Here is a 288,358-nt window from a genome sequence, read left to right on the forward strand (position 1 = left end):
AGGGACACCTTCAACTACACCAGGTTACTCAAAGCCCCATCCAGCCTGACCTTGAACATTTCCAGGGGTGGGACATTCACAAATTCTCTGAACCACCTGTTCCAGTGTCTCACCACCCACATAGTAAAAATTTCTCCTAATATCTCATCTAAACTAGCTTTCAGTTTAAAGCTGTTGCACCTTTTCCTATCATTATATTCCCTGATAAAGAATCCCTGCCCATCTTCCTTGCAGGCCCCTTTGGGTATTGGAAAGCTGTTATAAAGTCTTCCCAGAGCCTTCTCTGTGTTGAGCAAGCCCAGCTCTCTCAGCCTGTCTTCATAGGAGAGGTGTTCCAGATCCCTGGTCATTTTTATGTCCCTCCTCTGGACCTACTCAAGCAGGTCCATGTCTCTTATGCTGGGCAGGACACAGACCTGAACACATTACTCCCAGTGGAATAACTACTTAATTCTTAGTCTGAAGCTGTTAAGAAAACCATGGGTTTTGCTGGGCTAGAATTTCAGTCTTGCCATTGCACCATCACTGTACTGACAATCCATCTGCTTGGACAAAGCATTGCAATGAGGGGTTAAGACTTTATTTTTATCTTGTTTCATTTGCATGTCTTGTATAGATCACTCCTTGCTCTGTGCATTTTTTCCCCCCATCAGCTATTCTTTGTGCTGCTTGTTCATCTCAAACAGTAATGCTTTGGAGCAGCATGTCTCCCTTGCACATTACTCAACATCCCCAAGGCTTGAAAAGTCACAGAAGTATTTAGATGCTATTGCTATATGAATAATAACAATTAGAATTCTGTTCTTTGAAGAAATCCAAGCTCCCTTGCTGCATAGATTCATCACATCCTTTACAGGAAGAAGGCATATATTTTTGAAGGATGCTTGATTTTTTAGCACTGTCCTCAGCTAATATTGCAAGTCTATGCAAAAATGTATGTATTCTGAATTTCCACAAAAATAAGTTTGTTTTCTTTAAAAATAATGAGTTTGTGCTAGTTATTTTTGGTGGTGTTTCAGACTGAAATAGCACTATAACTAGCTGCAGAAGGTCTTGTGGCTCACACCACAGCAAGTTTTAAATCTTATGAAGTCAATGGTCCAGTTTTCACTTAGAAAAATAGATGAAAATAAAGAGCTCCCTAGATTTGCTTTCCCTAGCCAGACTAGGGATGTGACAAGCCTAAAGTAGTTTCTGCAGTGAAACACTTCTTTTGTTAGTAGAATAGCATTAAAATCTATTGAAACCACAACATGTTTCTTCAAAGAGTTCCTTATATTGTTCTTTCTGTAGTTTGCTAAACAGCAAAACCAGGTCCATTTAAAAACTATTTTAGAAAAATTGAGGGAGAAAACTTCAGTAATTGCTTCAGTAAATACAGTTCAAAATGGCAAAATATTGGAGAAATAAAACATTTCTGATGCCAGTATTTCCACACCAGCCATTGGCTCAGATTTTATTCAATACTTATTATCATTCTGGAAAAAAATAAGAGCTCATGTGACCCTGGTGTTATTGAGGTCAATATACTTTTCTGAGCTGTTGACAAAAGCCACTGATTTTTTTTTTTAATTTAGACTTCTTTAAAAATCAAGATTTTATGAAAGAAAATCTGCTTCCAAGAAAATGAAATTCTGTGTTTCATAGTTTAGAAATCCTTGATTTTTCTGCCCCTTCGTGCTGCACAGCAGGTCTCAGGGAACAGCATGGTCTCACTGTTCATACTTTACTTTCCCTTCCCACAGTGCTCCCCTGTTCTATTGTCATCCCTGTCACAGGGCCATGCTTTCAAACTGCTGCAGGCAGTAATTTGGCTTTTCTCATCTGTATTATGAAACATTTTATTCCTTCCTGGGAACAGTCAAATAAACAGACAACAAAAAAAAATATCTACAATCATTTTGGTGGGAAGAGAACCTGGTAGCTACAGGAGTCCATAGGTGAGGCTGTTTCTCCACTTCAAGGATCATTTACAGAGATGTTTTTCATAGCAGTGTTCAGGTGGGTTTCAGGAGAAAGGAGGGTATTCTAGAAAATTTGAATTGGATTTGAATGTCTTGCAGAGGACAAACTCTAACACTTGATTTCAGCATACCAGTAAATACTAACTTTTTCCTAGTTTTAGTAAAACAATTTAATAAGAAAGTGGCAAGTGCCTGTCTTTTCAGATATGTGGTGCTCAGCCAGCAAGGCAAGAAGAAGGGTGATCCATCTTGTATAAGGCTGATAATCTGAACCAGGAAACCAGAAAAGGAGAACATCAAAATAAAGAGGATTAGGCTTCATATCCACCAAGAGGACTGCCTGAATCACACAGATGTTCAAGCTTATTCTAAGTGCTTAGTATCATGTTGCAATCTAAGCAGCAACAGGAGCAGAGGAAAGGAAAGTATTCAGACTTCTGGCATCTGCTGCTGTTTTTAGCCCACTTCCCTACCTAGTTGCATAAAATATGATGGAAACTCCAAAAGGTTCCTGTGGTCTTCCTGAAGGTAAGCAGCAGGTGGGGGAGAGAGCAAGAACTCTTGACATTCCTGTCAACATGTATTTATTACAGAGCAGAAACCCATACAAGAAAGTGACATCACGACTCTCCCAAACTGCAAAGTAATTCTATGGGATGTTTTGGATTTGGGGGACACCAGGGAATTTGGTCCTGAGACAAGAAAATATGGGCAACTGAGGCTTGTTAGCATCAGTGCTCAGGGAATTACACAGATTTGCTGTATTGACATTTTCCTGTGAAAACAAACATTTAGATTTCAATTTCTGCATCTGTTTTTCATTTTTCCCTCAAAAACCTAATTTTCAAGCCAGGCCCACTCTTCTGCTGGGCAGAGCAACACCAGCAACTATACCAAGCTGCCAGGCTGCTATCTATAGAGACTGGAGGACTTCTGGTGATAAGCAAGTCACTGTAGGACCTGCTAAACCTCCTTTTCCACTGATGCTTGATAACTGTCCCTTGTGTCCCCACTCAAAAAATCTGTCATTTCAAGTTAAGTAGATGTGGTTTTCTGTCCAAGGAGGGTGATGGCATTGAAGGTAGTATCAGGCCAGTGCTTTTATGAAACTCAGTGCTCCCATGAAACGTGTTCCCATATAGGTTTAAAAATGAGAGAAGGGAAAAAAAAAAAGGGAAGTAGGGCCATTTTGGCTGTCTCCAAGACACCCAGAGGTCTTGTCTGGCAAGAGAGACACAGGACAAGTGCTCCTGTAGGACAAAGTCTTTTCCCATTATGTCCATCAAAAAGTAGCCTTCCCATTGATAGAAACCACTTGAGAGGCTCAATATGGGTAAATTAATGACTTTTAAGATATCTAAGGACAGAGACATTACCATCCTTACAATAAGAAGAAAACTTCTTTCTTCTAATAGCCTACTCAATTTTTAATTCACTTTTGTAATGTCAGTTTCTGTTTTTATTTGGCTTGAATGAATTTTTTAACCTTTTTGGTTCAGTCCCAGACTACAAACTCTATTATTTGCTGAGCTCTACAGAATATAGTTTATAAGGAAAGTTTATAAGTGAGTTATAGGTCTGTGGTTCCAGAAAATGCTATGTTTAGAGTCATTGTGTTATTTCACTTGGATAAGGTCAAAACTTCAATATAAAAAAATGGAATATATATAGAAATATAATGCTAAAATTATAATCTAAAAGTTAAAGTGAAATAATAGAAAAAACTGATGAAAGGCAAAATCTTGCCATAATGAAATAAATTTTGTTGACACCTCAGAAGAGTCAGGACTATTAGTTTTTGTTGTCTTGTAAACTGTCATTGTAAACTGTCATTGTAAACTGTCAAAATTAACACAGCTCCCCAGTGATTCCTACTTGATAAAAATACAGGTTTTGATGGAAGAGTAGACCTTTTTTTGTATACCACTGAGAGACTGTACCTAGAAAAGCATGGTGTTGACCTGTGACAATCCTAGCACCATTAAAAAACTATTAAGACAGGATTCCCTTTTGTTCTGGGCTTCTCAGAAAGGAAGGGGAAATGAATGCATATGAATATTTTACAGTAACAGAGACCATAGTGAAGATAAGGGGAAGCTGGTAATAGGAACAGAATGCAAAGCAGATAGCCTGGAGTTAAGGAGGCTGAGTGCATGGCTCAGGAAGAGCTGTGATGGTCTCCAGCCTCTCTCTTCCTTGGGAAACCAACTGCATCTCTACACCCATCTCTCGGGAAACTGGACAAATCCTGTATCCATTACCAGCCTTCCAACTAGCACAAAGAGGGTAGGAGAAATGAAGATGGAAAAGGGCAGAAGTGCCCTCAAAGACCATGCTCTGTAATTAAAGCAGATGTGAGTTATTTGGTACAACATGGTCAAGGACCAGAAATGGAAACACTTGAGAGAGAGCTGCAGTTTTACATCAAATTTAACTGAGATTATCCAATGGCTTCAGAATTACTGGACTGGGAGAGAATTGTCTCATGGGTCCCTGAGCAGACAGATAGACAGACATGCACACAGCACAAGCAAGCTGAATGCTAAACAAATGAAATCCCAGCCATCTTCCTTCTGGCTTTACTGGGAAAGCAGGTGGAAGTGACAAAAGCCCTGCATCCCATAGGAAACCTAATCAGCAGCCCTAGTCCTGAGGTATTCAGTGAACTAGAGAAATGTAAAACACATCTGCCTTTGGGATCTCAAGTTCCCAAGCAGTATTGTGTCTTTTCTTCAGGAGTATAAGGCACATGGATGTTGTCAATGACAAGGGAAATAAATTTGAGCTCTTTCTCACAGGGCATCTGGAGGCCTCAGCTTCTCTTAGGAGAACATTGAAAAGCCCACCTAACATCAGCAAGGAGAAATTGAATCTGTCTTTGTTAAGGTCGTGGGTATGACTTCATCGACCAAGGCTGGGAAAGGATGAACTGGATTGCCAAGAATCACAGTTGATGCAGAAACATCAATAAAGTTGTGTGGTAAGGGCAGTCTCTCCTGCCTTCCTATGTCAACTTCAGATGTGTTGTTACTAAGATGATGGGGATAAGATTCACTAATGGCTTAGGAAATAAATAATGACAAAAGAAGAGAAACATTTTGTAATTTATATTTGTCACTGATGTGTGAAAAACCAGCCCTGTGAGCCTACAGAAACAAATGCACAGACAAAGGGATTTTGTGGTCCTGCTCATGTACAGGAAAGCAGTCACTGTGTACAACTGAAATATTGGCAATGGGGGATGGAAATCTGGAAATTAGAAAATGTTAAAAAATGTGGCCCAGTTTTAATTGCACTGACTTGCTTACAAGATACAAGCATTTCAAAATTAGTCATTTGTATTAGTTGAGATGTAGATATCAGTCTGCTTGCAGGACCAGGCTTCCCCCTTCTTTTGGTTTTGGGAAAGATTACACAGATGGTCTATCTGTGTCCCATTAAAATTATTTATGGTCTAGTCTTTCACATGCTCCTAAATCAGCATAAAGTTCAGTATGCAGCTACATTAAGTCAACCCCACCACTGAAAAGGGTGTATTTCCAAAAGAGAAGGATTTTTCTTCCTCCTGCTTTTATTGATCCCGAGCACTTCCGATGTTTGTAAATGTCTCTGAGACCAATAAAATGGCAAATCCTATGTGGTGACACAACTGTGCCCACAGATCCTACATCATCAGCCCTTACATACAGGCACACTTACTCATGACTATCTTTTCAGATAAGGTCTTCCTGTTTATTTTTAATTTATAACTAATACTTTTGATTGTTTTTACAAAATGCTGCTGGAGTTCACAGAGCAGTAGCTGGCAAAAGGCATTTCTGTCCTCTATCCATGGTGCTCCCTACCAATGTGAGCATCCACTCTGGAGCCTGAAATGCTAGGGCAACACCTCCCCCCAAATTAAAAAGCTATGTTGCTGTTTAGTTGTATGGGACAGCAGATGTCTCTGTGGAAGAGAGTTTTCCAGTGAGTAAGCACACTCCAAGGTTCCCGTGGGACTCAGTGATGTGCAGCCGACTGGAATGAGAACCAACCTTGGAATAGGATGTCTTAGATGGAACATATGACTAAATATGAAGACACAAATACCTTTCCCCAAAAATAATAACCATCATCTGGTCTCAGGCCCAATGTCCTTGCTTTTAGTCAGTGCCAAGAAGTGAGATGTTTTGAGACCACATACTGGCCTTGAAAGAATGCCTTTGACATTTGTTGGATTTGGTTTGATCAGTGATCCTCTTAGTTATGGAGAAAGGAAGAAAGTTATGAACTGGAATGTCAAAATCTCTGGGCAGCAAATGGAACAGAGGGGTTTTCTTAAATGTAGGCTGAAACCCAAAGATAAAGTTAGAGTCAATGTTCAACCCTCAGGGATTAAGTTAAACTATTCCTGTGTCATTTTGCTTCCAACAAGTGTGATTGACACCATCTTTCTGTTTATGTTCTTTAGCTGGGCTTCTGGCATGCTGATCTTAGAGAAACCACTTAAACCACATTTCTCGTCCGCTCGGGTTCTAACCAGCTCCCAGGATTAAATGGCAGGCTTATTTTCTACTAATTGCTCCTTTGCCTGTCATGTAATTTGTCCTATATACAGTACAAGTCCTCCAGTATTTGACTAGAATCCTGTTTTCCTTCTCTCTGTTAACCTATTTGATGTATTTTCTCACCATTCATTGCTTCTGACTTGCTGATTTCTCTGTCTGGCCTCTGGTTTGATAGATTATCTTGCTCATCCAGTATTAATGCATGTTTTCTTAAAACTCTCTTTATTATGTGATGTTTTAAATTATAATACCTTGAATATAGTTTATAATATTTCTTGTATTGGCTCTCCTTCACTTTTACCTTTTTCATTTGTATATAACTTTCTTTTCCTTATTTCAGTATTGCCAGTTCAGTACGTTTTATGTTCCCATGGCTTTTCTGTGTTCCTCTTGTCCATGCTCTTGATTTTGATCTTTTTATGCAGTCATTCTATTTTTCGCCCTTACTGATAATTTTTAACAAAGACTCTTGGTCCTTCTGTCACTAACCTTTTGTGACTCCATTGTATTTAAGAGACCATTATTCTTCTGGTGTATTATAATAAACATGATGACCTAGTTCTTTATTTTGCAGCCTTAAGGGAGATAGTCCTCATCATGAAACAACAAAACAGCAAAAAATTATCTGATAGTATACATTGCAATGCAAAGGTGGAGTATCAGAAAGATCTTCATTTTGGTCATGGATTCATAGCAACATTTAGCCTTTTATGGTCTATGTGCCAACTAATAGGTTTAGCTTGATATTTCTTCATTTTCTCAATGGTAAATGTACAGAAATCTTAGAAGAAAAGGCCTTCCCAGGTTTTGTGGTAGGAAGTGAATAAAGAGTGTTTTCATTAAGCATCATCTGTCATATGCTGTCATCTTTCTCCCTGTGCCTTTGCATGGACAGTGGTGGTATTTGTCTGGCAAAACCAGACAGACAAGAGTATTCCTCTGGCTTAAATGTGAAAGCCTTGTGCTGTTGGCAGTGAAAGCCCTTGGTGAAGGTGAAAGCATACTTTTGCTGGCCTAAATTCTACTTCATTTCAGACAGTGAAAACCTGCAATCTTGCAGGTCAATTGACAGGTAATTGCTATTTTTTCACAAGAGGGCTGCATTATGATCATCTTGCCTTTGCAGGAGTTGTAGGCAAAAGATTAGAGACAAATTGCAGAGCAAATCTCTAGAAACAAAGGAATGGTTCAAGAGTCACATTAAAGCAGGTAAGGAATAGAAATTTCCCATTTTCCCAGATCCCAGAAGAAAGTCTGCCATGCTTGAGGCTGGCATTATCCCACTTCTTAGTCTTAAAACTGAATTATATTAGGTTCCTTCTCTAGTTTTGGTTTGGGCTTTCCATTTTTCACATCCTTGGTTTTAAATATTTTTCGAATATATTCATATTTATTTCCAGGCATCCAGCCTACTTTTATTCTGGCCTTTGCATCTTTTTTTCCTTCTCTGTTTTAGTCCAACATAAACTATTCCCTTTCAGCACACACAGTACCCTGCTATTTATTTGAGATTGAAAGAAGGCAAGAAAGTAGTTTTCTCATTCAACTTCTAAGGCATCTCCAATTTTGTGGCATGTTTTGGCCAGTGCCTAGGTAAAGCCCAGTCATGGTCATCAGTAAAATAAATTAGTGTGTGTGGCTCATAGAACTTGTCTGCAGATTCAAACACTTCAGTTTAATCATAATCATATTTTAAGAGTTACGTGCTAGAAGATTTTTATTAAATGTACTATTTAATTATACTTGCAAACAAGACATGCAAAGTTTCATTCAAGTAATTTTATAATCAACTTTTACATTAACTATGTTTGCCATTCTAGTATTGGGGCCATCCTGAGTCTGTGAAAATCCCCAACATAAAAGAATGCCAAAGCAAGAGAGAAAGAGGCCTGTCTTGGTGTTCTTTGCTTACAAGAAGGAAAGGGACATTGTTTGTTACAAAAACAGTTCTCAGCTTTCATGGTGGATCTAAGTTTTACAGCCAGATATTATATACTTTCCTGTTTGTGTTTGGTTTTGGGCTTGGGGTTTTTATTAGCACTTAAAATGCATAAATGGTTTGTGTATTAGGGCAAATCAGCTACTCTTTGCAGTGGGAGTAACCACACTAAAGCCAGTGGGTTTCTCAGGCTTAAGTCAAGGAAGGTAATAGTTTTTTTTTGATATATCATTCATGACAGTGGGGTCCTGGCCATGACTATGGTTCTAAGGCTCTGTAATAAAACACAAATATAATAGTTAGTAATGCTTTGGCTCCTTGGGTGGAACATCTGTCTGACCTGCCCTGTAACTGAATTCAGCTTTCTTCTTTAAATAATACTGAGATTGGAATTTTGTCCCTATTTGCCATGAAAATACATTTTACCCATATATTTTCTTCAGCTATCGAAAGCCTTTAGTATCAGGAAATGATTATGTCTATTTTCAGGGCTCACTTAATTGTGGTACGTGAAAATAAGAGTGCTATAAAAAGTATCAAAGGTCCAACCAGTCTTCAGGCTGGATTTGCAAGGTAGGTGTTTAGGCATCAATTCATCTGCAGGGATTTATACTGTGTAAGGAGCCAGCTCTGCTTGGTTGGTTTCAGGGGAATTTTGGCATCCAGGCTGTGATCTGAGCCCACATGGAGTTATGGTTGAGTAGTAATACAGTGGGAAACACAGAAGAAAATAAGCAATGTTTGTATTCTGTTCCTGTCTGTGCCACCTTAACCAAGATATTGGAAAATTGGTCTTCGACGTGCAGGGTAATTCATAAATGAGAAAGTTACTTTTGGGACTTGGCTGACAGAAGAGGCTGTCTAGACTTGCAGGTGAAAAACTCGTTTAGCAGGTAGGAGACCCAGAGGATTCAAAATGTGGTGACACAAGACACCACCCCAAACCCAAAGCCACTACCCAGCCCTTCTCTGGCACACCTGAAGCTGTGATGATGCTCTCACATCTCCCCTTCCAGAGCACTCCTCTTTATGGAACTGGCCCTGTGTCCTTGACGCAGAACAGGTAGCTGGCAGGTCCATATCCCACAAATGAGTCTGAAGGGAGCAGGAAATTAAACTAATCTAATGAAAGGTTAAACAGCTTCAACTGAAATAAATGGCAGCACCTTCTACCATCTCCCTGAACTCATCTGCCTTGGCAGCATGTTTTCTGGCCTTGTAATCAAAGTGTTTGTGAAGGACTGAGATGTGGGTTTGGCTGCTAGACCCAGATATCTCACAGTTCCAATTAAAGATTAACAACTTAGGCTCCCTTCTCCCCCATTTTAGTTGGTGAGCTCTGGGCCCTCTGACAGCCCTGGCTCAGCATGAGGCTGGCATGAGGAGTGCTGGTGTGCAGCACTCCTGCATTGCCTCATGACAAAGCAATGCCAGGACTGAGGCACTTGTGGAGAGACTCAAGGACAAAATTTGAAGTGCTCAATATATCCTGGTATCAAAGAAGGACATAAATAGGTATCTAGCAGAACCAGGAAGAGCTGTGCTGGATGGGTGATTTTAGCATGAGTACATAAGTCAGATCAAAGGTCTGCTTCTGAAGTTCTTCTGATTCTAGGTTGATTTTTTTATGTAGGATCTCAAGCCTGGGTAACTGATTTCTTACTACCGTTGGTAATCTGTCCATGGGTACTTCCTATGAGTTCCTAACTGTAAGATTCCCACCACAGGTATGTTTAAATTTTGGAGATGTTTCATGAATCATGTCAAATTCCTCCATGCTTTGCTTCCATCCTGCCTCTTATTTTGGTAGGTAAAGCAACTTTCATGTCTGAGGAACTCAAAATACATTTTGCATCTTTCTTATGTTAAAATTCCTTCTCTAGACTCCACTAGAGCCGTTTAAAGGTACTGAGAGTGCCTGTAGGATAGCTTTTCTCCATTTTAATATGTTTAGCAGACCAAAGGTTTTAGCTGTTATGTCAGTTTGCTGCGCCAATGACTTTAACACTTTTTGCCGCCAGTATGAAGAATGTCAGTGACTGAAGATGCTTAAGAAATCTCCTAGAATCTACTCAGTTTGAGCACTAAAAACAGAATTTACTATTGCAATGGCTTCTCTGAGGAGCAAGATTAATTTATCTGTCTGTGACCCACTCCCTCTGCTGTTCCCCTTCAGATTGACAAAAACTGAAAGAGGTCATGGCTGGAATCCAAGAGGGTGTGCACATGTACATCCGTTTATGCTGGCATAGGACAGCAACAATTGTCATGTGCTCCTGCTTCCATTCCCCCCTTCTTTTTCTCTTACAACAACAGTATGCTGAATGTGAATCTTTTAGAAAGATAGTCTTTTTTTTCTACTGCTGAGCATAGTACAACTGATTATCCCTCTGGGCATGGGTCTTGGAACAAAGCCACAGTCTAGTCCTCACTAGTACAGCCAAATTCTTTGTCTGTCTGATTGTTTGAAAAGCATTTGCTACAGTTATGTCATGGAGGATTGCATAAGCAACTCATCAACTGAAAGTAGCATAAACACGCGTAATGAACTATTAGAAGAGTGGGGGGAAAGATGAAGGTGGGAGACAAGAAGACCTTCTAGTGCTGCAGGTGCATTTAATTGCTTTCTTAAAACAGCCTCAAAGCAAAACTCTACTCTTAAGCAAGCAGAGAAGCACAGTTCATAACTTCATAGGATGGTGCAAGGGGACCTCAGCAGTCTCCACTTCCTGATCTGTAGGGGTAGCTACAAAATTCTAAAGGGTGATGAAAATAGGGTCTAAAACAGAATAATTGAGCTGAGCTTAGATAAATGGACAAAAATCTTAGGTAAAAAAATAAAAGAAAAAAGAACACAAGGGTGTAAATATGGCAAGGTGTGAGAAAGTTATTAATGTACTGACACAAAGGAGAGTCATGGCTTGCAAAGATCTTGATTCAAGGTCTCTTACGGTGTCATGAAAGATTTGCAGCAAGATCAATGAGTTAGGGATCAAGCTCTCAGACTGATAGTTTGTGGAAAGATTAAGGAGTGCCTTGAAATGCAGTATGGCAATGAGAATGCATTGGCAAGTTTTCAGCAGCATTACTATATTGTGGGGAAAGTTTGATCTTGGTTCTCATTACATGCATGTGGAAGGGCACAGACCAGAGGTTTTTCCCCTGCTGAAGAGGGAAGGAGTCAGCCTCTGTGTCTCTTCAGCCCCACTGTGGATTGCAGTCACTTTTCTGGGGAGTCCAGCAATTCACTGGATTTCAAAAGGTCAGCCCATCCCTCCAGCCCATCTAGCTCCCCTGGCTGGTAGCCCTGCCCTGGAGCATTCTGACTGGTCCCCCAGTTTGCTGTTGTGATGGCCCACTCCTGAAGGTGAGAGCAACTGAGGTTCTTGTTAATTCATCCCTTGGGGTGGATTAGAGTGAAGTGACACTGAAGGACCTGTGCTTGTATGTACTGTCAAAGTGATGATCGTAGTTTTGATCTGTTAGGGTTGGGGGAAGCCCTCAAAATGTAAAGTTCAATGGGTTAATATACACACAGGCTTGGCTGGGAACACCCAAATATCTTCCCTGGTAGACCCTTCAGAGATGCAGTGATGTCACTCACTTTTTCCTTGAATACTCTGAAGTCTGCTCTCTTATGCTCTGCCATCTCTTTCCTTGATCCTCTCTGGATCTCAAAGGTTATAGTTTCACAGTCAATGTTGAAACTGATTATCACATTTCAAATAAGCTCTTCCTTTTTAGTGATCAGTAGATCCAACCATGCATCAGCCTTAGTTGCATATCATATGCCTGAGCCAAGAAGTTGTCCTTTTTCACAAATCCTCTTGACTGTCTGTGTCCCATTGCATCTTCCATTCCAGCAGCTGTCAAGAAGGTTAAAGTCTGCCTTGAGGTCCAGGGTTTGCAAATCAGGGCTTTCTGTGCAATTTAGTTACTACTTTGGTGTAAATTCAGCAATGCTGAATGATGAGCTGAGAATCTAGTGCAGATTATTTCAGCTATAAAATTGTAAATAATAAATATTAGGATCATATGATCATAGCATAATTCAGGTGCAAAGGGACTTCAGAAAGGCCACTCCTGTCTCAAATCTTAGGCATCTTTGGGATCAGAGCAGATTGTTAGGGCCTTAATCCATAGAGGTTCTGAAAACCTCCAAGGCAAGAGACCACACAGTCTCTCTGTTCCTGTGTTTGACAGTCCTGACCTTCTTATGTTTCACAGTGAACAGGCAAAGCAAAAAGAGTTAATGGAATGGATAGCTTCATCATCATTTTGTGGGTGACAGCTTATGGGTCCACTAGCAAATGTTCACAAATCTTCTCTTTATAACATAGATATAATGAAAACAACATAAACTATTCCACGAGATAGCTGTTGAAAGAGAAATGCAGCTGTCTTCAATAAATCAGTCTTAATTTTAAGAAGTCATCAGAAGAATCTCAGTGTGTCAGCAGCTTCTCTTCAGAGGCTCCCTCAATCTGATCTGTAGTATTACCATTGCAATCCTGCACAGTATAATAAGTATTAAGAAAGTTATGGGTTCAGCCTTATTTTGCTTTTATGGTTTGAGGTTACATTGCCACAGACAGATGGAAGCATGGCATAGTATGTAATATAGAGCATTACCACATCTGCATGGTATCAAAGGCATATGTCTTACAGTATCACCACAGAAATTTTGTAAACTAACAGGATGATATTGTGTTGCCATCATATTAGTACCAGTTGTACTCTGACATAATTTCATACCCTCCTTTTCCCACCAGTATTTTGAGTCTGGTATTCATGCACCAATTTAGGACATATTTTGGTAATGATGTAAATGTAGGAAGACCATAACAGAGATGATTCATGCAAAGCCATTTTTTTATTTTATTTCCGGACAGCTTCTGGCAAAACTTCCAAACCCAAGCACTAATATAACATAAATATAGATGATACTTTTCTATTTCTAGAGACAAATAAAGCCCCTTGCAAAGGGCCTTTACTTTAGCACTTTAAGGACTACCAGAATGTGGTTGTGTCTTACCATCTTTCCATAGTCACTTGGAAAGCAGAGCAGTGTCCATTTGCAGTTGTGGCTATTTGTGTTCATTCCTTTCCCACACACATAGATGGTTTTGTTCTTAACAATGGCCATTTCAGCTGCGAGAAAGGTATGCCTTCTGAACAACAAATGAGATCCAAAGGGAAACCTCACACTGAAATGGTTGAAAGTGCTCACTGAGAGAAGGGAAATCCCTCTCTGTAATGAGCCTCTCCCTTGAGATGGAGAGATTTTGCCAACTTGAGGGACAAACTGAACAGCTTCTTCCTCTGGTTGAGGAATTCAGCTGTTTTTGTGGGGAATATGTAAGTGTCCTCCCTGGACTGGTGCAAACACAGGGCTTGACACCACGCCACTAAAACCCAATCAGACATTAAGTTCTGACCTGTTCATGAAGATGTGCTGCAACAGAGGAGTATTCAAAGGGACTTTAATTCTCTCTGTTTTCTGTGTGTTTCAGGCTGGCACTACCTCTGATCCTGAGCTCAGCTTTTGGGAAGATGTCACATGTTAAATCCAAGAGGTGCCGTGCCAGATGCTTTTCTTTGGATAATGTGAACCTGACTGAAGCTGTGCCATTTCCTTGGTGCTCCAAGGAGATCAGTGATATAACCTGCAACAACATAACTAAAGGTAAGAGACCTGCAATCAAGAACTTCAAGCTGCCCCAGTGTGGCCCCATAAGTGCTTTTTTCCAAGGGATATTAACCAGATATGCAATGGCCAAGCATCCAGGACATTTAGGTTCCTTCTATCAAAAATTAATCACACACTGACTATCAACTATTAAATGTAATCTTTTCCATAAAGATTTTTGTGAATATTGGCTCATATATGATACATTCTTATTTAAAATAGCACAAATAGGTTGTGACTGTGAACTTGTAACTGAGCACAAATCCAGGCCCTGCTCACCAAGCCACCATCTGCTCTTTATTTAAGTTACTTCAAAAACAAATGGTTCTTCCATGGTGCCCACAGTACATGATATGATTAACATAAGTAAAATAAATCAGGTTATAAATTTGCAAATATCATCAGGACATGCCTATGTAAAAAATTAATGAGTACACAGTCCATTGCCATAAATGGATTTATTCAGTTTCCCTCTGTTCCCCTCCTTGTTTATTGGTGGCACCTGGCACATCCCATACAACAGAGGTGCATCTCGTCACCTGTGCAGAAGCACTGAACTCCTGAACCACTAATGACCCCTGCACTTCCAGAGGCAATTGCATTTTGCCTTCATCAGCTTTCAGTAGGAGCACTGCCTCCTGCAAGGACCCCAAAAGCAGAGACAGCCTCCTCCAGAAGGCTGTTTGGATTTTAGGGAACCTGAGCCATTGTCTGACATCCCTCATTTTTCTTTGACCATTTTTAGAGGGATTTTGTATTGTCTGGTTCCTAATTTAGGATTCTTTGGTTAGATGGAATAAACCTGGGGCCTTGAGTATGTAATTCTTTGAGGATTTGAGCCTAATCTCCTTGCACAAGGATCAAAGTCAAATCTTGCCTATTTGGTTTTTAATGCCTGACAAAACTTAAATGCTATGTAAGAATAGTCATCTCTGAAAATGGTTAATTTATAGAAATTATCACTTGCTTCTAAGTTTTCTTTTAACAGAGCTAGAGATAAGAGCACAACTGGATTATAATACCTTTATATTACAATCTTGTCTTTTTTTTTTTTTTTTTTAAAGCCAACAAAACTGGAAAGTCTGATGTTACATTTTAATTTGAACTGCATGTATTAATAGAATTAAGTACAAATCAAAGTTTAACATCTTGAATATATTACCATTTTTGCATTCCTTTTTACTTACCTAAGAGCCTTTTTGGCTAACCATGTAGGACTGAAATGTTGAATTAGGAATTACACAAAGACCTGGAGTACGGCACATGATTGCCCATTATCAGATAAGAAAACCAAATCCACAAAAAGGGTATAATTTTTGCAGAGATGTTTGTCTTCACAGAAGCTCTTGTTTTGATCTGCTGGTTTGGCAGATAACCATTCATTTAAAATAACAGATAGATGAAATAGGTCTCTTTAATCTTTCCCTAACGTCTAAACCAGCTGTTGCTATGGGAAATGTATTTCCCATGCAGCTCTGCTGAATATTACATGATGATCCTAATCCTCGCCATATGCACACACTGAGAAAAGAGAAAGGTGATGGTTCTGTGGTGTGGCCTTCCCTTCTGGCCTCTGCTGTATGTGATCTGCACAACCTGTAAACACACTTCTCATTTCCACAGCATTTCACTCCACAGAACATGATGCTTCCTTTAATGAGTCCCTGTCTTGCTGTCTCATGAATATTTCAAATTACATTTTAAATTACTGGATGAAAAGAAAAGCAAGTTAAATACCAGCACCCACTTGGTTAAGCTGTCACACTATTGTACTATTTCTACTGAAATGCCAGCCAAATTTCCCAGGTGTGGTTTCCACATCTCTCACATAACATCCAAATAAAATCTCTGCATTAAAATAATGCATATAAATATACTGGTGGTTATTAAAGGGGAAAAAAACCCACACATGGTGTAAGTTCATCCAAAAGAAACTATATTAAAGATCCGGTGTGAGACAGAATTTTGGATGAGCTCTAAGCAACTTTTCATCAGCATGGTTCTCTGAAGAGAAACACTTTCCAGTACTGCTCCTCTATATAAATGAGCTAACCTCAGACGTTACCAAGCACCCAAACAACTGGGCTGTTTCAGACTTGCAGTACATTAATAAATGATGATGTTTATGAAAGATATTGCAGATATTTTTCCAGGTCTATGCAAAGCCCAATAAAGAAGAAAAAAACAGAAAAAAAAAAAAAAAAGAAGGAGAAATCTGAAAGAAGTGTTTAAGGTTTTTAATGCAGAGCCAAGGACATACAAGCCTAATGCAGGAAGAGTACTCTGCGTTGAAAGACTACTGCAGGCAATCTGTGCTCTTGGTGCTAGGGAAAGGGCATATGTTGCCAGAATGAGCCCACTGGCTGCCTGAGCTGACAGCCCTGAGTTTATTTATTCTTTGTGGATGTTTTTTGACCAGTAGCTCAGCAGAAGGCTGCTAAATACAAGTATAGTTAGAAAGGTCTGAAAATCCTCCACTGAGTAAGAAGATCCAGAGGAACAGATGGTGCACTCCTTTGATGGTCTCCTGTCAGAGAGTGATGCAAATCCTCACCATACTTTGCTCAAGGTTTTGAGGAACATTTCAGATGATTCATTAAGTTTACTGAATGGGATTGTTTGTGTATGTAGACATCAAAATGTTGTCACACCTCGGGTAATTACTGCAATAGGGCCTTTGTGGCAGAAATTAAATATGAATACACAGAGAAAACAAACAGCAGAACACAGGTGTGTGCATGCACTCCTACCCCTCCACACTGCCTGTAGTTTTCTGTCATGGTCTAATGTCTTGTGTGTGCCATAGCCTAGTGCCCTCAGTGTCCACACACCCAAGTGTTTGGGCACAGAAAAATCCCAGCATCTGGTATGGTTGCAGATTGAATTCACACATTTCTGATGATTCTGAGTGTCTTGTTGTACTCACATTCTCACATGGGTCTGTGTGCTTTGCTGCATGGTCTGCAGAAAGCTTACTACAGGTTTCTCTGGAGATGCTTTTGTATGGTGCCATGTTCTAAGAGGTTCTGGTATTGCTCTGACAAGCTTGAAGGGAGAGTTTCAGAGCATCTTTAAAGTGGATTCAGGGGCCTTCTCTTGTTTCTCTTTCTCTATCAGCCCAGCTACAAAGCATGCCAACATTTTTGGTAGCTTTAGGTACTTCTTCAATGTCTCTATGCCCAACCTGGTAAGAGTGGGAGCTTCCCAGGGATACCTGTAGCAGTGCCATTGCTGTGAAATAGAACATCAGTGTTTGTGAAACACTTGTGCCAGTGGATACCCGGAACAAGAATTAAGAAGGTGTGATAAAACACATCAAGCTGTTGGATTTGGAACAATGTGGGTTTCAAGAATCTGGCTAACAGAGAGAACAGGTATCTGTGTCCTTGCACATGGCAGCCATTTTGAGTAATGCTCTTCACGCTAATAATTGATTTTGCAGATGACCAAAAAATGTATTTTTTTAAAATAAGAAAAGAGATTTTACCATCAATGATAATTGCATATATGAACAACAGGTATTTTCAAATTTACAATTTACAAGATCTTTGCCCTGCACTTGCTCAGGATATTACCTGTGAAGTCATTAAAAGAAGAAAGGTTCTAGACTGAGAAATACCTAAAAGAACACTTAATATAAATTCTTTGGTGCTGTTCACTGGTCATAAAACAACCCACTCAGTATGCAGGAGACATAGGGAGAAGAGAAGCAGTGCAAGACAGCAGCTATCTGTAATCTTGTAAGACAGCAAACACAGCACAGGTGACAATTTGTCAATAACCCCAAAGGCAAATAGTAGGTAAAGGAAAAAGCACCCTGAGGCTATTGCAATATCAGAACACAGAGGGCTGGAGCATAAAGGAATGCAGTTTGTGTAAAACAGGAAGGTAAAAAACAAATACCTAAACCAAGCATGTGCTCTTTTAGTTCTGTTCATCCCCTTGGTAGAAATATCAGGCTAAATCAAAACCTGATGCAAGTGCAGCAAAATCAGTGGAACGACACTGAGGATAAATTGCTGTCAAAAATCATCAAAATCAGTGACAATATTATGTGTTCTTGCCAGAAATTAATTTGGCCTATTACAACAACTATTTTTTTGACACTCAACGCTAAATTTAATTTCTGTTTTCCACACAAGAAAACAAACTTGATCTTTGGTGTGTAACAAGATGCTCGTGTCCTGGGAAATGTTCTTCCAACCATTACTGCACCAGCTCCATGGATGGGAGGGTACAGCATCCCTGGTCTGCCACCCACTTTCCCTCCACAATCCCCTCCTGTGTGCACTGGAAGCTTTTGCAATGCATGGAGCCAGAGAGGGGTGAGACAAGGGAATAATCCATCCTGTGCTTGGCCTCATACCCTGCTCTTGCTGAGTGCCAATACATGCACACCCAGCACTTGGGGCAGTTCTAGGGTGGGCAAAGAACATTTCCACTCCTCAGCCTAATAGCACTGTAAATTGAGACTCGACTTCCAGTGCAACACCCACTTCTCTCCCTGTGCCACCCCAAATAATCATATTAATAATTGAGTTTTCCAACTTGCAAGCTCCCCTGTAACTGCTGTGACTCCAAGGGGAGTCATCTGCCTCAAAGAAGGGAGTGAATGAGTTTTCCTTTACAATAGTAAAGGTGCAAGGAGCTGTTGAGCACTCAGCCAGCAATGGCTGGACATCTGATTTCCATTTACATATCTGAAAACTGCTTTTACCTGGCTGCCTGTCCCTTGGATTGCACAGTACTGACAGAGTTGCTAGCACTGTCTACTTTAGAAGCAACTTTCAGAAATGAGCACTTAACACTACCATAAAATTTTTTAACCTTTGTGCTTTATCAAAAACTGTAGAAGAGACAAACTGAGATTATTTAGGTATCTGATTTTTTTGTGTGCATATATAAGATTCCAGGTTGAAGTAATTAATTCTGTTTCTATTAAAAGCTCTGTGCTAGCTTGAAAGGCTGCATTTACATTCCAGCTAGAGTGAAGATTTTATTTTCTAGCATGAATCTCACCATTAATCAGAGCTGGATGTAATTTACACCACCTTCAAAGAGCCTGTAAAAAGATAACCAAAAAATGTTAATCAAATTACAAAATCCACAGAGAAAAATTCAGCTCAGAAATAAATTATTCCAGCATGTCTGTCTTCTGTGGCATTGCCAATGTAAATCTATGCAGTAGGCCACCACAGTGGAGTCCATAGGGGCTAAGTTTGAGGTTTTGCTTTATACTTGTTCTTTTTAAAAGCCTGGATATCTACTTGCACAGTATCCTGGGGTAGCTGAAAAATGTGTTTTTGACAGAGTATATGCAAAGTAATCCAGATTACTTTGCTGTGCAAAGTGAAATAATCCACAGAAGTTCACTATTGTACCCTATTTTGCATATCTTGAAGATTTCATTATGATCTTTGTTCATGCCCACTCCTCACTTCCTTGCCAGCCAGTCATCATAGTGACTAAGATAATGAAAGCACAACTTTATAGGTCAGGATCTGTAAGGACAGATAAGTTTTACAGGACAATAATTATTTGAGTATTAGATAGACATATCTTCTAAAAACTCTGCATATGTTTTAAATTATATGGACACAGAATTTAGAATAAAATAAAGTAAAAAACCCCAACTCACGAGTTTTTTTCTTTAGTTATATGAGTTTCAACCCACATTTCTGTAACCTTCAACAGTGAGCAATCTGGCCTGCTTTAGGTTCTCATTTTTATGGCAGATTTCCTGTAGGAATCTGTGATATGCAAACACTGAAATGCAAATCAATTGAGAGACCCAGCATTAAAAAAATAAAATCACTCTGTTTAATAAACCGCCAAAACTTCTTTTGGATTTTCAGTAAACCTATGAGCCTAAGTCAGCCATCCTTGTCCTGGCAGACCTGGAGCTGGCTGTGGTGCAGCATCTGTGGAAGCATGGAGGGCATCCTCAGACCTCCTCAAACCTTCTCCTCCCCCTGTGTAACTTTGCTGACCCATATTTTTGGGAGTCATGTGTGTTCAAGCTTTAGATGAATTGTTTGAGATGCTGAACACATTCAGTGTATCACAAAAGAACACTCTGCTTATTGAATGGTACTGCAACATTTGGAATATACATTGTATGTACTCTGATGTCATTACCCCACTGACTTGGGAATTAAAATTCTGATGAGGAGGTGACTGTATGTGCACATATGTACATTTTACTTTCCTGGGAGTGGGGAGATTTGGATGCACATAGGCTGCAATCTCAGAATTTTGCCTTCTACTTTCTTCCTAGTTAGAAAGCACGCAGTGTTGCCATTACAGCTCATGTATTTAATAACTGGAAGCATCAAACCATCCAAAATAAACTGCAAAATCATCACTGGATTATTTTTTTAAATTCCATTGGAAGAAAACTGTGCATCCTACAAAGATGAAACAAAAAATCGCTGTCAAGTGTATCATACATAGTAATCATATTAGACAAAAATGTACAACTATAATGGTCTTATATTGCAAATTATTTTAATAGTATGTTTAAAATGACTGAAATAAGTTTTAAAAAGGCTATGTGAATCTTTAAATACAATTTTAGGTATTTTTGTGACAATAAAAATAGCATACATCAAATGCTGGAAAATGTCAGGGGCTAACATGGTAAATTACATGGTTTGTACCTGTTTTGATGTCAATTTTGCAAATTCCTTCTTGGGTAAAGATGGCCCTAGAGAGTGCAGACTTTGCATCTCACATTTCCTAGTAGAGAAAGTAAAATGTAAGCAATTAAGTCTGAAAGCAAAGGTTTTGAAGAGTCTCAGGATCATTTACATTCTTTGGAGGTGTTACTTTCTTTCCTGTATGATCTAGCACCATCAACCTTGATTTTCTGCAGCCCCCATGAATGCCCAGGGAATGACTGCCAGGGTCTGTATGTGGAGCCAGAGCAGCAGCTGAGCACAACAGCAGCTGCTGCTGCCACATGAAGCTCTGTAGCACCAACCCTACAAACTGGTTTCAACCTTCCTGCAAGATGGTGATCCCCAGAGAGGCAGATGATCTGCAACAAAACATGGTGTTTGCCATTTGGAGACAAAAATCCCATCTGCAGGAGGGGAGAAAAGGAGCACCAGACTTTCCTATGCTGCCATATGATGCTGTTTTGGTATTTTTTCCCTGCTCTTTCGTGCACATTTTTCTTATCTGAATTCAAGCCTGATGTCACCTACCTTCCCTTTCTCAGTGCATATGTGGGTTTTCACACACACTCATCACTTCAAGGACAAATTCTTAAATTTGCAGGGAATGGGTCCAAATGGCTCATACATTTTGGTAAAGCTGATTTATCATCAGGATCAAAGCCAGTCTCTGCTTCAAGATATTTTCCTTGGTGGCTCCCCAGCTTCCCAGGAAGTTGTTTCTCCTCTCCTTGTTTCTGGGGAGGCAGATCCTTTCCTGTTTCTTGATATCTTGGTTTCCTTGTTGCAGTTGTTCTGAGTATGGTATGAAGCCCAGGATCTCGATGGAGCTGCTCTGCCACTGGAGATTTCTTTGTCCTGTCTGGTATTTTTCTTTACTTCCCCCTGGGTTTCTAAATATTTTTTCTTTTTTGTCTTTTCTTCTGATATTATGTTTAGCATCCTGCCTGTGCCATGCTGGAGTTCTGAGAGAAAGCATTGTGCTCTGCAGCAAGATCCTGCCATCTCCTCATGCTCACACTGGTGTAAGACCTAGGAAATTCTGCCATTTATTTGATGGGTGTAGGTACTTTTAGAGGAGAAAGCACAGCAGTTATCATGGCCAACCTCTTTAAATGTCTCCCAGTATGGCTGGACCTTTTCCATGCACAGCTTCTTCAAAACTTGCCCCTGTTTGATCTGTAGAAGTATTTTTATATGATTTTTGGAAATCTATGTTGTGATGATGAGTAAAATTTCATAGCCAGGATACGTAACTTTGTGACAGGCAATGAGTTCAGACTGATTTGCAATTTATGTGGAGGTCTATCAGGTAGAATTAGAATATCACTGTGCAGGAGAATAGACACCAGTAACTTTAGTGCAACCATCTCCCAGTAAGCTATGGTCCCCACAGAGCTTATTGTGTGTCTTCTGAACAGTTTCTTTCAAGAAAGATTAACACGTTGAAATCCTGGGATATATTTATATCCTTCCTAAGGAACAGGACTATTTCCTCCCCAGCAGTCAGACCACCTGCTGGAATTTCTGTGGAAATTTTCATTTTACTCATCCAAAGAAATGTTAAGGCAGAGATTTTGGGCTTGAATGTGGGGGAATGTGTGTGCTGCAGACAGCAGCCTTGCCTGAAATGGCTTGGCACTGGTAATATTCTCTGCACAGACTGTTGGGATGCTCTTGAAAATGTACTTATTTAGTCCAAAATGCAATTAAATAAGCTCTATGTGTTCAGGTTAAAATGCTTCTGTAATGCTGTTTTCTCTCCATCATGATTAGTATCAAGGTTGGAGGGACAGAACTTCCAGCCAGTACAATAGATATTGAAAATGAAAAGATGGGAGAATTACCACTGGAGTCAGTGAGAAAAAGCCTCTGACTTTATAATCCCTTTAAAACACGTTCAAAAATATTATCAAGCTATTCTATCCTGCACCACCATGTTATACTTGACACTGAAGTAGAAGGACACAGTGTTTTGTTTACTTCTGGGTGGTGATTTATGGCAAGCATACAAATCTGAATCTTGACACAGTACCCCTGATTAGCTGGGGTACTGTGATTAGCTGGGTAGCACTATCTATTGACAAGTTTCCATATAATATCTCTATCTACCTGTACAGGTTACTGCAAGAGGAATTAGTATTGCAAAGGTGCTTAACTCTTCCGGCATCTGTGTCACTGTGGAAAAAGAGTGCTATTTGTCATCCTATTCATATCTCTTAGAGCTTGGTTAACTTTTCTCTGAGCACTTAGAGATCTTGTAATTTAAATTTCCCAGTCAAGTTCAGCAGAGGAATAGGGCATAATAACCTGATATTTGGGGGAATTTCAGGATAACACTTTCTGTGCTGCTACTCAGGGAGCAAAAAAAAAAGTTCCTTCACTAAAGAGAGAGAAGAAATAAATATAGTTCCTCCAGACTTCAGGCAGCATAGCAGTCAAAATTGGACTGCCTCAGAAAGAATAGTGTCTGGTGGGACACAAGTGAACATGTCTCTACTGAATCCAGTGCACAAATATTAAGAAACATTTTCCTTCATTCACAGAGGGAGAGATGGGGAAACATTGTTTTATTCTCTCCTTACAGCACAGTTACAGTGAAAACAGATCACTCATCAGTCAGCTCCTCTTTCTAGTGCATCTCATTCCTCCTGTGGCTTGCTTATAACCAGCTGAAAAACATGTAACTTTCTTTACAGTATTTGATCACCAAACATGCAAAACTCCCTTTTGAATCAAGAAAGAGGAATTTCAGTTACTGAATATAGGTCTCTTGATGTAGGAATAAACACAGAATTCTGTGGTCACAATGTTGTTTCTTTCTATAATTTACTGTCTCCTTTTTGTAGTGCAGTATTTAACTGACAAAGGAATACAAGTGCCAGGTTCTTGTCTTTTGACTTTATCCTGATCATTGCAGAAGCATGAAGCATGTATATCTGGAGAGAAAAAAAAAATTAAACGTCACCAATGTGCCAAAAGCAAATGTCATGTTCTTTAAAATAAGATAGAAATTTACAAAAACTGTTGCTTTGATAATAGTGTTAGAAAAATTTAAGGAAAGGCATCCAAGTTACTGGTATACTGAATACAGAGAATTAAGTGCACAGCTAAAATTGATATTCCCTTTTACTCATATATTTATCTGGAAGGGCTTTGATTAAACACAAAAACATTCACCTTATAATGACACTAGGTAGTATTTTCTTCTGCTTCTAATTTATTTTGTCATGTTCCATGGTATGTACAAATTAAATACCACACATGTCTTAAATGTCTCAAACAATTAAATTTATCTATGTTTATTCTTGCTATCTGTCTGCTTGCCTGTCAGACACTATCAGGTAATGCTCCTGAGAAGTGGCATGAAGTGGGGGATACAATGAACCAGCCAAATCCTACAGAAATACAGAGAAATACAGAATTTGTTGCAGAAATAGAGTTGAAGTGCCCCTTGAAGCTGTTAGGGATTTTCAAGAGGGAAAACTAGCTTCTAAAACTAAGACAGTTTGTGAGATTTTGCTGAGATTGCAAGGACACAAGCAGGTCAGAAAAGGCATTTGATGCCTGGGATAAAATCCCATTCAAGTTTTTCCAGGCCTGGAAGGATACAACTGTGCTAACCCTAGGAATACACTGCCAGAGGCAGACTTCCAAACGTGGTGTCAGTACGTGTCTCTAGCACTGAAATTTCTTTACCATCACACACAGGGATAATCCATCCTGGAACCATCTTCCTGTTAATCCCCTGTTAGCCTGCCTTTTCAGCACAAACTAGAAAATGTGGCCCAGGCACTGCAGCACATTCTCTGAGATAGAGTGACCATCATAAACTACCAAGGCAATAGCTGTGCTCTTACACAGAAGCACAGGGCTTGCTTTGTTTGGTTTCAGCTCAATCTAGCTCTGCGTGTGTCCTGGCCAGTGCCTCAGCAGTGTCCCTGTGCATCTGCAGAGACCATTGGCAAGCACTGTGATTTTCAGGCCTGCCATGCCCAGGTAGAAGTCTTGCTAATACTTGAAAAATGCTTTCTTTGAAAGCAGGAGCACATAAACAGCACACCACAGCTACATGAAAAGAAAAATAACAATGGCTCAAATATATTGACTGCGTTGAGTAGGTCTCTCTACTTTTCATCTGAGCCACTTCAGCAAGACTCCCAGTGCAGCCAAAGCCTTCTTCTCTCTGTGAGTGCAGCAAAAACTTCATGACCTGGGTTTGGAAAACCACATTATCCCTTCCTATGGGATTTTGTCTACTCGGCTTCTAAATTATTCTGCCCAGCAAACACTGTAACAGCTAGTGGCTCAGCAAACGGGTTTTAGCTTGCTTTTACTGCAGCCACCAATGTGTCTTCAAAAGCCCCAGGGAGGATCTCAGAGGCTGTGTGTGCACAGGGACACTTTCTGCATCTACCTGGTCTTGGTCTAGCTCTGTAAGCACCGTGAGCAGCTTCCTCTGGTGTGCCCCACTGTATCCCCTGAGATGGGGGGGAAGCACTGTGGCCCTATGGACTCTCCCAGCAGGAGTTTTTGGGACAGGACTGCAGGGACAGGACTGTGCCTCATAGCACAGCCTCATCCTGGAAGAAGTATCCCTTGAAAGCTGAGCAGACATTGCATTTTGCCATGTAGGACCAGAAAGGGTATTATCTGCACCTAGATGTTTGGGCTGGGATCACTCAAAAAAAGGCAGTATGTCCAGCAGGAAAAGTGCTGGATGGTCCTTCTGGTCCTGTCCAAGCCCTACAGCTGGGCCTGAGGCTGCTGTGCATGGGGCTGAGCACACATCCTACAACGTCAGTGTCTGTGCACAACCTCCACAAGAAACTGTTTTGATTCCTACAGCCAAGGGTGCTCCTCTGAAAGGTCAGTAAACACCAGGCATGGATCAGTGCCAGAAAAGTCAGGGGGGATCCAGATAAAATGAGACAGGTTTTGAACAAGATATTGTAGTTCATTGCTGTGTAATGACCCGTGGTCACATGCATGCAGACAGCATGGGTGTCAGCCAGCTTCACACATGAGTGTGCCAGCTCTGGAAATACAGACTGCTGCCTGGTGAGCTGCTCTGCTCACTCAGGCATCAGCCATGTCCCTGGGCAATGGTAAAAATGAGCACAGGACAACTAGGAGCACAGCTGGAGAGTCACAGAATCATGGAATTATAAAATGATTGGGTTGGAAGGGACCTTAAAGATCATCTGGTTCCAACACCCCTGCCATAGGCAGGGACACCTTTTACTAGACCAGGCTGCTCAAAGCCCCATCCATCCTAACCTTGAACACTCACCAGAGTGGGGCATCAACAGCTTCTCTGGGTAATCTGTTCCAGTTGCCTTAAAACTCATTACTGCATCCCGTGTACAGTTATTCTACTTTCGGCTATGGTTTTCTGCTCCAAGTTAATAGTCACTTGTTTTGAAACTCTAATTTTCTCTCTGTCTCTCCAGGATCTTTAATTCTCTTGCAGCTTGTGAGGTTTCACAGTTTGGAGATTAATGAATTGGATTACATTGCAGCCTTACCTCTTGCACTGGAATTACATTACAAATCAGCAGGATATATCTGCTACTCCTCTGCAAGCACGTTATGAATAGTCACAGTCCTGCTGTGAGTATCCTGTATCTAGGGTGACTGGAAAGAGATGTCTCCTCTTCAATGAGTTTGTGAAAAAACAGGTTCTTTAATGTAAGGTTTGTGGTCCATCCCAGAGTACAGCCACTGAAGAGGAAGAGAGACATTTAAAGTAAGTTACTAAATTATTTTCCCATCAAAGACTGAGAAAGGGGTTTATTTCACTAGGAAACCCTTCTCTTCAGTGAAGTGGGCTGCAACACACTTGCCAAACCACTCATCCTTTGCTAACAGGAATGAGCATGGAATTAAATCAGAGAAATAATGTGACTGGGTAAGGCAGATTTCCTTTTATATGTAAAAAAAATAGGAGCATGTTCATCAGTTTTGTAATTTTCTGATAGTGTTTTTTTTGGCTCAGTGGCAAACAGAAGTCAGACAAACACTCCTCATACAGGATTGGTACTCCAATCCAGTGCAAGGTTCAGTTCCTTAGAAAACATTTGCACATCTGAACATCCAAGGTTCAGTTCCTTAGAAAACATTTGCATATCTGAACATCCAAGCTCCAGATTTTGTCCACTACTGGCATATTTGAGGGTCAACAGAATCCCTTCTGTATTGTTTGGATTTTGCAAAGCAGTTTCCAGCAGTTCCAGAAAATATAAATCTATGTAGCAGTACAGGAGGAGGTGCCGACACACCACGGACAAGATTTAAAAAGGTGAAGGATTCAGACTCACCTGTTTCTGCCATGTCTGTTCCCCTTCTCCTGAAATTATTGTGCAGCTGGGATTTTTGAAATAAAAATAATAAAAATTTGCATTACTGAAATTGGAGGTACATCAGAAGTGACCTGTCACACATATTTTTATACAATGGCTGTCTTACTAAGATGTACAGTCCCCATTTTTGTTGGGTTTAATTCAGAATTGGTCAGACTGGCTTCTCCTTATGGAATCACAGAGCTTGCCCATGGAATTCCTCTAAACCCTCCAAAACAAAGATACAGTAAATCACCTTTTCTTTTTTTTCTTTGGGTATAAATCCAGCTGTTTTCTGCAGTACTTCTAAAAGGCTCAGATTCCACAAAAAAAAAAAAAAAAAAAAAAAAAAAAAAAGGTACAATTTTTTTAATATGAGTGTTGAATCAGGACATTCTAGCATTTTTTCTTACCTATTCTGCACTATTAACAATGTCAACGTAGTTCCCCCAAAAATCCTTAAGGTGTGTTTCCCCCTTAATTTTTGGACTATGAGGTTTATGGAAAAGTTTTGCAGCTTCTTTTGATTTTGCATCAAATGAATCTAACACTGCCTAAAATGTATTGTTCCAGACAGGATGTCAACATTGTATTAGTTTGCCTTTTCATAGATCCTGTCAGAAAGTCTAAATGGGTGAATATTTCCTGGACATCACACACAGTGAATGGTAGTTATGATATGGCTCTGCTACACTGTATTTTTTGTATTATGAATTCTTGAGGAATGATCATCTTAAATAGAGATCTCTTCACCCTCATGGGAGTTGATGGGAATTATGAAATGAATAAGGATTTTTTTGATGAGTCACTAGTTCAGATCAACTTTTTGTGGCTTATATTAAAGAGAATGAAAGATAGAATTAAAGAAAACCCTCTCACTTACCTCCAGCTGTCATTGGTCAGCAGCTAAGAGACAATTTTATTTCACACTACAGGATCTACAAAATATAAGATAGCCTCCAGGTATTCATCTTAATACCTCAGTAAATTAATTGTAGTCTTTTAGTCTGTCCATGGAGCTGCAGCATTTTTGTCTTTACAGATTTTCAATATAATCCAAACCTTTTTACTTTGCAACATAAAATTTCTTTCCAGGACAGAAGTCCTATTAAGAACAAAGAGGTTGTTTTCAAGGTCTTCATGCCTACCTAAAATTGTTAAATATACTTACAATTTTCCAATCCAGCAGGCATGGGAGTGCTCCTCCTTGTCCTGTCTGTTAAATTTAGTTAGATGTTCTGAAAAGAGGAGCAGATTGTTCACCACTGGCAGGTAAAATCAGGAAATACAAATATTGACTCAAGACCTTTGCAGGACAATTAAACAGCTAATGAAAGGGCTGAAGTTCCTGTAACCACAGGGAGCAGGAAAGAAGGAAGATGTGCCTCAGCTTGGCACTTCTCTGGGTCCTACTTCTGGCACTGGAATGCTTTGGCTGTGGAGATTATAAAGGAATTTTGGTGAAGCATCACGAGTAACGGGCAGATGCTTTCCGAAGCATCTCTCAACAAACCCAGACATTTTATTCCCTATTTTTATTCTTCCAGACAGGATGTTAACATTGCTTTACCTTTCCTTTGGACAAACAGTGGCAGCAAAACTGTGGCAAAGGTGAATGCCAAAGGATGCAGGCGAAGCACAGCTGCTTTCCTGTCTGACAACCAAACTTTCCAAGGCAGGCAAGGACAGAAGTCTAGGTAGCAAGGGCAGAGGTGTTTTTAGGTTTGAAAGCAGGAGGCTGAATTTGAAGCCTTGGGGTATCTGGGGTGAAAGCAAAGGGAAATATGCATGAAGAAGGGTGAAAATGCATTGAAAATGTTGCTACATTTCTTCACCAGATAAAAAGACCAATGATTATTTATTCTTTTTGTCATGCTGGTGAGATGTTCAGATACTACAGGCTACACATAAAGCTGACGAGTATTAGTAGGAACAAGGGAACTTCAAGGCAACTGAATTAATATCCAAAGATTCTGGGTTTCTGCTTTTCCTGGGGTACCACACATATGGACATGAGCTTCTGGGCTCTAGGGTTCTGTACCATGCACTGATTTCCCAAACTAATTCATCCCCATAGAATACCTGTATTTTGGGAGAACTAAAAGAAGATCAAATCAGATGAAGGTCATCTAATATCCAGACTAGAATAACTCTATCAATACAGGGATGGCACAACCTACCTGAAGAACAGGAGATACAGAACAGCAAACAGACAATCTTTGAGAAAGCTGTGTGCTGGGTGGGAGGAGAATTGATTTGGTTAATCCCATGAGTGGAGCTGCCAAAGCTTGCCTTGTTCAGCAAAGGCTAACAGGAGATATGTCTGTCCTGTGTAAATACATTAGGAGGATAAACATCAGGAAGGAAAAAGAGCTGGTTAAGCTAAAGGACAATATTGGCTCAGGAAGAAATGGTTATAAGCTAATCATGAATAAATTGAAAGTGGAAGACAGAAGCAACTTTCTCACCATCATGGTGAGGTTCTGGAGCACCTCTGCTGGTGGGAGAAGCAGACATTAAGTATTTCTTACAAAACAGAGCCCAGAGAAAGGAATATATGACATGACAGCCTGTGGTAGTAAACTCTGGGATTGATGTGCTCCTAAGTGACAAGGTGCAATCACTGGAAAAACCTATTATCTCAGAGGAGGACTGCCCTGCCCACTGCCATTTGATGTGAATGTTAATGTCAGGCTTACCAGGGCTGTCTCCCAGGCTGAAGCCCTCACTGCCTCCCCTGTCATCACTGCATGTGCTGGCTCTGCCTCTCAGACAGCCCAGGGCTGCCCTGGCAGAAGCTGACCCAGACAGAGACTGAATCCTCGAGGCTATAGAGACTTATTTCTGCCAGAAACTGAATGCTTCATTATTTTAGGGTCAGGGTACCAAGATGAAGAATATTTCTGATCTGATGTCACCCACTGTGCTCTGGGTAGTTGCATGCTTGCCCCAGTTGTGCTAGCACCCCTTGTTATAGAAAGGCACAGAATTTTTGAGAGCTGGTAGAAGGTTGAGCCTAATGTGACATAACTCATGGGTTTTCCAGCTTTCTGTGCTGCAGGGAAGCCTTAGTGGGCCAGTGGGACTTGTTCAGTCAAGCAGCAATGCCTTTTGTGTTGCACTGGTTCACAGCAGGACTTCCCTCACTTTTCTTGCTTGAGCCTTCTTTTTTTTTTTCAGACTTGGAATGGATTTAGACAGGTGTTTGCTACCAGTAGAGGATCAACAACTTATTCAGAAATACCTATGTGAGAGAGGATTGATTTGATAGGAGAATCCTACTGATAATTTCATGCTGTGCATATTTAGAGCAGGGGTTTTGTTGCAACTGTTAGCCCTAAAAAAGGCAATTTCCAGAGTGTTTCTTCTGGATCATGAATTCAAATAGTAAATGGTTACCATGAGTACTGGGGACCAGCAGAATGGCTGGGTTTTTACATGGAAAAGAACTTGCTAAATATGCCTAAAATCAGGGACAACCTCTATTAACAGCCAGAACATCTCAAGTGGTTGTTCTAATCCCCACTTTCAGTCATTGCAAAGAGTTGGAAAACTACTTGTTCTGGCCTATTTTTTTTGTTCTAATATTAATCTTCACATTGTCTGTGTAAGGAAACATGCTGGTGACTTCCCAGTGTCTGGAAACACCAAGTCTGATCTCATTTTTAAATAGTCCTTGTTACTCTGCAACTGCTAGCTGAAGATATTTTTGCTGGATTTTTAAAATTAATCAGCATGGCAAGACAGGGAGTGGAGAAAGCTAAAAGTAACAGACCAGTGTTTATTTGTACTGACATCTGAGATCATCTTAAAATGTTTTTGGATATTATGTCAAAAAATACAGGAACTGAGATTCTTTGGATCTTATATTAGCTTTTTTCTGGGTGTGAGTTTTATGTTATCTGGCAGGAAAAAAAATTTGTTGAAAATTACTTCACTGATGACCCACATATAAGTGTGATTATGTGTTGCTATCCATTTTCTGCTGGAAAGAGAAGAACTGATTTTCTTTAGGTTTGGATTATACTTTCTCTGAGAACACTGGAGAGAAATAAAAACATTATGCTTTATCCATAATGACATGTAATAACTTTTATGAGGGGGAGAATGAATAGCTTGACTACCAATAATGAAAGAAAATATGAAAGATGCCTTTCAAAAGTTTAAACTTACTCTAGTGCTAAGTAGAGGCTTTAAAGTAGCTTCATATTTTTATTCTAGAAGAGAATCTTCATGCATCATTCATAGCAAGGATGAGTTTCTATTCAGTATGCTGCTTCTTCACATATTACCTTCATACTTCATCAGAGTCAGAAATGACTCAATGCATTCATACAGTTCAGGAAAACCACAGAACTGCTCTTCTGTACAGCAAATAAAAGAGAAAAAATAACTTTCAATGTTAAAGAAATAGTTTGCAATGAAAAGCAGCTCTACCAAGCTGGATGAATGTTAAAATAAAGTCATTTTATCACGTCTATGTCCTGAACAAAGCATTTCTGCAAAATTTTCTTTAAAGTAAAAATTTCCTTTCAGCATAGGAACATGTATGTGATATACTTAACCACATGAGATCACTTACAAAACAGTCTGGGTCTCATGCTGTTTTCAATATCCTACACTTTTTTTTTGATCATTTTTTGGCTCATTCATCTGTCCCTGAGAGTTTGACAATGTAAGAGCCTGAACATTGAAACTTGTTCCTGTTTGAATTGGAACTGAACTCACATAAAGAACCTTGCCATGTGACAAATAAAGGAAAGAACGGGTTTGGTAGAGCTGCCAAAAAGTAGGGCAGATGCAAAGTATCTGGAGGTGTCTGATTTAGCACCCAGAACTAGTTTTGAGCCATGAGTGCCTCAGGGCATCCACCTGCCAGTTGTGCTAGACCCTGTTCCCTTATGGGGCCAAAGGAGAGAAGCAGGCAGAGAGCCCCCTCATCTCTGTCTTGTAGGCTGTCTGATTTCAGTTTTAGTCACCCACATCTTTATCCCCTCTGTTTTTAAACTCACCTTTCAGATCTGGTTGAGCTCCATCAGGTTTTGGATAATGTTCCTTACTTATTAAACCTAAGAGAGAAGGTCCTAGCCAGTGTTTGCTGAAATAAAACCTATATATACTAATAAACACCAAGGCTAAACAATGAGTAAGAAAATAAGGTTTTTAGAATTAGGCTAGTGAAGAAAGCATCTGAATCCATTGCAGTGCCTTTGAACAAGTTGTTTCCAGTCATGTATTGCCTTCAACTTTGCCTGAGTCTTGTAAGATTTCTTCCTTTGGCTTATAGCCTTGTAATGAGAAGGGACTTGCCCCTTCTTTAAGAGCAGCTATCACCATGTCATATTTGTCACATGATACTGCTAAAATATTAGAGATTAGAGATTGTTTCGGTTCTCTGCAATTTTGGATCTGAAAACAAGCTGTTTTACAGATAACAGCAAGGTCGTCCTCCTGCATTTTCTTCTACTCAGCATAGCAGTATTTAACAACAACAAAATAAGTTACCATAATAAAGAATTTCGCATCCTTGACCTCAGAATTCATGTTTTGGAGCTTCTGTTTTTTGTGATCTTACCTTAATGAAGAAAAAATGTCCATTCCTAAATGAAAACATGGCCTGGCCCAAGAAATGTCAAACACAGCAAAAGAAATATTTTCCTTTTCTCTGCCTTTTCCTTCAGTAACAGCCCCCCATTCAAAGGGGTGATTAGCAACTGGTTTTATTTCCGAGTGTTATTCAGCTATGAAAGGGATCTCAGTATTTTTAAATAGATTAAAATTTTCCATTGAAATAACCTTTATTGGCTCTTATCAACTTTTGTTTGTCTTAGCTGTTTTGATTCAGGCAGCTCTGTACAGTTCACCTGATAATAATAGAACAAAAGGAGCAGAGAAAGACTAAGTAGACATAAAAGTTCCTAAAGCCAAGATGTAGTAAATATAACAAATAGTTTTTTGATACAAGGATGTTTAATATTTGCAAAAGACAAAAACAATCTCTTCTGATTTCTGATATATGTTCACTTAACTACTCCAGCATCTCGCCTTACCTTAATTATATAATTAGTTTCCTATAGGAAAATAATTGTTGGATTTCTATATGTCTAGCAAAATTGTTTCACCTACAGATTTTTGTGGGTCCTCAAGGTAAACCTGTTGATCATCAGCTATAAAATATGTGCAACCAACCCCTGAGCTGATGCTGCACACATTTAAAGATGCTGTATTCTAAAGTTTTTGTCACCAGAAGAGTAGAGCAATTTTATATGTGAAAGCTGTAGCAAATTAGACTATGCCTAGTTAACAACCATTTAAATAACTTTGGTGTAGACATGTCAAACAATGTTTTTGCACTATATATAGTGAGGTAATTAATAACTAATGATATAAATAAACCTCTGACTATAGCATTTTGATTTATTAAGTGAAGGTAGCAAAGAAAACATTATTCACTTAATAACTTCTCAGAACCTACAATAAAAGTCCATTGCAGTTTTAAATTGAAAGAGAATTTTCTAGAGGACACATTGCATTTTTTCTGCTGGAAGAACACAAAAAATAACTGAAAAAGCTGCTTTTTTAGAAAGATGAACAATGTAAAAAACTCTGTAAACAAAGGCATATAGGTTGTTTGTATTTTGCTTTAAAGTAAAATCCTGTTATTAGGGTTGATTTCATTCCAGTTGTAGCTGGAAATGGGTCATGGCCTCCTGTAGATGGCAGAACTTTGGCACAGTGTCTAACAGCATGCTGAATGAAAACAACTTTTCCAGGGTGAGTAACTCTCCCTATTTTAGGATTAACTGGATGACTCTGTGGAGATGCATTTCTCCTCTGATGATGAGTAAAGCCTTAGGGCACAGTCTTTCCAGCCATTCCTACAACTCTGTGTGCAGCCCCATTCTGGTGAGCTCAGAAGTGGGGAACTCACTCTGTGTGAAGTGAGGTGTGATCAGGCAGCCTGCCTGCAGTAACCCAGAGCTGAGAGGCTTTGCAGCAGCCCCACAACAGTCTGTGCAAGAGCAGCAGGAAGCCCAGCACCCCGTGGATGTGCCCTGCAAGCCCTGTCTGCTCTGCCTGCACCATCCTGAGCAGGTGGGGAGGGAGCCCTGGTCAGCTTGGGCTGTGCCAGGCAGCCCCTGGGGATTGCTGTGGGGCAAATCTTCACCTGGGCCCTCTGAAACCAGAAACATCCATCTGACTCTCCAAAAGCTGAAATATTGAATTTTAAAATTCATGTCAGCTGGTAGCATTTAACTCCTTTTCCAATGCAGTGTCAGTATATTTTAATTAAGCATTATAATACCTTTCCCTTCTTCCCTGTATCAATAGCCATTCTCTAACCAACATGTGTCTTCTCTTCATGGCTCTTCAGTCACCACACTGCTGTTTGAACATGCGAAAGAGTCATATTTTATACTGAGATGGGGTTCAGTAAGAAAGTTACATCATAGCTAGATCAAAAGCACCAGCAAAACCCTTTTCTCTTATGTCTATTTCTGTGAACTGGGTTCAAATCTCAGATTTATTCAACTTTAAATTAAATGAGGTCAAACATGGGGGCACTGTGTGTTGGAAATGGTTGTTTGCCAGATTCTGTAATAAGAGGATACAGTAAGTAAGAATGAAATTGAAAGCTTGATTAAAAATTTAGAAAGAAACATGAAAACACAAAACTACCTCTAAAAATTAGGAGTGAAGGGCCCAGTGTCCTTTTTCTGATGGTTTCCAGCATGTGTGAAACAGCAAAATATAGAAAAAAATGTATATTGTTATTCTTTCGCATTACTCCCTCTTACTCAATTATAACATTTCTTTAAAGAAATAACTAGAGTTAATTTTTTCCTCACTGTGTTTAGTAGTAACATCCCATAAAATTAGATACTTTACTGAAGAAGGATCAGGCAAACAGGATAGTCTTGTCCCCTTGAATATGCCATTTTTTAATTTTATGGGAGGTTTAAAAAAAATTCATTTTAGGCGAGTGACAACAGGTTTTGGTAAAAAACAAAACAAAACAACAAAACAAAAAAAGCCCTCACTCCATAATATATGCTTTACTGTGCTAACTGGAAGTTATTTAGTGGTTATAATATATCACCCACTTCAAACAAAGCATGAAATCTTTATTCTTAGGATTTAACTGAAAGCATCTCTGCAACAGCTTGAGCAGGACTGGACCATAGATCAGATAGCACAAGTAGAGGGTGAGACTAGAGATTTTAATAAATTTCTTATTTAATTCAGGTGTCTGCATTACAACTAAGAATAAAAATACATAAACAAGGGAAAAGCTTTTTTTAATCTGATTTTTTTTTTCTCCTGGTTCATGAAAATGGGCACCTTCAAGTAGTGCATGGCACTAAAACCTTCTTGTGCAAAAGCAGATGAAAGTAATTCTGTATTAGAGGATGGTTTGGGTTTATTGTAGCCAGGTTATGGAGTGACTGCTGCTTTATTTTAACAGGGAAAAAAATCTGTCACCTCTTGGAGGCAGGATGATGAATTTGCCTGAGAGTTCTGGTAGATGGAGTGACAGAACCAGCCATCAGTGCTGTTTTATATCTTCTGATTTTCAGCCCAGCAGTCTCCCACAGTAGTTGTTGATTACTTGTGACAATTTACACTCACTTCACACTAGCTTAATACAGGTATAAATGGGAAGTCATTTGCTAGGCTGAGAAACTCAGCCCCTTAACCTATCCTAAAAACTATTGTTTTTTTATAGAAGCAGTTACAAGAAATACACCTGCCCTGAATTCTTGTAAAATGTTTTTTGACAGGATCAAAAAGTCAAGTGTTTGACAGCTTTATGTTTGCTGAAAATGTGGAACATGAATGCAGTCTAAGGGCTTTCCAGGCTTGGGCCAAAGATTGAAATATGAAAGTAGTAAACAAGGTGAGAAGGAAAGAGGCTGTTGGAACTTTTCCTGTTTTTACATTTTGTAGAGTTGAAAATTCTCCAATTTTGTTAAATGTGTATATTTATAATATTTTCATACAATATCACACATAAGTTTATGCATTACTGTAGAACATTAGCTACATTGATTCTCAGATGAGAAGAAAACATAGAGAAAAAGCTAAGAATTTCAGCTGTCTCTGGCTTTATTCTGACATGCATCTCAAAAAATGTGAATGCAGATACATAAATGGAAATACATAAATATACAAATATATTCTAATAAGTAAGTATGTTGTCTTTATATAGCTAGAGATCTGCATGCAAGGCGCATATAAAACAACAATAAATTATAATGATGACAAAATTTACATCAATTTTGAGCTGTAAAAACAGTCAAGGGTTGAGTTTATAACTTGTGTTGAATTCCTAATTTAAAATTTAATACTCTTCCTACTACCAAAACTACAAAGTCCACTTGAGGAAATGGAATAAAAACATAAGCTTCTTATTATCTCCACTGCTTATGAGAGATAACCTCTAACGAGAAATTTGACTGGCAATTTTTTCAATAATACATGAAGCAAAATCACATACCAATTGTTTATTCCTGTGTGTATTGGATTTGCATTATTAACAGTGATAAAATTGCTGTTATCTGCAGAGGTAATATGGGCTGAGCAAAAGCAAACAGGAATTAGAAAATATTTTTCTTTTAATGTGAGTGTGTTCAGATAGGGCCGAAATCAGAAGAGTCAATGCACTTACAATAGTGTGATACTGGTATGAATCAAATTGAAATTAGAGCCATGAGATCAACATTTCAAGGTAAAGTCCAGTGGCAGTCCCAAAGATCAGTGGAGCTAATGAAGGTTCTGGAGCATGAGTCCTGTGAAGGGTGGCTGAAGGAGCTGGGGGTGTTTAGCCTGGAGAAAAGGAGGCTCATGGTGTTTCCTTATGTACGACAGGAAAAGGATATCATCCATATTAAACAGATAACTTGATGTTTGCCTTTGATGCCATTACAGAAAAGTAGTTATAGAAGCAAATTAAAAAAGAAATTAAAGGGTCACAGCATGGATAATTAATCTCTGTAATTTTTTTTTGAGATAAAGTTTTTTTATGAGGCTATTATAATTTAGGCAGAAACAATCAGGTATAAAAGAGATTTAAAATAAAAGATCATTTTTTGGACTCAACTTAGGCAATCACGCTGCTTGAAAATAATTTGTGTTCTTTTAACCCATTCCAGGTATGAGCTAAAGTTTGGCTGAAAATTTAAGAGATATTACTTACTGGAGATGGAAAATGTGAAGGAGTTACAGCACAATAACTTAAACTTCCACTCAGCTCAGTCAAGCACATGCTGACTGGAGACTCCCGTAAGAGGTTTCATTTAACCACAATTCTATTCCTACCAGAGGCTTAACAACACATAAAATTAATTGTCAGCTGTTCAAAAAGGAGTGCAAAGGGCACATTTGTTTCCTTACAGGCTTTTGTCCCACGAGTTCCTATGCACAGTATGCATTTCAGCCGTGCCAGAGCCTGCAGAGGCAGATGGCTCGGAGAAGGTCAGAGCAGCACTGGAGGATGGCAGAGGGAGGGAACAGTGGAGCTATTCTGATAGCATCAGCAAAGAGGTCCCTGCTCTGCAGCACACAGTGGAGCTGCCCTTTTCATATCATCCCTGCTCTTTTCTTGGGTAAATGACTGACGGGCAGCTCGTCCAGAGCTGCCTCTAGTGTTTTCTGCCAAACAATCTGCTGCAGCCACGGGGCTGACCAGCAGGTGTTAGTCTTGGCAGGTGCTAAAAAACATCTTACTCCTCAGGGGTATGTCTGGAGACTGATTTAGCAAGTGCTACAGCACACAGTGGTATTTGGAAAACATAATATTCTTCAGTGTTGCTTGACTGTATCCCAATGCTACATGGGTTTCATATAAGACACTTGGACTAACCTCATTCTGTAGCAGGCTGCATTCCCAGAAGGCAGCTCAGAACACACCTGCCAGCAGTAAATGTCCCAAACATTACAGGAGATGGCATCCCAGTGGCATCCTTACTGTTCTGGGAATCCATGTGGGACATTGTGGGAAGAAAGAAACCCTCTCAGTTTGCATAACAGCTGAAGAGAGGAGAGAAAATAGCTTGTGTCTGCCATGAAAGCTGTGTTTCAGTGCAATGCCTTTGCAGCTTGCTGTGACCATGTGTTGAGCCTGGGTGGTGAAGGTGGAACTCCAATGCAGGAGTGAAGGGAAGGTGTGCACAAAGGGTAGAGGGAGGGCAGGAGGTAAAATCAGGCCAAATGAGCCATTGCTTCTGTGGGTGTGCAGTGAGTGTGTGTTCCTTGGGCATCTGGTGCCAGATTGGCTGTCGTCATGTCATATTAACCCATTCAGGAGTTATGTGATAGGCTAAAGATGCAAATGCAGCTGTACAAAGGTGTGTCTCAGCACCTTACTTTCCTGGTGTTATGTTCATGGTGTCCTTTGGGGAGGAGGATGCTGGGTTTGGGATTTTTTTTACAGATTTTAACTGCAATGGTAATTTCGGTTGTACCTCCTGCTGTTACATTCAGCTCTGCAGAGCTTTCCTTTTTTTTTTTTTTTTTTTTTTTTTTTTTTTTTTTTTTTTTTTTCCTCAGAGTTTGAATTTGTTGCAAAACAAGGAAAAGCCCAGATGCCCAACCTTCATAGCTCAGATGAATTTTTCTTTTAAACTCTGTTTCAGAGGCTTTGTCCTCAAACAGCAGCACATTGGGATGGTTTAGTGTGTGAGAGTCTGCTCAGGTAGTTTTGGAGGACTGTCCTGACTGGAAGAAGTGAAATTTAGCTGCTTGTAGGCTACTCAGTCTGGACAAAACCAAGCCCTTTCCATTGTTCCAGCTTCCCTGAGGGCAGTGTTTTGGGGTTCATTGCACAGGAATGAACAAATCTGTGTTGAGTTCCAAGCTCTGGGGGCCAGAGTGAAACAGGAACAGAGCCAAAATGGAGCTTTGGCATAAATGTGCTACATTTATGGTAAGGTTTTGGTAGGGCCCACCCTTCTCAAGAGATACAGAGGCACTAGACAGGATACAGTGGATAGACTTATATATTAAAGATTCTAAGAAGCTGCCTGTTCCTTCTAAAAGGCCTTATGGAATAATATGATCGTAATTTACACAGAGGTACACAGGGAAGTATTTTCTGATAATAACAGGATATTGATTTCCACAGAAGGCAGCTTAGCATGATCCAGAGACTACAATTTGGAAGTCAAGGTGAACAAATTCCAAAAAAAATTCTGCCTTGAAATATGGTGTATTCTCTGCTTTTAAATCAAGTTATCTGTCTCTTTCTAGATGGAGAAGTCTCTCTCTCTTTTTTTATAAGATATTATATAGTGGAAGGGGGAAACAGAAGGGCTTTTTCAGAAATAGGTAAGTTAGTTTTTTGTTAGATGGGAGGTGAGATTAGATGATAATTGCATTGTTTCTTCTTGTCCTTAACAATGAAAGCATTTGTGGACTTGATGGAATAATCATGACCCTTCTGCTTTTACAGGCAACAGTAAATGCTATTTTCTGATGAATGCTTGTCAATAGAAAATGAAAACAGAAAAACAACATTTTATTATTTTTATGGACCAAACACAAATGATGAGGTGAATTAAAAGTGAAAAGATGCTTGTGTATGTGAATGAGGAGGTTATTTAGAAACCTAAAACCTAACACTAGAAAAGGTGTGAAAAATGACATGCAAATTGGATACCTTTAGTATACTTCTAAGAAACTCAAAACAATTCAAATAAAATATACAGTTGGTAAAGAAGCATCATCATTTTCAAAGTTGACAATAGAGAAGCAGAGATTGGCAGGAGAGAGGAAGAAAATCATGGCAAGAATTATCTGACATCTGATTTTGCAGGGAAAAATGATGATTGTTTACATAATTCTGTTTGGGGTTTTTGGGGGTTTTTTGGTTTTTGTTTTTGTTTTTTTCTGGGACAAGGGATTCAAAACTGTTGTGATGACAGCAAAAAAGTTTTCTTATGAATGTTTTAAGCCTGTAAATTTGATGTGGTGTTCTGCTGAGATCTTAGGGAAATGGAAGCAGAAAGAACAGATGTTTTCACAGATATTTTCACAGGTTCACTCAGTTTAGGCAACATTCCTGAGGACTGGTCGCAAGAACTGGATGCCCTTCAAAAAGTGTGGGAGTATATGAAATATGATAGAGGCTAGCTGATATGTATGAAAAGTACAGGAAGTGTTTTAAGGACCTCAAATGAAGAAGTATTTGTAAAAGCAGTGTTTGAAGGTGGACTGTCTACTCCGTTTCCAAAAAGGGAAAACTGCTTCATTGACTTCACTTTGAACCCAAGGTGCTAAGACACAAAAAGGGTAACATGACTTCTATCTAAGGTTGCCATCAGAAAGGTCAGCCTTCAGCCCATTTGAGGTTATCTTATATAAAGCTGGGAAAAGAAAAAACAGTAAACCAGATGGGGAATTTGACAAAACTAAAAGATAGCTTCACGCAGACTGACTTCAATATATATTAAAAGAAGAAGAAGAAGAAGAAAGAAAGGAGATTGTGATAAATCTAAGAAGAAGATGCAATGAAGGAATGTTTCTGGCCTTTGCAGTGTTTCACTGGGAATATGGGACACTTACATGTTAGATAGCAGAGCCCTGCAAATAAGTACCTACTAAGGTGGAATCAAGATGCATTTGGAACCAGCTGAGGCTGTGCAGAGCTGTGAAAAGCCTCAGACTGGGAGTGTGAGATTCTGATTGTGGAAGTTAAAAGTTGTTATGAATATAAACCTTGATTATTACCTGTCTAGAAGTCTAGCTGCTGTTCATTATTGGGAAAGATACTTGGCCAGGAATGGAAAATATGCTTGAAATATACATTCCCTAAGACTGCATACATTTTGGGAACATAAAACAGCCTGAGTGCTGTGCTGGCTCACCCTTCTCTGTAATTTTTCTTCCCAGGCTCGCTCCAGTCAAATTTCTTTCTTGTATATGTCTAATATCTTTTGCAATGGAGCTCAAGACTGATTTTTCTCTTTTCAGCCCTAGTAGTCTCTGAGAGACTCCAGAGAAACTCTGGAAGGAACATTCAATTGCCACACTCTTGAACTGGATGTTTTATTATTTGCTTTTTTGACAAAACTATGAGAAAACCTCCCCCAGATGGATGCCTATGTTTCATCTCTACTACCCATCTGGGAACCAGACATACCTGAAATGGTTTGGAAAGGTGGGAGAAAAAATCAGGCTTAAAAAGATTTGAACTCCTGAAAAATTTGGCTCAATGTGCAGTACAAAGTGTCTGTCTACTGTGCACCAGGTTCTCACACTGCTTTCCTTCAAATTTCAGACATATAAGGATTTGGTTGCATGGTTTACTAGAAAATGTGGTATGGATAAATACATTTGTAATTTGATTTGTCTGGCTGTATATAGTAAGCACTGTAATAATATAGCATTATCCTGTATTATATATCATGCTCTCAACTGCACCCAGGGAGATCCACCCTGGGTGGAGAGCATGGAGCTTGGCTGGGCATGGTAGTTTTAGAAAATGAAGTAATATGCTTGGGACCTTAAGTTTATCACTAACTCAAAGTCACAAAACCAAATGCCTCTTAACCTCTCAGTGAATGAAGTTGTCTTGAGTGCATTTCTGGACCAAAATGTATTTCTACTGAAATATGATTGACTGTGGGAGATTCTTGTGCTAGGTTTAGGAGTTAATTAGATGCCAGCATTGTAAAGCTCTTTCTTGTATGTTATTTTGGCTAAGCTTTCTCTTGCAAAATACTTTTTTATAAGCTCAGTGGCAGTGGAAAGATATTGTTATTTTTATCCAGAAAGAAAAAATAACTTTGCTACTGTAGTAACTCTTCTCCCTCCTCTCTGGGAGCAGTCAAAAAAAAAAATGCATCACAGGATGAACTATGTGTTATGCACTTGTACCTACTTTTACTGAAACTCAAAGCAATGCAGTAAAACAACAGAACTTAGAAGATAAATCCATAAGTGAGCAAGAACAAAGAGGTTTTGGTTTTTACCTTTGGGATCACCCATTTGCAGATTTGCTTTACTGCTTTTGAAACTTTCATGTCAGATTTTCAAGGCAGCTGTGAAGTGAAGCAAGGTAACTAGCAGAGGTGGAACATCCAAATCTCCAGTTCATAAAAAGCCAACACTGGACTAAATTTGCCACAGTGTCAATATGGCATGACAGACATAAATAGCATGTGCTTATTAAACAAAGGAAAGAAGCTTCCTTGGACTTATTTTCAGGTATAAAAAAACAAACCTAAATTTTCTGCCTTTTGTATTTGTTTTTCCTTATGAAAATTATGTCCAGGTCTTGGCATACTAACAAAACCCAGCAAACATAATCTTTGTAAACTTGTTTTTTGTTTGGTTTTGGCTTTGGTGGGGTCTTTTATTGTTGGTTTGTTTGGTTTCTTTTCCCTTGTATGGCAGGAATATGCTAACTGGAGAAGCATTACAGATGAACCATGCAAGGGAACTGTAAGTGGTCACAGACAGCCCTGGTCTCATGGCAGACTCTGGCTGGAAATATGAGAGTGGATTAAAGATATTTGGGTGGTCCCTGTGCTCTCTATGAGTTCATATTGGCAAGAAAGCCACCCTTGCTTTCACTGTAATTTTTTTTTTTTTCTTGCAATTCATAATTGTATTGGGCATTGGAGGGACAAGTTCTGCTCGTTGCTTTTAGGAATTCAGAGTCAAGTAGTAGTTTGTAGTACAGCTTTTTTTCATTATAAAGCAAAGAAAAAAATCTTCCTTTTCCAGTCTAAACTGGTATTTTGTTGTTTGAGATTTTTTTGCTGAGATGATAATACATTTTGCTTATCAGAATTCCTTCCTGAGAAGTGAAGCTGTAGCCTGGCTATGAATATGCACTATACCACTAAAATATGAGAAGTCTTCGATTTCCTCAAGTTTTAGTGTTGATGGTGTACTTTTTAAATGGGATTTTATATTGGATTTCAAAACTTGAAGCAGATGAGAATTCCTGTGGCAAAAAGTGCTGAAGGTTAAGGAATTCCCTAGTCCAATTTTTTTGGCAAAAATAGAAAATCACATCCAACCTCCAAATTTCATATGCATAATTTTTCCTCAGAATAATAAACAAATTACATATTTTTGGTAGTGGAAATAAAATGAAAATAACAGAACTCCTATATTCCTTTGGTAAGGGATAAATTTGAAATTACAATTATAGTAATTTTTTTCAGCTTACTTTCCTCTCTTTTAATTTGACCACTCTGTGATGAAGAACTGCAGCCAAATGGAGTGTAGGCTTGTGTAATGAGGAAATAAGATCTGATCAAGCTACTCAGGAAATTCTTGAGCACTGTAGGACTCCAGTATAAACTGAATGGGGTTTAGTAAATGGAAAGATGATTTAGTAGTAGTAATTAAAAAGTCACACAGGTAAGTAGAGTTCATGGAGTTCTGCCAGAAGTTGCTTTGGAAACATGAATTTTTAAATCATTAATGTAACTAGCCCATTCCAGTGTTTTCCCAAGTTCTCATGTTCTCTAAAGAGTTGTATGTTTTTGTCTACTCAAATTTTATAGCTTTGTATTATACTTGCCATTTAACCTTCTTCCCCTTACACTTTTCATTTCCTCTCCTCTTTTAATCTACTGCAGGTGACAAATGCAAATGACAAGAAGCATAAACTGTCAGCAGAGCCCTGGTATAAATGGCAGATATCCTGCTGACTGCAGTGGGTGTTACCTTTGCTCACACCAGGACTAAATTTAGCTTACAAGTTATGAAACTGGGGCAGCAGGGGAAGAATTCTGGCATTACTATGATCCTCCTTGCCATGCTTTTATTTTGCTCACTTCTGACATTAAATTCCTTTTTTTGTTCCTGTGTGTTGTAAATCAAAAGAGCTATCCCAGACCCCCTGCATTTGGAGAGCTGAACTTCTCCAGATAGGAAACAACTTCTCTTTTTCCAAAGCCAGTCAACAACACTCAAGTAGCTTGATAGAAAACCCATAAAATTCTTCTTCAAGAGTACCAGGTTTTTCCTTGTGAATCCCAACTGGTTTGATAAGAACTCTATCAGAACAGAAACAAATAGGGTAACATATTTAAGGTAGCTGAAATGGACTAAAAAAACCTCTCTCCTCCATATTTATTGATTTCCAGTGTCATAATGTCAAATGAAGCTAATCATGTCCATAACCCTTTCCTTTATTTCCTCAGACTCTCCTTTATTCTTCTTTTGTGAAGGTTAAGGGACAGAGGAAGATGTGTTATACTGGCTGTTGAGGAGGCTGCTTCAAAACCCCAAAGCAGTCTTGTGGGGAAAAATCTTTGAAGAATGCTCCTTCCTACACTGAAAATTACTGTTTTAAAAAATTTAAGAATCACAGAACTGCCTAAACCAAAAATTTTTAATGCCATTGAGATTTGCAGATGAGGAAGCTCACAGGCATGAGCAAGATAAGGAAGATAACCTCTAGCACACCAGCTGGGGTGTTTTTGTTAGAGGATACTCTTTTTCCAGACAATCTTTGTTTCTTGTTGTAAACTGAAAATAAATGGACAAATAGATACTCCACTAAACACTTTTTGAAGAATAAACCTATAGTAAATATATATATATATTTACATATATAAATATAAAATAAATAGTAAATATAAAACATAAATTACATATATAATACATAATGTATTATATATTATATATATGTTATATGTTATATGTTATATGTTATATATAAATATAAAAGCAATATGGAGTATATATATATATATATACTCCATATTGCTTTTATATTTATATATAACATATATATATATATATATATATATATCTAAAATAAAGCTACTAGTGATGTAGTGATGGGGCCAGAATATTTCCCTAATTAAAAAACAACACTGCCTTTCTCAATGAGGCATTAATTTAGGCTTTGCTATTTACTCTAGTGAGAAATGGTGACATTTGGTTTTTAGAAAATGACTTAGGAAAATGAAGGAATTTAGAGAGGGAAATGAGAGGAGCAGCCCAAGCTCAAATCCGAATAAGGCATGAGCTTGTCTGCATGGGCTTCACTTTTCCTGGGCCTGCAAACCTCCCTGGGGCAATGAATACTCCAAAGCAAATTAGCAAAATGTTGATTTTTGTCTTTCAATATGTTAGGCTTTAAAACCAGGACTTTTTTGTTCAGAAATTGTTAGAAAAGATCTTAGTTTCTGCCCATATTTTTGTGGGGCTGTCATTATGTATTTTTCAACACCTTTTTGAGTTCTATCACTAAATTATGATTTGCACAAGGACTGATTTACTTTATTTTCACTACTTGAGATAGTTCACTTTTAATTTAGTACAGACTTGGTTGATAATGAAATATGTATTTCAAATTTCCACACGTATTTCCTCCTTTATCAGCAACAGAGAGTTTTGCAGGAAATCACTGTTAAATTAGAGATACCATCCCAGATACACCCACCCTTCATGAGATACTCCTTTACTGTGATTTTTACAATGGTATCACCATGCCTTCCATTTCTCTTTGCCTGCAATCCTGGTTACCTTAGATTTCTCATTAAACAGAGACATAATAACAGACTCAGATTTATCCTCTTGCTGTTTGTATTACTGAAAAGCATGCTGTAAGCAAAAGTGGTGCTCTTTCGATCCCATATATTGGTCTAACTGCATAGGGGAAAAAGAGCTATATTTTCCTGTTTTGTGGGAAGAAATCTAAATGAGGCATAAGGAAACTTGGCTGCAGAGCATATCAGTTTGTAACAGGAGTCAAGTTTGCCCAATGTGCTTAGTTTCTTGAGAACTGTCTGAAAGCAAACCTAAATCCTCCTCCTTCCAAACTTTGGAGAGCAGTGCCTGAGGATTCAGCTAGTGTGCTTGTGTGATGTCTTGTTCACATGGGCTGCTCTTCCCTTTGTGAAATGCTCTGGCAGAAGTTTCAGTGCTGTTGCAATGGCATGTTAATGCCTGCTGCTGCTGCTGTACTTCTCTGCCCTACACTGACATGGTGTATTTCCCAAAACAAACATGTTAACTGCAGATTCACTCAAGGAAAGGAAAAAATTAAGAGACCTCTTAGGCAAAATTGCTTCAGCTGGTGATGTTGGGGGTATGATATAAAGGACAGAATGTGTATTTTTTAAATGTATGTAGGTACCTGAATTTTGTGAGTACTTTACTTTTGGCAACACATATCCCTTCTATAGGAGCAGAATGTACTGGTATCAGTCAGTGGAGATTCTTGCTTGGTCCTTGAGACAATGGTGCTGAAATCAAAGGTTGAAAAACAGAACTGGTCACAATTTCCTGAAAAATAACTTATGCTTCAGATTTTTAGATGGAAAAATCTTAATTATTTTATTTGTTGTGTTTTCTTCCATGCCAGTTTGTACTGTAATTTTCAATTTTTGAATCTCCACAGCAGCTGAGGAATTATTTACACTGGACACTACAACACTGTTGAGTTTGCTCAGCCAGCTCTATCAAATAACATGAAGGCAGGGAGGAATGTCAGTTCATATGGTTTCCTCCAATTCCCACTGAAAATATTCCTTGTAAATAACAGCTTTGTAGAGGACTACTGTTTGTTAATGATGTAATGTGGGAGACTGTATCCACAGCTGCCAGGATATAATGGATAAGGTTGTGCTGTTTTTACAGGCTTTGCAGGAACGACAGTAAGACAGGATACTTCATAAAACATTTACTCATCCTTCAATCATATTGGTAGCCTGTTTGGCTTTTCTTCCAAAGCTCTCATTCAACCTTTTCTATGTAAGAATGATCCTAAATACTTATTCTATCAGCAAATTAATAAAGGAAAAATATTTGCTACACAGTACTTCAGAATGTGACTAGGTAAAATTAAGTCTCCAATATTTCTCAAAGGTTTTTATAAAACAAAAAAAGAACCCAGCACTCTTAATCTTCAGGACATATAGACAGTGTTCCATTTGAGTACACATCTACCCTCCTTACTGGTTGTGTCTGGTTTATTTTGGTCAGGAGCCAGAATGCACTGAAGAAAGAGGGTCCACTCATCTCTTGTACTGATGTCAGTATCTATTATGGGATGTTGAGTCATGGGCATTGTACAACTGCATGATTTAGATGTACCTTGGGAGACACCCTGAACTGTGCAACTCAGAAGACCTTCAGACACTGGGCTTCTATAGAGCTTTGAACCTGAGAAGCACCACTTCCAGATATTCCACTTTTGCTTTGATGTTAGCTTGGAAAGAACACAATTTATGGATGTTAATAAACTAGCAAGTTCATTTCACTGAGCATTTTAAGGGCAAGAACTGTGGAAGAGAGCCCCTCCTCTTTAAACCTGACGTGTGAAGAAAAAATTTATGTTCAAAGACTAATAAAAATTTGATTTAGCTCATTGTCTGAGAATGCCTTAGAGCTAATATAAGAGATCCAAGGAAACAGAGAAATATTGCATTAGGCAGAGTAATTAATAAATAAGAATATAGATGGAATTAATTTGTAGTCATATCCATAAAAGGAAAAAGAAAACATGAGATAAGAAACTCCTTGGAACACCCCAGGATCTCAGGTAATACATTCTCATGGTTTAAGGCTAAAGAGTTTTGTTTTTTGCTTTGTGAGGATTTGATTAAGTTGCAGATTTAGGATTGCCTTGTTTTACTAACTGGTCAGGAGCCACTGGAGGGCAGGAGGTATTGAAAATCAGGAGTGAAGTTGAATCTGTCAAGAAGGAAGGAGCAGGGGGAAGATGTTTTAAGATTTAATTTTTCTCATTACCAATCAACTCAAAGTAAAAAGTTAAACTAATTGCCCAAGTTGAGTGTGTTTTTGATGTGGCTGTAACCATTGAGTGATCACTCCCTGTCCTTATCTTGACCCACAAGCTGCTCATCACATTTCTCTCTTCCCTGCACAGGTCAGGAGGGAGTGATAGAGCAGCTTTATTGGGCTCCTGGAGACCAGTGATGTTCAAACCACCTGTTTGCTATGTTTGGGAGAAACTCAATAAAAATGTGTGTATTTATTAACTTTTTCTCATTTAAATATTTCCTTATGTGTCTCTTTTATCACGATACCTGAAAACCACTGCTATTAGCAGACAGAGTGATAACCGCTATTGCTTTTAATACCAATAAACATCTTAATTCACCAAATGTGTTTTTCCTCTTCTTTCATCAGGTTGTCTAGCCACAGTCTGCATGTGGTCTATGGCTGTGAGTGTTTTTGAACTATTTGCAAAATAGGAAGGGACTAGTATTTATATAGGCACTATGTGATTCTCCTCAGAAGATATCAAGTATATAACCTACCTATGAAGATCAGTTTATAGATCTGACCATTCTGTGTCTGATTTTGTCCCACTTCTCCCCATGGTTCTTGAACTTCCCAGTACTAAGATGAAACTGGCTTATTTAAACAAGTTAGTAACACAAACATTTTGGGAAAAAAAAAAATCTGGATTTTTTCCTATATATAATTTCTACCTACCCACATTAAACTAAATAATCTCTTCAATGAAAACATTGCCACTGTGTTTTACAAGTTACCAGCCTATACATTTCATGTTCTGTTGCAATAGAGAAATTATTTTCAAAATATCAGTAAGAATAATTATTTTTCATGCTAGAAACTAATGCAATCTTATGCTTTTTGCATGCTAAATGATGTATACTCCTTGTTCAAATGTAATGGATTTTATTTCCAGCAATGCACTTTTGAGCAATTACTACCAAATCTTTTCTTGTGGAGGGAAAATACAGTATTTCTTGACTACTCAGCAGGCAGGCCATTTTTAATGAAATGAAAACATCTTATGCAAAGCTAAAAGCATTTGTTTTATTAATTAATATGAATGCTCTTTTCTCAAACTATCAGCTGCTGTGTTTGAGAAAGTAGTCTACTAAGTCATATTGGATTACATGCTTATATCCATTTTTAATTACATTTGGAGGAAACATGATAACAGCAAGAGGAAAAATAACACCTCTTGATTTTGTGAGTTAGTCAATGCTTGGCCACCTCCCCTAGAAGAGCTTTTATTTGGTTTTATTTGGAAAGAGCCAGGGCCATGTGATATAATAAAGAAAGAACATAATTATTGTCTTTAATCCTGCCTAAATTTGTCGTGTTTGGTATTAAGGAATGCAGAAATTAATGTTCAAAGTGTAAGCGCTAAATAAATCAATAACAGAAACTCGTGAATAATCTGTGATGAAAAGAAAAAGAGGCAGAGACATGAATGATGATTGGTTATATAAAATTTTTCATTCACCTTTTTAGTGACTCCAATTATTTTTCCTGAAAATTAATACAATTTGGTTTTTTTTTCAGTTTCCAAACTCTTCTTCCTGTATGCTGAAGTCTCTTCATCCTTTCAAAGTAAGTGAATCAAATCAATGATATAGTGGTACAGGTAATCCTAAAGCAGAGACAGAATCAGCTGTAAAAGTAGCCTTGGGCTTCAGGTTCAAGTAGTGATGTCTAAATTGACAGATTAAGCATGCCATACCTCATTTGGGGAGTTGTTTCTATAATCTAAGTGTAGATCCCAATTTCTCAGAACAATTATCACGTTGATGGGCCAAAATGTAAACTAGAGAGAGTTTGGATGACCCCACAAAATTTATCTACTTTTACAAAGAGATTGGGAAATGGAATAAATGTATTTTTTACTTTTTACTATTGTCAAAATTAGGAACAAAAGACCTATACCCAGAATCTTGATTGCCCTCCCAAATTATGATTTATCTAATTTTCATCCTTGTTGCAAACCCCACAATTTCTTTTTTTTTAATTTCTGGACAAAGGGAAAGTAAGTGGTAGACCCTAATTTATTAATGACAAATCAGCTAGACTTGAGCCTGGAAGCAATGAAGGTGCAAAATTTGGGTAAGACCACACTGTGGTTTTGGCTTTGACAACAAATTGTCTGACTTCATAACCAGTTTCTTTCACTGACTTGGATAGACAGCAGGTTTTTGGAAGCTCGGGGTAGAAGTGTGTTTAATTGCAAATTTCACTCTTGAACAGACATGCTGCAATGGGAAGAGATTTTGTAGAAGAGCCAGAGTAAATTGTTTGAATATTGTCCTCTGTGATTTGGCCTAGAAACCTACTGGCTGTCACACTAACTGGACCTCCATCAGGTTAAACATTTGTTTTCTGTCTCCTATTTGGAAAGATAAGGTTTCCCAGAAAGTCAAGGTATTCAAAGACCTGATAAGACAATTCTGTAGCAGCACTGAAGTTTTCAGAGCAGGTAAGTGGATGGTTACTTACATCCATGGGGCTGTGTAGTAGTAAGATCTTGCATAATTTCTTTAAGATTGCTAAGGGATTTTGAACAAAGTAATTCCAATTTTGCTCATGCTATGTCTCGTAATTCCAGTCTTATTGCATCACCAACATATATTGCTGTTTTATAACCTGTGTTTCTTTTTCATGCAAGCCCTGTATGCCTTTTAGTGCTGTGCTGGAACAGTCCCTGTGATTTCCCAGTTTCTGTCATTCCTATCCCATCCCCTTTCATATTCTGTACCTGATGTTCAAGTTCTTCTGTTTCATTGTCTAGGGTCATTACCTTGTTACATAAATGTACCTTTTGTTCCTGAGAGCAGGGTTACATTTATGTAACTTCTGCCATTTAAAAGTTAGGTCTCTGAGCTGAGAGGGGTGTTCTGTGTTTCCCCTGTTCACAATTGAAACTGGAAAATCCAGAGGTGGATTTGTCCCATCTGTTTCAGGCGCTTAATTTGAGATGAATAATCTGCTGAATGCATTTTATGTTTCTGCCATGACTATAAATGGAGGCAGATTATTATAGTGCAACAGATGCACAAATGTAACATAATTGATGTTAGGTGAGATTAACCTGGATCCTAGGCAAACCTAATTGTCAAAGTTCCCTCAATAGTACAGGAAAAAATTAGCAAGTGAGAGTTGTTCCCCTGTATTTTTGGATGGCATGAGTTGCTGTTTGGAGTGCCTCTAGAAATTAATGCAGAAGCCTAGCCTTACTTAAATTAATTTCTGATGGCTAAAGCAGGAGATGTGCATGTCATTCAAACTGGGACACCACAGATATAGTATTGTCATCAGTAGTAATGTTTTCTTTCTCCTTAAAAAGCACACTTAAATACACTGCTACTCTTTCATCAACTATGACAACTTTGTGAATCCTATTTCCCACTGCCTATGGGCTAAATCTAACCACAGAAATTATACAAACGTATCCCAGAATCCTTCTCATGTAACTGCAAATAAAGATAATTTTTCTTTATGTCTCCCATCTGAGTTCTATAGAAATTGTGCATATCCTGGAAAGCACATACAAAATCACATTTCCACATTTTCATCATCCACAAAGATGTTGCTAATTTTGTCTTACTTCTCTTGTTTTAATACCTTATATTTAGTAAGTTGCAATATATATATATATATATATATATATATATATATATATATATATATATATGTATACGTATATAAAGAAGAAGAGAGAGAGAATGAATTAAGAATAAGAAGTAAATGCACGATTCTCTGGGGTAGAAATGAGCAACCCAAATACCATGAATGAGCAGTAAAGTAGAGTCTGGAACCTGAAAAGATCTGCTCTCAGTTAACCATGATAAATTGGGCACAGTGGAAAAGACAAGTGTGATGAATTCCTGAATGGAGAACAGCAAGTCTCACTGAGACTTCAGTTTTGTGAGATAACTGTCATAACCAGTTTAGCATGAAAGTTTGATCTACTCAATAATTTAAAAATAAATTGGCCACTGAGAAATTGAATAGACACACCTGTTGTTCTCACAATTTGCCTTATTTAAGTCCTTATTGCCAATAAGAGAGGAAAGTTTATGTCACTGAATGTTAACTCAGTTTAATCTGAGAACTGTTCTGCCCTGAAAGTATTGCTGAAGTCAATTGGCACTGTAGAGGGTCAATGTTTTTGAAAACAAGACACATATCAATTTAAAAAATTCACATTCAATTGAATTATAGGGCCCCATTTGCAGGATGTTAGTTCACTACTGGTCTTATGCTCTGCATAACAGTTTTATCACATAAAAATACTGTGGATATACCATGTGCTTTGTTGTTTAATAATCAAAATGTGTGCAGCTACAGTTTGCAGCTGGAATCCATTATTCACTGAAATCAGTTGAAAGACAGGGAACTGAATGAGAATGGCATCAAAGAAACAGGTAGACTTTGTTATTGGGTTATTCATGTTTCAATGAACTAAACCAATTCACACTTTGTCAGCTGCCAAATGAATTAATGGCAACCATTTTCCTTGGATCAAAGAGAAGGCAAATGAAAATTATATTACAGAAGGATAGGTAGCATCTCCTGGCATCCTAGTGCAGTATCCAAATGATTGTATGGTTCTAGAGAGGTTTTCAAACCTGTATGAAATATTCACATATCTTAGAAGTGTACTTGCTCAATGAGCAGATGCAAGTTTTATAGTTTTAAAATTAACATATTGATCTCTCTAGGCTATTCATCCTATTTTCTGGGTTCTTCAAACATGAAAAGGTCTTAGTGGTAAGTTCTGACCTTAAATGACTTTCTCACAAGTGAAAATAGATGGTTTCTCATAGTCTTTATGGTGGAACCAGGAGATGAATAAGGAGGGAGTCTTGACTTGGCAAACCACCTAAGCCAGGGCATGCTATCAATAAAGTTAATGGGTATTAATGTAGAAGAGCATGGCTGCAGAAAGTCAGGCATCAAGCCTAACACTGGTTTAGTAGAGACAGCACCATCATGGCAGGCAGCAGAGCTGGGTAAACAGAGAGGGAAGGACTTCCCTAGGAGGTGAAAGAGAAAGAGGAGAAATTCAAATTAAGTGCAGCAGTGGAATGGGAGTCAAAGGATCTTCCTTTATTATCTATGTTCTTCTACTTAAAAATATCATTTTTTGAAAGAAATTTGGAATTCTTTGTCCCATTTGCCTGGTATGATGAACTAGGCTACGTGTCACAATGAAAGTATACTTTGTTCATTAAATAAGTAAAACTATGAACTCTCTCTTGAATTATTTATTAGTCTAATGAAAAGGATTAAACATTTAATTGAAGTTTATATATCTATTATATCTGGATTTATATGTTATGATTAAAACTGTGTCTCTATAGGTGATATAACATTTCATTTGTTGAACTGTGGGATTAAATTTTTTTTTAAACAAGGGAACTAAGGGTTTTTTATATGGCTTAGAGTGAGCATATGCATGGGGAAGTGACAATCACTGGAAACAGTGGCAAACCCAGGTGCCAAATAGAATCGACTGGGACATTTTGTGCAAGTCCCAGACATATGTTTCAGATCTGCCTCTTTTGCTCTAATGAGGCACACCTTAGTGCCTGTGGGCTTGTGTTTTCCTTGTGAGATGAGCTCCTGCTGGGTCACACTGAGGACACACGTGCCTGTGGCATGGATGTTTGCTGTGTGATGAGGGTGTGCTGCTGGCTGAGCACGTTGACTCCAGCACCTTCCATACAGCACTTCAAGTCCTCTTATGGGTATAGGAAAGGATTTCTGCTTTACTTCTCTGTTTCTTCATTAAGAGAGTGCTTTGATAACTCAGCTGTTACTATTACCTGCCTCTCATCTGGATGCTGATGATCTCCAGAGTGAGAATGAGCACTGCTGCTGCAAGAGGATCTGCTGAGGTCTCTTGTGTCTCTGTGCAAGAGAATTTTTCTTAAGTTTCATGGGGTTTTTTCAGTGATTTGAGTCTCACACAATGGTAAATAGCTTATTTTTTCTTCACTTCTTTCCCTCTACTCCCTACCGTGCTGTGGGAAATGCCACCTGAAAGTCATCTGTAGAAGTAAACAGATTCCTCCATTGGAGTGCCACTCAAAATTCCTTCTCTTTTTTTGGGGGGTTGTTATTTTTTTTGGTTTTTTTTTTTTTTTTTGTTTTGTTTGTTTGTTTTTTGTTTTTGTTTTGGTTTTTTGGGGGTTTTTTGTGTTTTTTTTGGTTTGGTTTGGTTTTTTTTTTTTTCTTTTTTGGTTTGGAGAACAAACAGTAAACCAAAATCCCCTTTGCTAAGCCTAAGTATAACCTTTCTCCATTTTCCTGGTATTACTGGAAAACTGCAAGGCTGTCATACCTTTTAAATGATGCATCACAATGAAGTGCTAAACCAGAGTTGCAATTTACCCTGGCTTGTAAATTTCTGACAGGTGCCAAGAAGAGGCAGTGAGCCCCATTTGACTAAACTGGAAAATATTCCGCAGAAGACAAGTCTACCTCACTTTTTATTTATCATTTCCGTGAGCTTCTCCACCTCTTCAGTCAATATCATAAATATCAAGGGCAAACAGTAAATGTCTGTAGCTTGACACAGTTACACAGGAGACTGGCAGTGGATTCCTGTGCTTTTGAAGAGCTGTCCCATCCCCAGTCAGGGCTGTGGTTCACTGCAGGTGCTGGAAAAAGGAGGCTGTGCTGCAGAAATAGCAGCAACATTTCAGTCACTGAATTTCAGAGGCTGCCTCTGCTTAGCACAATGAGACATCTCAGCTGACCTTATCAAACTCATAGGCAGCTGATTAATGCAGTGCACAATGTGCATTCTAAATACTAGATTCAAGAAATCTCTTCAGATTTTTGGTATCACATTAAGTTTTACCTGTAGGCAATCTTTCAATGACTTTGCAAGATACAAAGTAGGAGAATCATGGCTCTAATTCTGTGCATCCCAGAAGGCTAGAACTGGTCTTGGAACTTAAAATTCACATTTGGAAAAGTAGAACTCCTGATCACTGTCTGAAAAAATTTCTAGGGTAATGTCTTGGTAGGCAATAGTGCTCAGCAGGCATTTTGAGGTGGGACCTGTCAGTCTGTCTCAGACATCTGTATGGTGAGATCATCTGCTTCCTAGAAATTTCTATTCATCCTTTAGTGAAAAAAAACATGGGAAAGGTTTATCTGTGTGGGTGCTGACTATCAAACTGACTCTGATAATTTTGCCAGTGTGACATTTACAAGATCCTGACAAAAGCCTGTGGCAGAGAAAGAAGCTTAATGGAAGTCCTTGACTGACTCCCTAGAAAATGGACAATTTTTGTAGGATAATCTCTGTTAATCACTTCTTAAAAAAAAACTAATAATCAAATTTTACAATAAATTTTAGTTGTATTGATGATTTCTACTCCAGGGTTTGTCCTGAGCTGCAAAGCAGAGGGATGTTCCAGGTAAGGATCTGTGGTTTTTGGCAGAGTTGTGTGTGGGAAGGGAATGTTTAAACAGCACCTATCCATGTTAAACCTGATTCAAATCAATGCCATGAGAACATGATATTGTGTGATATATTACTAATGAAATGAGAAATGAGTCAGATGTATCAGCCCAGTGGAAAAAAACCCAGAAAAACTCTTTTTTTCCTTTTTATTTTCATCTGCACCTGCATGGACAATTTCATTTGAAAGCAATATGCTTCCAGAAACAAAATATGGCTGCAGATTCAGAAGGAAGTGTTTGGACATTAAGACAGGTGGGTAAAAAACACTTAATTTTTTTATTATTACTGTTGAAAAAAAATGGTGAGTAAGTGTTAAATTCCTTCACGTCTCTTTTAAAACTTATATGTAAAGTAGCCACTTAAAAAGGGATTTAAAGCAAACATCCTGGAGAGAAAACCTAGAATTTTAGAATTTTTACAATTAGTACTGTCATCCTACCATCAAAATTCACTATTTTCTACTGGTTTTCTACATGATTCTTCAGCTGTGTAGAAAGTTGTTAGAATGAGATAATGGGGGTCCAGTAGTTTGGATAGGGTACAATGCAGCAAAAATTTTAGGGCATGAAATTAGTGCAGAATTCTTCATGTCTCCTGCTTATAAGGCTGTTTTTATGGGTTATAAGAATAATCTGCTGGAATAAGACAAAGATGGTAATGGCTTTTAATATGGCACATCCCCTATGTTGAAGATTGGTCAAGTTGCACAATGAAGGGCACCACTTTGCCTTCAATGATTGGCTATGGATCTGTTGCAGCTGTTAAGGCAAGTGTTTATTACACAGACTGGGTAGGAAGCAGAATGAACTTCCAAATAAATAATTGGTTCCCTTTCTAAGCAAATATTTTTCCATTTTTCAGTAGCTAGAGAATGCTGCTGCTTCTGTTGACTCTACACTCTAGTAAGAGAACAGTCCTCCTTTCCAGACTATTGGTATTTGTTTGAAGATGAAACCTGTTTGGAGATGTTTCCTGCTCTGGAAATACAGCCTAGAAGAGATGAGCTTACAAGTTGATGTCACACAGAAGAAAACTGTGGTCTGACAGTTTCACTGGGACACAAGTGCATCTCTGCATTATACCAGGAATTTGTGCTGCCAGGACACGTGTACAGAGCTGAGCATCATAAAGCAAGCTGAGGGGGAAGCAAGATATCCTGTGATACTGAAATGAGGAGGGAGAAAAACACAGCTGATGGTCTGCTAAAGCCATATTTATTCACTGAGTTTCTCTATGTTTGAACTGGTAAAAAGAACAATGTGTGAATGTCCCACTTGGTTTCTAGCAACTGGCTAATCCTATGGGAAATTGTCCCTCAGTGGAGGAAAGTCTGGAGAAGACAAGCAGAGAAAGTGAACAAGGAACAAAGATACCATATCCATGAAGCCAGAGGGTGGGCAAAATCCTATCAGTGATAGAGGTAGAGCTTACCTTGTCAGTCTGAGACAGAACCAGTTCTCTTAGACTGTCTCTCAACAGATGTTTGACTTTATTTTTTAAAACTACTCATAAGTAAGGGATTTTTAACACCTTTGCTCCAAAACTTTGCCATCCAAACGCAATGAAAACATAAACATCCTTTGGAGCCATTATTCTCTGCTTTCTACACAAGCATTCAACTTTGGTCCTTACGTTTCTTTCATTCACTTTCATTGTCCACCTTGAAGAGAGCAGATTTTATCCAAAGGGTCGGGGCACTTTGAATTCCACTCTTAACAAAAATACATTCAGGCCCTCCCAGGCTGCTCTGATGTGATGATTTTACGTGTTAACTGCACAAACAGCTTCTTCTTCAGTATTCAACAGAGAAGATTGTTTAACAGTATATTTATAGTGGACTCCTCTAGTACACTACTTCATCTGCACAGCCAATTCCATAGCATGTTACTAATACATATTATTTGAGCTTGACTGAAGCTTATTCTTGGAGTTTTCAAAGAGTTTCTAGCACATGTCACTTTACCCAAGCTGGACTGACTGCACTTCTTACCCTGCACTTGTCTTTTCGTTGTAAGAGTACATATTGTACTCATACACCTTCAGTCTTTGGGATGCCATTTGCTCTCTATGACCAGCAGTTTCATAATCACTTCATATCATCCTTTAAGTTTTAATTACTTTGGAGTAAATTATATCAGGTCATGATACTAGTTTATCCAAATATTCTTTGAGGTCTCATGTCCCTGTTCTTCCTGTGTTTTCATTTCTGTACCAGGTCAGTTATCCTACACATATGGACAGAAGTTTCCTTTTCTTTATGTGTGTTTGTAAGGAATGAATCAAACAGGATATGGACTGTTTTGATTTTATCTGTGGCACCTGACTGTTCCTTCACATTTGTTTCAGCATCTGCTTTCTGTTTTTAAATGGCCGTGCAACTGTTTTGAAATGAATATTAAATCTGTCAAACAGTGGAGTATTCATGACATGAGTCCTTGTATATATACCTCTTGTGCACTTGGCTCATCCTCTGCCTTTGGACTACAGTGGTTTTTTTCTTCTGCTACCTAGCATAATGCACTTCTTTCTGCTCCCTGTGGTGACATCACTGTTTTTAAAGCTGAGGAAACAACTTGAGGCTAGAAAAACCATATGAGAGCATAATAAAGATCACTGTGCACCTTGAACTACATACTGACTTTGTTATTGCTCCTGGTATGACAAAATCAATAATGCTTACTGCAACATAAACCTCTGCTTTTCTTGAGAATACTTGTAAACTTGCAGGCCTGGTTGTGCACAGCTCCTGGTGTGTACAAGGGGACACCAGAGATTTCCTGAGCTGGCCTGTGACATCTTCCCCTCTGAGCTTCAGGCTTCCTCCTGTGCCCCTCACTACATATTTTGTAACATATTTTATGAGTGTTTTCATGTGCTGCATGCTCTGCAGGAACCTGAGCTATGGACATGTATTTTTATCACTGGAATTGCCCTAATGGAGTGTTCTGAGTAGGGGAAATTATAATACTTGTAGCATCTGTCCAGTTCATGCACACAGATTGCGAATATTGTTCAGGATGCCAGCTGAAGAAAAATGGAAAAAATGTTTGCCTTTAAGAGGCTTTTTAAGAGCTAGAATCTGTTAGAAACCTGAACTCATTCACTGCTGAACACTATGACCAGTTCACCTAAGGGGAATTCTTGACAAAGAATGAGCTACATATTCAGATTATTTTTTTGTGTGTATGGGAGGTAGGGAATGATTTTTTTCTTATTTTTGTCTCAAACAGAAAGAGAGGACCTGGGCAAAAAATGATTAGAGGCTTCTGTATTGAATGGACAATACTAAAAAATAGTGTCTCTTCCAGTGTCTTTTAAAAAATAGAATAAAAAAATTAAGATGAAAAGCTAAGAAAAAAAAAAATGAGCCAAGCACGGTATAGCAAAATTATGGAGCCAAGTGTATTCTTCATTCAAGTTTATAACAACCATGGTATTCAGAGAGCTCAGTTGTAAAGCAATGACAGGAATCATAAAGATTTCATTTTCCCTCAGTCCAGAGATTGTTCCCCTTTCTTTGCTGGTGAGGCACATGAGCTGTGTGCAGGTGGCAGGCACCAGCCATGGTGGGGACAGTGGTGCTCACCCACTGGGTCATGGCCCACTGTCCAGCCAGAAGCTCACTTTGTCACCAGTGAAATCCTTCCTCACCTCCACTTCTGTTGCTGCATTAAGCATTCATGAAAAGAACCCAACTTCCTACTGAGTATCCATTAGCCACCAATGCTGATGTTAATGAGCAAACTGTGAATGCACCAAAGAGCAAATTGAAATGAGTCACAAAATACACTTAGGATGTGCTTCCTGCCAGTATTGGTGCGTCACTGGGAAAATGCTGGTTCCTTAACAACAGGCGTATAAAGAGCAGAAATACAGCTGATTGAAAAAAGGCATTATTTAAAGGAGTTCCATTAAAAGAGATTAACTGATTTACGAGCAAATGAATCACATCTGCACATTAGCTCTTTATTTGTCATGCCAACTTGTTTTCTATTACATTAAAGCAGTTTTAAATTAAAACACAGCATTAAATTAAATTAAGACCTGCTCCAGAAAAAATATGTATTTCAAAACAGGCATAATTTAATTACAGTTAACCTGTGTAAATAAGAGTAAATAATTAATTTATGACAGCAAAAAAGTGTTGTCTTAAATACTTTGTTCAATTAAAGACATATCAAGACCTACAAGTACAGTGCTTTCCTGTCTTTATTCATTCCTTTCAACTTTACACCTCTTTGAATATTTAATGTGAAACAGACTGCTGTTAAAAACATATTGACATACATCACTCGGCGGGATGGGAGGAAATTCCTTCTGCATTGCACAGGGTGACAGCTGGTACTGATCACAATTTCAGGTGACAAGTCAATCCTCAAAAAAAATGGCCTAAAAAGAATATAATCTGTGCTCATCTCAGCTTCCCTGCTGTCACCCAGGCAAGGGAAGGGAGGTGAGTGTTTGCAGTGAGGTGCCCATGTCAGAGCCGGGGCAGGCACTGTATGGCCTGTGGGAACCCCACAAGGCTCCAGACACCTGCTCAGGACAGAACATCTGTCTGGGATGGCAGTGAAGTCCATTGCATAAAGCAGGAAAAGCCAGCCTGGGGTAATTTCACTGGGGTGAATCAGGGGGCAGGAGGGGCTATGGGAGGTCTGGGGGCAGTGTGGAAAGCCAGCACCTGCAGGCTGCAGGTGAGGGACAGGCAGGTGGAGGTGGTGGAATCCTTTCTGGGAGCCCCTTGCTTTTCCTCCTCCACAAATGGGGTGAAAGACCCAACTCTGCTAGGCTGGCTACAGCTGGGCAAATTAAAATTCTAATATCTGGATGTGGAATCATCCAATGCAAAGGAGAAACAGCTGCCTCAGAGGAGAGCTGCAACCCACTAGCAATTCAGGTATGTACAGGATATATAAAAACCTGAGAGATGAGGAGGTAAAGACTTAGACTAAAGCCCTCAAGAAAAAAATGCATGATGTCCTGAGATTTTACAGTGTTTTTGTTGTGACTAGACTCATATAATCCACTTCAGTTCCCCCTGAAGCACATGGAAAGACACCAGCTGAATTCAGAGGGGATTGAAATTTGTGTACAGTAAGAACTTTGCTTATGGTTGGTTCAAAAGCTAATACGGAAATCTCCACTTTGACCATTCTTTGATATAAACATCTTTGCTTTTGAAGAACGTTCATAAAAATATTTGTATGAATGTTTGTGATGTTAAGTTAAGCCTGTGAGCAAGCATGGGTTAATCTGGAAATCAAATTTACTTCATGAGAAAAATAAATTAGTTCTGGGCAGAAATGGAAGTAGTTTATTTATTAAAAGAGGGATTTTAGGCCATCTGTCAGGAAACTCAAATTAAACAATCTGCTCAATTCTCAACAGACATAAATCTGTGAAGCTCTGTGGATTTTGAGTGACCAACAACATAATTCAGGTGAATGTTAAAAAAATTACGGACAGTTTATTCACAACTGATAGGCTGAAATTTGATCACAGAAATATTTTAAGAAAACACTCTAAACCAGAGAAAGGGGGATGAATTCTGCTACATTTTCCAACCATGTATTCAATTTATTATTATTATATCTGTCTTGCTCCAATAACCCAGGATATTTTCCCTGGAAGCCTTTTTTTTTTTTTTTTTTTTTTTGTTTATGCTTCTTGAAGATCTATGAGACACAGCAAAGTAGCCCAATTACATGTAAAGTCTTGCTAAATACAAACTACCCCTTTACAGGAGGGTGCTATGGAGGTCTCTGAAGAGGTCATACTGGCAGAAATCATTCTCTTCATGAAGGGTTCTAGAGAAGACAGCAATGCTGGATTTACAGAGGACTTTCTGCTTTTGATGAGTGCTTTTTAACATTCTTTATTCTTGCTAAGGGGTAGAGCAAGGAGGAGAAAATCCAGATTGAAACATTTGAGGATGTCTTGATATACTTTAGGGAGGATGAACTTGCTGGGAGTTAAGTTGCAGCTTTCAGCACAGAGATGAACACAGAGAACTGACAGAATGCTAAAACTTATGAATCTTGTGGAAGACAGTGAGTAAATCTCTGGGTTGAAATTTCACACCAGTTCTTAAACAATTCCAGTCTTAGCACCACTGTCCATAACACACCATGTCCTGGCATGTTTGAAACACAGCTCTGAGTTTCATTGCAGAGCTCTATTAACATTTTGAAAAAAAGCAGTGTCAGTTTTGTAAGCCAAAAATGGTGCACAATTAATTTTCCACTGCTTCATCTGAATTATGACAGTCCTATACATTACCACTATCAGGTCTGGAGTCATAACAGAATCTAAATGCAGCAAAAATACAGAACTTTTTCTAACATGAGTGTCTGTCGAAGCCCCGAAATTAGCCCAGCATGTTGCAGTACATGAATAAAAAATTCACTCTAAGTGAATTCTCAGTGCATTTTTTGCATTTTTGTTAATTAGTCATATTTTATACCTTTGAAATTTGTACATTCCAGAATCTTAAGGTTTGCTTCAAACTGGACTATACAAGAACTGCAGAAAGAGGCTGGAGGTGGGAGAGAGAAAAAGGACACAACCTAAATTCCTTATAATTACCAAAGTCGGAGTAAAAGCTTATTCCATTATAATTTTTGTCCAGCTGTCTCTCTGTTTTTGGTTGTGTCCTTGCAGTCTGTGGTGGTGCTGGTGTCCTAGGGAGAGGGCTGACAAGCTCCATCTCCAGTAATTCTCCTTCCAGGCACCATTTGTTTCTTCTGCCTGGATCCCCTGAGCAGGGTCAGGTCAGGTCGTGGGGAGGAGGGAGAATCTGGCTGGATGGCTGAGCTGTCCATGTGCTACTGCTTTCTTTGGGCCCGAATTTGTAGCCACTCCCTCTTGAGAATTCCTCTTGATGTCAGTGGCAGTTCCAAACTTGTGCAGCTGCAAAACCAAGCCCTAAATCAATTCTATATCCCTCCTTGACAATATTGTGCTACTGCTTATAACAGCAGAGGTTTATGTATCCATGCACTTATGTTTAGGTCATGAAAAGAAGGAAGGAAATTACTCCAGTGCAGACTGAGTAGGTTCTGGGAGCGGGGGGGGAAGAAATCCCTGCCGAGTTTTTGGCTTTTTCAAGTTTCCAGAAACTCTCAGTACAAGCTTAAATGATGGCCTGGAATATATGAATCTTCACAGCTACAAGTACTTTAAAGGGGATTTCTGATTTTTTTTTCTCCCATCAAGTCTTTAATGTAAAATAAACCAGTGCATAGTGGAAATCAAGAACTGAATCCTTCTAAGGAGGAAGCTGAATGGATCAAAGGGAAGGATCTTGCAGAAGCCTTTGACCAGGCAGCTGGTGCTAGAAACAAGTATCCCTTAGCACTAGAAAAGGTGGAATAAAGTCAGCTTGAGTCATATGTATCAATTCTCAACCTGGATTTGCATTTCTGTCCTTCAAAAATGTTCCTGCTACAGCTCTGTCAACATCAATCTTCTCATTTTAAGAAAGCTTAAGACAGTGGGGTGCAAGAGAAAACATTACTGAAATAATGCCTATTTTTGCTGGTATTGCATTTATTTCATTTAACAAGCAAAAAAAAAAAAAAAAAGTACATAACTCAGTCTCCCAATAGAACTATTAGCACAGCTCTCTGGCTCCCAAGGGGCTTAATTACAATATTAGATTACAAACATGCATATATTAAATTCTTCCCCTACTCCAAGGCTTAAAAATACCACTCAGAGATGTTGGTGACAGGTCTGTTCCTTTTGAATCAAGATGCTAGGCTTGTCTTCTGTGGGTAGATAATGTCATATTTCTTTGAGAAAATTCAAGCAGGTGTTGCTTTATTGTTTGTAGTTTGAAGAAGGGAGGGGAATGCTGAGGTCTGGGTTATCCAGGCAGCAGGATGAGGAGCAGTGAGAAGCACAGGTCTCAGCTGTGCACTCAGTGCTTGCCTGCACTTCTAGGTGTGTCTCCTCCTCCCCAGGGGCAGAGGGGTAAATGGGCAGAGGGGCTGCAATTTCTTACCAGCCTCTGGGCAACCTGGAAGGACTCAGTGGGCATACATTGAGCTACTGTGACTTCTCAACCAACACACCTGCAGTTGAAGTGATATATCTGGTATCTGTTGTTTCCTTGGATCAAAGGATTCATGTCCATGTCTCCCAGAAGAGAGATTTGTGTTCACTGAAAACTTGGATCCTAACTAAATGTAAACTCTCTGTCTGCAATTATATTTAATAGATTTCACTGATAAGCATTTTTTTCTAATGAACTTTAGTTTATCCAAGGGTGTCTTCACTGAAAGCAGACCACATTCTATCATGAGAGGGAGAGAAAAATGGAAAAGAAAAAAATGTCTGATGCAGTATTAATAAACCTAATATTCAGCAGCAGTTTCTGTTCCAACAGTTCTAAGCATTCAGACATGTACATTTTTAATCAGCTGCTGATTCTTATTGAAAAATGTACGAATACAACTTTCAAGAGAGGATTACACAACAAGTTTGAACTTGTTTCATTAATTACTTTTTTTTTTTTCCAAAGGAGCAGCAGAAAATTGCTGGCAGGAACCTCAGCGAGCCATGTCCATTGGCCATTAAGAATGGATTAAATTTACTTTTGTAACCTCATTGATTTAAGACTTTTTATTTCTTTCTTTTCTGAGGGAAGCTGTTATTCAGAAATTGTTCTTTTCCTGCAGTGACAGTGCTAAGAAGAAAGAACACATTATTGGATTTTATTTTTCTTTAATACTGAAAATGACAAAAGGAAACAAAGCTGAGAAAAGCTAAGCCCATGTATTATATACCATCAGGCACAACACCTCTAGTTATGCTTTTGTGTGGTGATGAATAAATTCTACTGTCACTTGCTTTGACCATTATTATGAGCATTTAATTAAGAGATGGTGGTGAAAATGAACTATGTGACCAGATTATAGTGTCCCACAGCAGGAGTTCTGCTGAGGCATTTAGAGAAGAGAAATGTTGACTTTATTATTCTACTTTGACTTTCACTTTATTATTCTACCTAATTTCAAAAATGTGGGAAATATTTTCCACTTGCAGTGTTAGTTGCATTAAGATTTCTGTTATCTTACTCAAGGCAAAGGCCCAGGCCAGTTTGTGTCTCCTTGCAGGGGTTAACAGAGCAGCAGTTCCACTCACATGTTTAAGAAACTAAAGCACATCTACCACCCCATCATGGTTTCCCACACTTTTCCAATCTTTAGTTGGAATGCATGATTTAATTTGGAGGCAAAACACTACAGTTTATATTTTTGTCCAACAATCAATTTAATTGCTGACTTAATCCAACCCTTTGACCTAAAATCATACATAGTTCCACTAGCTGTTATTTTGGTGATGTTCCAAAGCATTGAAGCATGCAAGCATGAATCTCATATTACACATATGCATGTCTTTTGCAAAAAGGGGACTATTTGCATTATAAAACTGATCTCATGCTTAAATATGCTGCAGGATGACAGCTAATTCCAGGGACATTTCTGAGTTGCTCTATTTGTTTGTGGTTGTATCTGAAAGCATATTCCAATGCAAATAGAGAAATTTCCCAAATTTCAATGCTGTTGGTGGGTTTCTGCAGCCTAGCATGAGATGTATGGTTGCATCTACTGAAGCAACTGAATTACTGTTCTTATACATACAAAGTTCAGGAAAAATCCTTTGGAATGTCTTGGTCAGAGATGTAGAAAAATGCTTTCAGTTGGAGGCACAATGATGTCCAAATATGTCTTTTTGGCATGTCATTGAAAATAGTGGCTCTTAACATTAGCTCTCCTTAAGATTATGTAGCCCACTGGTGATCCTTTTAGGGGTAGGAATAGTTTTGGCCCACGTTAGAAAAGTGCTTTTGCAGAGAGTGGTGTGATAAAACCACAAAATGTGACAATAATTTGCAGTTTGAAGAATGCATGACATTAACTGAACTAATAGAATTTATGATTGCAATAGTAGTACTGTGGGAATATAAAACACAGTAAATTTATTTTGTGGAAATGATTATGTGGTGCAATAGATATTTCATTTTCAGGACAGAAGACAAACAACAATCCAATTGTAGTTTTCCATTTTGGTATTTTAATTATCTTGACACAAATTTTAAGACAGATAATGAAATATTATTAATCAAATACACAATAATGGTCATTAGAAAAATTACATTATGAATGCATTGAGGGTGAAAATTACATTCACATGTACAATATAGGAAAAAGGAAATGTAACAAACTGTGCTGTTGAATAAATAATTCTGTGATGGGGAAGGGTTTTGTTTAAAAATGAAAGCTGCTGCAGAATTTAACCTGTTTGTTTCCAGTCTTTTCTGAGAGCAGATTTAGATATTCTTTTTTGTTGCTATATCCAACTGCTTTCTGGAATTGTTGGGGCACATGTAACAAAAGGCCATAAGTACTGCCTGCTCAGATCACAACAAAGATCAATCCAGCCTTCAACACTGGCTCCTTCAGGGAAGGAAAATAAAATCTGGGACAAGACTAAATAATAGCCACCTCAGAATTCTTTCAATTTCTTTCGTTTGCCCTTTCTCTTACTGCACAACAATTTCAGTGAGCAGTCAGTGTGCCAGATGTGACCATGAGAAACAGTGGCTCATGGTTTCCCAGCCACCTGCCTTCCTTCCCTTTGTGACTGCATATAGCATTACCCTCCTCCTCTGCCTCACATTGTTGCTTTTCCAGTCTGAGTACTAGTCTGGGTTTTATTTCTTTGTACAGGAATTGCTTTATTCCTCAGGTCACTTTTGTCACCATTTCTTTCATCTTTCTGTTGTGTTAGACCCCTTTTGAAACCGAACCATTATAACTGCATGCATTGCTTAGAGGTTGGCCAGACGTGGATATGTAGAGTGAAATACTGGCATCCTCTGTTTTATTCTTCTTTCCTCCCTAATAATCCTGCTTTTCTTTTTACCTTCTTGATCTCTGCTGAGCCATGATGTTCAAAGAGCTGTTGATGGTGTCTCAAAGATACTTTTGCTGACTACAGTTGTTAAATAAGAGTCCATCAATGTGTATGTAGTCTGAGGTGGCTTTTCTCCCTTATCCATGACTCCACATACACCAGCAGTAAATTTCATCTGCCATCTATCATTCAGATCTGCAATGTTGTACATTTCTCAGTGCTTTTCAAAATGCTCCAGATTTAACTCCCCCAACAGTGACATATCCACAGTATTTGCACCTCACTGTACCCACAAGCAGTATCACCACAGATACCTCTGCAGAGTGGTCTGCACTATGAAATTACTTGTTCCAAATCTATTTTTTTAAATTTGGACCCATCTTAGTTCTTATCCAATGGCAGATGTATATTTTTAATAGTTTAATAAAGGTTCTTACAGATAACTTTACGTTATCCAAGGGGTTTTATCATCAGTTTGTTTTTTTCTTGTCTCCTTCAAAGATGTCCTATTAGCTATTATTTACTTCAAGAGGTTAAAGTCTGAATAGATCTAATTATCTACTATTGCCACTATTTTTTTTTGTTTGTAATTTTTTTTACCAGTTTACCTTACTTATCTGTTATCTGCTCTTAGTTTCCAGGAGCATACCTGAAGTTTTTTTAAAGAATGGTCATCACTGTTGCTGCTTTGATTCTGCTAGTGATTTAAGATACAGATTACATGCCATGGTTACTAGTTCACCAGTTCCACTTTTCTTGAATTTTTGGATAAATGCCATCTAGTATTGCAGTTTGATACTATTCAATTTGTTACTCTGCTCTAAAGTTTCTTTTGTTAGATCATTAGCTCTTTATCTTTCATCGTGCTAGCTGTAGAGCCTTGGCATAATACAATTTCTTGCTTTATATAGTGTGCCCTATTTCATTTGGCCTTCAGAAAATTGAACCTCCACAATATGAAATTATTTCAATATTTGCATTGTGAGTTTTTAATACAGGTTCATTATGACAGATAAAAGTTACCCCAGGTTAACTGACGATTTTATGGAATATCTACAAGTTTCTTCTGTGGGCAAGGAAGATTTTAGCCAAACTATATTTTTAACAGCTTATGATTATATTTTTTGGGTCAAATACATTAAAAAGTAACAAGCAGAAAATATAATTGGAGGAAGATTGACAAGTTCTGCTTTCCATTTAGTAAATAATTTGCCTACTATTACTCAGTCATATTCCCCTGGATTGATCCATATTTTGGTGTTCAAGTTCACAAATGCATTTTAACCAGCTTACTTAGTTGAAACTCATATTTTTCAACAGAATGTTGCATTAACTTGCATATCAAAAAAGGCTGGAACTCAGGAAAGAGAATATATTAAACCTGAATGGACTAATTATACACAGCTGTAGTTATTTCAAAGTATTAAAAGTTTTTATAGTTTTGGATTTGTATTGACAGAAAGATACACAAGGGGAAAAAAAATCAGAAGTCTTAGCTCCACTTCCCTCAAATTTTGCAGCTGGGTTTTTGTATCAAAATGTGTTTTGTTTCCTCCTGGGACATGGGGGAAGACCGGTGCTCTCTGCATGCCTGATCCTCCAAGGGAACCTTATTGTCATCATTTGCAAAGTTTTAAAAGAAACAGGAAAAAGAACAAACTTACTAAATGTAATGCCAATGCAATAATGAAGTGTTACTTTTGGCTCATGCAGTTCTGTGGTTGCACAGATTTCAGTTTACTCTGATTCATTGTATTGCCTTGCCTTCTTTTTCTTTTAGGAATATGTTACAGATCATGCTCCATTTTAAATCACAGTAATATGGTCTGAAATACCACTGGATTAGAAAATAAGCTTGTGTGAATCAGTAGAGCTTCATTGACTTTCTCTGATTTATGAAGATTGGGGACCTGACTCAGCGTGTCGAATATGGTGATGAATTTGGGTAAACAGAAATAATACTGTGATTTTCCTCTATGTGACTTAATTTCACAGAACCTAAGCTGATATTTTCTTGCAGGATGCATTTTTGGAAGGAAAAAAGCTTCTTTGTTTCCTTACTTACATCTACATGCAGCTCCCCTTATTGCACAAGTCAGGTAGCCCATAATGTGAGAAGACTTTGTTGGCATATTTCCCCTTCCTAACACTGCAATTTGTGGCCTAATGTAATGCAATCCCATCAGCTCCCTATGCAGGCCAGATTCTTACGTCTGTTCCTTTCTCTTTCAGTGATTGAAATTAATTTTTTGTTTTCTTTGTAAAAATGTTCTTTCGGCTTTGATCTACATGTCAGTTCATATAATGTGTTGCTCTTTCAAAGATGTGGCCTTGAAAGTATTCTAATGTAGCACTTACAGCAGGCACCTCAAGAAAAGATAATCATAGGAATTAAACTGATCTATTTCCATAAATGAATGCTTCAATATTTATATTTTTTTGTGTTAAGGATATCAAAGATCATTAAGCATATGAAACTAAAATGCTTAACTAATAGATTATATGCTCCTTAGAAGGTATATAATCATAAATACACTTGATTTGTTTTTCATCTGGCTCTGAAGGCTCTGGTCTAATTCTGGTCTAAGTTATTTCCCAATAAGTCTTCCAAATAATTTGAGGAAAAATCATTAATAAGACAGTAAATACCATATGTGACATTGAGCTCAAATATAGGTTTTGGTTTTTTTCTGATTGTTGTGTGTAATTTTTAATTTTATCAAGGTAATTCCTTTAGAAAGTTTTAATGGTGAAGATCAGAAGAGAAATGCAGGCCTTGAATTTTGTATTTCTTCATAATTCTTTGAACGTATCCTGCAGTAGTTTCTGCTAGACTCTGCTTTCATTAATAAGCTCTGCACAAATGGACAATTATGCTTTGTCACTTCAGCTTGACAGTGGAGATGAGATGATATTGCCAAATGAAAGATGAATTTCTACCTTTAGGCTGTGTTTGAGAGATTGTACCTTTCAGAATGCTATTTCTTTTTGAAATATGTATTTACATCTATGTATTACAGAACAATCAGCTCTAACTGAATGATCTGCTGGTGTAATGGAATTTATCCCTGACCCTAATGGAATAAACCCATGGTTACAGAGATGGTATAGCATGCCTTGTGTTTTTTAAACAGTACTAACAGCAGCCAAATATTTGTAATGTGAGTTAAAGCTGTCTTGTACCTGCTCATAATGTCAAGTGGATAAGCTGCTCATCAGTCACAATGCAACAGGAAAGGCCATTTGTGGACAATGGTTCATGACTGTACCAGTACCTCTAATGAGACTTTTTGTGATGGTTCTGATTGCATGCTTGTGGTTTCTGTCCTCTGAGTTCTTACTCTGTTGGGATAAGGCAGACAAAAATGCACCTTCAATCTTAGTATCAGACTTGAAGTTTTTTCTGGCTCTCTTTCTTTAGTCATTTAGACAATGAGGTAAACCACTGATTGTGGTAACAAGTGTGCTTCAAGCCTTTTAGCAGTAGAAACAAAATATGATATAAATCTAAAAAATCTGTCCCATAGAGCTAGCACTATTTTAGTTCTGTGCACAACTCCAGTGAACATACAGCAAAGGTTTAAAAGCACATTAATGCCCACTTGGGAAGACTCAGCTCCAGACAGAGTACTGGAAACATTGAAGGCATCATTATCTTGAGCAGAGAGCTTTCTGAAATCATCCATAGGGAGCCCAGGTACTGGTGATATGGTCAAACATTGATCAAATATCTCACTGAGGGCTGTGAGAAGCTGCTGGCCCCTCCTGGAGACACAAGACTGCAGGCTGCAGGAGTGGACAGCCACCACCTGCCAGCCCCAAAAGAGGAGGAATCCTTTCTCCATTTAGGAACTTGATTCCTGAGATAGGAGTGGATGGAAACAGAAACAAAGACATGGGGAAAACTTTTGGAGATTCATCAAGAAGAGTGGCACTGACCTTTTTCAGATCTGTGCATCTGTGACATTCTCCCACAGCCACTTTGAACTTAGCACCCCTGGAAAACAGAAGATTTTAGACATTTCAAACATTAGACAACAACATCACTGATGACAGGGTGTAGAAGAATTCACTCTTTTTTATTTCCAGAAATGATGCCTTTTCCTCTAGCTGAACTATTAAGAAGGTAGTTCAAGACTGGGCTAAAAAGACACAACACAGCATGGGGCAAAAGGGCTGGAAAGGTAAGTTAGATACTAGTTTTAGAATTTAAGGCTTTTGGTGTATTTTATATTAGACAGTTTTGAAATATAGGGCTAAAAGAGCAGTGGGAACAAAGATCAGAAATACGCATACCTTCTCAAAAGAAATGGCTGCAACCACTGATTTAAACACTCCTTCTCTCTATTCATCAGACATCTGGTCTTTAGACTGTACCATCTTTTACAGGAAAAAACCTGATAGTGCTCTGCCTACAAGATAATGACTTAAGGCATGGTGACCTGAATCCCATCAGGCAGAGTTTTCCTGTATGGGTACACTAATTGCTAAGCTAAAATATGAAGTTGTTTCACATACACCAATCTCCTCCTCCAGAAGTCCTATCTCAGAACAAAGAAAAGCTCCTCATGGAAATGTAGGGTCTGCCCCTATTAGACAAGGCCCCACTCATGCAAAAGGAGGCATTGTCATTGAATAGTGACTGGCTAAAGAGGTAAGCTCTATGCTGCTCACATTTTGGTAGATCAGAGCATGGGTATGAGCTAGGAACTCACTCACAAAGGGAAGGAGAGCTATCAAGTGTATGCATCTAAAGGGCTGGCATAGTTAATAGAAACACTGCCTGAATAGAAGTTTTTTGACAGTAGTTTGAGATTCAAATCACTAAATACTGCCCAAGTCCTGCTTTTGAGCATTTCCTTTATAATCTATCACTTTGTTGTAAATATCAAATCAAATAAGTTCCAAGTATGTATATATTGAGAAAGGTGTATAGCTCTGCCAGATAATACAGAGGAGATGTGAAAAGCCTGCAGGGATGATAAAAAAATCAGGGACTGTATCACAGTTTCCAATGCATGTAGAAACAATCACTTAAATCTACATGTAGATCTGATAATAAGCATGTCATTTATGACTGGAAAGGTGGGATCATTGTTCTGTAAAGTGAGATCATTATTACATTCATTCGAAGGTATGACCACATGAACAACAGAGAAATGTCTGTTCTTTCCAAGAATTAATGTTACCCAGCCTAGGCCACAGAAACTATAAGACAAACCTGGGGTGTAAGGCACAAAAGTGGATGGTATGGAGGCAGGTGTATATGTAGGAGTAATTTATGCATTTGAAAAGCAAAAAAAGGAGGCATGATTTGATAAGAAGGAATCTGACCACTTGACAAGTTTAGCTCTGATTTACCCAGGGGAAATTTGCTTTTTCTGTGATGGATCTAAATATCCTTTAGTATTTACATCATTGGTCTGAGGCTATTTATAATCATGTCAGCTTGACATTCCTTGACAAGTTAATCAGGTCTATAGTCTCAATGGGACTTTAATAGTCAGAAATCAAAACAAAGCAACTTTATTTTAGTGTGCTCTAGCACCAGCAATGGAAACACCAGGCAGAGAGATGTCAGTAGCTTTCAAAATTAACGAGTCAGTGTGAACAGTAGGAACTTGAGAGAGGTTGAAAAGATCATTCCTCATTTGGACACCCTACAGATCTTCATATGTGATCAAGCCATGTGATCCAATACAGAAGATTGATGAAAAGTTAGATATGAGTATTTGGGCATGTCCTCTCTCGTATTTGACCTTCAGAAAGTGTCAAGTATTTTTATCCATCTGTATTTGATGATACCCATTGAAGGTACTGGTTCAGGCATTATGAATACTGGAGATTATTTGGAGGTCAGATTTTCAGCTTCAAATATCAAGCAGTTTATTTATGATTTTCACTAACTAATAGGCATTAAAATTTCCATAGGATTTCTTGTTTCTCTGGATCAATGGAAATAAATCTCTCCTGGTTACAGGGAAAAGGGGTGGATTTCTTAGTGCTGTGAGGCAGTGACCAAATTATTTGTTCCATACCATGTACATTATTGCTGGGGACAGGGATTTGTCAGGAAACAAGGAGTGCCAGAACTGGAAGTTCTCAATTTTCTGAATATCATGGTGTGGGTACAGGAACAGCATCCATACTGCCTTTGTCTGGAGACCATACAGGCATGACTTTCAGGATGTGATTGTTTTTGCTCCCACTGGTGAGTACGTTGGTAGAACATCTTCTCTTTTACTATTAATATTCCTGTCATCATTGTGTGCAATTCATTCCTTTTCTCTGTGCTTATAAGAAATTGTAATTTAAACTCATAATCTCTCAGTTATTGTCCCTCCCAGTAAGGGGAATGGGAATGGCTTTTTGGAATTTAATTTCCCTTCTGGCCTTAAAATCAGCATAGACCTTTAAGATTCTGACTTCAAAATCTGTTCAAAGTACAGGATTATTCTGTTTAACCTGGTAAAATTTGTAAAACTCTGTGCACTGGTTAGATTTAAAGAAGCAGTTAATATAAACTAATTTATTCATTCATGTATTCATACATTGACTGAAAAAAAATTTTACATTTCTGGACCCCAGTTATGCAGATTATGACATATTTCAAATATAATTTCACATCCATATGAGTACCTTGAAATCTAGATTTTTTTTAAATCTGCAAAAATTAAATTTAAAAATGTTGTGGAGAAAATAAATGAAGCCATTCATTATTAATAAACATACAACTACTCATAGAGAATATAAGAAGGCCCATACTGAGTCAGTAACTGTTCAGGTAGCCCAGTACATATCTCCAGCAGCAGACTCCAGCTGTGCAAGTGGAGTGTAAAGAAAAGTACCGAATAATTCTCTCCTAAGCTTCAGTTATTTTTGGTTCTGTGAATTTCCTGACCTATATGTGGTTTTTGGGGCTTCAGTGGCCATCAGTGAATGCCTTTTCCATCTGTTTCTTCAGACTGTCCTTAGCTGTCCATAAACTTTGCACCCACAGCATCCTTTGGCAAAGAGTCCTTATAGCCAGGTGTCTGGTGTCAGACATTTTTTCCTCCTTGAATCTCACTTCTTCTTTTCTTTCCTACCCTGTATTTTTTCTTCTATTTCAGAACAGAAGGAATAGTCAAGCCCTATCCACCCTGCCTATGTCATCATAATTTTGGAGAGTTCTATCCATCCCCCACCTCCCCAGCTCTCTCTTTTTCAGACTAAATCCAGTTTACTCTGTCATTCACACTCCTAGAAAGTATTTTATTCATTTAGCAGAACTGAAAACTATGGTGATCATAATTAGTTGCTAAAAGAGTGCTAACACACTTTGGATTAAAAACAGTGATTGGGATATGGGAAGATAATTCAGCGAAAAATAGTTTAGGAGATAATGACAAGTGTGTCTCTGTTGGCTGCATTTTCAACTCCAATTGTCTCAGAATTTCCCTCTGACACTGGTTTAATGAGGGATTCTTCCCACTCTTATCCTCTTTGAAAGAGTAATTTTTTTCATCTTGAAAAGAGAGAATAGGGATGCTTCTTTACTTGGCTGTTTATCAACAGTTAGAATACTGTTAAAATATGATGAGTATTTAGGACAATACTATATCTAAGTAGTAAAAACATATATTTAATTTTTTTTCCTTCAAATACTTTAGCCATTGAACAGTGAAAATGAGGAGAACGGAAATAAAAATAATATTCTTTTTGTGACTAAAAGATGGAAGAATATTATACTGTTTTTGCTGTTTATCCAATTTTTTCCTAGGAGGGATCCAGTTGCCTGTGGTTTTGTCTGTGATTTCAAAAATAGTAGAAACAAGAGCTGGTCTGATGCCAAATAGAAATGACTATGGCACTGTACTAACATTCGGATTTGCAGAAATCCCCTGCCTAAATCTGAGATGTCAGTCCAGATTTAAGGTTTTGTCTTACTAAAAACAAACTGTTTTAAACAAGAATTTGTATCAAGCTTCTATTTCAGTTAAATGCAAGAGGGATTCCTTCTAGCTGACATTTAACTCAATGTTTATAGATATTTATATTGCACGGAGAAATATAGCTGAATTCTGACCATATTCCATTCTCAGAAGAAGTGAATGAATAATTTTTAGGATTAACTGTTTCTAAAGAATCTATCTTTGTTTTATGTGAACAGATTTCTCTCTAAATTATCTGTAATTCAAGTCTACTCTATAATGATCTCTGCTATGTTACTCTACTGATGGACCATAACTTTAGAAACTGAAATGCTGCTTAAATTACATGGCAGTGCTGATAAGACATAAGGTATTTATCCTGTTCCCTGATTACACAAATATGCTCAGAATTCCAGTCTCAATGTCTTCTAACCTTACATTCAAATGTGGGTTTTGAAATGACCTTGAAATCCATTTTCCATGAACATGAAATGCAATCACTTGCATATTGTCAAAAATAAATCCAAAAGGAACACGAACATAACTAAAGCTAAATTAAATTGCTCTTTAAAAGGACACTAGAAAATCTCAGGTATTATTTTCTCAGCTTTTAGTTAAAGATGTTAAGGGATTTTATGTAAATATTATTGGAAGATGATATCCTCTCTTTTTGCAGTGCAGACACACTGCTCATTGTGTCCTAATTCAGTTGCTGAGGTGTTCAGTATTTCTGCATCAATTTCTTTATGGGAAAACACATATATTTCACTTTCATATCACTAAAGATTAACAGCAGCTCAAAATTATGTTGCATGCAAAACTGTGTTATGATTTCATTAAAAAAAAAATTATTTGTACATTGCTCACTTCACACAGAAGTGAAAAAAACTAGATTCATGCTTCTAGAGATTTGTGAACTTTTTATCACCTGAGGAGAGTGGCTTTTTGTACTTACTGACACATTGTTTTGAAGGTAAAGTTCACACAGGAGCACTTTCCCTCCCATAACTTTTCCTTCTAAATTATAATTTCACTTCTTCCTTCTCAGATAAGTGTGTTTCTTCTAATTCTTTATCTGTGAAAAGCACTTTGTGGTGAGTCCTTGGGTGACTGAGTGATCCCTTCCTGGCACCCTCCTGTTTTCTGACTGAGAGTTGGAGACCACAACCCAGTTTTGGAAAGAAGTTTCCTCCATTGTCTTCAATGGAGACTAGTCTGTTTTATTCTTTTGCACTGATTAATTCACTCAGGAACCTATGATATTCCAAATATTAGGTTTAGCAGGAGCCATGCGCTGGAGTCAGTGATGTGGAAGAAGTGAGAGACTCATATATCTCAAGATACGGGCAGACCTGACTACAGCAATCTCTTTAAGAGATGGTGTTTGAGAAACAGCTGTGAGGAGGCAGATTGCAATTCATTTGGGAAGGAGCAAAGGGGTAGAAAGAAACTCTGCATGAAAACTGGAAATAAATGTGCTTTTCTGTGTCCAGGAGGAGGTCTGTCTGTCAGGTTTCCCTGGCCTGGTGTTGCATGCAGGATCTGCAGTTGCACTAAACCCCTGTGGCTACAAAGCGTTTTTGATGCTGGGGGGCATGACAGTGACAGTGAAGGGTGTCTGTGCAGAAACAGAGTCATGCAGAAGAGACACTGTGTACCATGCAGTAAACATGCACCCCCAGGTGCAGCCATGGCAAACCCAACCTGCCTGGTTGTCCAGGTGTTCCAGAGGATGTCATGGATACTGTTTGTGCTAAGTCCTATGACTCTAGGTTGCTGTCCATTGATATTAGGAAAGAATAAACCAGTGATCCAGGGCAAGTGAATAATGCATTTTGGGAAAGCCTGTGATTACACCTTGGATGCTTAATTTAGGGGTGAGGAAGTTCAGTCTAAGAGACAGCAAACCTGTCTTTTCCCTTAGCAGTTTGAATGACTTGATTATGGGTCCCACTTAAAATCTCTGGTGAATTGTGTATCTTCTTTTCTCTGATTAAAGCTACTCATTCCCTGAATCTCCCATAGAGCCTGCTTGCTAAATACTTTACAGAAACTCTGTTTCACAGCACTGGGGTTCTAGGGTTCCTCCATACTAATGAGTGTTTCTTAGTTTCATATTGCTTCTCTTGTACCTTGATTTATTCAAAAGCCCCCTAATAAATGAAGTAGAGATCTGACAAACAGTGTCACAGGACATGACAACATATGCCATGCCATAACTCCTGGAATGTGAAAACATGAGAATCTTGACTTAGAAGGCATATACATCTGCTTACTTTTAGAGAGGAGGACTCAATTCTTGAGATATTCAAAAATGCAAATATTCAAAATTGCAAACAGAAAAATTAAAGACCATGTTCTTACAATGACAATGATATATTGCTTCTCCCATTGGTTAATGATTAGATTTTTTCTGGAATGTTGCTCACCAGATTTTCTAAAGAAGATGCTGAAAATGTTTTTTGAAAAGTTTTGCAGTGTGCCTGCTGTTGAATGGTATAATTTTTCCAACCACAAAAGCTCAAGAAAAGTGTAGAGAAGAATGAAAAAAAATCCCACCAGCGTTTGTTCAGTTTGGGAATTTTTTGGCAAAATATCCACATAATTCGTCCTCAAATGGAAGCTTCAGTTCAGTTTCAGACACCTAAGCATATTTGTTTTCAACTGGAGTACCTGAGGTTCCACAGAAGTCAATAGCCCTGCTGTATCTGTGGGCTCTCAAGAGACTTGCAGCTGACCAGCTGCCTGAGGCAGGAATTCAGGCACCTCAGCTCTCACATCCGTGCTGGTTTAGGTGTCTGGTGGTATTTAAGGCATCTGCAAGAAGCTTAGAAATGCAACTAAAAGGAAATCCTTTTCTGGAGCTACATCTGGAAGTTCAGTGTGATTTCTTATGATATTATTTTCATAAGTCACTCAAGACACTTATGCAACAGAGCTGACAAACACAGGGAGGAGATTTTTCCCCTGTTGTATTTACAAAACATATCCAATTAATTTGGTACATTAAGAACTAAAGAACTCAGAATCTGGTTGCAGATTGTTTTTTTGTTGAGTATAATATTTGTTTATTAAAGTCTGCAGAGATGCTGCATAGAGGTACTAAAAACATTCTTATACTCATGACAAGCTTAGGATGCTTCTTTATTTTTTCAAAATGCAGAATTTGGATCATCATGGATTTTTGGGGGTTTTTTTTAAGCTCTTGTGGCAGGAATACACTCCATGTCTTCCATATATAGATTTAGAAATGATGTACTGAAAATTCCATTTCCAACCATTATGACCACTATTACATTTAATAGTAATGCAAAGAGAATTAGTCTTCAGACATCTCAGTGCAGCATTAGGTTAGCATAAATGTCCAGAAATATTCAGTGACAATAAAATCAAGTGTGAAAATGAATCAATACCATTCAATACAGCTTTCAGCAAATTTTTCAATGGAAACAGTCAATGTTTCCATAAAAATAATTTTTATTCTTCAAGCATTTTCATACATAGTAATCACAGAAACTTTGTGCAGTGTGCATTGATAATTCATATCAATGGGTTTTCACAGTTAATTACCACACTTTTAATTTTAGCAATAAGTGAAATGTCCTTTTTCCAAGACTTAAAAGCTGAAATGAGGATTAGCAATGTGATGCAGACTTGAAAACAAGGAGATCAGACCAAAAAAAAGATCCGTTAGTCAGCTATTTACAAAAGCTCATTTCTGCCCTTTCTCTCTTGTAGCAAGTACATCTTCAGCCTTTTCCAAGCTCTCCCACTTCCCAAGCAGATGTTTTTTAGCAGCCCTGGAAGGTCCCCAAATTCAGGCTATTTTGGAATGAGAGAAGGAGCAAGCTCTGAGTCTTGGAGTGCTCACAGAGAAGGCTCTGCCAGACACAACTTCCTTTGTGCAAAGAGGATCGATTTCCAGCACCCTGCTGACCACTTGCTGGGAAACCTGACACGGGAAGAGGATTCCCCCTGGAGAAAGCCAACACTGGCTCTTTAAGGCTATGTGTGTTTTAATCAATTTCTTTAAGCAAACAGGACTAAGTAAAACTGTGTTTCTGAGCATCCAGGTGGGGAAATTAATAGTAGATTTATCTGCAGTATTGTGTATCACTTAAAAGCGTAAAATGTGTTGTATATACTCTTATGGGCCAAATAATTTCCCAGTTCCTCATTTGTTGTGGAAGAGTTTGGTTAAATATATTCCACGTTTTTCTTTCTTCTTCTTTGTGGTTTTTTATGTTATTTTTTATTCTTTTTTTTGTTTGTTTGTTTCTTTTTTTTTTTTTAATGGTAGAAAGAAAAATTTCCTTTGAGGAAGATAAGTGCACAACCCCTTCCCTCATTTTTCATTATTTCTTGGGAAAGGTTGAGCATATTTTTCATCTTTTTGATTTTGTGAGATAGACATAGCAGAGAATGGCCTCAGCAAAAACAGGTTTTGCTATGAGCCCTGTCTCTGCATTATCTTTTCGTGGTTACAAATACCTTAACAAAAAACAGTTTTTCTTTGCTGCATTGCAGAGAATATATTAAAGCATGGTTAAGTTTATGCGTGCTCAAGTAAATTGTTATATTTCCTAACTTGCAAAACAAAAACATAAGACAAAGGTGACCTGAAACTCTCTGAAGTGTTGCCAGCTTTCTTTTTCTTTTATAGATCATCAAGTATTTGCAAATAATTTAAGGAAGGAGAATAAATAAAATAACTTCTATATAGCTCCAGGTCACTTATTCTGTTTTACAACAGACTTTAGGAAATTCTTTTGATTGAATGCCATTAAGGTAATTTGGGCAGGAAGCTATAGTCTCTGCCAGTGGAACAAGTAAGGTACTTTATTAGAAAAACTGAGATCTGTTTAGTGTATTTATAATTGATATTTCCAGATCTTTCCATATACACTGTGCCTATTTTGTTAGAGGTTGCCTGTGGAAAAGAATACTTCACATCCAGAAAGGCAAATGAACTGGGCCATTTCAGGATACCTTATAATCTTTTTTTGTCAAACTTTCTTGGCAATATCACCACAACATTAAAAATCTGCTAACGCAAAAGGGAAAAGTTGACGTTTGGGATAAGAGCGTTCCAATCCAAACACAAAATTAATTAAAAACATGCATGATAGTCAAGAACTAGATAATAAACACTTGGCTTCAGAAGGTAAAAAATTACCTATTTTGTTTTTTAATTATCAGTGATACAAAGAAAATAATTATAACACAACTTCTACCTTTCATATTTTGTTTCTTTCCTCTCCCCCCAATTTATGATATATTTTCAGGATAGCTGAAACATGAGCTCTACTGACTGGAAACCCTAAAAGGAGTTTAAATGTAAAGAATTTAACTTTGCTTGCTTTTTGTTGCAGGGCTCTAAACCCTGCAAAAATATTCTACCACTGTAAAAATTGGCCAGAATAGATACTTTCTACATGCAAATCCATTAAGATTATGAATTAGCAAAGAGTGCACTGTGACATGGAACTGCCATGTTCCTAAATGCCTATAGCAACATTAATTTGTCTGAAGGTAGTTTTGGCTATTTTTAAGAAATGTTGGTGCTCAGTATTTTAAGGGAACAGTTATACCAGTGATTTCCTGCAGAACTGCTGGTCAGGAGATCACAGCCACTTAAAACAGGTCTCCACAGCTGACATTGTGAAATTGTCTGGAAAGTACTTTCCTATAATTTATATTAAAATCATATCTGAATAAAACAGAAATATTAATGTAGGTTTAATTAGCTGTTAGAGTGCTTTAAAGTAAACCTGAAATTACATCAGAGTAAGGTAAACATACTTCTTTTATCATCCTGATAAAATCATATCATGATATTTGTCACCTGAACAAATCCATAAAGTACCTTCTTGTAAAGCCAGAGGGCTGTCTGCCATAGTATAGTAAATAATATTCTAAAAATCAAAATCACCTGAGATGAAGTTTGCTGTGTCCTACTCTTACAAAACTGGCTTTTTTTAGCTTTTTTTTTTTCCAAATGCGATTAGCTTTTTGGCTATTCCTGGTAACACAAGTTTTAAGTTCCATAAGCCAACAGGAATAAAAATCAAAATAAGGCAAATCCAGCTCTTTCAGTAGCTGTTCTTTTTGAACTTCAGCCTGAAACATCCCTCATTTGTACAAGATTCTGTTAATTTGTGTGCAGGAAATTTCATACTCTTATCAGAAGTGTGGGAGGAAGTACAAACTCTGTCAGAAAGTGCTTTTTTTTTGCACTTGAATAAAACAGACATTGCTGATGGATGACTTACTAAGGCAAATAAAAATACTACTTTGCAAGGGATCCCAGGATGCAACACAAACTACCACAGCAAAGAGGGCCAAGCTCTTTTCTAAAGTGCAGGCTGGATGCTAATTCTGGCAGTCGCTGGCTGGTCCTGTGAGAGTGAGTCACTCATCGTGCAGATACAGCAGCAGCACGTGGGGCTGAGAGCTCCAGGCCCCCACTCACTTGGTGCACCCCAGGAGCGAGCCAGCACCTCACCTTTCCTCATTTCCCTTTTAAAGGTGCATTCTCTTGCTTCTCAGCACTGCTGGAACCAGCTTAGTAATGAAAAGGAGTTGTGCAAATAGGAATTTCTGTATAAAGAAAGTAGCATAAATATTTTACACAGGAATCACACACCCAGTTAAACCTGGTGAATAAAGTTACACTATGTGCTGTAGAATTGTGCTTTAAAGTTATGACTCATTCCAGCATAGTAGCAGATGTTCATGAAGCTCAGCACAAAAAAAAAAAAAAAAAAAAAAAGGGAAAAATGTCGCAATACACTCCTAATTTTCTCCCCACATCATTACAGAGATGCAAGACACCTCTCTCTAACACTTTGAATGAGTCACTCCATACGATATGAATAACTGCAGAAAAATACAAAATACATGAGGATCAAGTATGCAGGCAGAGTCAAGAGTTTAGAGACTTTCTCCTGGGAGCCAAAGATTTATACTTCAGATAAATTACTCCCTCCAATGCTGGGACAGATACAGCTGCTTAACTGCTACAATTTTCTGGGCATATGAAAAAGAATATAGAAATACATGTTGATACACCATGTTCTTGCCTATAAACACAGCATTAGTAAGATGATGATAGACTCATCCTGATAACCAGAACTGCTGAAGGATGTGGGGTACATCAGAGTTTGGGAAAAGGCTACAAAGTAATTAAGAATCTGGAAGAAAAACCCTTCTGCTGTGAAGCTGAAGTGGTTTAAAATGGTACCTTTTGGTTTAATCAAAAAGAATACTGAAAGGCAAAGCAGTCACTGTACCTAGTCACTGGCAGATAGAAAACAAGCCTTACATCTGTTCGGTCTAGTTTGCAAAACCTTCCAGGATCTTGTGGCTGAAAGCTGACCTTTGACCAGTTTACCCGAAGAATTTCCGATTTGTAGGAGTAGGAAAACCTCAGAACAACTTTCAGGGGTGATGGTGAAAGGACATTGTTTGGATTATTTAAAATTAAATTTGAACTCTCTAAACATTGGTTTAATACACTGTATTAAATAGTATCTGAATGATAGTATCTGAATAACTTTGATGAATTTTGTGGTTTTCTTTTGTTTTACTGAGAGACAACCTGTAGCTGTTTTGCTTTTCTCAGACTCAAGTTCACTGACCATTCCTGATTCCTATAATCTCTCCTGCCTCAGCAGTGCAGGGTGTTGGGGAATAAGATTTGTTGTCAGTCCATCACAGCTCCCCTGTGCTGCTCCTTGCTCCACACACTTTTCCCTTGCTCAAGTGTGGGACTCACAGGTTCACCATTCTTACCAGAAAACTTCTCCCTGTGTGGGCTCCTCCTCAGAGCCACAGTTCCCACCAGGAGCCTGATCCTGTGGTGGTCTCCACAGGCTGCAACTTCCCTCAAGTGTGCAGCCACCTGCCCCTGCATGGAATCTGCCATGGCTTGCTCCTTGGATGTTTGGTCTGCTGTGGACTCTCATGGGCTTCAGGGCAGCAATCTGCATCACTACTGATCTTCTCCAAGAGTTGGAGACCCCTTGTGATCCAGCACCTGGAGCAGCCCCTCTCTGTCCTTTTCCATGGACCTTGCTGTCTTTAGGGCTGCTTCTTTCACATCTTTCCTCACCCTTCTCCATCAAGCAGTATTTTGCCCTTTTCTAAGTACACTTTCCCCAAGTCACCACCACTGGGGTTGCTGGGCTCAGCTGTGTCCTGTGGTGGATCTCCTGGAGCTGACTGGAACAGGCTGTGCCCAGCATAGGACAGACACAGCCTCTCCTGAATCACTCAACTCAATAAAGGATAACTAACTGCAATGCAATCTCCTGTGACACACAGGAGGTCAGTGTAGGTCCTTTATTTGTTTCTTCTGGCATTAAACTCCATAAAAAAGTATTTTGAAATGGTTTCATGGTCAACAAGAGCACAAGTGCTGAAATAATGGGATCAGGTAGCATGAAGTTTTCACACCACATCACTAAAAATATGTGACAGCATGCAATTAATTTTATATAAGCTAGTGACAAATGGCAGCTAGATGCCTACTTTATCTGCTACCAGTTTATGTTGCATTCCAAATGGGGCCTTGGAGACAAAGGGCTCTTTTTCACATTGCCAGCATGTGAGATCAGGCTGCTAACAGTGAAATCAAATCGTGGTGGCTCAGATACGCAAATTTGACAGCACTATTACTTTCAAGTCACCCGCAATATACAGGTACAGCTCCACAGTGCAGTGCCCTACTGCCTCTGCACATAATCCAGTGTGGGTTCAATTACAGATCAATTTTTATATCCCCAAAATAAAGCTGTTTACATCATATCATATATCATTGTAACTCACACAGGAATCTCCTCAAACCCCCTAAAAAGTCACTTGCTATCCTAAACAAATCCAAAGAAAAAATGTTTGGAATGTCTTCAAACTACAATAAACCAAAATAGAGAAATACTTTGAAAAAAATCTTTGACAATAAAAATGTATATGTGTGTATGTCAGAGACTTCTCTAACATGAAAAGAACAATACAGATTTATGGCTGCAGATAAGCTCATTCCTGAACTTTAAGTCACTAGCAAAATAATTTCATTGAGTTGAAACAGTCGTCAATCTGTGCAGGTTTGAGTTTATTATGTGTAACTCAAGGGGGCACACGTGCTCCCTGAGCCAGTGAGGAAGTAAGTTGAAGTCCAACCTAAACAGCTACATACATCCAAAAAACTCCAACTTTTATTGTTCCAAGAACTCCAACTTACTGTCCCCGACAACAAACCTTTGAGCTTTCAAATAATGAAATGAATAATGAGCATGTAGAAGCCATGGTTAAATATTGTGCTGGAGGTTAAAAGTGTTCAAAATAAGTGCAACAAAACTAAAAAGAAGTTGACAAAATATCGGTGATTGCCTCTCTGGTCAACATTTGCCTGAGAAAACCCTTACTCTATGGAGTGTCTATGACAGTGGAGAGAGAGAGGAGATAAGGAAGATGTCAGGGAGCAGACTCCCCTCTGCACACAAGCCTTCCTGGTCTCTCTTAGCACTGGTTGTCAGCACTGGTCCTCTGGGCTGGTAGACTCCTGTTCATGTCTTTGCCACAGTGTAGCTTCAAAGTAGTTTCTTTCAGTTTGGTTTTTCTTTTTATTTGATTTTATTTTTATTTGTGCACCTCAGTTTGCATGTTAATATTTTGTCTGTAATAGTTATTCCAGACATGCCTACCACTGCAGAAAATATATGCATTTAAGATGATTCTCTTCAAAGGTAGGTGCCCCAAGAAGACATCCCAGCCAAAGAATGACTGTTTCTCTCCCCTGATTTTAAAGGGAGTCTAAAGAAAGAGCCCTGTAATGAACACATGAATCCTGCAGATGTCTAATGGCAGGTCAGTATCCACATCCTAGGCAACATATTGGAGAGCCTGCAGTTTAGAGTAGAGAGAGTTGAACATCTTGGAGTAGGCGATCCTTGAATATTAACCAACTTTCTTGGGCCTGTCTTCCCTCCAGGACTTTAATCCCATGGTACTCAACCAAGCAGGTCCTTGAAGAGGCCAAAGTCTGCTCTACTGAGTCTGCAGTTCAGGGTAGTGAGCTTGCTGTGTGTCCTCATCACCAACCATGATCTTGAGTTCCAACATTTCAGGATTGCTGTCCTAAAGCCTCATATTTGCCACCAGCCTCTCCTGGTGGGCAAGAACAAGGTCCAGCATAGCATCTGTCCTCATTGGCTCCTCTTCCACTTGGAGAAGAAATTATCCTCAGCATATTCCAGGAGCCGCCTGGATTGCTTACTGTTGGGAAGGATGAACCAGGAAAATCTTACAAATATGAATGCTTAGATTCTGAGAATATAGAAACCATAAGTGAGATTGAAATGAAAGCCATCTTTGAGATACCAAACCTCAGTTACTAAATAACTAGAAGACAATAGGAAGGCCAGCTGAAAGTAATCCCCTCTTGATAGAACAATGTCTTCTGCTGGAGAACAGGTCCAAAGGTCAGAGAAGACCTCACTAGGGTCCAAAGAATAGTTTTTAGAGTTTAAAGTATAGCACACTATGGTAATGTAATGATTTTTATAGGCTGTGTGTAAATGCTATAGAAATTTGTATCTTGTGTTAGATTGGTTAATGGAAATTAGAATAGTCAACATAGAAGAATACTTATATGGGAAATTGCTGTCTTGCTCTTTTTCTTACCTCCTACTGTTACCACCCCTCTCTTACCTCATTCTCTCACTTCTTTCTCTTACCCCCATTCTCTCTCCATCCTACTCTGGGCTGCAGCTAGCAGCCCTTAGCAGGACTCTGTATACCCATGCCCTTACAATAAACTGCAACTTTCAGACCAGCTTATACAGAGTGCCTGAGCTTGTCCCTGAGGACCGTCCACCCCAATACAAAGACTCCCACAGCTTATGCCTTCATCTTCTTAGTCTTCCTGGTCAAGTGGCTTCTGTCAGACCCCTGCTACAATGGCACCTATCCCTGTCCTCCCTTTAATCCTCACCCAAAAGCTCTCAGTGATCTCCTCATCCATCCCACACCAAACATCATGAGCTCCAGCTGGTCACTAACAGAGTCTTGTGTCCTCTGCTTGTCCTTCCTAAAGAGCTGGTGTCCTTCCATCCCAATACTCCAGTCACAGGATTTATATCCCACTATATCTCCAGGATGCCACTGAGACCATAGCCTTGCTGGCATGGTCATACCTCTGACTGCTCTTGCTTATTTCCCATTCTGTCTGATTGCATAGAGGCATTTAAGTTGTGCCTCCAATGAGGCTGACTTCCTGGCTGGAATGGCTGGAATTCCTTTGGGCTGCTCTGCAGGTTCTTTTGCTGACCTCTGATCCTTCTCCAGTCTCTAGGCATCTATTGCTGACACAGGTATCAAACTGTGGTTTCCCTCCTCTGGTAAGTCCTCTCCACCAGCTTGGCAGCCCTATGGCCTTTGTGTGTGTTACATCCTTCACTCTTGATTCCAAGGCTGTGCAGAGTCCCTTTCCACTGGAACAGATCCACACAAGGGTGCATGTGCACCAAGTCAAAAGAGCAGGAGTCTGTTTCAGCAGAAGTTGTGAGGATCTTGGAAAGTTGGGTTCCAAGTCCTATCTTTGAAAAAGGCACTGCAAAATAGGAATGAGATTCTTGCTATCTGAATGCTATTTTTTTACTTTCTGAGAAGCTTTATTAAACTGTAAAGCTCTTTTAAGAAGTATATAATAAATCATTGAACAGTTAATTATCAGCCTGAGTCAGAAAAATTAGCAGAATGTTAATTATAAAAGTGTCTAAAATTAAAGAGAACAAATTGATTAAAGGCATCAGAAGGCAAAAATCAAATATTGATCTTTTTTATTTTGCTTTGTTTATTAATTGCTCCTTCTCATAAGTTACTGGGGAAAAAAGACTGCTTATTTTTCTTTTCCTCTTTTTTTTTTTCTCTTTTTTTTTTTCTCTTTTTTTTTTTTAACTGCAGCCCTGGATTTCAGACTTTTTCACAGGGGTATATGGACAGCAATTGGGACTTTTGCTTGAAAAAGGGGACAGAAGCCTTAAAATTTAAGCATTTAGCATATGTTAAAATGTATTCTAGGCCAGGTTCTCACTTGGTGCTGCTGCAGTCAGTGTCTTTGACGTCAATGGAATGGTTCCCATTTCCAACAGGTGCACTCCCAGTCCACTAGCCCAGTGTTTGCACCATATACACATGGGGGAAACAAAGGAATACTGAGAGAGCTTTATCTATTTGCCTAAAGTAAAAAAGCTATTTTCTTATGGGTGAGTGCTATAAACTTGCTGGTTGAGTGCATGTGCTCAAATAAAAGGCACATTGTTTTCTGTACTCAGTATAGTTTGTTGGATTTTCAGAGCTGGTTTGCTGTTTACCACAAACACAGAGGGCTTTGTACTCACTCTGACCTTTGGATAAGAATTCATCCTTTGAAGTGCTTATGATTTCTCTAGATTTGACTAAAACATATTTTTTCTTTGTGATTTGGCAAAAACTCTTCCTTCAAGAGTTGTTTGATCACAATATGGGCCCTTCACTTCAAGAAAGACCTTGAGATACTGAGGCATGTCCAGAAAAAGGCCACAAATCTAGTGAAGGATCTAGAGATTGAATCCTATGAGAGAGTGGGGGGACCCGGGGTTTAGCCTGGAGAAAATGCAGTTCAGGGGGGAATTTATTGCTCCCTAGCAGGGAGTAATACGAGTAAGAAGGTGGAGGTTGACCTCTGCTCCCAGGTAACCCATGACAGGACAAGAGGAAATGGCCTCAAGCTGCACCAGAGGAGGTTCTGGTTGGACATCAGGAAGCATTTCCTCACTGAAAGGATGGTTAAGCTTTGGAATGGGTTGCCCAGGGAGATGGTGTAGTCATCCCTGGAGGTGTTCAAGAAGTGGCTGGATGTGGCTCTGGGTGCTGTGGTTTAATTGACATGGTGGTGTTCAGTCAAAGGTTGGCCTTGATCTTGGGGGTATATTTGACCTTAATGACTCTATCGTTCTATGTCTCCTTGGGAAATGTATGTTTTTAAATGAATGAAGAAAACTAACATATCTACATGTTTACTTCTTAAGGCACCCCCAAGGCCATCTTACTGCATCCTACTGTAATTGTGGCAGTATGAGGCTCAAAGTGACTGAGGTGATTTCTTTCTTCTCTCAAGTAGACCTATATTGGAGAAGATACAATTCAATGAAATGTATCAAGGGATCCAGGAAACTTTCAGATGACAAATCTATGGAAGTAAAATTATCCCTCTGTGTCTTTCTGCAATGTATAATCATGACTTCTATGTCTCTCTTCACCCTCCTCTGCCTCATAAAATAGTTATTGATATACTCCTGCTGCTGTCAAAACCCACTGTGCTTTCACTTATGAAACTCTTCTGTGACACCCTCTTATCCTTCAGCTCTTGCTGTACAGCACTAAATTGGGAGAAGCTTTCCATTTCTCCAGGGTAGAGACCTCAACAAATTAGAGAAATGGGCAATCACATAAAGTGACATCATATAAGATGCAGTTTTCTAGAACACTGATCTTCATCAGTATTAGTTTCATAAATAACCCTTTGAATTTGCTGTTTCATTTTTGAAAGCAACAACTAGTTATTGTGGTCATGTGTGTCAAGGCAATGAAGGGTTAAATAACAGACATTGTCAGAACATTATATTCAACATTATAGCAGTGGTTTATATCCTCTGAAATTCCCACAGTTATATTTGAGCCAATTCACTATTTCTTCCCAATGCTTGCCTACAGATTTAAGTCCTCTCTCTCTCATATCTTGGTACTTTAGTCTGCATTTTTCTATCTGCTTATTTGGTATCTTTTACGGAGGTAGAAAACCATCTTTCACCCAAAATCTTTCCAATAGTAATACATTTCTTGCTCTACTGATTTTTACTGACTGGGGCTTCCTAGTGCATAGATAAACAAAACCTTTGTTTTAAAATGTCTGATGATTGGTTTCTCTTTCTACAGTCAATGGTGAATGACCAGGAAACAGAAAGAAACCATTCTTGCTTATCCAAGGAAATCTTCATGGATACTTAGAACTGCTTAAATCTCTTGGGGTTAAAGTGAAAGTAGGAACAACAAGAAAAGTATATATTTCAAATAGTTGTGCTTGGTCTTAAGTATTTTAGACCTTTAAAAATATCCTGGTATGAAAAGATTTCTGTATTCATCAAATCTTCAGTTTGCAAATTCTTGCTGCCGAATTTAAAACCTGCAAGAAATTGCAGCAGACTTTCACTATGGAATAGTGAAATCTTTATAAATCCTACACTTTATCCTGTCTTTGCCTGAGATAAAGGTAATTTTCTGTGTTTTGGATTTAGGATGAGAATAATGTCGTTAACACACTGATGTTTTAGTTGTGGCTGAGCAGAATTTACACTAAACCAAGGCCTTTTTATCTTCTCATGCTACCCTGCCAGAGAGGAGGCTAGTGGGCCACAAGAACCTGGGAGGGAATGAAGGCAAGACAACAGACCCAAACTGGTCAAAGGGATATTCCATGTCATCAAATGTCATGCTGAACAAAGATACTGGGGAGAGTTGACTGGGGAATGGTGGATTGCTGCTCAAAAACTGATAGGTCAGTGGGTGATGAGCAACTGCTTTGTGCACCACCTACACCTACTTTGCATATTCTTATACCATTATTACTATTTTACCTTCTTTTTCTGTCCTATTAAACTGCCTTTATCTCAACCCATGAGTTTTAACACTTTTTTTCCTATTTTCTCCCCTATCCTACTGCAAGGCACCAAGATGTCTATCCTGCTAGGTTAAGTCATAACAATTCTCTATTGGACCCAGATTGGAGCTTGAAGGGTTGAGATAATGACAGATGTGACCAGAACATGTTAAAACAAATTTGTTACAAGCATTCATTATATTAATTTAATAGTCATTGGTTATAATGTTGATTTATTTATTCTCACAGTTGGTGCACTTGTTCTCAGGGTTGTGTGCAACACCTTACTTGCTGCATGTATTTCCTGTTGTGCTAAGGATTGGATTAAGGTTATAACTTTGCTGCTCATTTTGTGTAACACTGGCTTATGATAAGATAAAATAACTCTTTGTGAGACTAATCTGGTATTTCTGCTCAGTCCTGATGTAGAAATCTCCATATTTCAAGAACCATCTATCAGAACTACTAATAGTTACAGCTTCTACCATTTCTCCTCAAAGAAGGAGTCTCCAGGCTAGTTCTTGAGAATGTAAAACATCCTTGGGATGTTCAACCAGCATGTTCCCATCACTATGCCTCCTGAATGTGTTGTATAACCTATTTAAGGTTAAGGGTAGAAAAGGTAATCTTACTTCTGATATTAATAGAGATACTTTTCATTTGTATTTACAAGAAAGGAATAGCAAATACTATGTCCAGGACTAAAGGGGCCCTAGGGGCCTTCAGCCAGGTGGGACAATATAGTTTATTGGACTGTGTGGATGCAGTTGGCCTGGCACATTAAGTCCACAGGCTCTAGCAGACACCAGTGCAGTGTCATCAAGGAGTAGGTAATTCATGAAAAAATGAACCAGCATTGATTCTTGAGGAGTGCTGCTTGTGACCAGTCTCACAGTGAAAAAACTGATCTGTGTGGTGTCTCTGTGGTTCCATGGTTTTTGACATAGATGTTTTTATCTCCTAAGATATGTTGTCATTGGAGTGACTTACTCTGTGGTTCCATAAGTAAGATCTGAATCATCTTTTAATGTACAATTACTAAGTAGAACATGCCTGGCCATTCTAAGCTTCATTGAGCTTGGGGATCTGGTTAAAATTTGGTTAGAATTTATTTTTGCCGGTGAAAATGCTAAGTTTTTCGTGTAACCAAAGCCAGTATAAGGCAATAATTTAAAAATATCATTTTTCCCATCTAGAGCACATATTTCTTCTAACCACTTGGGCACATTCAGAAGTTTTTCCAGGGTCTAGGGCTACTTATTCCAGTAAGCTATTTTTCCACTTAACAATAAAAGAAAAACTATTTTCTTTTATACAGATCTTAACACATTAGTAAAATGCATTATATATATACATATATATATATATATATATATATATATATATATATATATATATATAATCCTTCTGGAGTCTCTCATAAATTATATATACTACATGTGATGCTATATATAGTTTTGAATCTATAATGGCTTCATTGCACTTGCATATTACATGTTTCTTCCTCTCAACACAAGACTGGCTTCCACATCCTTCAGAAGCACCGAATTATTGTTTTGGGGCAAATCTATTTTTCCCTGCTGACAGGATCTGTTGACACACAAGTGCTCACATTTAAGACTGTTTCATTTTCTTTTTTCTCTTTTAAATAAGAAACAGATATTCTGGGATATTTTCGTGGCATATTTTCTGTTTGTTTCAACAAATGGAAAATGATTATAAATGATATTGTTTCTTAATGAACTTCAGTGGGTATAATCAAATGACAGGACTAAACAAATTGTTTCCTATACTCTTTGTCTGCCAGCAGCCTAACACATTCATCAATTGATCCCTTTTAAGCTAGAATAAACCATTTTCTGCATTTCTTCAATCTCTTACCAGTCCCAGACCACCATAGTAACTTATTTCATACACATCTCTTTGTTTTAAGAGCTTTTCTCAACTTTTAGGGGATGGTAATGGAGGAAAGCACATCATATTTTACTTGTGCTTTTTAACAAAACTAATAAAATCAAAGCTTCTTATCCTACATTTGTCCTATGTGAACAGGAGATCCCTTCTTTAACACAATGTTGTCTAGGCTTATCAAACATTTGTTTACAGTGACAGCAGTGTTGCCTTTTTCTAGGCAGAAGTGAATGTCACCTGTGCCAAAGAGTTTCTGTGCCAGAGTATGTGAACCTTTTTTTCCCAGCATTTTAATTTCCAGACAAAAACTCTGTCATGCTCTTTTCCTAATGTTGTGATATTACACTTCTAGAATGACAAAAAGGTCTTGAATATTTCTAGGTTGCTTAATTTCTATTTTTTATTCTTATGAAATTAAATTTTACATTTTTGGATATACTGAAGTCTGTCACCTTACCTTAACTATGCAGCAACCTGCCATCATCAACTACATAACTAGAGTACATTTTGATTAATTAAGCTAGGAGTTTTCTGATGTTGAAGATCAAAATTAAGGGTCTCTTAAGAGAGAAAAAGCACAAAAATTTATCTCTGAAAATCTTTGAAAAAGCTCTCGTCTTTTTCAAAGTATTTTTTCGAAATGTTGAAACTGTTTTACCCACTCCACTCTTCCCCAGTAAATGGAATGCACAATCTGTAAACTGTTCTAGTATTTGAATTAAACTTATTGCACATCACAGGACAGGCACACTCAGCTGGTGTGAACTCCACTGAAGATGGAGCTAGAGTAAAGGCAATTCCAATTGCATTGCGTCTTATGCAAATGATCTCGGAAGCTTAGCATTCCTGGGCTTGTCCTGTACTTGGATAAGAGACCATCTGGAAGTCCCAGATAAAGTAGGCACAAGCCAAGACATCGTGGCTGAACACTAGACCACAGAAAGTGAATGAGTTAGAAGGCAACGTTCTCCCTCTCATCCCTGGTGGATGAGTCAGAGAGCTAAAGTTACCAGTACTATTTTCATTCCATCAGTGAGAAATGTCTCAGGCTTATACTGTAACTTGTAAACACTAAAATTTGTGAGGTTATATGAAACTTTAGCTTCACAGGGACCTTTAACCAGGGTTAAACAATCCTATCCTCTATGTTGCCTACGCTTCTGGAAAATTACACAAATTTACCAAAACTTGTTAGTGTTTCTATATTGGGAAAGAGCAGAGAGGGCAGAAATGGCTGTTCTGTTATTACTGCTCTTACCTATCAGGCAAGTCTTGTATGCTATGACTGACATGACAACTTTTTTAAATGCACCTCTCTTTTATTCAGAACTGAAGAGCTTATTTGGCCCCCATTTCAGCAAAGAAAGTGAAAAGTTTTTGTGCTTCTAAAAGAAACCTCCTGCAACCATTCAATGAACAGTATGATGTGGGACATAGCCTTGTGCAGTATGGTAACCAGAATTTTTCAAAGCAGAAACTTTATATGAAGTATTCAGTATTGTAAGGAAGGCTCCTGATTCTTTGTGTGAGGTGAACTGGATTGTGCAGATCACTGAGAGAATGTAGCAAGGATGGGGGAAAGGGGAAAGGGAGCATGCAGAAAAAACTCACCTAGGAAGAAAGAGGCTAAACTACTAACTTTTAGATAAATTGTCAGTTCCATATTTGTAATGGAATAACACTATAACCTAATAATACCTATACCATTATTGTTGTTTAAGCCTAGATAGAAAAGATCATTAGTTACAACATAGGAGATTTAAATGCCTTGAAAATTTGTGAAGCTGAAATTTAATATTTGGTCTGACAATAACAAAGACTAAAGATATTCCTATGATATACAAAAGATGTGCAACTTTTCAGACAACTGGTTAAATTACATAAAACCAGAAGAATGAAGTCAAGATGAAAAGCTATGGTAAATATTTTCCTCACTACTTCTCACTATCCACATTCTGAATATGGAACCTGTTCCAGATTTCTGTTGCAGAATTTCTCTTCACTGAGTAGCTCTTTTCACTCCTTCATTCTCTCCTCCTTTTCTGGCAGTGAAGCACATTCTTTTCCCCTGTAATGTAATTATACACAAACTCACAAACTTAACCATATTGCCATGATCTAGCATCACCCACAATCTGGCAGATGCCACTGACTGAAAACACAGCTCTGCTTTGAAGTAAGCCATACAGATGCACTGTTTCTATATTTAAAAACACAGTTTCCATGGCATGACAGCACTGTCTGTACATACAGGGTACTGACACTAAAGCTTCTTTGTGTGGTGGTACTTTCTTCAGCTCACAGAAGCAACATAAATTCAGAATTAAATGTGGGCAAGGATTTAAAGTTTGTAAATTTTGAATAATTTTGAAATTACAGTAATTTGTACTTTAATTTCATTGCCTCTTAGGTTGCCTCATTCAGAATTTGTGGATTTAATTTGAAACAGCTATTGATTCTGTTTACTTGGGAAGCAGGGTCGGTATTGTACTTGGAGATCCTCCTACTTACTGAATTAATCTTTTCATTCCCATACTTTTTGTACATATAAGCACAGTACAGACAGAATCTTCCATCTGATACAGTGGGTTTACTGTAGTCCAGTGATAGCTATTGCAACTCCAGTGAATTTCTTTGGATTGTAATGTCTAAGAGTAATGTCATGGAGCACAAGCGTGAGACCTTGAAAATATCAAAGCACAACTAGCTTTGCCTAATATGAGTTCCAAACAATTAAATTTTAAAATTTTAATTCCTTGAATTCCTGTCTTCTTTTTTGTCTTTTTTTTTTTTTTTCTTTTTCTTTCTTGAACATAGAAATAATTTAAAACTCTGTCTTACAATCTTACAAATAAGTTTAAAGAAGTGCATTGCAACCTTACTATTTTAATGTAATTTATCAGAGTTGTAAAATACAGACCCATTGGTGTCTAATACTTTGTTGCAAGGTAGAAAGTTGGATGTTATCAGTGTTTGAATCTAAAATTTCATGTACATTATGGTTCAGCTAGCTCTTAAAAAGAAGAAATTTTCACAAACCCCATTGAAGTCTGAGATGCATAATTTCTATCTTTATCCCATTTGTAGAAAAGCAGGAATTATGGAAAATTGAGGGCTACATGAAGGTTGGAAATAAGCAATCCAGTTGTTCAGTTACTTAATTCAAAGGGTTAAGCATTAAGTAATCATAGATGAAAAAGAAAGTATTCATACTCTAGAAGAGAAAATCACAGCATTTAAATATTAAAGAAACCAAATATGAGGAAAAGGAGAGAGCACTTAATGGTCTTTTGAAGACTTTTTCAAATTTTTCTAGGCAGAGTTTCTTGGAAAGAAATTCTTGAAGAGTCCTCTTTGAATGGGATTCTAAAAGCACTGTTGATAATGATTGTTAATAGGTGAGGGAGTATTTTCATTTAAGGGCTGATGAATCTTGCTTGTTTAGAATCACAGCTCATCCCACTAACTTATAAATAAGAAAATGTCAAATTAATAACTTATTTTCCTGCAACCAAATGCTTCAATCAGGGTTTCACATAAAGTTTATATTCAAGGTTTTTTTAAAAAACAGCCAGACTAATCAAGTTCAAGAATCTTAAATCTTAAATCTGAGTCATATCACACTTTTTTCCTTTCTGCATATAAAAGTTAATCTGTTTTACAGCCATAAATGGGATAGATGGTTTTAGAAAGAAAGTTCTTAAATTAAACTCATTTCAGTAGCTCATCCAAGAATTAAATCTAACCTTTCAACATTGTTTTTGTTTTGTTTTGATATCCCACAATGGCTTTACAAAAGCTCTGGGATACTATAATCTCTACCAGAAAGTCACTTCCTCATAGAAATATTCTTTAGTTTCCTTTGTTCTCTTCTCTCCCTGATGGGCTGGTTATTGCTTGTCCCCAGAAATTAATGGAATAGGCTGTAGTGAGTTGGAAAATCAGGGATGTGAGTCAAGAGACTGACAGAGGTGCTTGTTCAAAGCCATTCATCCAGTTACTTCACTGAAAGTGGGAATTTAATTTCTCATTGAAGAAAAATGTTTGCCTTTTAACTTAATTGTTCTTACACTCACACCATAAAGTACATGAATGTCACTGGGAACACAGAGAACTGGATGAAACACCACAGTTGCTGTGAAAGTCATTCTAGAAATTCCTTCTGTATTGCTGTAAGTTGTTAAAAGAAAAAACATCTTGTGTTCTTGGCTCTGTCAAAATATTAGGAAGCCATAAGAACTAAGCTTAGATTCTGCTTGATAACTAGACAGGAGCAGGAGGGAATACTTTCCACCATCTTGCCATCAATGCCAAGCAACATATGTCCTGTAGAAAATACTCTACAGTATTGGATCATCTAAAAGATGGCACATTATATATTGTCTTGAATAAACAAGGATATAGAGCACACTCATAAACTCCAGCTTTTTCAACATGTTGGCACATTGGCTTTTAACCAACACAAGCAGGTCTGAATTATATCTATTTACTTTTATTTATTATTCTCATCCGGGATGGGGAGATTGAGTGTGCCCTCAGTAAATTCATGGATTACACCAATTTGAGTGAGACAGTCAATTTCCTGGAGGATAGGAAGGCTCTGCTGAGGGATCTGGACAGGCTGGAGAGATGGACTAAACCCAGTGGTATGAGGTTCAACAAGGCCAGGTGCTGGGTGCCACATTTTGACAACAGCAGGCCCATGCAGCACTACAGTGGCAAGAAGAAGGGGGAAGAGTTCCTGGAACTCTGCCTGGTGGAAAAAGGCCTGGGGGGTTGTGGACAGCTGAACATGAGCCAGCATGTGCCCAGGTGACCAGGAAAACCAATGTCATCCTGGCTTGTATCAAGAATATCGTGGCTAATAGGACAAGGGGAGTGATTTGTGTCCCTGTGCTCAGCCCTGGAGAGGCCACACCTTGAGTGGTGAGTTCAGTTCTGGGCCTTCCACTGCAAGAAGGATATTGAGGGGCTGGAGTGAGTCCAGAGAAGGACAATGAAGCTGGTGAAGGGTCTGGAGCACAAATCTTATGAGGAGCAGCTGAGGAACCTGAGAGTGTTAGCCTGGAGAAAGAAGGCTCTGGGAAGACCTTGTTGCTCTCTGTGATTTACCTGAAAAGAGGCTGTAGCCAGCTGGGGGTTGGCCTCTTCTGGGGGAGTTCAGGATTGACATCAAGAGAATAGCTTCACAGAAAGGGTTGTTAAACATTGGGATGGGCTGCCTAGAAAGCTGGTGCAGTCACCAACCCTAGAGGTGTTAAAGAAACTCTTGGACATGGCACTCAGTGTCATGGTCTAGTTGAATGGTGGTGTTTGGTCAAGGGTTGGAATGCAATGATCTCAGAGATCTTTCCAACCTGATTGATTCTGTGATTCTGTGATCCTCTAGTTTTTCATTTGCTTCTGGATAAAATTCAAGATATTAACACTATCTGAAGTCCCAGACCTTCACTGTTTAGTTTTGGAGGATTTTGTTGTGGTGGGACTTTTTTAGGACTGTTTGCTCTTTGCTGAGACCATCAAACCACAATCACACACTTCACACTCTGGTGACATCACAAACTGTGTTTACAGTCAATTCCCAAACTCTTGACACTTTTATATCTTCCTTGTTGCACATTATTTAGGTCCAAGGTAAGAATTCAAAGACTCATTAGCTTTCTGATATGCTGATATGCTCTCTGAATGTTTTAGCATAATTAGGAACTAAAAAACCAGGAAATGCTTTCTACTCTGAGGAGTGGTACACCAGCAGAGTCAATACACAACTGAATACATTTGTAATAGTGCTGTGAATTTTTTGTGTTTCTGTCAAATATTCAAAATGCTTATGCTGTCAAAATTATATATAGAAGACAAGCTACTACGGTAGTAAATGCAGAGAAAATCCTTCAAGTGCAAAGGACCTTTGTTGCTGGTAGCCTGATCCAAGGTGGGGTTTTGGCTTTGGACACCACTAGATGTGACTGAGTGTTTTTTTAACTAATATTTTAGAGTAAGGGTGTCATTATTGCTACGATACCTGTTGTATCGTAACAGTCCTGGGACTGGAAGACATTCTGTGTTTTATTTAATGCCTATGTTTGAATATGTATTTGCATATATGTGATGGCACATTGGCACCTATTTATCTATCCCTCCATCTGTGGATAAAACTCTTAAAACATAATCATACAAGTCAAGAAAAAGGAGGAAGAGGATAAAAAAGGAAGCTGGATTGATTAATCTACTGTCAGAGTTTAAGAACTAATTACAAAGTCCTACCACATTAAAAATGCTTTGGGGAAGATTTATGGCATTTACTTTAAAAGACCGGAATATTAATAACTGTAAAGGCAAAGGAAAGGTTATCACTGACAGTAATAGTGCTTTTATAGAGTCAGAAGATTAGAGTTATATTTCTCCTACAAAGAAATCCATTCTTCTTTGGGAAAAAAAGGGAATCACACAGGGCTATGTTGTTGAGCACAACCAATCATGCTTTATTCAGCCCTGGATGGAGAAAAGTTTGGAAGAGATGAAGCTGGTGTCCAAGGATGCAAAGGTGGCACAGAAATTTACTGTGCATTGAAATGTGCTCTCTGACACAGAAACCTGATATACTCTGCAGGTCCATGGCTTGGAAGTGCTGGGAAGAGCTGGGACCCTAATTCTGGGATTTATTTGCTGTCAGGAAATGGGAAAAGACCTGATTTCGCACCTTGGGTGAGAATGGCTGTCAAGGTTACTGATGCTGAGTGGAAGCTATGCAGGAACTTGGGAGGAGACTTGGTATGAGATGTGGCATGAGAACAGACATTATTTCAAGGACTTACTAGAAAATGGCTTGGCAGAGAACATAAAGGCAAGATTAGGGGAAAGGTTTGGTAACATAAAAGGACCCGGTCTGATAGCATTATGGAAAACAAAGAGAAGGAAGAGATGCAGTGAAAAGTAGATCTCTGTAGGGGTTGAGGCCTTTCTATTTGGAGCATAGGAAGTAGAAAATAAATTGATGCAAATTATAGGAATTTGAAAGTAGGCACTTATCTTCAGCAAATAATCTTTATCATTTTGGCCTTACCCCTTCTATTAGGCAAGACTATCTTGGTGGCACTTAATTGATTAGATAGTGTTATAAGACCTGTAAAAACTGACGTAAATTTCTGAGAAACTTTTCTTCCCTGATTTACAGGTTGATATTCCCTAATCTTATGTGTCCTGAGTGGACAATTTCATCCATGGCAGGTGCACCTGCTCCAGCAGGGACCAAGGCCCTCCAGCCAGTGACCTGTGTCTGACCTCAGCCATGTGGTATTTGTATTATTTCTCTCAATTTTGTAAGCTTCCCTGAAATCAACTTTTAAGTCTATGCAGAAAGTGCTATTTTTCTGGAAAGTGTGAAAACTTGCAATAAGCAGTGCAGGAAGTGTGTTCCACATTCAACATCTGAAAATCAACAAACATTGTCATCATCAAGCCTGGATCCAAAGAAAATATGGGAAAGACATGAATCTGAAGAAAATAGGGGAAAAGAGACAAATATTACACATTTTTTGACCAATTCTTTCAGCCTTAAAACTTGTTAATCAGTAAGACAAGATAATCAATATGAGAGCAAATGTAAAAACATTCATATCCAAACTACCCTCTTTCCTCCACCCTTATAGGTACTGGGGAAAATACAATAATCATATTTCTTTGTCTGATGAGATAGACAGATGTCCTGTTTTGGTTTTGCTGCAAGTATTCCTGATGTTTTGTCTCTAGCTCTTAGAGATTAAAATGTTCCAAAATTAAAATGTTACAAATTAAATTAAAATGTTCCAAAACTGATTGACTTTTGCCTCACGTTTGAATGAGCATTTTTTTTGCCTGCATGATTTCACTCAGCAAAACCATTACACAGTTGCAGAAACAATAACAGCATTAAAACTATAACTTCAAATTAGGTCTAATGGGAACTGATCATGTTTAACAGATGTGAAAAATAAAATGCTGAATAAATACAACAAACTATTTAGAAAATCTCTCAGAAAATATTAATAGAAATGTTTCTTATGAGACAAAAGAAAATATCACAAACTATGTTTGAAACTGCATGAAAATTAGTATTAATTGTTTCCTTATTATTCTAGAGTAGTTAAATTTTATCACATTAGTAATCTGAAAAAAAAGGGAATAAGACACAGATGTATATGAGACACTGCTATGAAAGCACTGAATAAAATTTGTAATAAAACCTTTGCAGGTTTGGGGTTGCAGGCAAAGGGTTTGGCCTTTGCAGGACAAATTCATCACATTCAGTGAGTAACCAAGATAAACAAATAGGTTAGTCTTCATAAGGACAAGACACTGCAAAAGAAGAAACAGTTAATCCCTTATTTCTTCTCAACTAGGTTCACAAATTGAGCTGCTCTATCTGATAAGGTTTCCTGAAAAGAAAAAGACAGTAAAACTGTGTACACATGAAGCAAGATGTCCTTTCATGCACTGTTATGTATCAGACTACATTGATTTTTCTTGTTTTGGAAGAAAATAGCAGCCCAAAGGAGCTTTGAATAGACATTGGTGATTTCCACTCTCTGTACCTAATTTGGGTGAACTTTGGTTTTGACATCAATTGATCACCAATTCATTGATCATTAATTCATTTTAGATTTATCTGTATATAGAGTGGTCTCATCATGAAGCTCTGACATGTCTTTAGCTTTATCCTATCTTTTCAACATTTGTGTCTCTGTGTATCAATTCTACCTGATTTTTTCCATCTAAGATAAAATCCAGTTTTGCCATGTGCATCCAACTTAGTTTTACCAATTTCTTCATCTGATGCAATACCAGGCAAGGGTTTAAAACCACAATTAAAACCCCCTAGAATAAAATACCTTGTTGGCACTGTTCTTTTATTTATATTTATAGGTGATGTGGATATATCAAAACTGATGTTTATTCACTAGAAGTTTTAATGCATAAAGGTAGATGTTTTTAGTACTTGTATGTTCACTACCTGTGTTATCTAATATACTCAGCTTTGGGATTAATAATCTTTTGGGATATCCTCAAAAGGAGGCCTGAAAATGATCCTATGATATAAAAAGTTGAGATAAAATGCAAACATGGACACAAACACAGAATTAGATAATTTAAATGTCTTCCTATTTTAAGAGATTTAGAGAACTGAGCAACTATGTAAATAATAAATAAAGAAATCTAGGCATGAAATGTGCAGAGCCTTTGCCATGTTTCAGTTTTATCTACTGCAAACTTTTTTTGCTTCTTTAATTTGGGACTGATTTGCTTCAATGGAAGATCATCATATACAGCCAGTAGACAGGAGGGATGCAGAATATACATTACCATTAACAAGGTTCTTAGAGAATGCAGGCTTTCTAAACTCAGTTAATATAACTTTATTGTGTCAAATCAATTTCACTATGGAATGGAATGTTATAAAATGCCTTGCTTAAAAGACATTCCTCAATATATAAATTTTATTGATGTACCAATTAGAGAAGTCAAACCCACACATTTTACTCTTTAATCTACTGGTCTCATTTTAATGATTTAAATTTCTTTTTTTCCCCAGACTTGAGCTGCTTTGACTTGTTTTGTTTTTTTTTTTTCCTGTAACAGTTCACTGCTCATTTGGTATGCAGTGAATCTCTGGATCCAACATATCAAATACAGCCCTCTGAAACAGCAGCTGAATTTTCCATTGTCCTTCTCCCTCAGCCATCAGAGTGGCTGCTGTTCCCCTTGGAAATCATCTTCACCCATCCTCAGCAGCAGGGTAAGGACATCTTTGATTTGACATTATCAGTGGTGGGTGCCCCTTGCCTTTGAGGGGAGTGCCATTCTTCCTGGCTGCCCATGACCTACTTGCCCTGGAAGTCTCAGCCTTCTCCTGGTCATGCATTCTTTTTACTCCAGCTCCTTCCATCCCCTTTGGTAAAATGGCATTCCCATATGTAGGCAGGCAGCTCTCTGGCTGGCTGGCAGGACCAGTGGTCCCTTCCAGCTTCACCTGAAATACAGCAGAACAAATAGTCCCTGACTACCACATACACCGAAGTCATTATTATGGAAAATGTCATAACCTCACAGGCTTTCATGTGGCAGGTTTGCCATTTTTTGAACCTCTCATTGCCATCTGATCACAAAGCACCCTTTGACTGGCTGCTTGTTTCCTTTGGGCATGAAAGGGCTTCTATATAAAGACATTTACCTTTACATTTTTTCCCTCTATTTATAGAAAGGAGAGTACAAATATGAATAAATAGTCATTTTAATTTATTTATATATCCAAATATAAAGATTAAAAAAAACCCCAAATATATATCCACAAATGTATAGGTATATAATGTATCAACCACTCCTTATTTAGAACTAATGAAACTAGTGAATCTGTAGTGAACTATAGTGAATCTATATTTTTCCTTCACTGGGGTGCACAAAACTGGATGCAGCAGTCCACATGTGGTCTCACTGGGGATTAGTATGCAGGAGGGATAAACCAGATGGTAATGTTCTTCCTAATGCAGCCCAGCATATCCTTGACTGAAGAGGATATTAATTATGTTTACAAGTAATATGACCCAGTGATGAAGTGAAATTGGAACAAGCTGCAAGCAAGGCTCATGCAGGACATATTTAGAATTCACAATGGTTTTCACCAGTTGGAGAAATGATCTGAAAAATATTAGCATTAAAGGCTGAATGAAAGGATGAATGAAAGGATCCATGTTTAGGGGTGAAAAAGTGTAGAAAGAACTGCAGGGGACCTGTGAAAGAGAAAAGAGTGCTTATAGGAGATGACAAGCTGAACAAAAGCCAACAATATCACATGCTTACAAAAAGATACAACTGTCATCTGGGATATATGAAGAAAACCAAGAGAGGTATAAAGAGAAGTTTCAATTACACAAAAGATAAAATTATCTTACCACTCTTCTCAAGTTTTAGAGGTCAGAGGACAGAACACATTTTTTAATTCACCACATTTGGAAAACACGAGGACTTAGAGAGACCAAAGGAGAACCTCTTGAAATCAGTGTGAAGAGCTTACTCCTGCCAAGGCTGGCTTGAATTCCTGGATTGTATCCTGAGCTCACCAACAAGAGAAAGTCCAACCTATTACTTTTTCATGCCTCCCTCTTGCAAGAACTTCATCCCATCCCAATGAAAAAGTCTATTGGTCTTGAGATGAATAGAAATAAAACCAGAAATAATTGCCTGTGAACCTGGCTTAAAAACAACTGTATAGTCTAAGAAATATTATGGAAGAGAGAAATAATGGAAGTCTTCAAGTTTATAAATCTCTCATAGAAAGAGTGGGATCTGTTCTTCAGATTGTTCTTGGACAGGATGAGGAGACTAAATTGCAGTAGGAAAAATCAGTTTGAATATTATGGAAACTTTCTGGCTGTGTAAGGGTCTGATTAGCACTGGCTTTTATGGTCTGAGTGTTGGGGAGGTTCTTGTCATGAAAGGTTTTAAGATGTTTTGATATATGTTTGACAGAGCTTACATGGGATAGTGAATCCTGCTTGTGTCAGAGGAATATCTTTTGTCTCCAACCTTTTCCTTCCCAATGTCATTTTCTGTAACTCTCTTACAGCGTAATAAAAAAGATAAATGCTTCAAGGATTTTCTTCTGGAAAGGGTAGAGTTTGGAATAGGCAGATTTGTGAGATCAAAACAATGCCTCACTATTCAACTGAAATTCAAAATAAGAGATACTTTAGAATTCAAGGCCTCTTTCTTTCTTTCTTTCTTTCTTTCTTTCTTTCTTTCTTTCTTTCTTTCTTTCTTTCTTTCTTTCTTTCTTTCTTTCTTTCTTTCTTTCTTTCTTTCTTTCTTTCTTTCTTTCTTTCTTTCTTTCTTTCTTTCTTTCTTTCTTTCTTTCTTTCTTTCTTTCTTTCTCTTTCTTTCTTTCTTTCTTTCTTTCTTTCTTTCTTTTTTCTTTTGTTTTACTTGAGCAACTAATGACATATCTTTGACTTTTGACAAGTACAAAGGAAGAGAAATATGCTCCTAGAGACAAAGTTTCCTATGCCAGCTCCTCTGGATTTTGAGTTTACAAGGATTATATTATGTCAGCAAACTCAGACACATGTTAAGAAGTGACATTAATCATATATAAAAATAAATTTTCACCGAGACCTGCTAACTCAATAAAAAAACTCACTGAAATGTGTGTAACGACATTCATTTTAGCATAGCCAGCACAGAAAGTACAGTCAACATAGAAACATTTATTCAAGAATATTTCCTTAGCCAGAGCTTCTGTTTCAAATGTGGAGTGATCTTTCCTAAACCAATCTGAAATGTCAGGATGAGTATGCCAGGTCTGCTGGGGAAGATGAAGATCAGTCTGTTGCCTGTCTCCTAAGGTTTATTTTGGACTTCCCATTACCACTTCCTTTCATAAGTAATTCCTGCAGATAAGAGTAAAGGATTCTGTATATTCTCAAAGACTAGAGATTTTACAACCTACTCTACAGCTTCCCAATGATAATACTAACTATTTATCAAACTGGATGAGTTTCAGGGATTAGGAGGAGATCCAGACAGGCAACATGGGTGCCTCCAGTTAAGGTTTTGCAAATCAAAAAATTGGTTTTCTTTGTCTGCATAAAGCAAAACAAATCATACTACTTGCTCACTCTTCTTGTATAGTCAGTGGGAGATATGATTTCCTCCAAAGATGAGCTACAGATTTGAGCCAGCATCACAGAAAGCCACCAACAAAAGTGCAGCTTGGGAGCTCTAAACTTCTTGTTCACCCTTCAAAGGAAACTTTGAGTAATGTGTTCCCCTGGGGAGTCTGAATCACTTCTTGCAACTCCCCTGGCCCCTGAGCCCCTGTGTGTGGCTTGGCCATGCTGTCACCTTACACCAGGTTGAGCATCCCTCTTCAGGGGCTGGCTCCAACTTGCAGGCAAACTATAGGACACTTCTAAATGACCATGACATAAAAGAACTTTTCAAAGCCTTACTAAAAAAATGAAGGAGTAAAAATGCACTTCACATTTCTTTCCTGCAGACAAATGCAACAAGTGTGCTTTAAAATGAGCAACAGCAGCCACAACAAAACACTCAAAGAGTTTTTTTTATTGCAGCAGGATGTGAATTTGTTTAATGAACACTTAGCAGAGAGAATGGAAAGATCTTGATGTGTCTGCTGTTAGGGGCTGTTGTTCCAGGTATTTAGTAGCACAACAGATGACTCTCTAATCCCACGTGAGGCATTTTTTATGGTTATACTTGGAACCTGACCCTTCTATTAAAACTGGAATTAGATAACTCATATGACTGAAACTCACACTGATTATATTTTACTGATGGCAAGAGTGTCTAGATACTGCAACTTTTTTACTTAATCTTACTACAATTCAAGCCATTAAGCACAAGTGCTAAAAATTTAAACTAGTTTTCATGTTTTAAAGAAACATTTTTATAAATATTGTGAAATAAAAGCCAGAGGTAATGGTATTTTTTAATAGTTAATGTTTAATTGTTTATCAACCACAGAAAGTGCCATCCTATTTTGCATAAAGATTTCATAACTGACCTTCCATTAATCTACTTATGCTGTGCTTTCTTACAGAAGCAAGTTGTTTTGTCTACATTTGTCTTATTCCAGCAGATGATAAGCAAGATAAGGCAGTTGGTTATACAAGAATCTTGTTTTTAAAAATTCTGTGAAATAGAGCCAAGTGTTTTTAAGGTCAAAATGGAAGAAGAATCTATTTGTACTTTTCAATTTAACAGTCTCTTACAGCTTTTTCCACAAGCAATAATGTATGCTAATAGGACATTAAAAATAAATGTAAGCTACTTAGGATTGCTTAATAACGTTTTCTATGTTAAACTCTAAACTAAACAATTCCTTAATTTGTTCTGTTCTCTGCAGATGTTCCCACTGATTTAAACATGATGGCTGGAAGCATAGAAGACAACATGAAGCAAACAAGTAAACCAGTCTAGTGCTAAGTTCTTAGGCCTGTTCTGGAGGTGAGGAGGTCAATAGGAAGAACACATGCCTCAGATGTTCTGCAGAGTTGTGGGTCTGGAGTTACAGGAAATACAGGCAGTTCAGATGCCCCATAGCTGTTGTGTAGCCATGGTCAGGATTTTATGCTATTTTTTACAGTTACCTTAAAGACTTTTATTTATCAGAATTGCCTTGAAAACTTTAGAATGTCAGTTGTTTCATTCTATGATCAGAATGAAACAAGGCTGTTCCATCTGGCTATCACTGAAATACTTTGGAAGGGCTAAGAAAAACCTTAGGAATCAAAATTATCAACTTGTGAGCAAAAAAAAAAAGCAAAATGCAGGGTAGAAGGAACTGAATCCACTAATAGCTCAGGGCAAAAGAGATGACAAGCAACTGAGAGCACTTATCAGTACATATGCAAATGGTTAACTGGAAATTCATGTAGTGATAATGAAATGATATCTGCAACACTTCTCTAATGCTAGGAAAAACTTAAGCTACAGCCACATCATTTCTCAATTAAAGAACTGAAGAAATTAATCACTTTGCAATTCTATTTTTAAAGGAGAAATATCCTAAGAGGAATTTTGCATAACACTAGAAGCCCATCATACCATCTGATACACCAACTTAAGGAGCCTCTGGAATCAATGATTTCCAGCTAAGAGAAGGTTAGAAGAGCTCCTAAGGACCTAACATGGGATAAAATCCCATCTCATCTCAGTGGGAAACACTTATGGTTAAGAGTAATGGCATTCCCATGCAGCCATGCCCTGGCTGTGCAAACAGGCAGGGAATCAGTCCTGAATGCTTGGTCACAAGGTGGAGGATCTCCCTAATTTGTTAAGTTTCTTCAAGCTTCTGGGACCATCTGCAACCATTACTTCAGTCTACCAATTGGTAAATTGGTAAATTCAGGCAAAATGGAAAAGAAAAGAGCAATAGCAGATATTGAAAAGATGGAAATGTTCAAAGGCAATGCAACATATTAAAATTAAAAATATGGAGCTAGAAGGACAGAGTTTTTCAGTTCAGGAAATCGTCTAAAGCATCTTAACTTTCCCTATTCTCCAGCAAATTTTTTCCCTCAGGTAACTAAATACTTACTTTTAGTTTTATAAATGACTTTTAATTTGTCTTTCAATTCTTTCTTAATTTTTTAAAATTAAAAGTAGCTTTCATTTTGAAATAAATCACCATTTCAAACTGGAAGAGAATACAGATTATTCTCATTGAACTAAGACCTTTATATGTAACAGCAATTTCTTACAAGTGAAAAAAAAAAAAAGTATGTTTTTATATAATACTGGTTTGACTAAACATACAGTTAATTTTCTCAAACATAAATGATACTGAGGGGTTTTTTTTCCTATTCTTTTTTTTTTTCCCCTAAGAAACATGGAGGACACCAGTTTCTGACTAAATATCTTGTATTCTATTTGAGGAAATCTGCATGAATAATTTGGTTGGATTCTCTCTCAAAACTCAGTGGAAGAGGCACTAGTTGTTTAACTTCGATTTCTTGCAATTACTTCTTAAAGAAAGCTTTATTTGCTGGTGAAAATTTAACAATTTTGTGAGTATTGAACAACTAAAAATGGTTATGAATAGCCAATATGAAGAGTGTCAAGATTCCTTTTTGATTAGACTTGAGAAGTACTGGCTCCAAAGAAATAGTTTTGATGGGGGACTATTTTTAGATGCTGTTCACCCTTCAAGACTGTTGTTTAACACTTAGTGCTGTAGAGTAAACTTGGGAAGATACCATTTGGTCAGTTCAAAATTGGGTAGTCCAGCATTTCTCTTCTCCTCAGATATGCACTAGGTACAAGGAAATTTACCCACTTTCCCATTAAGTGCTTGTCAGATTCCTTAGTGCAAAAGTTTCTGTTTTATTGCTCTGAGTGAGCATGCAAAGTTGTAAGCACTACACAGTGATCATCACATTAAAATCCTTCATCAGTATCGACCTTATCATCAGATGAAAATAATGCAGAGGTTAAAATTGAAGTGTGTGGGATTTCCTGCCATTTTCTCACTTTATTGAGGTGGATTTCCTTCCAGCTGCTCTCAGCAGCCATAATAAGCATAAGTTCATAGCTGGTACCTTTCTTGGCTGGGCTGTGTAATTTTCTAATTCTCTATTCTGCTTTTTATTTCCAAGCAGACTCAGCATTCAGGATGAACTTCCAGATTTCTAGCCACTGTAGGTGTTCCTGTACCTGTCATACATAGGCTGGTTTCCTTAGGAAGAATTCACCGAGAGAAAGAAACAGATTTTCATGGATCCCAAGGGGTTGGCAACATGCATATAAATCTTCATACTTAATTGCTGCATTGTGCTATAATGATAGAATGAAGCCCTCTTTACAAAACATTTTTTTTCCCTGGTTCTAATTAGCACCTAAATTATCTAAAGGAAAAATATTAAACAAGAAGGGGCCTTTATGGCATACTGTATAATTATACTGAGAATTGATTTAATTTAAGGATAATTAGTGACAGCTGAAAACCATGCAAAACATTGTTTACTGGAATCTCATTGTGGGTAAAATAAGTTTTTGCAGGAGATTTACTTTTCCAAGAGCCTTTAGGAATACAAATAATTATTTTCAATAATACTATAGAACTTTGGATTTTGCATTCAAAAAATTGTAGATTGATGGCAAATTTGTAGAGTTGTCCATCCTTCCAAAAACTCACTGGTTTTGATAGCAATTTGGAAGGTTAAACTAGTTTCATTGCATGAGATGATAGATAATTAATATGAAATTTCTACAGACCTATATCTAAAGCTCCTTTGTCTTTCTTAAAATAATTTTGATTTATCTTTTAACCTTAGCAATGCAAATGAGAGTGTTACAAGCATAAGTTAGCTCATTCAGTGGATGCTAAATGCACAGAAGTTGATATGAATCTTACAGATGCATTGTTTAAACTTTTTCATCTTTTCTAATAAACTGTTTAAGATTCATGTTTTCTGAGTCTAGACAGATTCACTCAGCCATGTTGTGTGGGAAGAGAATCCTCTACAACAACACACCATGGAGGAATAACCTGTTATTGAATAACTCTATTCTGTTCAAGAATGGTTTGTGAAAATTACCTGATATAATAAAATGGAAGAAAATGAGAATAGAGGAGAAAGTTCAGCAAAGAATTTTCCACTCAAAATATTCTAGCTTTTGGTGTCCAGACAGAGCAATGCAAAACTGGAGTTGGGTCTTAAGCTCCCCTTGCATTTTATCTAACAGAGTGGTCCTCAAAAACCTCCTCTCCAATAAATTCCTAGGCTATGCTGAGGTGAAATGCAGAGGGAAAAGGTGAGTTTTGGCCACCTCACATGAAGCCAGACAGGAGAGCTGGATGGGAACTCAACACAGGTGTTCTGTCTGAACCCTCAACTCTGAACCTTCCTTTGAAATGCAATGCCAAAGGAAAGGGATTATTATATTGAATGTCACACAGGTCTGTGGTATAAAAAGTGAGGCCTAATTCCCTGCTTGAAGGACAATTTTGAAGTTCTGTCCATTATATTAGAAGGGAGCAGACACTCTGAACTTTAGGTCATGTTTGCTATCTTCACTATTTCCACAGACTGGTAATTTTGTTTTGTAGTATCTTAGGATGTGGAACAAATATGGGCTCCCACCAGCTCAAAAATGCTTCTCTGTTCCCAAATAGCTTCCACCCATTTATTTACAGAAATCTAGGCATTTAAAGGGTTTAGTGATTAGGCAGCTGGTCTGAAACTGTCAATGGCACTGAGCTGAAAGACTTGGACAGAGAGTAAAATGTCTAAGTCCAAGGTGGTTTGTTTGAACTCTCTTCTTACTTAATTTTCAAAATTTCTGTCACAGTTCATTGCAAAAGAAGAAGCTTTGGATAAAAAAAACAACCCAACCCAAATCAAACAAACCTCAAACAAAAAGTCAGGCTTGATTAGCTTTCCACTTCAAGATCATTCTATAAACCTGACACATTGTTGTGTGCTTTTTTCCTCCTCTGACTCCAAAAGACATGACAGAAACTTGGGAAATAACAAGCTCACAGAGATTTTGTTGTTGTTAAGGAACACATAAAACTCAGAGTGAGATAAGAATTGAACAAACAATTGTCATTTCCTAGAGCAACTTTTGTCACAATTACTCAAACAGAGAAAGTGGAAGACTGAAATACAAGATTAAAGAAAATATTTTAAGAGTTCTAATACATTTCAAAGTCTCTGCTACAATGAAATAGAAAAAGAAATCAACATCACATCTTAATTAAAACAAATACATCAGCAAATCTATATGTGGTAGAGTTATAGAGCTCTTTCTATTAGAATCAGAGAACATTCTGAGTTGAAAGGGAAGCACAAAGACCAAGTCCAGCTCCTGGCCCTGCAGAGAGCCATCTCCAAGAGTCACACCCTGTGTCTACAGCATTGTCGAAATGTTTCTTGAACTCTGTCAGGCTTGATGCTGTGACCTCTTCCCTGAGGAGCCTGTTCGGTGCCCAAACACCCTCTGGGAGAAGAATCTCTCTCTCATATCCAGCCTAAACCTGCCCTGACACAGCTTCAGGCCATTCTCTGGGTTCTGTCAGTGTCACCCCAGAGCAGAGATCAGTGTCTGCCCCTGCTCTTCCCTCTCAATGAAGTTGTAGCTGCAGTGAGGTCTCCCCTCAGTTTGCTTTCCTCTTGTCCAGAGTTGAGGTTTTGCTCAGTTTTTCTGCTGTCAACAGAGATTTTGAACTTGATTGCTTTGTGAGCACTGTGCCCAGGATGGTCACCATTCTTCACTTTGCTCATGAGATCCTCTCTGCTGACAAGCAGCAGAAAATTAAGCAGGTCAGGTCAAGGTATGGGTATTTGTGTGCAAATTCACAAAGCCAAATTGTGTCTAACACTATATCACCATACTCAGTACAGGGCTGATTTAATTTGTGCCAAATCTGAGAGAGCATTCCCATTAGACACTTTTTGATATCCAGTTTGAGGTACTTTTATATGAATTACAGTGTAGTAGAAGTAGAGGGAGCTATTTCTGTCAAACAAATTTTGTATCTGCTCCCTATGGCAGATTACTCATTATGCAAGACAATGCTGTTATTCCTGTTGCATTTAATGCTGCAGATTTTCTCTTGAACAGATGAAAAGACCCAGAAATTTAAAAATTTACTCATATAAATGCAGCTGAAATTGGTAGAAAAATGTTTTGCTGTGACTGGTAAATGCATGATAAAAGGAATCCATCACGCAAAACCAAACATAGCTAAGACCTGAACTGGTGGCACCCTGGTGACAGCAGTGTCTTGTTGTTCTATTGTAGCCAGCATTATCCTTAGAGCTTGGAAATGGCTTTGTGTAATCATGGGATTTATATTTAAAGCAGTTTCCTGGACTGGTATTTGAATATTGAGTCACAAGTAAACACAAACATTGCCTATTTAATAAGAAATAGACACTGTTTGTGAACTTTAAGATAAATCAATAATGCATCTACATAAGTTAATTCCACTTAGATGTGAAGTATAGTGGATACACTTAGTGTGGGCACTCTTATTTGACTAGAGTAAAAGCTGGGGAGTGGTTTAGCCTTTTAAAAACCTAACTTTTACAGAACTGTCATTACTGTAGGGGTTGTAAAATACATAAGTTGCAGAAAAGAACTGGGCAAAACCACTAGCTCTGAGAGTTTTATTTAAAGAGGTTTTTGTCCTTTTGGTTTTTGTTCCTTTTCCTTCTTTCTTCCCAGTGGAATTTTCCTTAAAAAAAAAAAAAGAAAGAAAGAAAAAAAAGAATCAGAAAATTTGAAATTAGTTCTTTGTAGTCATTTAGGTAGAGTTAATCAGCATTCACATTCATAGGTATACATCTGATATAGTGATCACAGAATTTTGATATTTTTACTTTGTTTTCATAAGCTGTACCCTAAACCAGACAATAATATAAAATAGCTATTATACTTTAGCTTATGTTATTGTCTCATAAAATCTGTGGATAACAAATATTTTGTTCATCCTCTTTTATTGGGTTTCAAAATATTTTTGTTTTTCTACTCACACTAGGTTTGGATTGTAATTCATGTAATCCATGTAAAGACTGCATTTTCCGTCTATGCTGACATCAAAAGCCAAAAATTAAAATAAAACCTTCTGTCAAAATCACCAAGTTTCACCTAATCTTGTGAAAAATCCAAAGATTTTGCATGGTGTCCATTCAAAACCACAAATCAGGACAGCTTTCCTCAGTACTATGTTTCATAATACAAGAATGCTTGTGAAGTTCAGAAAAACTTTCGAAGAACTTGGGCTAAGTTTTGGATTTTAACAGAATTAAAAACCAGATGTTTCATGCAATTTGGAGATTTACACTGAAAACTTTGCCCAGCTCTTATTCACAGCTAAATAAGACAACATTCACTAAGACAACAGTATTTTATAAAGAATTTTTTTCCCATTTCTCTTAACTTTGAAGACTTTGAAGGACTTTGAAGAATCTTTATGAGAAAATTGATTTTTCTGAGCCCCTAAAATGAAGAAAAAATGATGGAGGTTGACTGGTCTCATGTAATCCCAGTTTTATGACACTGTGAATGCACAGTATGTTGAAAGACAAATAGAAGATTGCAGTGGAGATATGTCCTGGTATCCAGCAGTTTGCAGAAGTTTTCTTGCCTCCTGCCTAACTCCAGACTGACCACATTCCGTTTCACCTTCTACTTTTTTTATCATCTCAGTTTCTCATTTCCTCTCCTTTCAAATGTGTGATTTACAAATACTATTGCCACATTCAGCTTATGTAACTTTACATGTGGTTGCCTAAATAGAACAAAAGACAATTTTTATGTAGCTGGCACATGTTCTTTGAACATTGCTAAGGCCTTACTACACCAATCATTCACAGACAACTGTTGGCACTACTAACTCACAACACCTCCCACAATACAAACTGCAACATGGTGAATTCCTTAATATATCCTGGCCATCGTGTTGTGTTAAGGGAAACACGCCAGAAAATATTTTTCCAAAAGCATGTATCACATTGTTGAAGCAGAGCTCACTTTTAATTTAATGTTTGTAGGGTGGAATTGGTTGAGAATTTCTGTTTTGTATGTGGGCTAAGGTACTCAAGATAGAAAAATGCAAATCCCACTTATTTTATAGTCACTTTGAAGTTCAGTTTTCACATGTTGCCATTTATTTTTGTCTAGTCTCCCCCAGAATTTGCCGTCTAGGCTCTGATTCTGCTTCTCACAGAAACAACCCAAAGAACAAGATTAGGGGAAAAAGAAAGGCAGCAATGAGGCAGCAATGTTTCAGTGAAAGGACAAGGGACTTTACGGTCACATTCCTGATGCTGGGCATGGTAGTTGCAGATATACACAAGAAGAATCTTCACAGAGCTTTTAAAATGCAATAGGCAGGCTACAAGGCAAAAAGGTATGGGGAGAAAATTGAAAGTCCTCTGAGAATTTTTTGGAAAAGTGTAACTTATCTCCTTGAAATTGAGAGTTAGATAAGATTACCTCCAAAATTATTCTGATACCTTGAGATTCTAGATAGCTAAAAGAAATTTAAAAAATAATTAAAGAACAACATGAAGCTCAAAAAATTACATCAGCCTGCTAATCTAAACCTTTTAAGACACCAGAAACAAGCATACACCTAAGAGAAAAATAAAGGTTTAGTTGGAAAAAGAAGACAGAGGAACTTTGAAGTGCATATCAGGTGGCACATAGCTACTTGCTTTCAACCCAGCATATGGAATTTAAATGACAAAATAAGTAGCAAGAGTAAAATGAACATCAATCCTGAAACACTACAGTCAGTTCCTTTAGCATTTAACATTTGTGAACTTGTACTTAGTGCCAGACAACCTCTAGGTAAGTCCTGCTTTGAATATACTGATCCTTGCTATGCAAAGACAGATAAAAATAAGAAGTTGTCCCATGGAAAAAGTAAAGGCGAAAAGATATTTTACAGCATTGCTCAAGTAACTTTAATAGTTATGAAAGGTACACAGAATGCCCATGATCTCATAGTAAAAATATATGTTTTTTACACTGGGCAATGGAGTTATGTAACAAAATCTGCCAGCCAAGCTCTGTCTACCAGACAGTTACGCCAGCCTTTTTCAAGAGAGAAAGTGTAAAAAAACCCCAAACACTACCCCAAGAAATAAAAGAGAAAACAAAATCCTGCAGTCATTACAAGGAGTTGAAGATAACAGCCTTTCACAGAAAATCTCTATTAAACAAATTCATAAGCTCACCTAACTGGCTTTGCTCAAAAAGTTTTTTTTTACCTGATCTGAAAGGAAAATAACTAGTTGGCAACCTTTTGAAATATGGCTTATGGCTAAATGTCCTCACAGTTAAAGGCAAACAGAAAGAAGCTTTTGGTAACAGCTGCAGCTCTACTTTCCAATGATGTGACTGACTCTTCTAAAGTACTTTGTTTTTCTTTTTCTAAAACTGACATTTAAAAAATATAATCTTGCAAATTTAGTCATTTCAATATTGGTCTTAAACTATAGACAATATACATATTTTGTCTTTAGGGCAATGCCCATAGAATGAAGGAATTTTTCCAAAATAAATGTTGTGGAGGGAATTATTTGATTGATTGTTTGGTTTATTTGTTTGTTTGTTTGTTTATTTGTTTGTTTGTTTCCAGAAAGCAAGTTTTACCTGTGAAGGAAGAAGTGGGAAAAACAAGATTTACTTTATAAAACATAAATTTCTAAGACAACTTAAATAAAGTTTTTTGTCTGTGCTTTATGTGATATTGTATTGTCTGGTTTTCTGTTCACATGGATTTTCTTCTCTTTTTTTTTCTGTAATAAATTAGCTTATTTTATGAATGTTTTTAAGTCTTTTTCCTTTAAGTTCTTAGGGATGCCTAAGCTTTAAAAGCAAAATACCAACAACTAGGCTTTACAAGAAAGATACCAACATGAAAAAATGAAGAATGTAGTCAGTATGAAAATGATGGTACTGTTGAAAACTCTATTTAATATGAATTTATATTTTTAAAAATAGAGTATTTTTAAGATTTATTATTTAGTGATCATAAGGTTGATGTATGTTACTCATGTCTCTATGAGTCCTGTTGAGTTTTAACAAACTTTGGCATTGGAGATGCAGTTTTTCTTTAATTTTAAATCTATTAGCAAATTTGTGTAGGAATTTGCCAAACAATTTTTGAAGGCAGTTGGAATGCAGGCTCACAGAGATTCTGAACAAGAATTTATTGTTTCTTACTCTAACAGTGCAGTTGTTGCAACAGCTATTCAGAATACAAACCAAACTACTAGAACTGAATGATGGTAATGATAGGGTTGATTTTTTGTTGGTAAGACTTGGGAGGAAGGCCAATAAGGAAGATGTCATGGGGCAAATCTGCTCTAGACCTCCTAACCAGAATTAAGAAGTAGATTCTACAAGGAGCTGGGTGGTATCTCATAATTGTGATGACACCTAAGATCATCTACTCCATAACCTTCCCCAGCACCAAGGTCACACTGGCTGGTCTTGCTTTTAAAGACTTGCCTTGCTACTAAATACTTCTCTCAGAACAGTGGGGGGATTAGGCTCAGCCAGGATGGGTTTCATTTCTCCTAGCATTCTGCTGGAGAAACTGTCTTCTCATGGTTTGGAAAGGTGGTGGCTTAGTGGTTGACCTGGCAGTGCTGGGTTAATGGTTGGATTTCATCATCTTAAAGGTCTTTTCAAACAGAAATGGTTCTATGATTCCATTCCTTTTGTCTAAGTAGATCTGACCTCTCTGTTCAGGTATGGTTCAGACCTGAGCCTGACTAAAAGTGTGTACCTGCTGTCTTTACTTTGTGAAATTAAGGAAGTGCTTTCTGGATCAGGGATTGGAAGACAGGTGTCACACCTCCTCGGTGATGTCCCAACCTTTAGGCTAACAGCCAGATGGGGCTTATGGACTGATATCAATTCCAGGCAGAGAATCTCATGAAAGGATGCTTATCCATGAAAATGAGAATCTTGCATTCATTCCCCTCAAAACAATGCATTTGACTTAAATGTCCCCTCCATTCTTGCATGTAAATAATTGTATTTTGTGCAAAATTCTGAAATATTATTTGAATAAATAATCTGATTAAAGATTTGGCAAACTCTGTACTGAAGAGATGGGATGCCTGAGCTCAGGCACAAGGCAGGTTGATATCAATAGCAAATAACAAGAGAACTACAGTCCAGAATTTTAAGGAGTTTAAAAAAATTTACATCAGTAGGTATTCATTTCAGGGGGGTGGAGGGGAGGGGGAAATCAAAGCATTTAAAACAGGAGACTAGAAACAAAGAACGTCTGAGAAGTGAGGTTCTTTTCAGCTGTTCAAACTACAAGCCTGCAATACTTCCTCTTTTACTAATACCAATATCATAGTTTTCCCACTTAGGAGAGTGAAAAGTGTGTTGTATAACTAATCATTTCACAATCCATTCCTGGTATCAATTGATTCTCATGACCACGGAGATATCCTGGCACCTTTCACAGATGTGGTGTTTGTGTGAGACCAAGAACTTATTGTTACACTTGGTCTGAGCTCAGTGACCAAAAGCACTTGGAGCAAGTTCCTCTCTGCTGTGGCTCTGGCCAGGTTATGTGCTGCAGCCAATGTTGCTGACATGGCTGTGCAAGCAGCCTGTGTCATCTGGTGCTTCGTTAGAAGAAGCAAATGCTGTTTTTATTATATACATACATTTCTGTAAGTAGGCAAGGTTTAATTATAAGTCTAATAATTTTTGATTGGTTTTTTACTCCCTCCCCTAGCCTGTCTCAATGATTACTTTTGTGAGTTAAAAGGAGTCCTACCAGCTAATTTATTGGCCACAGATATGAATATTTCTAAGAATTGAATAAGAGATTGGGTAAGAAGTGGTTAAAAATAAGATGATTGTACTATAGGACTGCTTCCAGCCTTCTACAACAAATTTGCATTGCTTAACTAGTTTTAGATTGGGTCAGGAAGATTTCAGGGAAATACAAGGTGACTGCTAAAGCTGAAAGGTTATACTCTTACTGTCCATTAAATCTTCAGTAATAAAGGAAAGGCTTTTAGAGAGCTCTTCTTGTTTGCCCTCCTTGCTCTCCCAGCTCCCAGGCAGCCAAAAAAACAGCGACCCGTGAACGCAGCACTACTTGAGACAGTGGCTTCAAGCAGGCTGCTCTGAGTTCAAGTTTTCTCAAGTCCTCCTTTTTCTCATCTGGTCCCACAGTCTTTTCCAAAACTGGAGCAAATTTCATTGCTTGTTTCACTGCAAATTTCAGAAATTTGGGACTGTGCTCTGAATCAGAAAATTTGGAGATATCAGAAACCTCTGTTGACAAGGGCCATTATAAGTGCACAAGTCCTTTGTGTTTCTGACCTCCTGCCAGTCATTTAGGGATCTACTTCCAAGGGTACTCCAACCTCATAACTTCAAATGAAGTTATGGGAAACTCAAGGTGTTTGAATGTCAGGCTCAAAGTAGAGTAATAACCCATGTTAAAAACTGCTTTGATTTGCTCAGAGCCCCATTAATTTTTAGCAGTACCAAAACAAGTGCAAGACAGGATGTGGGATAATATTTATAATATATTTGGAAAAAGGTTCCACACAACTTTTGCATTTAAGAAATACTCCAGCAATTCTTTTGGGATATACTAGAGAATCAGTAGAAGTTTTAAGCGGTGTGATCACCTTTTCATGTCGGTATTAGGAAAAAAATCAGTGACTAAAAGACTGACAATGTTCCCCAGAAAGACAAGACTTGTTACAAGGCATGTAGAAATTGGCTCACCCTAGAATGTGGTAGGTGTTAAAACGAGGTAATTATCCAAGAAGTTGAAACAATTACTCTTACACAATGAGTCACTTAACTGCTCTTGTGAACCCCCAAGGACTCAAAAGTGACCACAGGGATTTAATATGCGTGCTAGTAGTCAGCAGCTCAGCTCCTCTGGCAGGGGAGGCCTCAAAAACATCTGAAGGGATCTCATTAGGGGAGAAAATCTGCTGTTAAGTGCTTGTAATGGCTCGCAGCAGCTCGGTCCCTCCCGGGCTGGAAGTGGCTGCTTGCACCTGCGGCCAGAATGTGCAGCTGCTCCTGCCTCACCCAGCCTGGGAGCCGAGCTGCTGCCGGGTGAGCTCTGGACGGAGGCAGATGTGCCGAAACAGAGCTGGTTTTGACACAGTTCAAGGTCCTAACTTGGACCTTCGGTAGCTCTGGCTGTGGGTTGCTAAGTTCTCTGTCCAGTCTGGAAATCAGTAATTCCCAAAGTAAATAGTTGTGAGTGGGTTTTTCAGCTAGCTGGAAATGCAGCTTCAGTAGGGCAACCTTGCAGTGGGACTGGTCTGAAAGTGAGATTGCCAAAAGTTTTGGAGCTTGACTCCTTAGCTAGTAGCAGCAGTCCTTGAACGAACTGAGAGTTCACACACTTGGGATTTTTTTACTGCTATCTTTTAATGATTTGAGTTTAATACTTTCTGTCTTTTTTTTCATTATTATTTTTTTTTTAATTTTTTTTTTTCTTTAACCTCATCCTAATTACTATTATTTCAAAAATCTGCCTTCTCAAATACTCTGGGAAGTCTTCTGCCTGGATGACCTCCCCATAAAATGACACTGCCCTGCAGATGCTTGAGATGAAATTTTCTGAGGGATATGTTTATCTGTGCACAAACACTCACCCCCTGCCCCCAGCCCCCGCCTTCAGTAAGTATTAACTTTAATTTTAGCCTGAGAGAAAAAGGCAGTCTAGTGCTTCCCCAGAGAGCACGTGTCTGTTTTGCTGCTTTCCAACAGTTTGCAGTGAAGAGTATCTGGATATCTTCATCTCTGTTCTAGTTCTTTTTCCCAGCTGTTTGTTTTTGATGACAACAGTACTTTCAGAAGTAGAGGTGCAATTCACAGAAAACTAAACCACAGCAGTTTTATAGTTACATGGAAACACAGTGTTTTCTTGATTGACTAAAAAAAGAAATGAGACCATTTTTATCATCTGAGCTAAAACCCAAAGTAAATGGTCCTGTGAGGATGTAAAATAATTGAAAAACTCTATTTGTTTCTTAAGTTCTATTTTTGCTAGAAAGATAAGCTGCTTCCATTTAGGCATCTGAAGTAAATGTCAAGGGATTTTTTTTTGGTTGAATTATTTCTCATTCATTTAGTACCTCAAATTAGCTAATTTAAATAGAATTGGCAAGAGATGAGATTTCATTCTGCTTCAATTCTCAAGGTCCTCATGCAGTACTTTCATTAATTTGTTTGTGGTGGACCCTGTAGAAAAGAAATACTGCCAAGACCTGAAACTAAAGAGTTGAACTCACTTGTCACAAAAAGCATTTGTCCTTCAGACAAAGTGGTTTCTCCTGCCTGAACAGAAGGTTCCATACAAAAGAGCTATGAAAATGATGGCCAGTGCAGAAGGAGTAGAAAAACACCTTTTGGTGCTGGGTGTTGGAACTTGGAATTTGAACTGTGAAATTTTGTCTTCCCAAGTCGAGGGGAATGAGGTTGAGTATCTTCATGGTAAAGTATTGTCAGTAAGTCACTGCTCCCATTAGAACTTGCAGGGCCCTTTGAAGTCAGCTGGATATTCAGAATAACATGAAATGCTAAGATGGAATATTGCAAGGAGCCAGCAACCACCAAGGCAACAAAGGGACACTTGGAGACAAGGAATGCCAGAGGCAGCACAGGAATGGAGCTGGAGCTGTGGCAGCCCAGCCAGGGAGGTGCTGAGCTGAGCTCCTGGCACACTCCAGGGTGCTGACCCAGCCCTGCCAGTGGAGAACATGCTTGCTTCAGGCCCTGGGACCACCAGTGACCAATGAACAGGAGTCAGAAGGGTCTCTGATTCAGCACTCAAGGAGACTGGCTTTTGGACAAAGTCCAGTTCTCTTTAAAGATAAGGACAGCTTTGTAATCTACTTTACATAGGCTTGCAATTGTAGGTGATAAGTAAAAGATAAACTTCAAACAATAAGCATGAGTTGAGTTCCTTATGTTACCTTGATTTTGTGCAGGAAAGGAACAGATATTTAGGAGTCGTGTTGTGTGGTCTTCATGTCTTCTGGTAGCATCAAACTGTTTACTACCATGACACTTTGTCTTTGCTTCTGGTTCAGTGAAATGCTGAATATGCTTCACTTTACAAATTAAAGCATCTGTTGTGTGCATTATTGTATGAAAAGCATTTATTTCAAGGTGTCATTTCTGAACTTTTAAGTTGCCAAATAATAACAATCCCAGCACAGTCTCTAGTCACAAATTGAGAAATCATTTTCATTGACATATCTTGGCTTCACGATAGGGCTGTTCAGCTTTTCAAAGGGAGCTGTTTCTGGCACTGGCTATTGTTTAAGGAAGTGAAAAGTTACTCTTTGTGGAGATTGTTGATGTGACTTGGCTGGTTTTCTGTGAATTCAAAGCCGACTTGTTTAACAGATATTTTACTTCTGAATACTGGATTTTGAATGTCAATATAGTAACAAATGAACTATTTTTAAAGGACCCATAGTAAGTGCTAGCCCATTTGAAATTATTTTTATTATTTGCATGTTAACACCTGCTGTATATGAAACTACAGTTACCATAAACCACTGGGCTGCATGATAAACCCAACATCAACCTTTAAGTGGCACTACACTCTTCTTAATTCTCCAAACTAACTTCACAATGTGCACACTAAAGTGCTTTAAAGAGGTGATGGCAAACAGGCAAGTGAACGACCTCAATTTTACACAGTGGTGGTCATCAATGCCCATCTGGAGGCAAATGGAAATATTACATCTCTAACTGTGGACTGCTGATCATGTAGTGGTTTTGAACAACCATATTCACAGGAAAAAGAAGAGCTATTCATGGTCAAGAACCAAACATAGTCACTTCAGTACTTTCATGGGCAGAGTGCTGTGGTGACTTAGTAGCTAAGAAGTGAGTGGTGGATGGGTTTTCATGTCCCATCATGAAATCATGGCAGTCACTGCAACAAGCCATCATGATGCCAGCTCTGGGCATGGCTGCTGAATAGCAAATCACAATGTCCTTTTGATGGTTTTCTGGCTTTCAGGATTGCTTTGGTCACCTGCAGAGCAGAAAAAAATCTGTGAAAAACGTCCTAGAAATGCTTTTGTATATTATCTAGTTTACTGATAATTCCTGTTCTGAAGCTAAAGAAAGTATTAAGAAAATGTAACACCAATTCAGCCTAATATACTCAGTGTCAATGAACAACTGAAAGGCTAAATGGACAAGAAAGAAATTGTCCACTTCTTGCTGGGACACAAGGTGGATATAGAACAGCAGCTGTCATTTGCTTACAAAGGCAATTTTGGATAATTCTTGCACTCCCACTGGTATATTTGCTGAAGTGCTTGATTAGGGAACAATATGGGAAGTTTGTTTATTTCAGTATTGTTAAATGTGCAGTGAAACCCACCATGAGAAATAATCAATCAGAACATTTGTGTACTGACCAAATGCTCTTTCAAAAGGCACAGGGAAAACTCTGTGGTGAGATTTCCTTATTAGTAATAGCTTTACATCAGAGAGCCTGGTCAGACATCCTGGGAAGACTGCAGGCCCCTTTTGTGTTAGGCAGAGAGTAGAGTCTTGGATTCAAAACCAGCCTACTCCTTGGTCTGAGTGGAGAAAAACCATCCCATTACCAAGTCCCTGTTCGTGAGCTCATGTGAGAAGAAAATGTCCAGGTCTAACCAGTTGCATCCCATCCCCTGTTTCATAATCCAACAGAGCAATGCTGGATATATACAGAGTGATGATCCCTGCTCTGCAAGTGGGCTGTAGGAGGCGAATCATTCTCGAATGTGGAAAGACTAAATGTCAGTTACCGCTATAAGAAGCTGAAAAGGAAAATGAGTGTGGGCTGCTGAAACCATTGGTGTGATGCTATTAAGAAATAAAAAGCAGGAATACAGGAAACCTGTCATGATGCCAAGTCTGTGGATAAGCTGTTGCATTAGATGGTGCCATGACTGCTCCTACCCTGTTTGGACAAAGATAAAACATTTACCATGCTTTTCAGGCTGGTACAGGAACAAAATCTCCACTTTGATGACACTGACAAGAGAGGAGCTAAAGAAGAGTGAGCTGGCACGAGTCTGTGTGCACTGCTCAACACACAGGGGAATGCTGGTGACGTGGGTGAGAAGGCTGACCAGGAGCACTGGGAAGGCTGGTGAGCTCAACCAGGACAGCTGATGAGGTGCACAAATATCAATTCCTCCTTTGCATTCACTTAGCAACCTGTGAGGAGTGAGTAAATTCTTTAAAAAGGCAAACTAGCTTTCCTCCATGCGAGTATTTCTTACTCCAATCTGTGCTGAGGCAGTGAGAGCATTTTCTTTTTTTTGTGATTGAAAACATAATTTTTACTATGTAAACACAAGAATAGCAAATTGTGAGGAAAGAAATCTCTTTAAACAACAAAGCTGAGATTCCTGCACTGAGTACTCTGAATTGTCTACCTTAGAGGGGACAACATGCAAAAAATGCTTCTGAGGGGAAGAAATGAGATCAAAACATGAGCATTATTCTAGCTTAATATTTATAATTTTTGTTAAACTTTCTCATATTTAGTTTTAATTCTCTACAAGAAAGAGAACCTGCCTTGCAGGATCCTCTATGTTGCAGTAATTAAACTCAGCTCAAATATCTTTTCATATATGTAACTGCAACTTTAGTGAGGTGCTGCTGGATGCTGGATGCTGCTGCATTCATCCAATTTAGATCTGCTTAACTATTTTTGCCTTACACTTTCTATTCCAACCCGGCAATTATCTTTTTTTACATGACTTTACCTTTCCACTGTATTTGTTTAGTAGTTACAGTAACTTTTAGCACATGCATGAGCTGGATGCTCATGTGTAAAGCACTGTATAGAAATTATGTTAGCCACTAGAAACACATCACTTGAAGTTGCCTTGTGTGAACCAAACTGAACTGCTTCATTTGAGCTTTCCCACCTCAGGTTGCAAGTCTGAGTCTGGTGTTGGTCTTGCCTGGTTATTTCTCTTTTCTGCCTCCTTCATCATCTCCAAGCATATCTAATACTCAACCACAGTGTTGTAAAAGACATCTGAGCAAGCTGCCATGCCAGAAACACCCAAGTTGTGACAACAGGGAGCTCAGGGTGAGCTAGTTAACCTCTTAAAGTAGCAACAGTTAAATTTCTCTGATTGTTGCATATTTCCTCTTTGTCTGCTGATGGGGAATTTAGTATGGAGCAACTTAATTCTTTGGAGACCAATTCTAATAAAATGTAAATTGTGAGATAGTTTTCAAAGTGAACAGAAGACTAATGACAAATAAAAATAAGGCATGTAAGGTCAGGGTTGCCAAAATAATATCCAGACCACTGCTGAAGCTTTAACAACACAACCAAAGATGGTAACAGAGAGCACGTGGCACAGAAGGAGGCACAATTGCTTAGGGTGGAATTTTTCCACCCTAACTTATGTGTCCTAAGAGATGGATACCTGAGTCTAAGTAGTATGGGTAGGTAAGTACTGAGCTATCAGAAAGAAACAGGTGCTTCCTGATGGCAATTCAAATAATCCAGAGCTCAATATGGTGTGATGACTTTGCCTCTAGAAATGAGACGCTGCTATGAAAAAGGGATATTTGACAGTGTGTTACCTGGAGCTTTTCTGGTAATATTTGTAGCGTTCTACTTAAACAGAGGTTTATGGTTTTGAGAACATTCTGAGAATACATGAGAAAGTGTGCTACAAGTGTGGCTACTCTGCTACCCTTTTTAAATATGTGTATTACTGCAGTGAAAATGTGCAGCTGAAATAATATTAACACACTGAAACCAGAGTGCTGATTTCAGAGCACCTAGCATTTCAGTTGTAATCTGAAGTTGGAGGTGCTATGCCCCATTAAGAACTCTCCCTTTAACACACAAATTGCCTGCATAGAAATGAGTGAATTTAACAACTGGAAAAACTGGAAATAAAAAAAACAAAACTGTGAGGTCAACAAACTTTGTGGAGCTTTAGGAGAACTTCAGGGTATTTACATACTTGATGCCCTTTGATTTAAATGAATGCCAGTGTTGCATAATATCTCTGGCTTCACAAAACTAAGTCTTGACTTTCAGTGAAAGTCAAACATCTAGGTGCTTTTTAAAATAGCTCATAGGTATCTTTAATTTAGGTGGTATTTACATTTTAAACTATAAATTTAAACTGCTCTGATCCTAGAAAAGGTTACAGATGTCCCCTCTGGATATGACCACCAGCAAGGACGAGATGGAAAAGGGGCACAGAATGTGAGTGTCTGGATTCTGTTGTTTGGAGCACCTGCTTCTCTATTTCTCCAGCCTGACAAACAGCACAGCACATCCACTCATGATAAAATTAGGTGTGCAGATCCTGGTGGTACAAGTCAGGTTTTCTCTTGACTTGGAGCAAGGCTGATATTCCTGTAGCATGCTTTAGGACCTTGATGATAAAGACCTCCTTCTGGGGCAGGAGGAGGAGAGCAAAAAATCATAGGGAATTTTTTATGTCTCTCTTTATTTAAACTTTTTCAAATCTTAAAAAAGGACTTAACTCAGGAAATGCCAAATCTGGAGTACAATAGTATTTCTTTAAACGCTTTTGATAAAAAAAAAATACATCAATCTTTATTTAAAAAATCATGACAATAGCTAGACAAAGATAGAAGGATAGAACTCTTTGATTAAAATATGCAAATACCTTTTCTGTTCATTTCTATCTGGTAAGTCTTGTGTCTAAAAGAGAAAAGCAATTAATCTTAGGCAGTTTAAGAAAACATCTCAGTGATTTTCAGTTATCTTATGGAGGATTCTTAACTTCTTCCTGAGTATTTAATGTAATTGCCTAGATGTGATGAATCTGCATCACCACTTGTCAATTGTGTTCTACACAGACTGGCTCTAACCACTTTTGTTCTTTACAGGTACTTTTTCTTCCCTCAGGAAATATGTACCCTTACAGTTCCATTATAAAAGATACTGCAGCTGTTATACACAGTTATCTTTTATCACCTGTTACTTCTATGGAAAATGTTAACACTGGCACCTTTTCAGCAAGGAAGTAATTTCATGCTAACAAGCCTTGCTTGCTCCAACAGCTATCTTTAATAGTTCAATTAGTCTCAGAAATGATGTAAGCATATGTGGTTACAATGGTATTTCTTTTATTTTCTGGTTTTTGGTGGCAAATTCATCATAATTAAATAATGTCCTATTTCAGAATTCCATTTATTTTCCTGAACACATACTGATAAAAGATATATGATTTTAGATACCCTTTAATACAGGTGGTAGAAATGCTGATCTTGTGGGTAATGTAGGGCACTTGCAGAAGCTTTAAATACTTTTCTCATAAAGTCCCTGATGGAACACTAAAAATCACTGAGCTGTGCTAATTTACACCACATGATGCTCTTTACAGTGTGTGCACTACTGTCTAATCCTGAGTAATAATGTCAAAATCTTCAATTTAGGCTTTCTTTTTTCAAAACATATAGGACACTTCTACAGTAACTGGAACTGCTGTGTGATTGACCAGGGCAGAGTAGCACTGACCAGTCTGAGTAGCCAGAACTTGACTGTAGCCATCCCTTGAATGGTACCAGGGATTTGGGACAATTCTGTGTCTGGGCTGCTTTCACTCCACTCATCTATCCAGCACCTAATTCTGCCAAACCTCACATCTCTTCATCCATCTGGCAGAAGAACCTGAGAGAGGAAGCAAGAGCAAGGGGTTATGTAGGAGGCAGCCCTACAATTTTTAAGTCTGAGAATCAACTAGAGATTAACTTGTGTTAATTTTATTTCAAAAAATAAAATAATAAGTTATAAAAACCCCTCCAATTTGGAAAGAAACTCATAATTTGAAATTAGAGGTTTTGTAAAATAAAGAGTTTTTGTATCACCATTCATCATTAAACAAGAAACATTCTATTTCCTTTATAAATAGTGTCATTGTGTGCTAATGCATTTTTTAACATTTCTGATTCATCCTTTCTAAGAGCATATCCTGATAATATATCACACTCAGAGACAGATTAATCTAACTGGCAAACAGTTACTGCATTCACTCTTCCTGTGGGGCATCACATTTCCTGGGGAGAATAATTTATATCAAACCATTCTGCCTTGGTAACACAGGGGTTTTTAGTTCTCATTCCCAACTTACATTTTTCAAGATAAATTAATATGCATTCTACAAAGTCAAAGGCCATGTATTTTATCGTTGGAAATACTTCAGTTGAACAGAACTAACCAGTAGAAAAGATCTCATCTCAAAAGGATATTATTTCCCAAAGCAATGCATTTCTCAAAAAGATGTTGCAATTGTTGTTGTTTACAGAATTAAAATAGGTCCAAACATTTAATCTATTGTACTTTTTAATCTTTCGGAGTTTCCAAAATAGTTGCATTTGACAGATCTCTCCACCAGATTCTACTTATTGGTCTACACTGCAATGTATTTGCAGTCTTTAAGAGATTTATTTTTGTTGCAATATATTGAGAACAAATTCTTTCCTGGAAGTGGATGAAGTTATAGCTGGAATCTCGTGGAGATTGATTTTTCCATTCTTTACCTACAGGTTGTATGAGGTAAGATACTTTTACCCCTTTAACAAAGGAAAATAGCACAATTGCACCTAACTCATCCTTTTAATACCTACTAATATCAGTGGGATGGACCACAGTGCACTTGGAAAAAAAAAATTAATTCCAGCAGTTAAGGGTGTTGAAGCACACATGCTACCTCAAACTAGAAACATTGTACTGGAGAGTATAATGAATAATTAGCTTCTAATTAAATTTCTGTCCTGATTCAGTTCTAGTGGAGAGAGATCTATGGGAGGATTCAGATATCAATGTCAATGTAGTCAGCATATTTCCCAGATGAAAGCTTTGAAAAGCCCCAATGAAATTCTACCTAGGTATTGATGCAGGTGAGGTACCAATGTCTCAGAGTGGCAAGTGTTCAAATTCTTGAGGGATTTGGAGAGTTTTGGAAAAGATTTTTAGAATGCCTTAACTGCAGATGAAGTTAAGCTCATCTCAGCCCTAACTCATTTTGAATTTCAAAGAAGGATTTCTTCACCACTTTTTGTCTGTTTTCTGTAGTGAAACATACAAGTTTTCACCATTTCAAATGGTGGCTGGATTTCTAGTGCTTTATTTCTTCCTGTAGTAAAGTATTCTTTTTTTTTTTGTGTAAGTGTGCAATCTTTCTAGATGACAACTTTGAAGCCTGTGGCTCTGTGAAGGAAATCTAAAACTAATCTGAAAATAACATGCAGGGAATGCAGAAATCAGTTTGATCCTGGCAAAACGAGCAGATCAGATAATTTAGCATCTTTCCAACTCTGAGTTCTATTATCCAGTAGTGATTCAGTTGGTCTGATGTCAGATTCTTCTGCCATGTATACGTTGGAGAGAAAAGAGGACAAAGAAAATGGATGTTTACTTTGTATCAAGTTTTCACAAGACGACTGTCAAAGTTGAATTAGGTTTGACATTTCCATCTGATAGACAAACAGCTTCTAAAAAAAATTGGAGTGAGGTTTTTTTTATGTTAGTGACTTTCAGAAAGTTTCTAGATTGACTCTTGACATTACAAGAGCAAGAAAATTAAGTGAAAAGAAAAAAGAGGAAGATTTTGTTTTTACAAAAAGAGGCTATTTTTAGTTGTGTTTTTGTTCATCTGTTTTGATTTTGTTTTTAATGCTCCTTTAAGTCAATGTACAAACCCCACAGTATCCTTCATTACCCCAGAAATATTCTGTCCTTGAAATGTTCATTCAGCAATTTCCTCCACATTCAGACTTTGTGAAGCCACATACCGAAATAGATTTTTTCATTACTTCAACCCTTGCATCACCATTTCTCTGTTTTGTTCTTTCTTCATTATTTTCCAAAGAAAGTGAAAAGAGAAATAACATAAAGACACAGCTTTGAAAAACCTGTTTTCAAGAACTCATCCTAAATGAGTTCCTGTCTTCCAAACATTAGGCAGAAAATCTAAGGGAGGTCACACTGGATTGTTATTAGCCCTGTCATCCTCTTTCAAAGCTTTCACACTCTGCCAGAAAAGACACAGTAATATTTGGTATTCCAGGATTAAATTATAAATCTATTATATGATATAGCAATTAGAAACCAAGCCTTAAAGACATATTTTTCAATCTGTTCTGTACAATTCTGCTTTAATTATCTTTGTTTGATCATAGATTTCTTAATTTCTTTTCACAAAAGTCCTAGTTATTAATTGAGCAGATTACAGTAACCCACTATTTCAATATCAATGTGTTGACAACACACAGTACTCCAGGAGAATTTGAAACACTGCTGGAAACCAGGTGTCAGTCAGTGCTCATCTCTGTGTTACTGATTTTGGGGGTAGGATTCAGAATAGTTTGGAAGTTCTTGAAACCTGAAAATCTTACCCAATTACCATGGCAGCATGTGCAGGATGGAGGAACCTGTGAGGGGAGATACTCCTGGATTTAGTTTTGTGTTAGGTCCTTAATGCCTTTAATAGATTTACTCCAGTGCCCCTGTTGGCTCCAGCCTACAGAGACCACCAAAGCAAAGACTGGAAGAGGTGCTGCTAATTTACTTTCAAGTTAACACTTATTTGTAGAAAATATGTAGAAATTATTACAAATAACAATCTAGTTAATAGTTTCCTTAGGCTATTTTACTGGATCTTTTCCTGTTGCAATTGCATTGCATGTGCAGTGGTGTAACTTCATCCTTGTTACAGAAAGCATGACCCAGAGCTGTCTAACTAAACACTATAGAAATATAATAGGATCAATATGTCAAAAACATCTTTCTGCAACATGGTAAACTTTGTAACCTTCATATTTTCATACAACTTTCCATTTTACTTCTGGTTTCAAGATTTTTTAAAAGTACCAGCATATGTTCATTATTCTCTATAAGTGTACAAAACTCACAAAGACATATGTTTTTCTCCAGAAAGTTGGCAGAACCCTATGTTGTCTATACACAGGCCAAAAAAAAAGGCTACTGTTACTGATTGTCCTATATATTTTTCTCTCTGATGATGCCATTTGTGACAGAGGAAATGAGAAAAAAATATCACCTAGAACAGACTGCACCCACTCTTGTTTTTTACACAAAGTTGATATACCTAGGAGAAACACAAAGTGTCTACATCATGGACTTGTGAAAAAGATTAACATACTGCCAAAAGACAACATTGTAATGAAATATAAACAGATAAAATATAAAATTATCTTCTGAATTCATACAGATCTTTCTGTGGTGCTTAAAAGTAACAAGATGTTGAGATAAGGGTGTAGGTGGAAGATGAAAAGATGGCCTTGTAAAAAATGAATAATTCAAATATGCCAAGAAGTTCTGTTCACAAATCATTCTTGGAGAATATCAGGGATTGTGAAATGTAACTGCATCTGAGCAAACATAATTCAATCCAGTACTACATGACTCCTTCTTAATTTCTTACTTTTCCTTGTACTCTGAAAATATTCCAAGCTATTGATGTAAAAGAGGTATTTTTCAAAGTCCGTCTCCCTCTAAAGCTTCAGCTCAGTAAAGTATCTGGTAAAGCTCAGTCTTTCTTTGTCTCTGTGACTGATCAGATGGAACCCAGAAATCTGGCTGTGTCAGCAGTCTATGACAACATTGCTTCTTATTTTAGTAATTTAGCATGATAAAGGGAGATGCTTTGACTGAATGTTCAAATATATAAAAAATTGCTTATTAAATCAAAATTTTGCTGAACTGTGAATATGGGAGCTATGGTTGCTAGCCCAGAATCACAGGGGTTGTGCTAATTCTGTAGAAGCAGTGATGTACATAGATCAGGGTTCCCCTTGAAACAAAAGAACAAAGGGGGATTCACATTTTCATGTATGGAGAACAAAATGAAATGTTAGATGTAGAGAGTCATGCAGTTTGTATTGTGTTATCCCAGGCTGTTTGAGTGTTTGATTGTTATTTCTGTGGGTTCCCCCATTATTCTCAATATCCCTGCTGATGTTTCAGACAGGTGCCAGCAAAGTGTACTCAGTACCAGGCAGAAAATCTCACTGATCCCCCACTCATCCCCAACCTCATCTCTGGGTGTAGTATTTTCATGGAGCAGCAAATGAACTGCCAGGCAACAGCCACCCATGGATGCAAACTGGTACTGTCATCATGTCCCTTTCTAGGCAGCAGGGACCACGTACTTCCCCTAGAGCATCTGTCCCCAAGTACATGGAGCCTATTTCAGCTGTCTGAAGACAAAATGATGGCATGGACTTACTGAGTCCTCACTGACAGTATAGCAGGGTACATGATCTATGCATGCATGTATCTATTAGGAACCAACTCCTATTTATAAAAGCCTTTGTTACCTACAAAAGGAAGTGCAGTGAATAATTCCTGAAAACATTTGTTCCTTAGGATCCTGGTCAGACTTCAGTAACCATTTTATTGTCTGTGTGCTGTGTACTATCCCTGGATTTTCCTGTGTCAGGACCCTATTCTTTCCATATCAACTCTAACAGGGAGACAGAGATGAACTGTATGTGAGAGAGATATTGAATGATACAGGTTAAATACCATTAATGGTCTCTAGTATTGGGTTTAGCCATTCACTGGGTTTGGTTAGTGATGATGGATGCAGTTCTCTCTGAATCCCAGATCATGCCATCATGTTTCCCCTCTTTTAACAGCTCAGGTGCAATTTGCCTGAGTGAGCAAGTGGGACATGAGACATTTTTGTCTTCAGCATTATATCAAGCAAAACAGCGCCCACAGCCTGTGCTGTTACTAGAAAATAAGGACTGAAAAAGAAATAAATGCTTCAAATAGACACATAGAACTTCAGAAAGCTGTTTGGTTCCAAAAATTGACCAAAAATAGTGCATCGTGATACCACAGATAATACCACAGAACTGAGTTCTAAAAATAAAGAATTTACAAAACTCATAGTGAATTTCAGCTAACTTTCCTAAGACTTAATTTGCATTTAAGAGAACTTGTCATCCATGAGTGACAGGGTTAATAACTTTGTTAGTGTCTTTTCTTAGTTTGCTTGTGCATTTTTTACAAACATTTCATTTCATGGACTTTATTCTAGGCCTTGTACAGTTCCATGGAAATTATTGACTCATAAATAACTTGGCTCAGGAGCAGCTATGCTAAAATAACTCATCATTTGAATCTCAGCACAGTAACATATTTAAGCTCATGCTTTACTTGAAGGGAGGCAGCAGAGTATTTAGGTGCTATAATGTTTGAAGGGAGCTTGCTGCTCACAGTGCTGACAGGAAGGAAAAGGTCATTGGTCCCTCACTGTACTCAGGCAGGCAAACTAAAATACAAATTTTAAAAAGTCCTTGAAGAATAAAATGCTCCTGTCATTTCACCATAGGGAAGTTGAGTTTGGGGAAAATAAAGTAAAAAACAAAAGGCAACTAAATCTTTGAAGATACATTTATTCTCAGAAATGAGTGTGTGGCAGGCATTGAATTTTACTAATTTGAATCTGGACATGACTTGCAGTGTTGGGTTATAAGAGCTGCTTATCATGGCACATCACAGCAGGACAAGTAGAAAATACACTCCAAAATAAAACCATGAATAAACAATGGAAAACAGACTAGGTTTAGATTTCTAAAGTATTTCAGTGGCCAGATTTTCAGAGCAACCATTCATCAGGAGCTGGACTCTACAAAATCCAAGAATCTGCTTCAGTATCTCCGCCTTGGAATTCTCTTAGCATCTAAGTTTACCCTGCTGAGCACAGAAGGAATTAGATAAAACTCAGTGCCTAAACCTCTGTTGATGTGACAGATATGATGGGACAAGCTACCTCACTCATATATCCTGGCTGGCACCCTTGAATCCTATTTAGCAAGTCAAGTCTTGCATGAAGTTGGACTATGAAAAGTTAGAATATCTTGGGATATCAGTCAACTGCTTTCCAAGACCCCTAACCTACTTTGGTGCTAACAGCTTATTCCAAAGGTTCTCCAGTAGTCTAAACATAATGCAACTTGTCTCTTGAGTTTCTCATGACAGCCACCACAACCGGAGAATGCATTCATAATCACAGAGTTCTGTTTACTCATTTCACTAAAAGGATCATTTTCCAATAAGAAAAATTATCTAAATATAACAAGATTTAATGAAAGATCCTTTCCCCATAGTAGAAATTTACTCTTTGACCATTCTCAGCCAATTTCTCTTGGATTTCTTCTGTTGACCTAAAGCTTACTGAAAAGAGACAAAAGATATTTTAGATGGAAAGAAAATACAGTAAGTCTAAATTTATATGTAAATCAGTTATTGATGTTTACTTGATACAGTGAAAAAAGTATGCTTGTTGAAAGTAAGAAAGAAAATGAAAATCACCAAACATCAAACTCTCAACATTCTCTCATTGTTGAGGAAGTTAAAATAGAACTATCATTTCTAACTGAGATATAGGAAGGAGAAATATGAGCAAGCATTGCCAAGTACTTTGATTTACTTTCTATTTTCAAGACCAGCTAGTTGCTTCTTTTCTTACTTGAAATTCCAAAGGTAAATTTCTCATTGCACTCCAGATGGCAGATTTTTAGTCCAATATTCTTTATTCTTCACTCACAGAGAAGTCTTCACAGTTTTTCTTGTTTCCAAATTTAGCATACTGAGACCAAAATTTATCAAGTATTTGTAAAAGGTGGCATCTCTCCAAAGCTGAAAACATGGTGCCTTTCCTTTTTCAACAGCATCATTTCAATGGTAACAAACTTCAAATTAGCCAGAACAAAGAAGAAAAATGTGTTGTAGACCATTTTACATACCAAGTTATGAGCACAACTAACAAGGACAACTCAAGGATTGTCCAGCAGTTGATTTGTGGTTTACCTGTATGACTGAAGTCTCAGGGCCTGAACTTTGAGGGCCAGTCTTTTATTTTTCCTTCTCCTTTTTAATTCAGATAGGAAAGTTTGTGAGTAAGTCAAAATTTTCTTCATGAAAAAATTGTTGTTTTTTTTTTTTTTTTGTTTTATGGCAGCTCTAAAACATGAACTCTGAATTGTCAGAGTTGTAACAGTGATGACAGAGCATGGCATCTGAGTAATATGAACATAGGTATATGCAGACTTCATAAAATTTGGAGTATTTCTGTAAGCTATTTTCTATATAAATCTGCACATAAAATATGAGATATTTCCTCTTTTATCAAAGCTCATCCACCTACTTAGCAAGGATGAAATACCAGCTAACTACTAACCAGAGACCCAGTCATTTCAACGTTATGAATATTTACAATATCCCTGTAAATGACTAATTGCTCATTAGACATTGAAAAACCACAATTCCCAAAGATCTAGAATCAGGAAGAATTTCTTTTTTGCTGTTTCCACAGTTCCCAATTATTTTTTCAAGAAGCCAGTATTAAGGCAGAGAGCAGCTGAAAAGCTTGGACAGTTTTATCTTGTCACCCAAAATAAAGCCCAAGCTCCTGTCAAAGCAGTTGACATGGATACACAGTGGTTTTTTCTGCCATACTCTCACTAGTCCCCAGCAACATCTGTAAGCAACAACATGAGGAAATTATAGCTGTATACTGATGGATAACACTATCTTATAAAACTTCCCTGTTCCATGGGGAAGTTTATACCATATACAGTTTTTTGCACCTGGTTATTTTGCACCTAAAAGTCTGATCAATGGAAAAGTACAAAAAAAGTCCTGACAGGGCGCTGAAGAAAATTCTGAAACTAAGGTGGCATAAATGCACTGTATGATAATTAAAAACAAAACAAAACAAAACAATTTAAAAAACCCAACCAAACAAAAAACCAAAACAATACAAAACCACCACTGCCAGGAGCTATTAACTTTTGAAAAAATATTGTAAAAATTTCCCAAGACAACAATTTCCTCTTGCGAATTTCTGTTGTACATTATCAGTTGGAGTCTACATTCTTTCTTTTTCCTTGTTCTTTCTATGTGCTCTATGTTAAGTCTCTTAGGAGGATAAGATTTCATAATGCAGTAACTGACACTTGAAACAAGCTGAATAACAGAAGCAGCCAAGAATTGTAGTAAACCAGAAAGAAAAAAGCAGGTGAAATAATCTATATATATTGGTTCTATTTATGATTAATATTTTTTTCTTACTTAATTCTGATCAGATAGACTTATTTTTTGTGATAACAGAAAACTAGGAAAAAATGTGGATTTTATTTATTGGCTAATCATTCAAGAAATCGTGTATTTGCTGTTCTGTTTTTTCCTATGATTTTGCTAATGTAATAAAAGAACTGTAGAATTAACAATAACTTCAATTACTGTTTATGAAAAATCTGAATTAATTTCACACAGATGTCTTAAGATATGCATATATTTCAAACAGATTTAAAAAAAAAAAAAAAACGCCTAATTTTTTGTGCCATCTATTTGTTTTGGTTTACAGATTGGCCTATTTTACCATGACCTGCTAAGATGATCTTCATGGGAAACAAATTATCAACTTCAAGCATTTTCCATACTTTTAGAACAGACTTTTCCACTTAAGATTTTCAAGAAGGCTCTGTATGAAACCATGTGCTACACAGTGCACACACATATTTATACATACACACAGAGTCTTGGCAAGACCTGAGTTATGTATTTATCCCAGCAGAGAGATCAGTCCTCTCTTGGAGGGCCTGAGTTTTGCAGATTGTTATTAAGGAAAGTTAGAATAGCGTGAAGCTGGTCCAGAAGCATGAGCTCTCTCCTTCCCTAGGTATGAGTTCCTTTCACAAACTAAAAATTAAACCTGCCCATCCATTTGGGCTCCAGAAGATTTAGCTGATTTCTGCGGACTCATGGCCAAAGAAACATCTTTTTGTCAAATAGTTTTTGACTATTTGGATGCTCACTAGGCAGGATCCTTGAGTATGTGCAGCTTCAGATGTCCTAGTGCTGCAGACACCAGGATGATGCAGTGGGGCAGTCTCTGAGACTCTCTGCTTCATTCCTGCTGAACAGCAATGGTGTTGAAGGGATACTTGAATCCTGGTGCTAAGAGCATCATCAGTCCTGTCCTCGAGGTTTGGGCATGGAGGTGGGAGAATTTATGCTTGAAAAATTTATGTTTTTTCAGATTAGTAATAAGGAACAGACTCCCAATGATTTTGAGGCAAGTATTCTCCTTTGCTTGTATCTTTTATGCTTCTGCCCCTTCTAGCCTGGTGATTTAAAAAATCATGATAACACAAAAACCTGGCTTCAGCAGAAAGCTGGATGATGTGCCCATCCAGAATATCTGACTACATAAAGTTTAAAGAATATTTGGGCCCTGGATCTCTCATCTGGGATGGGCAGAGCATTGAGAAGTCAGGGTAAGACCTCTGACAAAAGGTGCTTATTCTCTGCCATGAGGGGATTTGTAATAAACATCACTGTCACCAACTGCAAATTAACTCAGCCTTCATCCTGGAAGACAGAGGCAATCATCTTCCCGTGTTGGGGGCTTTTAAACTGATTTGTATTTAAGTTTAGACATTCACAGAATTTTAACAGCAACCTGAAAAAATTTTAAATTACCAAATGTTTGGACATTGTTAAACAGCTTACAGGCTGGTTGATAGGACTTTGGCATCAAAGCAGTAGCTGAATATCAGATAATATGGTTGCTTTCCCTAATTACTGCAAGATTATGATTTAGTTTATTTTGTCATTTTCATCACAACATTGGCTCTATGCTTTTGCAATCATCATAGGTTTGAGGCAGTGTTTTTTCATGTTTATCAAAGGCCAGTGTAATATGTCTTCTAAAGACCTCTACGGATATTTTTCTTCTGTTAAGTTGCAGTTTTAGTGCAATGCAGCATCCACAATCTCCCACAGAAATTTTTGTCAGGATACTGGAGCAACGTTTTGCTGATATTATCAATGGTTAAAACAATGTAACCTCAGAGGATGCTTCAGAAGCTTGCTTATGGAAGTCATAGAAGGTGTTCTGAACAGATTTGTAAAGCTGTAGGAAAAACAGAGGACACAATATCACTGACAACAAGCTGGACACTTCAGCATCTTCTTCAATGTCTAGATAAGGTAGCAGTAGAATATTTATTGTGGTAGACTTTTAAATGTATACTTTAGCTCCTGAGTAGAACATATAAAAGAAAGGCTAGTGGGAGATTGCTAGGTGACATCCAAGCATGATTTTGTAAAGTATCCTCTATGGCTGGTACCATATTTAGAACTAAAATAAAAAAATCTTATCCCCATCCAAAACATGTCACACTGACAGTCTTCTTTCCTATTTCATTTCTTTCCCACAGGTTGCTGGGGACATCTATGTCCACGGTGAGAGGCTGATCTCTAAACTTTCCCACAGTCCTCAGATTTACAAGCCTGAATTTGTGGTTCATAATGGATTTCATGAAGTGGAATGAGCCCTTGTACTGCTTGAACCCCATCCTACATGCTTCTTTTCAGCACCTTGAAGTTCCCTGCTTCTCAGAGAAGAAAAAGAAAAATCTGGCAAGGTAATCTTTGACAGTTGAATAAAAAGAACTCACTGAACAACTTAATTAGTTGCCAGTAATTATCAGACTAAAACTATGGTTAAAATTTATCTGCCTGTCATTAGTCAACTGCTGAACGTTTGCTCAGGTTTGATTGTTTTGCCTGAAGATAAAAACATCAGGTAATAAGCATGATGCAGTCCAAAGTATTCTGTGGAGTGATGTTAGGAAAGAAATGTGATTACCAAACCACAGGAAATCAGTACAAATGGTGAGCTATTGCCTAGGCTTTTATACAAATCTGTAAAATCTGACTGATAGGAAACGGACAGAAATGTTATCAAAATGCGAGAGGGGAAAAAGAATGCTATAATGCTATTGCATTATATTTCTATATTAAAAATATAAAGAATTAATCATAGAAAATGCAAGTTTTTTAAAAGGATATAAGGTGTTTTCTTAGTCGCTTATCATTCAACCATTCCCAAAGATCAGTGCAGCTGCAGCTCATTTTCCCTATACCAACCTGAGTGGAAACAGCTTCCTGCACCAAAATCTGTCAGATTTTAATATATATCTAAAGCATACATGAAAATAAATTGAAATATCATTAAATTGCTTTTGTTTCAACATTCCCTATTATTTCCAGTGGTGATAACTTGGATGCTATTTATTCCCAGATCCTTGGAAGCCTCTGATACTACTCTGTGTTGCAACTCTTCATCCTCAGTGGCCTGGTGCCCAGTAGTGTTTTTAACCCTGAATCAAATGTTTAGTTTTTCATTAGTAGGGAGAACAGTTAGACCACCTGGCAGGAATCACCTAAATCACCTTGCAATTAAATCACCAGGACAGACAAGAAAGCAAGCAGTGCAGCTTGGACAGCTGTGCTAGAGCCCTGATGCCTGTGGAGCATGCAGAACCTTTTCTCCTTGCTTCCAAATTCTCCTGTTTATTCATTAACTGCAGATCAGAAGGGAGGGACAGATACCTCTCTTTTCATGTCATTAATTCAGACAAAACAAAAGTGGATCTGAACTTTTTTCTTTATCTTCTGCAAGAGAGATTGTGATTGAGGGTGAGTCATCTCATGCCTAACAATCAAAGTAAAGCATAAATTCATTTCTATGACAACTTTCAATGCAATACCAGGGTGATTCTTTTGCAGTGTCTAGTTGCTGAGTCCTTGGAGGATTAACACCCTGTATCTGAAGAATACTTTTTATTACAGTATGATAAGCAGCTCATGTCTAAGCTTGCAGACTGACTTGGTCTTTCTTTCCGTCTCCTTTTTCACCTCTGCTGAGATATCCATACTGAGAAATGTTTCTTTTGCCATTGATGTGCTAATGCAACCCTAGATAAAAATTTTAAGTAGCACTGTATAGGACTAGCATGACTGTAACTGAGAAACCAGAGGATTTTCTTTGTGTTGCTTTGGCCTTGCCAGCTGTCCTGGTTAATTTTTGCAGTACCTGTGACGGGGCGGGGCCAAGACCCAAATGATGCTGGCACCATCTCATGTCATTGCCAGGACTGGGGGAAAAGGGACTCTTTCTCCCTTCTGGGAAGGATCAGTGCTCCTTTCTGGTCCTGGGAAAGCAAGGTGGGCTGAGGGTGGATTCAACATTGTTTTTCATTTTTCATGGTGAGCATTTTGCATGTAAATCACCCTTTCTGGGTGACAATTTTGTCATTGGCACTGTTACTATTTGTCTTCTTATCTCATTGCTGTTTCCAGTAAATTGTTCTTATCTCAACCCATGATCTCTGCCTTTTGTCTCCCTCTGGAAGGGTTTTCTTTTTAGTGGAAGTACTAAATTGGGGAATACTCATGACAGCACCACACCCACCAAGCAATCATCTGTGCCAAATTTTCCACCTGAATTTTGGGATATAGTCAACTTAAAAGTCAGTAGTTTTATCAGGTGTCTGTCACTGATTCCTAGGAAGAAATGAGATTTCTATAAACCAGATTGAGCAAACACTTTGATTATCTCTGAAAATGCTACATGCTATCCTATCTGGCTTTTTAGAGTCTAGTGAAGAAATAATATGCATTAAGAAATCAAAGGGAATGCACAAACTCACATTTTTGGACTTTGTAAACGGATAAAATAAATACATTCTTCCTAAGTTTATTACATTAAAATATGAAACTTCTTTCCAAGTAACTGGTTCCTGTGAAGTAGGCAAAAGTAGTTCACTGAAGAATATAAATAATCTAAATCGCATAACATTAAACAGTTGCAAGGGCTGTGAATATGTCTTTTAAAGAGGAGCAATCCTCAGAATCTACTGATCATGTCTATATGTCTGGCATTTTCATTGTCTGTGTGGTAGAATGTTTTTTGAGCTTCTTGTTTCAATGAACTTTTCCACCTGCAAAATTATTTGCCATAGTACTTACAGGACTTCAAAAGGGTTTTTCCAGAAAAAGTGAACCCGTTATATTTCTCTAAGTAAAAAAGCAGGACAAAGGGTTTTCCCTGGCATATTTCACTCAGCTGTCTTAGCCCCCAACACTGCATTTGAATCTGAGCTGGTTATTTATTGACAGTCTTTAACACATGCTTGTTCCCAACCAAGCACTGTCTCTGATCCTGCTAGATCTCTGGGATTGAAACCATGCCAGGGAGCTTGGGAACAATTGAACAAGCTACAGGTGCCAGACCTCAGCCTGGTTCCTCCATGCTGTTTAGTTTGCTGGCATAAGCACAGTACCTTTATTTGACTTGGTTTTATTGCACATTTTACCAAATAACAGTAGGGGATGTTGTTCTTTTTTCTCTTAAATCTAATTTGCATTAGATTTTAATATTAGGTTTCCTCACAAGATTTGCATTTTATATGTAAAGTTTTTTCAATAATATTAAAAACAGATTTATTTTTCTGTGTTCTCAGCTACTGATGTTAGTACTGATAATATCAGGAACAGCAGTAATGAAGCAATTACAATGGTGCTTAAAAAATAATAGCTTTTAATAAAATAGATCCGTTTTCATATAAAGTTTTGAAGTGGAATAAATTCAGATAAATCCAGCCTATCATTGATACTTTATTTTTAACTCTGACAGAGATTTATATAGGATATAAGTAGACATATATAAGTGCATTTGGCAATAACATGAAAACAGGACTTGTACAGCAGAGAATTAAAGAACTAAAGTTGTTCAAGAGGAACATGGTGGCTTGAAAAGAGAAGGCCAATTCAAATGTTAAAAGAATTGAATTTCAGATAGCTCTGCTGAAGCTTGGATAAGGTAGAGAATAATAAAGGAATCATGGATGCATTTCCCCTTTTTAGAAAAAAATAAAGGAACACTACATTTAATTCTCCTAGTATAATTGATGGAGCAGAGTCTATGACATTGTGACCCTCTAAAAAAAATTCTAAAAACCTTTAAATTTTTTTCCTGCTTTTTTTTTTTTCTTTTTTTTTCCTTTTGACAATGAGCATTGTGAAAAGCTATTTTATATGTTAGAGTCTCCAATCCCCATGACAGCATCTATACTGTGGGACTCACGAATTCTCCCAGTTACTGGTACCATGTGTCTCAGCTGTATTTTATTCCTTTGTCAAGGTGAAAAAGGGGCATACATATTTGCCCAAGGTCAAGGATTACTTGGCTTCAGAACTGAGAAAACTCAGACACATGGGCCAAAAAGCAGACAACTCTGAAAGACACATAATTGCAGGCCAGCTATCCTGATGTGCACACAAAACTTCTCCTAGAAGTGTAGAGGAAGATTCCAAAGAAAGATAATTATTCTGGTATCAGTCTGGTAAAAGTAAATCAAAGTCAATGCTATTATTCACATTTTATTTTATTGCAAACAAAAGTGTAGCTAGGATTCCCAGTATTTCATAGTTCTAGGGTCTTTTGTCCATTAAGTATTGCAATTTACACAAATACAATAAATAATCTAATTTTGATTTCAAAAGACTACCAAATAGTTGTAGTTTTACACACAAACAGAAAATTTAGATATTTTTGCTGAAGACAAAATAATGCCTACATTCTTACCATGTTTACACGTTTTTGTTTTTTTAAAAAAAATTTCAGCAGAAGGTGTCACATATTACAATAAGCTTTACCTTTTGTCCTGCCACTTTCACAATACAGTTTCCAAATGTGTGCTTCAGAGTATGTTAGAGTGACATTTGTAAAGCACTTCAGCATTCTTGTTAGGAGAGGAAAGGGAAGAATGTGAAAGAAGCAAGTGTTCCACTCATTCAAAGCTCCTATTTCACACAGCTGACTTTACTCACTTCATTTTTCCTGCACAAGGACGAGACCTAGATGCTGACACAAACTACTGATGCCAGTGGAGCACCAAGAAACCTGGACTGAACAAATCACTGAAGGTGCAAGGCCAGAGGCCCTGTGCATAATTTTCAGAAAGTTTCTTCCTTGGAATTTGTATGTCATCCATTCACAAAAACTGTCTCTGAGTAGTTTTTTAGGTAAACTTGCCCCTTTTTAATTCACTTTGCTTACTTTTTCTGCTGTATCTCCACAAATAACAGTTTGTTGGTTTCCTCTCCTCCCCCCTGCAGTTTTTTTTAAACTGTCCTCAGTAGAGAAGAAGTGAAACTTTTCCTCTAAATCCTGGACATCATTTCAAGCTGCTACATATATTGATCCCTGACACATTCTAATTGGTTAGGTAGACAGATATGCGTTGTAGTATTTCCCATTCTATCTTCTCTTGTGAATCTATTAATGTCATATAAGAAGATCATAAACATTTTGGTTTGTTACTTAAAATGAGTGGCTGAAATAAGACTGTGGAGGGTGACATGAACTCACAAGCAATTCTAATTGTCTCTCCCATGTGTACAGCTCCAGCTGCAGGTAGGTTCTGCTAGCACTATGAAAGATTCTGGTTTAAGAAGCCAGATCTGTGATCAGAGAGGGATTAACCCAGATGAACAGGCAGGTGTTCTGGAGAGCTTGAGTCATGATTTATGACTGCCATTGAAAGGCTTGAATGTCTGGGTACAGACATTTTCCATTACCTCAATGAAAACTGATCATGGAGCTAACAGAACTCAAGAGATGTGGCAGTACACAGACTGTAGAACTGCCAGCAACAGATGCACTCAAAATAAATGGAAAAACTAATTTTAGGGCAGAAAGCAGTGTAGCTCTTGGGTGAGATATGGAGGAAAATATGGTATGGGTACAAAGACAGGTGCATGGAATAGAGTAAAAATTAGAGTGGAAACAGTTAGTTTAATAAGTATCTACTGTCCATCTTATCAAAAGGATATATTTCCAGAGCTTATAAAAAATTTAATTGTCAGTCCTTCTTACAAGGGTTGGGCCCCTAAGGGACACACACACAATTATATGGGTCTAGTACTAGGGGCTGTATGAAAATCACAAAGGTCTCTTCAGCACTTTAATGAAGCCCTCCACAGATTAATGATTTTGCAGAGGCTTCAAGGACAGATGATCAACCAAATTGCAAATATTATGTAATACAGAATTTTTTTCTATAAATTCGTAACTTGTGGAATGATTTCTCTCTAATTTGTATAGGTGTGAAATTGCAGTTCTTAAGCAAGTGAGTCAAATGTGAAGTTTAAAGAGGTTTTGTCTGTCTAGCTTCTGTCTTTCTAACAAAAATATTGGCTGGGACATCAAATTTGCTTATCTTGGAGTTAACATACCTCCCTGGTCAAGGCAGCTCTGTCTTCAACTCAGATGATAGGAGGGCATAGGCTTAAAAAGCTCTGGAGTGTCCATTCTAGTTTTTATTGTAACCACAATTTAAGGACTTCAGCTTTTTGTCCTGAATATCTTTTATCACTAGCATTAAATGTCTTACCATTTTTGTGTATGCCTGAACAGCATTCTAAGCACTTTTCCACATATTTTTCTTTATTGCTATTTGTAACATAGCTGTGCTGAGTGATTCAGTCATAGAAAAGACTGAAATTTCTTCTTTTGCACATTAAATATATTTAATGACAGTCCACCATTACAGCCTACGGGCAACTGTTCTTCCTATTTCTATTCCTGAATGCTCTCCTGCTGTGAGTTATGACAACATTTAGTTAAATTCATACCTGTAATGGAAGAACAATCCTTTATGTAGCTTACATTGTTTATACAGAACATAAAATAACAAGTGAAGGAGAATTTATATTTAAAAGGTGTGTTCTTGATCTAATAACTAGGAAGGTTTGGGCTGTTACTCTGTGAACTTTCTGGTCAGCAAAGAAGGAAGTGTTGGCCCCACCTGGGTTTTTTCAAAGCATGGTGGCCCAGAGAAATCACAAAGCAAACTGAGGATGCACAGTATTTTACTAATATTTGGTTGCCATATGACTTGGGGTAGAAAAACAGTAACCAGCCACTTTTGTTCTAATCTATTGGCCTTAAGCAGCAGCGAGATAACTGGAAGCACAGTTGAGAAAGACAGTGACAAAGGTGACAGGCACAGAAGGAGAAGGGGAGAAGGGCAAAAGCACTTCAAAAGGGATTGCTGTGAAGTGTGTGTGAAGGGAGAAGCAGTAGGAGGAATGAAAGGCTTGCTAGCATGAGGCAGCTTAGAATGCAGCCAGCAATGTAATGACACATTGGTATTTTTTTGTCTTTGCTGCTGAACCTGCTGATATTACATTCAGCTCCTGCTGTTTGAAAATGTATCATCAGAACCCAGGGAGAAAAAACCACAGGATTTTGACCAAAATGATTATTTTTTCCAGATACCTTATTTTTTTTTTAGGAAAACGTTGGAGAGACACTGAGAGTGTCCCTGCTGTCAGCTCCTGTGTCTCTGGGCCACCCTCAGGGCCTCCTACTCTCTCTCCCTGTTCCACGGACCACACAGTCAGCTAATGGGAAGGAGAGGCCAAAAAATTCTGCCTGTGGAGGCTGGTCCTTCCACAGCGCACTCATCCCTCATTGTGACAGGAAAAGTAACAACTCTAAGAGTTCTTGAAATCTAGTGGTTGAGGAAAAACAAAAAACCCCCAGATTGTTCAGATTTTTAACATGAATTATGGTAAGAGTATTGATGTTAAAAATGTTGTCCACAGGGCACAACATCATTGTGTCTTTTGGTCAGAAACAGGAAAGTTAAAAGCTCCTTCAAAGTGAGAGATTGGTACTAGGACTGCTGAACTACTGTCCTCACATTGCTCTGTTTTAATTCATGATCAAAAGTGAGCAAAAGCTGAAAGCCAACAGCAACAAATCTTTTCAGCATGTATTGAGGATAGGGTTTTTTAAACTTTGGTTGCATATATGTGTAAAGAATACGAAAGCCAAGACGTGTTTTGAAACTGCTCTGTTTCAAGCACTTTTGTGTGGAAGACTTTTTTTTCTGCCTGTAAATAGTTAATTCCTCATATGAACCGTGGATTAATGTATCAAAACTGTAACATAAGGGTATGCTCTTTGGCATTCAGAAGTGATACATATGATAACTAGGTAATACTGAGGATGCACTGGCCTTTCGGCACAGCACTGTACACAGGAATATCTTCAGGTACTTTACTAAGTTGCAGGTCCTGAGTTTAGTTTGACCGATGCAACTCTGTGGCAGAAGAAAACGTCCAAATGAAACCCAAGGGCCTGACCCTGCATCTTTTGAGAGAATATGCACAGCACCACTGGCAAATGTAGCCATTCACCCAGGCAGGGCAGGTAGAGCACCCATCCTTTAGCACATTTCTAATGCAAAAATGCAGAGCCCCATCATGGAGTTGTGTCAGAACACAAACCTCCAGCAGCCGCCTTGCCTGTGGTAAATCACACCCCAAGGTTCTAAACACTTCAAAGACTGAACAGTACTAATTCTCTTGTCTGGGTGTACATCCACATTTTTTTAGCACCTAACTGTTTTGAGTAAGACTATAAAAGATGTCTTTTAGCTCATTTACCTTAGTGGAATTACTCTAGGCTTATAGTTGTATGATCAGTCAAAAATCAGGTCCCACATAAGCAGCTATTCAGACCATAAGACTTGGAAATATATTGTCAGGCCAGAATGCTGCAGCAGTCCCTGAAGAAATGCATCTCCATCATAGATGTGACGCCTGCAGCCAGTGGGCCTGCTGTTGTGTTTAAAACCCTATAAATACTTCTAGGAGACTGGAAAAAAAAAAAAAAAAAGAATAAAACCTAAAAATTATGTTAATTTTTATTCACAGAGACACAGGAGCTTATGAAAAATTAAAATTGTATATTGGTTTGCATTGCAGGTTTTGATAGCAGGGGGGATTCAGGAAAAGCTTCTGTGAGAAGCTGTCAAAATATTTCCCTATGTCCAACAGAGCCAATGTCATACAGCTCCAGGATGGACCCACATCTGGCCAAGGCTCAGCCCATCAGAAACAGTGGTAGCACCTCTGGGATAACAGATCTAGGAAGGAAGAGAAAAAGCTCCATGCAACTTCAGTCAAAGAGAAGAGTGAGAATATGTGAGGAACAGCCCTGGACTCACCAAAGTCAGTGGAGAAGGAGGGAGAGAAGATGTTCTAGGCATTAGAGCCTAGGTTAGGTTCCCTGCAGCCCCTGGAGGAACCCAGACCAGGGCAGGTGGATGCAGCCAGAGGAGACTGTGATCCCATGGGAAGACCATGCTGGAGGAGACTCCTGGCAGACCTGTGGCACTCTGGAGAGAAAACCCACCTTGATGAAAGTTTGCTGGAGGACTTGTGACCCTATGGGGACCTGTGGGAAGGACACAAGTTGATGAAGTTCAGAAGGACTGTCTCCCAAGGGAAGGACTCCACTCTGGAGCAGGGGAAGAGTGGGAGCAGCCCTCCCTGTCAGGAATCAGGAGCAGGAAGTAGAGAAATTGGGAGTACCATTGAGCCTAGGAAGAAGGGATGGGTGAGGCAGAAGGTGCTTTAAAGGTTTGGTTTTGTTTCTCATATATCCCACTCTGATTAGATTGGTTGTAAATTCAAACTAATTTCCCCAAGCTGTGTCTGTTTTGCCCGTGACAGAAATTGATGAGTAATCAGTTCCTGCCCTTATCTCACCAACCCATGACCCTTTTGTTGTAGTTAATCTCCCCTGCCCAGCTGGAGAGGGAGGGATAGAGAAGCTTTGGTGGGAACCTGGCATCCAGCCAGGATCGACCCACCACACATACACACGGTTTTCTACCTTAATGTTTAATATGCAGACATTTATATTTTTGTAAATTCATCATATGCATCTGCAAATTCTACACTCAGATTTAGATTTAACCACTATTATAAGAGAAATTTTCAACAATCAGGTAAACAGTCTACTTCCATCCTGGATGTGTGCAGCTCAGAGGTCTCGTATATACTTACTTATTTCCTCCTAATCATAGTATGAAAAAAGCAGAAGAAATATGATCTCTCAAGAGCTGAGACTTGGGTGAAAATTGGCCAGTAATAATAAACAGACTTTTAACCTGTAATGATGATACATTTCCTCAGGACTGGAACAGAGTGACATTATGGTATTAGGGAAAATTGTTCTAGAAAATCATGTTTTAAACTAAATATATATGGATTAACTGCAGGTTTAAATTACTGTTGCTGACATTTAGGATGGAAACACTGCTGGCTTAAAACCTGAAAGGAACAAAGGATATGCTATACCTAAATGGACTAATTTTCACCTAATAAAAGAAATGTCTAACTACTCACTTCACTGAATTTACATTTTATTTGCACTTCAGAGGCTTTGAACTCCCAGTGGAGCAACACATCTGGGAAGCACCTTGCATAGGAGGTTAGACAAATGAAGAGGCTTTAATGCTTTATGGCAGTTATGTTAAGGAAAATACTTTCATTAGCTCTACAGACAGATTATACATTTCAGGGCTGTTTTGTTTTATATTTTGAAGTATCAGGACTTCTTCTGGGAAAAGTTCTGAAAATGCAGATTAAATGCCTCAGATGAAACAGTACAAATGAGAGCAATTTGTATCAATGGAGAAGACTATGTATGAATATTTCCTCAGGTAAAATGCCTTGTGAATTTATATTTCCCATGGAATTCCTTTCACTCTTCCAGGATAATATTGCTGCATTTGCATTACAGTCTGTGCTGTATGTTGAAAGTATGCAATAGGAATTCTTTCCACCTGCACCACAAGCTAGACATTTTGCTGCTTCTGTTCCTTACAGCATGAACACCCACTCCCCCTTCATTTAACTTCAATTAGTGGTGACACAAAAATGCTATAAAGTACATTAGCCTTTTATAAAGTTGATCTCTCAAGTAATCCCTTTTGCAAAAGTATCATCAATCATTTAAATCTTCTGTTTATTTAGAAAACAGACATTTTCAACAGGCACTGCACATTCTTGAGTCTTGCTGTACTAAATATAAGAGAGTTAACATGCATGGCTGTTAAGAAAACTGAAACTGTTTAGGAATTTCTTCAAAAGATGTCAGTGGGTCATGTTCAAGCATAGATGTTTGGAAGTCTAGACTCCTCTTAGCATCTGGAGCAATGGACAACACTTAAGTCAAAGATTAACAAAGGTCAGAGGAAAATGACCATGAGAGTGCCATCAAATTGCAGAGGACAGGAGGACAGAATTCAGATCCTGACTGTGATATTGAAATATAGGCATCTGTATGTAGATCTCTCAGTTCCCATTAGTCATTGAAGCTCTACTCAGTATAGGCAGGTGTTAGCCAGGCAGGCAGAGACCACATGCCAGCTTCAGAGTGAGTTGAATCACTATCAAGTACTTAAAAAAAATTACCTGATTCCTCCAGAATTTTTTTTTGTAAGGCTTTAGGATTCTGTTATGTACAGGTCACAAGCTGACATGGAAAAGCTCCATCTGTGTTAGAAAACTGCATTTATCTTTTATTTGTCTCTGATACTAAGGCATGAAATGACCTTGTTTGTCATGTATTGAGGACAGGAGCAGTCTTATCCTGCCAAATACAATGAATACATTCAGACTGATATTGTGAGTGGTTTCTGGTGTCTGCTAGCTGACAAACTATGCCCAGAAATTGTGAAACGGCTAATTAGATTAAGCCAAAACTGTATCAGAACTGAATAAGTACAGACTTCAGATCCAGTGATGGGGAACACTCCTTGGTGCTTTTTAATTTTCCAGCATGAGCAGATTTACTTAGTGTGAGCATTCAGAAAAAAACTAATTTCCAATCTGAGCCATCTTCCTGTCTCTTGTAGGAGCCAATGACCACTCTGCAGTATGGTTATTAAAGTTTTTATCTTTCTCCTACCTTCAGTGGTCTTCTCTGGTCCATGTTTCTTAGTGAGCAGAAAATAAGTCAGCCTTTAAATATCACCAAATATGTAGTGCAAACAGTTTTTGGTTGTGTCTCCAGCTGACTGGGAACAGTTGAGCCCACTGAGGCTGAAGGTTAATGTCTATATGACTGTTCATTAGTCATGGTCTGCAAAGTAAGTAAGGCATCTGCCCATTAATCTGTTACTGGACTCTGACCAAAGACCTCCTGGGGTAACACAGATGTTTTTTGTCCTCTGTGATCAAACCAGGCTATAGACAAGGATCACCACATCACCCCCTTGTCAGTGCCAGAAGAAAAGATCATGGTAGCCAACTTTGAGAGCTTCGATTTCCCTTTCCCATTGTCCACACCAAAAATTTTAAAACTATAGACGTGGAAAGCCAACAAGGCATTGCAAATCAATTTGGCTGTAAACACATTCCAAAACCTACAAATAATATTGGAAAGTGGGAATTCTTGTTTAAATGAAAATCATCTAAGGCAAAATTTCAAATATTTATTTCTTAGCTTAAAATAATTCTCATTATGTCAAAGCTGCAGTAATTGTTGAGCTGTGTGCTGAGATTATTTGTCAAGCTGATTTTCCTCAAGCTCATCACAATCCCACAAGAAGAGAGCTGCAGGCACTTTGTTCATATTACAAGAACCTAACCTTCATTATGAACCTTTGTATTACAAGAACCTAATGCAAGTTGCATTTGCTTTATCTGCATTCAGTTGTTCTCAAGTTTTGTTGCAACTCAAGCAACAAACCCATTTATGCAACTTAAAAATGCCTTAAATCCTTTGGACATGCACACTAAGAGAATTAAATAGTTTTTAAATTGTGGAGCTTGTTTCCAAAAGGTTCTGTGACTATCAAAACTGTCAATATATTAAAATAATATAAAACATAATCGCAACAGATAGCCATTGCCTTTAAACACAGACCCCTTTTCCTCACATTTCTAACAGTTCAGTAGTCCCACCAGCCTATAACAAAATTCTATTAAATCAGTATATATTTGTATATTACAATAGATCATAACATATTCATCCATAGTAAAGAGATAAGAAGAAAATATTATTTGTAAGAATTCTAAGTCACATCTGATCAAGTTGCTTAACTTGAAGCACACTAGGTAACAGTTTTGTGAAAATAGTTTTCATGATTTGAAAGCTCAGGAAGTTAAAACTATTCAGCCCACTTCACTTGGGAGCAAAACTTCCATGTTGTACTTCAAAGTCATGAACACACTATTTGCTCTCGTTGCCATTATCCAAATGAATGTTTCTAAAGTACAGCATGCTCTGGAAATAACAGCAACTGCTTTTGGGGGAGCTCCTCCAAAATTTCTGTGTGAGCTATACATGATCTCTCTGACATAGCCCTGAGAAAGTGCTGGTAATTTCTTTACTTTTGTAGCCTTCTAGCAGGGCTGTTCAAATGTCCATTTTTCAAAAATATAGTCATACTTCTTGAAAACATCACTCAAAATCTTTTTTGTAATTTAATATTATGTTATCAGCTGGTGACTTCAAGAGCTCTTCTGCCACCAGGCTTAACCCCAGTGTTTTGTTATTCCACTGCTGATTATGAAAAGCCAAAACAAATATGTAAACTGAACAGCTTTTGTCATTGTTTTCATTATTGTAAACCCTGTTCCTGTTGCTCAGGTAAAATAATGAATCATCACCAACTTACTCTAAAAGAATATGTTTTTTCAACACCAGCTTGAGTTTCATGGGCAAGAGCCCTATTCATTCTGAATTGTGAGTATAATCTTCTGCACATTTTTATGATTGCACAATTTTCCAGAAGGTTTTATGTTGAATCTTGACAGCAGTAGTAATGAAGAAAGGCTAGAGATGTTTCCAACACCAGATTTTTATAGTATGTTTGTGACTGATGTCACTGTTTTTATGGGGTAAATGTATGGATTTATCCACTGCTGCTTTTGTAATCAGTGGGGAAGTGGGAGATTGCAATCACTGGTGAGAGGTCTCATAGATGGATGTGTCACATGTCAAAGTCACACTTGCATGGTTTGTATAGCTTGCATAATTTAACTCAGTATAAACCAATGTATAAGAAAATCTCACTGGTTTTTGTGTAAAGTCACAATCTTTTCCATAGTAAGTGATCAACTCATATTCTAAAATATATTTGAGATATTTAGGCATTTAAGGCACAATAACTCTCAAGGAGTCATAAGAACATAGTAGGCAGAATTCACTGCTGACAGACCTACTGGATTGATAAAGCCCTTAGATTGTTTTTGAAAATGCAATTTTTGCCTCTGTTGTTTACTGTTATTCTAATTACTTGTCGCTTGTTTTGAAACTTGGGGAGAAATAGATCTGCATATCACTGCAGTCACCTAAATATAAATCTAATCTAAATGGTCAGGAAAATAGGTGCTATTCGGGTATTTTTAATTTATTTTTGATCTCTACTATGAAACTCCATTATTTAAGTCTTACAAATCATACAAAACTTTTCTAAATTATAAGGAGAAGTAAGAGTGACTGGGTCAGATGCAGTTGACTAAAACTTTCATCCTTACATTCCACCACACTTCTGAACTCTGCAATCATATTCAACAGCCCTTTGAAAATGTCATCAGACAAATATTATAAAAAAACCCTGTAATATGGAAAGGACCAGATCATGTTTAGAAGGAAAGTCACTAGCATGAATGAAAAGGGAAGGACAAATCAAGTATGAGCAATGAATCTGCTGACAATCCCACCACTCTGAAATGAGGTTGTGAGATATTGTGTTCAAGATATCCAGAACCACTGAGGGCTAGGCACTGCAGTAAGTGCAAATTAAAGAATGTGAGAAGCTGTTTCATCTGACATCCAACTCCAAAACCACAAAGTTAACATGGGGTTGATGGGGCACTTGAATTTTCATTTAATAAGGACATGGTGATTTTTCAGTGGTGGGGAGGGAGGTATGTACAATAATTAAAAACATATTTCAGTCATATATAGAGCTTGCAGAGAAGAAATTTGTACAGAGTTTTCCAGTAGTATTTTATCACCTGACATGCGACATTATTTTCAAAAATATAGTGGTCATGTTTTTTGGTCCTCAATCTTCAAAACAACTATACACAAAACTTAGGCAAGTGAGTTTAAATTCTAAAATGTCTACAGCTACAAAAATCTGCTGAGCAGAACAGGAAAAGATCTGCAGTTTGGGACAGCTAGCTCAGTTCTCTTACTGACATTGGGTCACGTTCGACCACAAAAATATTGACAATACACAGAAAACATTATGAATGCACAAGTCATGGCAAATTACAACACACACACAAATGTGCCATCCTATGAATGCATGGATCACAGGAGAAGTCTTAGTCCACAGGAATGTACTGTAACTCTTTCATGAACATAATTTCCTCCCATGAAGGAAAACAACATTATTGTAGCATTTATTTGCAATGTGCCACAGCTGCATATATCCTCTAGTCATTAGCAAGCAATACATTTTAGATTCCTTACAATAGTTTTCTCTCATTTCAGCCAACTTTGTTCCAACACAGGAAAAGAACTGTCTACAAGTCTGACCTAATTTGCCAAGTTTTTGCATGGTTATGTGGGAAAATCCTGTTTTTGTGGAAAACTATGTCTGTAGGATCCTATGGCTATTTTAGGGAAAAAAGGGTCCTGCATTGTCACAAAAAGTTTTAGATTAAGTGCAAGGCAGAAGTAAGCTGATTCAAATTTTGTATATGTATCAAGGCCCATGCCTAAATGGCTTTACCAGAAGCTGAAATCAATCCTTCAAGACATACCTGCATTGATGATAAAATCCAAGATATTTGCTATTCTGAAATGCCCATACACCTTTATGGCATTTAAACCAGGAAAAAGTCCCTAATCAGCAGCTGCAAGGATTGGACACTGTAACAAAGCAGATTGATCCCCAAGGACTTTTACTATTCTTAACTACATCTGAACTACCATTTTTGGCACCAGCATAGAATGCCAAAATCTTGAGACAAATTAGTAAACCACCAAATGTGTTTCCTGTTTGTTTCATTTTCCCCTCCAACTGCTATTGTGTTTTTGAGGTCCAAGCCATACCAGCTCTTCATCAAATTTTCAAAGTCATATTAAAATCTGATTATATTTAACAGGCTCTGAGTCAGAAAATCATTTGTATGCAGAATACCATAGTGAAAATCTGAAGTAGCTGCACTAATTTCCCACTGTTCCCATCCTGCTGACCTTTTTGTTGCCTGGAGAAGAAACCCAGAAAAAGCTCCTTGGATTATCTCTTATCTGAATCCAGAAGAAAAAAAAAAAAAATCATGTTTTGTATTACTTGTTCTGTATCATTAAGATAATTAGATGAAAAATTCCACCAGAGGATAAGGAAACAGCATTTCTGTAGTGAAGAATAATGAACTATTAAAATTAGTTGCATACTTCTTTACAAATACAGATGCTGTTTTTCAAATTTTCTCTCCCACCACACAAGCTGTAGCCACAGAACCAATGAATTAGAACTTGTGAAAGGCTGGGACATGTCCAGGGAGGACATCTGAACCCAGGAGCTTGGAAGCCATCATTAAATTCATAATTCAAGGCTGCACCCAGTGTGCACATGAGTCCAAGTGGTTGAACTCCACAATATAAACAAAATTAAGGTTTTCCATTTAGAGCTCTGAAACTCCTGTAAGGAATGTGGAGATGGTCAGGGATAGAAAAGACATTTCTAGGTCGTGGAATGAGGAAGAGGTAGGGAATTATGTGAGGTCAGGAAGGAATGAGGAGTGGCAGAGGGTCCCTAGACACCTGTGAAAAAGACAAGTAACCTGAGACTGCTGCTCCATTTCTCTCTTGTTTCCCCTAGAATCTGACTCTGGGGTACATATGCCAACTAGATGGCAGTGCCTAATAAAGTCACAGTAACATAGTAATTTATGTTAGAAGAGACCTCTGGAAACCACCTGATCCAAACCCCATTCAAATAAAGCCCAACTTCCAAGTTAGGAAAAAATGCAATAGTAGATCAGGTTGCTCAGAGACAAATCCCGATCACTTTTCTTTGAGATTCCACGGTTCCTCCTCACAACCAGCTCTGCAGGAAACACTAGAAGCTCAGCTGCCTCCTTGACTCTGGCCATTCCAGCTGTTAGTACCTTTCTCCTGCACACACCTCCCTCTGCTTCATCCTTTAGAGCTGCTTGACTTTTCTAATTGGTTATGTTTTTGCAGAGCTGAATATTCTCTGTGGTCACTGCCCAACTCTTCATATAATGGAATCATGGAACGGTTTGTGTTGGAAGGGTGGTGTTGAAGATCACATGGGCAGGGACACCTTTCACTAAATCAGGTTGTTCAAAACCCCAACCAATCCACCCTTGAACACTTCCAGGAATGGGGCATCTACATCTTTTGGGCATCCTGTTTCAGTACCTCATCACCCTCACAGTATAGAATTTCTTTCTTATAGCTGCCAGAAAACCAACCTCTTTTCCATCTGGACTGATTGCCCTTTGTCCTATCACTGAAAAATACTGTCATTGTCTAAAAAATCCTCCAGGTAAAAAAGAAAGTAGAATAAAATCTGTGCATTGCTTATACCAGCACTGAAAAATTCAGAGAAACAGAATGTGCAAGTTTTAAAACAGATATGTTTGAAGGAACACTGCCAAATTTCTACAAATAGTTGACTAGTACCTCTATGCTACTACTTAATTATGCTAAATAGCATCAGCATAAAACTGAGATGACAGCTAAAGGTAAGTAGTTTTTGTGCCATGGGAAAAACACATTTTTATTAATGCATTGAGACTAGGATGAGACCAGGCTGAAAATTTTTATGATTTATATATAATGATTTATTTATTTGAGTGAATATATAAAAAATTAGGTTACTGTAGTACATGGTAAACAGAGAAGGTAGAGTCTTTGCTTGTGTGTGAATACAAACATAATGCTAAAGGAGACTTTTGTTTTAGATGTTTTTCTACTTTCCAAAAATAAGAGAAGTCTCAAATCCAATAGAAAACCATTATGCAGTAAACAGGTTTTGTAAAAATACTGCTTTTTTTCATTTCTTTTAAAAAATAAGTATTTGAAAATAGAGACCTAATAATCTCCCTAGACTGAATATATTTACTGAATCATTAGCCTGAACACTTCCAGGCCAAAGTGCACTCATCACTTACTCAATACAGAATTCAACTCCTCTGACCCAGATGTCAAAAAGAGAAATCAATAAAACTTGCACTACTCGAAACAGAAAAATCATGAACAGGAGAACCATTCTCTGCCTGTTTAAGAGTAAGTCTCTTAAATATCTGAGAAGAAGGAAATACTGCATGAGTAATAGAAGTTTAAAAGAATTTCCTGGCTACTGTTTATACAACAAATATAAAAATAATAGACTGTATTTTAACAAGCAAAATATGAGACAGCCTGACATATGGTGATGATGTTAAAGCATGGACCTCCAAATCCAGAGTTGTGGGAGGGAAACCCTGAAATTGAAGTGTGTTTTTTATTCTTCCAGCTCCAATAATTTACTTCTAAACTTCGTGTAGTCCAGTGATTGTTTGAATGAGTAGAAGTCTCCAAAGGCCTTACTTTCCATGCTCCAGCCTCACAATGTCTTTTGCAGGCTTGGTGTGGAAATTTGCAACACCCTGTTCTTCCATGGTTTCATTGCTAACAATGTGGTTTGCTGATGAACAGCTGTAAGTGTCTGACAATTTGGAGAAGGGTTGTGCGTGCCACTTGCTCTGAATAAAGGCTATCTCTGTGCTACCTGCTTCTTTGCTGACTGTATATCTTTGTAAAATAAACTGTTGACAACTTTAGAGAGTGGTGCTTCTGGAAAGTCTGCAGCAGCTGACAGGTTGCATGGGCAGTGCTGCGTTTCTTTTTCAGAAAGTATAATTTGCAGGAAATGGTCTAAAATTTCCAAAGTGACTAGAGAGATTTTGAGTGGTGCTTTTTTATTCTTTCTTTTATTACTATCTTTTTCTTCTGTTTTATTTTTTCCCTCTTTCTCTTTCTTCTTTTTTTTTTTTTTTTTTTTTTTTTTTTTTTTTTTTTTTTTTTTTTTTTTATCTGTCCAGCCTATGAAATTTCTTTTTTTACTACCAAATCTTGGCAAACCCAAAACACCATTTTATTCTCATGTGATTATAACCTAAATATCACACCTTATGATACGAGAGTTTTATAATATTGCATTTTATGATGCACTGTAGTAAGGAAAATAAATTAATCTGATGGATATAATTATATATATTATAATTTTATGAGTATAATACAATGAAAATAGAATAATGTTAGAATGTAATGTTTTGTAATGTAATATAATGCATATATATATATGTACACATATATGTACAAAATGCCTAGGGGTAGTTTGGGAGATCCTTGATTGCCCAACATAATCACATTAGAGACCATTGTTGTTAATTACAGATGTGTCAATAAAGTTGAAAAATCAGTCAACTTCTCTCCCCCAGTTCATGTTTTAGACAAGATTGTTGAGAGATTTAACCAACTCTCCTGGCAGATTTACAGAGTAATGCCATCCTGCTCTAACCATTGCATCTCATATAGTTTTAATTTTCCAGAGTAGACCAGTACTCCTACTCATGATTAAATCATGTAGTGAATGAAAATGTCATAAAACAGCACAGAATGTACCTGATTTTAACCTTTTTCTTTAATGCAGTTTTAAAAGACTGCTTTCACTCAAGGTTTTACTCAAATGTTGATGCTAGGAGAAAGAAACTTCTGCTGGAATGCTGTGTTTTATATCCCCATTACCATTCTCATTGCAGACTTGATTATGATAATTGTCACACTCATCATGATCTACAATTATTTATATTTTGTGCTGCCATGTTGCTTAAAGAATCATGTCATTGAGCATTTTATAGTTGGGTTTAGGTAGCATACCTGAAATTTCAGGTTTCAAAGAGTTCTCTTCTAAAGCTGTGGGAAGAAATAATAGTCAGACATAAAGAAAATGGGAGTGGAAAGAAGAAAATTGTGATAAACAGTTTTAGTGAATGTCAGTCATAGCACACCAGCTGCTAGAATATTGAGTGTTTAGCCAAAGGGCTGATACTTCAACTACTTATTTTCCTGTATAAACCTAATGAACTGAGCATCCACAGGGTCAGGACCCCTGCTTGCATTTTCTACAGCTGTCTGGGGAGCTGTGAATTCCACGGCGTTCATGTTCTTCGCAAATTTCCGTGACTTTCAACATGTTGAGATATTTGTGGATGGCTGGACGTGAAAGTAATCAGCTGTACTCAATTCACTGAGAGACCTTGAGTGCTGCCAATTTAAACTTTAGGCTGAACAGACAGTTGATAGAAGTAATCCAGCCAAAAAAATTCTGTGGTAATATAGTTCAGATTGTAGTTCTGTTCATTTGTTAAGTATTGACCTTCTTTGTTTCTGGTGCCAGAGAGAACCACTAAACCTTCTTTCAAAGTGCAGGAAGAATGAAGGTATTTAAGAACTGCAAAATTCATTTGGATTTCTTAAGTCTTTCTTCAATAAGACAACTGTCATGCTTGAAAGGTACTATTCTTCTTGCTGGCATCTTTGTTGTAAAGTAAGATTTATCTTTAAGGTTAATGATATTAGTCTTTTTCACTATGTTCTCATTACTTTTATGAATCATTCTGAAATTAGCAAAGAGCAGTATTTCTGTTGTTTTCTGTTTGCTATTTTTTATGTCTGGAAGAATGATTTGCATGTGATCCTGCACTGCAGCCCTGCAGTATTTCTTAGGTTCAGATTCGATTCAATTTGGCAACTGTCAGCAAAAAGTCCTGTATTTTGGCACTGAAAAAAGACCCCTGATCACTTTTTAATACTCTGCTAACTCTAAAGGTACAATGACAAAGGGAAGCACGTAGGGTGGGATTTATGTCAGCTAATTTTACGTGTTTTAAAATCTTTAAACCTAAAGCAGTCATTCCTTTTATAGTGATCAACAGGCACTTTCAAAGGACATTTATTCTGGCATGTATTAGGTATTTATTTTTAGAATAAATTGATCTGATTTGTTATCCAGAGGTACCTATTGCATTATAGGACTATAAAGGGCCCCAAAGCATATTTGGCATTTACCTGGGACTTGGAGCTAACTTTTTATTTATGCTTGGGCAGATGTATACTTCTGTTAACACCAGTCAGAATGCTTTGGTATCTCATAGATTAATATCTGAGCAATAAATCATTGGCAACTGTAAGAAAGATTTCTTATTCTTGTGAAAAAATTAGGAATAATGGTTCTAGAAAAGATCCTCTCCATCTTACATATGTGTTTTCACTCTCCTGATTTTCTCTTGTTATATATAGTCAGATGAAGTCATAAGCATTAAAAGACACTTTTTTATTACCAAACCTTATTCAATATGGGGTTTTTAAAAATCTTTTCCTTTTCAAAATATCTAATTCTCAACATTAAGTGAGAGCTGCAATATTTTTCTAGCTCTTCACAGTTGCCTGAAACTTAAGTGAACTTCTGGACTAAGGATCATCAGGACACAAACACCAAAGCAGAAAGTGATGTTATGGCTCTCTCCCCAGAGGTCACTTGGTTCCCACCAATTTTGTCCCTTCAACCTGAAAATCAGTTTGCAGACTAGCAATCTAAAGCACTGAGTTTTAATGCTGTGCTCCATTTCACTCTGTGCCTGGAGACATGGCATGGATATGAATTTGCTTTATCCTACTGCAAGGCTGGGTCACTCACTCCTTGGAACATTGCAGTTCTTTCAGTCTGACAGCCAGGGGAAGTCTTCATTTAATGATGTCTGTACTCACTATGATATTTTATGATATAAAAATTGTGCTGCCGTGTCACCCAGCCAACAAGCCAGAAATGCTATAGCCATATTACTTTTGGCTTCACTCATTATTTTCACAGAGATAATAGGATTTAAAAAGTGCTGCTGTACTCAAAACAAATTCTCCTAAGATGCAGATAATGTCAGACACACATAATTAGTTAAGCATGCTGGATGATCAAAACTGATCTGATGTAGGTGTTGGTTTCTACAGGTTTCTGAACATCAGGAAAAAAATAGAATTATGTTTCTAAGTTGGAATTCTCCCACTATATTTTCATTTTTTTTTTTTTTTTTTTTTTTTTTTTTTTTTGTTCTTTTTTGGTCCACTTTCCTATCTCTCCTTAAAATAATTTATCAAATGTATATTTTGGAGATTGGTTTTGCAATTTCCTGCAGCCCTTATTAGCAAGGATTGAAAACAACAAAAAGATAATCTGGAAGGTGTTGAGAGGTGCTTCAAAGAAGCCTGTGCCTTGTGTTTATGTCCTAATAACTCAGTTTTGATGAAGTGGTGAGAATTACATGGACCTTTAAAGCTGGGATTAGGAGGGAAGGTCATGTTGTCAGGGAAGCTGTGGTCCTTTTACCCTCCTCAAGCACAGAGTATGTTTCACATCTGGGGTTATTTAAGCCTGTTCCCTGCAAAGATATGAGCCTAAACTGACTCTAGTGTCTTCTAACTTGGGTTTGTGATTCACAGTTTAATAATATTTCAAGTTTCTTGTTTACAGTCAGAGAGTTTGGTACATTTGACCTTCCCTGGAAGCAGCTTTACAGCTAAAACAAACTTGTAGGAATGGACAAAAAAAAATTTGTCAACACTGTAGTGCATTTACTTGCAAGGGAATGTGAACCACATTCCACACGGGCTCTGTAAAAATTTTAACTAGTTGTATCCTTACCTTTGAAGTGGACAATAAACAAACAGTTGTAGTGCAAATAAGACTTGGGGTAGGTTTCCTTCCAGTCTATGCATTGCCAGAGGCGATATTTGTGCTTTCATAATCTGACAAGTGGATAGCTGGTTTTAGAGAAAAGGCTTCCATAAAGGAGCAGAGCTTTGAAACACTTGGGGTCATGTTAATGCAATCACAGCTTAATGGGTAGAAGTCTCACCATTAGCAATGATGCACAAGAAAGAAAGTAGATGGAGTACTGCAAATAACTGCAAGTCTGGAAAGGGGCAGATGTAGGCTTTTGACATAATCACATTTAACACATAAACTATTGAAAAAAGTAAAATGTTGCTAAGGAGAGAGGTAAGGAGGCTGACTGACTGTAAAACATCCAAACTTTTAAAGCAAAACAATAACATATATAAGAAAGTGAAAATATGTATGAAATGGAAATTTTTAATAACTGTTTTTAAGAACTGTAGTCATCCTGCTTTTAATGTTCCATATGATTAATGAATTACATTAATCATAAGGTAAATACATCTACTTCTCACATGCAACAGCTACATATAAATCAGATTTAGTACAAGTTTTCAATGTATCATATACTTAGGGTTTATTTTTTGAGAATGAATAGCATTTACCATTACAGATTATATACTGAAATAAGGTACTGGTATCAGAAAACACACCAAAGGCACTTGGGGAGCAGAAGGCTGAGAGCATCCACTGTATGCATTCCATGCCCTTCCTATGGTTCACTGCTGCTGACCAGCCCCTTCATTCAGGGTTAGTTGATTGTTCTTTGAATGTTAGTTGATGGTTCTAAGGTTGGCTGCTGTGGATTGTGGTTTCCACCTCTCTGATCTGTTATAGATAAAGCAGGATCAGCAAAAGGAATGTTTGTCCAAGGACACCTTGTTGCTAGAGCAGCCAACCTTGTAGGAAACAGCTAATTTTGGTAGTTTGTTATTTCTCAGGACTTGGCTGGATAGAAATGCACATGAGATGGGCTTGTATTATAATTGCACAGCCTTAAACAATTGATTCTTCAATTAATTTCTCTTGGCAACTTCATGTTTTTAGTTCCCCCACATAGTGTCATCAAAAGGGATGATGCACTAACCTTGTTAATATCTGTGTGAGTAAACTTTTTGGCTGCTCAGGAGCTGACTGCTTTTCTGAGGTGGAAACAAGGAATTGAAGAAGGAGTAAAAAAGAGTAAGGGAAGGGCTAAAGTACATAATGGGAGAAGCAAGAAGGAAATTACAGGAGAAAATAACCCTGAACAAGAAGATATTATTGTAAAACCTGTTTTTTTAACTCAAATTTTAATGACAATGTGATGTTCACTCTATGGAATTCTTTGCTATAGGACAGATATTCAGGTCAAAAGTATTCTTACTTTGTAAAAGAACTTGCAACTATCTGTCCACTATAGATACACAAAGAATGAATCTTCTGTTGCTGAGCTGGAGACAGACTTTAATATCTGGGGTGGAATTTATATCTAATCTCCCTGGGTCTGTCTGGCTCACATACTGAGCTATTGGCCCAGGTAATTTAACATTCTGAAAGGGATGCACACATGACACAAGCACAGAAGACTTTGTTCTGATTTAACCTCAGATTGTAATGCTATCCTTACCCAGATCTGTAAAAATATCAAGCTTTAAAACTCTGTGTATATTCAGGAGGGTTCTGGGTTTTCTAAAAAACACCTGTCAACAACTTTCCTCTTTTCCTAAGAGCTCTCTGATTTCCTAAATTGTATAATTTTCCACTGCAAGTTTTAATTAATGTACCATATTTTATTTTTGGCCTAAGATGTGAAATTTTAGAAAATTATAATAAAATAATTTTTGATGATCATGACTACTTCAAAGCAGCTGCTTTCCTTAGGCTTTTCTCCTTAGTTACTTTTTAAATATGCTTTGGCCATCCTTGTTAAAAGTAATTCCTGCCTTCTGAGAGTAAAATTGTAAGGAATATTAAAATGAATAGTGATTTGATAAATTATCTCGGCTTTTTAATTTTATTTGAGTAAAATTTTGTACTGCTTTGATGGCAGTATTTTTGCATATCATATTCAGTTGCACCAGTACATCTACGTTACTTTTTTTTTACCACCATATTTTGCACACAGTATATTTGTCTCTTGGCTCTATTTTCTTGTGTTATGTAAACGAGAAGGTTTTCTTTTGTTTTGAAAGACATAAGGACTGAGCATAACCCTGCAAAACCAGTATGAATGTATCTCACCATCTAAGTACTCTGACTGAAATTTTAATACACATTTAAAATCTGGTCTTTCACTGAGAATTTATATGGAAGTGTGAGCATGAAATGTTTTCTAAAGTTTGATAAAATGCATTGGATGTATTATCTCAGAAATACAGTAAGCAGCTCATGTTGCATTTTAGTTTAGTGGGAGTTTAGTTGGCCTTTGGAGTCCCTTGTTATGTAAAGGGAAATGTTACAGGAAAATATTGACCTTAAAACCTCTGGACAGTCAAGGGTTTTCTCCCATGAATGTTTTAGGGAGTTTCAGAATATCTACTCCTATGTAAAAAAAAATCTCATAGATAGACTCATATGGAGTCTATCAATAGGTTATACCAAATTTACTATGGATTATATGTCAGCAGAAGGAATTAAAATTGATGAGAAGTAGTATATATTTATGGGTTTATGTGAATTTTGTGTAAGTTTGTCACAAAAGGTTATAGCAGGAGCTCTTAACTAACTTTATGTGGATTGGAAGCTATTAGATTAAGTAAACCATCTAGCACTCACACTTATAAAAGTTATTTTCTGACTGACAGTCACAATGCTGGTACAAGATTTATATACACAGTAAGCAAAACTGGTAGCATTAACATGTGGCTATAAAATCGTCTTGGCATCCATAATTGTAAAAAATCTTAGGCAACTTAGCTGAAGTGACTAAAAGTATGCTCTGAAGTACTGTAACAGCTAAAAACCAGACATTGCATTTTAAAAAGAAGAGCTTTGAGTAAAAAGTTGCTATTGCAAAATACTTAGAGCTGTTTATAATTCCCTGACCTATAAAGTGACAATAATAAATGACACACAAAGGATTTTTCTCTTATTCCTATAGTTTCTGGCAAGCAAATAGCTATAATGACTTTTCCAGGACTATGTCTTTTAAAAAAAACTTGTTAAATAGTATTTACACTACAGCTGGAGTTCCTCTGTGTAAATGTCTTACTGTTTAAACAGCCTAATGCTCAATTCAGTTGTGAATCATACCGAGAATTAGAAGAGGGAAAGAAAACTTTAATGAAATCCTGATATTTACAGGATTAGAAACCAGCTCTTGCTGGGATTGTAAGAGAGTACAGAGCTTCAGCATATAAATTTCCAAACCTTTTCTCATATGTTTCCTGCTGACAGAAGACAACTGCATACTGTAATTAGACCAACAAAAGAAGGAAAAAGAACCCAAACCAAAAAAACAAATTGGAAAGAAAGATGAATTATATATACTTGACTCTGGCATTTCTGAAGCTGAGGGCCTGGGACCAGGGCAGGACAGTAAAAAGTTTCTTTTGTACATGTGCAATGTTATTTCAAACAGAAAAAAAGCATCTGACAGCAAGGTTCCTAGCCTCCATCTATACTGTGGAAAACCTCTTCTAGTATCTGAGAATTTGCAAAATTATTCCAGTTATCCAGAGGCTGTCTGTGATGGGTACACTTGACTTCAGGCTGTACTTTGGTTCAGGCTGACTAAGAAGCAACAGAGACCTCATGCCCTGTGATGAACCTGCAAGCTGGGACACTCCTTACCTGAGACTGAGATCCTTCCTTGCTAAAGGTGGAGACACCCTTTACTTGTGACAGATCCTCAGTGACTGATAACATGCTGAATTAGTACTGAAAAACCATTATTAACCCATGTAACCAGTCAATGTTATTATAAACGTTGTATACCAGATCCATTAGGCCTAAACCATTGTCTAAATCAGAAGTTAAGGTTGGATCTAGCCACACCTAGGCTCCATGCACAGTTTTGGGATGAAGAGTGTACTCATGAATCAAAGAGAAGGTCTTCCTTACCCCTCCAGGCTCTGTGTGGGTCATTCCAAAACGTGTTACATTCCATCAAATTTATTGAACTCTCTTAAATTATTGTTTTACTTGCATAAAACATGTTACTGCTTCTCTCTCTGGAGCGAGGTGCATTCCACTCATCCATGACACCAGCTGAACAGAGTAGCCACACCACAAGCCAGAGGAAGCTGTGGAATCCTTTCCCCAGACTGTGAGAGATTCAGCTTGGCTAGTCAGAGACTCTGAAGGTACAAGTCTCTCAGGAAAACTAGCTGGATCATCTTAAGCAGCAGCTGTAAATATTTGATATTTGCAAAAAATCCCCAAATACTTTCTTTTATTTCAGTCATGTCCAACTTTTCATCCTCAGCTCCACTTTCCCAAAGGATTTCAAGAAAAATTCTCTGTTCTGTTCTACTCTATAAAAGGAAGCAATTATGTCTTGCATATCCTCTCTGGGGATTTTCTGTGGAGGCATGGTGTGTGACCAGGATTAGCATAAGTGACTCCTATTCCTGTCTTTGCAGTCTCTCATGCACCAAAGGGGACAGAAGAATGGCTGGAAAATGATGTTCTCTGTTTATCCCCAGATGGCATCTGGTTCCAATGGACCCATTGCCAGCTGTCACAAAGTTAATTTTAAGCATATTTCATTTTAATTTGGAAGAATACATCTGTAATTGTTCTGGAAAAGTATAATTTATTTAGGAGAATTTATACATAAAATTAAGTAATATGATTGTTATTGATTTCTGAATAAAAGTGACTATTATAAAAATATGTCAACCTGTTTACCTTCTAGATTCAAATGGGGGAAGAGAAGATGAAGAACATGTTTTTTAGCACATGGATTTATAATCTGCTCTTTCAGAACATTTTATCATTCACTAGATTTTTCATCTAGATTTTTATCATGTCCTTTACCATCCTTCCTGTTGAAGTTCTAATATGAACAACTTTTTGCCAATCTAAAACAGGAGAGTTTCAAACACTCCCTGAAGAAATTTGGATATCTAAACTGAAATTTTCCCCTTTATCTGGTGGGAGGAGGGCTGCCTTGTTGACTATTGTTTCTCCCCAGCCTGTTTTGTATGAGTAACTGGAAGACATTTGTTATATGTAACTGGAACACATTTCTAGATAGGAATTCTAGGATTTCCTAACAAATGCTGGGATATTTCAGTTCCTCATAAGTCTTCTAATTCCCCTTTGGCTCCAAGAAATCCCTGTAGTTTGACTGGAATGACTGATTTGCTCATTTCCTACTGCAAAGGCCATTCCCTTAAAGTTAGCTGCAAAGTTCTTGCAGTCCTTTCTACCAAGACCAAAATGTAATGTGAGTGTGGCACTTCCAGTCATAGAAAGGTCAGTTCTGTAATACCTGTGTGAGGATTAGAGGATGAGTTTCAAAGTCTCTGTGTTATTTAGGAGCACAGGACACAGACAGACTTGTTTTGGGAGAAGTCATGCAGGTGGTTTATGAATTCAGTGGGTTAATTTAAATCACCATTTCAAACATGTGCTACATCCACATGTTATTTATCAAACAATGTGGGATAGCTATGGATGTCAGTCCATGAATTCCCATTCCAATCTCTTCAAGTATTTTTGATTAAAATTCAGGGTTAACTATAGGGTGTTTCCAAGCATCAGCTATAACTGGGAAATCTGTCAGTATAGCGTTGTGAAATACTTAGAAACAAATTTCTTTTGCTGTTCATCTCAAAATGAATTCCTAGTCTTGCTAACATATGCTCTAGGTCTTTTGCATTACTTTACATAAGTGACAATGCAAGTTGTTCTAAAACACATAATTCACAAAATCCTTGTCATGCTGTGGGTACTTTAGAGATGAGTAAATGGTAAAATCTTAGGGCACTGGAGGTGTTTTGTTTCTATTGTCCTGTGGCCTTTCAATCCTACTTGAAAAAGCAGAAAATAGGATTTTTTAAAAAATCTAATTATTTGTACTTCTAACCAATTTATTAAATGTTATTATATGGTTCAAGAGAAGAATTGGAGATGTCTGAAAAGAGTTTCCTTAAGAGAAAAAAAATCAGAACTAAATCTTCCTGTAGGTTTTAATAAGAAAATTCCACTGAAGATGGGAAGAAAGACAGAAAACACCTTTATTCTTGAAGATGAGTTTCAGGTAACTAGCATGAAAAAGTATGGCACAGCAGGAGTTTAGAAAAAGACTTGGCACACTGCAAGAAAGTTTATACTTTTCTGCACTCTCTGCTTTTTGATGGTTCTTATGTGGAGGGTGTGATGTTTTTTGTTTTAGAAAAATCTTGGCTTTGTCTCAAAGTGAAATGCATACGTATGCATATGTATTTCATAAACCAGACTTTTGTCCAGTTCCACTGAGAGGAGCATAATATGACATTGGAGAAAAATGGATAATTTCTATCCAGCATTGCTCAATTTTGATCATAACAGACATATTTTTATTTAGTCCAAAGCAAAGCAGAGGGCCAAGGCTGAACAGCAAAAGAAAAGCTTCCAGTCACTGAACCATTGCTTTACTTATTTTTCCTTTTAAGAGTGTCTCAGAACTGGTCTCATCAAAGCATTTCAAATTAAATTTATACAGTATTTTTTGAAACTAACGTTTTTTATTAAAAAAATAAATAAGTGGAAACGTTTCATGTTCTTGGATGAGTATGAAAGATTATGGGGCAGCTAAGGTTTCTAATTTCCTTAATAATTTTTTTATGGACATTCAATTTTAAAAGTAAAATATGAAGGTTTTTAAAGACCCAGGTTGTTTTGCATGAGAAATTTTCTTGCACGCCAGTCCCTAGGCATTTATGATATGAATTATTACATAATTGAGAGTTAAATTTGCAAATCATTTGCTTGGCCTGATGAAGAGTTATTAATATTCCCCAGTGTCAGAAGCAAAGTGGAGCATGCACCTTACGTGCAGCCCCAGAGAGTCCTCCACACAGCTCCTTCTGCTGATGGGAATCTGGCAGATGCTCCTCCTGCACCTGCTGCTTTGCTGCTGCTCAGGGACCACATCATCTGCTTCTGATCAGCTTTCAACATCTGCCAAAAACCCAAGGACCCATGCAAGATTTTCTGTAGTGGAATGGAAGCAAAGACATTTCCTTCCCCATGAAAAATGTGCCCATGCACAAGAACTACCAAGTACCATACTCCTTGTTACCACAAGCAGATCCTTCCTGGGAGATTTGGACTGGTATCAAGGCCGTGTAAACTGGAGCTTTTTCATTGATCCTGATGGCTTCTGAATGAGGCTCCATCAAAGACACTGGCATGAGTTCAAACAGTCTCTGATGAATAACAAAGGCATTCCCAAGTGTCTGGCACCTTTGTAGTCCTGTCTGAGTCAGGAGACCAGTCTATGGAAAAGAAGAAAGGTGAGAGATGGAAAAGCATGGGGTGATAAAAAGAAGCATTAATGTAACTAAAATTTAAAAACTACCAAAAAATTGTTTGATCTTAATGTAAACTAAATGCACTTGCCATTATTTTATTTTATTTTATTTTATTTTTATTTTATTTTATTTTATTCTTTTAGGTGTTGCTGCTTTTTATAAAGGTATAGGTAAAAACTCAAACCTAGTACAGTCCTCCAGCTATGCCACTTCCAAAAATATATGCACCTTCCTGGTGCTGATGATATAAAACAGAATAACTCTTATGGTAGCAATATGGGTTTTCTCCAAGTGCCGGAGTCATGAGTATCCCACTTTGAACCAATTTGTTAGAGAAGTAGGGGAAAAGTACCTTTGAAGGAACCTATTAGCATGCTGAATGACATAAATCATTCAGAAAGTCAGACTTTAAGTGCTCTGTACAGTGGTACAGGCATCTGTCACTGGGTTATTTTAAGGGAAAATGCAAAGCAGATCCCTGTTAGGTACACCTTTACTCTACTTGGTGACAAACCAGAGAAAAGTGTGCTAAAACCTTATTGTTTTCACCTATTAACCTAAATCACCTTTTATGGGTTATTTTTCTCTGAGTTTTTTTCTGTTATATTTAAAACCCCTCCCAAAAAGCAGTATAGAATATATTCCAGAAGATTTGTCAGAGAAAATAAATCATTCTTTGTTATGCACAAAAATTTGAAATTGAATTGTCACGCTGTGAGTGACTGCACATTCAGTTGCATTCCATGAAAGTATTGTGGGATTAGGAAACTTTCAGGGTAAATCCAGTCTCCCTTCAAAATTGTGAAACCAAGATTACAGCTGATTCTACCTGGGCACCTGAAATGAAGAGAGAATACTTATCTGTTTGGCATATCCATAATAATGGATGTTCTGTATTTCAATAGGGAAGCTGTGCTCTACTCACTGCAATGTGAGATCTGTGTGGGCTTTTAAGGCACAGAAGATTCCTAGTAACAGTAAGGCTTGAATTTCTTTTAGTTATAGGATGATTGCTTATAGCACACCATTTTAAACTGAGTAGAAAATAAATGGAATCTAATGCATATCTTTACTCTCAGTATAATACATCAGCTCTCAATAGAATAAATAACCATAGGAATTTTTTTTCCTTTGTATGTGTCTGTGTGCATGTGTATAAACATTTTACATATTTTATCTACTCCAAAAATTATTTGAACTAGCAAGTGCAAGCGAGTGACTAAAATTCTAAGGACTCCAGTCCCTTCCATGAAAAGTCTAATGTGTTTTACAGAAATCAGAAGTGTGATGACGGACATTTAACCAGTAGGACCAATATAATGGGACATGGCAATAGAGAAAAGAGAAACAGCAGTAAAGTTTTACTTCAGAAAGTAAGTTTATGGTTTATTTCAGAGGGTCCCAGACCTTTGTCCCTCCATTTGTTCCCACCAGCAGTGGGGAGACAAAACAGTTGTAGCAACATCCATGATGGGAGCTGGTAAACATGCTTGCCAGCACAAAAACTGCACATAAAATTGACATGTCCTCTTGGTGCATATGGCAGGAATCCAGTTTACATGTGCAGCAATGCTCTGAAAAACTACCTTACACAATAGTTTGTAAGTCTTGATCACACAAAGATTAAATATTTCCTAGTTCTTGTCTAGCCTTCAATACATGACATGGTTTCAGGCAGACCAATAGTTTGCCTGGATGATACTCGACAGAAAATGAGCAAACTAAATAGTTGACATTAAAATATGACAGAACTGAGCATGGATATCTGGAGTTGTAGAACTTAAGCAGTTCTCTCCTTCTACACAAAAACCTTTCTCTCTTCCATTTGAAGGATTTCTGAATTTCCAAGAGATCAACTCCAGAAAAACAGCATCCCATAGATGGGATCAGCTCTATGTACTGCCACGAGCATATAGTCACTTGCTCCCCCTTTTACTCATATGCACACACAGAGACTGGCACAAGGGGCAGTTTAACAAGAGCTAAGATATTACAGCACCCCTTCACACAGAGCCAAGCCTCTGTACACTTCAACAGATGATCCCATCTAGCTTTTATTTCTTCTCACTTCCCACCTTTGCGGGGAAGTGTTGTCATGCATAATGTCACCAGACACTGCCTTTGAATGTCCTTTGGCATTTTAAAATTATCTTGAAATCCCTTCAGATATGTTACAGTCTTTAAAGTAGTTATTGGGGAGAATATACAAGGCCTTTATTGTGCTCAGCAATATCCTTATTTCTGGCTGGCCTAAAGACCAGTGCTGTGGAAAGGAACATCATGCAAGAAGGTTTGAAAACAGCTAGGAGGAACACAGCGTTCCAAGTCTGAATATCTCCAAAAATACCTCTAAAGCAGCTTAGCAGGAGTGAGAGTTAAAAGAATGAGCAAAGAGGAGAGGGACTGGCTAAAGGACTGAGTTTTTCCAGACAGGGAAGTATAACTAGTATTTGTTTGTTTTTCAAAGAAAAATCCCACACTGTATCTGAATGCCAGACTCCCTTATAAAGGGACCCACATAAATCACTCTCCTCCCCTCTCGCTGTCCCTGCACAGTGAACCCTGCCCAGAGTGACAGACTGCTTCTCTTCTGCTCTTGTGAGGGCCTCTGAGCTGCCTCTCTGCTGTTTGTCTGCACTGATTCATCCCAGGATGTGAACCAGGAAAAGCAGGCTAAACTGTCTCTCCTGCTAGGAGGGAGGGGAAAAAAGGGACCCACGTGTTCCTAAAGTATCTGAGTGTCTGAAAGGGAGAAATAACTGCAGGGCTGGATTTCAGAAGACCACAGAATTTTAAACATCAGGGATGTTTTCAATAAACACTGAAGATGTTTGGCTCATAACCTTGCTCAGATTATGCATCTCAGTCTGCATACTGAGGAAATCTGTCTCCACAGCATATGTCAGCAGCCTGAGCATTCAGTTGCACTGAGTTCCTCATGAGATCTGCTGCTCTCCCTTCTTGCTGCTGGCACCCATGACTGTCATTTGCCTTAACTCACCAGACTAGGAGGGAGGCTGAGGGGAGGGAGACGGGGCAGTCAAAGAGTTCACCTTGATGTGTGTGCTCCTGGGCCTTCATTAACTACTTAGAGCAGATTCTCCCATCTATTTCCTTGTCTCTGCTCCACTGTCTTTCTTTACCTAGGCTGGAGCATGACTGTTTTTTAAGAACTCAGGTAAACCAAAGACTTGTGTTTTTTGGCTTACTCCTTCAGTTCCTGCTCTTCCCTCAGAAAAGTTTTATTTCCTTTAAGATAAGACTGAAGTCTTATGGTAACTATAGTAGGCTTTAGATAAAACAAAAGTAAAACAAAATTAAACCTTTTTTTTCATTTTTTTCTTTGTCGGCACCATATCTGCTTCTAAGTTTAGGACTCACTCTACTTGGTGAGACACAGCTTCTTGTGAAGAATGTGCTGAGAAATCACTGTACAAGAGCTACCTCTGCTGTGTCCAAGCCTGGAGTTTTAAACCTGTCAAATAGCTATCTAACAATTTTTTAATAAACAGTGGTCCCTGATGGCAGAAATTGCCATGAAAGCCATTCAGACACTTTACAAGAAAATTGCACAGAGGTATATTAGTAGCTTATCTACTAAAGCTAACAGTAAATACAAAAATAACAGCAAGTGTCTTCAACAGGGGTGAAAAGCACTTGGCTGTTAGAAGACAGTTCAGTTTGCAAAGGATTTTTTTAATTCTATGAGATAGTGCCAGATAATAGTACCCACTGGGTAGCCCTAATGTCAGATTGAAAAATATTTAAATTTTCTACTACTTGAGATTGGTTGAACTGTATTTTTTGCTTTTTAAAACATCTTAAGCAAAAGATGTAATAAAAAGGAGTTTTTTTAACTTCAAACTACTGAAAAGTTGGGGTTTTTTTGGCATATGATGGATGTAAAAAGATATTCTAGTTTTAAATATAAGTGCAGTGAAGCTGGGACTTTACCTGCAGAAATTATTTGTATATCAGTAAAGTAACTAGCAACAACAGTAAACTGTTTCATTAGAAATAAATTTAATTTTAAATTAGAATGAATGCAAGGTTAAGATGATTTTCAGGATGATGACACCCCCACACACATTATATTCTATTTTCTTCTCTGTGCATTACCTGACACTGAAGATGGAGAGACTCAATGCATCATCTCTTTTGATGTGCAGAGAGAGAATGGTAGCACACAGCCAGGCAGCCACAACTTGGAGACAGCCCCCCTGCTACCCACACCATGGACTGAACACAGATGTGCCACTGTCTGACTGCTGGAGGAGAAAGGGAGTACACACAGTGGCTTTCAGAAGTGCAAGGTTAACCTGATATGCTCAGCTGTGGAACTTACAAAATGATTCAGAAGGAGATGCCAGTTGCACTACAGAGAATCTGGAGTTCCTTCAGTTTTACAGTGAGGGAACTGTGTGCAGACTTGGCAGGGTTCTGTGCTTCCCACTGCAGGAATAGGGCAGCTCTAAGCCTATGTTTGAAGATAATCACTCTATAGAGACTGGAAATTGCTAATTACTGAAATATATAAATTAATGAACTTTTTTTTGCTGCAGCTTCAAGATACCAATAAATGTGCAGAAGGCCCTTTTCTATTCCTTTCTGTATTACTGTTAATTTCATAGTAATGTATTTCAGAGCATTTTCTTTCTTTCTTTCTTTCCTAATTTGTTATCACTCCCTCAGTACCCATCTCATGGTGACCCACAACCCCTGTAACTTCTACAGGACTGATTAAAAGGCAGGAGTGTGGTTTGCTAAGCATAATGAGGAACTCTAAACAGAAGTCAGTATCATTATTACTTAGGACTAGCTAGCAGAGTCTGCCAGCTTTTGGTTTATTAAATCATATATTATACACACCACTATAAGTGCTCTGTATCTAGCAAATCCTGTTAATGTCTGTGGGTCTATACCATTTGAATTCATTATCTCCATAAACTGAAATCATACAAATTCCAAGATCTATTCTTCCTGTCTGCTGCCAGGGGAGATGTTTGACATACATTTTGCATTGTGTTGCTTTATGAAAAGACAAGCAGGCTTTCAAACCTTGTAAATATATTTCAGAATTAACAACTGTCTCAGAAAAAAAAAATCTGACAGTCTGACTGTAACTGGGGGGAAGCATGTAGCTGACTAGCAGTACAAAGTAATGTCATAAATCAATAATATATGATTTTGTGTAGTAGGTCCCCAGGCATAATTTATATTTCATCTGAGAACTTTTACTTCCCAAAGAGAAATAAAACTGATTTTGATTGCAGTATGGACAGCAAAGAAGCTCCTAGTGTAGAAGAGCAGAGGAAAAGTGATGGGAGTCAGCTTTGGGGATCTTCTCCTGAGGAGGTGGTATGTGAGGGAGAAAGGGATAATTTCACTCCATTCCCTGCATGTGGAAATGGCCCAGCACACAGCAAAGGATTTCCACCACAAAGGAGTGGATCTGCAACCACTGATCAGCAGCAGCTGTGTGAATATTTACCACCATGAATTTCAGGCCAGAAAAGAGAGCTGGAGGTTAATTCTCATAGGAAAATAGATGCTTAGAATTCCTTACACAAAGACAAAGCTAGTGCTGCTTATTATGGCAATGTAAGTGTTATATCTCAGGGTCCATAGATCCAGGCTTAGTTGTCATGGACACTGTCCTGGTACTGGCCCATTGGGGGTAGCACAGAGTAGTTTGGAGCTGTCAAGGTTCACTTCTCTGTCTTTGGTCTATGTTTCAATTCACACAGAATTCTCAGACACCTAAGAAGGCACTTTCTCTTCAAAGATAATGCTGCAACAGAGAGAAAGAGGGCATCTTGCATGAGACCTTGGTATGGAAGAGAGATCAGATGTAACAGGCTTGATACTGAAAGTAAAGGGTTTTTGAGCCAAGTCCATAAGCACTTGTGTGTGTGAACTTGGGGTCATCCTGCCAGGATAAGAAAATAGAATGCCCATGGGATCAGTGGAAATATCTGTGCAGTGCTGGCAGTGGCTGGAGAGGAAGCCAGGCAGGAGACCCTGTGAGCCTCACCAGCCTCTGTCATCTGTCCCACTGGGACCTCCTCAGCTGTCACAGCATTTACAGAAAGAATGCCAGAGTCTGGGAGGTCAGAAGGTCTTCAGTATCAGACTTGGCAGACCACCAGTGCTGGAGTAGGGTGTTTGCTCACTCATTGCAAACACCTCCACAGAGTGCTGACCTTAAGGTGTTCCCTCATGCAAAAAACAGTTGGGGAGATAAATCTCAGACCTTGCCTACCCTGGTTTAGAGGCAGGTGGTGGGTGGGTTGCTTTTTCTGTTCACTGTCATGAGTTAAGGGACTGCAGGAATGAAAGAAAATGAAATGCAATTAATTATTTATTATTGCCACTGCTGCTTCAGGTTTGTGATACTTGTGATACTGGAATAGTAGCTAGTCAGAAATTCTTTGAAAACCTGGTGTATTTTTGGTGGCGGGGGGGAATGTGTTTTTGTTTTTTTTTTTTTTTGTCAATGAGGTTTCCTTGTTACAAAATTTGAACTTGAGGCAAAAATGTCTTTTTGAATATGTCTCTAAGACTTTCCACATTTTCTCCTTACCTCAAACTTTCTTTCATAGGAAAGCAAATTCTTTACTGAATTTTGCTATGAGGCATACCTATATGAAAGGAAGTCTGCTGTTAGCTTTCAGACTGGGACTAAGATGAACTAGGAAAGTAACTGAGAGCCAAAATAAAGACATATATTTTATGTTAAGTCAGTTCTGAATGTCAATTGACTCACAAAAATGAAAAGTGCCCATGTGCCAGACTACTCTCTGAGAAAATGATACAGAACTTTTTAATGGGGAATTAGAAAAAATAATTATAAAATATCTAATTGATGATGTCTAAATGTCTGAAGTAAATTTTTTAGAATACCAAGGCAACATAATTTCTGGTTTTTGAAATAGATTAAAATATTTGTGATTTAAGAAAAAGCATATAAAAAAGCAAATATTATAAAATTAAATACAGTTTTCTATTCAGGAATTTACTGTTCCTATCCCCTGTTTAAGTCTGGAACATTTCATCTTCAATAAATATTTCTATTTGTACATGGTCTTCTGGAACAGTCCCAGTTTAAATGAAAAGACCAGCTTCTTCTAGATTGCCACCTCATTTATACAAGGCTGGTTGGAAAAAGTAAACTGAATGAGTTTGGCCTCATTTTTCTAATCCTTAATTTATGCAGCAATACGCATTTACATATTAGTTCAAGAGGGCTTTTTCAGGACTAGCCTCTGAAGAAAGGAAATACAGGTCTGAACACTTTTGCTTTGCCAATTTCCTTAAGTCGAGAAAAAAAAAAGGAGCAGAAGTGCTCAGAAAATTTCTGCAAATTCCATCCAGGTGTCATGAACTCAGATAACCCTTTCTTTGAAAGATTCACTTTAAAGAACTAACTTTCAAATAAAAAGTGTCTGTCCTCTCTTTGGTTTTCCCTAGATGTTAGAATGTGAAAGCATTATTTTTAACGTTTTTTTGGAAAATAGAAAGTAAGAAGGTTGAATGGGGAGAGTTGGGATTTTCCAGCCTAGGAAGCAAATGGCACACTTGTGTTTCTTCTTAATTTTTGCTTTTTTTAAAATTAGAATTTAACAGCGAGGGACAGGAAAAGTTACAGTGAGATACTTGAGATTAGACAAGATGAACAACTGAGCTTGAAGGGCAGATGTCAGTGGCACAAAGTCCAAGTGGTAGGTGGGTGCTGATGGTGCTCATCAGGGAATGATCTGAGGCCAATGAATGTTTAAATGTGCCCTTGGTAATTAACTTCACAAATAAAATCCATGTGAATGTAACTCTCAGTAAAGTGCAGGGCAGGGCTGGAACCCAGAGGAACCTCATCAAGCTGGAGAAATGGGCTGACAGGAGCCTCATGAAGAGCAGGGGAGGGCAATCAGGTGTCTTGCCATTGGAATTACCATAGGCACCTGTACAGCCTCAGGGCCACCCAGCAGAAATGTGGCTTGGCAGAAAAAGAGCTGGGAGTCCTGATGGAAAACCACAGCCAGCAGTGTGCTGAAAGCCCACCACCTATCAGGCTCCAGGGGAAGACCAATGCCTGCCTTTTGAATGAGCACTGGAGACATATCTGGAGTTCAGGGTCCAGTCTGGGCTCCCCTGTGCAAGGGACAAGGACACACTGGAGGTACTGCAGTGAAGATCCTTCCAGAAGGTGGAATACAGAGCACATGATGCATGAGAAAACACTGAGAAAAGCTGGCTTGTTCAGCCTGGAAAAACGGGGTTCAGAGAAGATTTCATTGCAAACTTCCACAGGCTGGATGGGAGGTATGGAGAAACCAGAGCCAGGCCACTCTTGGAGTTACAAAGCAAAAGGACAAGGGACACCAGGCCTGAGTAGAAGCAAACAAAATTTAGACTTTGTATAAGGAAAGGTTTACTTGCTGTGAAGGTTATCAAACACTGTAAGAGGAAACCTGAAGATATGTGGGTCATCTTCACCCCTGCAGGCATTCAGAACTCAGCTGGATGCAACTCCAAGCAATTTTCTGAAATTTCACACTTGTCTCAGCTTTGAATAAGGGTTTGGACAAGAAAACCTTCAGACATCCCTTTCAGTGTACATTATTCTTTGATTGTATGTTATCTTGTTATTCATAGTGACTATATAATTATGAAAAACCAGAGTTAAAGTTTTACTAGCTGGGAATGCTTACAGGACAGTAAAGAAAAATGGGGATAAGAAGAAATGTACATAATATGTCCTCAGTGAATATACAGAATTTTATACCTTACATGAGAGAGAGAGGAGGATACTTTGATGAAACAGTATCAGGGACTGGACCTGTGCGTGTATGAGGATGTTTTGTCCAAGGGCTAAACAAGAGCAGGGTGTGGGCCAGGTCATTGTTCCTATGGGCTGAATTCAGTCCATCATTCACTACATGCCATTTAGGCTCTTTGCAGATAATGTACAACCATAATATGAAAATATGGTTCTGGTTTATCTTTAATCTAGGCATAATCACAGAATGTGCCACAAACCTTCTAAATCTCATTTGTGAATTGAATCTCTTGTGATTTTTCCATGCTTGTTCCAACGCTTCTTATGTTTTACATTTGTCCTTTACATAATGGGGAACCTTCATCAAATGCTGATGTAATTACCATTAGAAGCACAAACAATTTCTGAAACAAAGTCAAAGGTCTCATTTTCCTAAGCAGTTGCTAGGGGAAGAAATTATTTGAAGCTTTGAAACATATTTTCCAATTTCCTGTGTCTGTAGTTTTCATGAAGTATGTAAATGTTAAACACGTACAAATTAATTCTCTGATGGCTTGTCTTAGCAGAGAGCAAATCTGTCAAAGCTTTGGTGAAAAGAAAGTCTTCATATAAACTATCAACAGTAATTAAAGGTCTCTCCTTCTTTAATAGTATGTTTGTCTCCAGCTGTCTGAATGATATAATCAGTCATTCATCCTTCCCTTCCCTTCCCTTCCCTTCCCTTCCCTTCCCTTCCCTTCCCTTCCCTTCCCTTCCCTTCCCTTCCCTTCCCTTCCCTTCCCTTCCCTTCCCTTCCCTTCCCTTCCCTTCCCTTCCCTTCCCTTCCCTTCCCTTCCCTTCCCTTCCCTTCCCTTCCCTTCCCTTCCCTTCCCTTCCCTTCCCGAAAAAAGAAAAAAAGAGAAAAGGAAAAGGAAGAGAAAAGCAAAGGAAAAGAAAGACAAATAGTTTTCTGATGTTTTTTCTCACCTAAACTCATCATCCTTTATTTTTTAATCAGCTGATGCAGTATGCTGAAGGGATGGTGTTGATTAGGCAGTGCATTGTGACTTCAGATTGCAGTTCACCCTAGGCAGATCTTTGAGAAAAGAGGCATTTCTGAAAATGTGAATCTTTGCAGCAAGCAGAGACAGGACAAGGCCACAGAGTTCAGATCCAGACATGCATTACAATGTGGGTGCCGACCTAGTTAAAGCTCACAAAAAGATCTGCCAGCTGGAAAAGCTGCTCTCAGGGTCTGACAAAATGCTCATGAACAACCAAGGGTGCTTTGAACACTGCCAGGGCATCACTGGCTGCCTTTTTAAACAGAGAAAAATTTGGAATCAGGGTCACAGATAAACTCTATGAGCACAGAATCAGCACTGGCAGGAATGAGACAGGAACACTGCTGTTATACATTACAGAGATTAAATCTTTCTGAGAATCTTAGTTGTATGTTTACTATTGCAGATCATGTGAATATTCAGAAAACCAAGTGCTCATTAGATAGTTTGGCTTTTCAAATTTTATTGCGGAATATCATCAGAAAAAGGAAAGCAAAATATTCAAAATGTAATTTTCTAATGAGCTAAAGATTGGAAAAAGAAGGCTACTTTTTTATTTTATAATCTGTTAAGATATTTTTGTTTTTCAAAAATTGCTTATAAACTAGTATTTTCTTTATTAATGGACAAAATCACTTTCTTTTTCCTTTTAGAAAACTAAAGGAAATAAGAAAAGCTTGTTTGAAATTTTGCATATTACTCTCATTTCTAGGTTTTGGCTTTGTCCTTCCTTATATGTACTGCAGTTTCTGAGATGAAAGAAGTGAAGAAGAACAAACCTTTAAGGTAAAATACCCAACTCCATTATAAAAACAAATAATAAATTGGAAGTAGTGCAAATATTTTTGTAAAAGTTTTGGAAAAACAATAACTTTTTGCTCAAAATTAAATGCCTTAAAGAAGATTTGTTGGATTAGAAAAATATAAGTAGCATTTAGCTAAGTTATTAGAATTATAATTTCTCCTATAAATATATTTATATAATATATATATGTATTTTATGAATATGTGTATGTGTGTATATGCATATATAATAATAGTTTCTGTGATGTTCAATTTTGTATTCGCACATAGAGTCAGAAGAAGGGTAATAAAAAAATCTGTTCAGCCAAAATGAGAGATGACTGCATTGTAATGCAATCTGGGAACAAAATTAATTGCTTAACATTAATTAATGGTTGACTTTTAAGAACCAGTAAGGTCAGCTTTGGTGCAATCTGAAGAAATTAATTGCAAATTAATGATTTTATCCTTTAACCTTTTATTTTGGGACTAACAAGATGGTTGCTCCCAATTACTGAGCCATTCCTTTTGTTATTTCAAAATACTAGGATTACATTAGCAAGTATCCACTTTAAATGTGCTCAGTTCTGCTCAGTAAGTGAAAAATTGTGAGTGACTCCAAGAAAGTTCCTCTTCCCTCAACAATAACAAAAGACCATGATGACTGTTGGAAGTAATACATATGGGAGTATTTTGCAGTAGAAAGTTTCGTACAATTGTTCTTATACAAGAATGTGGTAAAAGAGATTTCTGATTTACCAGCCTTAACTCCTTAAATAACATCAGTTAATAGGTAAGCATGAGGGATGTTTGGATTAAATTATGATTAAACTTTCCATTTACACTTTCAGTGTTAAAATATATGTTGCAACTTTATTTTCCTTAATCCTTTAAGGCAATGAAACTACTACCCATTGCAGATGTGATAGGAAAAATCCTCAAATTTCTTGCCTGGGAAAAATCTTTGAGAATAACAAAAACTAGTTATGAAAAATATCAATTGCACCAGTTTCCTTTCCCAATGAGAATATTTTCTAATGTTCTTCAAGTTTAATTGAACATGTCCCAGACACTGAAGTTTCCCCTTCTCCCCACAGGGAATTCTTCTGTTTCCTAACAGATTTCATTATCAGGATGTTTTACCTGTTCTAAACTCTCCATCTTCATTTCACCCTATTTCTCCTATTAAACACTATTTCCAGAAAATACATCTGCAAGAAAGTGTTCAATCTGCAAGTGATTGAACATGAGAAAAGCCATGAGTATCAATAATATACACTAAAATCTATCCTATTACTTTCTTGTTTTCTAAGGCGCTTTTAGTCCTAGCACTTAATTGCAGCTGACATTTAGACAGACCCACATTTTAAACCTAAGGCAGGTAGTGAGCATTTGGATTAACAGTTCATTACCAAATCCTTTGTGTTGGCATAAATCCAATAAGATATGCTAAGGAGTTGTTATGAATTCTTAAGAACTTTTCTCCTTGTATAATTATGTACCAATCATTGAAACATCACTGCTGGCATACTCAATAGCTCACAATTATGTCAAAGTGAAACTGTTTAATATTTGTCAACATTTTTCTCTTTCATCTTTTAATTTCTCTTAATTTTCTTTTTTTTTTTTTTTTTGATAAATATTTGGTGCAATGGAAGCCACATAATTAGTGCTGAAAGCAACAATTTAAAATGAAGAGTGTAGTTCCATTATTAATATAAACATGTTTCAAATGGGTAGTAACTCACTGCATAGCATTTTATCACATTTCTTTATGGAACTCAAACTCTAAAAAAGGGTGACTTGTATATCGTCTTATGAAAATGATTTAAAAATTCTTTTTGTCTCAATATAGTGATTTTCAGAACATGTATCATTCTGTCTTACACTAAAACTAGATTCTGATATTTAATTTTTATTTTTGAGTCTATAAAGGAAAAGAGTTTGCATACTGATGTTGACACTTATCTTTTGCTATAAACTAATGCAAATTAGTGATTTTTGGATGTCAGATCTAAGTAACTGTCCTTGATTAAAAAAAACAAACAAAAGATATGAACTTTCACAAATAATTTTTTCAGTACTTTTAGCATATATTCTGTCTTGTAGATCTGTAAAAGAAAGGAAATTCATTTATCCATTCTGATCTATTTCAGTTTAAAGGTAGCTTATCCATCATGCTGTTAGGAGGTTTAGAAAGTACTTCATATGATTTTACTGTTAGGAAGAAAATAGAAGTAGATGTTGAATGAATCACTAAAGAACATGCTAATTATTCCACTAAATAAGCAATTTGCTCTGTCATGTGAAACTGGGCTCAGGCAATCAACATCAGGATTTTTATCCCCCTGGTATTTTAAACAGAAATAGAACCTGAATATTATTAACAAAAAATTAAAATCCTAGAGAAAGCTATATTCTTAATTCAAATTTGTACTACAAATATTTTTTCTTAATTTTACTGCAAATTCAGTATATTAATTACCTTTTCATATCACATTTTCTTGCCTCTGCTACCCAGGCCAATTATCCACACAAATTTATTTCAGAAGTGTTGTGGGGAATCATCCAGACATCCAACTATGACAAGATAAAACTACAAATCAGGATAAGGAAATTTGACCTTTATTTTTCCCAAGGAACATGTGGTAAAAACTTGAAGGAAAATCATAGGAAATAGGAGACTTAGCAAAATTGTACTAGGCTAGTTTTTCCCTTTTTAATGTCTGAGCCATAGGTCCTGCTTTAGGCACAATTCCTAGGAAAACCAGACTGCTGTAATATTCATAACTGCCTGCAAACAGATGTTGAATGCACTTTTCTCCTCTCCCATTTGTGCAGATGGAATGTGCCTGCTTTTGCTCCAGCATATTTGTGAGGGGAGCAGACAGATCTGTCAGGAGACTCTCGCTAAGAAGCATCACATAAAGAATCTCTTTTCCTGTACAGACAAAAGCCCCAAGAAGTGGAAGGACTTAATCATGTGTGCATGAATCATGAACTATTCTCTAACACAAAAATGCTCCTGAATGGCAGTCTGTGCATATCTAAGGTGATAGTATTTAAAATAAGGAAGCAGAATTTGAAGGTAAAAGTATCTGTCAGCCTCAGACTAACAGCACATATTTCTACTCTAAAGATCCTTTGTTGCAAAGGAAACATAGAGCTTTTAGGGATGTTTTATCTCAGTATTTTTGGTTCTCTAAATCCTCTAGGCAAGAGTTCTTCAAGTAATGTGAGGAGACACAGACCTGTGCAGAGAGTGATTCCTGACCCCTATCTTTGTCACCTCTCAAGGACATCACCTTGGGATGAGATTAAATAGAATCTGCTGACCACATGAGATTTCAGTCATCAACTTTTAGACAAGACTGATTCTATTCACTAGCATTTCTGTCCCTGAGAATCTGGCTTTGAAGCACATGGTTGCCTGTATCTTGTCCCACTGCACTGCAAATCTGACATCTCCAGATATTTCATTAAGCCACAAGAGTGTTGATGAACACTTTTCAAATTCTCTTCAACACAGGTTGCTTTATTTATCCTTGCAAAACTTATCACCAAGTTCCAGGTCATACTGTCAGATACACCACACAGCAAATACACGTCCTAAAGCATCAGGTGAAGAACAAGAGGACAGATTATTTGGTAAAACTTTGTGCAAAAGAAATAAATCTGCCTGTAAAAGACAAAGTGCTTTCCCAGGTCCCAGGCAAGAACAGATAAGGAATTTTAGAGAAGCTGTGTACTGTCCCAAGCCACCCTGTCTTCAGCTTCAGCTGCTGTAATTAGCCCATGTGCATGGCAATTGCAGCCTCTCAAAAAAAGCCCAGAGCAAGAACATTTCTCAAAAACATGACTGCAGCACAACAGGTGTGAGTGTGAACCACACAGACACATGCTGCCTGCTTGTGTGAGAGCCCACCCGCTGAACAGCTCTGGTGGGAGGAACATGATTTTGGCAGCAATTCAACTATCTGAAAAACCCTTCTCTGAAGCACTTGGCTTTCTCCGGAGATATGAAAGGTAGGGCAAAAGTGCCTTAAAATCAGGTGCTATCTTTGGACTTTGGCAAAAAGATTACATCTAATGGGCTGCTTATATCTACTGTCAATAATCAAATCTTTAAAGATAATTTTAAGCAAAAATTACCAAAACACTTTTTGCTAATCTAAATAGCAACTGTTCAAAGAGAGGTGTGGCTTTAGTCTCAGGAATGGATCAAGTACAAGATAGACAATCCTTTACTGATGTGTGGAGACAGTCAAAGAGCCATTCACCCACAGTGATGCAACAAAATATTTATTTGTGTATGCAAATGTGCACCAAGTTCAGCTATTAACCTATACTGCCAAGTCCACCAGTAAACCATGTCTGTAAGGGCCATATCCACATCTTTTAGATACTTCAAGGTATGGTCGTACCACCACTTCCCTGGGCAGCCTGTTCCAATGATTGACAACTCTTTCAGTGAATTTTTTCCCCCTAACAGTCAATCTAAGCCTCCTCTGATGCAACTTGAGGTAATTTAGTCTTTTCCTTTCACCTGTTGCTTGTGAGAAAAGACCAACCCTCATCTGACAGTACTGACATGAATGCATTTCTGAACTTTAACAGCCATTTATTTTTAGGGCACCACTGTGAGACAACAGTACACAGTGTACACATTCAAACACAGAAAGAATACATATGGTTATGGGATGGCTTAAAAGAATAGATGGAATATATTGGATTAAGACATAATGTAAGAAAGTGAAATTTAAACTGCAGCATAGAACAGATGCATAGGTCAAATTAGTAGAATTAGTTATGCATGGCTACTATCTTAATAGTGAATACACACATCAATTTCCTCATCATATAGGGAATGGACAAACTGTGTTAAAACTACCAGATCGTCTTTTGATCAATTACCACAGGGAAATGCAAACAAATCAAATTCCAAGTAAGTAAGTTTTTTCCGTAACAGTCATGTTATGCAAATTCTCTTGTGAACCATGGATTACTATCCAGGCAAAAGCTGTTTGTGATGTCTACATAACAGAGCTCACACCAAATGTCGGGATAAAAATCTGCAGCGATAAGATACTGAGTTGGGACTGCCATGCAGGGACTGATGCCAAGATAATAGCACAAAAGCTGTGCTGAGCTGGGTCTCTGTCTGCAATTGAAGACAGACTACTGAAGTTGTAAGTTGCACAGTAACCTGAAGATGGGAGTGCTGTTGGGGAGAAAGGCAGATGTATTCCTGAAACACACTACACTGCAGTTTCTTCCAAAGCAAAACTGACATCAGAAGCTGTGAGAAGCTAATGAAAAAAGATAGTATGCAATTCAAGTTGAAGCTTTGCCTGAGGAAAAATGCTGGGCATTAGGTCATGAGCAGAAATGAAAGCCATAACTATTTCAACAAGGAGGAGTGCTAAACTCTGGTGACATATTTAATCAACATGTAGAGGAAGCTTGCACATGTTGCTATGAAAGTCAGCATCCTGAGGTGAATATATCACATATTTACCTAAGGAGCCTATCAAAAGTCTCTTAATCTCCAAATCTAGGTTTTATCAGAACATAAGATACTGAACTAGAGCAAAAAAAAACCCATCCCAAATTTTGAAAAGGAAAAACCTGTACTGTGTTAGCTAAGACAGATGGTAATACGAAGTTTAAAAACCAATCCTTCTCACTCCTTTATGATGTCTACTTGTATTAAGGACCTTCCACACTTATTGTCTAACACTTTCTGTGCTTTCCCAGTCTGCAAGCACGGCACACACTTTTTTTCCTGAAGAGGCTTTGATTTTTTGTGGAAATCCTCCAGCCTGAGTTCATGAGCAGTCCTTGCATCTCCCATCTCTTGTTCTGCACTCATCCAGAGATGATTTGCACAATTGGAAGAGCCACCAATTCTCTCAAAAATATTTTGGCCAAATATTCGCCCACCTCTGCTGTCTAGTCAAACCCTTGGATGATGTGAAGCATTACCCTGTAAGGCAGAAATCAACATATTGACCAGGACAGTTTCCTTTTCTGTATCAGTTGTGCTGGTCTAGCTCTACATATTGAGAGAAGGCTTGATACCACCAGCAGTGTCTTACATTCCAAAGATGGAACTCCACCAATGACCATGTGCTACAAACATGTGAGCCCTTAAATCATTTGAAGTGGCCAACCACTTTCCTTTGCACTTTTCATATAAGTGAATGCATCAGTGCAATATCTGTCTGACATATTCTGGGAACTCTATTTTTGTCTGTGATAATGGCACTATTAAATGGTGCATGTTGCTATCTACACCACGCAAGCTTCCACCTCACAGGATTAATTTGTGGTTTTTTCTCACCCCTCAGCATTTATCTTCATTCACTGTAGTTACTCTCACAAATTATTTCCTCCTGTGCATATGTGAGTATAGGTGTGAGCAAGTGCACCCCTTTCATATCTCAGTTGGCAAAGAGCCCAGTACAATGTTTTGAAAATTGAAAGCACTGTTAATGAGATGTATATTAATACAGTCTCTTTTTTATTCCTCTGTCTTTCACTGTGAAGTTTATTTTATGGTTTACCTATCTTGTTCCAGCTACAGCTAACTTTTGAAAACAGGAAATGACAGAACAGCTGTCAGTATGAAGTCACTAGATTGCCACCCCTAACATTAGTGAAGCAGCAAAATTAACCTGAAATTAGCATGCATGGATGGGATTCAACTGCCTGTATATTCCACCAAAGTTGTCTAAAAGGCTACTCAGGATTGAGAAAACCAAAAGTGTGCCAGTGTCAGCATCATCTTTAGAAACAACAATTCTAAGCATGGATTGTTTCTCCACTTTCACTGGTGTTCTGAGTAACTCCTTTTGCTATTAGGACAAGAAATGCAGACTCTGGTGTTTTGCTAAAAGCACCTTAGCTTGGAATGTCATCAAACATGATCTGGACTCCACAGTCTTGTTTTGCAGGTTTGAAATGTCTGAGATATCTTTCAGTGTCCTGCAGAGTCAGAACAGTCCTAAGTCCCCTCTAATTCAATGAAAGCCAATTAGTGCTGTCAACACACTGGAAGGAAAGTATTGCCAGCTTCAGAAGAGCAATTGAAATCTTTAAATAGACCCCTTCTTTTTCCTATTGTATAATTAGAATTCTGTGCAGTTGACATACTGAAGGATGGGATGGCATCCAGAGGGACCTGGACAAGCTCAGGAGAAGTGGGCTCATGGGAATCTCATGGGATTTAACAGGACCAAGTGCAAAGTGCTGCACCTGGGTCAGGACAAGTGTCAGTACTGGGGATTTGTGAAGGATCTATTCATGCCCCAGAGGCCAGGCTGATCTAGTGAAAGGTGTCTCTGCCCATGGCAGAAGGGTTGAAAATAGATGGTCTTTAAAGTCCCATCCAATCCAAACCATTCTATGATTCTGTTCTGTGATTCTATGAGTCATTCATCTTGTGTTAATTTTCTACTTACTGGTGAAGTCATGTTCTTCCTGCTGTTCTTTTTTCCTAAAGTCATTCAATGGTCAAGTCTCCCAATCTGTGCCATTTTCACATAATTTTCCTCTTTCTGAATTTGCTTTGTGGGCACTGCTCCCATATTTGTTGCCGCTCTTATGCCACTGAAATGATTCATCATCACCAGCTGGCCCTGATTGAATGGGCAGAGCACCAGAGACTGAGAGTTAGCTGATCAGATAAAGTGGAATCAAAAATTTTAGATGTTCCCTGCATCCTGGATGTTGTGTAGGATGGTGTAAGTTGTAGAGGGAATTTGCTCTGTTCAGTTTTCGGAGTGGTTGTTGGGTTTTTTATGAAGAGTGAGAGAGAAAGGAGAAATTCTATATGACAGGTTTTTTAGTGAGGCAAAGCAGACACTAAGACTTCTAGTCTATAAGTTCTCAGAAAAATTGTAGAAAATTAGAAAGGAAATTTAAAATGAATGAGTAAAATTCTATTAATTTATTGTGTAAAATACTTCTCAGATTTAAAATCTCTCACTACAATTCAGTTTCCCTCAATTACTTTCCAACCTGGAGTAAACCGAATTGAAATAATTGGGAAAGCACACACACAAAAGTTTTACCCATTTTATCTGCCCTTTAAATACTTAGTTAAGGAGGTTTGTTGATGCTCTAGAGAGCTCCTCTAAGAAGGTACTGAACAAGAAGCAAAGAAGTAGATATACTTATCTATTACAGCTCTAATTCCCCTCCAGACAATTCAGAATACAGATCACATCCGAGGCTGAGAAAACCAAAAAATATTTAAATAAAAAATATTTAAATACTGTGTTATCTTTTGGATTAATAAAATGTCTGAATATGGTTATAGCTCTGTTAAGCAATGCTTGAAGTACAAAAAAGATTAGAAATAGTCAAAGGAAATACATGGCCTCAGCTTCCAACAAAAAAAGATTAAGAACTTTTCTGTAGCTGTGGTACTTTGATGCCTTTCATATTATTTTTTTCAGGTTTACTCATTTGGTGCTGATTGGGCATGACTTTCAAAGCATGCACAGGCAGTGCATTATAATTTTGTCCATCTGGGTAGATAAAATTGCACCAGAATTGCTTTAATTATTGCAAGGATTATGCAAGGATTGAGTGCAAGTTAATATCATGTGATGTATGTCATCTTAATAAAGACCTTGAATTTCTGATTCTTGGGTTTTATATCTCAAATCCAGTGTTGAGTACTTTCAGTGAGTTGTTCATAAAGAGCCCGTAACAATTGCACAATTCATGAATATGACAACAAAAAATCCAAAGAATGGTTTGATATATGAGTATCCTGTGAACACATCTACTTGCTGAATTCAGTTATTTAATGCAAATTACTTAGTACTCCTATGCACCAAATGTGGGAAAGGAAGAACACGTGAAGTCATAAAAACCGTCATAAAAGTTCATTATTGGATACAATGAGAAAACATTAAAATAAATAAATTTCCAATAAATGTTAGAAAAATCTTTTTGATAGCAAGACTATTAGGCAGTTTGCTAGGAAAGTGCCAAAAGCTAGATATTAGAGGCATCTAAAACTGGGCAAGACACAGGAAGTTTAATTGATTGGCTTAGGCCTGTATTAGAAAATGGGGAACTAGAATATGTCATCAATTGCAAGATTATACAGTTTATGCAGACACTTGCCACAAATAGCTTCACTTGTGATGCAATTGTCTTGGTTCTGGGCAAATCTGATTCCTTTGGAATAGAATTATCCCAAACTACATTGGGCATGAAATAAAGCATTGTGTGGGAAAGTGAGCTACTGAAACCCATGTTGAAAATAGACACAGGAGTGATAGAGTGGCTTTGTTGGGCACCTAGTGTCTGGCTGGGTCAACCCTTTGCAAGAGACCACTTCACCAGGACACATTTGGTGAGTATTTCCATTCTTTATTATTACTTCATTGCATATTATAACTCTGAAGCTGTGCTGTTGACAGAATATGGTAACCCAGAGCAAAAGTTACCAAATACATATCCTTTGCTTTCTTCCTGAATAATATTGTAGAATCACAGAATATTGTAGAATATTACTTCTCTTCTTCTGGTCTTCTTCCTTTTCTTTTTATTCCAGTCTAGACAAACTGGATAATGATAATCTCAGTTGCTGAGAGCTTTTAGCAAAACCCAGAGATTTTTCATTAGTTTAATGCTAAAAAACAGTTTGCCAGCATATGAAAATTTAATAGCAAAAAACACAGTATTTTTTTTATAACAAAAAAATTTGCTTTTGGCTTTTATCTGGATATAGAATAGCATAGTTAGTTCTGGCCCACAGTTTTGTCAGGCTGAAGAAACAAGCCCCAGTAATACACTTGATGGCAAGGGTATATGCAGCATTTTATATTGAATACTGGAAAAAATTCAGTGAGGAACCATGGATCCGCGAGTCTGTAAACATGAAAAAATAGATTTTATTTTAATGTTTCACTTGAGAATGTCCAAAATCCCTTAATTTTCCACTTATTGCCTCTAGATTTCTGATTCTGCAAAACACTTCAATTAATTCTAGACTCTGAAAAGGAACCATGAAAATGGCTTATAAACCTAATGAAGAACGAGAAAATTTGTAACTATTTTGGATAAAGAAACTAGATAAACAAAGAGATCATAACATCATATACTGTTCATATGTTTAAATAAATGATATTTTAAAATCAACAATGCATAAATACAATGTGAGTCACTTATGGATAACTCAGCATCCCAACAGTTGCTTTCTTGGAACATTAAATTCATTATTAGAAGAGTACTTAGAAATTCAAACCCAAGAGAAAGTTAAACCCCAACAATCTTAACAGAATAAATATGCAAATGTTAAACAGTGTCATGGAGTGACAAATATCAGTGTTGATGAAATTAAAATTAGTAAGAAAAAGAATTGAATAATTAAAAAAATTAAAAATTGGGCAAGATTTATTAGTGCCCCCCAGATCCTTACTGGTGCTTATGGTGTAAATCCTACAGCTAAAAGAAGCTGGTAAGAAGCTGGGAAAGCCATTTTTATTTGCTTCTAACTAACATCTGCATTTAAAGATACTGGCTGGAATTCATAAAGCCTGATCATTACCTTGAGTCTTTGAAGAACAGGAATTTGTTGCAAATATCAAGAAAAATGATAATATTCTAAATGCAATATGCCACAAATGAGACAGAAAAAGTGCTTTCTACTGTGAAAGACATTAGTTTTTTTTCTGAGATACATGGACCCAGAAATAAAAAAAAAAAGAAAAAAATAAAAGAAACTAAACAAACCCACAAACCAACCAAGAACTGTAAACCAATACTTATATTTGGAAAAATTATGCCTGCTAGGTAAAACCATGCTAAGCATCCCAGTTTTCCTTGGGCTCTCTCTGTATTAAACAGTTAGAAATAATTACAGCATCTGAATAGGTTTCAGTTTAAAAACAATAGGTTTTTCTTTCACTGGATGCCTGAAAACTCATTCCAGTGTCAGAATTGAGATCAAGCTGAGTATTTTGTCTGTGCTTTTGATTTTTCCCAAGTGCTCATTTGGCACAAAGCACCAAGATGTGGGTGAGTTTTGAGAATGAAATACAGAAGGTGGCAGAGTAGATTAGGGGATGGCTGAAGAGTTGGTGGGGAATAGCTGATGATCTGAAGGACATTCTCAGGCAAATGCTAATAGTAGCACAGAATAGCAAAAGAGGTGAAAGTATGATCCCTTGAAGAAGACACGAAGAGCAGACTTTGAGCAAACGTAATCCATCATTCTTATTTGCTTGTCAGGGACACTGTCTGCTTCAATTCATGCCTGCAGGCTTGAGGTGAGGTCATGATCCAGGAGCATTCCATTAAGCAAAAGTTTCAGTTCACTGTTGTCTCAGAAGTTATATCTCATTGTTTCCCTTCCCCTGGTGCAGCTAACCAGCTGAAGTGTCCCAATGCCATGGTGCTCTTTGGACAAGGCTGCAGTAGGAGCAAAACCAGCTCACCTTATCCATGGCAGCAGAAACAAAAGCAGCAATGGTTAGGAGAAAGACAAAGTATTTTTATTAAAGGGATTGACAATTTTCTTGTTAAAGTACTGTGCAGCCAGAAGTATTGCCTTGTTGATGGCAACAGGTAATCCTGGAAGAGGAAGGGGGGTATCTTGCTTGTGAGAAGGGCTACAGGAAGAGAGCAAACACTTGATACTGGAAGTCTGCAGCATAGCAACACCACTGAATACAATCCCTTCCATTAATTTACTGACCTGACAGCATCATAAAGGCTGGCATTTCTTCCTTTGCTGCTTGCACATCTCCAGTTCATGTACTCCATTTCATGAGCTCATTATAGTGCCTCTGCATAATGAATTGCTATACTATCTATGCATTTTGGATTCTGCAGATTCTATTTTCTGCATGATAAACAACATGTAGTTGTGGGATTTTCTGAAAGGTGATGTGTTCTCAATTCTCACTCTGCTTCCATCCACCTGAGAAGTCTCTTCTATTAGCATAAAAGCTTTCTGCTGAGCTATTTCCTTAGCATTCCTTATTTTGTTTCTATAAGACTGTAAGTATCTGTTCTCTCTCTTAGTGTGGCTCTTATACAAATGGTTAATATTATTTAATAGAGCAAGAAAAAAGAGCTTATGTAAAAGAATATGATCTTATCCTGCCATCTGAAACAGCTGGCAGCCATTGCTGGCAAATTCCAAATTCTCTGCTCTAATTCTGTTCTTGGCTCTATGGCTCTACACCCTCATTCTCCAGGTAAGACTTTCACATGCTGGAGTTCTATGCAATCACTCATACTGGGAATGATACCCTTACTCTTCACAAAGCAAAGTATGGTTCTAAAGCAGAAGAGCTGTGCTGAATATAGACCACAAGCACAGGAGATATAAAAAGCAGCACCTTCAGAAAAAGCTACTACAGGTCTGGCTTGCATCTTATCTGGTGGTAGTCATAGGCCACCACTTCAAGCAGGAAAAAAAATCTTTTCCAAATGCCATTCCAAAGATAACTGTATTAAAACCAGTACTCTGTCTGTGATACCCAAAACTCTACATTTTTTCCCAGATCCATAAACCCCATTCATGATATGGTAGAATTTATAATTAATAAAACAAACCAAAAATTTCTGCTTCCTGTTCTATTTTCTAAACATGTAATTTTATCTTTAGAGAACGTATTTTGGAGATAAAAACCACACTATATATTCTCCATTAGATACATCCAAAGCCTTTTACCAGATCTTCTATACTACAAATTTCTCAGATCATTAATTCACCATTTATTGTAATTAATTTATTGGCATTCCATCTGTTAAGAAAAGCACAAAAGAAAGCTTAGGATTTATGTTTAAGTCTTCCAATGATCTTTACCAACATAAAAATAGCTATAAATGTGTTACAAAGAGCTGGATTTCAGGCTTTTTTAACTCAGAATAGCAGACAAAAGCCTTTTTTCATACCACTTATAAGAGAAAGTAATTAGAACAGCATTTCAGTTGTCTTCACACTCTAACCACAAATTAGGAAAAGCTACCAACAGTCTGACATTTCTAAGCAAGTAGTTGCAGAGTGCCAGCTAAACATAAGGAATGCCAGGGATGGGAAGAGAGATGGCAAATACTTTTCTTAGGAGCAGGATTGTAGATTCCATATCTAAAACAAGAGTTCTTTGCGGTCCATTTTATTCTAATTTGTTGACATTTTTTCATGTAGAAATAGAAAATGATGATTTGGACCATATAAGTGCCAGCCACACAGAATAGAGTTTGTAAAAAAGCTGTTGGTGGATGACAGTACTGAAAAAACCAATTGCTCATTGTCATCCATAGCACTGCTTCCTTCTGTGCCCTTGCTACACAGAAGTTCAGCCATTTAAGTTTTTGTTCTGTTTTGTTTTTTCTTTATGTAGCATGATTAGCTGCCCCCTCATTTCTGTACATTGTTGTTTGAAATAACACGACACTGATAACGTGAAATTTTTTCAAGATTTTCACTGCAGAGAATTGTAGAGCAGGAGAAGATTTAAAGTTCAGCAGATAAAGTTCTGCTGCCTCATTCTTGATTGGTTCATATCTGGGGAAGATTTTTATACCTTTACAAAGCCTATATAGTTTTAAGAAGCCATAAAAGTGGGTTTTTCATTCACTTTCATTCATTCACTTTACAAGTGTAAAAATTATCCTAGCTGAAAACCAGAGAAGACCAAAGTGGTACAAATTTTAATATTATTTTCCTTTGCCAATTAAAATAATAATCCATATCCATTAACTACCCATATATAGAGGGAATAAAAAATAACCCCCTTGCTCACTAAGGGAGTGAAAACAGTAGCTTGCAGTCCTTCTGAGTGATATCTCGGAGATGCAGGGAAGTGATTCATAAGGAAGACATTTAACTATAGGGAAAACATATTGAGACTACAACTCAGTGTGATTAGAGGAGTGGAAGCTGAGCCCAATGTATCTTCTGCTTTCCAAACAAAGGATTTGTACAAAAATAATTCTGATTTCAGTAGTGGAAAGTCCATTAACAGATGCTTTTGATAACATCACTTCTGAAGTACCCTCTTGGAAAGGTACTCCTGAACTTCTGAAATCTTGACAAGTTCCTGTAACATCTGCTCTGAATACATTTCCTCTTGAAAACATTTTTGACAAATTGGCTTGTTCTAAATGGGGAAATAACCTCTTTTCCAGGAAAAATGGCCAACCACTGACTCTAATCTTAGCAGTCAGTGCCAAGCATTTTTGTGTTTCTTTGTAAATCAAAAAATCCAGAAAGCAAAGGACACCTCTAACAGATAACATTGCCATTTTAAGCCAGAAACCAGATGTGACTTTAAGGCTGAGTCTATGAATTCTCAGTGTCAGCTTTATCTGCTGATCCTTCCATTTGTAGAGTGCAGTGAAAACTAATAGATGAAACCAGATCTCCTTAACATGCCTACCAGAAAGCAAAAAACCCCAAAACATCACAGGTTACACAATACATGAAAAAATGAAACAAATACAGAACCTTCTCTCCTGCACAGACAAAGCAACTAGTTTTCTTGGAAAAATTATTATTCTGATCTGTTGTTTAGTTTTTCTCATCTGTACTACTCATTGGTTCTATGTCATAAATCACCGGATTGTACCTTCATGTTGCCAAATTTTCAAGATTTAGCTCTTATCTAGACAGCAGGAAAGTCAGTTTTCAGCACTCAGTGTCCTGTGTCAAGCAAGAAAATGATGGTGAGTTTTTTAAACCTCTGAGAACTCTGAGAATTTTCATTTTTATATACTGACTTCAAAGGATAAGCTCCTTATTTACTTTTCTTTTACTTTGTCAAACTTTATCACTCCAGCTCCAGATTTTTTAAGCTTCCAGCCAGTGGTTTTCACTGATGCTGGTTATATTTTCTCTCTCAAATTCATTAAAAATTTTGAATATACCTACAGTTTGATGTAGCAGACAAATTGTATGTTGCATGCACTCAGAATTTGCTTTATTGAGCCTTTGGTTAGCAAATTGGGATGAATTTTCCTTTGAATGTCACTGTCACATGAGAAAACAGAGTAGACTAAACACAAAACTTATTGAAGAGAGACAAACTGAAGCTACAGGATCTTTTTCATATTTTACAACTGTGAATCTATCCCACTTTTCCACGTCCCAATAGAGACTGATGTGTTTCTTAATTGCACAGCATGATCTGTACCCTAAGTCTACTTAAGTATATATGTATGAGTCCCATTCTCCTGCCCTGAGAGCAACACAGTCTGCTTCCTGCCCAAAGAGATAAAAATATTTCTTCTTCCAGTGACCTCCAAACTTCCAACAAGAGACGACCCTGGTCTGTTTTATCCCCCATATCAAGCCAAGGTATTATTTGTAAATACAATCATTGTTATGGGCTGAAACTACGACCAGCAGTTCCACAATATGGAAAACAGCAAGCCAGCAACTAAGCCTGGTGAGTCTTTATACTACAGACACAGTTGATACACTGTCTGGAAATGGTGTGAACATATTATATATTTGATAGATAAAAATTCCATTTGGGCTACAATTGGGAAATTTTTCTATTTTTGAGAAAAATCACATTATGCTGGAAATAATATTCCCTGCACTCTTAAAATCTGCAACAATTTTCATTCTTCTATAGTGCAGTTGACAAGTAATTTTTTTATCTTTCAATGTATTATTTTTAGCTGTAGTTATAGACAGGAGGGATGCTGTCTTCTCTAGTATCTTTTTGGGTTTTTTTCAAATGGGAACCACCCTTTGAAACATCTTTTTTTTTAGTTATGGTCATGCTCAGCTTAGTCTGGTCCAACAAGCAAACAAATGCTGCTTTCTTTTGAAGGGATGATGGAATTGGTAGCAACCCAACTACAGGGTGTGCCCACATTGAATATATGCAGGCAAAGGCACAGAAATAGCCTGCAATTAAAAAGTACACTTAGAAATAAAACACCCTGACCATGATCCTCTTTGGATTCCTCTCATGACTGCATGAAAATTGAAAAAAATTATTGCAGAAGAACTACTGCATCAAAACAAAATCATGAATAGAGTTAAAAGCTATAAACAGCCAGTAAATGAAAAGAGAAACATCAGCAGTTTGGAACATGTAACATTCCTCAGAGGGTTTGTAATGTGGGAAGAAATAAAAGCATTACAGAACATAAAAATATCCCCAGTTTGTGTGGAAGTGTCTGGGTTTTACATCCAGTGATTTAACTGTAGGTGTAATGTTCCATATTGGTGGTAATATTTATCAAACTGTCGATCCTGCAAGTTTAAGAAACAATTAAGTTTGGAAATCCACCCTAAAAATATTATACATAATGATGAAGAAAGAGACTTTTATATAAATCAGAAGGACAAATACTGCTCTGTTTGTGTTGCATTCAGTGTGATTATTTTTGTGTGAAATTCTGAAATTAAAGCTTCCCGTATGTCTATCATATTTACTCCGTGTGCACCCAGAGCTCTCATATTGTCATTGTGTTTAAATCTTGCATATGTCAAACCTCAATTTATCTATACACACATGGTTTTCTCATTGCTCAAGTTGGTTTACTCTCACTCTTTTCACTGCTAAAGCTGCTGCAGCTTAATTTAGGATGTTTTCAGATGTTTTCCTCAGCCATCTTAAAATGAAACCATGGGGTTATAAATGCTGGTTGTCCCACCAGTTGAGGGAGCAGCTGGCATCCCCATGAAACCACCCAATTTCCACGGGACAGAGAGGTGCTGGAGGATTTAGCATAGCACTGGTAGCCCCCATTCCATTGCTGCCATGGCACTGAGCATGTGGACATCACTTAAAATCAGCAGAGAGAGCTCATACATGGTAAGAATAACAGCTGTGCTGTGCATCTCACCAATGGGAAACATGGAAAGGAGAAATATTTTAGTGATGTTTTGCTGCTCACAGTGCTCACAGGACCTTTTAAAGGTCCAGAATCACTACAGCTACTGAGTATGACTTGAGAAGGTAGTGCCAACAACACACACACGAAGAGTAAGATTTGAGGATAAACGATGAGGAATTATCAGGCATTGACTCTGTCCTAGTCAGTCTCAAATGGAATTAAATCTTTCAAGGCATCCTCTTCCCGCAGTGGGCCTCTCATTAGACTGGTGAAATTAAAAACTAATTAAAAGCAGCAAGTTAGATTCAACCCAAATTCAACCTGCATTTGCAAGTTGAATGAGCTGTCAATTTAGAAAACAAAATGCTACAGCATGAGAATAGGGTATTGAAAAAGGCAGACAATTGAGTGATGCAGAATAACAGGTACCATGCTTGCATGAATTCTGCTGAATTCTTATTCATTAAAGCAAATTAGAATGCCATTGTCATCTTTGCCCAAGTTGTTACACCTATCACAGAAGTGTAAAAATCAATTCCAAACTAATTGAAACTTTTGGGAGAAAAAGCTGGCAGCCAGTTTTCCAATATGAGGGAGCAGAAGGGCAGAAGAGAAACTGTAGGTTGGAGATGGCAAAACTATTTCTTATGCAGTGCCTGAACAGGGCAAAAAGCTTTAAAGTGCAATGACAAAATCTATCCTTAAAGATGAATCTTGTCTTCGTGGCCATAATATTTCTTCACTGTGAGTAGTGAATGTAATTTTGCTCAGTTTAAATGTCATCAATCACACCCTTTACTATTCTTTTTCCTGGCTGCCTTTACTCATTAAGTTGTTTAAGGAGAGTTGTACTAAATGCACATCTAAAAGGCCTTGGCATAAGCAAATCTGCAATCTGTACATTTGAATAGCTTTCTCTGTGGCAAGAAACATTGAATCAAGGAATCTGGCTGCAGTGACATGAAAGGAAAATAATATTATGTCTTCATCAGTCTTTTCTCAGTAGTTGTCTTACTGGTCTTTGTGTTGCATCCAAACGATTTCATCAAACAACGACACACGCAATTAAATACTGAAGAATCTTAATGAGAAAAAAGTCATCAAAGAATGAAAGTTTCATTGGAAGAAAACCTGAAAATTATAAACATTTAGGTAAAAACCTTCAGGATGAAATAATAAAGTAATGTAGTTCTGTGCTGTTAAAGCAGTTTCATCTCAATCTAATCCAATTACATATATGCTAAAGTTAAATCTAAACTTCTACAAAAATAATTTATGAATATGGCAAATAAGGAAGGTGTTTTTCATGGTTTCTGGGTAGGAATATTTACTATTTTTTCTCTTTTCATAAAGAAAACAAAATAATTCTGTAGAAAAGCTGATAAAAATTGTGGAGCCAATGGAAAAATCATTCAGTGTTAACCTACCTCTGCTCTCTCCAACATTTACCTTCCATTTCAATGGGGGTAGAGGTGCACAGGTATTAAGTACTGTGGATAAATCAAATCCTGAAGCTTCAGATTTGATTTCAATTCCATGTTTTGAATTAAAGAAACAAGAACTTTAATTCACATCTCTATTTTTCTTACAAGCTTCAGCTAGTTTTTAATTTCAGGTTAATTTACCTTGCTTTACTTAAACCTCTGACAAGGTTTCAATTATGCACTCAATTATGTTGGCTTTCTCTCTGTGAACAGTTGAGTTACTCAGAAGTTTCTCTGCATAATAAAAATCATAGTTGACTTTAGTTCACAGCCTTACCCAATGCAATTTTAAATATTGCTAATTCAAAATAATTCAGTTCCATACCATTAGTTGACTGTAGCTTCATTCACATTCAAAGGCAAGGGAAAAGGCAGGACAGGGTGGATATTTAAGTGCGTTTTCCCTTCTATAATACTTGGTCATTTTTTTGTAAATCTGAGTGGAAATTTAAAAGCAAGACTACAGTCTAGGATTTCCTTTTCTTATCTTCTATTTGCACTTACTAGAAATTAACAGCTGAATATTTCTTTGACCTACATCATATAAAATATGTTTTTTCATCAGAACAATGAAGCAACATTGGCACACAGCTACTGAACTGCATTGTGTTTTCTGAAAGTGGGACTATTACTTAGACACCGACAATAAAGTAACACAATAAGGAACACTTATGCAGTCTATGAAATGGTTTTATAATGACATTAAAGAAGAATAAAATTTTTTAAAAGCACTACCAGATCTCCATTAGTGTCTTACTGAAACTGCTAAACAGTTTGTCTTTCTGCCAGGAATTTAGGTCCTTTATTGAATGCACTTGGCTTCATTACAGTGCACTGTGGTTTTTCAACTGTCATCTGAAACAACATGTGTATTTACCTGATAAACCAGATATAAGAGATAGATTTTTCTATTAAAGGAGCCTTTTCCATGAAACAAACTATCCCTTATATCTAGAACTGAAGATGACATAAAAGAGTCACTAGCAGATCACCATAAAAAGTACTGCTGTTCCACATGAGGATTATCTAATAACATAATTATAGATGGTGATATTTACAACAGTGATAATTACAATTGTCCATCACTTTCCATGTTATACCAAGTAAATAATAAAACAAGACTGAAGGATTTTTTTCTTTTACCTTGAATTATAACTGCTTTTATTGTCATGTTTCAAAGTTTCCCCAGAAGCAGAAAACACTGCTAGCACTTTTGGGATGTTACCCAAATGTACATTAATTTACTCAAACTGATTATATTATGATATTGCAGCAGTATTCAGTAGCCTGAAAGTCCAAATATGTCTTAATTTTTGAAACCTCCAGTATGACACCTATCTGAGTAACTAGAGAAGTCCTAGCTTCAGTTCCATTGCCTTTACAAAAGCCCAAATATTCCAGGCTGCAGGGTAAACCGAGATCTTTCAAAAGAAAGATGCAGAGGAATCTTTCTCTATGGATATAGCACCACAATAATGTTGTCAGTTATGACATTCTGCATTGTGGTTCTAGGCTGGAGTCTTCAGGTCATGTTTATTGGAAGCACAGCAGAGGTGGAAGGATGCTGCTTAATTTATCATGGAGGAAGCAAATAAATTTTGAATTGAGATGTTTTGTTTCCTTTTCTGGAAGCACTAGTGTTGCTTCTTCTCATATGTAAAATTATTTCCAATATAAGAAATGGAAGTCAGCTGCCAAAATACCAAGATAATGATGTTATAATTTTTCTCAGGAGCTCTGCTCATGCTCTGAAGTTTGCATTTGGAGAAACTAATTATTATCTTTATCTAAGCAGAGACTTTACAGAAGGATCAGTTAAACACCATCACTCACCAGAAGGCTTTGTGCTTTTATAACTTGAAACTTTGCTACAAAGCTACCAGCCCAGTTTTTCAAGGACTCCTTTGACTAGAAGAATGTTTTCAGCAAAATTACAAAAGCCTATGAATAGATTCTTTGCAAAGGTCTACTGGATAAATTTCCATGCAAAAAGACACCTTTCTCCACAGTTGCTATTATAATTGGAGACAATGAATTTTAAAGGTTTTTCATGTGTGTTGCATTGATCTTTCCCAACATGGCAAACATGCCATTTGCAAATAGCAGTTTCTAAAACTCACAGAAATAGAGCCAAGTGAGCAGTGCCACACACATCTGAAAGGTTTTGTTGTGGGGGTAGCTATTTTTAACAAATTCTAATTATTTCATTCTAAAGACTTAATAAAACATTGAAATAAATGGAGCAAACTGTATGAAGAAAATAAATAAATTAAAGAGCATGTCATTCATATCTGGAAAATGTTGAAGCTGTTTTTGGAGAGACTCTAAGGGAGAAAAGTAAAGAAGAATAATCTCAGATCACTGCAGACTTGGATGCACTAGGCATAGTGATCCAATATCCACTGAGCTCATTACTATCCTTATTTCAATTCTGTGATGATTTGGAGGAGGTTTATAAACAATTCCAAGATAATTTAATTTTAAAAAATAACTCTTGCACTTTGTTTACAGTTCTTTAAAAAAAAAAAAAATCTTTGAAAACAAACCAAAAGGTAACTTCAAAATATTGGCAAATCCACTTTATCTAACCAACAGAAATCAAAAGAGTGTTTTCAAGAAAAAAAGAGATTATTTTTCATGGGCCTCATGGCAAGTTGATGTGTTTTTCAAGCTCACAAATATCAACTGTCCTCTCCAACGCTTGGAAGAAACATCTCTTTTGAAACACAGGGTTTGGTTTCTGTTATTGAAATAGCACACTTTGGCTGAGCCACAGCCTGGGTCATCCCTCTGAGCACACAGATAGTGCCTGGGGGTTCCCAGGCTGGGTGTCACCACTGCACCAACTGGCAGACGCAACTGTTGGAGAAAAATTGGGGCAAGAATCTATTTGTTTTCTCTGTACTGACAGGCTCAGCATGCATTTAAAGAGCTACTGATGATATGGTTAGTAATTTTCTTCTTCCTATGTAGTTTCACACTGTGAGGTGTGAAGAGCTGACCCCATGTCTCTATGCCTGCCCATGCAGCCCTCCAGGAGCTTGTGTGCTGGCTGCTGCTTTGTTTGGAGCTTCTACCCAGTACACAGAAGTACCTGATCCAGGAGAACTCCATTTGGACAGGGGTTTAGTAAGACAGCTCATCTGAGCTGGCCTGCAGGGTCAAATGCTAACATGCAAGGTCACCATGGTCACATCCACGGTCCCTTTCTCTTTCTGCCTGTATCTTTACTAGGAAACCAAGCAGAGACAAGTGTTATTCTCTGCTCTGATACCAGCTAGTACAATTCAGCAACATACTCATTAAACCACACCAACTGCATAAATCTTCTTAGCAACATCCAAAATGCAATTTGGGAACAGTTTTGGAAAGCTGGAAATTGTGACAATGTTACCCAAGGTAAAACTATGCTGAAGACAATCCTAAAGACATTTGCATTACCATAGACAGGCCAGAACCCTGGTGCTGTTAAACTCACTTCAAGAGATCTAGACTCTCTGTCCATGGGGATACATGCTTGAGTTAATATTTTTGTGTCTACTGTGTGTACTAGATATGACTATGAACTTGAGAACAAGATTACACTTGTTCATGGCTGACACTGTAGACATACCATATTAACTCAAAAAATACTGTGGACAAGTTCTGTCTATTCATTTTAGTAAGCTGCATCAGCACCTCAGAGAAAAATCTGTGAGGAATATTACAGTTTTGGTTTAGTAGCTTAAAACAGAAAATCCTTTTGTGTATTGAGAGGTTTGGGTGAAAAAGCAGATTTTCCCCTCTTTGTTGCTCTGGGAGAGCCTTAGTAAAGGGAAAAAAGGAAAAGAAGGAAATTAAAGAAAGAAAGAAGAGAGAAGAGGAGAGGAGATGTGCCCTCGTGCAGTATATCTCTACACCCCATGTGTATTATATTTTTCTTTTCAGTTTTTTGCTTCTCATCAGAAGAAAGTACATATGATGCCTTTCACTTCCCACCTTCTTACACCCTAAGTATTCTCTCTATTTTTTTTTTTGCTCTGAGCAGTGGTTCTGCAAGAGAAGAATAAGACTCCCTCTGGCCCCATTCCTAGATTTCTTATAGTGCTTGTTGCCTTCTCTGTTCAAGTGTCTGCCATAAACTTAATCCTTTTGCCAGATTTTGTCCCCACTTTTCAAAAGCATTTCTGGATAGTGTATCTGTTTTTCTCAAGAATAATTCCTACATGCTGAAGTCACAAGTACAACAAATGATCCTGTCTTTCAGCTAAGGAATTTAAAAATCCTTCCAAAGTTGTGTGAAAATATCAGATATCCCTGCTCTGAAATATGCTTTCATTGCCCCTCTAGTTCTTGGCCACAGGTAAAGTAAACCAGTCTCATTTTAAGGCTTAGTTTGTCTTGGGTCATAGTTTACATGAAATTACCTTATCAGTTGTTTCAATGAGTGTTATTACTGGCAATCATACTTTATTCACTTCTCACTGTTCATCTACCTCATGAAACAGTGAAAGCAATATTTGTCTGCTTTTTCTTCTTCAATCTCTAGCTATGCTAAAGCCTGTAAGATCTGAATACAGATCCAGTTTTGGCTCCCATTGTTTTCCTGATTTTACAAGGTCTAGAAATTCATCATTCCCACTGGTTGTTCTCTGTGTATTGTCTTTTCCCTTTTCTTCCACTTTATGCTCCTTTCTCTGCTGTGGATCTTGATCATCCAACCACCATTTCATCTTGGAATGTGAGAGCCAAGTTTAAAAGGTGAAGAGCCATTCCCATACACTTTCTTATGGATTGAGATTCATTGATTGGATTCTCTCCTTCTGGATGTCCATGGCTCTTGCTAGAGCAGTTCAGTTAGTGAAGGCATTAACAGTGTTCCCTCTCTCTGCCCAGAGAACCTTCTTCATGAAACACAGTTACTACCAAGGATGCTCTATTTTGCCAGTTTTGCTTGAACTCAAACCAGAGCATTAAAATTCAGAGGGAGGAAAAACACACATGCACAATTAAGTCAAGCTAGAACCTGAAATCCCTGGCAGAGGGGCTTCACTTGCAGCCAGCATGCAGTCCAAACTCTTCCTTTCTGCAGCCTCCAATCCTTCTTCCTGTCTAAAAGCAGCAGTGGGGTGTGACTGAGGGATGGGCCCTACTGACCAGAGGCAGCAGTGGGACTCATGCCTCAGTCTGCCCCTCACTCCACGAAGCTGCACTGCATTGTTTTGCACTGTCCACTGGAAATTCTGCACCCTCAGCTCCATGGAAAACAAAGGCCTGTGGGAGGTCATGGGAAGCCTCATGGATTTTTCTGTTTTGCTAATCCGGTTGGTGAATCACTCTGACTGCCTGTTTAATCTTCCCCTCATTGTGTTATTTATCCTCAGCTTGGGGCAGCGGATGGGTGTCATCATTTGTGTGCCAGGCTGCCATGCTAACACTGGGCATGTTGATATACCCTCCAAACAATATGGTTTTAAGGACTAATGCCCTGCTCTGCACCAGAATGTGTACATGTCTTGATAAGAAGGTTTGACCACCTTTTCACTGGTGTGTAGTACAGCACAGTTCACACCAGCACTGTATATATCACAAACAGGGAACATTGGGGCAATCAAAATATGATTAGCAATTAAAATATGCCCAGCCTCATCCTGTATTTTCTCATTTCTCAGACAAATAGCTGTCATTTAAGGTTTATCAACCACAAAAACAATCCCATAACCTGTTCTCTCCAGCACGCTGATTATGGATCTGATAGTTGGGCAGGACTAAAGAACTGCAGTGCAGCTGTTATTTGCTTATTAAATGTCTCAGGGGAAAAGATACAAACACAGAGACACAGAGATACACACACAGACACACATACACAATTTAAGTGGCTCATTAATCTGAGGAGATGTTCTTTCTTTGATGGGCTGCACTGCAGTCCGAGCCAGGCAAGGCAAAAAATCTTTTCTTGCCCGAGTAATTTGAGAGAAGAAATTTCAAGTACTCAGTTAAAAATTACTATATCTTCACATTGGGCATAAGTATTGTGGATTTTGATGCAAAAAACATTGAGAACCCTTTCCCTTTTTCCATCAAGTGCTAGGGTGTTTCAAATTACAGTACTGTGCCAGGTCTATGCTTTTCCCTCTAATAGAGGCAATCCTTGGTGTTGAGACACCTCCTAGATAAATTTCAAAAGTCTTTGGCAAATATCTATATTTTCTGGGCCCACAAACTACAAAACTCATTTCCATGATGGACAAGTGACTTTGAAACCCATTTTCTTCATTACTCCCCACTGCATTAGTTTACAGTCAAAATATGTCCATGAAACCAAACAATACTCTGGAGAATACTTTATTGTATCTATTCCCCCTGAAACTAAAAACCAGGCAAGTGAAAACTCTTCAGATACCCTGGCAGTAAATAGTCTGATTAAAATCTGCTTTTCCCATTAGACATCCACTATTCTTAATTATGCCAGTTCTGTTTGCAGAGCATGGTGACACAGTAAAATATCCACAGGCAGATTACTTTACTATCTTGATATATTGAATGGCATATCAAACTGGTAACTCCAGCCTTTCACACCTTCAAATGTCATCAAGAAAATTGCAATACCATAAGGTTTGTCAAAGATATTGACAAGGATTACAGAGCTGTCAACCAACACTGAAATTTGCAGATTTCATGAGTTCTGCTCTCTTACTCCTGTTATATCTGTGCCACCAGAGAGATGCAAGAAATGTAGCTTTCTCTTGGGCATTTCTCCCACAAACAAAAATTGCAACACATAAAAACACAGGTTTCCTAAAGCAACCTACGAAAATCAGTGTTGCTACAGTTTGAACTCCAAAGTCAGCAACATGGAGTTTTCCAGCTCTGACAGTACACACTGTCTATGTGCAAGACAAATCACATAAGGTCTTTTTCTTCATGGATGTCATTGGAGAACTGGCTTTTTCCTGACTAAATCTAACCTAGGTATGATAAATTTTATAAGCAGCTGGGAAAAGTCTCACAATCACCAACTCTTGTTCTTGTGGGGGATTTCAGCTTGACAGATATCTGTTCAAATCATTACACAGCAGAGATGTAACAGCCCAGAAGGTTCCTGGATTGTGTGAAAGGTACCTTCCTGACATGGCTGGTGAGGGGCGCAATTAGGGAAGGTGCCCACTGGATCTCCTCTCTGTGAACTGGTGGGTAAAGTGATGTCTAGAGGCTGCCTTGGGCACAGCAATCATAAAATTCTCAGAGAAATAAGGATGAGTGCCAGCACAATGGATATCTTGGCCTTCCAGAGAGCAGATTTTGGCCTATTTAGGAGCCTGGTTGACAAGGTTCCTTGGTATATGTCCTGAAGGACAAAAGATTCCAAGAGTGATGGATGTTCTCCCAGGCACAGGAGCAGGCAGTCTCCATGAGCTGAAAGATGGGGAAGAATGGCCTGGATAGACAGAGAGCTTTCCCTGGAACTCAGAAAAAAAGGAAAGAATATAATCTTTTGAAGAAGGGATGGGAAAACCAGAAGGACTACAAAGATGTCATGAGATTATGCAGGAAGAAAATTAGAAGAACTAAACTGCAGCAATTACTAAATCTGGCACTGCCATAAAAGACAATTAAAAAATGTTTCTATAGCTACATCAGCAACCAAAGCAGGGTTAAAGAGAATTGTATGAAGTTAAACAAGGCAAACTGCCGGGTCCTGCACTTGGGTCACAACAATCCTTTGCAGAGTTACAGGCTTAGGGAGGAGTGGCTGGAAAGATGCCTGTTAGAAAAGGACCTGGAAGTGTTGGTCACTGCCAGCTGAGCATGAACCAGCAGTGCCCAGGTGGTCGAAGGCCAATCCTGGGCTGTGTCAGCAATGGTGTGGCCAGCAGGAGCAAGGCAGGGATTGTGCCCCTGTGCTCAGCACTGGAGAGGCCACACCTGGAGTGCTGTGTCCAGTTCTGGGCCCCTCACTACAAGAAAGACATAGAGGGGATGGAGTGAGTCCAGAGAAGGGCAACAGAGCTGGAGAAGAGTCTGGAGCACACGTATATGAGGAAAACTCAGAGGGCTCAGAGGGTCCTTATCACTCTCTACAATTATCTGAAAGGAGGGTGGATCAAGGTGGAGATTGATTGGTCTCTTCTCCTATGTAAAATAAACAGGATAAGAAGAGATGGCATCTGGTTGTACCTGGGGAGGTTTAGATTGAATATTAGAAAAAAATCTTCACTGCAAGGATTGTCCAGCATTGAAATGGGGTCCCCAAGGAAGTGGTGGTGTCACCATCCCTGGAGGAACTTAAGATATGTAGATGTGGCACTTTGGGGCATGGTTTATGGGTGGACTTGATAGTTGGGCTCAATGAGCTTAAGGGTCTTCCTCAACCTAAATGATTTACATGGTTCTGTGATTCTAAGAAATTGAGAAAGTACGTAAGTAAGAAAACATGCTAAACCAGTGAAGTCCCAGTGGTTATTGTTTTCCCTCCAGATTCAAATGTGTTAAGGAAGGGCAGAAATGACAAGCAAAGCATTAAAATAGTCACAATGCCCAGATGATCACCATTCTGAAGCTTGCTCTTTCCTCTGACCAGTACAGCAATGTGGTGCTTGAATAGGAAAACACACACATCAAACAATGGACTGTCTCAGTGCAAAGTTATGCTGCTTTTCATAGATATTTTCATAAGCATTTTAGGTCTGATCTCCTCTCTTTCTAGCAGTGATTTCTGTACTCAGTCATTGCCAAAAAAATGTTGTGACCAAACAGATAATCGGGAATAACCTGCTATATTTCAGTGATGATAATGTAACATTTAGGAGTGTAGTTAACATTTTCTTTATTAAAGTTGCTCTACCCAGGATAGTGAGCACTCTCACCCAAGTAGCTCAGTGAATCTCAGCTATGCTTTTTCAAAATGTTGTGCATTAGCCAATAAAAAATTGCTTTATACTGTTAATCTGTGAATATTTTCCTGTCAGAGTCTTTTTGTAAGGGCAGCTTAAAGATGACTGTCCTAGTGGGTTTCCTCACTATTGCTAAATTTGGATCATCTTTTCTTTGCCTTATCTCTATGTTATTAGGTAGATGATCCAGACAGGCTTATCACTGACTTCACTGAAAATTGTGATTGTCCCCAGTAAAGCGTTTTATAAATGCTTTTCAAGCCTTTGTGGGAGGAAGAACTTATGTTCACACCTCCATGAAACATGGAGGTTTCTTCCCTTTTAGAGACAAGATGCATTTCAGTATCTATGTATTCTAGTGTTTTTCTCTCCCTCTTATCTTTATAAGTGTATTCTCAGTATTTGTACTTTCTGTGAACCCTGTGACTCTTGGCAGCAGCAGTAAATTTCCACGTATTGCGTCAACAGCTATGTCAGATGAAGGTAGAGTTTAAGTAATTGTTTTGCTAGATGAAAGGCTTGAGATGGCAAACAGAAATAATTGTCTTTTATCCATTGGTAAAAGAAGTGTAGAAAATCAGATCGAGTGTAAGTTTAAAAGAAAAAACAGATTAAGTAACTCAGCAAACAAGGAAGAGATTTGCACATTATTTGCAGTATGCTTATAGATGAATTAATTTGACAAGACATGAATTTTAACCATACAGAACCCGAAAACATATCTATGTCCTTTCCCTATGCAAATGCAATAAATTGTTGGCTCTTAGTTATATTTTAAGCTAAAGGAAAAATCCCTATCTGGCTGAAGACTCTAATTGATTGTTCTGACACACAAACTGGCAAAAATATAACCTTATGGGCTTCACAGATTTCCATAAGCAATTTATTCTGGCACAGTACTGCCATTGTTGCTAAATATATATAACACTTCTGAGGGGCTGGAGGCAATTCTTATTCATCCTTCAGTAAATGTTATCATGATCTGATGCTGCATTGATAGCCCTTTTCAATCTGCTTATAGCTATTGTTCATTTATAAGAACAATGAACGATTAATAGATGGAAGAAAGGCTTTGTTTGCTTTGTGTTGTCAGCTGGAAAACGGAAGATGTTAATGCTGTTTTACAACCAGCATGATATATTATCTAAACCACATTTGGTTTCTTTCTTTAATTTGCTAAGTGCTTCATGATTTTCCTCCTTCTGTTCCCACTACTGAGTTTACAGCTGAATACTGTTTACCATATTCTCTGAGGATTTTTGATTTATTTTTCCATAGTTTGAAGCAACAAGTAATTTTTTCTCTGAACATATGCAAAACAAGTTTTTTTGCTTCTGTGTCTGTGGAAATTAGTCTGATGTGGTGGGACAAGCTGAAAACTTTATGTTTAGTGTCATTAATGTTTCTCCAGAATCTTAACATGCGGGGGTGTTATGACTACTAAGAACTTTTACCTTTCCTTTGAAAGGAAAGGTACATTTCAGCAACTGGATCATTCACTGAATTTTAGATTTACATCATGAGTTAGTCTGCCTCAAGCCAATATGACTCAAATATGACCCAAAAGACTGACATTTTTGCACAATATTGCATCTTTCCCAGTAATTTTCCTGCCTGCTGCAAACTTATGAGAAGTAAGCTTTTCCAGCACTAACTGGAAAAGTTATTTCAGTTTCTGAAAAATGAAAAAAAAAAAAAAATCAGGAAATCTCTTAACTATGTAGAGAAGCTGAATCTCCTACTGGTAAAATAACCAAGATCTTTTATTTTGTTCCAGATCAACACACATATGAAGTGCCTTAAAACATTTAGTTATGTATCCATTCTGAATTCTCTGCTTAAGTACTGCTTCACAGCAGTTGTGGTTCACTGTCTCCAAAGGGCTGAGATCAGTGGACCAAATCTGCCATCTTTCAGTGTGGAGTAGGCTGATCAATCTGAATTATGCACCCAATGGCCTGATACACAAAAAGTACATCTTACTGGCCCTTTGCATGCTTTTTATATATCAAGATTTCCACTCCTGCTCTTGCCTTTGAAGACAAGAGCCTAATGCCTGCATGACTGTGGATGTTTTGATATGGCAGATAATCAGTTGGGAACAAAATAATATCATGTAACCTACTGAGCAGTTATTTGGTTGCATCTATTTTTATCTGTATGAAAACCAGATGTCCCAACAACACCTCTTAAATGATGCACACTTTCCTCTCTGGATTGCCACCTTGGAAAATGTGGTAGAGCAGTCACATCGTTGCTTAAGTCATTCAGCAGCCTTGTCACTTAATGTTTGCAACACAGCAGCAGCAGCAGGGGCTTTTCACAGGTGTTAAATGCATCTGACAATGCAATAGACTTCTTGGGTATATTTACTTCCCATTTAAAGAGCCTGCTCAGTTTCAGGATGAGAGAGTTGACAGCACTCACAACCCTGTGAGTCTCATGCTTTTGGGTGGTGCCCATAAGAAAGCCCAGTTGGCTCCAGGAGCTTGCCAAAGAGCCCTGCTATTTCTACTTTTTGTCCACAAAGGACAGCCACACTGTTTCTGTTGGAAACAGCTGTGGTGGCTGCCAGAGAAACTGCAGTTTTTACAGTCTGTGATCAGAGGATCCCTTAGGCAGAGCAGAGCTGCCACCCCATTTCAGTGGTGTATTCAATGCATTTCTGCTCTGCCTAGAAAACTGCTACCACATTTCCAGAAATCCACTTAGGATCTCTGTGTTATCTGCTTTGCAGGAATATTTGCATGCAGTGGAAAGCCACAGGGGATAGGCAATCATAAACCAAGACTGACACCCCTGTCAACAGATCACTGAGCACCCAGGATTTCAGGGCAATCACACAATAACTCCATGTTTACATAGCAATATCCTGGAAGTACACTGGCCTTTTCCCAATTCTTCTTATAAAGAGAGTTCAGAGAGAAAACCTCTTAAAAGATTTATTGCTAAAGTTCTGTAATTCCAGGTAAATTCCTTCTATTCAGATCTCCCACCTAACACGTGAATGTCAACCTCTGTTTGAACCCCAGTAGTGCAGAACACACAGTCCCTGAATATGAGCCTTCTAGTGCAGGATCTGTACTCCTTTAGCAGAATTTCCCCCAAATGACAGTCTTACCTTCTCAACACAAAGAGCTGCTGGCATGCATGCTCTGAGGAGCGTCTGTTTACCAGCTGTGTTCAAAGGGTTTGATAACATGTTATAAAACTGCAGCAGACTGAACAGCAGCTGTTCTCTATCAATTTCATATATTTGATCCAGAGAAGGGAGAGGGTTTTACCAAGAAGAAAAATAGAGTAGCCAGTAATACCACCCAAAAAAACAATGATATATTTTAAAATAAGTTTAAAAACAATAAACAAACAAGAAACCCACAAGACTCCTTAGGGGCACAAGGGGGCAGTTGTTTTCTATGGATTTATCAATTATAATTTCTGCAAAGAGCAAAATTAGAAGAAGTGTCTTCTTTGAAGCAGGGTATAACAGAGGAATGCAAATCCAAGGGCCAGAGAGCTGAGCACTATGCATTCCGTGTTGGTGCCCCACAAAATCCACTCTGTCGACATGATTAATTGGAATTTTGTTTCATAAATTTTAATGTGAGAAGCATGGCGTTCTAGACAAACAAGAATGCAGGCATATCCTCTGCATAACACTGGCATTTTAAACAGCCTCAGCCTCTCTATTCTGAAAAAAAAAAAACAAGGAAGGAAGTGATTACTGCAGGATTTGTACAACTGTGGAGCCCAGCTGATAATGCTGATAATAATAAAACTCCCTCTGTGTAGCTGTGTTCTCACCAGTGGAGCTCAAAGAGGTTCTTTGTTTGCTTGTTTGTTTTACAAAAGAGGTTTGTACCATTAGTTCCTTTTTCCAGATGGTGAAGTTGAGGCATGGAGGAGTGAAATCTTGCAGAAATGGCTAGGAAAACAATCCAAGCCTTCCAGCCCCCAAAGTCTTATCTCCACCCACTACACCATCTTGTTCTTTCATACAGTAAAAGGGAATGTCCCAATGGAAAATCTGCAATCTAGGATTTCCTCCTGGTATAGCTTAAATACAGCACAAGAAAAGATCCTTTTTTTTTTTTTTTAAACATAAACCATGAGCATTTAACATAAACATGTTTGGAAAGATTTTGCACAATTAAGGAAACCATTGTAAAATACTTTTCCTTTACATCACATTGAGAGGCTATCAACAGAAGTAATTAAAGAAGAACTCCATAGTTTTATCAGACAAAGCAGTATGTTTCTTAGAATGTTTCCAGGATGTTATGAGGAAAGGGAAAATATTAAAAACCTTTGGGATCACTTGCATAAATTAATCCACAACACACATATTCTTTGTCCTAGGGACAAAAATACAGAGATGAGGTAATTTGTGTGCTTTAATGTAAAGCAATATATGAAAGCAACTGCCCTTACTGGTGCTTATCCTGTTATATATGAGACATCACCCCTGTGCAAGTTATGGATATGTGAAGAAAATATTTCTAGCATTAGCTATTAATAACCACAGAAAGCAGCCATGTTTTCTCATAAAACAATCTGGTCCAGAATGTATGAGCTGAATGGGTCTGACTTGTCACTGCATGACTCACGACCAGCAAAAGATTTAAGACATCTCTCAAAAGCAAAATGCTGGGGAAAATTATGTGTCATCGAAAGCCATCAGTCTAGGTCAAATTTTCACTTGATAAGTAGTGATGAGTTTTTCAGTCAGGAGCTCCAGTTTCATCAGTACTCACAGTGATGGCACAGGTATAATAAGCACTCCTCCATCTCAACAGTGGCTGGACCTCAACGATATCTGAAAGAAGTACAGGCTGACTTTCCCCTCTTCTTTTCACATCAAAGAGTATAAAGAAGAGATTATTGACTGGAATCATTGTAATCTTTGAACAAAACAAAATGCAACTAAAATCTCATAGATACTTGAGAGAATATTTTTGCCCTCATTGTTTACTTCTGAACAAAATAATTTTTGTCTAGAGTTCTCAATGGATAAGGCTCAAGTTCCTATCATATCTTTCACCATACTCCAAGGCAGATCATAAAATAGCTTATTAATGAGCTATTAATACTTATTTATTAGCAAATGTTAGCTTGTTCATTCCATTGCTTTAACTGCTCTAATAGATTTGCTGCTCAAGACAAGCCTCAATCAGGCTTAAAGCATACTATAAACAAACTGGGTGTTTTATAACTTCAAGAAAATATTTTTCCATTTCTAGAATTTGTTTTTAAGTAACGAGAATGTGGTTGTTCCAGCCTGGATGAACTGGGTTCTTCAAACCCATGATCTTTGGTAAACAAGTCATACCATGCTAGCTTTCAAAGAGGGCAGAGAGCTGTAATTAAATCCACAGAGTTTGTTTCCTGGTTTCTAACAGATCTACAATTGCCATTGGCTCACCAATGCTTATAAATGGATTTTGTGCTTTTATATTGTTGGAAATAAGAACTAGATATTGCCTTCCAGTCCTCAACATTTTTGTTAGAAAACATCTCAAAGTTTATTTTTTAACCCAAGAAATTCCAGACACACATTGAGTTCCTCAAAATTGAAAGAAATAACTGCACATTTCTGTGAATGGCAGAAGACCAATTTCTTGCATTATGTTAATTTGAAGATTTGAATCAGCCTTTTACCCAGTCTGGTTCCTTGTGATACAATCTATGTACTCCAAGTAAAACTTGAATGCAAAAGGCACTCCTTGTTAGACAGAGAAAAATAGCAAAAAAAACCCCAGAGTAAAGCTTTGCAAGAAGTAGGAACAAGAATCTCAGAATTTATTTCACTGGATGTCTTGCTATTGCTTGAAAAAGTAGGAAAGGGCTGCATGGATCCCTAGTATCTCTCTTACTTTGAACAGATTTTACTGCTCAAAGTTCACAGCACACCTACCATGAGCAATAGATGGATTGGTGCCACCTGTAAGATGGATACGATGACCATTGATTCAGTCAGGGTCTCATTTTCCCATGTTGTAAAAGTGATGAGAGTACTGGTTCTTTTAGAAACATTAGATATTAGAGCAGCCAGGCTCATGTTGTTCCTGTTGAGTCACAGTTATTCTGATTCATTTATATGATGCTGAAAAAGCAATTGCAAATGAATGAAATGCAAAGCATATTTAAAAGTGAAAAACAACACACTGTTCCCTGCACATGGATATCCTGCTGCCACTGAGACACACCATCCCAACCTGTACTAGTTTTTCAAGTGAGAAAGACCAAAACACCATGTGCTGAAACCCAATACTATTTTGCAAACTGGGTGTTCAAGGCTGGTTAGGCTGTTATGCAACCCTGACATTTCCGAGCAGAAGGTGCTGGATCCGCTTCCTTGTTTGCAGGGTGTGCAGCCCTGCCCAGCGTCTGGGGAGCAGAGGGGAAGCACTACTCAGTGTTAGCCCAGCAGGAGTGGGGTCTGTTCAGCCCATCTGGTGGGTTTTGTGTGTTGAGGCTATAGCTGCTGCTCCAGACCTCCTCATCCCACCTCCCTCCATTGGGTGTGGGTCAGTGAGACTATGGTGCATTCATGGCCAGTGCACAGAAGTGGCCTCAGTTATCTCAGCCTTCTGTGGGATCCTCCAACAAGGAAATCAGATCATAACACCATTGGCACCACGTGCTTGATCCATTCATGTCCTTTTCTCCCTCCCTCTGCCTCATCACTGTGCCTTTTCCTCCCTTCTCACCCTGTTAGCTCGTGCACTACCAAGAAAACCCTCAGAAAGGTACTGACTGCTCATCTGGTGTACCCTTTCCTTTACTCTTTATTTTCGTCTTTGGTTTGATTTAGTTTGGCTTGTAGGACTTAGGGAGCTTCTGGAGATCAGCTTGTGCAGTCCACCATAATTTGGGTTTACTTTTAATTTCTTCTTAAATGAAGGTAGCATTCTTTCTTTTTGTCCTATCCGAGTCATCACCAACATCTCACATATGGAGGTAGATAGTATATGAAGATTGTAAGGGGTTCTATTTCTGCTTCTTTTTTATCATTCCACTAAGATATTACTGCAGATACTGAGGCAACTGGAGCATTAAAGATGCAAAAATTAGTCCTAAGGCATAACTACTTTCTGAGGAAAGCTGGAATACAAACATTTAAATATTTCTTCCTAAATATTTGCTCCTAAAGTCATTGAGAAATTTGAAGAAAATAGCACAGAAAGGAACGATGTAGCCAGAGTTGTAAATCATTGGAATGAGTAAGGATAAACAGCTGCTAATTTCACCAGATACTCTAGGGCTATATCAATTATGTTCTGACCAGACTTAAAAGCCAGCTGATGAACTTAATTACCAAGAAAAAGACTCAACAGGCCAACTAAATACCTCAAAATTTACTATGTGCTTAAGTTACATAGTAAATCCAGGGCCTTGGAGGATTGCTACTGCTATACAAAAAGAGAAGCTGCTATGGCCTCTCATGGCAATGATTCTGAAAACATAGCAAGTAAATAAGGCCTGCCTTTTATACCTGAATCCACAGTGAACAATAAAGTGTAATTAAACCCGATGATATATTAGCAAAGGCAAGGATTATGGCTTGTTGGAGAAAGTTATCATTAATAGACTCATGCTTGAAAATTATTCTGGTCTTGGTGACAGCTGATAGAGCTCAAGAGAAAATTTCTTATCTATTAAGTTTGATATGACTCGATTAAGTCCTTAAAAATAAAGCTGTTAACGTGGGTTAATTTCTAGGCATTTTCATGCTTTCATCTTAGTACCTGAGAGGTATGAGTCAGATGCTGGTATTTTGCCCTAGGGTCCTATGCTTAGAGGATTCCAATTTTGGTGCAGCACTTGATGCATGTAATAAAACGAGTTTGCTTTTTATAGGTAATATTGAGACAAGCATGTTGAATTTTTTGGTGTAGAACTTGGAGTCTACGGCGTAAGGGACCACTTGTTGTGGGATAGAGCAAAACACCCTAAATAATTAATGCACTAGGCTTTCAGAAAGCAGAACATCCTGTGCATGGTAACTCTTTGTATCACCTACCCTTTTTAATATTGCATTAGGAGAATAGCCCAAAGAGTGGTACCTATCCCATTGCCACAGAAAAAAATGGTAGAAGCCTTCACAGCATAGTAAAGGAGGGGACAGGGTAAAAAGAGACAAAGGTTAAAGACAAGTTTCTAAATCCGTACCTTTAAATTAATAGGTATTGGATCTTTGCATCCTAGATTTCTAAAAGAAATGCATGCTGAACAAATACTAGGAATGCTGATTTTCAATAACCTAGCTGAGTAAATTCCAGTTGGGAGATTACATGCCCAGTCATCAGTCAAATAAAAACCTGCAAGAGGAAGGTGTTTATAAAAATTTTAAATTAGGGGAAAAGAGGTCATGTTAATTAATAGAAGACTACAGGAAGAATGATATTTAAAGTTATTATTCCTTTAATTCACTCATATGGCTACCTTAGCGTAGTTATATCACTAGATTGTTGTTATTTTCTTATCACAACATTTATGTATTGGAGACATAAAATTAAATTATGATTAGATTCTTGAACCATATCAAAATGTGTTGAAGAGCAGCAATGCTAATTGAGAGTGTTTGTTTGCAGTGAATACCCCCAGAAGATAGGTTTTGAAATGATGAGGACTTTTCTGATGTTTTTGTAAGGGTATACTAATTAGCAGAATGGTAATCAATTAAAAGAAGAGACCTTCAGCACAGAACATGGGGGATTGCTTGCTAAACAGAATATAAATTCTGCTTGTTTAGAAAAAAAATCCACAGATAAAAAGATGTACGCAGAAAACCACAATACAAGTGGACTTTTCAACACAGGAAACAGCTGCTTTGAAAAAGCACCAAATCCACAGGACAGTCAGCTCATCCTCAGTGATCTGGGAAGCACGGGGTCCAAAAGGACATTGCTGGCTGTGCTGAAAGGTCCTGGTAGATGCTGCCTCTGAAGTGGAGCAGGACAGAGGTATCTTCCCTGCACTGGGCACACAGAGGCTGCCTGACTGCTGGCAAAGTCTCATTGACATCTATGGGGTGATGAGTGAGAGAGGACTCAATCTGGTTTGTTTAAGTTAGACTTTGATATACCGATAAGGGTACAATAAAAGCTAAATTTGATGATTATGAGGTCTCCAATCCATCAATGAGGACGTGTAACAGGGTTCAATGAGTGAAAATAGAAGCTGCATTAATACAGACAAAGAATAAGGATGCTATCTAAAACTAAAATTCAATGCTAAATCAAAATTAAACTAGAACAATTACTGTTTTGTTGGTTTCATTTGTCAGCTTCATTTCCTTCACTGAAAATATATTTTCTTGGCAATATTTTGTCTGATAAATGTGTCCTTCATGCATTTTGCTAACATAGTCGTATTTGTTACAAATCTAATCTTTTATTACTTCTAATCAGCTTAAACATTTCAGTAAAATGTAAGTGTAGATCAGGCTTGCATTAACCTTATCTGTCATCAGTTTCTTTTTGATATTTGGGTGTCTAGGATAACCTTGACCCATTATAAAATATTATAACTTATAAAGCTCATGCTTACAACATCCAAAAGTTCCTCGAAATGATTTTTTTTTGTGGTCCCACTTAAACCACACTAAAGATACCAAGAAGATTTGTTATGATTCAAAACTGGTATAGTTCTGCACAATTCTTTGAAATCCCTCCTGATTTTCAAAACTCCAAGTGAAACATACAGACCTGAAGACTTCAAACAGAGGGCAGTATTACCTGTTCAAAATGTACTAAAATAGAAATTATGCTGGTAGAAGGGAGTAATGTCAGACTAAAGTCCAGGTCTGACACCAATAAAAGCTACAAGAGCAAACATACTAGTTGAAAGATCCTTTGTTGCTTTGTCAAACAAAAAGTGTTTGAATTCTCCTAATACAAATACCTTTTTAAGCCTAACTTTTCAGTAATATCAAAATAATGAGTATTTTATTAAAGACCCGATTTAATAAACTTTCAGATTCCAGTTCTCATACAATCTACAGCTATGACTATATAATCCGATTTTCATCATGCCCATAGATAAATGTATTCTAACAGATTCTTTCCCCCTCCCCATTGCACTAGAAGAAATTGGAGATTATACTCTGAAGATATTGTGGCAATAACCAAACACTGGATGTGGATCATTTGATATGCTGTGCCGTCTATAAGAAGTATTGATGCTCTAAGAAAAATTTCTGGCAAGCACATCACAGGATGTTAGTTACAGACAATGGATATGCTCCTAAAATATAAATCTAGCTATCAAACTGCAAAACATATCTGATGAAGCTCACAGGTCTAGTGAGAGCTAAATGAGCTTTATTGTGAAGACTTTAAAACAGCCTGGAGGCTGAGAGAACTCAAGCTTGTAGTCAGTGAAAAAACAATCACAAAAAAGCTTAACACCCTATAACCTGCTTTTTTATTATTTTAGCTCTAAAACATTGATTTAATTTTCTTATCTTTACTGCCTTCAGATTTTGAATATAAAAGATTTTTCAAGCTATTTGTTTAAAATCAATGCCTTTATTGGAATTTTTTTTTAAGTTGACTACAGATCTAGAAGATTTGTGTAATGGGCTGGTATTGCTGAATTCAAGAACTGCAGAAAAATGCAGTTAAGTATGACTTTAGACTGCACAATGTCATGTATGACTCTGAAAGTTCACTTGACAGGTTGAAAAGCAATTAACAGACACGAAAAGGGAGTGGGATATGCATATGTGTTGGACTAAAGTGGGAGCAAACAGGTAAAAGGGTATTATTTATTTTTCAAGAACATGAAAAAGGTCAGAATTCCTAAAAAAAAAACAACTTATAAAAGGAGCAAAAGGAGCATATAGCTATCTAGAAAAACAAATACATTTGTGGATGATATGTAAAAGGCAGTATGGGAAAAAAGAAAAAAAAAAAAGAAAGAAAAAAAATAAGAATTATAAATGGCACCAAAAAGAACATTTAAAAAAGAACATTTAGTTTGGTTTATGCAGGCTAGATCTAACTGCTCATGACCATGGTCAGTCTGATTTTGAATATTCCCATGGTTGGAGACTCTACAACCTCTCCGTGCAATGTCTGGGCATTGTTTCTCTCCTCAAACACCTTCACTGTAAAAACATATTTTCCTGTATTTGGACACAATTTCTCATGTTTCCATTTGTGATGATTGCCTCAAGTCCTGCCACTGGACACCAGTGAGAAGAGTCTGGCTCTCTCATCTTTCTCCATTGAGTATTTAGACATCTCCTCTTCCCTGGTTTGAGCAGTTCCAGCTCTCTCAGTGTCCCCTTGTATGAGAGATGTCTTGATTCCTTCATCATCCTCACAGTGCTTTACTGGTCTTGCTCCACCAACTCTGTATCTCTCTCCCATTGGGAAGCCCAGAACTGCTGCTCCCACCTGTTCTTTATTTTTCTGATGGTTGGGATGGGAGTGCTGAGCAGGAGGAAAGGAGATGATTCCTAAAAGTCAACTGGTTTTCTTGGACCATACTCCCTTACAGGACCATATCCCATGAGATTCCTCCAAGCAGATCCTTGAACATGCCCAAGACTTCTGTCCTGACATCCAGGATAATGATCCTGGTTTTTGCCCTGCTTCTCTCTAGACAAAGGATAAAAAGTGGAGGAGGAAAGAGAAAAGAAGCGGGGGCAGATGAAATGAAAATTTCTATCTTTCTCTTTTACTCCTTTTTATGCTTCTCCCTTCTTGCTTTTCCTTGCTTCCAATTGTGTCAAACACATTAGAAACTTAGAATAATTTAGTTTGGAAAAGATCAAGTCCAACCATTAACCCCACACTGACCTTTCCAGCACCAAACCATGTCCATAAGGTGTCATAAGCCATGTCCATAAGCCACATCCAGGAATGGTGACCACCAATACCTGGCCTTTCTTTTCATGACTAAATTTTTCCTAAATCCAATCTAACCCTCCATTGGCACAATTGGAGTCAGTTTCTTCTTTTCCTATTGCTTGTTACTTGGGAGAAAAAAAATGCCCCCACTTTGTTTCAGCCTCCTTTCAGGTAGTTGTAGAGAGAGATAATCCTACTTTTCTCCAGACTGAACACCCCCATCTCCCTCAGCTTCTCCTCATGAGACTCCAGCCCCTTCCCCAGCTCTGCTGCCTTTGCTCCATCACCTCAATGTCCTTGTTGCAGAGAGGGGCCCAGCACTAAACATGCAATTTAAGGTGTAGTCTCACAAATGCTGAATACAGGGGAGATCCCTGCTCTAGTCCTGCTGGATTTCTTATAAAAGCAATAGATTATTTTAATACTTACATTACTTTTAATGAAGCGAACTGAATACTTATAGTGTATGATGCAGTTACATAATTTGAATGAAGCAAAAATACATGAGAAAACCAATCTGCCAGATGCCTAAATCTGTTTTAAAAAATGAAATTCTATCTACATAATTTTCAGTTTTAAAGATTTGAAGTCCAATTCATCCAAGTACAGAAGTTTTATTTGCTTGATGACAACTGAAACATTTTCAGATTAGTTTCCAACAGATACATTGCAATAAAATGTGCACAGCATTGTAAGCTACACCCCTCTTAATCCATGGCTCAAATAAAATGCATTCCACATGAATGCTAGCGAGGCACTGGGAAATTTGCCAAACCAAAACCATAAGGTATTGTACATTTAATTCCTTACAGTGGAAAGTCAGGGAAAACTCTCATGTTATTTGAACCGTATTATTTGAAAATTATGCTAATCTTTTGAAAGTTGGGATTGAAATATGGCTTCCATTCATATGACATCATGAAAAGCAGATGAAAAATTTTCCTGGTGTTTAAGGCACATAGTCTGATGACAGGTAAGAAAAGTTTATTGGAGACTATAGGAGAGAATATTTTGGGGGAATTCTCCCCCTTCCATTTCTCCCTCCCTGTGTTTCTTTTTACATCTCAATTCACTGCAGACATTTTCTATTTCACTGTCTGTATTCCTGAAGACATGCTTTCCCTTCATGGATATTTGTGCTTTCATCCCATTTTGTGATGGTCAAAGTCTTAAACAGCCAGACTACTACACAATAGACACAGACTAAGAAGAAAACACAGAATCTGCAGTAGAACACAGTGAGTATAGCAGATATCAAAAGTAGACTGTTCCAGAAATGAATAGTCTCCTCACTTTTAACTAGACTTAATCAAATTATTAGAGATTAAGAAAAACCCATGGAACTTTTAGAAAAACTGTATTTTTTAAATGAGTCATATGCAATTTCTAAAGTAAATTGTGTCTAGAAGGTGCAGCAACCACTTGGTGGGACTACCACTCTACTGAGTTTTTCTACCATTTGTTTTAAGCAAAAAGCTGCCTGAGGCCCCAAAATTGCTTGGTTCAGTCAGACCTGGAACTTTCAGAGTTTAAATGCTTGATGCTCCTGGCAAAATCATACTTTCCAGTGAAATCCAGTTTACCAGAAACTGTGCTACTGCTCTGCTCCTTCATAACATTGGTTGTAAGATTTATTTGAAGAAGAAATAATTTTGAATTCTCCCATTGTATTTGAACAGCGCCATATCTTGTAGGAGACCATCCAGCAAGTATCTTCAACTAAGAAATGGGGATATTATATCTACTCTCACTACAGCTTCCAGCTACCTTATGTTTTATATTTCCTTCTCTTATCAGATTTCTCTTCCTTGACCTACTCACTTTCAAAGAGTTAACTGATCAAACTACAGAAGACATTAAGTAATTGCATATTATTGTCATGTCTCCTTGCAGAATCTCCTCCAATACATCAACACTCGTGCTGAACTTGGGTCAGCAGGACAGACCCAGTCTCCACTGCCAGTAGCACTAATATGCTATACAGAGTAGGAGATACCAGTCTGCTTTCCTGGGGGTTTCTGAAGCAGGCTATATCTCTCAACTATAAGTAAACCCAGGAATTTATGAGGAGTTATGTTCCTTACAATATAAACAGACCCTTTTCTTATAACTGCAGTAACTGATCTCTTCATGTACTCTGTGTCTGTGGGTGAAGCATGAGATGTCTGGAGGCAATGCTGAGCCCTCATTCTACCTCTCTTTCATACCAGTTTGTTAAAATAAGGTCAGATTAGTAATTTCTCTGATTACTCAAAGTGGACTAGTCACCCTCAGTCATGGCTTTAGTCATGGTTGTAGTCAGGAAACAGTCAGAATTGGTTACAAGTAATGGGAAAACTTTAAAATATATATTCCATTTTCACATTTTTATTATTGTTGCCAGTACTGGTGCTAAGAAAAATTCTTTGCATAGCCTGTGGTGCTACCCAGATAAGACAAGATAAAGAGATTCAGAGTTTTCATATTGCTCATAAACACATACTTATTTTCATGGTATTAAACTCAGCCATGGGAAAAAATCTGGGTACTGTGGGAAGTCCCCTATACCAAAATAATCCTATTTTTTTTTTCTCAAATCCATATGGACTTTGGACAATTCTTGCAGGTTTTTTTTGTTTGCTTATTTTTTCCCAGCACTAACATAATTTTTTATATGTGACTTATTTTATTCTTTTAGTAATGAGAGCAATAGAAGAGCATTTCTTGCAGACTCAGAATAGTCAGAAACTGAGATTAAGCAATAACATGTGAAGTAGAAACTTAATTGTGTAATTGATCATTCTGCTCAGCAATCTCTAGCAAATTGGCAAAATCAATCTTTAGAACTTTGGCTACAAATAACAAGTGTGCAAAGCAATTTATTAAGCTGGATAGGAAGTGAACTATGCACCTGTATCTTGAAATCCTGAACACTTTTTCTATTTAAGGGAAGATATACAAGTAGCATAAGAGCAATAAGCATTGGTTACCTGTCCACAGGTAACACTGCTGTCTCTCTTGTAAAACACAAATAGATCCAAAACAGCATTTTATGAAAACATCTATGAGAATATGGAAGATCCTCTCATTTATTTCAAAACAAGTTGGAAGCCAGATACAGTTGCAGAAATGAAACCAGAGTTTGTAATCACTAAGCTGTAATTTCTAGCTGATTTCTTTAATCAGGAACCATGTTCAGCAGATGCAACTATTTGTTCTGATATTGCTTTATTTTGTGATACAGATAACAGGATGTACACAAGTGCCACCATGAAAATCTTTATAAATTAATAATTCCTTCTTTGTTTACTGTTCTGTAATGAGTAGCTATTACACCATGCTTTCCTTAAAAATTATGTATTATTCTCAGGTGTAAACCTTGAATTTTTCACTAGTATTACTTGAGTCAATAAACAGCTTTTAAAGCTGCATTGTACTACTAAGGGAAATATTCTCACCACATGATCCAGTTATCATTTAAATAATATTAAAAAGACAAATAAATAAGGGAAAAAATATAATACCCAACCCTGATGGTTAATTTCATTAACTTCAAAAAGTCTCCATTTTCCTGTGCTGTTTAAGTCTTGTTCAATGCTTACAACAATGTCCATTTTCCAGATTAGTTTCTCCAAGTGAGATTTTTAACATGCTCCATTTCAGAGCTGGCAACTCTGATGATAAAATTTTTAGCTACACTATTCCCCTTTCTCTTGGAATAAAAGACATGCAGGATGTGACATACAAAATGAGTTCAGCTCTGTAGACAATGCTGTAGAGGCTCAACACTACTAAGATCAAGAGGAATGAATACATGAAACATGATGGAAAATCTTGCTTTTGACAATATTTAGGTCATGGAGTTCACAGGGCAAGAAGATGGACAGAAAACTGTGAGACAGATCAGTCAAAAACAGATTAAAAAAAGAGTGCTATAGCTGTGTAATATTCTGCAACAAACAGAAAGCTTTGTTACAGGGTTGTAAAACTACACCTAATGGAAATGCTACTGGCTCTACAGAGATATGAAGAGGAAAGATGTTTTGACAGCAGTGTTCTCTGGTTGCTGGATGATTTACTATCCAGGAAACATTAGTCAAATAATAGTTGAGCTGAAGTATATCATCTCAGAGGCTGAACAGCTCTGTTTGACACAAGCTCTTATGCAATGTCATTTGCAAGCATTTTGTGGAACACCACAGGTTTGCAGGGAGGAAGATTTCCTTGCCAAGAAGGATTTATTCAACACAAACCTAACCCTTGTACGTCAGTGACTGCCTTGCACTGATCTCCTGAATGTCTTTCACAATCCATTTGAAATGCTACTACTGTTAGTCTATTTTTAAATGCAACCTGATAAAGCAAAAGTTTCACATAAACTACATACCTCACTTTGCTTAGTCGTAAGGTTAAGAGGGAAGAAGATGTTTCACTGTCCTTAAAGAGATGCTGATATTTGGAAAGGTGAAGCTCTGAAGCTGTCCCTTGATTCTAAAAACCTTTTACCACAAGCATCTTGCAGAATGCTGCTACTTAGCTCAGCATCCTTCTTGGAAAATGATGCTTGAATAGCATACAGAATACAAAAGGCCAAGTAGTTTCTCCTGCCTGCCAGAGCTGGCCACAAATAGCTGACTCCTCACACCAGAATGACTGGGAGCCTGGGGCTGGCAGCATGGGCAGGGACACACTCACCTCAAGGGCTTGGTAGTGCTCAAAGAGCTTCTCTTGCCTGTAGACAAGGGCAGGAGGGAGAGAGGAGTGGGTTCAACTGGACTCTCAGGAGCCAAGACCCACTCAGAGGCAGAAATCGGCCTGTCTAAACCCATCTCCTGAAACTGGACCCTTCTGGTGGCAGGTGCACCTCGGCTTTGAAAATGATCAAGATGAACTGCATCATTGAAAAAAAAAAAAAAGGAGACAGAGAGAAAAAAAAAACATTTTCATTGGCAAATGCAATCACCTAAATCAAACATTAGAAAACCAAAAATATCTGGATGGAAAATTAGCCTATTGTGCAGCTCTGTTGTGTAATTAAACCAAAATAAGGAAGCTAAATAAAAAAGTAAGCTGTAGGATTGGAAACAAATGTGAAGGATGAGACAGCAAGCAAACCCCAGGATTGAAAATATTATAGTCCTGGTCAAAAGTGCAGGTATTTTCTGAGAATACTGTGACCTTACCAGTTACTTCATATCTCTACTTATATCTTCTTTATTGTCACTGCAGAATGTTATTGCACAGGTTGCCTTTCTGTGATAGAAGCCTCTGATGCAGTGCATAGGAACAATATGCATATTTTTCATTGAGGGATACAATGGGCAAGAGAAATAAGATGGTAGAAAGGAGAAGCTCCCTCTTTTTTCACAGGACAGTTACTGATAAATGTTAACAGGGAAACATTTCAGGCAAAACTTTGGGCAAAGTGATGGAAGGAAAATCCATTAGGGATGATAAAAGTAAAACTTCATACTCTTGGCTTAGAAATCTTGCAGGCTGTAGATAAAAGAAATATCCTTTCCTGGCAATTTTTCAAAAGTTTCAGCTATTGATCTTTGTGAGGGGAGGATGGTGAATCAACAGATTTCCCCAGACCAGATATTGGAGTCTAGTTAGTCCTTTTCACTATTTGACGTAGATATTCATATGTTTCCATGTATGGTCATGCTTTAAGTGTTAAGTTTAAATGCCTACAAATTTGAAAGGCTGTCCTTCAAAAAGTCACTCACACAAACTCAGTACCTTTTTGGAAGTTATGCAGGCAGGTTATTATAGAAAGGAGATTTTATGGAGGTGAGAAACCTCAGCTGTGAAGCAGAGCACTTCATTGATCCTGCTTGTTGAGCTGCTCTAAAAGAGTCATTAATGTGTTTTGTACACATAAGTACAAAGTATATCATGAATGTGGGAATGTGTCAAAGATACAATTTGTTTATGGACAAATAAAGTGGAGATTCTCAAATTCAAGATTTCCTTCATTTTATAGGAGAGCTACTCTCAACTTTGTATAAGCGCTTTGATTTTTTAAAACCTTGACTTCAGCTTGCTTCAAAGTGCAGCTGGTCAGTACCCACCATTATTTCTAAAAGTTCCTTACCACTATGCTCCAGCTATATAATCTTTTCTAATTTTCAAAAACAGACTAAAACCTGCAAGTGCAACTTCTTGCAACTCTTATCCCAGAGGATAGGAGTTAAGTTATTGAGGTACATAAATTTAGAGGAATATTTCAGTCATGTGTTTTAGAATGGCATTTGAGCTGGTTGCATTTTTGTTCTAAAAGCTAACAAAAAAAATAAGTCCTCTGAGCTTATGGGTACTTAGTTTGCAAACTTCCTTTGGATTTTTCCAGTTTTTCTGCTTTTCCCCTATCATTTTATCATTTTATGACCTTTTCTTTGCTATAAAATAAAATAGAATGAATAATGTCAGGTATTAGTTTCCCTTATTGCCCACTCCAAAACAATAATTTTTCATTTTCTTCATTTTTTCCTTTGCTACTCTAACTTTTTTAAAAATTAACAAGGGAAAAAGGGGAAAGAAAAAGTGGAAAAAATTTGAGTGTTTCCATTTTATTCTGTTCAGCTGGTTAAAATATGAGTTTTAGCCATGACTTTAATTGATTTTGAAACTGAGACCAAAAGTCTAATTATTTAAACTTTTCACAGAACAAGAGCTCTGGTTCAAAATTTTTCTCTTCATTGTTTCGTGGTGATAAACCTCTTTGAGTTTCTTCTTCGTGTGTGCTGTTGTGTGAATACGATGCGTGATTCAATCTGTTTAACACTCCTCTCCCTGTGCCTCCAGGCAAAGGCAGCTCTGATGGATCCTGCTGCTCTGTGTGTGGAACACGGCTGCAAGCAGGTGCATTCCTCTCCTTGGGCACAGGGACTGAGCTGGGATTTGCCTCCAAAGAGGGAGCTTGGCAATGCAGTTCCCATGATGTACCACAGGGGTGAAGTCAGAACAGAAACTGTTGAGAGACACAGTGGGCTGCAAGTCAGGGGAGCTGGGGCTGGAAACTGGAGAGAGAACACCTGGATTACTGCTCTTCTGAGGTTGTGGGTAGCTCCAGTGAAGAAATGGAAACTGAGATTCCCAAGATGTTTTTGTGGGTGCATAGGGAGAGGAAAGGTAATGGAAGCTGAGGAGGAAAAAACTGGCATTCCTGACAAAAAAACCCAAAACAAAACAGAAGTGAATGCAACATTCTTTGTCATAAATTTGCTGACATATAAAACTATCTGATGTTTCTTGCAATCAGCTTTGGCCACTCACATTTCTACCTTCAGGTCTCAGGTCAAGTACCAAAGCTGATCATTGCCTGCTGCCCCTTGAGCTCATCTCCATGTGCTCACCAGGACAGTGAGTGCCCTCAGAGCCATGTCACTCTTCTGGATGTCAGGTAAAAAGATAAGAATCAATTTCATTTTGGAAATGAAATGGAAATATTTTCACCTATTTTGGGTTTGTAAGTGCTTTTGAATAGCAATATTGGAGTTTTTTCATTAAAATTTCAGACAGAAATTTCTCTATTGTTTTTTGACAAGTACTTAATTTCTTGGAGGTGGTAAAATGGTTTTGTTTTTTTTTTATTTATTTTTAATTGTTCTTTCTTTAAGTCCACTGATGTTTGTACTTAGTTTCATTGAAACAGTACCTATAAATTTTTTTGCAAAAATACCTTTTTTGTTTGTAAACTTTTCTGAGTTTAAAAAAGTCAGTGACAAAAACAGAGAGACAGGATGTTTGTACATTTTTGGAGGAAAATATTTAGTGAAACATCAAACTATAAAAATATGTGGGTCTTTTCTGGGATGGCCCATGTACTAATGAATATTTTCTCTTATATTTAATTTTGTGTTGAAATTTCCATTTTTTCCTTGAAAATTAGCTTAAAGATTTCATCTAAATAATGACCTTTCCTTTGGTATGGAAATGTATGCTACTTTTTGGATGAAAGTCTAAACTTTATTAAATTAATTTTGCTGTTAAATGGTCGATTTTTTTTTTTTTTTTAATAGAGTAGCTGAAGAAGGGAAGTCTGGAGTCCCAGTCACTGCAGACACAGTCCACAGGACTGATTAAATGTGGGAACATCTGACATCACACTGAGCCTTCAGAAATTCTGTCTATGCACTTTCCTTTGGTCTCACTGCTCATCTGCACTAGTTTCTATTTTATTCTAATAATTCTAATAATTCATAAGTACCAGAGCATAGACCATAATGCAAAAAGTATGTCCCCTTCATTTTCTGTTTTTACTTAAGTATATTTGGACTTGGGACTGTTTGGGAAGCTTCAGTGAATCAAGGATTGAGGAAGAAACTTGAAAATTTCAGATAAAAATGTTTCCCTTACACATTACACAGCGAGAAATTAGATCCCACTAACCTGGGTGGAAGTTATTGTCCGAAACCTAAGGAACAGCATATGATCCTTTGAAGAGTCCAACCCTGAGATAACTGACCTGGTTATTTTGAGAAGGAAACCAATGATTTTGCATAAAATTCTAGCTGGAGCAATACTCCTCCATAGCAAGTTTATTCACAAGCACCTAGTGCATGGCATGACCTGCTCTACAAACTATGACAGTCTCATGGCATCATCAGTAATCTGATCATTTTTTATAATGAAAACAATCTTGACCTCAGCTATGAAAAATATGTTTCTGTTTGCAAATCTTATTTTGTAAGGCTGCCTTTTATTGCTTAAGTGTGTCAGCTACACTAGCCATGAAGTTTTGACTTTAAACAAAAATGAATAGTCTGGCTGAATATTTTAAAATATCTGAGTGTAACTGGATGATTCATAATTATCAGCTTCATCTGCAATTTTTTTTCTTTTGCTTTTGCCTTCAATGAGTCATGAGTATGTCTGGATTGCTCTTCAACCATGAAGGAGTGAAATGTACTCCTAATGGACAACACAAGGGTCACACATACCACGTACATCCCCAAAAATAGAGCTCTCAGTCCTGTTGCTATGAAATTTAGTCCTTCCAGCAGCTTGCTGGTGCCAATTAGCTTTTTGCTCAGTGAATAGTTCCATTCACCTCATCAGGGAGGTACGAGTGGCACAGGGAGCTGCTCGTCATGACGGCACCAGGATGTGGTCCCCTCACAGGCTACTCTCTAGTTTCCTTAAGCTGATTTCCCTTACAGCTTCTTCTGGGTCCTTGCAAAGGCTCCCTTGTATATTTATGGTTAAATGTGTCTTCATTCATTACTGCAAAGTCTTTTCTTCCAAAGAGAAGATTTTGAACTGGAAATTATAAGGCTCTCAAATTCCACAGCCATGGCATCACTTTGAGCTTTAACCGTGGCTTGCGTAACTTCTCATATTTGCTGTTTGCCAGCCTCAAGTGTAGGGAGTTCAACAAGATTCCTTCTCTGAACTGTATTACACTGTTTCCATTAAGAAAAACAAATTTCAGGGCCACAGAGCTGTGATGACTCAGTTGGTATCCTTAAGATCTTTATTTCACACAGCAAACACTTCCCAGTTTGATGTCTGAAAATCCTCTCTAATTAGTGCTCCTTCACAAACTAAGAGGCAAACTATTGTTACAGTGCTGTCTCATTTCATACACTTTTATTGATGCTATGTGGATGATCTGTAACCTTGTGTGCTTTTAAAAAGCAAGAAATATTCCTTTGTTACAACTAACAGGCGTAGCTTTCAGGGTAATGAGCACTTTGATGCCATGGAAGTCAATGCACATGAGCTTGAACGAACAAGCCATTCTCATCTGGGGAGAGCTGGGTGCACGGGCTGATTTAATGTTTCTGTAACAGATGCTGCTCAGCAGCCTCAGGCACAAGGTCTCATTACACCAGCAGAGAGTTGGGAACGTGTAGCTCCCATCTTACACTCCCTGACCAAGGAGGTGGGTGGCAGATGAATGTGGAGAATTGTGAGGACAGACATCCAGATACATTCATTAACAGCTTTTCAAAGGAGGTAGCAAAGAGCATCCATCTGCACCTTTTCTTCAGTGCTTTAAGTGAATGCTTTTCTCAGTGCTGTATGAGAGAGAGAGGCAGCAGCATGCAGGGCTGAACCAGCTCACAGTGAGGACAGCTAGCATCACACAAACAGCATCAGGAGCTGCTTATTCAGAGCTGCTGCTAAAAGAGCAGTAAAAGAAGTTGGCACCCTGGCAGGGAAGAATGAATGCCTGCTTGTATCCTAAAGCAGCTGTCAGACAGGAAAGTAGACAGCGTGTTGTAAGCTTGTTTTGTTTCATTTTTACAGCTACATAATGACAATAAAGAAGAAATTATGTCATCTTTAAAAATATGGAAAAATAAAGAGAACAGACCATCCAAATGTTTCTTAGAAGTAGAGCAACTTGGACATGTGGTTTACAATTATTTATTCAAGCCTGTAGTGAGTGCTTAGAGTCTGTTAATATTGTTTGCTATCTAGTACAGAAGGATCCTACAAACTCAGTACTAAGAAACCCAACTGCAATTATTCCTAATGTTTCTTATAGCCAAAATCTCAAATACATTAACTACTGCTTTACATGAACTCTATTATTCTGACATAATATTTGTGCCACTGTAAACAAAGCTGGGGAAAACTGCCTTCAGAAATGGCCACTGATTTCTGTGTAGGTGAACAAGCACATACTGAAACTTGCAGGTCTCCCATCTGAAACAACATAACAAATCCCACGCCAGTGGCTCACACAGAAATAAAGAGGGGCTTCAAATTGTGGTTTAGTGAATGGCATGCTAGCACGAAAAAATTCTGTTTATTGAAATACTCAGATCTCTGAACTGGCTGGAAATGGGACTCCAGCAAATACTGTTAGGGATTTCTAGGTGAAAGCCTCGTTTCAGGAAGATCAGTGAGAATTTTACCATTGCCCATGATTAGTGCACTTCCTTGGCAAAATAGACACAGCTCAAGAGATTCTTTCTGCATCCTGATCACCTCAACAAGAGCATACCCAGACATTCTCTAAACTTCTTAAATCCCCAAGCACAAGAATCTTGCTGCCTGTAGAGTTACCTGGCACTCAGACACCGACTTCACCTAGGAGGGATCCAGGCTCATGGATGCTGGCTACTGTCATCCCTGGCAAAGGTGAGTGATGTAGCTGGAGGAAGAAGAGTCCAACCCTCCAGGGTACATCTCAGACTGTGTGCTTAAGGACTCATTTCCCTTACTCTTGGATTCCAGCCTAAGGAACAGCCAGAGAGTCCTGGGGTGCTGCAGCCGGCAAGGAATTTAAGCAAGCAGCTGTTTTGGCTTTCAGCCTAGTATGAGGCTGTTTCACAGAACACAGACGATGAAATCCATGAGTAATACATTCTCATTTCAGTCAAACCTTAGTTCCAGTCAAACCTTAGCTTCAAATCAGGTGTCCTCCTCACTTTGCAGGTCCCTTGAGAGGATACTTCAGCATTTGGCCTTAGCAGCAGTGGGATTTGAACTTTCCGAGCTGCTTAAAAAAAAAGCATATTGTTTTGGTTTTATACAGTAAAGTCTGATAGATCTGTTATTTTGATATATCCAGATTACTAGTTCATTAATGAGTTAAAACAGCCATGTACAAGCAATCCCACAGATTTCCTGAAGTGCTGTGCTTGTGCTGTCACTGAATAGATGTATGCCTCCTAGATGGAGCCAGAGACATTACTACTGGTGCATAACATGGTATTACAGCACAGTGAAAGTATATTTTTCAAATATGAGCAAGTAGCACATTTAACTCATTTTTCAAGATCAAATATCTAGTCCTTTAGATGGTGACAAAGTAGCAATATTTACTTTTTGTAAATGCCTATCTACCAAGATGGTTCATCCCTGTGTATTTTGGATTAGTCATTTGATAATTAAATGTTTCACTACCACAAAAATTTTCTTGTAGTTGTGTCTGTAAGTTATGAATTTTAGCTTTGCAGTCATGCTAAGTGGTGTGATAAATCACACCAGGCAGCAGGCAGCCCTGTGAAGAGATACATCAATTGTATTACACGTAGACTTAAACAACCTTCAAAAAATTAAGAACAACATCCTCATTCCACAGAAATGAATGACAGACTTTGACATTGTGGCAGGGTCACAGTGTCAATTTTTGCTTTCTTTTGCTTTGAATTTAACTTACAGACTATTTTCTTGCTTTAAAAATGCCTTATTTTAATAATTTGTTAACATTGAAATATGTATGTATGTATCTGCATGTATACATAAGCATAATTTTATCTCTCCTGGATAGTGTTTTTCATATCTCCAAAGGCAGTCAAAGTTGATTTACCTTCAGTAAAAATATCTTTGTAATAACTTTACTCATTGACATGAAGTGAGTTTAAGTTAGCAACTTAAAGTACTTAAAATAGTTTAAAAATCCATGTCCTTTACTTTAAATGTTGTGGTTCTTTCATTTCACAAGGACTCCAAATCAATTCACCAACTTAGTGAAGAATTTAGTATTCACTGATGGAATAGCAAAACAATTAAAATAATGGTAATTCAGAAAGCAGACATCTCTGAGACATATACAAGGAATATTTAAAGTATTTTTTTTCCTTTTCAATTCTGATTTGTAAAACAAGGATTTAATTTCAAACAAGTTATTCAGAGAGCTCTCATTTCTGTGATGCTTCTGAAACCAATTCTCTGTTCAGGTTGTCCCACAAGAGAAAGAACATTTACTAATGCTTTGAAAATGAACCTGACATCATCCTTTTTGTGTACTTCTGTTCATTTTTCTAGCAGTTTTTCAGGTTTCTCCTAAGATGTGACTACAGACAGTACCATTTCTCCTATAAATAATCCCATCAACACAGAAACAAACATGCCTAGTTCACTAGTTGCTTTGTTCCACAATGAAAGCATGGGAAATAATGAATATAATTTATTGTAGAAGAGTGATTGCCATCCTTTTTCCCCCCCTAATTTTGGGTCTTAACAATTTTTAATCAAGGGCAAGACTCCTTGTCAGAAAATTTAGGCCTCCCAAACACAGGTTTAATTATGTTCTTGCAGACCACCTAAAAGCAGTGCAGGCATTCCCAAAGTTTCAGACAACAGTGTAGATTACCATTGAGGTAACTATCTAAAAGAAATTAAAGATCAAATGTGTGGTATAATGTCTAGAATTAATTTTCATTAAAAAAGCAAGATCAATTCCTAAATAATTAATTATCATTTGGGAGAGCCACAGTGATCAAATAAACTGAGTAAAAAGAAGAGTGTCTGCATTCTCTTGTACAGACAAAAAAGCTCCCCAAGAAAACCAAAAAAGAAACCACCATTAAATTACTTGCAGGAAAAAGCAAACAAATTTTTCTGAAGTCAAACTGTGAGCCTTGAATATAAAACTCAACAAATTCAGCTTTTATCTGTAGAACCTGCAAGTTTTTAATTAGTAATCTGTATGAAATAAGTGATCCCAGAGAAGTGAATAATTTGTAATTTGAGTTCATTTTTTACATGGCAAATTATCTGGAAAGTTCTCAAAAGAAAAGAAGCAGGAATTTGGAGTCATTTTTCTGATACTTGAGGCACAATGGCTCACACGATGTTTTGGAGAACAAGTCACACACTCCTCTTGGGTGCATATCAAGGGGAGTTCATGCATTTTTAAGAGCACCATGCAGCACATCATGAAATGGAAAGCAATAAAAAAAATTAAAAATCCCAGTATTTGGTATAAATGCAAAAGGTATGGAATGCTGCCATTAAGTATAGGAATAAGGAAATGTATAGAGATGAAGGGTGGCCAAATTTTCTGAGCAAGCAGTCATCAGAAAGCACTGGTTAAAAGGCACAAGTATTCACTGAACTATTGGCTGGGAAATACTTCCATATGTGCCTCCAAGCACAGAGCAAAATGTGGGTCTCAGCATGTCTGCTTGCTTTGCTCTTTCTGAACAGACACAAGAGGTTAATCAATAAAGTTTTTCTAATGTTCACAAAAAGAAATTCATTAGAGGGCTGCATTTGGTGAGGATTCCTGGAACAAATGTGTTTCATGACACTGGCATCTTTTGAGCCTCTGGTTAACAGAACTTTTTATATAACAGTGTGTTTTCAGGCTGGGGCCAGGAGATCACAGCTGGACAGCACCAGTTCCTAGCTCTGTGAAAGGACTAACATTTAAGAAATTCCCTCTCCTGGAAAGGCAAGTCCTCAAAATAGCTGTGTCTGACTTGGAAAATAGAATTTCGTGGCTCCTTAAAAGGCATTTAAAGAGATTATAGTCCAAATTATTCAGAAGAAAGAGAGAGGTTCATTTTTAGGATAGGAATGCAGAAGCAGAATAGGATGCAATGCTCTTCAGGATTAGAAACAGAGATTGCTAGCCAGATACTCGTTTTCAAATTGCCAGAGGAAGCTTAAAACTGAATCTGTTCTTACTCCTAAGAGAGTCGTGGTGAGCGAGGGTTACTGAATGAATCATGCTCTTCATGATGACTCAGAGAATTTGAAAGAGGCCCAGGTTTTAAATGGATGTTGGGATTTGGGGGTCTTAATAAATAAGGGCTTGTTTTTAATATACAGATAGTTTTGTTATGCCAAAGTTAGTTTTCCTTCTGGCTTAATGCAGCGTGTTACTGTACATACAGGAGTACATTTTGTACAGTACTATGCAATGAGGCATATGGGATTTATCCCTGCTGATTGCTAACATACATTTTCTATTCATTTTCTTCATTTTTAATGAATGATATGGTAAAATGAAACAGCAAAGTTGTCTCTGAACATCAACACGGAGGGAAGGATGGGAGTTGAGAAAGAACAGAGAGGAGAGATAGTATGGGGTTGGAAGAGCTTGTGGAAACTTGCATGCTGATGGCACAGTATGTGAAATTCTTTCTGTGTTTGCATTCTGGACCTAATTCCTGACTTAGTTTACTTTCCTGTTAGCTGCTGAGTGCCAGCTTATTGCTGCTGCTGCTGCTACTGCCGTGATCTCCTGCTGCTGTGGGTGCATGTTGAACCCCCACACGTTGTGTACTCACACCCCTCAAGAGGATGATTCCCCTGTGCAGTTCTGTAAGCACCTTTCCAGCTACCTTTAAAAGCACACTGAAGAATAAGATGAATTATAGCTTCCAGTGGCAACATATGTATGTTTGAAGTCACCCTGCTGGGTTTTATTACATTGCTATCTCTGTGCAGTGCACAGAAGACAGTGCACGATGTTTTAAGGTCAGACTATGAAAGGACATTCCTAGGAGTTAAAAGTTATACTTTCCAGATGGAAATTTTGAATTTCAAGGGCAGAGTTTGGATTTGACTGTTCCCCACTATAAAATCACACGTGTTTTTTTAATTAATCTGTATCCCAAAATGGACAATATGTAGTTTTTACTTAATTTTCTAGAAGTCACCAAAACTTTAAATCAACTGAAATTGGTTAATCACATGAATTTTTGAATTAAAACTAATGGAAATGAATACCAGTAATTAATAGTAAAAAACCATCCCAAATTAGCCTTGATGCTATCAGCTTTGTATGGGCTGCAGAGGGAATAGTCACAAAATATTCAAACATAGATAATATCCATGGAGTGGCCCTACAGAAAATAAAGCAGATAGATGAGATCTATCTGCAGAAGCACCTTCTTGATGACTAGAAGAGATATTTGTGAGTATACTCCTACATGTTTACATTAAAAACATGTTTACATCAAAAAACCCTTTGCCATTCCTTCCTTCTTATGCTGGGATGCAATTACATATAGAGCTATTCAAACCCCACAGTTCTGATGAGATCATGAACAGAATTAATATTGTTGGCCAGTTCAGACTGCTTTTTGAGCATAATTATTGGTACTGAGCAAATGCCAGGAACACTAAGCAAGCCTGTGTCACTCACGTGAGGAACAATGAACAATCCTGCATTGTGCACCAGTGCAAAGCCGAGTACCACAACTCATCACAAAAGGAAATGCCCTCACACAGTACCTTTTACAAGCTAAAAGCCACTGGATCTACCTTCTTTTGCTGCACAGTCTTGCATATTCAGTGGGGTGAAATGGTCCCTTATCAGGGCTGAGCTTCCTTCAGTAGGTATTTTTTTCCTTTGGAGCAGTATATTTTTTCATACCCTGAGCCAAGCTTGAATATCCATGAAATGTCAAATGTCCAGATACCTGGATAGACAGACCCAAGATCCTTTTACAGGGTAAACTCATGTCTGTGAGAAATGAACTCACCCTGACAGGACTGCAGCACAATCTGTGCACCATTGAAGAACCCAGGACCACTGGGTGCTACCCATCACACAGTTGTGTAGCTTTGTCCAGGATGAACAGTCTCCCTCTTCCTCTGGTTGACTGAAATATGGCACTGCCAATGAAAAATCTCAAAAGTGGCCTGTGCTGACCAAGGAAGGGGTTGTTTAGCTGGATGAAGACTGGGATAATATTATTTCTCTCCACAGGTACAGCACTGGAAAATAACCCCACTTTCACAATGCAGAAGTGAAGTCTGGAGTGTTTCTTTTCCCTGTTTGAAAAAATAATTCCAACTTGTTAAAGAAAAAAATCAGGTCAAATCCCTGTGGTTATTATGTTAGATATGATTCAACTCTGTAAGCCAACAGCCTATGTATTTGCAAAAGTGTTGTTTCCCTGGGAAATCAAACTCACCCTGGGAAATCAAACTCAGTACCAAAAGACAAATCCTGAATCCTTTTAAAATCAAAAAGGGACATATACTTGAAAGAATCTGTGCATGAGTAACAGAAGTTGTGTCTGGATGGCTTTGTATCATTTGCTTTGCAGTCTTTCGTAGGACTTAGGTTTTTTAACATGAATTTTAAATCTTGACAAAAGAAGCTGAACCAATAACTTCTATGATACAAATGTTCATTTTATCCTTTTATTTTATGAACTGCTCTTGAATTGGTCTTTTCAATATCTTTTTGTGTCACTTAGATAATTCAGAAGAGCTAGGTGACAATTACAAAAACTCACAAGGTTTAGTTTCTTTTCCCAGTTCTGTCAAATGCATTGTTCAGTAATGAAGCATGGATTGCACTGTGTTTGGCACAATTTAAAAATAATTTTTATTTAATATCTGTGTTTCCCATACCTAGTTTCTTCAGTTTATAAGTGTTCAGTCATGTAGATTTTTATTGTCTACAATATTAATGGAAAATATATGAGGCACGAGAGATTTGAAAGTCAAAACCAAGCAATTAAAAACCAGTCAAGTTTTAATTTTAGCAGTCCCTGACATATGATGAACATGTTGTAAAGAGAGCTGGGGCTTACAGAATGGGTGCAATTTATCCAGCACAGGTGCACAATATTCTACTTATATTGGTATACAAATGTTACACTGGAGTCAATATCTTTGGCCAGGTTTTCATTTGCGCATTCCTAATGCTCAAGTATCCTTCAGAATGTATTTTCATTAAGTTTTGTTCATATGCCAGCATCAGAATGTGGAAAATGGCACAGAGAAGGAGCTGGGTGTCCATGGGCAAACCCCAGATCTCTGTGCTGCTGCTCGGCACACTGAAATCTCCAGCCCTGAGATGTCATGCACAGGACACTCCACAGCCATGCCACTTTCTGCCCACTCTCAGCTCATCTCAGCTGCCCACACTGAGCAGGACCCAGGGACTGAGGCAATGAGAAGTCAGAGATTCCTGGAGGGAGCAGGCAGGCAAGCAATGGCTCCTGCTGAACCCTCCGAGACACAGCCTTCAGGCACAGCCTGGAGCAAATTAACCAGCTAATCCATCTACTGCACACCAACTTCCATATGCCCTGAAAGGACAATAAATCCAAACAGCTCCAGATTTGGCTGCTCATAGCAGCTCTTCCAGCCACTCTGCTGGAACTGCTGTGCATGCAAGCTAGAAACGAAATGAACAGACGCATTCATGCTTAGACAGAACGCACCAGGGAGGCACACCACAGATAAACAACGAGAGGAATCTCCTGCTTTGGAAATAGCTTGAAGTGCTTTCAATTTAGTCAAAGGACTCAAAGGCATGCTTGTGATGGGATTTCTTTGTGGAGAGGTTTGTTTCTGTTTTTCAGCACAGAACCAACAGCAGTGGTTTGGGTTTTCACCCATCTCGTTTATTTGGTCTAATGATGGAAAGATTTCTTACAAAGGAAAATCTTGACTAACAGTTTAGCAAGCCTTGGGTGTAATTATTTTTCCTTAAAGAAAATCCATCATTTAAAGACTCCTGCAGCTAATGTGTGATGCAGTGATCCCTGGTGTGTCTCCCCAGATAAAATCAGCACAAGAAGCACAAGGATTGCTTTGTACAGCATTGACATGTCCCCTAGGTTCTAAGGAGTGAGTAAAAAGGAGGGGGAAAAGGGAAATTTGAACTAAATTGTACTAAATATAAAATCATAATAAAAATAAATTATAGTAAATGTATTTAATTATTATGGCTGCTGAGGAGCTGCAGACACTCCATCCTTTTATGTTTCCCTGCAGGAGCAGAGGCACAGCACACTGCTCCATGGCCAGATGCATGGGAAAGGAGCTGTTATCCAAAACTACACAGTGCACAAGAGTACGTTCACGCACCACTGAGAAACACTTCTAGCAATATGCAGACGTATGTACTCTGTTCTGGCAGAGCTGACCTAAGTGCCTACAGCAAGCTTGGAAACTGGGAGGAGGTTTTAAATTTTTTTGGAAAAGAGTGCATAATTTCCATAGCACTGAATGGCAGCAGGAAAGGCTATTTAAATAATGGAGAATACCAGACAGTGAAGTGTAATAAATAAACTACTGGCAAAATGTGATTTATCATGAAGATTTTTATGTACCTCCTTCCCTTTCCCATGTGCACTGTAATGGGAGTCTCAGACTATCAAGAACAAGGTTGAATCTGTAAATATCTTCACACATTCTTTTGGGCAAGATGTTTAGCACAGCTAGCCCCTCACTGATGCAGTAATTTGTTCAGATCAACCAAGTCACCTTGCTAAGAAAAAGCACTTGCTTCAGAACATTTTTAGAATACTAAAACCAATACCAGATGAATATAAATGTCCAAACAGGTGAACAACTTTTAACCTGAGGTGAAATGCTATTAATCTTATGTTCTTCCAGTGACAATAAAATCCAGATTTTAACCCCAAATAGAATGCTTCTCTTACTGCAGATAACTATATCTCATTTAGAGGAAACTCATCAGTTAGCCAGCCCCTATGGACATTTTCCTGAGGACCCAGAAACATTTGTCAGTATTTGGTCAGACAGAAAGGGCCACCTAGTTCAGTTCAGTCTCTGGTTTTGTCAATATACGATTCACAGTGAAGAGTAAAATCAAGGTGTATCATGGTGCCTCCTCTTCCTTATCCCATCTTTTCATAGCATGCTCTTTAGAGATTTCTTGAGTCAGAACAGCTTTGTTCTTAATGGTCCTTCATGGATTACATCTTCCTGGATCTGATAGGTCTAATTGTATTATGACTGTACTTTGCACTCACCTTCTCTGTGAAAGCGAATCTGATGGAGGTCATATAGTCCCTCTGACACCAATGGGTGGCTGGAGTTCTACTCTTCATATTCTGTTTTTTAAGTGAATGATGTTGACTTTTCAAGAGGTTTTAAACAAGCAAACTTTGATTTACCCTTCATGACCCAGTTAGAATGGAAAGATGGAATGATTTACTATGTGCAATAGCATTTATTTCATACGTGTGAATCCCACTGCCATCTGTAGCTGCTGCATATATGACCTCATATAGTGAAACAGCTTTTCAGGCTAAATTCCTATTAGTCAACTAGGTGTAGTTTTCCTTCTTCTTTCTATTATTTTTGAGGTGTAGACGATTGTCTTTCAAGTGTGAAATAAAGTGGGAATATCTGTTCAAATCTCCCTAACACTTTATTACTCTGTTTAAAGCACTCACCTCAGTTTTCCAGATTTAAATCCAAGTTACAAAACGACGTTGCTGAGTGAAAGTCCTGAAATAATGATGACCATAACATCAGTACTCGTAGACTAACACTAGAGATCTCAGGCTATCTGCTACCTGACAACATATTTTTCATATTTTTCTAGTATTCTTAGGGGTCATTCATGAAAAAACAGCAGCATTTGAAAATTACACTAAATGCTTCTTTATGTGGAATATCCCTTTGGATCCTAGAGCTATCACTAGTAGAGAAGAAAAAATGTCTCTACCCAAAATGTTCTGGAATGAGTTGTAACCTGTGATATCTTTACATCCCTGCACTTGCTTTTATTAATCACTGATGTTTTCTACTCCTGATCTGGAGAGCCCTCTTCAGAGTGCATATTATTCAAGAGGAGGATCAAAATTTAAGATAATCTGGATCTAAACTAGGATAATGCATGATCTCCGCTTTTAATGTGAAATTACAGACCCAGCTCTTCTGTTTGATCAGTGTGCAAAGGAGGAGGTAGTGCACTCCATCATCCAAAGGGAGTACCAGTGATAAACCATGCCACATGCTGCCCCTCTCCCCTAACCAGCCTCTTCTGCTGCCTGCCCTCAGCATGTCACCAGACTGCTGACTGAAATGTGTCAGGCATCTCTGAAGTCCTGGGCTGGTTTCCAGTTATGCTTTACAGAACGTTTTACAGAATGTTTTTGGCACCTCCACTTTTATTTATGAAGAGAGAGCAATAATTTTGCTGGAGATGAATTTTTGATAAGGAAGATACGTTTTGCACACATTCAGCAGAAATTTCAAACACATCAGAGGTCAGCACTACATGGTCTGGTAGATGCAAAATGAAAGCAACAAAACTGACCACTGTGACAATATGAGCTCACCTGTTACTGAACTAGCTGGCTCACCATTTCTCCTGATGTCTTCCCTTAAAATGTTAAAATAATCAGCATGGCAAGACATGAAGCAGTTGAACAAGCTAATCTTTAAGAAAAATCAAACCTTGTTCACAAGCCAAAGGATGATCTCACACATTTTAGATGAAAAATCTCTAGCAAAACAGCCAAGATCCATGATGGTCTTTAGTCAAAATGAATTTATTTTTTGTTTATTTTGTGGGAGCTATAGCTTCTGAGATTTTAATGAAATAGGCTAAATTTTAAGGTGTTTCAAAACAAATGTTTGGGCACTGTCGTCATCTCCCTGCATTTTTTCCCCTACTGTTTCTGTCTCCTAGTATATATGTTGCCTTTCTGCAAGGGAGACAGCAATGAGAGGGGATTCTCAGTGTTCAGGTTCCTCTTCAAGGAAACCCATACTCAAAGAGCAAAATGCTGAGCTAGTTTTCTCAATTTAGATTTGGTAAAAATATTCCCAGTTTCAGTTTCAACTTTGCTCAAAGGATTCTGCCTCTCTGTAAGATATTTGGAATTTGTATACAGATCAATTAGCATATCTATATACTTAATTTTTATTTTTCCTCATATTCATATAAGGAATTTCATCCAAAACTTTAAAATCCACCTACATTGAGTTAATTATAAGGTTTATTGCTTCTTTTTAGTTAAAAGTGCAAAATATTTCCTGTCATTTCTCCCCAAAGTTATAAAACCCCCAAAAGGGGCTTCCAGTGTTCATATGAAGCACTCAGTTCTGGAGAGCCATTGCTAACACTCATATCCCTTTTACTTGAGTGTCCAAAGGAAAAGCATCTCAGCCTGGTATCTCTAGAGTGAAATGAGGACATGCATCCCTACCTTGTGGCTAAGAATGCTGCAAAGCATATTTATATCTCAATGTAAATTCAGTCTTAAGTGTCTGTTGAATACACACTCAGAAGATAGTCCTGGCACTCTCCTGAGTATCTTTTTCACTCTTTTAGGCTATAGATAGTGCAGTACAACACAAGCTGATCTATAAAACAAAAAAATCAGGGTTAGAGTCCTGCTGTGCATACTGCACATGGGAGGGTATTTCTATTTGGCTCTTCTCCAGTCCCATGGACCAAAAAACTATCAGCAACTGATGCACATTATGTGCACTTTTGGAGAACATCTTCCAGCTTGGTATAAAAAAGCATGAAATCTAGTTCATGTGTTCTGACGCAGCTCATGAACCAAAGCATAGAAAATAGGCATGTTAGAGACATTTGGCTTAAAATGCACTTCTGATTAGAAGAAGGACACTAATGTAGGCCTCCCCTTTGGCAGTTATGTTTATGGTTGCACCATCCTTCTCTAGTTACTGGAGTGGAGATATTTTTGAGGGTAGTTGAGATCTTGAACTGCAATTCTAAGAGGCCTCTTTCTTTCATGGTAAATGGGCAGAATTGACTGCTTCAGAAAATCAGCTGAAACTCGGCTTGATGTCAAAGACATTCCTGCGACTTGGAGATGAGATTTTATAAAAGAGTAAAAATAAGAGGATAAGACAGCAGGATGGATATTTCAATGCAGAATGGATACTAACAGTCTCCTTTATCAAACTGCCCTGTAGGACTCTACTCTTGAAGAATGGTTCTCTGCCAGGAACAAGGAATAGCATCTGCTTACAGCTGCAGTTCTCTTTGGAGACATTTAGAAGCCAATAGAGAAATGAAAGGGCACCCATGACACCAGATATAAATAATGAGCTGTGCAAATAAAATATTTGTCTTTCTTCTTTGAGTGAAGTTCCAAAAAGTGGATCCTTGCTGTTAGCAAAAATTGAGAAGCGTCAGCAACTCTATTAGCAGGTCCCTTTGTTTGGTGATTTCTTTTTTTAAATGGAAATATTCTGAGACCATAAATTATTTAAGAAACAGTAGGAAAGATTTTTGGGTTTTGAACAATGCAGTCTATTTAGCCAAACATAGCTAATGTAGTATAGAGACCACAACTGGAAAAAATTGTTAGTCATGCATCAATTAGCCTTGTTTTCAGACTGAACTTCATTAGACAGTGAAATCTCCTAAATTAATCTAAGTGGTAAGCTAAAAACAGGCTCTGAGATTGTATTTTTAAATAAGACTCAAAGACCAGGACTCATCTGTCAGAGGTTGGGCTGTACCTGAAACAGTCAGGCACTGGAGCCCAGAAGTTCACCTGCATTTCATGTGACAAAAGTCCACTATGGACAGTAGGACCATTTTTGGACATAACATAGTCTGTGTGCTCCACAGGAAACCATGGCATACCTAAGACATGGAGGTAGACATTTCTTGATGAAGTAGAACAGGAGGGAGCAGGATAAAACACTGAGACTCTGTGACAACACTCTCTAGATTTCCAAATGGTGTCTAATTTCCTGGAATAGTCCAGGGAGAAAGGCCCAGGAAACACGTGTCAGCAGTTAGGTGTGTTGGTATCCTCAGAAACATGTTAAAAACTTGTTCAGCAGGAGGAGAATAGTTTTTCTCATCTTCTCAGCACGTATCCCACTTGTCATCTTCATTGCATTTCCTCTCCATGTCCTGATGCTGCCCTCTCATTCATCACCACAGCCCAAGTGTTCATAGGTCCATGGTCTGCTGAGGACCAGAGTTACAGTGGCAATGTTCACTCTCAGCAGTCTTACCTGTGAAGTCTGAGAAGCTGACATGGAGGAGGGCTTCAGAATCTCATCTCCTCCAAAATGTTTTCTTCTTTAACCATCTCTTGTCACCACCTGCCTCAGTATAAATATTCAATATCCTTTCAGATCCTGTCTCAGGCCTCTCCAGAACTCATCCATTCATCTCCACTTCTTAGTCCAGATTCAGCCCAAATCCAAGCTTAAAACACTCAAAATCACTTCCTTAAAGCACTCAAACTATCTAGCCTCTTTATACTGTTTATTTTGGATACCAATATCAGCTGAGCCTTTCTGCTGCCCCTCAACAATCCCTATCTGCCTCATTTCATACTAAATAATGTGTGTTGTGACAAATTATGCTCTTCCTGGGCTCTCAGTTTGTGCCAGGAAAGACACAGATGGTATCACTAATTTGCTTCTCACTGATGAAGATGACTGCTTCAGAAGAACTGAATGCTGGGGTTCTAAAACACTACAAATATACAATTTAGGTGTCTAGAAAGCAAAGCAGGGCATTCAAAGATCATAAAAATATAGATATCTGCACTGTGGATATGTAGGAGAGGTGATCTGTGTACCTAGAGATTTTTAGCATCTAATTTTAGATATCTCAATAGACAATTTACAAATATGAATTTGCAAAGGTCAACAAAGTCAAAAAAGGCTAAGTAGATGCTCACACCAGTTCAGGAGGAAGCCTAATTTGACCAGATGAATTGCAGCCAGTGAGTCAGAAGCAGAGCAGCAGCAGAAGAAACCAATTCACAGTTTGCATCTTCACAAACTCCATAAAAGTATCCCAGATGATTTGTCTACTGTTCAAATGTTCTCTACCAAAATTTGTGTGGTTGTGAGGAGATGTTCAAAGGATGAGGGGAAGAAGCATTGTTTTCTGTGGCTAATGTTGGAGCCAGAAACCAGAGGTGGAAAAGAACTACACAGAGTGCTGAAAAGAATAAAAAAGAAAAGTTCTGAAAATATGGCAGCTTGACTTTCAGCCTTTTAGTTGCCAGAGTTTAAAAATACAATAGTGTGCAGTGTGTGAAAGTGAAAAAAAAGCTACATAAGATAGATTTTATAGCCACTTTTAAGAGTCTTAGTAGTGTATTTTTAACTTGATAATTTAACTTGCCTCCCTCCCCATGATACTTATAAAAATAAAAGAATACACTCCTTTTTTTAGCCAAAAGTACTATATAAACAAAATCCAGGGAATGTATTGAATTAGAATGTTAGACTACAATAATGAGTGAACTTGATTGCATTTCCATTTCACGAAGCAATTCACATTTGCTGCTAATATGCTAAAACTTGTGCCAGTCAAAATAAGCTTGACTATCACAGCAAGTGAAAATTGTCAAAACACACAACTCAATTCCTCTCTCACTCATATTAATTTTATACTGGAATAATTTATTTTTTCTTTTTTTTTCTTCCCCACAGAGATATTCTTGACTTGACAGCTAGCAAGCAAAAGAGACTATTTCTTCTTCCTATAAACCTTTTGGTTATCAATCTTAGACAATCCATAATGGTCTTGAAGGAAACACTCAAATGAACAAACTAGGAAAAATATGCAAAGCAGAAGAATCTTGGGAGAGTTCCATTTGCCTACTAGATCCATTCCATTTCTAATGCTTTGCTTTTTGCTCATAGTCCATGAGCCATTATCTTTCTCAGTGGTCAGAAAATCACAGCTGGACCACTCCAAGCACAAAGAAAAAAAAATTTAAAATCTGTAGCATGAGCTCATGTAATGCTTTTTATTTTTTGGCTTGGAGAGACAAAAAGAGAACTGGTTAGTTTCCTCACTCACTCACTTAACAACAAAAACGAGAGCACAGAGTGCTCTCCCTTTCAAAAAAGTACATGTGTGACCTTTAGTGTTATCCTGCTAACACTCACTGCAGATTCCTGTCCATTCAGGCAACATCAGGCCTTTTTTTTCACCCACACAACATCCTTTTTTGTTCCTTTTGTTACTGCTGCAGTTTCAGTACAGGCATTCATTGCACAGGCAGACTTTTGGCGAGACTTGAGGCACACAGCTGGTTACACATCAATCACACATCAGTCACAGCATTGACTCGTTCTTGCACTGACTCCATCCTCCCCTTTGCAGTAGTTCTTAATATGTTACCTTTACCAGCATTTTCCTGTTAACCAGATGTACATTGTCCTGGGGAGCTAGAATGATTTTTACCACATTCTTTACCCCTGAAAACACTTTGATCCAGTTATGGCTTTTCCCACCAGGTTATAACACACCTGTGTGCAGGAAACAACATGAGATTTTCAGAAAAAAATGGTAATGCTCAAATAAACTGATCGGATAAGCTAAAATACACACGGCTCTGACAGTGTGACAGCAGATGACAAAGCACTTTAAAACCTGAGATCAGCCTGAGGGACTAGCTAAAGATAACAAAAAAGTGTGGTCATCTTGGACCACTCCGAAAAACGCTATGCTCAACAAATGGCAACTCAGCCAAGAGATTAGCAAACAATTGCCACAGTCAACAGTCTCTGTGCAGAGCTACAGTAACATGCTGACAGCATTTCCTACCATGGGCCTCAGGGAGCAGGATGCTTCACAGCAGCCAGTGCGTGGGAATCCTGGCACTGGGCAGCGAGTTCATATCAAAACGGGTCTGATGCTCACAGTTCACTAATGTTGAACAACGTTTAAACAATGCCCCTGGAAAAATTATTTTCATTTTGTGGGAATGTTTTTGTAAAGAGGCTTTCTTCTCTTTGTAAACAATTAAGGGGGAAAGATACACAGGTTTCTGACAACTTTTATTGTCAGCCTCCATTTTTTAATTAGAGCTTTGTTTGTTGTACTTTGCTTGAATTAGCCTTTATTTTCTTATTCCCACACAGCATTGAGATACAAAACCCTTCACTGATAAGTGATGCACTTCAGAAATGGCAGGATGTGTTGAAGATGGAATTCAGGTAATGCAGACAGTTTCAATTTCTCTTTTTGCCTTGCAGATTACATTTCTAAACAGGAAGGAACTAGTAACTGCAAACTGATTTAAGTAATAAGTAAGTTTTAAAGGCGAAGCAAACAACAATTACATAGCATGCAAGTTTCATCTTTTATAAACTTAGCTGTCTTATCTTTGTTTTTTTGTGTGAAATACCACGTCAAGAAATGGACAGATGCTGCACAAGTTAGTAGCTTCTGCAATTAATCACTGCTGGGTTTTTCAAAACACGTAGACATCTTCCCTGCCTGTTAGCAAATTGAAAAGTTCTTGCTTTTATGAAAAAATGACAACTTTCACTCATTTTCTATGTCCCAGAGAGATAAAACCAATTTTTTCCCAACAAGTATTTTTATTGCATCTCCCATCACACTATTCAGCACCATTTGAGAAGATGCTGTTTCACTGATTCGAGTAGAGATGGAGCAATGTGAGAGAGCTAACAAGTCTGATAAAAAAGGCAATTGCACATTAATTATGTTTTTCTGGGTCAAATCACATTCATAAAGTGAAGCAAGAAGATTGGGAGTGACAAAAAATAACTGACTCTTTTTGGGTGGGAGATATGGGTGAAGAACTGCCAACTTCTCACAACACAGTAAAAGCTGAGCCAGGCATAGACAGTCTGGCCCACAGCAATGATTCTCATCCTCCTCTGCCTCAGGGTTTGAGCACTAACCTGCAGGAAGACAGGTAGTGTCACAGTGAATGGTCTCATCCACTGGTGGAAAAGCTGCTGCTTTTCTTTGTGCTTCTCCCTGCCCTTGTTGGACTCTCACATCAGTGGTTTTGTTTCTTTGGCTTGAGTCACTCACGTAGTTTATACTTTGTTGTCCTTTACAAAGTAGTTTTTTTGAAATGCATTAGTAGAATGTTTTCAATATTCAGGCTGTTATTTCTCTCTAAGTAGGTGGCCATGCCTATAACTGGCTTTACTCTCTGGGGAATTTTGGAAGGGAATGCTTGTGGTACTGGGACTCCCAAAAAAACAATGTATTTCCCCCTCTCCTCTGCCTCAGAAACTCAACAGGTCAAAAAACACCACCAGAATCCGGGCAGCTGAAGGATGGGGTGGTATCTCTGGCAGGCTCTCCAGCAATCCCCCAGAAGGCTGAGGGGGAACTGCCAACCTTGGAGTCTGCTGGCCAGGCTCTCCATTCTGGGACATGATTTCCAGACCTCAGACCTGCCTGGCTGTGTGATCACTGAAATGCCAGTGTTTATGCTGGCTTTAAGAACTCCTTGAAAAGGCAGAAGTAAAGTAGTGTTTGACTTTTTGAAGGTAAAGACTTCTTTATGCCTTTGTTTTGTTTTCTTGGTTGGTTTTTTAGTGGGGCTCAGAGAGTGTAAAAGAACATACCATCTTTTTAAATAAAGCTCTTTTTTATTTTTCATTTTGACCATTCCTAGGGAATAGGAATTCTAGTTTCTAGGCAGCCCTAACCATCACAAGGTATATGCCTTATCTTTAATGTTCTATGTTTTATTCTTAAAACTGTAAATTCTGAAGAAAAGATCATAAGCAGAAACCTGAACGTGGGGAAATACAGAACATTGCAACAGATAGAATGTATGTTCATATCTAATGAATTCCAGATTTATCATGACCCTATTTTGCACAGATCTTGAGCAGTATAAATATTTGACTTATGGATGTGTGTCTAAGGTTACTAAACATAGTGTTTAATGCATTCACAATGCCTTTGGGAAAAAAACCAAGGAAGGCTTATAAGTCAAAATTAATTAATAATTTCAGGAAAATACTTCTTATAATTAGAAATTAGTTTTTTTAAAAAATACTGATTTCTGAACGGAGAGGGCTATTTTGAGCCTTATCTCTACCTTTACCCCAAGAGAAAACAAAACTAAGAGAAACTCAAGTTCTCCATGCATGAAATAGCATTTGGAAGATTACCATGTCCGTTCTCTTTTTGTTTCTCCATCCTCTTCATCTCACTGAACATGCAAACACAAATATTTCTTTTCAAATGCATATTCAGCGTTTGATCTTAGAAGGACTTTTCTTAGAACAAAGTATTATCAGACGCCAGGTCAGGAAATAAGATACAATAAAAGTGAATCATTCTTGTCCTGGTCTCAGAACATGAGTAAAAAAAAAAATAAAAACTTGAAATTGGCAAGTGTGTTTGGCTTCAAAATATCTAAACTCTCCAGCACTTATTCAGTGCCAGAAAGTTATTATTTTATATGTGATATCAATATAGGAAAACTCTGCACTGCAAATGCATTCTGAAAAACCTAATTCTTAATGGTTGCCTATAGATTTTGTTCTCAGACTGATTATTTTAGTCCCTCATAGGTTCAAAGAATCTTTATCTCAGAGCTATGATCCATGCTATTCAGAGAGGACTGAAAAGGTTCAAACCCACCATGTCCATTTATTTCTTAGTGTCTTAATTTGTAGTGGAAACATAAGAAAGTGGCAGAGATCCCCATGATCTTCCCAAAGTCATACATAACATTACTCGCCTGCACTCAACCTCCCTGAATTTCACCAGCCTCTATCCAACCCTCCCTCACCCAGACTCTCCTAATGGCCTCTCCACAGCCTCCCTTCCTCCCTGGGGTCAGTCAATACCCTTTACCCCTCTACTTTCCCTCCCTTCCACTGAACAGTCACAATTTTGCTGCTGGAAGGTCCCTGGTTATCACTGGAGGCACATCCTGTCAGGGCCCTGCCCAATCCTGTGCACCTGTGCCAGCCAAACAGCTGCAGCTCTGCAGGCACACTGCCTGTCACACAGCCACATCTCCCCCCTGCTCTCCAAGCCTTTGCAAAGTGTCCCCTGTGCATTTACAGCAGGTCCTGATAGTGGTACAGGCTTTGATACCCACCTGGTTTTCCTTGCCTTGGTTGGGAATTTACACGTAAGGTATTGAGAACTTCTTACCTAATTCTTTGTGATCTTGCTCACTAGATTTTTGATTTACACAAGGAGCTTAACTAAAAGTGCAGTTCTTAAAGTCAATTACATTAGGGTGTCTTTTCTTGCAGGGACACTTTCAGATTGATCTCAGCCTGTTTCATATTGATTTTTTACTTGCAGAACTCAATCAGCGTTGCTAGCTCCAAATGAGCCCAAGCATGTCAGACTGAGGCTTTGTGAGGCTGTAACATGCAGGGGGGGAGAAAAGCAGTGAGAAAGTGAGAAGCTGCACTGCTGTTCTCAGAGCAAATGAGCATCCTGAAGTGTGGGGCTCCATCACCTGGAGCTCCATTAACTCCTGCTGAGTAAATAACTGCCTGGCACAGAGACAGAGCTCTTTCTGAGGCTATTTATTAGAATTTGGTTTTGAGGGAAGGAGAGAAGAGAGTGGGGCTCTGAATGTGAACTCCAGTGATAACTAAATAAATCTAAATATAGAGTTATTTCTAAGGGGCAAGGAGAAGTATACTTCCTCCACAGGATACTCAAGGTTTAAGCATTAAGTTTGTGTCTGTGGACTGTGCTAGAAATATATTTCTTATTTTATTTCCTCACCACCACTAAAACTCTCTAACATAAAAGCTCAATGAGCATGAAGGCATCTTGTACAGACATTTAAGAAACCAGTCACTGATAACACAATGAATAGAGTTTAAAAGTATGGACTATTCTCTGTCATGTAATCACACAGCACACAATTTTGGTGTCACAGCAAATAGCATGAGGCAGAATTTCCAAATCCTTTAGTACTTCAGGAAAGTTAGGAAAGGACTCTGCAGTGCTTTTTAACTCTTTAGTGCTTTCCCCTCCTTGAACAGCAGTCCAGCATTGCAAATTAAAGTAAGCAACAAAAGGGAAAAAAACCCCAAGAAAACAGCTCCATTTATCATTTTAGACAGTGAGAGAAATTAATGCCACATTCCCAGACTCTGGGCAGTGGTCTGTGATGGTCCTGGTCTAGGTGTTTTGGAGGAGAGAGAAATGGTACCAGGCAGACAGGTGGTCCAGGCCCCCTTGTGTGACAAGCTAGACAGGATAGAAATTATAAAAATACAAGTTCACACCCTAAGAGTTAATTAGTTATTTACTCTTTATATTTAAAAGCTGTGAAAATTAAAGGGTCAAAAGGAACTGCAGTGATTCTGAGCTTCCAATCATTGCAGTAATATGTTTGTTTGGGTTCTGTGATCATTTGGATTTAATGAGAACATTTCTATGAAAGACACAATTCAGTTGTGGGGCAGCATGCAAAGCCAGCCTGACCTGGAAACATCAGTCGTTTATATTTCTGCTCGTTTCCAGTACATCTACAGGCAAGCTACTGTTAAGGCTTTTCACGAGTTTGTATTTACTCTGCACTGCAGCTCAAACATGGTCTGGACCATTTTTTAGAAATGATGGCAGAGACACTCATTCCATTCTGAAGTCATGGTTGCCTAAAATGTTCTGTCGAAATAGCCTTTTGAATTAGAGCCATGCTTTCCACTTTACCCTGTTGGCCAGCATGAGTGAAGAAGCACAATGGATTTCTCTCCAAGTGAGGAGCTCTTGTGCCACATTGCTGCCCTTTTCACACAGCAGAGGCAGAAGAAATCTGCCAGGAGGGATGCAGTTGCTCTACCCCCCCAGAAGTCTTGTTTCCTGCAAAACTTGGATCTGTGCAGCTGGCCAACAGCACCCTGAGGATGTACATGTACTGATGGGCCTTTCTGACAGCCAAGTGCTAATTAAGGCAGCCTGTAAATTATGATCTCTGGCTTGCTCCACGGGCAGGTATAAGTCCAGTCTGAATGAAAGGGTTGTGTATCCAGAAAGTCACAAATACACCACGGGGCCCAGGACCCTGCATGCTGCACCAGGTCATACCTCTTCACTCCTCTGCCAGTAAATCCACCACAGAGGGTCTTGATACAGAGAAAGGTGCAAATTCATCATCAGCCTTCCCTAGAGCATATTAACTAAACAAACATTGACAGCAAGATTAGGAATTTCTTAACTATGGAGTATAGATATGATAATGGAAGCTTTGTGTACTAGCCAGATGTTAGCTTTTGCTGGCAGGTGCCTGGGATGTGAAGCCCATTTCACAAAAGTTTGAGTCTGACAAACAAGTGCTCCAAGTCCTCTATATATATATAATATAGTTGGTATATTAGTTAAAGAGAAATGATAAAAAAACTTGATTTTAATTAACTCTTTTTGGTTTCTATAGCAAGTAGACCAGGCTTGCACAGCTAATGTCTAGCATAGTTAAAGTAGCCAAAACCTGCAAAAAAACTCCACATAATAGAGCAACAGGAGCTTCTAGATCTCAACATCCACCACTGGATATATTTAGATTCCATCTCAGAGTGAGACCTGGGAATATACCTTGTTATTAACCACATCTTGATTGTAATAGGAAGGAAGACTAAATGCATGAACTAGGAGGGGTCTGAAGAATGCCTCACTCCACTAGAACCTGTCACTGACACCAGATAAATTTGTCCCATCCACTCACCACAGAAGTTCATTCTGCATCTCCTAGGATCCCTGCAGCCACACTATGTCTCAGAAAAGGCTCATACTCATGCAATGAGCCATTTTTCCAGGATATTTTTCTGCAGAATCCACTCCTTGATTAGCTCTCCACATTGCTTTACAAATGTGAATGCCAAGTGTGGGACACTATCAGCACAAAGAAGTTGTGGCCTTCCTTTCAATGGCTGGCAGTTGCTGTATAAAAATGGCTTGGAAAATGTAGTTTTCATCTAGATGTAGCAAAATCAGACCCCTAAATTTGCATATTGCACCACCATACTCAGTGAAATTGTGCATGAATGTAAAGAGTATTCTTAGTTGTAAGGGACCCACAAGGATCATCAAGTCCAAGTAAATACAGGGGTTGAACCCACAACCTCAATGTAAATACACTATTTTCAAGAATGCCTTTGTTCCCTGAACCAAAATTGTTTCATGCACCTTGGGGTGCACAGAGTTATGCAGGTGTCTACTAGGATTATCCTCCAGGAGTCATGATTTCCCTTCTGTGTCACCATCACATCTGATACTTTATTTACACTTTTAAGGGAATAAATGTGTGGCTAAAAGTTGGCTTTTAGTAGCAGTTGAAAAAAAAAAGGACTCATATCCTCACAAATAGTTCTGAAAGTGAGGTGTTTGCTCCAAGTGAAAATCTGCCTTGGTACCACCATTGAATAGGCACTGACTGCCTCTGAAACAAGTTGAGTCACTCAGGAAACCACCACATCACTCCTAAGTCTTAGGAAATGCTTTCCCAATGCAACTTCCTAGAAAGTGCTGGGTAAAATTACTGCTTGCAAACAGATCAAATGTAGTGTTAAGGCACCAACATCAGTTTGAGCCATGTACCTCCTAAAACAAATCCTGAAAAGGGACAGTTACTGGTGTTGGCATTAAAGAAAACAGAGAGACTTTTTATTGAGGCTGCATTGAGGGTCTCTTGACCCTGATAAGTGGTAAGTAAGCATTTTGGTAGAGAAGGACACTGTGCCATGGCAACTGCCTTTTTCAACATGTCTTTCTTTGTGTTTCTATTGTAGAGTGAAGTCTGCAAAGTTTGTGCAGATTCAGAGGAAGAAAAACCTGTGTATATCCTAAAAAGCTCCCGCAATAAATATTTTTCTTGGCATTTACTTTTTATAGCTAAATCAGTGGTTTAATTCATCTGTTATTTGGAGAAGGCAGGAGAAACCCTGTAAGTGTATTTTAATGAAGGCAAACAGCTACATGTCTACAAAAAGAACCTGAGAGGGAATATGGAGAAAAAAAATCATGACTGAATGTGATTTTGCAGAACTCATTCACAGGACACAGAATGAAAGAACAGTGGCAACACTATGTGATGGAAAAGGAATCCAGGATGGATGTGCTGAGTGGTCCTGCTCTAATTTCAGCAGTCACAGCAGGACAGATAAAGCTCTAAGAAACTTTGGAGGTGAGTGAGTTGTCACAGATAAAGTTAGTGAGAAACAAAGACGATAGAGCAGCTGAGAAAAACTGATGAGGCCACTTATAACCCTAATGATGCATCAGAATGGGGGTACTGCTCTATTACTGTGAAACCACATTGATAAGCACATTTTTTCTGCCTTACTCCTGTTTAAAAATAAAAAGCACTCTAATATTCTTTGGAAGGTAACTTATTCCAGAGCAGACCTATAAAATTCCAGACTAATGGATTTCATTCCATGACAGTCATCTGAGAATTAATATGATTTTAAGAGATCCACAAACAACGACTAAGAAAGCAAGGTTACAGCTCGCTTGGTTAAATTCACACTGCAGGAGTCTACAGTAGGGCTTGAAAATATTTAGGGGCATGCAATAAAGACTGAAAAACACAGTTGTTAAGAGCATACAGCCCTGGGTTGTAGGGTTCCCAAGAGTCCTGCTGGCAATCTGCCACAGACATCTCCACAGAAGCCTGGCTCACACAGGTAACACAAGCTGACATTCTCCAGAGCTACTTTTTTTCCTTGGCAAGCATTAGCCTGAGCTGCTTTGGGAAGGAGCTAAAATATAAAATCTGTATGGCACATATCAATAGGAGCTTTTCTATATTTCATCTTTTCTAGAGAGCTTCTGATTAACAATGTGATACAGAAAATAAAGAGTTAGTTTTCATGGGGTGTTATCCAACACCTTGCTTACCCTGCACCCCTGCAGAGCAGTTTCCTTCTATTGCTGTGAGCCTTTCTAGCAAAGCTCTTATGGAGCTTCACTCACTGGAGGACTGTCTGAAAAAGACAGATGCATAAATTTGCCCACTCTTATCATTTTAAGCATTCCCTTTTTGAGGGATATTGTTAATTCCTGAAAAATGCTTGCTGCTTCTCTTTCTTTCTTTTCTGAAACAATCACAAATACAGTAGCTGGGGAAAAACTCTTTCTCTCTTTGGCAGGGAGAAAGCAGAGGAAGCCTCTCTCTTCCCCTTATGAATTCCAAGTCCTAAAGCACTAGAAAGTGTGAAATACGTTTAACACAGTACAAAGTAGTTTATATTTTAAATTAATTCCTGTTTATTTCTTGTGTTTTATACTTTTTCTTTTTTTCTTTTTTTTTTTTTTTTTTTTTTTTTTTTGGGAAAGCACAATATTTATCACATGCTCCAAGGCAGGAAGTGCATATTTTCTACAGGATAGCACTCATTCACTTTTCCCTTACTTCATGCCATTTTTATCCACTAAGAAATTTTTACTTTAGCATTTTTTTAGTTGAGAGACCTGTTCTCAGGCATAAATGTGAAAATAATTTGTGAAAGGGTCTTGACCTAACTAGAGGAAAAGGCAGTGATGTGGTATGTCCAGGGTCTAGAGGCTATAAACTCTCTGCTCTTAATTACACTTTTGGCCATATGTGCATCACAAGACAGAGGTATTTTTAAGGAACTGTAGTTTTCCACACTCCCAGCACCTTCTACTACGTGTGGAATTGGAATATGTGCAATTGATACAGTAAAATCCTCACATTTTGAGCTGTTAATGCATTTTTGCTTTAAATAAACACTGTGTACAGTGAGTTTAAATACTTACTCAACTGTTAAGTTAAACTCTAGGATCATAAGACCTTACTGTCCAAGTGTTTCACAGGTGTTATCCCCTCAGGGAGGAAATCATGCATTTCCAGCCCTGGAAAGAAAAGGATGAGAGTGGATCAGGAACATCACTCTGTGTAGACTGGCCTAACTAAGAGTGCTTAGCTAAGGTGGAGAAATCATGGGAGCCAAGGTGAAGCTGAGCCAAGGCAACCACGGTTTCAGTGAGATTTAGAAGCAGTTAATTCCATACAGCACTAGCACGTAAACAGAGAAGTTGAAAGCAAAAGGAGGCATCTTAAAGAGGTAGGATGAAGGAAAAAGAGACGGTAGTCTGAAATAGATCTGTCTTCCCACTTTCAGAATACAGTTTGAAATACCGAATGATGTGTGTGACAGATAGATGAGCTGTGGTAGAAAAATGTTTTTGGTTGCAGAGGTGCTGAATTCAACACAATATTTGCTTTCTAGTCAAGTGCTGTTCTACTTTGATGAAATAAGTGATGGATCTCTTACAATAGTAATGTACAAAGAGATCCATTTATACTGCTGCCCACTGTTTGATTTATTGCTTTTCATTATACGTATATTTGGGAGAGTAGACAGTAAAATAAAAAGTGGTGTAACTTATACAACCAATGTAAATATAAAAATTCTGGGGTTTAAATTGCCTTGTGTTTCTTTTATTCAGTTTGCACTTACACAGTACTAGTATAAAATGGTTTCAAGAAAAACTGTCCCCTTGCTTGCCTCACTGGTATCTCTTCATCCCTTGTCTTGAACATAAAGACATATCTATCTTCAGATGTGGAAGCAGGCACTGAAATTGAACTCTTAAAATGAAATTATGACATAGAGGATTAGTAGAAGTTTTTCCAGAACCAGCTGGAGGAGAGACTGGTTAAATCTGTTTCCTTAAGGTTTCCTCCCAAATTTGCCCTAAACTGGGACACTATGGAACATGTCTGTGTCAAGATTGTAACGTGATTGAGCTAGGTATTGGAGACATCTTGGTTGAAAAAGATTATATAGGCTGGGAATCCAATGTTAACATATGCAACAAGAAAAAGGGGATGATAGAAAGGATGATAAAAATATACTTTTCCATGATAGAACCAAAACCATGATTCCAGGAAGTAGAATGAGCTTTTCAAAGGGAGTAAGAGTTGGATTTTTATTCATCTATCTAAGCTAGAGCTTCTTCATTTTAAGCTTCTGCTCTCAGCAGCTCTGTAAGACATTGAGGGCTAAGTTTTGTGGCCTCATCTAATCCTTTAGAGAGAACATAAAGGAGAACTTTAAGAAGCAACAGTATGAAACTCAGTAGAGAGAGACCTCCTTTAGCCAAATAGCAGAGCCTTTCTCCTCAAGATTATAGTGAAAATACAGAGGGAAAATAAAATAATAACCCAGACTTATTTGATTGGGTGATGCTCAGTCCCTGTCAATTTCTCTGTATTCCAATGCCTTGAGGAGGACCAAAGATCAAGATCTTCTGCTATGAGTCCCCTGACATGGTACTTCCCTTTATTTAATTTCACCCATATACCTACTAGACATCAAGGAAAGTTGCTCTGGAGTTTATGGTCTTCAATGTGCACTGCAGATACCCCAAGTGGTGTCTGTAGTGCAGGTGCCTCTGGAGATGTCTCATTGAATTCCTGTCCAGTTGCTGTAATCCCCACTAAGATCCCAGCTTTGGCTTTGGCCCCTATGAAAAGCAAACCTTAGTAGGATGTGCAGGAATCTTCACAGCTAATTTGGCTACAAATCACCTAAAGGCATTCCTTTTCCAGACAAAGAACATTCTGAATACTTCATTAAAGCAGAGAAACAATTGGAAGAAGTGGTTGTTTTCTAGAATTTTGTTGTCATTGTTGTTCATTCACATTTTAGAAAGTAAATAATGAAAATACAATCTTTTGATGTGTTATTCAGTTGGCATGCCATGCTGAGAAAATATGGTTTCTGTCAGTCTGGAGTTTCTTCCTGGAAAAAAACCTATACAGATTCAGAGCAATGCTCTGTTGATTTGACTACATTGATGGAATATTTAAAAGCATTTTTTTTTAATGTTTAGTCAACAGTCAGTATATGAAGGCATTCTTGGCCACACAACCTGAAAATGGACTCAATAAGGCCTTTGAACTAGAAAACAAGTGGACTTTGGATTGAATTATTTCAAGATTCATATTCATTCTAAGAAAATAAGTTCTGAGCAATTATGTAAATTTTTGACTCAGCTGAGCAATGAAGAAGTGAAATTGAAGGCTTAGTGCTTATGCAGTTTCTTTGGGAGGAATATATTTTGGCTGTTCAGGCAAGGATCTGAAATACAGTATATAGAGAGGAAAAGCAGGTACTGTTCATATTCCAGAAAAGACAGCTGGAAATCATTTCAAATTTAGAACTACTGGCATGCACAGTGAATCCATTAGGTATTCCTGTTAGTCAGCACATTCTGACAATCTTCCCTACACAATGAATTTGGAAAAATAAATGATAAAGACCTCCTAAAGGAGAAAAATAAAAAGCTACAGTTGTCTATATAATATTTCTGAGAGCTTATGATTCCAAAAGCCTTTTCAAACATCTGGAGAGGCTCAAGAAAGCTTAGTTAGAAAATTGTTATTTTGTCACTCCATAAAAAAGTGTTTGGAATGGAAAAAAAATCAGCAATGCACTCAACCGTATAGCTGAGTCTGGTGTCAGTTGCAAGGAAGCTGGAAGAGAATAAAAAGAGACAAGTGAAAAGTAATATGGATGTTTTGCTTTGAATACGAGGAAACTAAGCCAATGAACGATCAAGGCATCATAAGGCCCAAAAGGGGCTCCAGGCTTCTCCTGCTTTCTGTAATTGCTCAGTAGTGCCTCTTCCTCAGTAAGACTTCAGTAGCTTTCTTTCACCTGTTGTTTTTGGCACTATTTTTGTCCTTTCCAGCACTAGCCTAAGCAATGCAGGCTGGTGCAACTGTTCACATGCCTGTGTTTCTGCACTCTCCAGACATCACCTTTTAGGGACAGGACCACAGCCTTATTCCTTGGGGCAGGAGGGCTAGCAAAAGGATCTCTTCCTCCCCTTCCCACTCTACAGGTCAGCCAGCACCATGTGTGGTCTCATGCCAAATAGCCAGGGGACACAGCCCCTAAATTTCAGACAAAATTTCATCCTTGGTTTCTATGTTCCAAGATCTACAGTGGGATTGAAAAACTCTTTTTCCACAAGTGTCAATCTCCTGATGGGATAAAATGAGAATGGTAACTCTGCTTTGGGGGACATTCAGATTGCTCTTCTAACTTCAGTAGCTAAATGCTGGTCTTCAGGTCTATCACAGGGTTCACAAGGTTTCACTGCTGGTGAGGAAGGGTTACTCTGAAGAACCTTATAGGGAGAAAGATATGAAAAAAACAGTGGAGCTTGGTCTTTTGGTGTCTTATTTAAGAAAAGTAAAGAGAAATCCAGGTGGAAATTAAGTCCTGATTGCTTGCCTAGTTTATTTTTTTTACAGTGCATTGTTAGACTCTGTAAATACTCTTGCCTTTGATAGCTGCATTCCTTGCAAGTGAATGAACATCACGACTAACACCCAGGAAACCTGTTGCTCTTTATAAAATGTTTCACCATGGTAATCAGAGCTAATGGTAGCAGGGCTTGTGCATGGGTACTGTACCTGATATACACAGGAGGACAGTGTAGCTGGGATTTGCAATACTGCTTTATGCACTTACACTCCTGCTAAAGGCCCTGCAAAGCCAAAATGTGGTTATTCTCACACCTCCAGAAGGATGCTGAAGCTGAGCATTTGCAATGGTTACTTTTGCACAGGTATTCTGAGCAAAGAGCAGGGTGCTTCTCACTCTCTCTCTGCTTCTCACTCCCTTCCCAGAGGTTGTGTGCTGATGCCAGTTTCATCCACCCCAATTCCCAGGCACCTGCTCTCCCAGCTGCCTCTTACACAGTGAAAGGGACAGGAATGCAGAGGAAAAAATGGTCATGTAATGTGTCATGACCTGTAAACCAAGTCAGCCTCACCCTGGGATGGAGCCAGAATTTCAGTCACCCGTAGCTAATCAGTATTTGTTCTGTTGTTCCAAGCTGGGACAGAGTTTCATAGGTTATGATGCTGCAAAGCATAAGTAGTAATATTTGACTAAAGTGACTTGGTTGCAGAAAATTTTGCTTCCAACGAATATATACAAGAAGAATGTTTCGGTGATCAAAACAGCAAAAGAGTAATACCAGATTAAAAAAAGATTTCATTTTACTGGAAAATAATTAAGATGTTTAGACATCACAAAATAGCAAATTTCAGACTTATTTCTGCATTAAATAGAAATGTATTTATTTTTAAAACATCTAATTTATACCTTTAAACTTTTCTTCATTTATAATTTATAACAATTATTGGAAATTGAGTTGGATACACTAAATGTTTCAGTTGAGCCAAATCTGAAAATTTTGTTGGAAAACAAAAAGCTGGACAGGACATCTTGATGACAGCTTATGCCTGTCTCCTCTCAAAATATTGACTGATTGAATAATAAAATGTTCAGTTTAAGTACATATCAAGCCCTCAAATTTGAGGCTTCAAAAATTACACTGGAAATTTTGAGAGTATCCTATTTGGAGACCTTTTTTTCTTGAAATGGTATAACCTGGAACAGCTATTTGATTTTTTCCTTTTACTACTATTTTTCCCTTTTACTTCTCTCTTTTTTTCCCCTCTTTTTAAATTACCTCATCTTTTTTTGTACTTCAAATCTGAGACTTTTAAGGTTCTTTCTTGGAAGGCTTAGACCAATTCTTATTTTTATTTAAACCAGGCAAATAAAACTTTGAAATTTAATATGAATAAAACCAGGTTGGCATCAGCTAAGTAGAATTCATAGCATTAGTGGAATGTGGTAACAAAGTTTAGGGGATTTGGATTTCATCTGAACAACCTCTAGCCTTTCAGGTGTCTGTACTGTGTCCCCATTTTTATAACTTTGGCATAAAAAATATCTAATAGGAAAAGAAAAGGTCATAGGTCAGAAATAACTAACTCATTAACACACACTCAAATGTTCATGCCATGGCCCGTTCCAACTACCAGAGACTCCCAAACATTCATTTCCATGTGTCTGTGCTAAGCTGCTCAAACAGTAAAACTTGCAAACATTTTCTCCCTCAAGCCCCAGGCTGCACTCCTTCATTTTATATATTCAAATATCAGAGACCAGCAGCTTTCTTCAACCCATGTTCTAACAAGTATTTTAAACTTCTTTATTTACTTTGAAATTGACTCCCACTGGTCAGTGGGCATCTTCCCATTACTGGGATCCTTACTGATGGGCAGATGAAACACATGAGTTACTACATTCAGTCTTACAAAAAGGCATCCAAAAGAGAAATGGTTTCCAAATTGGTTGTGCTAGACCATGCATATTAATTTGCAGTAGCACCCTTGAAAGAGTAATGATATAAATTGCTAGATCTGTACTTACACATGGACCAAGAAGCAGTCTTCTGGCTCCCCTGACTCCATAATCCTGCTCATTCCTGGTGTGTGTGAGCTCTGAGACACAGCACTCTCCCAGAAATTGGAAGCAAATCATTCAACAAGGCCAGACTTGAAAAATGGTTAAATACAGCTTGGTTTATTACCATCTCCTTTTGATAAATCACATTATTTTAGCTTACAGAACATAGGTTTAGTTTTTCCATAGCTGTTGGAGTTTCTTATTAAATGAAACACAAGAAAATTTCCACAAATGATAGGCACAAAGATTGTTTCTTAATTTTAATTAAGAACAAACTGACTGAAAAACCCATTCAAATAAAATCAGCTCAATTTTATATGCATATTAGCTTGATCTATTCCATTTCTGTTGAGAGTAGGACTGGAAGAGTGTACAAAAGCTTCATGATATTGTACAAAGATGGGAAATTGCTTATTACCAGAAAAATTAGCAATGGCAGAGATGAGAAACAATAACTTGAATGCAAATGTTTGCATACCTAGCAGTTACAGTTGAGCCAACTGCAAATACTTTTTTTGCCTCATCACTTTCATCCCTAAGTACTTTACGTAACCATAGTACATCACTGGAGCATATATGAATTTCATTTCCTTATCTAAATACAGACTGGCTTTAGAGCAATATTCCAGCTCTTTGCCTGCACTCTCCACATCTGAAAAATGGACAGGACATCAGCTATGAAATCATGAACTGGTAATGTGTGCATAGATAGTAGCTGCATTTACTGTATGAGGTGAAGAGTTTGCAATTCAGATAAACTCCAGGCAAAGATTGCGTGCAGCTGACCATGTGAACTGACCAAAAGCTTTAGATATTTTTCATAAAATGACAGGATATTCTACAAAGTTTTATTTACAATCGAGCTAGTCCTTACAAGACAAAATTATTGGATGTCCTTGTATGGTATGGGTTATTCCAAACAATATTTATTTTATTAACCCCAACGTTCATTGCTTGAGCCCTTGAACTCTGACCGAATTTCTGCTGTAGTAGATGAAATATGATCAACCATCTCCCCCAAACAACAAAGCACTTTGGTGTGCTCAAGAAATAGAGAGTGAAATTGTGAAAAAAATGAATCTTCAGGAAATACCGAAGTGTCCAGGACATATCTGTAAAAAATCTGATTATGGATTCCATCAGTGGGGATGGCAAACCAGGCATCGACGGCTCAAGCCGATCATGCTAATGGAGTATTTTCCTACCCAATCCTATTACTGAGGAAACTTGGGAGTGAATACTGGGATGTTCCCAGGAGTCCCTGATGACTTTGGTGGAGAGCCCGCAGCACTGCATATAGATACAGGACCATGGTGGGAGTCAGAGAGGCAGAAACCTCCTGTGCCAGGATGAAGTTCAGGATGGCAAGAGCCATGTACTGACCTGCCCAGCCTCCCTCTGGGACTGTGTCATCTCACATGCAGGACAAGGATCTCATGGAAGAAACTGTTATGCTAAACTGCCCGATTTGTCTCCCTTACTGCACTCTCTTCCCCACAAGACAGGGAAGGCCTGCGATCCCTATATCTGTGAATAAAGTGTTCTGATACTGTGTTGGTTTTATGTGCTAGGGGGGAGGGTGGATTCCCCTCAGGGTAAGGACCATGAGGCTGGGGGGTGGGAGGGACTCTCCCGTCTCTGGGAGCTTCCCCTTTGAGCATTTTGGAAAACCAATGAAAAGTTATTTCGCGTTCACAAATCACAGTGGATCGAGTTAACTGCTCTCTTTCAGTTTCCGGCTGCCAGGAGGTGAGGTGCCTCTAGCCGGGGCATCGGTTCCAGCCCAGCTCCGGGCTCGGTGGGGGAGCCCAGCCCGGCACCGAGCACCGGCCACATGGCTCGGGCACTGTCCCCGGCACTGATGGCCCCTGGCTCGGCTCGGCTCGGCTCTTCACGTGCCAGAAGAGGCCTCTGGCTGACCGCGTGGCTTCTTCACAATCTGAATACAGTTTTGACTTCTTGATGCCTGGATAAGATTCTTGATCTCCTGGGCTCCCCTAAATGAGAAGGGATAAAGCATGGAGTCCACAAAAGTCGGCAGAATGAAAATAAAGTTCCTGATGGGAAGAGATCAAAAAGGTGCAACTCATAAGTAGCTGAAAACCTTTTTTGTGGGGCTATGAGGGGATTGTGATTTCACTAAAATTCCTTGGGGAAGATGGGTGCTTGAGATGAAGATTTTTTTTTTGCCTTGGGAAATTGAGCTCTCTGTTTTGGGACTGGAATATGAACAGAGACATTTGCTAGAGAAGGAAATAAAGATAATTTTGTTTTTCAGCAGCCTACCTTTAAATGTAGTACCCCATTTGTGCATTGTAACCCATAACGCGGCTCTGGAAGGACTGTGGGAATGAGAGGAAAATTCATTGTTCTGTAAGTCTCGGATGGATGCAGACTATGAAGGTGAAGATACCCTCTATGTCTAAAGCAAAAAAAGGAACTTTTCTCTCTTAAGTGAACTGAAATAATTATTTAAGTGAATAACTGACTGAAGTGTTCTCTGTATGTGGTTGGTAAGAAATGTGAAATGAAGGCAGGAGGGAATAATCTAGGAATTTTATTCTGAAATATTTTTTTTGTGTTATTAATAAATGTCTTCTTGTACCTTTTTAAGTTTTAAGCCTGCATTGTCTTTACTCCTAAATCCTATCTCAAAAAGAAAATTAAATATTTAAAATTGGCAAAGCCATGTCACACCGTGACAGATACCCAGATCCACACAATTCCAGACAATTGGAACAGGAGAAATATATATAATATATATATAATCTACCTGGATAATTCGGACTTTCCACTGACATTAATTAATAACCATTAGGCCAAGAACAGCTTAATGGCACAGAGAAGTGATAAACCATAACAGCAACACATTTGTTGCAGTTCTTTGTGATGTTTACAGGCCCTGATGATGAGATAAAGAAAGAAAGAGACATTCTTTGCTTCTAATCAGTCTCTGTCCTAGGCCAGGAAAAGGTTTGTGACATTGACCTAGCATATTTGAGGTTAATAAGTGCAGATAAGGATTGTACATACCTGACCTTACATGTCTTGTTAAGGTTTGTGTTATAATAAGCACATTGCTTCATTACATCTGTAACCCACAAAAAGAGAAAAATCCTCAAACTCCACAGGTTCCTATATACTCCTTGAAGAAGTGAAAGAAAAAAAATGAGATTTTGCTAGCAGAACTTGCTCGCAGAACTAATTTTTGTCTAGTGCTGGGGATGGCAGAAGGAGCACACAGACAGAAAGCCAAGTGAGTTGACAGACTTTCTGCCAACGCATTGTCACCAGCTGCAGGCCAAACTGAACCAGCTCTCTCAGTTCCTGGCAGTGAAACACTTTCTACTCTACTGTCTCTGCATAGTCCCCATAGGCTGTAACTTACCTAATGCTTCTATTCAGATTTTGATCTTTTCTCCCTTGCTAACTCTATAATGGGTAGACCAAGACAACACAAGGAATAGATCCGTAAATAAGTAATTTGCTGCAGTTTCATCTTTGTAATCACACATGCCTTTCCTCAGTTGCCATCACTAAATACTCATAGACAAGAAAAAATTGGACCAGTATAACTCAAAGCAGCCTTATAACTGTAAAATTGTTTGGGTTCATTCTCTTATCTGAGAATGACTGGCTTAACTTTGATTCACTTTAATCTGTGACTAAGTGATTTAAAGTAAATCCAAACAAATGTTGCCAGTCCTCTGAAATAAGATGTGAAAAAGGATTGTTTTTTCTGCATTGATTTAATTTCACAATATAAATTTACACCTAAATTTATATTGATGTTATGTTCTCAAGCAGCAAAGTCTTTGGGGAGTTCCTGTCCCTCTTTCTCTCCCATCTGTTTTCTTTTTTCTTTTCAAGGTTAATGGCATGATTATCCAAACACAGTGATTTATTCATCCCTTATTATTCCAAGGAAGTTGTTAACAAGTCATGGATTGGGTGTTAGGTTATTTAAGGCTATTAATAAGACATGCAAATACTCAAACACATAGCTGTGACTGACATAGAATTGCATTAGTAAAACACATACATTTTAAAGTTTTCCCTGGCTTAAACTGCATGGGTAGCATGGCTAAAAGAGTTGTCCTCATTCATTAAGGTCTTCATTGCACTGAAATTCTGCTAACTCTTTCTGACTTTTTAATTTCTCTTCAAAGGGTGCTGGCAGCATGCTGGGCACACCAGGCAGACTCAGCACAAACCAGAGCAGATCAGTTATCAAGCAAGTAACATTATTCCTCAGGAGAAAGCTAATGTCCTGACTGAAGAGGTCATGAAGGGAGGTTGTTTTGTTTGGAAACAGTGAGCTCTTTGGCAAAAATGGAAGGAGAGTCCAAAATAAATTCCCTGAGGTAGAAGCTGTGGAATTAAGGAAGTGGCAGCATTTGCACAGGAGAGCTAAGAATGGGGGTGCTTCATAAGTAGGATTTTTTTTCAGTCTCCTTTTTGCTCTAGGAAAGGGACAGCAGAGATATTAGTAGGGAACAAGAACTAGGTTGTGACCAAGCACAAGTGAGGAGACTTAGACACAGGAAAGGGATACATAGAAGTCACTGCAAAAAATCAACCCAAACTTTTTCAATTAGTAAGCAACACAGAGGTGTGTGCCTTGTACCTTCCTTTTTGGTGTAAGAGATACCAGGTGACTAACTTGGAATCATAGAATGGCCTAAGTTGGAAAGGACCTTAAAAATCCTATAGTTCCATGGGTAGGGATACCTTTTACTAGACCAGGTTGCTCAGACCTCCATCCAAACTGGCCTTGAACACAACAGGCACCTACAACTTCTCCAAATGAACAACTTCAGTCTGAATGGTCTGGAAGCCAGCAGCCAGGAAAAAGTGTTAGCTGAGACCCAAAGGAAGGGAAGGCAGCAGTAAACTGGAGCAGCAGGAGGGAACCAGTGCTTCTAGAAGCAATTTGGGCAGGGCTTGGTTGGGATAAAACTCCTGCACCAGTCAGGCAAAGCTTGCACCTGATAGTGCCAGTCTGGTACCCAACAGCCCTGTCCATGCAGTGTCTGGTTGGGCATCTAGTAACATATAGATGGGCAGAAATAGACTTTTCTGAGAAGATGAAACAAAGCAAGTCTGTTTAATAGCCTCTTCCTTTCAAAAGCACAAGTTACTTCTAGGAAATACTTCAATATAACCCTTACCTCTGATTCTCTAGCCAAGGGTCAGGCATGAAAATAAACATACTGAACATGTAAACTCTGTCTGTCTGGATCTTGCATTCAGATCCCAGCCAGACTGCTTTATTCTACTTTCCCCAGAAGGAACAAAGAGTGTTGCAACTAAAGGAGATGAGACCATTTAATTTTACATAAGAAATTCCTTCAGCCCTGGGTTAATGCTGGGTGCCTGTTTTGGGAGCATGAGAAAAGTACTTTGTTTTTGCAGTGAGCCTGCAAACCTGTTGATTTGACCTAAACATTGTAATTAAAAATCCTCAATTACTGAGTTTCAAAAGTATCATTCTGATTCAGTCTTGAACCTCTCTAATGGGCAAGTGCAGTATCCTGTGGTTTGCTTTGCTAGACCCAAGCCCAGATCCATGCTCTGAAGTCAGCAGAAGGCCACTAACCCAGCTGCATAAGAACCTGACCAAAGGATGTGTGGCAATACATTCTTTTCCAAAATGAGAGCAGGTTGGACAGCATCAGAGGCCATTTATTTTACCCATTGGCCCCAAGGCGCTGTGAGACACACATAAATCTCTCAGAGATGTTTGTCCAGAATGCTTGCTCTCTTGATGGGGTAAGGCACAGTGCAGACTTTTTGCCTTACAGGCAGCTGAACATGCAAAATTAGGTTTTCAAATCAAAGTGTTTATTACCCCTTTAGAAGTCAGACTGAAAAGGGTTAGCTGTTGCATAGAGGCAATGCCCATGACAGTACCAAAACCGCATGTAGACGTATAATGTAGCACATATTCTAGCTTTATAATTTAAGAAAGAATGCTATGAAACAGCTCTGATTAGACAACACTTTCTACGTTGTACCCTTCTGCAGAAAAAGTTGCTGAACTTTCAGCTGACCTAATCCATTGCTAACTGTATCCTCTTTCCCCCAGCAAATACCCTGCTGTGCATGAGTGATTATCCCTCTGGTCCGGGGCCAGGGAGCCGAGCAGCCCTGCTCACCTCAGCGGGGCTGCCTGGCCAGCTGTGCCCCGACAGCACCACAAGGGACAGCTGCTCCTTGCAGAAAGTGCACATTCAGCCATTCCATACTCCAAATTCAGCCATTCCATATCCAAATTCAGCCATCCCATATCCCAAATTCAGCCATTCCATATCCAAATTCAGCCATTCCGTATCCCAAATTCAGCCATTCCGTACGTCACAGCGCACTCGGCTCTACTGCGCAGCCCAGCAGAGCAGCCTCATTCCTCTTCTCTGACTTCATATGCTCTGCTTGGAAAAGACCTGTTAAGGATCAGTGTAAAAAAGCTATTTTAGAAAAGCTGCATAGTGAGACAAGTTATTTTTAAGACCAAGTATGACAAATATTTTGGAATGCGTTGATTTTGGCAAGGTTCTTTGAAACTTGTGTCACACATGTACTTCACACAAGCATCATGATTTTCACCCAGGCTACAAATGTCCATTCATTACAACTTTTAATCTTTATCTCTTTATGATTTCAGTAAAGCACTTGTTTCTGTCTTCAAAATTGAGTGTATACAGGATGGCTTCTCACTCTTGGCCTTAAAGATCACACTGAACATGTACCTGCTTTGAAGAGTTGGCTTTAATCTTGGTGCTTGTTTCCTTTGTAACCTGAATGAACAGGTCAAAGTCTTATGAATAGACTATAAACATATGAGAAAATAGATGCCAAGGATCTAGGGCAAGGAAAATAAAAATTTTGTTATAAAAGTATTCAAACATTGTGCACTAATTTTACAGCCAACACTACAAACTCATTCGTTATCAGAGATGGAAGAATAACTGGTTAAAAATACCAAATTTGCCTCTCAAATTATTCTTAGATTATAACCTGTCAGAATACTGACTCACTGAATGTATAATGATGTTCTGAGCATTTCTTAATAGAAATCTTTGCAAATAAGCTGCCTTACAATAATGAAATATTTAAGACTACTTCTTTTTATTATTCTTTTCAATATCTGCAACTTTGAAATCTGAAGAAAACAAAATTAGTTTTAAATACAATACGAATTCTAATATTCTCTTTCAGTCACCTCCAGTAACTTGTCTAAACATCTTTACAAGCAGACAATGTGCACATTCCATTTTATTAATTTCCCCACTAGCTACGAATCACATTTTTTAGCCTGAACTTTTTTTAAATTGAATTTCTACACAGACAGTTTTTCACAGTACAGAATTTACTCCTTAACGTACTCAGAATCCGCAAATGAGTCATTACAGAGTAGAAAAAGACTGGTCTCTCATTTCCTAAGAATGTGTCTTAACCAGTGGCGAGAGCCCAAACCAGGTCTCTGCAGCAGAAATGGACATTGGAAGGGTTAGCTATGTATCTCAGCTATAACTATTACTTGAGAAAAAATAAAAAGCAGGTGATAAATTCCCTCTCAAATGATAGCATGCATGCTCCTAATCCTTTCAGAACAAAGTTAAACAGGTGAGGTAAAGTTATCTTCAAGCTCATCTTAAGCTAAGATGTTTGGCTTCGTTCAGGAAGAGGAAATCATGGAGCTCGCTTGGATCAGTTACAGTTAAGGAACATTTTGAAAACACTGCACCTCAGCTGATCTCTAACATATCTCATCTGCAACACCATGTTGATGACAGCACCAATGTAGGAGGATTGATGAATCACATGAGAATGAAATTTTTGCAATCCAGACCACCATGGATAGACCCATATTTTACAAGAATAATGTGGTTCATATATATTAACTTAGCAGGCCTATGACATGGGTCATAGGCAAAGACAAACTTTTTGACCTGTAATAAACTATATATTTTACATGGTTATGTTTTCATAAAGATCTTTTCCATGTTACCTACCAATATTTTATTTATTTAGTTATGAAGTTTGAGATTTAATGAGATCTTCCTGAGCTGTGTAAATTGATGCCCTATGATTTTAGCTTTTATATTTTTTCATACATTTGTAATCCTGCAGTTCTTTAGTATGTAACTCCAAACTCCATGTAGAGTGCTAACTACTGTCTTCACATTTTGGTCAGACAAAACAATCCCTCTCTGGGTCTGGGAATCAAGGACACCTTACTGTCTCAGGCTCTGAGAAATGTAAATAAAAGTGAGTTGGGGAGGAGCAAACTTGGGTAAATTACTTCATTACCTGAAGCTGTAATTGGAAGATTAACTCCCAATATGCAAATGGACCAAACTTACAAAAGTGTCAAAACTTGTGACACACCTTCCCTTTTGGGTGTAGCCTCTGCATGGACTTCTTCTGCCCTAAATGTGCCTGAAGGCCTTCAATAAATATAATTGTTTTTTACTACCTTAATTTTGTCTGGCTTCTGTTTTTAGATAGCCCAATAAGGCTGTATTCTGACACAGTATACTTTGAATCAAAATGCATTTTTGATGCATCAGACAGAAGTTCTAAATTGCATTATTTTTTTTAATATTGTGCAAACCCTTTGCTAACAGCAAATGACAAAGTAACATGGACTGAACTTCTAGCAGTGCTTACGTCAATGGAATTTGTCATTGAGGCTGACAAGGACAGAATTTAAATTGATTCTTGTATAAATCAGTATTAGGCTCTCTTTGCTATTCTTCTCATCCCATGTTTCATATAACAGCAATATGTATGTCTGTAACTGTTTATTGCAAGTTGTGCACAAGCATACAGATGAGTTATATTTTCCTCTAAACAAGCCATCCACATCTTTACAATGAAAGTTCAAGGCAAATTCCAGGTGAAATGCGATAGATTCCTCCCAGACATCACAAGGAAATAATTTGTTTCCTCTATAAGCATACTATGCCTTTCAAAAACAGTCAAACAAACAATTCGCAAAACTGGAAGAGCTCCTGCTCTTCAAGTCTTTAGCTCTTACTATTCCCCTCCATTATATATACAAATGATATATACAAATCCTCTCCATTATATATACAAAATTATATATACAGTCTTTGTTGTGCCTCATAGACAAGGCTAGACTCCAGAGATGCAATTCTCAGCACATTCCCTATCAAATCTTTGTCCAAGTGTGGAAAGCAGGGGGAAAAAAGGAAATTTATAAAGCCTGATTCTCTTATGTTCCTCACTCTTCTTTGCTGTCTGAATGTCAGGAAGACATATAATAATTTTTTCATATAAGTTATTCTGCTGAAATTTAATGGTCAGAACAAAAAAAAACCTTCAAAACATCTCAAAACTGGTAGCTGCCTCTACTTAAGGGCTTGTCCTTCAGAGAGGATAATCACTCAGGTTTTGGTGGAGTCACTCATTAAATCAGGGATAAGACTAATTTTCATTAGCCTCAGCCTGAGATTCTACACATAAAAATCATGTGATGTAGTGTGGGTATTAAAAATGTTGATATCTGCATCTGAAGGCTAGTGGTTTCACACTTTCTGTACAGTCACTAGAGAGAAATAAACATTTTTAGGATTTGAGTCACCTCATCCTACTACAGGAATCTAAAATATCTCATTATAATTGTGCCTAAGAAGTGTCTATTTCTTACCAGTGATTATAAAGGAAGCCTAAAGTAGCTAGGTGAGATGGATGCATCTGCAGGTTTGAGGTTCAAAATTCCTGAGACAAATCTAATTCTGTTCCATAACAAGGCATGGGTGAGGGACCTCACCAAAATTTGCAGGAAGCACCTCTAGCAGGAAGTTTTGCTGCACTGGCCCTGTTTGTTTCTAGCTGCAGCACAGAGCCATGGCATGGGAACCCAGACACAACACAACAGCCAAACAGTGGGCAGTGGCTCAGGCCACCACATGCAACAAGATGAAGTTTCATCATTTATTGAAGAGCTGTAGACACAGTGCTGCAGAATGGATATGGGAGTCAAGGCAAGAATTATCATCACCAGTGCATGAAACATGATTATCAGGGTGCAAAATAGATTATTAGTAGCAAAAGATGAAAAATGTGCTGCTGACAAGATGAGTAATTGGGGAAAATAATAGAGTTTTACGAATCTCCAGTGTTGTGTTCTAAACAAAATCTTCTACTATGAACAGGTGAACAAAAAGAATCTTAAAATATGGAGGGAGAAACTAAAGATTTCTAGATTACTTAGATAATGTAGAAGCTAGAGAATGACAAAGCAATTAAAACTATTTTCAGTAGGAGATAGGGACAAATGAAACTTTATTTGCAGTAGAACTATGAAGTTCAATGCTACCTGAATAAAAAATAAATAAATACAAAGTAAAGTAACTAGATTTGACAAATGTGTGAGTGGGTGATGAAAGAGGGAATTTCTGCACTGCTACTTCAAATATTTAAAGAGTAATCATGAGGAGCTTGTTTATTGATGAGAAGACTGAGAAGACAGTTCCTGTAGAGGCAGGAACACAGAAAACATATGAAGATAAATCATGCCAAAGCATTAAAATAAAAAAAATGGATTAAAAATGAGTATGATACTATAGTCACCTCTTTTCAAAGAAATAGAATAAAATTAGAGCATCAATGAAGACAGACCCCCTTGAACTGAGTATTGATGTCTTGGCTGGGAGAAGTTTGTTGTATTTGGAGGAAACACTATCATCCTTCTTCCAGCATCTGACATTTCTGATGTCAGCAGGTGACAGAGAAGTCAGATAAACATCTACAGCATGTTTCCTGTTCTAGAAATATGCCTTTCTATTTACTCCTTGAATTTTTTACTCCAACTGTTCAGCATATTCTAATAGTTTTCTAGTAAAACTGTGTAGGCACTTGTGGTAGAACGTGAGAGAGAGGCTTTTTAAAGTGTGACACTGAAGTGGATATACCCAGTATGTTTTTTAACATAAAACAATAACACTAGTTTCTTGAAAATGTATTTAAAATTGGTTCATTTGGCAATTGACCCCTTTGCCCTTTGAAATATGTTCAGAAACAATTCCTTCTTTGCATTGTTTTCTATAAACATAAAGCACAAGAATTTAGGTAGCAAATTTCTTTGCTACACACTATAGAAGGACAAAACAGTAGGAGAGTCAGAACCACTATTTTGTGTGGGAGAAAGATGAGTCACTGACATGAGATAAAATTAAATTGGTTCTTACATAAATTTATCTAACCTTCACTTCTTCAGCATCTAAGATGATGACTCAGTATTTGTTTTTAAAGGGTGTTCATTGTCATATAATACCTGGCAGTCACCAAAGATGATTTATATGACATCTATCTATATCTACATTTTATAGATTTCCAAGAAGATTGCTGCAATTCCTTCATGACCAGATATAGATAATTATACTTCCTGTGATACTGTCTTAGAGCCATCACTCTTCACAGCTTTGTGATGAAAAATTAATACTTTCTTCTAAATTCTCTAACAAATCTCTCTCTTTTTTGTTTTTTTGGAGCAGAATTAAGGGGAAAAATCGTCAATATGAGCTATCTACAATAATTTAGATCCAGATTTCTCTTCCAAGAATAAGAAAAAATGGATCAGAAACATTTTTTCCATAGTTATGTATCAATGTAAAATTTTAAGTCTGAATTACTAACATCTTGATCGAGAATTCTAGTAGGACTAATTTGGTTAATTGTGAACTGACTGTTTCAAATAAGTTAATATATTTTCTGTCTTGCTTAGTCTCAAAGTAGTTTCACTCTAAGGAAGTTACTTTGAAGGTCAGTAAATGCAGAGTTCAGCTCCCTCTTTCTGCTAAAAGAGTAGCTCTGCTGAAATTGTGTTGGACGGTACCTTGAGTTTCCACTTCCACAAAATTTTAGCCAAATCATCAGTATTGCAAAAACTTAAAGGCTGACCCCAAAGCCTACAAAATTGATTCTCCAGAAATAAAGGCCAACATCCAAGAGAGGTTTGTTTCTTTTTATTCCTAGGGCAGTACTCGGATTCTGCCTACCTGCTTGTGCACGATGACTCCTGGTGGGAAGTGGCTGACACCTGCATGCCCTTACCCTGCAGAGTGAGAGCCTCTCACTGTACCTCTGAAGTCTTTATTTCCCCTTTGACTAGATCTGCAACTGCATTTGCTTGCACACAGTACTCCACTCTTCTTGAAGCTCCCAGATTCTTTGTGATTGCAGTGGCAGCACAAGTACTGTGACTGGATCTGTGAGAAAGCTTTCTATTATAGAGAAAGAATAAAACGTTCCACTTCTATGAATTTTGGTGAAGAGGCTGCATGATAGGTAAGTGACCAAAATTCTCTCAAGCACCAATGGGCATTAGAAGAAAGAAGTCTGATGGCAGCTAACTAAATATCTTCTGAAATGCAGGCTTTTGCTATGTTCACAGTGTTTAAAGGGCAGAAAGTCCATGTAGTGTAATATAAAAATTCACAAAGGACTGGTAAAAATATGTTAAGAGACTGGCAAGAGCCATCTTGAGACTCTCCTGACTGGATCAGTTGATCAGCATAAACATAACTGACTAACACTTGAGAAGGAAAAAAACAATGTGGTGATTTTAATTTTTTTTCCCCCAAAATAGAATAGATCTACACACAGCTACTGAAGAATAGTAAGAGTTCCATATCTGTGCCAAGACAACCTTCATGTAGGTTGGGCCCCCTGTCTTTTTTCCTTTTTTTCTGGACTATATAAAGCTGTTACATTATTTTCTGTTAGCACCATGGAAGGAAAAGTATACTCTGGAGGAATGTGAAGATTGGTCCAAAGCCCGCTAAAGTCAGTGGAACTCTTTCCATTGACTTAAATGGGTTTGCATTAAATGAAGAAAGATGGATCTTCAAGTTCTGGGCTGAGGAAATAATTCCATTGGGAGTGGCATGGAAAAAACACATGAAGGTGAGAGAATCTGAAGAAAACAAAAGGATCTGAAAACTTGGCAACAGCAACTCTTTCAGTATTTTTGGTGGTTATAAAAACAGATGGGCTTTCTCTGATGCAAATTCACCTCCCTCTAAGCAGGCTAATTTATTCCTGTGTCAGGAGCATATCAAGAACATGTGAGACTGATCTCCTGGGTTTCTTCCTTTATGTGTGCTTCACTTCAAATTGACTGTCACAATGGAAATGACACAATGTTGTCAACTCCTCCCAGAATGCTGTCTAATTTATGACAAGCAATTTCAAATAAGTGGTTATCCAATTTTCCATTTCTTCCAATTCCATAAGAAGTAAAAATTCCCCAGTGTCCTTAGTGTCCCCGTATGGCCTCTCTGGACTGATCATTATCCAAAACTGACTGTTTTATTAGCTGCTGAGCTTTCAGATCCCATAATAAATGCCTCAGAAATGCAAGTGGTGCTTCTCTGTTAGTGTGCATGAAAAACAGTTTCCAGGTGAATTGGATAAATGCATATTAAAAAGAATCAGTATTTGGGGTAAATGTGGGCATTTAAAACAACACTGATAACTGTTTTGAAGAAGATAAATCAAAAATTTCAGTTGAACATAATTAAAGCAGAGAGGCAAAAGCTCTTTTCATTTAGATTAATGCAGAACAGCTGCTTATTAAAATAACACAGAAAAAAAAAATAGGGAACCCAAGAGAATTCAAAATAAAAGGACTGAATACAAAGGTATAAATTTAGGCCAGATTAAGAAAACACATCAAATCAAAATCAAACTTTTTAAGGATAGATGCAGTCATGTGCATTCTCATCTTGGAGAAGCAAATACCAAAAAACAGCCAATGTTATTTGTTCCCATAGGAACTTGCAAAATTTTGCAACTGGTCTCTTAAGAGAGCCCTGCTTTTCAAACAGCATGGCTGTAGATGTATGCTGTGGAGGAGAGCTGGATACAAAAGCATTTGCTGAAGTCCAAATTTTCTCTCCTGGTATAGATTAAGTGTGCTGCAAAGACAGAGCAGGCATGCCAACTAGCAGGGCTTTACAGTGTGCTTCATCTCTCAATTTAAGGAGGACTTGCTGCCCCAAAAAACTTAACCATGAGGCAGGAGCAAGTGAAAAATTGCTCCCTTCTGCCATCAGCACTGAGTAGTATGAAAACATAGAATTGCTTTCACAGATTGCATTTCTTTTATTTTTATATTTTGAAACATTCTTATTTTACATATTAAATATTCTCAAGGGGAGGGGGTCAGAAGGAAAATATTTACATTAAGTTCCAAAATGTATAGTTTTATCAGTCATTAATAAAATGAGAGAAATATTGCTCATTCTTATTTTACCTAGAGAAAAAGCATATGTTGGCCCTCTGTGTTATTCTTCCCATGATATCTCTCTAACATGAAACACCTTTGAGTATCAAGGACACCAAAAATCTAAGGAACATCCTTGCTTAATCCAGGACTGATTTGTTCCTTGATGGATATTCTGAAGGAAAGGTATGGATTTGCTTTCCCAGTGTAATATAAATTTTATGCTTGTGCTCCAGGTGACAGGTGAGTTTCTATGCTAGTCTTGTTTAACTGACAACTGATTCTTGAGTTTTGGACTATATCTTTTAAGAAACTTCTCTTTAAAGCTTTTTCACTTCATAATTTCTAAAATTCACCCAAAAATCTCCTCAGTTTCCCTCAAGTTTGAATTCTGAGTTTCTCAAATTCTTCAGGTACCTGCTTCCACATGCAAATGAGAGAGAAAACTTAGCCTTTCAGCATCCACTTGTCCTGTCACACATTACTGTAAATGTGTAGGCTAAACTGTATTGAAGGATTCTTGCTGGAAAACATATCAGTGAAAGGAGTGGATCACTGAACATTAAATATCCTTGGATGATGGGCCCAGAATTTAATATTTCTCACAGCACAGTGGAGGGGTTTTAGGGTAAAACTTATATTCCTTGCCCCTGCTGATCTTTGAGTGCATGGGAAGATTGGTTATTCATGCAGAGTGAAGCCTCATTGTTTATATTTCCTAGAGAGGGGATAATATCTCCTGGAGTACGACTACCTTATTTTAAGGATGCTACTGAAATGGATCAGCAGAGTCATGTTCTAATTCCCTTTACTGCCTGTAGAAGCCTGGTTGGCTAGACCAGAGATGCCTCAAGGTGGGTGAGAAATGTTCTATCACAGATGCCTACCAGGATGAGAGTCATGGCTAGTACACAAGTCATTTAGGAAGTCAGTGGGGACTCATCATTTGCTGGGCAACACAAGGATGAAAGGCTGCAGGCTCCCTGTCATACTTTTACTAAGTGTTCTTCCTTGCCTTTATATTTCTCATTGAATTTTACCATAATTAAATAGAAGAGTCCAATCCTTCTAGCTACTCATCAATAGAACTTCATCCTAAATTATGTGTGCTTGTGCATGCATATTTGTTTATTTTTGTATTAGTCAGAGCCAAGTATTGACATTCTAAGATCTTGGCTGGTCAGATAAAAATCTCTTTCTTTGTAAAGATTGGCCATTTTTCAAGCCACAGGAACTTTAAACAGTTTCCTGGCAGATATTGAGCAAGCAGGTTGAAGTGGGCAGTGTGATGAAAGGGGAGACCACCTCTTTAATCCTACAAGTTGCTGAAATTTACAGTAGGTTTTTCTTTTTCTCATTACTTGTTTATTTTATTTTATTTTTTTAAGTCTGGTTAAATTCATTACAGTGTACGTAAAGAAAATGTCTTAAGGCACTGTGTGCTTTATATTAATTTTTTTAAAAAGAAAGCCTTGCATAATCTTCATTCTGGTAGGTACAATGTCTGCATTCACACCTGCTCTGTGGTTGCATCAGGCTCCAAGTGGAAACTGGTGCAGCTAGTAGCCTATTACTTGACTTCCATGGAGATCTGCCTGGATAATGTTTGCAGTCTTGGGCTCAGATCAGACCTGTAAAATCCTAGGTTTATGTGAATCTGGCTCTCCATGCATCTCTAAGAAAGAAAACAGAAAAGTTCTTTGCACCTCCATAATGCAAGGGCTCCTTAATGCTCATGCTAACAATTGCAGAAGCTGCTGGGAAGGAATTTGGGGAGGACAGGGACAGTGAATCCTTTCAAAGTGAGCCCCAGTGTTCTGGCCAGGTTTCTTCATGAATCTGTAGGTGCTGGGCCAGCTTTTCTTTTGGCACTCTGTGTTAATAACACCACCAGAGGTGCTTATGCTTCTGAGAGCCCAATGTAAAATATCATCTATGAAATCTGAATGTGTGTTCTGAGCTCCACCCAGTCTGTCAACAGGTTCTGACTCTGGGATTAGAAGGCACTTCGGGGAGGAGGATAGGAGAAATCTGCAGATAGTCAAAATTAAGGTCCACTTTCTTTCTCTTCTTTCTCTGAACTGCATTTCCTTTTTTCTTTCCTTTGTCTTTTTTTTTCCCATAGTAATGTTATTTCCCATGGCATTATGAATGCAGTAGCAGGGTCATGTCATCTATCAAAATGGTTCTAGAATTGTCTGTCACTAATTTTATAATTATCAAAAGGATTGTCCTCAGGGGAAAATGGTCCCTTATTTGGGGGGCATTGGTTCAGTTCCTGCAGGACACATCCTTGTGTAGAGGCACAATCCTCTAAATAAGGTGCTAGAGTAAGCTTAATGCCTTGGGAGATGTATCTGCACTGCATGTGAACCACATTAAACTCATATGCCATAGGCCAAATATAACTACAAAAGGGACAGAGGTTTGTGGACAATGACTAATGTACATACTTAATATTTATTCTCTCTGGAAGAATAGAGTGTTGTGCTTCCACTAATTCAGAATAAAGATTCAATCAGGCTCAGGTTCTTGTTAGTTGATTGGATGCTAGAGAGTTTTCATATTAAAATGCTTTACTAGAAGCATACTGAAATCTTTATTAAAAAGAAAAAAAGACCGATGCCAATCAATGCCATCAAAACACTAAAAAGTGGTTTTTTGATATACTTTAAAAAATATAGGTAATGAAAAATTACTTGTGGATTCAAAACTTAAACTATTATCACTGGATGTAAATTTCATTAATTTTAATAATCAAAGTCTTATATTACAAGCAATAAGCAGTGAATACTAACCTTTTCCCAAAAACATGCTCCAAGTGTACAAGATTTGAGCAAAGCTTCTACCATAGCAGACAAATCCCTGACATTCTGATGCTTCTACCTCAAAAATTATTTTGTTTCCATGTCCCTGTGGTATTTGAAACCATGTAACCCAAAAAAAGCAATCTCAGATGAAGAGCAATTGAAAATGAGCACATTTCAGATGCAACAAAGAGAATAGAGACTAATAAGTCTTTTCTCAGTGGGAATTTGAGGTGAAAACCTGGGTATGGTGAAGTCTGAGAATTTTGTCATAAAGAATGAGGTTTTCACCCAGACTCCAATGTTTCTGCTCAGAAAATGAAGCACGAACACTTCTTGACTTTCCTTGCCTCGTCATCTGTCATACTGAAAATATTTTTACGAACCTTTCTCCTGGAAACCAGTTTTGCTACAAAAGTAGAGAACTGCTAAGACAGCAATTTCAGCAATGCAGTTTCTGGGGTGGTTTAGTTTAGTTTTGTTTTGTTTTTTATTGATGTGTGATACTTATTTTTCATGCCATGCAGATGTTCCACACAGTCTCCCAAGTTCTCAGATCAATTTTGCAAATTCCTGGATGTACATCAACATAATTTATCATGACTAATATAAGACAAGAGGTTCATACACCTTGGCACAGATGGGTTAAGTGTCCCCTTCATCTGTGACAATGTGGTGACCTCCAGTTACCCTAAATGATCTTGCCAATAAGGAGCTGTCTAGAATATGTTGTATCTGGCTATTGACAGGGAAATTCTGAAGGGAATTTTGTAGGTACATGCATGATCTTTGTTTCACATGAACCGTCAAAAGTCAACAGAAGCCCATGGTCCTAAATCACTGAGAAGTTTTAGAAAAATCCCAACCTTAGTGAGCTCCCGAGCTTGAGCCATGAATAGAAGGATCTGCCACCTTCTCTGCAGCCAACCTGCAGAAATAGACTATGGGGCAAATCAATGCATGCCCCAAAGGAGGAACAGATAATGGTCATGACCTGGCTGAGCCCACGACATTCAGGGAACAGGAAAGCTTCTAAATGGATCCACAGTCTGGATTAAATGTTTCACCACATTTCTGAATTTTAAAAAATAAATGGAATAATTCCAGGGACCCTCTTTCTTAACAGAGCAAGCTGTTCTTACAGTATAATATAGCTGACTACATTTTCCAAATAAAATTTTATTTTCCAAATAAAATTCTTCTTCACTCCACTGGCTCACAGATATACAGGTTTTGCATATAATAAAAAAAAAAAAATGCAGGGAATGATATTTTTTGCATATTTCTGAAATATCTTGGGCCATTAAGTTGAACAGTGTGCTTCTTCCAGATACCAGAATTGTAAGCAGGGAGATGGAAGCATTTCCAATTTACATTAGGAAGAAAAAACCAAAACAAAACAGGAAAATATGAGCAGCAAAAGGCCCTCATTCCTCCTTAAATTATATCTCTAACAGTCTTGAGACTAATGTGAATACAGAATGATGAATAAGCTATAGCAGCATATAGTGTATTGATGGAATATAGGTGAATGCATTCTGCTCTTACAACTCTATGAACATTTACAATAAAATCTAATTGCAGACATCTTCAAATATTACATTAGAGATAATGACTTCATGTAAATATCAATATGTTGCTTTTTGGTATAAATTGCAACTCAGTACTCTGAGAAGTCTTCACAATTTTGAGAGTGAAGTGTTCATTAGGGTTTTCAATTTAAATTTTGAATGCTTCTGTTTTCTTTTGAGATTTATTGCTGCTTCTCCTGAAAAATTAAAAATTGCTTTTCCTTTGACTTTATCTTTCTCATTTTCCCCTCAGAGGTTTAGAGAAAATCTGGCTATTTAATTTAATTTGAAATAGACCAGATTTCCTAAAACCATTATAACATGGTACCTTTGATCTCTATATGGATTTTGCATGTCTGCAAGTATATAAAAACCATGCAAAGACAAAGAAATAAGTACACCATTATTCATCCTCTTTATAGAAATATAAAATTGCTAAATACTGTATTCTATTACTGTTACACTTGACTCTTCCTGCTATAGTGCTCTGTTCTTGCAGTGCTCCTGTGAATTTTATTGCATGTCTGTTAGACCTTCCAAAACCAAGGAATAAATTCTTCATAACTGTCTCAAACTGTCTGACATTTAAAGCACTAGCATATTTGAAATAGTTTCCTATATCCTGTGCCCCTCTGCATTTTATTTAATGTCTATTTCTGCTGCTAATTAGGACCATCTTTTTACTTCTTTATTTTTTTCATTTGGAGATTTTACATTTAAATTTTACATATTTCTTTTCTCTAAGACCCTTCTGTTGTGCAGTTACTGGTTTCATGGCTATTCACATTAATTTGGCTATATTTTTTCCCTTCTAGCAGAGGCTTGGGGTTTTTCTTACAGCAGTTATGAACAAAGGTTGGTTTAAATTTAGAGCAAGGTAACAGGCATTTACTTTATTTGGTTGGCCAAAAATGCTGCTCAAAGATTTATTTCAATTATAGTTTCCCTTTTGGAGTATGTATTTCACTAACACTGTGTACAGAATTTTGTTTAAGAAACAAGTCTCTTTCAAAGATTTTGTTATGATTGGCATTTTGAAAAATAGAATCTTTAATATGTTATGGGAGCACTTCCCTGATGTTATATGGTAGAACTCAGCTAAAAATATTGTCATTGAAAGAAAAGGTACTAATGGGTAAAATGAAAAATTAATAAAACAATCTAGGCAAATACCTTCAAATTCAAAGAAACGAAAAGAAAAACTCTTAGATTCAATGGCACATTTTATTTCAGAAAAAAAAGTCTTTCTTGAATTTGCAGATCTATCTGAGAATTTATCTTGGTTGGTTCAGTTGTCTTTTTATACTCTCTAGTACAGATTGGCTCTCTCAGTGTCTATAGCTCTGCTGTTTGCAAGAACTGCACTATTAAGCTGGAGCAATGGAGAGATGCTGAAGGATATTGTCAGTTTGAAAACATAATTTAATCTTTCTCTCAATCTACTTATGTAAGTAGATTTTTATTACCTGTGAGTTCCAAGCTGCTAATGCATTGTGTTTCTGAATGACAGATAGAACACACTAAAACCAGCACTCCACCTTTTTTTTTTTTTTTTTTAAGAAAGTTTCAGGGAAATTCATGCAGCTCTGAGTGAAACTCTACCCTGCCTTTAGCCATCCAAGTATTTCCTTCCTTGTGCAGAGGGCTGAATGATTCATTGTACCCAGGATCTCTGTTCACGGGCAGGTACGAAGCTGACGTGACCATAAAACACAGCCAGAGAACAGAGGCTCTCCTCAGGCTGAGAATCTGAGAATCTGAGCAGCAGCTGCAGAAAAAAAGACTTTCCTCCTCAGGATTAATATATGATATAAGGTCTTAACAGCTAACAAAAAATGCTACCTATTTTAGCTTGCAGGGTATCTGAATTGCTTTGTTCCTAATTATGGAAACAACCAAGGAATTTTTCTCCAGGAGATGTGCAGTGAAACTAGTCTAGTAGACTGATTGAATAAGTAAATGATTTTGTAAAACCAAAGTATTAAAATAAAGAGATGTGTCTACTTAAAATTAAGGGACTGAGAAGAAGAGATTGTATTTCCTAACTCTGTAATTCTACCTATGCCAAGGAAAATCACAATCAGTTAATTCCTCAGATGATAGAATTCATCCAACAAAACAAAAAAGAAAGTGACTGACATTCCTGGGTTATGATCCCACATCTCACCTAACTTTAGTAAGTCATTTACTAAGCTTTAATTTCAACCCACTCTTCTAGTCTCTGTCCTTATTTTACAAAGATAAGTATGCACTTCCAAGATCTGTTTTTTTGCGTGAGAAAGATTGCCTCCTGCAGATGATCCACTCTCTTTCATGACAATGGAGGAAGACAAGGCGATCAAGCAAGACAGACACTTTACTTTTTGATAGTCACATTAAGTGAAATGAATCCTTGTCCAGTCTACCCATCTCTTACACATATTTTCTTTTTAGAATCTGATAGCTCTTGTTCATTCCAATGTCTTCTATTATGAACATCTTCTCTCACTAGTTCATCTAAACCAGCATAGAAAGAGTAGGAATTGAAATGGAGGTGGAGGGTTGGAGGAAGAAGGAGAAAAAAGTCTAAGTCAAGGGGGGTAGGCACAGAAATAGAGCTATGGTTATAGAAATCAGAGTTGTATCAAAATGAGGGAAATAAATAGAAAGAGCCATAAACTCCAGCAGCCTAAATATAAAACCAGAATATGGCATGTCAAAGAAATATCTGATAAAAAGAATTGCAAAAACGGTAAGAATTTGTAATATATCTTTTTCATGTATATCAGAAATAGGAGGAGTGCTAAAGAAAGTAGAGCTAAAAGAAGCATTTACAGAGTGAGTATAAGATAAGGGTAGCAGAAGACTAAATTAGGTATATATATTTTAATATAAGATTGCTGTAGGAGAGCTTGGGAGGAACTTTGTGGAAGAACCATCAGAAGTCCTGCCTGCAACTGAATTTCAATAGAAATTACAGAACTCCAAAAGTTTATTGAAAAAGTCAATGTGCTTCTCAAGCATTTTTACAAACCTGCTAACTCATGCAATAAGAAAAAAAAAAAAAAAAGTTTTGCCTATTTATCTGAGATGTCTGTAAACAAGTAATAAAACATAGGACATCTGTGTCAAAAGGGATTATCCTTTGGATTTAATGGTGATGCCTTGGGTTTTAGCTTTTATATTTTTCAGAATCTCTGCTACTTAGTATGTAACTCTGAAACTTCATATTAGGTGTTAGTAAGTTCTCTTCACAGGGTAGGTAGACAAAACAATTCTTTTTTCTAGTTAGAGTATCAAAGACAACCAGTACCCAAGAAGCAAAAACAACAGCGAGGGAAAGGGGGCAACCCAGGGGGCTGAGACTTCATAGCCTGGGGCTGTGGTTGGACAATTATCCCCAATATGTAGATGAACCAAAACTTATAAAAGTGTAAAGACTCGTGACTGGGATACATCTTGGATTTGATTTGGATGTAGCCCTGGATGGGTTCTTGCACTACCCAGTGTGTTCTTTTTAATTAATACCCATTTTATTCCTTTTGCTCTGTCTAGTTTCTGTTCCAGGTCAGACTTTCCAGGCATCAATGGGAAAGAAAATGCATGGAATTAGACTGAGGAAAAAAAAGCAGTTGCTTTGCACGATAGACTGGCCATAGGACCGTGTGCTCATATGGCGTCCATGCAGTGTTTGCACACCAAAACACAAGAGGAAATTCTTTGTGTTGTAGCTCCAGTTTACATGGCAAACAGCTCAGGCCATCTGGTGACCATATACTTTCACTATACAATTGACTTTCACAATCATGATGAAGAATTTGAAGTGCATGGTACTCACGACGGTTTGAGATCTATGGTGCTTCACCCTTGCAGATGTGCCCTAGCCTCTGAAGATGTAAGAAAATGCAGTGAAAGAATGATTTCCTGACACTCTTGATGTGGAGCACAAAGATAAAAAATTTACCTTCACACTGCCATCAGGGTAAACGATTCAATTCTTGAATTTAGAACAACATCTTGCAATTAGCTTACAACTAGCAACTCTAATATTAAATTTTTTTCATTAGGAGATTCATTGTTAAATGCCTAAGCAATTTATTTTGTTTTTTTAAAGACATTATTAATTGACTAATTAATGTTAGGTGCATTTACAGAGACATTACAAGATACTTCGACATGAGGATTTATTTTCCTAATTATTATCATAAATATTGTCTATTTCCATGGAGTTACTCTACAGGAAATAAATGGACCCGAAAGAATTTACCCTAATAGGCTGCAGTTTAAAGCAAACAAAGATTTAGTGACATAATTCCATCATTTCATTGATTTAGGACTGAAAAAAGATATCCATATTAAAATCAAGCCCCTCTGGAAAACACCATCTGACTTTGCAGAAAGATTCAGCTTCTTTTTTGAAAGCATATCTATACTGAAAAACTCCCTTATAAATGTGTTGCACATGCACATATATAAAAAAGTCATCCTCTTAGCATAAAAAATAGGAATTACATAAAAATGTGTTTTCATTGTTGATCTTAAAGACAAAATTATTCCAAGAACAGAAAACAAATAAAACTCTCGTGTCTATAAATTGTTGACATCTGTGCTGTCTCATCCATTTCTGGTTTCTCTACCAAATACCTTTAAAAAATCTCTGCACATTGTGTCACTTCCCGCATGTATCTTTGACCAGAACATCCAAGTTTCCACTCCTGATTTTCAGCTGTTCAGATAAACAAGAGCAATGCATACCTTCACTATTTATGCTGATGTTTTTCTTTAAAATAAAAGCATCTGAATGTTTTTGAGACTTCTCCCTCTTATCAGATTTGAACGAAATTGGTTGATGGACCAGCAAAGAGACCAATAATGGAGACATAGTACAGTCTCATGAACTCCATTTTCCTAGAAGACAAATTAAAAATTTTGATCATCACCAAAAAGTAATTTTTGAAGGGACGTAGACCACTTACAGAAAAGGGGAGAAAGATTCTTGATTGTCAAGTCACAGTCAGCTTAGAATTTGATACCAGTATCCTGGGGAGACAATAGGTAAGTGTCCTTCAAACTCAGATATTTTTTGGGCCTTACTTGGGTGCAAACTGGATTATATAAGATGGAAGCTCCATAAGATTTCCATTTGATAAGAGTACAGGAAGAGTGAACTATGTGTAACATTGCCTCTTACATTGCCTCTTTTCCTCCCTCCCTAGTTTCAGCAAGCTTTATGCTTCCAAATACAAGAGTGTCCCACCTCTTGAAAGCTTCCCAATTCCTAGATTGTTCCACATCTGGCCCCCAGAGACACGTGCAGAAACTCAGGTCAGTGGGAGCTGAGGATATTTCTCCCAGTTGGGAGAATCCTTGCAGCCTGAACCCACACTGACACCAGATCTCCATACCCATCCATGTGTCCATGCTTATGCACATATTCTGGAAAAAGGAAAATATCAGATACACCAGCAGCCTAATTGGATGCTAAAAAAAAAAAAAAAAAAAAAAAAATTAAAAAATTGAAAGCCAGCTGCAATTGAATTACAGAAAGTACTGCCAAGGATCATTTGAGAGGTTAAAAGTTTTTAGCTGAACTCAGACTAGAAGAATTCCTGGCTTTGACAACAGAAAAAATGGGGAAAATAATAATCTGTTTAAATATAGCAACAATCAATCTTCATCTCTTTGAACCAGTACTACAAACTGTAGATGGAATCTTATGTCTTAGCTAACCTTGGCTGACAATAATCTAATATTAACAGCAAACATTTTCTCAGTGTGTACACTCCTCTTCCCACAGTGAATAGCTTACCAGTGCTCCTACTGCTCTCTTGGAAGTAATTGGGTCAACTATTGATTAATAAATAAGCCAAAATAAACAGCCCTTACAAAATTAACAAAACCCAAACCAAAGCAAAACCCAGAGAAATCCACAACCCCTCATGTGCAAAATGCAGGTTTTATTGGGGTGAAACATGAAAGCTGACGGAAGTTTCATTCACCACCTGTGTTAAAGAAATCCTGAAACAGAGCTATTGAAATGTCCTGCATCATGCTGCAGTTCTAAGGTACAGATGAATATGCATAATTTACTGTGTTTGAAAAATGAAATGAGTAAATCTCTGCCTGATTCACTGACACATGAACAAAGCCACTTCTGGAGACGACTTTGCTCATATCTGACCTATGTGTATTGCTAAAATCCCCTCAGTACAGAAACTCAATTTTGATTTTGAGTGTTTACTTGGTATTTCCATAGAGCTACAGTTCAATCTAGCTAAAACTTTCTATATGTGAACACAGGTGTTTTAAGACACTATTTGGAGTTCAGGAGCCCTCTTTGTTAGCAAAGGCAAAAGCAAGTGAAAGGGTAGAGGGAGATTACAAAAAAAAAAGACATGGCCCTCCCCCAGCAAACAGATAGGAAAGCCAAATGTTCCTAAGAATTCACTACCACAACATTTCATATAAAAATTATAAGATAGTAACAGACAGGAAGAAAAGCAGCAAATGAAAGAAAATAAAAACAATGGCCATGCAGTCTTTTTTTTTTCCAGAGAGTTATTGTGGGTTTCTATTAGCATCATGTCAATATTCCTTCTGCATATATACATTTCTCTCTGCTTCTAACTATGTGTAGTCTACTTTATATTGAATTTCCCAGCACATCAGGCTCCCCTTGACTCATAACCTATTGGAACTTTTTTGTTGGAAATAAAAACTCACAATGAGTTTTTGAAACTCAATATCTTTACAATCAAATAAAAGTCCCAAGAAAGAGGCAATCCTAAAGCAAATGAGGATGTCTTAATCAGCTTCTAAAATATGCAATAAAATTGTGTATAGTTGTGTAAGGAAACAGAAATAGCCTGGTCCTACAACTGGACACTATGCAGATCTCAATTACTCTATCTGAGGGGGTTTTTGGTTTTTGCTTTGCTTTAAAGATTTCCATATGCAACATTGCAAAGAGAGCTAAATGATAATTTCTCTTTGTTAAGATTATAGGTATTATTTGTTTGGTTCTACATGGAACTACAAATATCTCTCCTAAGAGATAAAAATAGGGCAATTGTTTCACAAAAAAGTTATGAAACAACCTAACGTTTAAAATGGATGTTGACACTTGCAAAAAGGCATTTATATTTGCCACTACTTTGCACCTCTTGTGAAGACTCATTTTAATTATATCTTATGAGAAATAAATTATAATTTTGGAGGAAAAACTCAAGCTTCCTGTTAAGATATTGGAGGTTTTCTCCAAATGTTGCTCTGCTGCTGAGTCAACGTAGCACAGAAAATAGGATCCTCTCAAATCCAATATCACACTAGGATTAAGAACAAAATTAATACTCATTACTTAAAATGGGCAATAAAATGAACCAACCCAGACACCCACCCCACTTTTTCTCATGCAAGTGCTGATGAGAAGTAGTGATTTTTTTTTAATTTTCAGCTCTTCTACTTGTCCTTCCACTGTGCACTTTAATATGGTGTATTATGTGATTATGATGGGCAAGTGTCTGTGCAATCTATGGGAAAACTCAGCAGGTTTCATGGTCAGACATATCTGTACTCTTGAAGCTGTGGCAATGAATTTGCTGCAGGCTCAGCAGAACAAGTGCCACATACATGTCCTAAGTGCAGTGCAATACTGAATCAGATCCCTAGGCCATTATACCCATGTAGTGGGATAGGCTGTCTCCAGTTTCTTAAGAAAAGAAAAGAACTTTGTGTGGAAAGTTACACCCACAACTTTTATCTGTAAACAGAACTGTGTGCCAACAACAGCCAAACACTGTTTTTTACCAAAAGTTTCAGCTTTTCCAGATGTTTCTTCTTAACAGGAGGTTTAAACATAGTCACTAAACATGATCAGTGCCCCAATGCCTCTTCATCTATTCATGAAGACACAGAAGGGTAAATGAAACAAAGTCAACTTGGTCCAAATCAGGGTGGTAACAGAGCAGAGCCAGTCTGCTGATGGAAAAATAAATTTTGTCAGAAAGGGAAAAGAAACTAAAAAGAAGATGCAAATTGGGGAATAGCATGTAATACTGGAACTTTTTAGTTCAGTAATTTACAGAATTAACAGTGTAGTATTATTATCATACAGTTTATTAACAGAATGTACAGTACAGTACAGAATATATAGGTTTGTGATACCTTCAAAAGGCCATATTTTTCCTTAAATTTTGTAACATGGAAGACAAATGTAATATGTGTTTTTCACCTATAATGGTTCCTCAAATTTGAGAATTCCTTTAAGGGAATTTAAGGGAGCATTTTCCAGTAATGGTTTCTTTATCTTGGGTAGTGCAAAACATAAAACATGATAACAGGCAAATCGGATTGTGATTCTACAAGCAGAGGGAACAAAGAATGCAAATTGATTGTTGAATGGTCATATTGAGATTTCAGAGGTGGACAAAGGACTTGTTTGAGATTTATTGTGATAGAAACTGACTGCCCATGTCCATTGTCTCTCTCTGAGGCAGCACAGAACAAGGTAGGAAGGCAAATTATTCCAACACCAGCAGAAATGGTTTTGTGCTGCAGACCCTCCAAAATTTTTCCATCCATGGAGCAATCTAATTTCAGCTATATCTTTCATCATAATCTATGGCTACAAGGGGAGGCAAGGATTGCTACAATTATGATGCTTACGGAATGTAAGTGAAGCAATTGTTTAATTTACCTGTTCCTTTTGACAGAAGGCATACTTAACTGACAGCAGCCTGTCCTGACATTCAGTGCCTATGTTTTGGAAAGCCTACTAAACCAAAAGCTTCAAGAGACTTCTTGCTCAAAATTATAAAATATTTTTGCTAACATCTACATCATATCAGAGGGTAAGCTGTTCCTTCTCGGTTTCTTTAGTTGAGTCCTAGACCCTTTTCCTGTTCCTCTCCACGTAAATTCTGTTCAGAAAAATAATTCAACAAAACTATGGAGAGAAAGTGGACTTTGAATTAATTTTTTTGGAGCTTTATGTGGGTTTGAAGATATGAATCAGAGGTATTCCTGTAATCATAATTAATTATTATGCTTGGCTTATCATTTTCTTTTGGTGCTTTTTTTTTTTTTTTTTTTGTTTTACCTTCAGGATGAAGACACATCACATTGTGCTGCAGTGCATTCCAGGGTCAGAGCACTGTAGCATGAATTACAGCAAGCTTTACTTGCTCATCCTGAAAAATCGCCTTTGAGCATCTGCTGAGTGCAAGAATGTTAATGGAAGTGATTTGGAAATGAAACAAGGTACCCAGACTTCCTGAAAGGTCACAGTCCTGTCTGAAAATTGCACACGAGGTAGAATCTCAAAATACATGTATATGTGCATAAACACAGTAATTTTCAACTAGTTTTCCAGACTGCCATCTTTTCTGAATGCAGTAAATTATTGTGATGCGTGTGAGAGGAATGTAAGCTAAATAATTTTAGCAAATCCTATCAGTATTATATGAATGTCTGGACACAAGAGGAATTACTTTTGGTTTGATTATGTCAGGTCCTACATTGCATGTTAAATGGTAATCTTTTTACTTATTGATAAAAATAACTGACAATTTGGGCTTTTACTCTTTGCCATGATCTGTTTTATTAGTTTTATTTGTAATGTGAGAGGATCAATTAACAAAAATCTAGTAAACAATTTGTACAAATTTACTGCACTTCTTGTGAAGCTGCCATTCTGATTTTATTAACAGACACACTGTTTTGATGCTGGTACATGTAGCCTTAAAATTAACTTGCCCAGCTCAGTTCTCTACTGTAAGGAATATTTTGATTATCACTAGAAGTCAAAGATGATTATCTAAAGTAGGCAGCACTGAATCTCAGTGGTAACCCATGAAACACCAGCTGTAACAATGAAATTTGCTGCTCCATTTTGTAAAACAAGACAGATACTAGCTGCCAAATATATTTTGTTCATGGTGTTTCTGGGTCTCCTTGTAATTTCTAGACTTTCAGGTGTCTTAAGGACGAAGTACATTTTAATGTTTCATCAGCACCTCACTTCCTGATGCAGAGAGTGGCCTGACAGCAGCTTGTGATTCATAGCTGCTGTCCCATTTCTGGATGCATACCTGCCACCTATGAAACATGGCTCCTCCCTAAAACTTCTGGATTATTTTTTGGGAAATTTGGAATGTGAGATACAAAGCTAGCGAACAAGTGAGCAGTGCATCCAGTACATTTTAAACACAAATATTCATGTTACATAGATTAGCTCTATAGCACACTTGTTTGATTGTTTAGGTATCAGGCAACCTACCTGGAATCAGTTTTTCATATGAGATACTGTACATATGGCAAACCCTCCACAAATACACATATTTTTGGGGTTCATCACCATCAGGCAGGAAAAAGCTATGGAAGAGTTAAAGAAGAGTTAAAGGTACTCTTGATTTTTTCCCTAGAATTCCCCTTTCTGACACCTTTCACTTGACCTAAATCTAGGGAAAAAGAATAATCTACATAAAAGAAACCTTAGAAATAAACCAGAGAAGTGGCAAACCTCCACACTGGACTATTTTGAGGAATACAGTGGATGCAAACTGAAATTTACAAGGTTCACTCTGAGCATCAAGGAACTCTCTTTCCCTGTGAGGGTGATCAAGTAGTGGCACAAGTGGCTTGGGGAGGTTATGGTGTTTCCATGCTTCAAGACTCTCAAAAGTCATCCAGATGTGACTCTGGGCAGCCAGCTCTAGATGGCCCTGCTTGAGGAGGGGTTGGACAGGGCATCTGGATGTTCCTGCCAACCTCACTGTTTGTGACCATGCCCTTCTACTTGCCTCTGATCTTGAGGCAAGCAACATGAGACACATCATTAATTAACACTTTATATCATCAGCACATGCAAATAAAGTATTCTACCTAAATATCTGACTTTAGAGACAGTGGCCTGCCAAGGGAGAAATTTTCAAAGATAACAAGTATCTTAGACTAGGCAAAACCTATATGCAACATTTGTGTGCATTCACAACATCTGGGACATCCTGGTAGTCCTGGCTATGAAACAGCATCAATAGAAGAAATTGCACCTTTGTCAATACGAGTTACTCAGCAAAATAATTAAGCAATACAATTGTCTAAAGCTTAGGAAAATTTATCCTGAATAAATGGCACAAAAATGACAAATGAAGTAATGAGATATGAAAGGTTTAAGCCCCCTGCTAAGCTCCTCAGATGAATAGGTTTGACAGGCTTTGAGAAAGCAGTGAGCAACCTCAAGGCCCTCCCCATGCCTCCTACAGATATTCAGATACCAACGTGTAAGTAAAGAGAAAAGTTACAAAGAGCAACAAATTTACTGACAAAACTGAATGCAATTGGAAAGGCTATCCACATACAATTGCTGTTTATCATAATAAATAGGATCTCTTCCTTGATATTTCATTCTGGAATCATTTCAGAGATTTAATTTGTTTTGTCAGGTTTGAAATTATTTCCAGAATTTACATCAACTCCAGTTTTAACAAACACTAACAAGGTAAGCTCTAAAGTGGCCTGAACAACAGACACATTCCCAAAATCTTAAACCCACCAGTCCTGCTTTAATTGACATGATGTAATTTTTCCAGCATATTAAACTTAACACTGGTTTGAAAAGAAACAGCTTGAAACCTTTTCCACCAATGATGAAGAAATTGTTTCAATGATCAGAAAAAAACCCAAAAACTAATTCATGGTTACTAAAAAATAAACCAACTTTGCCTTTCCTTTATTTTTTTGGACTTGATGCTTCCTCAATCTCTTTCCATTTCCTGTATTTCCATTCCAATATGAAGGTTATAAAGAGTATATCAAGTATATAAGTATTTATTCATAAATGGTTCAAAGGGGAGAGCCAACAAAGAGAAATGATGGGTTAATTGGGTCATATTTTCCTCAGTTTTTTATTCTAGCACAGAAGGAAAATCATTCAGTAAGGAGCATTGCATTGCAGGATTGCATGTACCAATGACAGAGGAATCAGACCAGATGTTTCTCCACTTCTAAATAGGTTTTATTTCTGTTTTCTCTTTTTATTAAAAAAACTGCTGTTCTTACCAGAGATGTTCTTACAGAGATAGAGACAGAGAGTCAATAGCATTGATACATTAAATCCCATTTTAAATGCTTGTTCTATTACTGCCAGAGGATTGACTTTATTAGTTACATACCCTATCAATTCCCTCTGTACTTTATGGAAAAGACATAGCTGATGTTTTTCTTATAATCTTTGTATTCATAATTTGTATGTCCAGTATTATTTAACCTAAATAGAGCCCAAAGTTTTCCCTTCTAGACTGTCTGCCCAAGAACTAAAGTGGTGCATGGCCTTCCATCTTTGCATCTGATGCCTAAAAATGGGGATGGGCACCTAACATTATTTTTCAGAGCCATTTGAGTTCAGATCCCAGCAGCAAGGATGGGATGGGTTGCATCTGCCTGGAACCTGTGTAGGAATTGAGCAGTACCAGTTTTAAACAGCCACAGGAATAAAGCAGCTTCAGAACTCTTCTAGCCAGAGGATAACAGCATCTTGGTGAGGGATTGAACTCTCCTGTAGCTATGGAAAACAAAAGAAGGCAAGCTTGGCAGCTTGACAGTTTTATGATAAACTAGGTAGGAGGAAATAAAATTTGGCAAATAATAATGCTATTATTTTTCAACTTGTTTTTGCTTTCCAATTAATATTTCCCTCTTATTTTAATCCAACTATAGTTTGGTTCATAGAATATTCTTATGACTGTTTTTTTCTTGGTGTTGTTTCTCCCAAAAAATAGGATTGCTATGTCTACATCAGATAAAGGTATTTCTTCTAATGTGAAAAAACCACCAGGAAAACATCAAAGTTTAATTCTAATAGGACTGGAAAATATAGCAAATGTGATTCCTAAGTTTATTTTTCAGTTTCCTCATTATTTTTGTTTCCTCTATGATCTGAGGAAGATTTTTTTTTTCTTGTTTAATTTAGACCTTAGTCCTGAGGGAGTCTTAATGTCCTGTCTGTGTCTTCTAAAGGGACAGAGATAAAACCATGGGTGAGGGAAGTATAACTTCAGAGACTTTTTTGTTTATTGAAGGTCTGTCTCGGCCTATTTTTTTCTTTTTGTCAGAAAAGATAAAAATGTGAATTCCAAGTATCAACAAGCTTGCCATGTCTTGCAATGTACGAAAGACTGCAGTGGAAAAACCTTAGGGCTTTTTTCATTGCAATTGAGATAGAATAGACTGCAATGACATTGTGGATTTAAGGATTCCACTGTCAAATTTAGCAATTAAAGTAGTAATCTGCTACTACTACTTTTAATGACTTTCAATGAGGGATTTTCTGCAGAAGATTTGCTGCTTCCTGAATGTTACCATTCACATGGAATTAATAAAACAGAGCTGGAGAATTAAAGTCAATATTGAAAACAAAATACAGCATTAATGGTCTCAGCACAGTTCATGACATGAACATTTAAAGAGAACACTCCTTATTCTTTTCCTTGAAAAGGTAAAAACTAATTCCTAGGTTTAAATCCACATTTCCTCTGAGTAGATTTCATTTCAAGCTTTGCTGCAAATACAAAGTAAGATTACACAATGGTGACAAGTATGCACTTTTCTCATAAAGCTGTATAAGGGATTTGTAAAATCAGCCTGCTGATGTCACTTGCAGCCAAGACCATTTGCTTTTTGGGGCTTTGAGAAAACAGATATACACTTTCAGTAATAATATTTTCTTCCAATAAAAAGGTGTTTACCCCAAATTGGAACAAAATTCATAAATTTGAGCTTTTCCATGGAACATAAATTTTCAAAATATTTTCTTTTGGGAGAATGAAATGGAATATTTAAAAAAATCCAAGCCACAGAGCCAGCTGGCTAAAGAGCTTAGATAGAAATCACACCAGACCATGGATTTAGCTGCTCCTGGGAGTGGGGAGCCCTGTAAACCAGCAGGGAGGCCCAGTTTGCCTGTCTGGTAGACTGGAGTCTGTCAGGGATTTCAGCAAAATTAATGTGTTCCCGCAAGATGATTTCACTTCACTGAATCTGGATTTTCCAGGGCAAACCAATCCACCAGAACATTTGTCTTGTTCTATTGTTCATGCTTTCCATAGGAATAATTTATTGTTTTTTTGTCAGTGGGTTCCATACCCTTTTGCAGAATCTGTGGCCACACTACAGTGGGTATTTTTATTTCTACTGGGCAACCCAACAGATACATCATCTACACAAACTGAAATGCAATGCCTCCCATAAAAGTACCTCTAACAAAGGAGAATGTGGCAAATTCCTTATGCCCCCTATGTCCTGAGGGTTGTTGCTCCCTTGCTTGTGGCTCACCATGAGAAATGAACATCTAGCTCATTAAGAGAAGGATATTAAACTCCAGGTACACATCTTTGACTTGAACAATGAAGAGAGAAATGGAGAAAATGGGTCTTCCACTGTTATTAGAGATTCAGAAAAGCTGCATTTTTGTTCCTTTTCCCCCAAATTGTTTTTCTGTCATATTCTGTTATAACAAATATTCCCTCTTGCTATCTATACTCATGTCATTTAATTTATGTAATGTACATATGCAGCCAAAAATAAGCTCTGAGACTCAAAAGCAAAACCAAGGATCAAGGTCAACTATGAAGGAATACACCAACAAGATTGTTCCATTTTCCATACTGTAAACCATAAAAATATTCTGACTATTCTGAATGCTTCAGCAGATTGTTGTGAGCAAAATGTATTCTACCTTTGTGCACTTCAAAAGAAATGGTCTCATGGAAGTACTGAACAAAAGAAATTGAGAACTGGAAGGACGGCATTTTTCTCAGCCAAAATAGAACATAATTAGCAACACAGAAAACTACAATTGTTCAGCAGTCTGACCTCTGTGAATTACTTCAAACAAACTGAAGAA

The sequence above is a fragment of the Erithacus rubecula genome (genome assembly GCF_903797595.1).
Source record: "Erithacus rubecula genome assembly, chromosome: 2".
Lineage (NCBI taxonomy): Eukaryota > Metazoa > Chordata > Aves > Passeriformes > Muscicapidae > Erithacus > Erithacus rubecula.